The sequence below is a fragment of the Lampetra planeri genome, chromosome 21 (genome assembly GCF_965212315.1).
Source record: "Lampetra planeri chromosome 21, kcLamPlan1.2.h2, whole genome shotgun sequence".
NCBI classification, from domain to species: Eukaryota; Metazoa; Chordata; class Hyperoartia; order Petromyzontiformes; family Petromyzontidae; genus Lampetra; species Lampetra planeri.
The window spans coordinates 12,276,593-12,503,550 of NC_136127.1; the positions used below are offsets into that span (position 1 = coordinate 12,276,593).

Sequence of the window (226,958 nt, forward strand, 5' to 3'; positions counted from 1 at the left end):
CGGCGTGGTGAAATATGGTCAAGCAGTCCCCGCGACCAATGACAAGGCCTCCCCCACGCCGTGTTGGTCTAGGGGGTATTTTGACCATACTTCACCACACGATGATCAGTGGGGGTTTGTAAGGAAGGGGGGGAGCAGGATCCGGTTCTGATCTCACTTGCCGATGCCGGGAATCGAACTCGGTTGGCTAAGTTCACAGCGCAGCGCGCTGACCACTGTCCCACCTCTCCACCCCGCGAGTGTGATGTTTATGTTATTGGCGCGCACACGTACACCCACAAGGCAAAGTTTCCCCGTATAGCCTTTAACAGGTGGCAGAGGCAAGTGTTGTTAGCGAGCACCTATGAAGGCCAGCACGACACACGAGGGGGTGGGTGACCAGCACCACGCCCGACCGCCTGTCTCCCCAGTAGCGATGTTTGCACACCGCACCAGGTACTCATTTGAGGCTGAGTTGACCTAGGGGAGGCCCAGGGCCGTCGCTGGTTTTGGTGGCCGTGAGCTGGAATCGAACGCGCCTCGTAGTCGGGATCCGTGGCGCGGCGCGCTGACCTCTACACTGCCACTCACACACACGGACACAACAACAACAACAACAACCGCCATTCGCCACTAAGTGGCGGTGACGTCACCACGACGCTTGTGCCAGGCCATGTGCACCTTGAGGCCACGTGAAGTGTCGAACGCCCGCTGGCAGGAGGTCACGGGGCAGACCCAGGTGCCACGGGTCGACTGACCGAGATGACCGAGATGACTGGCTGATGCACCACCTGTGCCCCCTACTGTGCCAACTTGCTGTGCTTTAGCCACCCGGCGCTCCGCTCGTTGTTGTGAGCGTCGCTCCTCCGCCCTCCGTTGTTGTTGGAGGGCGACTGCCTCCAACTGCCCAGTAGCGTCCTTCACGAGCCTCCTCCACTGAGGCCGATCTTGACACCGCTGGTACCAGTCATCGGCACACGGACACGCACACGCACACACACGCACACACGCGGACACCTGTGCGCACACGCACACACACGCACACACACGGACACACACGCACATACACCTGCGCGCGCACACACGCACACACACGGACACCTGCGCACACACACACGCACACACACCTGTGCGCAGGCACATTACCCTGCACACAAACACACACATACATACACCCCTGCGCGTACAGGTGTGTGTGTGTGTCAGTGTGTGTATGTCAGTGTGTGTATGTCAGTGTGTGTATGTCAGTGTGTGTGTGCGCACGTTAGCAGGGAGCGGTAGTGTATCGGTTAGCGCTTCGTTGCGCTACGAACCCGGCAACCCGAGTTCGATTCCCGCTCACGGCCAACACCAGTGACGATTATGTGAACCGGTCTTGGGCCTCCCCTAGGTCAACTCAGCCACAAATGATTACCCGGTGCGGCGTGGTGCTGGCCACCCACCCCCTCGTGTACCGTCCCGGCCTTCACAGGTGCTCGCTAACAGCACTTGCCTCAACAGTCTGTTAAGGCTAAACGGGGGATATTTGTCTTTATTAACACACACAAATACGTAAACCTGCACACACGCAAGCGCGTCATCGTGCGAGCGCACGGAGCTTCGAATCCGTCACCCCATGCCCGCTGCTGGCTACCGCGAGCCTTGGTGGCGAGCTGCCCCCCCCTCCCCCACCGGGAGAGGTGTGCCCAGGTGTGCCCAGGTATGCCCAGGTGTGCCCAGGTGTGCCCAGGTGTGCCCAGGTATGCCCAGGTGTGCCCAGGTGTGCCTACACAGGTATGTTGCCATCCCTGCCAGATGTACCATGCACAGGTGTGCCATCACCCCTACCCAAGTGTGCCGTCATCCCTCCCCAGGTGTTCAATCACCCCTGCTCAAGTGGGTTGTCGTCTCTGGCCAGGTGAGCGATGCCCAGGTGTGCCTACACAGGTATGTTGCCATCCCTGCCAGATGTACCATGCACAGGTGTGCCATCACCCCTACCCAAGTGTGCCGTCATCCCTCCCCAGGTGTTCAATCACCCCTGCTCAAGTGGGTTGTCGTCTCTGGCCAGGTGAGCGATGCACAGGTGTGCCATCATCCCTACCCAGGTGTTCAATCACCCATGCTCAAGTGGGTTGTCGTCTCTGGCCAGGTGAGCGATGCACAGGTGTGCTCGCTGTTCGCTGGAGGTCGCTACAGAACGGAGCGGAACAGGAACGGCCACGAGCGTCGCTTCCGACTTGACCAGACCCCGGTTCGAGTCCCGGCTCGCGGCGCGGGATCAAGGTGAGGCGTCAATGCGTGAGCGGTGGTGCTGGTGATGGTGGACGTGGCTCTTAATGGAGAGGGATGCTTCGTGCTCTGCCCTTGGGCTAAGGCGTCTCTATGTGTGTGTTCTACCAGCAGTGTGTGTGTGTTGACTGAAAGTTTTCGTGACTGCTGGATATCATATTCTTTGGGTCTTTCGGTAAAGTCACGTAGATAGGTTCAAATTAACAAAAATAAAATCGACAAAAAACTACGTTTCGACCGCAACACAAGCGATCGTCATCAGGAGGAAATCAGAGGGGGAAAGCGGCGTGCTGTTTTTATTATTATTACACACTTTTATTTAACTCCGTCTGTTGTATCCTCAAAAAATAAATCTTGTAATTCAATTTTTACACACTTCCCAATGTGCTATCGACTGCAAACTTCGTGTAGGTATGTCATACTGACGACAACACGATATTCTATCATAAAAAAAATCCTAAACATATATTTTTAAACTTTTTACACGCTTTTATTTAACTTACTGGATGTGTTGTCGTATCCAAAAATCTTGTAACTCAATTTCAACCGTATTCCCAATGTCGTATCGACTGCAAACTTGGTATAGGTGTGTCATTCTGATGACAATACTATATTCTATCATTGAAAATAAAAGACAAATATTTTTAAACGATCTTTTTAACGGCTCTAATTGTCCACGCTCAACTTACGTTGCCTGTAAATCACCACGCGGTCCCTTACGTCACGGAAAGCCTCGAGGAGCCACGCCCAGGGGCGGGGGTGTGGAAGGAGGGGAGGGGCGATGGGGGAAGGGGGCAGGGGGAGAGGTAGCTCGGACAGTACATTTCATTAAAGAGTGTTTTTTTTAAGTATTTAAAAATATTTTATTAAAGGTTTAGAATGGGCGTAGCCCAAGGGTCACAAACGAAGTGGGCGGAGCTAGTGATGTTAATGTGAGGGGTCGGCGACATGGGCCTCTGACACTGGGGTTGTCGGTTCGATTCCAATTCCCGGCAGTGATTATGTTGCGCTGATCATCGGACGACGAGGGGCGAGTGCGTTGAGCCGAGTCCGCACCGTGTTCCACTTGCGTCCACCACCACCACGAGTCACCATTCAAACGGAGACCCGTGTACCCGTGGTGGACGCGAACCTGCTGGAAATGAAACGCAGGTACGGTAAGTCCTCGCTTAACGCAAATTCGCGGTTCTGTTTTTTTGTTTTATTAGGGGACACTTTTCGCACAACGCGGAATGCGCCCGTTATAGGGCGGTTTCTGAGCAGTTGATGAGGAACTACTTTCTTGAGCTGCGCGACTGAGCGGAATGATGCAGAACGCGGAATGATACAGAACGCGGCGACGTACCCCTCACCTTAGTTCTTAGTCCCTCCATGGAATGGCTGCAGGCTGATTTCGGAGTGCAAATGAGATTCAGTTGCAGTCATTCCTCGCTTGACGCGTTTTCGCCTAACGCTGGAACTTTTCAGGAACGCATCCAGCGCGTTAAACGAGGAATTAGTGTCCAGGCCGATCGGAGCGAGAGTCGTCTGGGAATTCGTTTGTTCCTTTCACGTGAACATAGAAACTGTTGAGAAGAGCGAGTGGGCTCGCTGGGACAGGATGCTGATGGGCGGTGGTCGAGACTCGGGATGGAGTGGCAGTCAAAGGAGGGAAGAGGCCCGAGAGGACCTCCACCACGTGGGATGACGGCGATGGAGTCCGCTTGCGTGGCTGGGAGCTGGATAAAATGGCTTCGTCGCGGCAAGGCCGTGGGAGGTGAGACGCGTTTTGGGTAAAAGCCTCCGTCATCCAGCAGTGGAGATAGATATCGTGGCTGCTGGTCAGGATCACGATCTCTATGTAGACTGGAGGAATCCGATCAGCTATCTTTTACAGGTGTCCAGTAGGGGCGGGTCAGCAAGGCACAACAGCAAACAAGACGAAACAAGTCGGAATGGGGGGCTTGTTTGAAGCAGGGGGCGCGGGGGGGGGGGCGTGGTGTTGTGGGGGGGGGGGCGCAGAGGTTGCAAACGGGTTTTGATTCCTTACCCGTACCCGTACCCGGCCGCACCAGGGTCGCAAACGGGTACCCGTACCCGGCCGGGTATCGGGTACCTGATTGCGACCTCTGGGATGAAGCCATGTTGCAGGCGCGGGTGGGTTGATTCTAGGAACTTGAATTGTGAGAAGAGACAAGACGTTGGGAAATGAGTGACAAACAGTTACTCACCAGTGACTCACGGCCTACCCGTACCCGTACCCGGCCGCACCAGGGTCGCAAACGGGTAGCCGGGTATCGGGTAGGGTACGGGTATCGGTTAGCCGGGTATCGGGTAGGGTACGGGTATCGGGTACCCGGTTGTGACCTCTGGGAGGGCGCGGGGGGGGGGCGTAGTGGGTGGGGCGGGAGGTGCTCGCGGGGGGGCGGGGCATCCCAGTTCTCGGCCTGCGCGTGCGTGTGTCGCCCCCTCGTGGCGAGGGGGGGAGCCGGCAGGGAGCGGTGGGGGGCGCGCGGGGTTCTGTCGCCACCTCGTGGCGAGGGGGGGAGCCGGCAGGGAGCGGTGGGGGGCGCGCGGGGTTCTGTCGCCACCTCGTGGACGAGTCGAGGAGTCGCGCTCCAAGCCTGGACGCCGTTGACGCCGAACGTAGAATTCGGGTTGTGAAACGGTAAACCGGTTAAACCGGTTAAACCGGTAACCGTTTTCAGAATTGATGAGCGGATCCCCATATTCATTCCCAGTGGGATGTCAGTAACGGATGCACGCACTGATTGTCACGCGCTAACTTACACCTCCGATTGGCGCGGATGGCTACGTACGGTGCGAGAGGTTTTGCGTAAAACGCACACGCGTGCAGACGGTACAGCAGGCAGCCTAAGCCACCACGTGTGGTGCGTATGCCCTCGTTACGCAGTTAGAAGGCGCAGCCGTGATCATAATCACGCGCGAGAATCCATCGTTGTAAGCGGCTTCCGCCGTTATCTCATTTAAATAAACTCACGGTCAAAGTAAGAAATGCGTATATCTATATTGGCGTCGCCAACCAGATCAAGTGAATTGAGGCGTATTGGATTGAAAGAGTCCAACTTGGTATTGTCATTCATATCGACGCGCTGGCATCGATTTTAACGAGCTCCAAAAAAAATTCAAATAACTCCCGACGCTGGGCGGTTTGTGTGGGTTAAACTCAACACGTGGCGGGGGGGAGGCTCATCCATCAGTGGATAGACCGGTTATGAGGTCGCACTAATTGCATCCTCAAAGCAGCAGCAGCGGCTTTTGGTTAACCATCGAACAAAGGCGGTGGTCACCGCTGCATCGCGCGCTTTTCAGATGCGCTTCTTTGGCCGTCTGGAACGCTCTTACTTCCGTTATGTAAGTACGTACGTTGGACTTCTTTCGCACCGTACGCAGCCAAGCGTGCTAATCGGAGGTGCGACGAGGAAGCCACTGGCGCTATACACTTTTAAATGAACATTGAAAGCTCACCTCCCGAGAACTGAGTTTGTGTTTAGTTTGTGTTTCCCTTCCCAGTTCTCGGGAGATGAGCTTTCAATCTGGGGCCATCCACTGAGTGCGCATGGAGGGGGGAGCGGGGGGTTAACACAAATGCGTAGCTTGCGAATTGGGGGGGGGTCTACTGACAATGTTCGTACACATAGGAAACGGGGGGGGGTGGGTAAAGCCTCGATAATAATTTGTCTACTTTGGCCTTCAAATTAGTGAGATAGTCCGGCGGTGGACTATCTGTTTGCTTCAACACGTTAATATTCTTAATCATTGATCGTTTCTGCGTGGATTAAATATCGGCCGTTCTATAAGATTCGGGGGGGGGGGGGTGTTAAACGTCCGCGTGCGTACAGGGAGGGGGGGAGGAGTCAAGTTCTGACAGATTTTTGCGCGCCTACTAAATGGACGGCCCCTCATCGCGCCTCCGATTAGCGCGGTTGGCAACGTACGGCGCTAAAGAAGTCCAACGCGCAGCGCGTACTTTACACGGGCAGCAGTGACCGCTCGGCGCGGCAGGAGGAGCTCTCGGCCTGCCCACCGCGCAGTCGCGTCTCAATGCGCTGGGGGCAGTGACGGCAGCCGGTGTTTGTGCGCCGCATTGTTCATGTGCTGTGCAGGGTAGAGACAGGGTGGGGGGAGGGGGGGCAGACAGTCACAGGCAGAGGAGAATAACAGGAAGGTCTTACACCTGGACTTGAATTGAGGGCAGCAGGGATGTCGAAAGCATAGAAAGCTGCGGGAAGGGATTTCCAGGCAAGGGGGGCAGCGGTGGAGCATGAACGACCTCCCAGGTTGACTGGGGGTGGGGGGGGCTTCCAGAGTGAGCCTCGGTTGACTGGAGCGGAGGGTGTGTGGAAGAGTGCCTCTCTTGTCTTGGACTCTGTCCAGCGAATGGCGAGATCGCGAACGCGTCCGCTCTGCCCGTCTCTATTTGGTCCGTCGGCACTTACCCAGAGAGAGAACACCCGCCACAACTGACTAAAGGGCTGCCCACCAAATCAATCCCGGAGACGTCACGAGTCCTCAGTAAACTCCTCCGCGCTGCCGATGCGCTCCACAGCTCTTGTTCTGAGCCAGCTGGCCAGGATTGGGAACAGGGTAGACAACGACTCTTCACCCAGGCAACTGGAGAGCACAACGGACCGAGTGTTACTCACCTAACATTGAAACTAACAATCACACGAACACATTGAAATAGGCTTTACCCTGGCTGGCAATAAAACAGTTGGGTTAAGATGTTGAAACACCAAATACAAACATTTTGTGCGGAATCCTGTCTGCATTAACCACACGTCCTTGTGGTGCACATGTGTAGTGTGTACTAATCTGGAGGGAACTTTCACTTAGAGGCCACACGTTTATTATAACAATTTAACAACTCAACAAGCTCCAATACAAAGAGGGTAACGGCCCCTTTCACCCGATGCTCTACGTAGCCGGCAAGCTCGCCTCTTCTGGCTGTCGCTGCGCCGACACTACCGGGGCTTGAGCCTTCTCTTGAGTCTTCCCAGGTTATAAGCTGGGAGCTTCACTGGTACAGCTCAAGCCTCACCCGAGCCAGGAGTTCGGCTTTGCCCAGAGGGCTCTTCTCTCTTCAGGGCTCCCAGGTCGGTCTTCAGTCTTCAGCCGGACGACACTGAGCCGAGCCGTTCAGGGTCCTGCCTTATTTACAGGGTCCCGGCTCACTCCGCCCCTGGCCACGCCTCCCTTCCAGATCATTCTTGAAGGCCCTGGAGAATTACCTCATCCCCCAAGCCCCCTTCCGAGGGTCTGGGGTCCCAACCGTTAGTCCCGATGCTCCCCCCAGGGATTGCCTCGGGCTAACTCAGGCCTCCTAAAACTGTAGATTCGCTATAAATAGCGCCACATATCTACAAACTAAGCCTGGCTGCGTCTACAAACTAGTGAGTGCGCGGAGTGCGCAGGTGCGTAATCCGCGGCAAGACGTACCGCATCGTTATACCGAGCATTGCAGCTGCAGCAACATGGGAGGGAAGAAAGTGGCGACGCCGTTCCAATCCTCACACACCCTTCAGTATGGGATGGAGCTCATCACGACGGAGGCCAATGGCGCGCAGTCCTGTCGTTGCTTGTTCTGTGTTCACCAAGGCCGTGATGTGGTTGAGGTGACGGGCGACTCGGGCCGCAAGCGCAAGAACCGCACCGACATCAAGTACTTCACGAAGCCGTTCCTGCCGCATCAGTACCGCCACCATCTTGAAGGGCAGCATAAGGAATCGTGGATGCTCTACCAGACGCTGTCGCCCGATGAGAAGAAGAGCTACTTCAACGGCATGGCCAAGCGCACCAACACGCTCCACAACTACATGGACCTGTCGACCGCGTCGATCGACTACGTGATCCAGAACAGCATCATTGAGACAATTATCGGGGACTTGTTCTTTCGCGATGACGACGAGGACAGCGGCGACGACAACGACGACGAGGACGCGGCCGCAGCCATCGCCAAGAAGGCCGCCAAGAAGGCCAAGGAGAAGGTCAACGCGATGAAGCTGTTCGTCAAGAAAGTGAACATCGAGACGGGGACGTATACGTACACGGCAACAATCAAGAACGAGATGCGCTTCGAGCTCGCCATGGACCACGTCGGTGTCGGCATGTCGTTCCGTCAAACGGCTGCTGCCATCGATCATGCCAGGATCTGGTGGCCGTCGGGCTGCAGATGATCGCCAGGATAATCGACGATCCATCGGTGTGGGCCTTCTCTCTGGCTGGCGACGGCAGTACTCACCGCGGCCAGTCGTTCTTCGACCTGCGCACCCGCGTTTGTTGCCGCGGCTTCCTCGTCAATCTGCACCTGGTCGCGATCCCTATGTTCGAGCGTCACACTGCTCAGAACATCTTCCGCATGCTCGTCAAGTTCCTCGACGCGCTGTACCCCAACTGGCGCGCCAAGCTGATCGGCTTTTCATCGGACGGCGAGAATACGATGACTGGGCGTCATGGGGGGCTGGTGATGCTCATTGTGAAGGAGGCCGAGAACGACGTCATTCGAATCTGGTGTCCGCCTCATCAGATCGATATTGTGGTCAAGAAATCCGCCGAGTGCGTCTTCGATGGCAGCTGGGTGAAGATCGTGTACGACTTTTCGGTGTACCTCCGCGCCCAAAACAACCTGATCATCAAGATGAAGGTTAAGTGCCCCAGGAAGGCTAACCGATGGGCCAATCTCGGGAACGTGCTCAAGTTCTACAAGCAGTACCGCCGAGCATTGATCGAGTACACTACTGAGAACAACCCCGCGAAGCTGCCCACCGCCGATTGGTGGGTTCTTACCTACGCGCTCGCGCCCGCCATCGACGCCATCAACGTCACTCTCGTCCAGCTCCAGAGCCAGTCGCTGCTCATGGCGCAGCAGGAGGAGCAGATTCAGTCGCTCATCGGGTCGCTCACCGTTTTGTTCAGTGTTCAGATTGTTGATGGCGTCAACAATCATGATGAGGCGTACGTGTCGTATCATGATCAGTCGATGCGCATCGCGTCTGCCGCGATCATTGCCCACATTGAGGAGCAGGGATCGTTTGCGCAGGAGAGCTACGAGGGTCTCAATGAGGTCGACAAGACGAGGATCGTCAAGGAGATCTCGATATATGCGATGACGCTGATCGCGGGTCTCAACGACGTCAAAGCAGAGCGTAACGACGCCAATCGAGCTCTCGACCAGGATGCGGCGCCCGTGATGCCCGCTCAGCTCGTGAAGATGCGTCCTGGTGTGTTCGTGAAGGACGTGCTGGCAGTGCGTCGCGTGCATGTTACGAAATTCTGGTCAGCTGTGAAGGTCGACATGGTCGAGGAGGAGCATCGCCAACTGGTCAAGCTCTACAAGGAGGACACGATCATTCACGACGCCATCAACAAGCACACCAACACGACGACATTCAACGACGCGTGGGATGTGCTGCCGAGTGGTTTCGACAACCTCCGCGCTTTCAGCGGCGGGTTGGCATCGGTGCTCGCCAACACGACGGCGGTCGAGTCGGACTTCTCGATACTCAAGTGGGAACTCGACGAGTTCCGCAGTTCTATGATGCATCTATCCCTTGAGGGCATCTTCCAGACAAAGCAGCGTCGCCTCCTGGTGTCGTTGCTTCGTTAGCGAGCGTAAATCAATGAAACAATGGGGCTCTATAGATGATCTACATTTATTCTACAAACTAATCCTGGCGGTGTCTACAAACTAAGCTAGTCTGTATAGTTTGTAGATATGCACAGTTTTAGGAGGCCTGGGCTAACTGCCCCCCATCATCACCGTTGAGCAGGTCCGGCCTCCCTTCTGCTCTCTACTGGCCCGAGCCAGTACTGCCGGCTACGAGGAGTGGCGATCGTGGCCAACCCTGCCACGACACATACAAACAAAAAACATGCTCTGACAATCGATGGCATTGTCTTTGAAATTGATTGGTCTACACCAGAGACAGCCTTGTTTAGGGCCTAGCCTCACCAGTGTCAGACCAGAGGACGCCGAAAGGCGAACAGCACAAGGACACTGCCACACGTATCGGAGTATTCAAAGCTCGAGGTGAGCTGCGGCAAAATGGAACCTTTTTTGATAGTGGGGAAAAAAATGTCCCATGTTGTAACATTAACATATTTAATAATCACAGTCGCCTGCCGATGCTAGTTGTAATTACTAACGAAACGTCGTACTCTAATTGTAAATGTTGTGGGTTTCCTCTCCAACACACCGGTGTGCTGTACTAGTAACGAATTGGCCTTTGTTTTGTTTACGTGACAAACCTTACTAGTTGGCTGTGTCGGGTGGTGGTGGGGTTAACAACACATTTAGATATTCACGCGATCTAACCCAAAAAAATATGTTATGGATAAGAGGTATTATTAAAAATATGTAGATAATTTTTTAAATTGAAACTTAAAATCTCAACGTTTTCAGACCGATCACCAATGCTCCCCGAGGAACCTCCGCTGGGACTTCAAACGGTTTCCCGACTTCTTTCTTCGGTCTCGCAAATTCAACATCTCGAGAGCGCTTCCCAATTCCCAGCGCCCCGATTCCCGCCCCGCGACCCACTGAACGCAGCCCGCGATGTCCTCTTCAGCGATCGAACAGCCCCCGTGCGTCATCGATGTGCCGGGGACTTTTGTTGGGGATTGCCTCTAGATCGCCGTGTCCGTGACACGAGGCCCCCCAAGACTCGTGGGGGGGAGGGGTGGGGGTGTTGGAGGGCGAGGGGGGGTTCGGCAGAATCCCACTCTGTATTACAGGTGGATGAACGTGTGTACGTATCTATGTTGAACTTCTTTCGCACCGTACGTAGCCAACCGTGCTAATATCGGAGGCACGGGGCAAGGACAAGCTAAACACAAAAAGGCAGTTTTGAAGAAATTGGTTCGTCAATCTAGATGATTATTTAAAAGTGCCATTAGCTCACAGTGGCTTCCGACAATCGGAAGGAAAGGGTGTTCCATGAGAGTCGCAGAAGCGCATCCGAAAGCGCGCGATGATGATGCGGTGACGACCGCCGTTGTGCAACGGGCTCAGAGAGGGTTCACGATGGCCGTGTCGGCGACGCTAGTGAGGGCACACGCGCCGCTGATTTTCTGGGTTCCGCGCGCTGTCAGCGGCTCGCGATTCTAAACGAAACTATTTATTTGACCAGGTAAGGCCCCACTGAGCTCTGTTTCAACAGCGACTTGGCCACAAATGACAGCTCAACTAAGTGGCTGATCACGTGGTAATTTATAGCAGTCAGAGAAAAATCCACGCGTCCACGGGGAGAGAGAGCGAGACACGCAAACTCCAAATATACAGCAGCAGACGTCAGGGTCGGGATCGAACCCACGACCTCCTGCATACCAGGCGAGGTAGTTAACGTCTCGCCACCGTGGCATGATTGAACCGGGGTCTGTGTATAAAATCAACAACAACATGAAAGCAGAGTAATAAAGATGAGCGATGCGGGCCACGCTGGGCTCGCAGTCTCTGACCGGCGTCGACTTCCAACTCCCCCACCCCACCCCCCAGTCTCATCACGGGAGGGGATGTAGGCGATGGAGGCCACGCCGCGCGCCTTCCCTTCCCGTGGGACCGGGCCAACAACAAATATCCCCGCGTCGCTTAATGAGGAGCGGCGTGGGTGGGAGGTGAGATGGGAGGGGGTGGGGGTTGAGGATGGGAGGGGTGGGGGATGGGAGGGGTGGGGGATGGGAGGGGTGGGGGATGGGAGGGGTGGGGGATGGGAGGGGTGGGGGTGAGTGGGGATGGGAGGGGTGGGGGTGAGGGGGGATGGGAGGCGATGAGAGTCTCTAGACTAATTTCTAGGAGGGTGCTGCACTGGCACAACAACAATAATTACAATAATAATGATGATGATCGCGATCTAACCCGAAAACCACGATTATATTCATGTATTAATCAGAATAATGATGACGATGACACGAATAACGTACAAAGATTATTCAGGTAGCGATGTATTCAAACAAAAACGATGCTCTTAGAATCTAAAGTGGCTTGGACAGCAAGGCAACTTTAGAACAATCCAGCAAAGCTCAGATGCGTGCATTGGGAACATCGTCAGGGGTTGGTGGAACCGCGCGCGAGCTGCAGCTGGGGTCGTCCGGAGCGCCTCCCGGGGTGCTGCCGAGCGGCCCTCGGCACCCGAGGCCTCCGAGCCCTGGGGGCCCGGAGGGCGGCCTGGGGGGCCGGAGGACGCCCTGGGGGCCCGGAGGACGCCCTGGGGGCCCGGATGACGCCCTGGGGGCCCGGAGGGCGGCCTGGTGGGCCCGGAGGACGCCCTGGGGGGCCCGGAGGGCGGCCTGCGACTATGGTGGAGAGCCCGCGATGCCTCGTCGCTCATCGGCGCTCGAGTGTCGCCTGCCAGAGGAGCCGTGCACTGACGACACTGACCTCGCGTGCGGTGGTGGGGGCTGCCCCCCCCCCTCCTCATCCCCCCATTCACAAATGCGGTCATTGATCTGACTAAGTTGGTCCGATGGACACACTGATTGTGATGATGAGAGGTGAGACGTTTGATGAAGGAAGTTCTGGAAGGGTTATAGGTGATGGAACGGAGGCCAAGAGGCGATGATGTTGTGGAGTGACTCATGCAGCCAGCTATGGCTACAGGGTTTGGTGGTACATGTTGTTTATGTCGTTTATTGTGAAATTTCGGTCGCAGTTTCTATGATCGCTGTTACATTGCTTATGGCTTTATTTTGGTGATTTCGAAAACGTTCTTTGGTTTGGCCATGTTTGTTTGTCGGAGTACGGAATTAGACTGATTGCCTTAATCTAAGTTGTCTTGTGCTTGTTGTTGTTTGACTTGCATCCCACTGGGATTTTTGCACACAGCATTGGTGTACGGTGCTTTTTTCTGGAATTTTTGCTGTTTTTTCCCCCTGGATTTTCTGTTTGCACTTAGTCACATAGTCACTTTAAGATGTTTTCTTGTTCATGTTTTTGTTTGTTGCGGTTGCACCCGATTCAAGAGCCGAATGGCTCACAGGACTATACCTCATACATGAACTAGAAACTTGAATATGGTGCTTAGCGGTGTTAGCCACCGCTGTTTGGCAGAGACGCGAAGTGCTCGCGTGAATCTCTACGCTCAACCCGAGTGTGACAGCACTGCAGTGGCCTGCATGTGCACACTCGTCGCCCGGTGCAGTTATCACAATGTATTGATCGAGTATCACACGCGTCGGAATAGCGAGCTATATTTAAGCCTGTCTTGCAAACTCGCCTCTTTAAACTCGCCTTCACACCGCAACCAGTTCTAGCCGTTCACCCTACAGGCTATGATTAAATCTCGATTTGAAGCTTAGTAAGGTTATGATTGTTTACTTATTCCCCATGCACGGTGACGCACTGGGATCAACGGATGAAATGCGCCACTTTAGAAATGTCAATTAATATTATGCGTCGGGTGTGAGTCACGCAGCAGCAGCAGCTGTTTGTAGTTTATTTTTGCTATGTTACAAACAAAACCAATGGCTTTGATATACAAATTAGCGCGATGTTTGATCCGCTCGATAAATGGGCCGCGAAGCGAGCACGTGGCCGGCTGACTCCGTGCGCGTGCAGCAGGAGCCGGGGGGGTGGGGGGTGACGTCGCGAGCCGGGAGGGGTGACGTCACGAGCCGGGAGGGGTGACGTCACTGTGCGTGAGTGCCTCGTGCTGTAGCAGCAGCGTCGACATGACGCAGCATCCCCACGCATCATCCAGACACCGCGTTTGCAGTGGCTCGCACAGCAAGCCCGATTGTCAATCCACTGCTGGATGAGTGCTCTTCCCCGCGCCACCCCCCACCCCCCATCTACGGGGCCGTCCATAAATGACGTCACGCGATTTTGGACGATTTTTGACCCCCCCACCCCTCGTCACACGGCGTCACAAAAAGTCAGACCCCACCTCAAATATGACGTCACAAAGCTCTGCTCCCCCCGCCCCCAAAACCATATTTCCATCTTGAAAATAAAACATGCTTCAAATCGCTTTAAACTATTGTCATTGTAGTGCGTATTTAATGTGACGCTGCACTCTGATGTTATAGGAGTGTTGTTATAACAATTAGTGTTGTTATAATAATTCTATATTTATTTAAAGTTGCGCATTTTGATGTGACTGACCCCCCCCCCTAGGTGCGTGACGTCATTTATGGACGGCCCCTACCGCCCCCCCTCCCCCACGTCGTTTCGGTCATGTGGTTGACCATACTTCACCACCTTGGTCTGTGCGGGTTGGTGATGTAATTCGCCACTGATGTTAGCCGTGGCCGGGGTTCGAACTCAGGTGCGGGCTTCGTAGCCGCGATGCTGCAGCAGCAACAGCAGCAGCAGCATCGCCTCCTCCCCCCACTGCCGTAACGCCTGCAGGCAGGGTCCTCCTGAAAGCGAGTCTTGAGACTCAATGAGGCTTTGGGTAACCAAGCGCAGCAGCAACAACAACAATGATAACCACTGCCCCACCGCAGGTACAACGACAACAACAATGACAACAACAACAACAATAACCACCGCCCCACCGCAGGTACAATGACAACAACAATGACAACAACAACAATAACCACTGCCCCACCGCAGGTACAACGACAACAACAATGACAACAACAACAACAATAACCACCGCCCCACCGCAGGTACAATGACAACAACAATGACAACAACAACAATAACCACTGCCCCACCGCAGGTACAACGACAACAACAATGACAACAACAATAACCACTGCCCCACCGCAGGTACAACGACAACAACAATGACAACAACAATGACAACAACAACAATAACCACCGCCCCACCGCAGGTACAACGACAACAACAATGACAACAACAATAACCACTGCCCCACCGCAGGTACAACGACAACAACAATGACAACAACAACAACAATAACCACTGCCCCACCGCAGGTACAACGACAACAACAATGACAACAACAATAACAATAACCACCGCCCCACCGCAGGTACAACGACAACAACAATGACAACAACAATAACCACTGCCCCACCGCAGGTACAACGACAACAACAATGACAACAACAACAACAATAACCACCGCCCCACCGCAGGTACAACGACAACAACAATGACAACAACAATAACCACCGCCCCACCGCAGGTACAATGACAACAACAATGACAACAACAATAACCACTGTCCCACCGCAGGTACAACGACAACAACAATGACAACAACAATAACCACTGCCCCACCGCAGGTACAACGACAACAACAATGACAACAACAATAACCACTGCCCCACCGCAGGTACAACGACAACAACAATGACAACAACAACAATAACCACTGCCCCACCGCAGGTACAACGACAACAACAATGACAACAACAATAACCACTGCCCCACCGCAGGTACAACGACAACAACAATGACAACAACAATAACCACTGCCCCACCGCAGGTACAACGACAACAACAATGACAACAACAACAACAATAACCACCGCCCCACCGCAGGTACAATGACAACAACAACAATGACAACAACAACAACAACGCCGTTGTGGATTGACGTAGCCGCCTCTAAATTGCGACCGCATCTCTCAATCCGCGGTATGGAAAAGCCTCGTGCGGGTGATGTTTGACAGAGAGGAGAGGGAGTCCGTGAGTCACGGGCACGGGGAGTGACGGGACGGCTGAGTCTGATCCTGGACTGCAACGGACGCAGAGAGTCAACGCCGCTTTGTGGCAGCGCGCGTGCGAATGAGTAAAGGAATGAGTTCATGAATGAGTTGATACATTCATGAGCGAATGAATGCATTCTGGACACAATGCGGGCGGTTGAAACAAATGAATGCATTAGCGTTTGATAAATGAATGAGTTGGTTCATGATTGCTCTGCAGCAGCGCCACGCCTGCGGGTTAATGAGCGAGTGAATGAATATATGAATGAATGAATGAGTCACTCACTACCTACGAGGACTGCACTGCAGCTCCTGGCAGCGTGGGGGGCGTGAATGCACGAGCAGCGCGCTCTGCAGCAACAGCGGCAGCAGCAGCATCAGCACGCCTGCGAGCGAGTCGGCGAATGAGTGAATGCACGAGTGAGTTGATACGTCGATGCATTCGCGAGTGAATCAATTCGTTGGTTTCACGAGCGTCGTGCTTCAGAATCGTGCATGCGAGTTAATGAACGAACGGGCTCGTGAATGAATTAACCGATTAGTTAATTAATTCGTGAGTGGCTGGGTTCACGCGTGATGGAGCATCATCACGTATTCAACGAATGAATGCACGGGATTTCACCGTATTGATGCATGCATATTTGAATGCACGCGTTAAGGAGTTAGTTAATAATTAAATGAATAAATCGCTCGATTGAATGAATGAAGGACAATTGTTGGAGCTCGGCACGTAGCCAAGCGCTCTTCGCCCGCTGAGACGCCGCTGATTTACGCTGTAGAAGTGTCGGCAGCTGCAGTAGCAGCAGCAGTCGCAGCATCTGAAAGAACAGCAGCAGTAGCGGTGTGGCCAGATCAGTCGCGCCATCGTCATCAGCAGCAGCGGTAGCAGCAGCAGCAGTCGAATCGCTCAGTAGCAGCAGCAGCAAAGTGGCCTTAGCGGGGCACGGGCTGCTGGATGTGGGTTGACGTGGCTAGGTGGGCGATTGGGGGTGGGGGGCTGCGTGAGTTGGGTGGGATGGAGGGGGGCAGTGGTGTTATGAGATGATGTTAAGTGGTGTGGCTGGGGGGGCTGGGGGGGGGCGAGCGCTGTAGCGAGGAGTGGGGGTCGCGGTGACCACAAGGTGACCACAAGACACCTGCTGCGTTACAGTCACTGGGCTGGGAGCCGCGATCCGTGCGTGAGCGAGTGGGGGGGCGAGTGGGGGGCAGCTTTGTGCGAGATAACAGCGATCAGCCCCCCCCCCCCACCACCACCACCGTCTTTGTCCCGCGCTTCTCACGGCTCCTGGCCACGCTCACGCTGCTCGCCGTGGAGTGCGCGGGATGGAAGGAGGGAGGAGGATCAGGAGGGTGGAAATGAGACGTGAAACGTGGGGGCAGGAGTTTGGTGACGATGAGAGGGAGCAGGGGAGAGAGGGGGCTCAGATTACAAAGCCCTGCGCAGCGTGCAGAGTGAGTGCACCTGCTTGTTGTTGTTGTCGTTGTTGTTTGTTTTCGCGGCGGGACGCGATCCCCCAGTGGGGCGATCGAGATACGGCGTGCGCAATCGCGCGTCGATGCCAACAAAGCGCGGCCACCCACGCGGCCGCGTTCATTGCACGCGGCAGCGGCAGTGGCAGCAGCAGTAGCGGCAGCAGTAGCAGCAGCAGTAGCGGCAGCAGTAGCAGCAGCAGGGGCAGTGGCAGCAGCGGCGATTGCGCAACGCGGACGCGCGCGTTGGGTGCGCCCGGTCGCCGTGCGCCGTGACCCGGCTGGCGGCGAGACGCGCACGAGGTTGCGATTCATGAAAAAACATCACCACCATCACCACCGTCATCACCATCACCACCGCGGGCACGTCTCTATTGAGTCGCGATAGCCCCGCGTGCCTCACTCCATACATGGCGTTTCCGGAAGCGGTGGAGGAGGAGACGACGCGTGGATAGCGTCGTGGCGAGGCGATTAGGAGTCTCGGCGCCTCGCGGAGTCGACAGAGCGACCGGCGAGGGAGCCTCTGACCGAGCTGCCCCCCCCGCCCCCTCGTTTCGCCGCGAGCTTCACCGTCGCCTCGGAGACGCAGACGCGGAGAGCCCCGCGTGCACACGACGAGTGCGACGCGCGAACATTGCGGCAGTGAGCAGCAGCACCCAGCGACCAGCACAGAGTGACCACCACAAAGTGACCATCGCACATCCGGGGTGAGCACCACCGGCTGAACATCGCAGGGCGACCCCCACCCCGCGCCTCTCTCGCCGGCAATGGACGAGGACAAGGGAGCGCAAATGCAGCCGCTTCTGCCAACGGTAACGCAATCACCACCACCACCACCATCATCGTCATCACGACTACTGTTGTTGCATTATGATACGCGACGTGTTTAAAATGATGATTATAATCACAACTCCTTTTGTCCGAGCCACTGCTGCCGCGTATCGTTTGCCCATGCTTCGCCACGCCGCCGATCAGTCGGGGTTTGCCGAACACGGGGAGCATAGACGTTGGGGTATAGTACAGTACAACATTGCCTTGGGTTCGAGGAGGGGGGGACGCCCGGTCAGACATCACTCGCCATCGATGTCGTTAGCCGTCCGTGGCCGGGGATCGAACGCAGGTGGCCGACTTCATGGGGGAGTGATCTCACAACTGCGCACTACCGCGGCCCGCAACAGTGTGTCTTACTACTCTAGCTGCTGTTGTTGCTGTTGCCGTGTTACAGCTGTGAGCATTCTCTTGGGGCGTCTGTATCCTGCCACTCGCTGGTGTCAATTCTGCTCCCGTGTGGCAGCGGTCGCAGCTCAGGGAAGGAGGGAATAGCCGTCTGATATTGATTTCTCTCTCTCTCCACGGGGCTCGATCAAGGTATATCATAGGCGACATTTCGAGCAATGACCCTTCTTCGTAGCACACGCTTTCTATTGATGAGAGGAGATGGAGCGGTGAAATCAGGTGGCACGCAGGTGCTGGGTGGATTGTTACGTCGCGGGAGCGCGAGGGATGGCGGCGGTGGCTTGGGGAGGTGGATTAAAAGCAGTGGATTAAACATGGCTCATGGTGATGATGATGCGGGTGCTGCTGCTGCATTGGGATGTTTGGCCACGAATTCCATGATTAATGAAAGTTGCACTCCGTGTGAGAGCAAACCAGACAGCCCTACCACGTAGTAGCAGGGCGTGACACGCACACACACACTCAAAACTCCGCACAGATAGATTCAATAATCCATTGCTGTACTGCCATTTCGCAGCCCAAACCTACACAACCCGTTGGTTATTATTCCCTGCATGCAGTCTCCCAATCCGAGTACGAACCAGGCTCAAACGCCTGCTTAGCTTCCGACTATTGAAGTGCGCGTTTCGGTCGATTTGGTCATAAGCTGTTCGCGCACAGGCGTGCACAGGCGTGCACAGGTGTGCTTAGTTGCACAGGTGTGCACAGGCGTGCACAGGTGTGCACAGGCGCGGCTCGCAGCGTTCTGAGTTGGGGGATCGGGATGTGTCCTAACAATCCCGTGGGGGCGGCTGATGCAGCAGCAGTAGCAGCAGCAGCAGTAGCAGCAGCAGCAGCAGCAGTAGCAGCAGCAGCAGTAGCAGCAGCAGCAGCAGCAGGTGTCCACGTGTAGGGAGCGAGCGCTCCCCCCGCTAACGAGGTTCTCCGGCAGCTGTGTTCACGCGGCGGTGCATGTTTACTCGTTCCACTTGGCAACGCGCTGCACTGCAAAGAGGCGACGAAATGTAATCGATGGATATGGATCTTGCGATGTTGGTTTCATGCGCGCCTCCTTTTTGACGCGGTGCGGGCTAATCGGAGCGTCGAGGCGGCCAGGAGATTTGGCAGTTTACAGCAATGGATTGTTGGATTCATCTGTGCGGAGTTGCAGGTGTTACCCCCTCCCCCCAATCACTGAGTCGGTGTTTCGTCTTAGATACTTTTTGGGACCGTTTAATCCCGTGTCTCATCCTTACTCCGATCATCACGATTATCAGCCATGCTCAATCCACTGCTGGACGAGGGAGCTCCCCTCTCCATGCCGCAGCCACATCTCACGATGTTGCGACGAACCGGGCGGATGAGCTCCACTCGTCGCTCTGAGAGTTGGGCTCTTGGCCGCGCGAGTTCACCACCGGATGCGCTTGCCGATTGATTGGATAGCGACGTGCGGTCCAGCGGCACCGCGGTCGCGCCGAGAACGATGGGCGTCCGGGCGGGCGGTCGCGCAACGCAAACGCCCGCGGCCGCTTTGTCCACTTCGGAGCGAGCAGTTGCGCGACGCGCTCATTCGGAATCGTAACGAGTCGATCGTCGTGCAGCTCGCCTCGAAGCGCGTCGCTTCAGATCGCCGAGCAGAGCGATACTTGAAAGTCGAGTCTGTCCGTCCGCACTATGAGCAACCGGCTGTGCAATTGATCGCAGCTTGATTGCGTGCTTAGTTGCGTGCAATCAAATTGCACGCAACTAAGCTGCGCAATGCATTGATCTGTTGTGGATTAGGGTTGTAATGGGCGAAACCGGTAACCGTTTTCAGAATCTATTTCCTATTCTAGTGGAAGTTTAGAAATCAATTGACTGATTGAAACTTGTATCATTGGGACGACTGCCGCCCCGGGAGATTGAATCGAACCGGAGCGCTCTGGGTTGCAAGTCACGTGTGGTGCTACCATTACACCACGGTGAAGCCCTCCTCTGTGTGTCAGTTCAAGAAGTAATAACTATGCTATGCTTCTTGCTGAACATTTAGATCTGTGCGTCAAACCAGTAACCGTTTTTTTACCTGGTCTTTCCCATACGGTAAGCGGTAATGCAATAAAAAAACGGTTTCAACCACCCGAGTGTGAGCCCGGATTTGAAACGCCTGGACCTCGGGGCATTGCCAGCGCGTCTCACCCCCCCCCCCCCCCCAGTGATTCCCGAGACCCCCGTCTGTAGCCAAGTCGCCGCTGGCAGCGCTCGCCGAAGCAGACACCCAGACGCGCGTCGAGGTGGCTCGCTCATTCCGTGACGCCACACTCGGTCGACTTGATGCTGAAGCCATTTCTCTCAATCCGCTGCTGGACGAAGGCCCTCCCCACCATCCCCACCCTCCCCACCCTCCCACCTCCTCGTCTTGTGCGGTCACGTGGGGGGCTATTTGATCATACTTCACCAAGGCTGCTCCGCCGCTGATTGGCGAAGGCGTGAGAACGTGCAACGGTAACATAGAAGTACTGTGCAATCCAATCGTGACTTTCCGCTGTTCCGCCGAGAGATCCGGCAGATTGCAGACGATTTGACTCGAGGCGAAGTCTCCGTCACTCGACTCGACGACGTCTCCAATGTCGGATTTGTTGTGCAAAAGGCATTGCGTGAAAAGGTTCGCTCGTGGGATGTTGACTGGGTGCCGGAGAAGGGGGGGGGGGGTGTAAGGGAAGGAGGGGGGGGGTGAAGACACTTTGCATTTGTACGAACGAGCAGCGCTGCGGAATCGCTTGGATTATCAAAAAGAAAAGAAAAAAACTTCACAATAAAATGTAATTTTTTGAGCGAATAATGGCTTCGGAGTGGCGGCGATGGCGGTGAATGTTGTGCACGTGCCGTGGCGTCGGTGCCTGAGCGGCGGACGCGGCGGGGGGTGGGGAGGCGGTGGGTGGATGGGGGGGGGCTCCTGCTGCAGGAGGCAGTGCCTGGAATATTGATGAGGCCACCGCCTCCGCGTGTCAGGAGACGTGGCGCTCCTTCGCTCGCTCGCTCGCTCGTCTGGGGACGTGGAACGAGGGGACCTTTCCGAGACGGCCACGCAGACGCATTGCCCGGGAAGGGCCCTCGTGGCGTGACCGTGAAGGTCAAGGAAGGCCAGGGAAGGTTGTTGCGCCGGTGGAAGGTCAAGGAAGGTCATGGGACGGCCACGGAAGATTCGGGCAGGCCAGTTTGCTGGGGAAGTCTACCGTTGGAGCACCAATAGTGGTTGGAAGATTGTGAAAGACTAAGAAATGTTGGTGCGTCGGGGAAGGTCAAGGAAGGTCAGGGAAGGCCAATAATGATCAGAGATGACGAAGAACCAAAGACACTCTGGATTCCAGGGAAGGTCTGTGTGTACATAATCCAATCAATTGTTGCATGCAAGGGAAGGCCATGGGGAGATCAGGGAAGAGCAGGTCATTCCAGGAGGGCCGGAGAAGGTTGAGAGAGGCGTCCGTGCGATGGCAACGCGCATGACTCGCACCGCCTTGCAGGTCACTGCAGTGAGTGCAGCCGCAGGCGAGAGGCTGCGGTCGGCTAGGAGACCTTCATTGAAGCAAGTGGAGACGCCCGCTCGGCTTGGACCCGTATGAAAGCGCGGCCATCCATGCACGAGCAGCTCGGCGTGGACGACGTCGCCAGGGAGCTGCCCGTCGGCGAGATGTCCCGGGGCCACCGACGCCCTCACGCGCGCCTGTGACAATCCCAGACGTCATTATCTCACGTCGGTCACGTGTCGCGGTCTGCGCGGTCTAATTTTAGTCGAAATGCAATTAATGCTGGGAACAAGGAACACCTAATTAATGCATGTAGCCGGGAGGTAATATTTTTTGAAGGGGAGAAAAATAGCAGAGGCGAGACATGGAGTATTTTTAACGCGTTGACTGTCATCGCCGTGGCTAATTCAGTAATGACCCAGTCGTGCGTGGCTTGTTCCTTGACCTGTTCCGCGTCGGGATGTGATGGATGCTGAGATGCGGACGCGTTGAGGGCTCGAGTTGAGACGCGCCCCTCGCGATAATCCCGCGAGAGCGCCGTTGTCTGCAGAAAGTCGCCGCTTTGCGATGGAGAAAATTTGCGCGGATGAAAAAAAGCGGTCGTAATCAAGTTCGCCGAGTGGTCGCCGGCGGTGGACGATGCACCGAGAATCTGTGCGAGTGGAGGGTCACGTGTTGGTATGGCACCGGCTTGGGTTGTCCGGATAGCGCTGCTATCGATGCCACGTCACGGGACCAAGAATCCGTTCGGAACTCTCTGGGAGCCGTGTGCGGTCCTTCGTGTGAGAGAAGCGGCCCGCAGAAGCGGATATCGCAGAACTACATCTGCAATCCCTTCACGTGACCTCATTTCTATTCGGTATGGGGAGGCAATTTCCCATGCAGAACAAGTGGGAGAATATACACACTCCACTCACTCACTCACAGACTCACTCTCTGCAGAACAGAGAGAGCGCATACCAACTCCACTCACACTATCACTCACAGACTCAATCTCTGCACGAGGTCACGATGCACCCTGGCGGCTAATTCGCTGCCACGCAGCCTTTTGTGTTCCCGGCAGTAAAACGACGTGGCGTGAATTGAAGGAGCGTCAGCGGTGATGTGGGATCACGACGGACAGCGGAGTGGGTGTTGAGCGAGCGAGGGTGATTGATCCGTCAGGTTCCCTACGGGATTGAAGAGTAATCAGGAACATTGCAGACTCATTCAACGGCGACTTCGCCAACCGCGAGTGGCGCCGCAAGGCAAAGCAAACGGAGCTCACGGGCCCCGAGTAGCTCAAGGGGCCCCGGGTTGGTGAATGAATTGGGTCGCGTCAAACATCAACACACATTGTAGTCCCGATACACATAACGAGATGATGAACACAACCGTGCTATTCTCTCTCATCGTCGTCTCTTCTGCATCTCTCTGCTCTCATCTCACCACGTCTCTGCGGTGTCTCTACTGGTATCTCACTAAAGTCACGTAGGTATAAAATAACATAAATCACGACGTTTCTCTGCTGCCATCTCACTCCTGAATCACCGCCAGTCGAGTGAGTGGCTGTGTTTTTATTTTCCGAGTTCGTCTTCGCACGGTCTCGTTGCTTGATTTTGTTTTCACGGTCATTCTACCTTTGTCACTGCTCGAAACGTTGTCTCACTACACCCGTGTGGTTTTTTGTTTGTTTGTTTAAAAGGCCGTGTTCGTGACGACGGCGGTGAGTGTTTTTAGAGAGCCATGGGCTGGCTGGTTCACTATAGCACCCATAGACTGGCACAGAGACTCACATGGCCACAACGAGACCTATCCACAGAGAGACCCACGGACTCGCCCAGAGACCCACGGATGCGACTCTACAGGGCCACGACACGCGGTCGGTCGCCTTTCGAGGCTGTGCACTTGCACGTGACATTATACTGTGAAATAAAAGATCGTCATAGCTCATAGGATTTCTCCAGGATAAATAAAGACTCTGATAAAGATTCCGATTCTGTGATTAACGCGTTCCCATCACGGCCTCACACAGAGTACAATATAAAGGCGCAGCCCTGCAATGGCTCGCTCACGCTACTGCTGGTGGAAGTACCTCCACTGGAGGGACCTCTACTGAGCCCCTCTCTGGAATGTATTTTCTCTACTCTTCCACGCTGACCAGAAGCCTTGGAAGAGGTGCAAGTACCCACACTTTACCCCACCACATGGCACCTGCCGATAGACGAACTGTGGCGAGCCCATTTACCCGTACGCCGCTGAGTGGACCGAGTCGGAGAGGGTCTGGCGGGGGGGGGGGGGTTGAATAAACTTGCACCATTGATTCAGCTGCCGCGCCGGGAGATAGGCAGTGTAGGGCCACAGCACCCGGGACACCCCCGGCGGACACCTCTACCGTGGGTGCGTGGGCCGCGTGTCCTCCACGGGACACGAACGGGCAAGTTCAAGGGGATCATTGACCTCTCGAAAAGACCAAAATCAGTGGTGAGGAAACAAAACTCCCAACAACCCTGCAGCTATTTGGCGGCACCGAGTGTTGCTTAAAAACGACGACGACGACACAAATTACATCTGTAGCGTCATGTCGGTGAATGTGCTGGTTCATTGCCACAGGTGGCATGCAGTGGTCACGTGTGAGCTCCACCAGTGCTGGCGTTCGGGGTGGCTGGCACGGGACCCGGTGCGGTTACTGCTCGCGCACGCGACAGCGACACCGTGCCGCGTGTGTGTGTGGTGTGTGTGTGTATGGTGTGTGTGGGGTGGGTGTGTGTGGTGTGTGTGTAGGGCGTGTGTGTGTGTGGTGTGTGTGGGGTGGGTGTGTGTGGTGTGTGTAGGGTGTGGGTAGTGTGTGTGGTGTGTGTGTGTGGTGTGTGTAGGGTGTGTGTAGGGCGTGGGTGTGTGTGGTGTGTGTAGGGTGTATGTAGTGTGTGGTGTGTGTAGGGTGTGGGTGGTGTGTGTGGTGTGTGTGGTGTGTGGTATGCGTGGTGGTGTGTGTAGAGTGTGTGTGGTGTGTGTGTGTGGTGTGTGTAGGGTGTGTGTAGGGCGTGGGTGGTGTGTGGTGTGTGCTCGTGGCAGTGTGTGGGGAGCCTGGCGTAGCGGTTAGCTCGTTATTGGGCTGGGGCAGGGCGCGTCTGTGTCCGAGACTAAGGATGGAGTGGCAGCCAAGGGAAGGAAGGGACGCGCCAGATGGAGCGATGTGTGCAGGCGCCGGGTGGATTGTTGCTTTGCGGCACCCCAAAGAGATGACTACGGAGTAGCGAAGCGCTCATCCAGCAGCCGGACGGCAGCGGCGCGCACGGCCGCAGCCCAGCACTCTGGAGGCAGCGGCGAGGAGGGTTAGTGGATCGCCACAGAGACGGGGGCTGCGCGACTCCCTCCCCGCGGGCGTCCACGAGGTGCCCGTACCCCGACGCCTCGCCAGGAGAAGGCGGCACAGCGCCACGTGGACTCCACCTGCTCCGTCTGCGGCCCACTCAAGCACGTGGCCCCCTCGCGCGCGTGGTTTTATCTCCGGGTTGCTGCGGTTTCGCCCGACACGTGGACACTCATCAGTTGTCCGATAAACACCTTCACACGTAGAGGACCGCGGAGCTTGGTGGGGTGGTGGTGGTGGGGGAATTTGGTGGCAGTTGATCACGTGGCTGCTGCCGCTGCTGCCTTCCCGCTCGTCTGCGGTTCCTCGCGGCTCTGAGTCGCGCTTTCTCTCTCTCGCTCTTCCTGGGCGAGCTAATACCTTGCGGCGTCGACGGCGGCGCCCTACGAGTTGCAATTATCGTGAATAACAACAACAATAATGACGACGATGATGAAAAGCCCACGGTCTGTGTGGCGAGCGTGCTACGTCATCCACACCGAACCGGACTCCAGATCCAATTGACCTTACTCCACCGGTGGCGAGCGACGAATTGATGATCATAAGCCCCCCCCTCCTGCTTCCCGTGAGTAGGAGATTGCTGCATAAATCGCGTGGGAAGAAGCACACACAATCACGACGGCTTCCCCACAGGGCCCATAACTCGGCTCAGCGTTTCATCTTCTCATCTCAGTCACGTGTTTGTCTTTGTGATCTGCTTTGGCGGTGACGCCGCTCGTTGTTGCAGAGGGGGTGGTGTGGGGTGGGAGTCGCGGTTCCCATCCGGCAGGCCGCCCTGGTTATCACTGCGGTGTGATAACAACCCTTAAACACCAACGCGCCGTCTGCTTCGCATCGGACGTTAGAAGCCATGTTGACGTCATATGGAGAGAGGAGGCCACGATCCAAATTTTGCAAATTTGTAAAAGTGACACTGAAATATTACTCGATAGAGATTACAAATAGCAGCAGCAGCATCAGCAACATCGCCCCCTACTGTGAACCCACCGCACGCTGCGTCTGTGAAACAGCGGCAGCAATCTCTCTTCGTGGTGATCGCCCTGCGCTATCGGAACAACAGCGCCGATAGCAAATCGACAACCACGCCGTTGTTATTGCCATGTGCGTGCGGAACGAGTTGGAGGCAAACAGCCACCGGTTGTGTCTTAGAGAGAAACCCCGCAGCGTTTAGCATTGAGTACGACGTCTCAAGTTCAAGTTCATGTATTAGGTATAGCCTTGTGAGCCATTCGGCTCTTGAATCGGGTGCAACCGCAACAAACAGAAAACAAAAACATGAACAAGAAAACATCTTAAAGTGACTAAGTGCAAACAGAAAATCCAAGAAAAGACAGCAAAATATTGCAGAAAAAGCACCGTACACCAACACTGTGCAAAAATCCCAGTGGGATGCAAGTCAAACAACAACAACCACCACAAGACAACAGTTTAGTTTAAACTCAGCCGCGAGAGTCCAACTATCGGTGGGTGAAGCACTCCCGTGTCCACGATGCCCGTCACGCACGTCCTGTACCCCCGATCACCACGATCCACCCCCCCCACCAACCCTCGTCACGAAGACGACGACGATGTCGTAACAAAGTGGATCGGGAACCGCGTCTCGATGCGTCCGCACACACAGCCCTGCTGCTGCACGACGTCTCGATGCGTCCGCACACACAGCCCTGTTGCTGCACCGCGTCTCGATGCGTCCGCACACACAGCCCTGTTGCTGCACGGCGTCTCGATGCGTCCGCACAGACAGCCCTGCTGCTGCACGACGTCTCGATGCGTCCGCACACACAGCCCTGTTGCTGCACGGCGTCTCGATGCGTCCGCACACACAGCCCTGTTGCTGCACGGCGTCTCGATGCGTCCGCACACACAGCTCTGTTGCTGCACGACGTCTCGATGCGTCCGCACACACAGCCCTGTTGCTGCACGGCGTCTCGATGCGTCCGCACACACAGCCCTGCTGCTGCACGACGTCTCGATGCGTCCGCACACACAGCCCTGTTGCTGCACGGCGTCTCGATGCGTCCGAACACACAGCCCTGCTGCTGCACGACGTCTCGATGCGTCCGCACACACAGCCCTGCTGCTGCACGGCGTCTCGATGCGTCCGCACACACAGCCCTGCTGCTGCACGACGTCTCGATGCGTCCGCACACACAGCCCTGCTGCTGCACGACGTCTCGATGCGTCCGCACACACAGCCCTGTTGCTGCACGGCGTCTCGATGCGTCCGCACACACAGCCCTGTTGCTGCACGGCGTCTCGATGCGTCCGCACACACAGCCCTGTTGCTGCACGGCGTCTCGATGCGTCCGCACACACAGCCCTGCTGCTGCACGACGTCTCGATGCGTCTGCACACACAGCTCTGTTGCTGCACGGCGTCTCGATGCGTCTGCACACACAGCCCTGTTGCTGCACGACGTATCGACGCGTCTGCACACACAGCCCTGTTGCTGCACGACGTCTCGATGCGTCTGCACACACAGCCGGCGGTTTCCGCGTCGCAGAGGGCGAGAGGCGAGGAGTCTGTGGGCTGTGGGGCTCGGCCCGGGAGCCGACAGCGCGGGCGGCTGTGGGCAGGGGGAGGCCACGGGCCTCTAGAGGGCAGCACATGAGCAGGAGCGGAGGTTCACTTATCAATGTCAAGGGCGTCGGAGCCAATCTTGACTTTCTTCGGGGCCTCGCCGCCGCCGCTGTTGTTGCTGCTGGTGGTGGTTGTGGTGGTTGTGCTGTTGGTGGTGGTTGTGCTGTTGGTGGTGGTTGTGCTGTTGGTGGTGGTTGTGGTGTTGGTGGTGGTTGTTGTGGTGTTGGTGGTGGTTGTTGTGGTGGTGGTGGTTGTTGTGGTGTTGGTGGTGGTTGTTGTGGTGGTGGTGTTGGTGGTGGTGGTGGTTGTGGTGTTGGTGGTGGTTGTTGTGGTGGTGGTTGTTGTGGTGTTGGTGGTGGTTGTTGTGGTGGTGGTGTTGGTGTTGGTGGTGTTGGTGGTTGTGGTGTTGGTGGTGGTTGTTGTGGTTGTGCTGTTGGTGGTGGTTGTGCTGTTGGTGGTGGTTGTGGTGTTGGTGGTGGTTGTTGTTGTGGTGGTGGTTGTTGTTGTGGTGGTGGTGTTGGTGGTGGTGGTTGTGGTGTTGGTGGTGGTTGTTGTGGTGTTGGTGGTGGTTGTTGTGGTGGTGTTGGTGGTGGTGGTTGTGGTGTTGGTGGTGGTTGTGGCGGTGTTGGTGGTGGGGAGCGGTGGTGCAGCAGTTAGCACGACGCTGCGCTACGAACCTGGCAACCCGAGTTCGATTTCCGCTCACGGCCAATACCCAGTGACGATTATCTGAACGGGTCCTGGGCCTCCCCTAGGTCGACTCGGCCTCAAATGAGCACCTGGTGCGGTGTGTAAACATCGCCACGAGGCAGACGAGTAATTTCGGGCGTGGTACTGGCCACCCACCCCTCGTGTGCCGTGGTGGCCTTCACAGGTCCTACTCCCTAACAGCACTTGCCCCAACAGTCTGTGAAGGCTACACGGGGGGTCTTTGTCTTTGGTGCTGGTGGTGAGCGGCCAGAGGCTGCGGGGGGGGGGCTGATTTAAGAAACTTTCCCCCCCATTGTTTCATCTGCCGCAGTGCTGGTGGTGGTGGAGGGTGGTAGTGCTGGTGATGGTGGTGATGGTGGTGGTGAAGGGTGGTAGTGCTGGTGGTGGTGGAGGGTGGTAGTGCTGGTGGTGGTGGTGATGGTGGTGGTGAAGGGTGGTAGTGCTGGTGGTGGTGGAGGGTGGTAGTGCTGGTGATGGTGGTGATGGTGGTGGTGAAGGGTGGTAGTGCTGGTGGTGGTGGAGGGTGGTAGTGCTGGTGGTGGTGGTGTGGTGGAGGGTGGTAGTGCTGGTGGTGTGGTGATGGTGGTGGTGAAGGGTGGTAGTGCTGGTGGTGTGGTGGAGGGTGGTAGTGCTGGTGGTGGTGGTGGAGGGTGGTAGTGCTGGTAGTGGTGGGTGGTAGTGCTGGTGGTGTGGTGGTGCTGATTGTGGTGGAGGTCGAGTGGGTAGGCGGGGATGCTCTGCGTTGATTGGCTACGGCAAGCGAGGGCGTAAATCGTTGAGACCCTCCACACCTCCCTACCACCCCCACACCTCCCTACCCCCCATCATTTCGCCCAAAGCCTGGAAGGTTGGGGGTGGTGGAGGGGAGGGGCTGGAGAGGGCAGAGGGGAGGGGCTGGGCACTGCATCATTCATCAGCGCCGCGCACACGTGCGGTGCAATCGCTGTTCAGAGCGCTCTTGGAACATTATCTCTCTCTCGTTCTCTCTTCATCTCATCTCTCTCTTCATCTCATCTCTCTTCATCTCTCTCTGTCTCTCTCTCTCTCCCTCTGCTCATCTCTCTGTCTCTCTCTCTCTCTGTGCTCATCTCGCGTTATTCTATTCGCTCTGCTAGTAATTCCGAGCTCGGAGTCCCCGCGGCTGCCATGAATCTGTCTCTGCATCCCGGCAGCGCCACGGTGAGTGCCGCCCGCGTGACCGCCGGCGCACCGCTGCGGTGGCGATGATGATGATGGTGATGCGACCGGCGTTTTATCCAGACCGGACGTTCTGCTCCGCTCGCGTGATCGCACGCACCTGTGTCGTGTGTAGTGTGGTGTGTGTAGTGCAGTGTGCAGTGTGGTGTGCAGTGTGGTGTCTGTAGTGCAGTGTGAAGTGTGGTGTGTGTAGTGCAGTGTGCAGTGTGGTGTGTGTAGTGCAGTGTGCAGTGTGGTGTGTGTAGTGCAGTGTGCAGTGTGGTGTGTGTAGTGCAGTGTGCAGTGTGGTGTGTGTAGTGCAGTGTGGTGTGTGTAGTGCAGTGTGCAGTGTGGTGTGTGTAGTGCAGTGTGCAGTGTGGTGTGTGTAGTGCAGTGTGCAGTGTGGTGTGTGTAGTGCAGTGTGCAGTGTGGTGTGTGTAGTGCAGTGTGCAGTGTGGTGTGTGTAGTGCAGTGTGCAGTGTGGTGTGTGTAGTGCAGTGTGCAGTGTGGTGTGTGTAGTGCAGTGTGCAGTGTGGTGTGTGTAGTGCAGTGTGCAGTGTGGTGTGTGTAGTGCAGTGTGCAGTGTGGTGTGTGTAGTGCAGTGTGCAGTGTGGTGTGTGTAGTGCAGTGTGCAGTGTGGTGTGTGTAGTGCAGTGTGCAGTGTGGTGTGTGTAGTGCAGTGTGCAGTGTGGTGTGTGTAGTGCAGTGTGCAGTGTGGTGTGTGTAGTGCAGTGTGCAGTGTGGTGTGTGTAGTGCAGTGTGCAGTGTGGTGTGTGTAGTGCAGTGTGCAGTGTGGTGTGTGTAGTGCAGTGTGCAGTGTGGTGTGTGTAGTGCAGTGTGCAGTGTGGTGTGTGTAGTGCAGTGTGGTGTGTGTCTGTGATTACGCGCAGCTCCTTTTGGCAATCCACTGCTGGATGAATGCCTCCTTGACCATCGTGCACGTGTCCCCTACGCTGTGCTGGAGTCAGCGCGGGCTGCTGCAGGGTGGCGAAGGCTTTAGCGCTTCGATGGCCTGTGGCCGGATTTCGAACTCGGACCCCAAGTGGGGCTCGTAGCACAGTGCGCTAACCACTGCGCCCACCGCTCCTTGAGCACGGTCTCTGGATTCTCTCGCACCTCCGATTGGCGCGGTTGGCCACGTGCGGTGCGAAAGAAGTTCAACGCGCGTGCGGTCCGCGAGTCGATGACGCGTGTCACATCCGTTCCTCGTCATCCCCATCACGAGCCACGGTCCATCCACTGCTGGATGAAGGCCTCCGCGAGCAGCCCCCCCCCCCCCCCCCGTGCCAAGGGGGTCTCGGCCACGCGCCTACGATGGCGATCACCGCAGAGCGAAGTGAGGAGGGGTGGAAGGGGGGGGGCGGTTAGCCCCCTACCGTCGGACTCTGCCCCCCCTCCCCTTCCCCCCCCCCCCCATACTGTTAGATTCTCACCCCCCCCCCCCCCCCCTTTTTTGAATAGTTATAGCTGTGTCAGTCACTTCACTCCTGTTGTGGGATGTACCGGCAGGGATCAGATGCAGGTGTTGTTGTTGTTGTTGGAGTTGTTGTTGTTGTTGGAGTTGTTGGAGTTTGGCAACGTCGCTGGAGTTTGTTGTTCGCAAAGCTGTCAACCCACGTGGTTTATCGCGTGTTATCGTACAGGGAAATCGAGTTTCCAGGTCCAGACGGCGTACAGCCGTCTCAATACGTGTTGTCTATTTGTTTGTGTTTCTCCCTCGCGATGGGACTTTGTAGGATGGACGTTGAGATTTGTAAGGTGCACGGGGGTGACCAATACGGTCTGAGTTGGTCTTGTGACAAGGTAGGGCTCTGCTAAGGGGTTGCCAGGCTGGTGTACGGCGCGTTATTTAACAGCGGACCCATTCTCCGGATAGTAAAACTCTGCGCGAAGTAAAGACGCACCCCAAAACGCGCGATCCGTGTCAGTAAGGTGACACATATCCAGCGAGACACACACACAGACACACACACAGACACACACACAGACACACAGTCACACACACACAGGCACACACATACACGCAGTCACACACACACAGACGCACACAGACACACACACAGACAACAACAACAAATTCGCCACTAAGTGGCGGTGACGTCACCACGACGCTTGTGCCAGGCCATGTGCACCTTGAGGACACGTGAAGTGTCGAACGCCCGCTGGTAGGAGGTCACGGGGCAGACCCAGGTGCCACGGGTCGACTGACTGAGATGACCGAGATGACTGGCTGATGCACCACCTGTGCCCCCTACTGTGCCAACTTGCTGTGCTTTAGCCACGCGGCGCTCCGCTCGTTGTTGTGAGCGTCGCTCCTCCGCCCTCCGTTGTTGCTGGAGGGCGACTGCCTCCAACTGCCCAGTAGCGTCCTTCACGAGCCTCCTCCACAGAGGCCGATCTTGACACCGCTGGTACCAGTCATCGGCAAGTCTACTCAGCTCCACGTCCTCCTGTACCACATCACTCCATCTCTTCTCTAGCCCGTGCCGCGCCCGTTTAGCCCCCTCGATCCGGCCGAACAAAAGCTGTTTCGGCATGCGGTGGCTGGGCATGCGGGCTACATGGGCCAGCCAACGAAACCTTGCCTGCCGGAGGAGCTCACCAATGGGACTTTGCCGAGATCTTTCAAGATTTTGTGAGGTCCTCACACAATCCAGCCTGGTTCAACCGAGGATGGATCGTGGGCAGGCCAGCCTAAATGTTTCCAACCGGCGAAGATGTTCCATTAGGGGGGTCCACGTTTCGCAAGCGTAGAGAAAGGAGGGAATGACTGTGGCCGAGAAGACTTGAGACCAGGTAGCTTCCACACAGCGTTATGCAACCGATGAAAAGATATTGCCGCTCGACTGATTCGGAGTGAGACCTCTGCTGTTAAACTGGAGCAGGTCATAAGCACACTGCCCAGGTATGGGAAACTCTCCACTCTCTCCACTACTGCCCCATCACCGATTGGGAGTTGTGGGGCGGAGTGTCCGATGGTACAAAATACCCAGGGAGGTGCTTAGTTTTGGTGGGGCTGATGGTAAGGCCCCACCTCTTACTGGCACGCTCCAGTCTCAGCAGCAGCGTCTCCAACTCCTCCTCTGAATGAGCAGCTATTACCAAATCATTGGCATACATAACGTGGTTGACCAATAGGGAGCAAACCCTTGATCGCACCCGGGCATCGATCAGCCTCCCATTATATCTGTACCAAATGGAGATTCCCCCGGTACAGCTATTGGAGGCTTAATTCTAGATTTGAAGCTTTCGTGACTGCAAGGAATCATCTTCTTAGGTTTTTTCGGTAAAGTCACGTAGAAAGTAAAATAAAATAAAAACAAAAATCACGACGTTTCGGAGGCAACACAAGTCTCCGTCATCAGGTGGGACCGTCACAGCCAGATTAGCTGTATCAAGTGAGGCAATGATTCAAGATGTAATCCCTTAAAAGCGAGTTGAGGGGGGAGGGAGAGGGAGGGGGGAGCTCATCAGACTATGGTAGCCAATGAAAGGAACGTATCGGGAGGGAGGGGGGGCGAGGCCAAAAGGGTGGGCGATGGACGTATTGGAGGCTTCACGAACTACGTGTTCAAAATATATGTTAAATAATGTGGGAGCCAGAGGACATCCTTGTCGCACCCCAAGGTGTACAGGGAAAGGCTCCGACTCCCGGCCACGTAGTTTCACCCGGGCCCGCTCACCATCATGAAGGTCCTTAATGATCGTGAGCAGAGGGTCAGGGACTCCGAAAGCACGAAGAACAACCCAGAACCCAGGCCTACTGATGGTATCATAGGCCTTGACCAGGTCAATAAAGCAGAGATGTAGGTCTTGTTGAAATTCCCTATACCTCTGCTGTAGCAGAAGGACAGACACAGACACACACACAGACACACACACACAGACACACACACACAGACACACACACACAGACACACACACACAGACACACACACAGACACACACGTAAAGTAGCGGATCACAAGACGCACCTCCTCCCAAACGTTGGGTGTCAAATACAAGGGGGGGGGAGGGGGCAAATCGCGTCTCATATTCTGGAGCTCCGTACGGCGTGCGTGGCGGAAAGAGCTCGCCGTGCCACTGACGAGGGCCGCGCTCACGCGTATAGATTGAACGTTATGGTCGGCTCGCCTCGCCGCTATCGATTGACCTTCGCTGCAAGGTCACCGTAGCGTAGCCTGCACGCACCCGGATGACTGCCACCACCGCCGCCGTCACCACCACCACCACCGCCACCACCGTCACCACCACCACCGCCACCACCACCACCGCCGCCACCACTGCTGTCACCACCACCACCGCTGTCACCACCACCACCACCGTCACCACCGTCACCACCACCGCCGTCACCGCCACCACCGCTGTCACCACCACCACCGCTGTCACCACCACCACCGCCACCACCGCCGTCACCACCGCCGTCACCGTCACTGCCCCCTGGGGGGTCATGAGGACGCTCCGCAGGGAGGAGCGCCGCGCGGTCTCGGGACTTTGTCGAACGATGCCAATCAAGTCGCCCAGATCTGGTCGCACGCACAAAGACAAAGATCCCCCCCCCCCCGTGTAGCCTTAACACACTGTTGGGGCAAGTGCTGTTAGCCAGTAGCACCTATGAAGGCCGGCACGGCACGTAAGGTGGCCAGCACCACGACCGGCCGCCTTTGTCTCTCCAGTGGCGATGTTTGCACACGGCACCAGGTACTCAGTTGGAGCAACCAAGGGGAGGCCCATGATCGGTTCAGATAATCGTCACTGGTGTTGACCGTGAGCGGTAATCGAACTTGGTTCGTAGCGCAGCGCGCTAACCGCTACACCACCGCTCCTACCGCTAGACCACCGCTCCGCTCGCACGCACACACTCGCGAACACCCACGCACTTACCTCGTCATAATAACACGCACCCATCCCAACTGTAACAATCATCATGATACTTTACTTATTGATCCAGGAAATTCACGTGACTCTTTTTCAGGAGGGTCATGATGCTGCTGCTGCTGCTACATTGCGATGTGTTGTTATCTGTAAGACGTTTTCAGCAGCCAATTAATGCTGAGCTGTGTGTGTCTATTGTGCCACGTGGGAGGAAACCGGAACAATCGGAGAAACCCCCATGCCTTGCGCGAGTGGCAGCACTCAATGGCCGTAAAGATGGGAACAGATGGCGATTAGCCCACTGACTGTGGCGCCTTATCTTGGCAAGCCAGAGTACAGCTCCTCTTCGACTCCCTGGAGAAGGGAGTTTCACAACGTCTGTGTGTGGTCCACCAACCCCTGCTGCTGCCTCCACAGTGCTGGCTCACAGGCAGCCAGGGACACAGTCAGCACCACCACTTGCCGGGGGGGGGGGGGGGGGGAGTGCATCTTGTCATCACTGTATCCGGTATATTAAGTAAATAGACGTATCTGATCGTCAATAATACGTTTTGGGCCTTTGCACAATCGTCTATCGTCGTTTCTCATTCTTTGACAATTGTTTGATGTAATTTATATGTAAATAAAAAATATATGTGTGTTTTAGCCCCTCGACCTTCGCAGTAGAATCAGACTTGTTCAAAAAAACTAATGCTGCTGCTGACATTTGCCAGAGGTTAGTGGCAAGAGCGCTCGATGGAAACAACACAAAGCACGTGTCACTGTGGCTGACGGGGGACGGATGGCTCGGAGCAATAGCGGCACTCGCACGTAATGTGCGTGTTGAACTTCTTTCGCACCGTACGTAGCCAGCCGTGCTCAGCGGAGGTGCGTACGATGTCGCTGCATCCCGTTTTGTTCCAGACTAGAGAGAGAGAGAGAGTTCGTGGGTGGGTGTGGAATATAAACCGGCTTAGGATGTCCCCACTGGATGCGTTTTCTAAATCCCGTTGTCATCCCAGACGTGTGACACCACGGCTGCACAGCTTTAGCGAGGCTTTGGCGCAGCGTGCGGGGTTTGTGTTTGTGAAGGAGCGGTGGCGCAGTGGTTAGCGGCCCTGGACTACGAAACCGGCCACACGAGTTCGATTCCTGGTTATAAGCAACAACAGTCGCGAATATCTGAAAATCGGTGCTGGGACTCCCCTAGGTCGACTCAACCTTTAAATGAGTACCCGTCGTGGTGTGTAAGCAGCAGCACTGGAGAGACAAAGGCGGCCGGGCGTGGTGCTGGACACCCACCCCCTCGTGTGCCGTGCCGATCTTTGTAGGTGCTCACGAACGGCACTTGTCCCAGCAGCCCGTTAAAGGCTACACGGGGGATGTTTGTCTTTGTATTTTTGTATTTATTGTGTATTTTTTAAAGTACTCCAAACCTGCTCGCATCAGCATCTCGTTCATCATTTTGATCCCGGTCCACCTTCAATAACTGCTGTAGGCACACACAGGCAAATATCCCCCATATAGCCTTAACATACTGTTGGGGCAATTGCTGTTAGCAAGCACCTATGAAGGCTGCCTTTGTCGCCCTAGTTGCGATGTTTTACGCACCGCATCGAGTGCTCATTTGAGGCTGAGGCGACCTAGGGGAGGCCCAGGACCGGTTCAGATCATCGTCACTGGTGTTGGCCGTTAGCGAGAATCGAACCCGTGTCGCCAGGTTCATAGCACAGCGCGCTAACCGCTACACTACCGCTCCCCACTGCACACACGCACACACACACACACGCGCACACACGCGCGCGCGCGTGACTGGTACGAGCCCAGCGTGCCTTAACGAAGAGAGTTTGCAATCGGTGCGACGGAGACACGGACACCGACGAAGGGAAATGGAAACAATCGCTGACAAGTTCGCGAAGAAGCACACGGGAGAGGCAGGACGCGGCGCCGCACGGAGTCGAGGCTGCACGGAGTCGAGGCGTCGCCGTGGCCGTGGCGCGCCGGGGCCCGGGACTGATGAGGCGGTGACAGCCGAAGGCCGGGAGCGCTCCCCTTGGGATGGAGCGTTGACATCAGCGCCACGCGTGCAGGAGCTCGATCCGTGGTGATTGTCATGATCATTGCATCCAGAGACCGCGGTGGACGCGATGGCTTGGGGAGGCCTCCATCCAGCAGTAGATTGATCAAGGCCGCGAATGAGTGTGTGCGCGCGCGTGTCTGTAACGTAATTACCTAAGTGGCGGAAGGCAATTTTAAGCGCGGACTTTTGGCAGTAGCGCCGGCTGAGAATAGTTTGGTGGCTGTGTAATTAGTAATTATATAATTGCTACAGAATTCTACGGGCGAACTGAGACGAGCGATCTGGTGTGGCACGCAAGAGGTCGGTGACCCGGGGGACGACGTGGAGTGAGTCGGTGGTGGTGGTGAGACTGTAAGAGTTGGCTACGTACGGTGCAGAAGAAGTTCACCATACACGCATGCGGTCCGTGAAAGGCGTGCTAACTCTGTGTCGATACGATGAGAGCCAAAGGCGAGAGGAGGCGAAATTGTTGCAGAGAAAACCTGGCAAGATGGTTCAACCCTGTTCAACAGCTGGCCGGATCTAGCATAAGGAAGGAGGCGATGGCGCTAGCTATCATGCCATCAACGGCGATGGCCGTGATGACCTCCTGACCTCGCCTTCAATCATTCGCCCTCAACCCACTGCCCAATCGCGGCCTCCCCACCACACCGTGCCGGCGATGGTGGTTGTTTGACCATACTTCACCACGCTGGTTCATGCGAGTTGATGAAGAGCTTGCCCCAGGATCGTTTTCGCTCTTGGTTTTCTCCAACGACGACCTTGACCTTTCCTGGGGGGCCTTGGCACTGCTTGCAGAGCCGAGAACTGTTCAAGCAGAGACCGCGGGCGCACATTTGGCCGTTCCCAGCTGGGACACGTGGGAGCTGCCGTTGGTGCCTTGGTCAGCACAACGCACTTGCAATGCAGAGGTCCTCCCGGTTCGATTTCATCTCCCCCCCCCTCCACTCCGACTCTGTCCACTCGGCAGCGGTATTCAATGGGTTCACCGCGGCCAACCCATTGAATACCGCTGGGGAGACAAATGCGGCCGGGCGTGGTGCCGTGCCGGCCTTCGTAGGTGCTGCTCGCTTAACAGCACTTGCCCCAACAGTCTGATGAGGCTATAGGAGGGGGGGAGATCTTTGTCTTTGTGGGGCCTGTGAGATGTGGTCACCGGGGCGCGACGGGGAGTGAGGAGGCTGGTTGGTGAGCACGCTGTGCAGTGGTGCCAAGCCGTCCGTGCCTCACAGCGAGAAGGGCCTGGATTTCATTCCTGACTCGGGTGCCTCTCTGTGTGGGGGTTTGCTCAGGGTTGTCCGGTCTCCTCCAATGCCTCAAACATATCCACCTCTGCCAAAACACACGGTGAATGTGGAAGAGTGGACACAATACCACCCTAGAGTTCACTTTGTGTATGTATGTCCTTCTCCCGCACCTCCGATTGGCTACGTACGGTGCGAAAGAAGTTCAGCATAGTCAATACAAATTAAACATGCTAATGTTTTATGGATGGTAAGGGGCGACTGAGACCCGCGGTCTGAATTGGCACCGTCAGTAATTCTGGATGTGATCCACATCTCAGGCGGCCGTGATTCCACTGGCTTCTCGAGTGGAGTGGGCTGTCGATCTTAGCCCGGTCACGAATGACGCCACCAAACTAAAAAAAGAACCCCATCTCATTAAATGTAGTTGACCATTTAATTTGGCTGCATTCCAGCCATGAGATTTAAACAGCGAGCACTGCTCTCTCAGTGGCAGGGCGGGTGGCAAGTTGGGCCGCGCCGTACTCTATGGATCGGAGGGCACTTGGGGAGTTCTCAGAAGCTGCTCTATGATAACCACTTCAATGGGGCCTCCTCTATCACTGCTGTGTGGAATTTCAGAATGGATTCTTCCTCTCATGATAACACACACGGGACATCCTTTTAGTCACTCCACTGCTGGATGATGACCTCCCCATGTCGTGCAGATCGCCATGCACCACTCCCGTCATTTTGTATCTTTTGTTGTTGTGACGTTCTGACTCCCCGCCCATACTGGACGTCTGTGACAAAGAGCTTCATAGCTCATCGGATTCGGTCAGTGCTGGTTGAGTCGGTGAGCGGTCGCCGTACCCTCTGCTGTCCGCATTGAAGCCCGAGAACACCACCGGGGGTAAGAATTGGGAAAGAGAGAGAGAGAGAGAAGGGGCGGTGGGGAACAAAACAAAATAATTCATTTTCTATTTCATAAAAAAATGTCTCGAGGCGCGAAGGGTCATGTGTCACGTGTCGAGAGCGAACGACTCGGAGCGCAGCTGCTCCCCGCGCGAGCAGGGAGCCGCTCTCGGCGTGTGAAGAGGCCCTTACCGCTCTTGATTAAAGTTTCATTTCAGACCCTTTGTTGCCACGTCGCGTGTCCGGTCGCTTGTGGTGCACTACGCCGTTGGGGGTAGGGTTGGTGGTGGTGGTGGGAGGGAGGGAGGGGAGGGAGGGAGGGAGGGGACAGCCCTGCCAACTCCTTGAAAGAAAAGCCTCCAAACGAGCCGCAATAAGTCACGAGGCGGCAGGTAGACAATTTACCAATTATATGTATTACTCGTGATAAAGTGTTGCCGATTATACTCATCCCGAGCGGACTGTGACATCGCAATACCGCGAGAGATGAAAGCAGCCTTGGCATGCCTTCATCCAGCAGTGGAATGATCACGGCTGATGGCGAAGATGATGACTGTCCTGACGTGAACTTGTGCGTCTGAAGGCCACGTGTATCGCACACTGGAGCACACGGCGTAGGAGGGACGAGAGCGCGCTCATTGCGCATCGTAGCGCTACGTGAGCAATAATCCGCGCGCGCATCTATTATTGATGGAAGCAAATGGGGCCCTGGCGGGGATGACAGCTCGGGGTGCCCGAGGGAGCGGCGCGAGCCGGGGGGGGGGGGGGGGGGGTGAGGAGTGGCGCGGCACGACCCCATGCGGACGCACGGAGCGGTGGTTACAATCATGGCGATGACGACGTTGACGGTGACCACGATGATGGCTATGAGAACGATGGTGATTTATGATGACGATGATGATGGATGATGACGATGATTAGGACAATGACGTTAACGGTGATGATGATTGATGATGACGACGATTATCGGGATGATCAACAATGACAACGATGATGACGACAATGCAGATACCAAGATAATCCGCCCGCGGATAATGGCGAGCGATCTGCATTGGTGTGGTTGTCGTGCCACCGCGACGAATGAACGGGATGCCGAGGATGTTTCTGTCTCGCGCGGGCTATGAGCTTGTGAGCTGTGAGCTGTGGCGTAGCCACCGAGCGGCGTGCAGGCCGTGAGTTGGCACCGGGATACAGAGAGGAGGAGGAGGGGGACATTGTACAGAGGTCTCCATTGATTCATTACACCGGGTCCCTTGGCAACCTTATGGGCAACACTCGTTATGGGCAACACTCGTTATGGGCAACACTCGTTATGGGCAACACTCGTTATGGGCAACACTCGTTATGGGCAACACTCGTTATGGGCAACACTCGTTATGGGCAACACTCGTTATGGGCAACACTCGTTAAGGGTAACATCACTTAAGGGTAACACTTCGTATGGGTAACACTCCGTATGGGTAAGGGGTTTTGTGTGAGCATGACGGCAGCCACAGTGATGTGGGTGTTCTTTGGACCAAATGTTCCACAACTGCACGGGGTTCTCGACCTTCTGGGTCTCGTCGGCAGCCTGTGCCGTGCGCGCGGTAATGTCAACACGAGGGTGGCGCGTGGCCCAGTGCGTAAGAATCGGTGCATAGAGAATGCAGGTGCGCGTGTACAGCAGGAGTCTAGAGCCCATGCTCACTCCACTGCTGGGTGAAGGTCTACCTCCTGCTTGGCAGGCATGGGTTTGTTTTGTTTGTTTGTTTGTTTGGCCATACTTCACCATCCTGGTCAGATGACGGGAAGCCGGGTTTATAGCAGAGTGCGCGAACCACTCCCTCGCCACTCCACACATCATCATCATCAGCAGCAGCAGGAGCCGTGATTAATCCACTGCTGGATGAAGACCTCCCAACCCGCCGCCACCTCCTCTCGTGAACTTGCGATGCAGCAATCCACCCAGCGCCTGCACTGATTTCGTCGCTCCATCTCCGCGGCGGACGTACAAGCCGGACGCATTCCGTCCCGCACATCACGTGCGCGCACGTGCTCGATGCTTACGTGGTGTGCGTGAGTGTGTGTGTGTCGCGTTATCCGTGGCCGGGGATTCGACCGGGTGCGTGTGTTTATTCAATTCGGAAAGAGGATTTATCGCTCGTGCGTTCTACGATCGGTATCGAATGATGACGACGCCGAGACACAGATGCGCGGATAAAAATAGACACCAACATCAGGTGGCCGACAAGAGACGAGATCAGAAAAGGCGATGTGCTCGGTGATGCGAGCGGCCGGTTCGTACCATGTCGGTGCCGTCGGAGGGGTCGGACGGACCCATCCACAAAGGGTGGTGGGTGCTGAGTGGTGGTGCCCGTGTGTGTGTGCTGTGTGTGTGGGGACACGTGGGGAGCGGTGGTGTAACGGTTAGCGCGCTGCGCTACGAACCCGGCGACCCGAGTTCGATTCCCGCTCACGGCCAACACCCAGTGACTATTATCTGAACTGGTCTTGGGACTCCCCATAAGTCGACTCAGCCTCAAATGAGTACATAGTTGCGATGTGTAAACATCGCCACTGGGGAGACAAATGCGGCCGGGCGTGGTGCTGGCCAGCCACCCCCTCGTGTGCCGTGCCGGCCTTCGTAGGTGCTGCTCGCTTAACAGCACTTGCCCCAACAGTCTGATGAGGCTATGGGGGGGGAATCTTTGTCTTTGTGAGGCCTGGGTTTCATTCCTCACTTGGGTGCCTCTCGGTGTGGGGGTTTGCTCAGGGTTTTCCGGTCTCCTCCAATGCCTCAAACACAATAGTAACATTGTAACGGCGATTTTGGTATTTAAAAAATAATTACACTGACAGTGTAATCAATTGGGATCGCGCATAGCAGCAGAAACTTGGCAGGACCCTCCTAAAAAAGTATTGAGACTCGGTGAAACTTTCCTGGGTAAACAAGCGGAATACTAATATAATTATTGTAAAATGTCACATCATCATCGGAACTATCACCATCACTATCACCATCACTATCACCATCACTATCACCATCACTATCACCATCACAGACCCTTTCACGGAACCTCCCAGGTCACCACTGATTGGACGATGTTCACCGTTATAACATTGACGTTGATAACGAGAGGCCGGCCAATAAACTCGGTCATAGCCGGCACGGCTGCTTAGCCACCGCGAGCTTTCGCCTAAACGCACAAAAACACACGCACACACGCACACAAACACACACACACGCGCGCGCACACACAAACACACACACACACAGACACACACACACAAACAGACACACACAAACACACGCACAAACACACGCACACACACAAACACACGCGCACACACACACAAACACACACACACAAACATACACAGACACACACACACAAACACACACAGACAAACACACACAGACACACACACAAACACACGCACAAACACACGCACACACACAAACACACACACACAAACACACACAGACACACACACACAAACACACACACAAACAGACACACACACACACAAACGCACGCACAAACACACAAACGCACACACAAACACACAAACACACACACAAACACACACACCAACACACACACACAAAGACACAGACACACAAACACACACGCAGACAAACACACACGCACACAAACACACACGCACACAAACACACGCACAAACACACACACACACACACAAACACACACGCACACACACGCACACACACGCACACACACGCACACACAAACACACACACAGACACACACACACAGACACACACACGCACAAACACACACGCACACACAGACACACGCACAAACACACACGCAAACACACACACACAAACACACACACAAACACACACACACACAGACACACACACATGCACGCGAGAGGGAATATTAGAAGAAGAAAAATCATGTTTAGTTTGGGCACCAAACTCTTTGACGTAATTCGGCCTCAATTAAACCTCGCTCAGGTTGCAACGATATCGAGTTTCGCAAGTTTGGCAATTATCGCGAGAACTATTGGCTCGCCGGTGCGGCTGTTTTTAAATGTAAAAAAGTGTGTAATCTCCCTGTGCTTTGCCGTACGTCGAGTACGTGAGAACGGTCGCTTGGCTCGGGTTGTTCAACTGCGGTTCACTCGGAATCCGAATATGTATTCATCGCAGGAGGAAATCCGATGAGCCCCAAAGCTCTTTAACACAGCCGTCGACTCAACTCTCTCTAGCAACGACCGCAGTCCGCAACTCTCTCGCCGTGGGCGTCCTCAGAGGCCCAAGACTTATTGAATAACCGCAACACATACGAAACCTTGTGCCGTGGGTAATCACCACGCCGTCAATGACTCCGTGTAAGAAGAGAGGGAGAGAGAGAGAGATGGAAAATTGCAAAGCGCTAGTTGAATGGGTATGAACTATTCGCCGATGCGACGAATCTCATATTAGCCTTGAGTTTGTTATTTCGGATATTTTTGTCGCAACGGAACACCGAATGCGAAACGCAACGAGCAACGCTGATCATCGCTCGCGTAATATTCAGCGATGCGGACGACGCGAGTAGACGCGGCGGCAGCACAGAAGTACAGTACAACACATTAAATAATAGAACACGACGTTTCGATTGCAACACAAGCAATGGAATCGTCGTATTCTATTACAAGCAACTGCCTGTGTTGCAAATGAAACGTCGTGTTCTATTATTTAATTCATTTTCTTTCTACGTGACTTTACCGAAAGAACCAAAGAGTGATTCCTGCAGTCACGAAAGCTTCAAATCAAGTTTGATGGTGATCATTTGAACAGCAAACGGCACGTGTGGTTGTTGTTGTTATTGTTGTTTAGAGATTAAGGTGAGGCCCTGTAATTGGTCGTCCACACCACAACCTGCGACAGTGGCCCCCACTAGAGGAAGCTGTAGAGAGACCCTTGAGAGGGTGCTTGGCCTACTCTTCTACGCTGGCCAATATGTCTTGGACAAACTATGATTAAAATGAATTATAGAGGTCTCTACCACCCTGATTTTTTTTGATAGTTGGTGGATTTTAGTTTTGGGGGATGAAGTCGATTGCTCCCCACCCATCCCCTCTAGAAATCTGTCACGTAGTTTGTGGGGGGCATACCCCCCCCCACCACCACCTCCCCCCCACCACCTCCCCCCACCACCTCCTGCTCAACCCACGCCACGTGCTGCACCTGAGTGACTGGCTGGAACGCGGCGGCGGCGGCGGTGACGGATTTCCGTGATTCAGCAGAAAGCCGTCGCCAAGCAAAGCCACAGACGAGACGCGCGTGGCCCTCGCTCATCGTGGCGGGCTCGACACGCACGGCAGCTCGGTGGCAGCTCCCACGTTGCGTTCCCCTCACTTGAGTTGTATACACACACGGCGTGTACGTGTACTGCTACTACAACAACGACAACAACAACGACAACAACACGGAGCTTGTGGCAGGCTAGGTGCACGTTGAGGCCACGGGATAGAGCTAGGTAACTGAGATGACCCCACACACCGTGTATGTTTGGTTATATGTACACCTGATTATGGACGCTTGTGTTGCGCCCGAAACGTCGTGATTTATTTTATTTCTAACTACGTGACTTTACCGAAAGAACCAAAGAGTATGGATTCCTGCAGTCACGAAAGCTTCAAATCAAGACGCATATTTACGCGATCTAACCCCCCCAAAAAAACCTTTATTATAGAGGATAACATTTTCTGACCGATTTGACCAACTATATTCGAAAAAAAGTTTTGCACGCTGACATGACGTCACGTCCAGAGGGAAGGACGGACGGACAGACGACGAGTTGCATCCAAAAGGACGAGCTCTTTGTTAGTTTCTCGTTTAAATAAAAGTTGCCCACCTATTCTGTACGGCGCATTGACGAGATGCGGTGGCATTTCGACGCTGCACGTCGGTCCAAGCTGCAGGGTATAGACCAGCGGTGCTTAAGCTTTACTGAAGCCTGCACCCATTTGGCTCTCAATCGCTACAACATGTGCAATGTTCAGAAATACATAGGTTTGATGAAACCAAATTTCTTGCTGTGGATTTCACACCTGATGATGATTGCTTGTGTTGCAGTCGAAACGTCGTGAGAATTGTTATTGTTTTATATTTGTATTATTTTGTTGTTTCCCTTCTACGTGACTTTACCGAAAGAACCAAGAATATAAAGTAGTTGTACTTAATTCTAGTTTTCGATGATTTACCTTCTAGAAAAATCCGCCCACGTCTCGCACCCCCAGAAAGGGCATCTCACACACCCCAGATGTAGAAGAAGAACATCTGGTATAGACGCTCGCACCACAGAGAGCCGCGTACTCACAACGCGATCCACAGACCAAACATGGGGAGCCATGGGGCCACACGGGGAAGTCGACGACCGACTCTCTCTCTCTCTCTGTGTGTGTGTGTGCTACGTTAACGCGCCCGCCGTCTCCGGACAGCACCGTGGCACGCGGTCGCTCCCGTGTCGAGCACTCCGCCTTGGGGAACTGAAACTCTGCCGAGCCGCGTCCAAGCATCTCCCAGCTCACACCGAGAACTTGCTGGGCCGATCGTCTCCATCCTTGCCCCCCCACACCAACCCCCCGCCCCCTTCCCCGCCTAGATAAATTCCACATTGCCATGACGGGAGGCTGCATGCCCTGAAGCCGCATGGTTAAGTGACCAATGGAGCAAAGCAGTGGCAGTCGGGGGGGGGCTCGTGTGCTCGGTAGGGAGGGGGCATTAGAGGAGCTGTCCAGCGTAGCGCCAGAGGCTAATTAGGGCGGTACAATAATCGGGGCTCTATTTTACATTAACCACTGCGTGTGCTGTGCCAGCTATACTTAGGGGTGGGGGGCAGCCCACTCCGTCTACCCCTCCTCCTCCTGCTGCTGCTTCCCACGCGAGCCACATCTCAATGAATCACGGCGTCTCGGACGCGAGCGATGCGCCGATGCCGGTGACTCCTCGTTGCCTCGCCTCGGCCTCTCGCCTCGGCCTCTGGCACAGCCGCCGCTGCCGCCGCGGTGTCAGTGTCCCGGCGAATATCGGAGACGCGCTACCGGCACAGCGCTCTCCCGCTGTGAGATGTGTCGCCGCGTGTCGTGGTTCGGCACGATGTCCGACGTTTACGCTCCACGTGCTGGGAGCGTCTCTCGTACAGGCACCGAATAAGAGCAGTGCCTGAACAGCTGCTGAGGAGCGCTGCAGGCGGGGCTCGTGGCGCTCCCGTGTGCGCCGTGCGCTGCGGAGGCTTCGTAATCGATGACTGCGGTCACCCTGTGGGCGACTCTTCACATCGTCCACCGTCGACGGCGGACGGTACAGCCGCATCTGCCGTGCCACGTTCTGCCCGTGACGACGTTAACGAGCGGCGAATCGAATCGGCTTCCTGAGGTCATGGGGACGGGGGGGGGGGCGGGCGAGAGCCGCTCGACATCACCGAGCGTGGAGGAAGGAAAGAAGGAAGGAAGGATCCTTCTCCTTCCTCTCTCCCCCTTCTCTCTCCCCCCTCTCTCCCTCTCTCTCTCTCTCCCTGCCGCCTCGGCTACGCGGCACTGCGCAGGAGCTGCCATTGGCTGCGTTTTTGCGCGTCGGCGCCGCTCTCGCTGCCCGACTCGAGCCGAGCCCCGGGACGGAGCTGAGAAAGACTTCACCCGCGGTGCTCCGTGCCCATTCTAGGCGGCACGAGGCTGTCTCGTCGCATCCTGTCACTGCCTCCAGCGCAAACACTCACCCACTCATCCCCCTACCTCTCATCACCCCCCCCCCCCTCCTCCTCACCCTCCTCGTCATCCTGCCCGTCCCGACGCCCCTTTACGACGCGCACAGACCCCGCCGAGCAGGCTGACAAATCCGGCTGTGATTGAACGGGGGGAGGGTGGAGGGGGAGAACAGCTTGAACATTTACCCATTACATAATGCCTACAGCCCCTGACACAGGAGCCGTAGCCTTGCATCGGGCCCATCGGTGGGAATATAACAACCACGGATTTGCGTTGAGACCCATAAGCTTTTGAATACCACTGTCATTTGTTTAATTAGCTTTCATTAGGGTCCATTTTCAATAGCGGTACGTGGTTCAGACACTCTGCCGCATCACCCAGTTGCTGTGTGTCTCCCCCCCCCCCCTTGTGACAGATTGTTCGAATTGTTTCGCGAATGATTGCTTCGCTCGTTGCCTCTCCCGAGACTAAAGTCCATTATCTCCAGGGGAGATTGGTGACACCTGAAGGACCTTTGCGTTCGGTCGCTCGAGCGAAAGAGATTCGCGCCTGCGCCGTCAATCCCTTCGAGCAAGGGTGGGCAACCTGGTTTCTGCCAAGGGCCATTTGGATATTTATAACATCATTCGCGGGCCATACACAATTTTCAACTTTAAAATGTGACGCTTATATTTGGTCAAACATTTAATTAACTCACCCTTAATGTGATGGCTGGAACTGCTTTTCGTTTGGTGAGGCGTGTGATGTTCGCTGGCTATTGATGATGTTGCTACTCGCAACTGCTTTTCCAGGTTTGCTCCTAGATTTATTGAATTTCGTGTCCCGCCTGCGGTTGCCTTGGCAGGGCCACACCAAATGATTTCACGGGCCTTGTACGGCCCACGGGCCGGACGTTCCCCCCCCCCCTTGACTTAGAGTGATGCGCATTAAACAAAGCGGCAGGCGTCCCTCGGGTTGTATCCTGCGAGTGGGTCTGGCGCGATGTCCGACGTTCCGCTCGGCGAGCCGAGGGAATGCAAGAGCTTGAAAACGTCGGGACGCCGTGCCGAACAGCACGTGGCGGTACGACTCGAGAACGCACGGGCGAGCTCCCCAGCGGCGCGACCGCGAATCCTCGAGGCAGCAGCGATTGCGCCGCTGATTTGGATGTTCCCGATCAAAAATAGATCTTTCCCGAAAAGGGCTTTTCGAGGCGAAACAGAGAACGCGCTCCGTACATGGCCTCGTGTTTTGACAGTGACACGAGGCCATGCTCACACCGCCTGGGGATTGCGTGGGAGTGCGTGCGTGTGTGTGTTGTGTGTGCGTGTGCATGTGCGTGTGTGTTGCGTGTGTGTGTGCGTGTGTGTGTGTGTGCGTGTGCGTTTGTGTTGTGTGTGTGCATGTGTAGCGTTTAGCGCGCTGCGCTATGAACCCGGCGACACGGGTTCGATTCCCGCTCACGGCCAACACCAGTGACGATTATCTAAACCGGTCGCGGGCCTCCCCTCGGTCGACTCAGCATCAAATGAGTACCTGGTTCGGTGTGTAAACATTGCCACTAGGGAGACAAAGGCAGTCGGGCGTGGTGCTGGCCACCCACCCCCTCATGTACCATTCCGGCCTTCATAGGTGCTCGATAACAGTACTTGCCCCTACAGTCTGTTAAGGCTATTTCGGGGGATCTTTCATGTGTGAGACTGAACACTAAACGCACGTTCTCACATAGGCAAACCTGTCTGCGGACTTGGCGAATGCAGAACTAGCGCGCATCGCGAGGGGCTGTTTCAGAGGCCGTCTCTAGCGGTCTGCTTTTCAGGAGAGACCAACGCTGTCAACCGACGTGGATTCACGCACCTCGCTCGGAGCTCTCGGGTGCGCTGTCGGGTTGTCACCGCCTGCTGTTGGGCGTGAGGTCCGACGTTCCGCTCCACGTGCTGGGGAGCTTCTATCAGGAAATGAAATCCTAAGCAGTTGCGTGACTGAGAGGTTTTTATTTATTTATTACTTGTCAATAAACCATTGATTTGTAACGGATGGACACAGGAGGAGGTGGGGGGGAGGGGGAAATCTCATGGAAAAAGAAGTGTGTATCTACGTATGTTGAACTTCTTTAGCACCGTACGCAGGCAACCGTGCTAATCGGAGGCGCGTGCGTGTTGGGGTAGGAGGAGGGAGAGCCGGGAGAATATCTACCGCTCGGCAGGTTCCGTCGCAGGAGAATGGAGATCTGGGGAGAGAGATCGTGTGCAGATGGGGCTTGTGGGAAAGTCGTGGTGGTGGTGGTGGTGGGGCATCTGCCGGTCATCTCAGTAATCCCATAACACCTGAGCCCGTCCCCGTAACATCCTTCCAAAAACGACGCCTTCCAAAGTGCACCTAGCCTGGCACGAGCCCTGCGGTGACGTCTAGAGAATGGGGTCGGTAAGATGGCAGGTGTCCTGGCAAAGGAGCTTCACAGCTCATCGGATTCCTCCAGCACGAATCAATATTCTGCTTCTGTGAAACATGACGCTGTGGAGCGAGAAGACCAGTGCGATGGTGGGGTCGGTTGGACGGCCGTGGGGTGGAGGCTGCGGTGGGAGTCGCGTGGAGCGGCGGTCTCTGTACAACGGTGCTCGCGCCGCAGCACCCGGGGACGTTTCGCGTCTCGCTATCGGCGATATTTACTTAGCAGGGGGCCCTGCGGTAGCCTGTAACGCTACACCCCAAACGAACACATTGCATTTATTTAGCATCATCTTTCAGAGCCATTGCTGCCCCCCCCCCCCCACCAACTACTTATCGATGCGAACAACGAAATATGGCAACTGTAGAATGAGACAAATGCTGCTGCCACAGTTGGTGTAATTTGTTTTATGTTACCAGGTGAGGCCCATTGAGTGTTGCAGCTGGTCGTTGTGGAACAGCTCCGAGAGGGGTCACGATGGCCGTGTCGGCGACGCTCGTGCCCGGCCCCACGTGCCGTTGATTTTGTGGGTTCGAGTCCGTGCGTTTGGCAGCGGCTCGCGATTCTAAACTAAACGAAACTATTTTTATCTTACCAGGTAAGGCCCCATTGAGCTATGTAGCTCTTTTTCAACAGCGACTTGGCCACAGATGATAGCTGAACGAAGCGGCTTATTACGTGGAAATGTTTTGCAGCCAAATTTTCCAAACGCGTGACGTTGATTCAAAAATGTGGAGGAAAGAAATAAAATGTGGAGAAATAACCGGAGGACTCGCAGACGAATCTACGCGACCGCGGGGAGAGAGAGACACGCAAACTCCAAATATACAGGGGTCAGGGTCGGGCTCGAACCCACGACCTCCTTCCAACCAGGCGAGGTAGTTAACATCTTAACATCAAAGGTCACCGGCTCACTGAACTTGCTAATCCAGAGGTCACCGGGTCGAACTCCCGCCGTGGCAATCACCCCGGCCTCTGTCCACCCAGAAGTATGAAAGGGTAAGCTACAGGTCGCGTACGGTGGGGTAAAGTGTGGGTACCGCGTGGAAGAGGGGGCCACGTGGAGAGGGGCTCCCTAGAGCTCCCTCTAGTGGAGGCCCTTCCGCCGGCAGAGGAAGTCCGCAAGAAATTGCAGGGCTGCGCCCGAACCTTTTATTCAACGAGACGGAAGGTGGAGATAACGTCACCAATTTTTATGCAACCGCATGCTCACGGCTCTTGTGAATTTATTTCAAGTTTCAAGTTTCATTTATTAGGTATAGCCCTGTGAGCCATTCGGCTCTTGAATCGGGTGCAACCGCAACAAACAAAAAAACAAAAACATGAACAAGAAAACATCTTAGAGTGACTATGTGCAAACAGAAAATCCAAGAAAAGACAGCAAAATATTGCAGAAAAAGCACCGTACACCAGACCCCATTGTGTGCCCACCTGTGTGCAGGTAGCCATGCCCATTCGCTGGAGGAGTGGAGAGGAGTTCGAGTTTCACGCGTGTTTATTTGAGGCGTCACCCTCGGGAAATCTCTGTAGTGGGAAGGGAGGGAAGTGGGAAATGTTGATTCTGGCAATTTACAATGGAAGGTCACGATTTGATTCAATAATCTACTCCGTTACTGTGGTAGTAGTTGTGCTGCTGCTGCTGCGTGGAGAATCCGCCGCGGCTGCGTGCTAACTGCGATCCGGTCACACGCACAGCGACAGCGGGCGAGCGATCATCGCCAACAACATCGTCATCACAGGCCATGATCACTACACCACTTAACACGACATCTCAACACACCAGAGGTGGGACAAAGTCATTGTTATGCAAGTCCAAGTCGAGTCGCAAGTCATCAAATTCATGACTCGAGTCTGACTCGAGTCCAAGTCACATGACTCGAGTCCACATCTCATAGGTGGGACAAAGTCATTGTTATGCAAGTCCAAGTCGAGTCGCAAGTCATCAAATTCATGACTCGAGTCTGACTCGAGTCCAAGTCACATGACTCGAGTCCACACCTCTGCAACACACCACTCGACACACCACTCCACACGACATCTCACTACACCACTCACTACACCACACAACACACCACTCACTACACCACTCAACACACCACTCAACACGACATCCCAACACACCACTCGCTACACCACTCAACACGGCATCTCAACACTCCACTCAACACATCACTCCACACCCCACTCACTACACCACTCCACACACCACTCACTACACCACTCAACACACCACTCCACACGACATCTCACTACACCACTCAACACACCACTCACCACACAACTCCACACACCACTCAACACGGCATCTCAACACTCCACTCAACACATCACTCCACACCCCACTCACTACACCACTCCACACACCACTCACTACACCACTCAACACACCACTCCACACGACATCTCACTACACCACTCAACACACCACTCACCACACAACTCCACACACCACTCAACACGACATCTCACCACACCACTCAACACATCACTCCACACCCCACTCACTACACCACTCAACACACCACTCACCACACAACGCCACACACCACTCAACACGACATCTCACCACACCACTCAACACACCACTCACCACATAACTCAACACGCCACTCAACACACCACTCACTACACCACTCCACACACCACTCCACACACCACTCCACACACCACTCACCACACCACTCCACACGCCGTCGCTCTCTCTCGTGGTGGTCACGTGAGCCATTCAGCTCCTGGACACGAGCTGAGCTCTTGGATCCGTCCAGGGCCTGGGTTCGATTCCCGACTCGGGCGCCTCTCCACGTGGAGTGTGTGCCTGTGTGTGTGTGTGCGTGTGTGCGTGTGTGTGTGTGTGCCTGTGTGTGTGTGTGCGTGTGTGTGTGTGCGTGTGTGTGTGTGCCTGTGTGTGTGTGCGTGTGTGCGTGTGTGTGTGTGCCTGTGTGTGTGTGTGCGTGTGTGCCTGTGTGTGTGTGCGTGCGTGTGTTCTCTCGCCCTCTCCTCCTGATCTGGATGGGTTTCCTCCGGGTTCTCTGGTTTCATCCCATAGCTAAAAAATAGTACAATGTCACTGTCATTGGCCCAAACATCCCAACCCCGTGGATGTTAAAGATCCAGTGATGTCATTCAATAAGAGCAGGCCATAGTTTGCCGGCATCATGGTCCAGAATCAGAATATGCATTTATACTGGAGAAATCCGATGAGCTATAAAGCGTTTTCTTCTTCACAAATGTCCAGAAACTATTTACAGATGTTCAAATTTGGCAGACTTCAAAATTACCCCCCCCCCCCACACCGCACCCCCTCGACTGCAAAGACGCGGCAGAACCCTCCTGAAGAACGAGTCTCGACACTCGGCGCCCCTCTCTCCTGCTGTGCACGCGGGCGGAGTCGAGAATCAACAACACCGCCACGGGAGTGCGTGCGGGCGAGGTGGGGGGGGGCGTCAGCGCAACACACGAGTTGGTTGTTTGCGCTGCGAGAGATCAGCGATAAATCTTTACCGTCTTGTTAGTGCAGCCGGGGGGACGTGTGGGTGGGGGGGGCCGTGTGGGGGGGGGGGCCGTGTGGGTAGGGGGGGGCTTGTGGGTGGCGGGGCCGTGTGGGTGGGGGGGGAGGCGTGTGGGTGGGGGGGGGGCGTGTGGGTGGGGGGGGGGGGGCGTGTGGGTGGGGGGGGGGCGTGTGGGTGTGGGGGGGCGGTGTGGGGGGGGGGCCATGTGGGTGGGGGGGGGGGCTTGTGGGTGGGGGGGGCGTGGGAGTGGGGGTGGGCCGTGGGGGTGGGCCGTGGGGGTGGGGGGGGGCGTGCGAGTGGGGGGTGGGGGGGCGTGGGGGGGAGGGGCACGTGCTCGCCATGGCGCTTGTTAATTCTCTGTGACGGGGGGGGGCCCAGCGAGATGATGGCGGTGGTAACGAACCGCGCCCATTCCATGTTGAAGGTCACGTGGGGATTTATCTTCCCAAAGGCGGCGGTTGGTCGCCTCTCACCCTCCGCTCGCTGACGCGGATTCCGCGCGGCTTACGGCTGCTTTGTCAAATCCCTAAAAAGGAATAAAATATCTATATACCCACTGGACCCACAGGGTTTACATTCGATCTATAGACTTACATCGGACTGACAGAATTATGTAGAACCCATAGACTTAGGTAGGACCCATCAACTTACCTAGGAAAATGTTGACTTATATAGGACCACATAGACTTGCATAGGACCCAGACACTTGCATAGTGAAATATTGACTTACAACGAATCATATCGACTTACATAGAATCCAGACACTTAAAAGGCACTGCCAAACTCGCGTAGGTCTCAGACTTTTCTAGGACCACGTAGGCGTACGTAGAACAGCCTTACACGATGCTACGGACCTACATAGCAATCGTAGTCTCTGTCAGTCTGTCTCGGGTCACTGGGGTTCAAAGCACAGTGCTCGCTAACCACTCATCCAAGACCCACGACCTTTATATTCCGAATGGCATCATTCACTCTTAAATCCGAGTTGCATTGCAAAACGACGAGCATCACTCATCGAAACAGAACCAAAAAAAAATCCGGTTCATCTCGCGTTGTTTTTTCTTCCAGACAACCCACGAAGTGTTAGCGAATCCCATTGATTTATCGCGAGCATCTTTGGACGCCGCTCACTGTCGGCGGAGCAAAACCGCATTAGCGGTGCACAGAGCGTCCCCGCTGGAACAGCCCGGGCTGGGTAATGTCCTCCACTCGTTGTGGGGGCTCTAGGTGATGGGACCGCGCGATATGAAGCACCTCATGATCACCACTTCTCTCCGCGTCTCTCGCTCTCTCGGTGGGTGAGTGGGGGGGGGGGGCTCCGTGCGGCGAGATGCGGCGCTGTTACTGACATCAGTCTCGGAATGAGAATCGGGACTTCATTTCCCGTCGGCTAGAGGCCGTGGTGCTAAGAAGCTCTTGATCAAGGGCAACTCGGGCCGGCAGACAACATCAAATCATTCCACAATCACAGATTTACAACAACAACAATCACTGGATGATAATAGCAATTACGTTGTAAAATTACTTTCACACTTACAATGTACTGACTTTAATAATAGAGTCAGTTGAAATGAGGACAGAGATAGCAGAATGGAGATGCCGGGAGACGAAACGAGGTGGTTCAATCAGTGCTGTTGATGAATTCAGTGCTGTTGATACATTCAGCGCTATTGATCCAAATTGTGCGTGGAATCTGTGAATTGACAATCAGACGTAGATGTTTAGGATTGTCCGATGGTAATAAAAACAACAACAACAACAGGTCAGATAAATAGATAGCAGATCCAGGGGACACTCTCCTTGTCAATGAGAAGAGCCTTGCAGTGAAATGTCTTCTCAAGTTGCGCCGTCAGCAGCAGCAGCGCTTTGATTTCTCGCTGAATATGTTTTAGTTTTTTTATTTCTCTCCGCGTCGCTGCTACGTCTGGACTGGCGCTGGCTCGGTGGCACGAAACGCTTGGCTACGTACGGTGTGAAAGAAGTTCAACAAACATGCAACGTGGTGTGCCGAGTGCGGCCTTTTGTCCCCCTGGTCTTCGGTCGACTTTAAGAGGTGGCACGTGGCTTCTGGCAGCCACACCGCCACACGCAGTGGGAAAGATATGATGGATGTGATGAGTGTTGGAATAGATTCTGCACAAGACCCAGCTGAAATGAAACCCTGGTTGTCTGTAATGGGTTCAGTGCTGTCACTAGAAGCCGCTACATTCACTTAAATGTGTTCATTTTAAAAGAGCGTCGATTATTGTTGAATTGCAGAGCTGAATCTTGACTGCCCCATTGCACAGAGAGCCTTGAGAGGTGTCCCGTTCGACCCCCGCGAGATACGCGCAGCTCACAGTGGACGCGTACTGACTGGCCCGGCTGGAATGAAACTCTGGTTCGCACCTCTGGTTCGAAAGAGGGACAGAATTAATTAATTAATTAATTGGTGTGGAAGGAGGGGAGGAGAGCGGCCCGTGGAGACATGGACCCCCCCCTGCCCACCGCTCCGAACGCTAATCCGCGCCGACTCGGAACATCATGTTCCCGCACTCCGTCGCGAGAAGCGGTCCCTCCAAGCAGCAGCAGCAGCGAGCAACATTCGCTCCTCCGGGGCTGCACGCGCCACGGAGACGGTGACATTCACGCCGCCCGGCTCTCAAGAGACACCCCCCTCCTCCTCCATGCGACAGCGTCGAGGGGCTGCGGCGTGGCCCGGACGTGGCCCCCCTCCACTGGCTCGGCTGTAGCCTTGACCGAGTAGCCGAGTTCCATTTGTAAGCGTCAGCATCGGGCGAGGTAGGGTCGAGGAGTTTGGGGCGATACACTCGTTACCGCCTTGTTCAGATCGCGTGTCCCCTGCAGTTCGGAAGGCTGAAAACTACGACTAATATTACTTGACCACGTAAGGCCCACTGAGCGATGTATCTCTTTTATCAGAAGTGATCTGGCCACGAATGATAAGCTCAACGAAGTGGCTCATCGCGTGGAAATGTACAGCAAACCAAATAAATTAAACGCATGATGTCGATTCTAAATGTGGAGGGGACAACGGGAGGAACCGGAGAAAAATCCACGCGACCACGGGGAGAGCGACACGCAAACTCCGAATACACAGCAGCAGCAGCAGGCGTCAGGGTCGGGATCGAGCCCACGACCTCCTGTAGACCAGGCGAGGAAGTTAACATCACTGCCGTGGCGCCCCGCAGTGGAGTGTCTGTGTGCTCGTGTGTTGCGGGGAGCCAGCAGCCACGTGGTTAGCGCGCTGCGCTCTGCACCCGGCGACCCGAATTCGATTCCAGTTCACGGCCAACATCGATTACGAATATATAACCCGCTGTTTCGACTCGGTGAGATCGACAACAGCACGGGGGAGACAAAGGCGGCCGGGCGCCGTGTTTGGCCACACCGCGCCCCGGACTTCGAAGCTTCTCGCTCACGGCACTTTGCCCGTCAGTGCGGGGGGGGGATGTGGATCTTTGTCTTCTTTGTGTGTCCGCGTGTGTCTCAGAGGCCGGAGGAGGAGGCGGTGGTCGACAGGGGCGGCACTCGCTCCGTCCTCACCACCAACTTTGAGAAGGAGGAGCTCGAAGGTGAGCACGTCGCCGCGTCCACTCACTCACTCACTACGCACTCACTCACTCACGCACTACGCACTCACTCACTCACGCACTCACTCACTCACTACGCACTCACTTTGCGTGCGGTGCGTTTGAGACCGGACTCGGTTGGTCCATTCGCTTCCCCGGGCGGGCGGGCGGGCGGGCGGGGTTGTGGGCGGGGGGGGGGGCGGGGGGTCACGCACTGACGGGGAGCGAGACGTGAAAGCTGAACCCATTACCCCACACACACCCACACACCCACTCACACCGCAATGGTTTCATCCCAAACGCGTACGAATCGCTTCTCAAAATCGTCCTGGCGGCACGTCCCATCGCTCCATCCTACCAATGTTTACATGTGACCCAGCCCCCTCCAATCTGCTGAATTGATTATAATGATCCAGGTAGGGGAGGGAGGGGGGCTGAGGAAGCTCAGCTCCCTCCAGACCCCTCCCCCTGATACCCCCCCCCTCCTCCCAGACGCGACGTTGGCTGAGCTGTTAGGAGAATTGAGAGGCGCTGTGCATTACGCGCGAGTGTAACGTGAGTGTTTGATGAGTGACTGTGCTCTGTGCTCTGACAGGCGATGCCTTTACCGCTCCTCCTGTGTCGGCTAAGCGGCTTCCCTACACGCCGCTGCTGCCGCTGCTGCCGCTGCTGCCGCTGCTGCCGCTGCCGCCGCTGCTGCTGCTAAAGGCAACTTGCATAGCGCGCCGTCCAGTGCGCTCGCGTTATCGTCACAAGGTGCCGTTCGAACGAACGTAAACATCTCAAACGGCGCAATTGACAGGCGTTCAAGACAATGGGTGAAGGCGCAGCCCTGCAATTGCTCGCTCGCGTCACTGCCAACGGGAAAGGTCTCAGCCCGAGGTCGCCGTGGAGAGCCCCTCTCCAGAGGGTATTTGGCCTGCTCTTCCACGCTGGGCTGTGCGTCTTGGAAGCGGTCGGAGTACCCACGTTTTACCCCATCTATCGGCTCACTACGGTGTTACCATTTCTACCGCTGGCTGTACACAGAGGGCACCCCATTGCTGCAATTGCCGCACCGCGACTTGGAAGATATCTCAGCGGTAGTTCTGTGATGTCCGATTCCGTGGGCCACCGTCCAACAAGAAGAGTTAATCATTATCTGCGAGAGTTCAGAATGGAATTCCGACAACACAATCGGTAATTAAAGTGGTGATGCATAATTAGAGTTAAATAAAACATTAAGGGTTCGTGCGGTGTTGCCGAATTTGTCAAATTTTTGCGAAAATAAAAAAAATGTTCACGATTCCATCACTGGCAACGGAGTGACAGGCAGATGTGAGGCGCTCCAGCTGATGTGTCGAGTGTGAATGTGGCAAAGACATCACCGCAGAGAGATTATTAATAAACACAAGATAAGCATAACGGATAAGGAAGAGTTATACATTCTAGTCGTCTTGTGTGCTACAGAACTGTTTAATCAAGCTTCCAATGCACGAAAACTGCGCGCTCGTGACAATGTATCAGAGTTGCGCGTTTATAAGCAGGACTACGATAGGAGTCTTGCCATACAGTGCATAGCTATGAAGAAGGTGCATTGCCATAAACGTCACCTATTAAATATTTTTTACTTTAAGGCCACAGTGTTATTGACGAATGTGTTGGCTGTGGTCATGTCCTCAAACGCTAAGGAGTGCTTTCTTTGCACACGTGGTAAGAAACTGGATAAAACCCCATTCACGGGCCACTTTCCTGCCGGCAGTGACACGAGCGGGCAATTGCAGAGCTGTGCCTTTACCCTACCTGGAACCCGCCGGAGACAACTCGGCAGTTCCTATATTGGGGTCACTTGGGGTCATCCAGAGACTCGGCGCGCGCATGATTAGGGAATGGGTTCAGGTAAATAAGGTCACGAAAGGTCGCTTATGGAATTTACATAATTAAAAGGAGATTAGGCCACGGCGCGCTCGCGAGAGAGAGAGAAACAATTTTACGTTGAATATGAATCAATTTTGCATCAACGTTCATAAATAATAAACCTTCTTATTCTCATTTTGCACGGCGATTTAAGTACGCAAGCTCATAAGCCGCTGAATTCACGATTATCGTACAAATGTGACAATCATGCTGATGTCGAGTAAAGCAACATTTTTTCCCAGGTTTTTTTTCATTAAACATTATTAAATAGTTCACTGGTGTTAATTCTCATGATTGCGAAAAGTGAGATTTGTCGAACAAAGCCAATGATAAAGCACCCTGTCCCGCAGCGACAGTCAAATCTGATTATGGTCATTTCATGGGAAGTGAGAACGCCGATTGACGTTGCCCATTGTGCCGTTTGCACTTTAAACCGACTCCCGATCGTTCCGAGTCTTGGTTCGACCGCCCTTCCTCCCTCTCCCTCCCTCTCTCTCGTCGTGATGTTTGATTTGTGACGATCATTCTTGGACAGATTGACTTACTAGGCTCGGCCCGAGGTCTTCCGCCGCTCATTGCATCCCAACTGACCCTGTGTGTCTATGCGACCTTAGGCCAATCAGTTTCCAAGACAATGCACACATTAATATCAGAGCGCGTTTGTTCGCAATGTTTTGCCACGGGTACTGCGTGCGGTTAATGCAGACGTGTGATGCCTTGCAAAAGGTTTCTATTTGGGGTTTGGACATCTTAACGCCTCCCGATTTATTGCCAGAAAATGGTCGAACATGTTCTCATCCTGCGTGGCCCGAAGGAGGCCGGGTGGCTCAGAGGATCGGAGCGCAGAAGCGGCGCTGCTCCTGCTGCGAATGTTGCGTCTGAACCCAGGTGGCCAGCCTCTTGTGGTTTAACTCGGGGGGGGGGGGGGGGGTTCTCAGCAGTAGTGAGTTAGTGGTCTCCAGCCTGGTCACCAATGACTACACCGCAAACAAAAGCATCGCGTTACATTTGGCTCTGCGCTTAATTTGGCGACATTCCAGCTCTGGGCATGAAAAGTCGCATGCCGGAGTGATTGCGATGCGAAGGGACGCGACTCCGCTCAAGACGTAGCGATGCGTTGCCCCCCCCCACCTCTCCCTCTCTCTCTTGCGAGCGCCAGAGGGCACTCGCAAGGACACCTCTGACACCGAGGGTTGCACTGCTCCGTGAGACTTCCAAATGGATTCTTCGTCTCATGCTCGAGTTGTAAGTTGATTTTTTTTGTTTGAAACCCCGGTGAGAACTTGCGAGAGACCAGGATAGAGTCTCATTGGCAAGCGTGACCTGGATTGGCAATAGCACAATCAGAACAGCATTGCAGAACGAGACAGGAAACAACCACCTGATCGCCTGCTCTCTTTCTCTCATTATTTATTCTGTTTGTTTTTGTTGTTGTTTGTTGTTGTCGTCGTCATTCAGAATGGGTGCATTATTTTTCAATCGTCGTTTCGCCGGGGCTCGGAACGGCCGCACACACAGAGGCGCCGGCCCCGTTGACCTTTCGAGCGACCCCGCGCCGCGGGTTGATGCCCCGCAAATACCGAGCGCCCTTGGGCACCGGGCCACTCCCCCGAGCCCGGGGCCCGACATTTGGTTACCCGGCGAAAGCGACTCGTGCCCTCACCCCCCCCACCCACCCCGCAGTGACTCGGCTGAATGCCGCCACCTCTCACACGGCCACTGTTAATTTGGTTGCCTTTTATACCCCCCCCCCGCTACCCCCCAATCCACCCCCACCCCCGCCCCAACCGCCCCTGGCCCCACAACTACAAAGAGAGAGAAATGATTCTGTGCCGTCGTGCGGCAGCAACGCACACACGGCCAACCCCCCCACCACCACCACACCACGAGGGCTTGACTTGCCGGGGACGGTTAGCGCCGCCACTCGATGCGGCGGTGCGGGGGGGGGGGGTGACTCAGCCCATCATTCTTCCAGGGTCGATACAACTTCAATTCGACTGCCACTCAATGGGGATATCAGCAGTGGCTGCAGGGCTATAGATAGTCAGAATCACAATATTTATTTATAACTGGAGGAATCCGACGAGTTATACATCTCTTTTTGACAGATGTCCAGCAGGCTCACCCCCCGCCATAGGAATGTCAAATTTCCACCACTGGCTCAGCAGGGCTGCAAACCGGAGTTGAGCACCAATGCCTCAACGCTCATTGACTCTGTCCATGTTGTTAATCGCAATGCAACCCAGGGGTGCTGAGGTCCCGTCTGCTGCCCGCCAGGGAGAGTGGCGGCTGGGCGATGGGTGGGTGGGGGGGCGATGGGTGGGTGGGGGGGCGATGGGTGGGTGGGCAATGGGTGGGTGGGTGGGGGGGGCGATGGGTGGGTGGGGGGTCGATGGGTGGGTGGGGGGGCAATGGGTGGGTGGGTGGGGGGGCGATGGGTGGGTGGGGGGTCGATGGGTGGGTGGGCAATGGGTGGGTGGGGGGGCGATGGGTGGGTGGGGGGTCGATGGGTGGGTGGGGGGGCAATGGGTGGGTGGGTGGGGGGGCGATGGGTGGGTGGGGGGTCGATGGGTGGGTGGGCAATGGGTGGGTGGGCAATGGGTGGGTGGGCAATGGGTGGGTGGGCAATGGGTGGGTGGACAATGGGGGGGGCGGTGGGTGGGTGGGCGATGGGTGGGTGGGGGGACGATGGGTGGGTGGGTGGGGGGGCGATGGGTGGGTGGGTGCGAGGACGAACGCCGCCTAAGTCGACTCAGCCTCAAATGAGTACCTAAGTGCTGCGTGTAAAAACGTCGCCACTGGGGAGACGAAGGCGGTCGGGTGTGGTGCTGGCCACCCACCCCCTCGTGTAACCGTGCCGGCCTTCATAGGTGCTCGCTTAACAGCACTTGCTTACAGCACTTTTCGTAACGGTCTGTCAAGGCTACGCGGGGGAGGGGGGGGGTCTTTGTGTTTGCAGTGAGCGCGGTGCGCGTGCTCCCTCTGCTGGGCTGGAGCGTGGGGAGCTCCACGTGGCGGGGTTCGGGTTTGCCGTCAGCTCCACGCTGAGCCAGCAACGCTGAGGCCCTGAGTTCGAATCCCGGGTTTCAGCCACTGCCTGTCATTAAACCGGGGTTTCTCGAGTGCAGCTAATGGCTTCAGCCTGGTTCCAGTCGGCTGCACAAGTTCAACCATTAAATTAAGTTCTGCACTTAATTTGGATTAACTTCAGTTAAGGGCCGTCCATAAATGACGTCACGTGGGAGAAATGTGACGTCACATAAACATGCGCAACTTTAAATAAATATGGAATTGTTATAACAACACTAATTGTTATAACAACACTCCTACAACATCAGAGTGCAGCGCCACATTAAATACGCACAACAATGACAATAGTTTAAAGCGATTTGAAGCATGTTTTATTTTCTAAATGGAAATATGGTTTTGGGGGGGGGGGGGCAGAGCTTCGTGACGTCATATTTGAGGGGGGGTCTGACTTTTTGTGACGCCGTGTGACGAGGGGGGGGGGGGGTCAAAAATCGTCCAAAATTGCGTGACGTCATTTATGGACAGCCCCTTATAGAAATTACAAATGTTGGTTTGATGTCAAGCGACCAGCAATACTCTCATATGGCGGAGCGGGTGGGAAGATGCTGCCGTCTGCCGTGTGTGGACCAGAGGTGAATTGAAAAAGAGATCTGAGAAGTAGCTCTGGCATATCCGCTTCCGTGGACCGTTCTCTCACACGATCGGTGGCACTGCGAGAGATCTAATCGGATATTTCATCTCAGGGGCACGGCGCACATCGCACGATTCGGACAAAACTTGGGGTAGGGGATATTTAGAAGATAAAAAAGGAATGCATCATACTGCAATGGCAGAAAAAAGTTTTGCTGGCTGGCTGATGGGAGGGAGGAAATGCTGGAAGGATGGTCACGTGCAAAGGACGTGCGAGCTGCTTGTTTAAATTGAAAACTAATTTCTTTAAGTGCTGCCTTTTGTGTTTAGTTTGTTGTCTTTCCCCCGCACCTCCGAGTAGCACGGTTGGCTACGTACGGTGCGAAAGAAGTTCAACATATGTCGGTGGATATTTATTTAAAAACTAAAAATATATGTATTTTTTGCACGCGAATTTCACGTAAATGTCAGAAGGCATTGCGGTGCATGTGCGATCGGCAAGTGAATGAGTGTGTGCGCCGTGCCGGCCTTAAAATCGGTCAATTCGCGCACAGCACTTCCCCCCCAACGGCTACACGGGGGACCTTTGTTGTTGTTGTTTGTTTTTGTTGTTTGTTGTTGTTGTGCTGTGCAGCCCACCGCGCCATCTACGTGGGCGTCCACGTGCCGCTGGGCCACCGCAGCCACCGGCGTCACCACCGGCGCGGCCACCGCCACCACCGGCGCCGCGAGAAGGGGAAGGACGCGGCCGCCGAGGGGGACGAGGAGGAGGAGGCGCAGAGCTTCGTGGGCCGCGAGGGTGAGCGGTGGAGCTGGGGTGGGGGGGGGTGTGTGGGGGTGTGGGGGTGTGTGGGGGAGTGTATGGGGAGGGTGTGGGGGTGTGCGGGGGGAGGGTGTGTGGTGGTGTGGGGGGGTGTGTGGGGAGGGTGTATGGGGAGGGTGTGGGGAGGTGTGGGGGGGTGGGTGGTGGGGGGGGGTGTGGGGGGGGGGTGGCGGAGGGTGTGGGGAGGGTGGGTGGGGGTGTGTGTGGGTGGGGGGAGTGTGGGGGGGTGTGTGGGGGTGTGGGTGGGGGGAGTGTGGGGGGGTGTGGGTGTGGGGAGGGTGGTGGGTGGGGGAGCGGTAGTGTCGTGGTTAGTACTCTGCGCTACGAGCGCGATCACCCGAGTTCGATTCCCGCTCACGGCAAACATCGGTGACGATTATCTGAACCGGTCCAGGGCCTCCCCTAAGTGGACTCGGCCTCAAATGAGTACCCGGTGCGATGTGTAAACACCGCTAAAAGGGAGACAAAGGTGGCTGGGCGTGGTGTTGGCCACCCACTCCTTCGTGTGCCCTTCCAGCCTTCATAGGTGCTCGCTAGCAGCACTTGCCCCAACAGCCTGTTAAGGCTACACGGGGGATCTTTGTCTTCGAGGAGCGAGGGTGTGCGAGGGTTGGGGTGCCGGTGTGACCATGGATATATATGATGGATGGGTCACGACTCGCAATCATAAAAAAATGATATAAAACATTCTAGGAGAGCCACGCTGAGTCGTGTGACTCTTTCAGGAGGTTCCTGCTGCTGCTGCATTTTATTTATTTAGTTTAAGATGTGTTCAGCCAATTAACGACGAGTTTACACTGCACGTGGGAGGAAACTGGAGCACCTGGAAGAAAAAAACCCCACGCCTCGTTCAAGGGGGCAACGCCTTATCCCCGTTACAGATGGGAGAGGTGGAATCCACATGAGTTGCTTTACCGCGTTCGCCAGGAGAACCAGAGGGACGGCCTCTCGCTTGACGCCCACAGGGGGGAGTTTGGCAGGAAGCGAGTGGTGATCCAGCAGCAACCCTCAATGCCGCTGCCTCCACAGTGCCGAATTGCAGGCGGCCACGTGGGATGTAGCCACCACGTCACGGCCACGTGTCGGGAGCTGAATCATTTCCCGACGAAGCCGCCAGCACGTGCGGCAACAACAACAACGACAACAACAACAACAAGTCCGACGTCGTGCCGAACGGTACGCGGCAGGACCCGAAAACCCTCCGTAGATCTGTGAAACACAACACACCCAAGAGATCTGTGGAACACAACGCACACCGTAGATCCGTGTAACACAACACACAGCAGAGATCTGTGTAACACAACACACAGATCTGTGGAACACAACACACATCAGAGATCTGTGCAACACAACACGCATCGTGGCCTGTGCAGCAGTCACTCTGAGGCCGTTCTCCCGTCACTGCCCCTCCACGCTCGTGCCATTGTCGCCCCCTGCTGTGGCTGTCGCTGTTGGGGCGGCTCGGAGGGGATGTGAATCTGCGAGTGCGTGAGAGCGAGAGAGAGAGATCTTGAGTGGGGAGCGGTGGTGCAGTGGTTAGCGCTACGCTGCGCTCCGAACCCGGCGACCCGAGTTCGATTCGCACTCACGGCCAAAACCGGGGACGATTATCGGAACCGGTCCTGGGCCTCCACTAGGTCGACTCAGCCTCAAAGAAGTATCTGGTGTGATGTGCAAACATCGCCACTGGGGATACAAAGGCGGCCGGGCGTGGTACCGGCCACCTACCCCCTCGTGTGCCGTGTCGGCTTTCATAGGTGCTGGCTAACAGCACTTACCCCAAATAGCCCGTTGAAGGCTACACGGGGGATCTTTGTCATTTTAACGAAATCACAGCGTGCTGACACCGTCGAGATTTCGCCGGATGCATCTCACGGTCACCAAGAACAACATCATCGCTCTGGCCTGTGACCTCCTGCCAGCGGGCCTCGAAGTGCACCTAGCCTGCCACAAGTGCCATGGGGGGGGGGGGTTCGATGCTGTTTAGTTTTGAGTGGCTGCTGCTGCTGTTGTTGTTGTTGTGTTCATGGGGAGCAGTGATGCAGTGGTTTGTTTACTCGGCGATGGAACCGTCAACTTAAGTTCGATTCCCGGTCGGAGACATCATCAGTCGCAGGGGTGGAGGATGAGGAGGGGGTGGGCGGAGGAGGGGGACAGAGGGGGGAGGGGGAAGGGGTAGGAGGGTGGGAGGGGTCGGAGGGGGGATACAGAGGGTAGGAGCGGGGGGTAGGAGGAGGGGGAGGGGTAGGAGGGGGAGAGGAGTAGGAGGGGGAGAGGAGTAGGAGGGGGGTACAGAGGGTAGGAGGGGGGGTCGGAGGGGGAGGGGTCGGAGGTGGGGTACAGAGGGTAGGAGGGGTAGGAGGGGGGGTACAGAGGGTAGGAGGGGTAGGAGGGGGGGTACAGAGGGTAGGAGGGGGGGTCGGAGGGGGAGGGGTCGGAGGTGGGGTACAGAGGGTAGGAGGGGTAGGAGGGGGGGTACAGAGGGTAGGAGGGGTAGGAGGGGGGGAATCGGGTGATGAGGAGCGGGGCGGGGGAAGTGGAGGAGAGTCTGGAGGAGGGGGTGAGGAGGTGATGAGGAGGGGGGGAGATGATGGGGAAGGCAGATGAGGGGGAAGAGTGATGAGCAGGGAGACGGTGAGTGTGTGGATGAGTGAGTGGCTCTGTGTGAGTGAGTGTGATAGACGTGGTGAGCGAGTAGGAGTGGGGGTGTGTGAGTAGTAATGAGATGGTGAGTGAGTGTCTCTGTGTGTGTGTCTGTGTATCTCTGTGTGTCTCTGTGTGTGAGTGTCTCTGTGTGTCTGTCTCTGTGTGAGTGTCTCTGTGTGAGTGTCTCTGTGTGTGTGTATCTGTGTGTGAGTGTCTCTGTGTGTGCGCGTCTCTGTGTGTGCGAGTGTCTGTGCGTGAGTGTCTCTGTGTGTGAGTGTGTCTGTGCGTGAGTGTCTCTGTGTGAGTATCTCTGTGTGAGTGTGTGTCTCTCTGTGTGAGTGTCTCTGTGTGAGAGTGTCTGTGTGTGAGTGTCTGTGTGTGAGTGTCTGTCTGTGAGTGTCTCTGTGTGTGAGTGTCTGTGTGTGTGTGAGTGTCTGTGTGTGTGTGAGTGTCTCTGTGTGAGTGAGTGTCTCTGTGTGAGTGTCTCTGTGTGTGTGTCTCTGTGTGAGAGTGTCTCTGTGTGAGTGAGTGTCTCTGTGTGTGAGTGTCTCTGTGTGAGTGTCTCTGTGTGAGTGAGTGTCTCTGTGTGAGTGTCTCTGTGTGAGTGTCTCTGTGTGAGTGTCTCTGTGTGTGAGAGTGTCTCTGTGTGTGAGAGTGTCTCTGTGTGTGAGTGTCTCTGTGTGAGTGTCTCTGTGTGAGAGTGTCTGTGTGAGTGTCTCTGTGTGAGTGTCTCTGTGTGTGTGTCTCTGTGTGTGAGAGTGTCTCTGTGTGTGTGTGTGTCTCTGTGTGTGTGTGTGTCTCTGTGTGTGTGAGTGTCTCTGTGTGAGTGTCTCTGTGTGAGAGTGTCTGTGTGAGTGTCTCTGTGTGTGTGTCTCTGTGTGTGAGAGTGTCTCTGTGTGTGAGAGTGTCTCTGTGTGTGTGAGTGTCTTTGTGTGAGTGTCTCTGTGTGTGAGTGTCTCTGTGTGAGTGTCTCTGTGTGAGTGTCTCTGTGTGAGTGTCTCTGTGTGAGTGTGTGTCTCTCTGTGTGAGTGTCTCTGTGTGAGAGTGTCTGTGTGTGAGTGTCTGTGTGTGAGTGTCTCTGTGTGTGAGTGTCTGTGTGTGTGTGTCTGTGTGTGTGAGTGTCTCTGTATGAGTGTCTCTGTGTGAGTGAGTGTCTCTGTGTGTGTGTCTCTGTGTGTGAGAGTGTCTCTGTGTGTGTGAGTGTCTCTGTGTGTGTGTGTCTCTGTGTGAGTGTCTCTGTGTGTGTGTCTCTGTGTGAGTGAGTGTCTCTGTGTGTGTCTCTGTGTGTGAGAGTGTCTCTGTGTGTGTGAGTGTCTCTGTGTGAGTGTCTCTGTGTGAGTGTCTCTGTGTGTGTGTCTCTGTGTGAGTGAGTGTCTCTGTGTGTGTGTCTCGGTGTGTGAGAGTGTCTCTGTGTGTGTGTCTCTGTGTGTGAGAGTGTCTCTGTGTGAGTGTCTCTGTGTGTGTGAGTGTCTCTGTGTGAGTGTCTCTGTGTGTGTGAGTGTCTATGTGTGTGAGTGTCTGTGTGTGTGTGTCTGTGTGTGTGTGAGTGTCTCTGTGTGAGTGAGTGTCTCTGTGTGAGTGTCTCTGTATGAGTGTCTCTGTGTGAGTGTCTCTGTGTGTGTGTCTCTGTGTGAGTGAGTGTCTCTGTGTGTGTGTCTCTGTGTGTGAGAGTGTCTCTGTGTGTGTGAGTGTCTCTGTGTGTGTGAGTGTCTCTGTGTGAGTGTCTCTGTGTGTGTGTCTCTGTGTGAGTGAGTGTCTCTGTGTGTGTGTCTCTGTGTGTGAGAGTGTCTCTGTGTGAGTGTCTCTGTGTGAGTGTCTCTGTGTGAGTGTCTCTGTGTGAGTGTCTCTGTGTGAGTGTCTCTGTGTGAGTGTCTCTGTGTGAGTGTCTCTGTGTGAGTGTCTCTGTGTGTGTGTCTCTGTGTGAGTGAGTGTCTCTGTGTGTGTGTCTCTGTGTGTGAGAGTGTCTCTGTGTGTGTGTCTCTGTGTGTGAGAGTGTCTCTGTGTGAGTGTCTCTGTGTGTGTGAGTGTCTCTGTGTGAGTGTCTCTGTGTGTGTGAGTGTCTCTGTGTGAGTGTCTCTGTGTGTGTGAGTGTCTCTGCGTGTGAGTGTCTCTGTGTGAGTGTCTCTGTGTGAGTGTCTCTGTGTGTGTGTCTCCGTGCGAGTGTCTCTGTGTGTGTGTCTCTGTGTGTGTGTGTGAGTCTCTGTGTGTCTCTGTGTGAGTGTCTCTGTGTGAGTGTCTCTGTGTGGGGAGCGGTAGTGTAGCGGTTAGCGCACTGCGCTATGAACCTGGCGACCCGGGTTCGATTCTCGCTCACGGCTAACACCAGTGACGATTATCTGAACCGGTCCTGGGCCTCCCCTAGGTCGACTCAGCCTTAAATGAGTACCTGGTGCGGTGTGTAAACATCGCCACTGGGGAGACAAAGGCGGTCGGGCGTGGTGCTGGCCACCCACCCCCTCGTGTACCGTTCCGGCCTTCATAGGTGCTCGCTAACAGCACTTGCCCCTACAGTCTGTTAAGGCTATACGGGGGATCTTTATCTTTGTCTCTGTGTGAGTGTCTCTGTGTGAGTGTCTCTGTGTGAGTATCTCTGTGTGTGTGTGTGTTTCTGTGTGAGTGAGTCGTAATGAGGTGGTGAGTGAGTGCCACGCCCGAGGGCTTCCCAGCATCGCCCCACGCAGTCGGAGCATCTTCACGCTTTCGATTCAAATCCACCAATTCAAAGGCGAATCAATCCCCAAGCGAAGCTCAACGAGAGAGGCGCGATGAGCCGAGACATCTCAGTCGGAGCCGCCACACATCCCAGGGACAAATCCGCACGACCAATGATCAGGCCCCGAGTCCTCCGGGCAGGTGCGCTCAGCGGAAGACGCACGCGGCGACTAATTGGTTCTTCCCCCCTTCCTGTTGTCACGTGCCGTGCAGGTGGCGCTCACAATTAATTCGCGTGCGGGCGGCACGGCGCTGGTTGCTAGGGGGAACCTTTTTTTTATATTTGTGCCATTGAGCCATGGAAACCACAGGAGCCGGTAAGTCGGGGAACACGAGCGAGCACAGACGACGTTTCGCGTCCCCCCCCCCACAGCCCGCACCCGCAGGCGGAGTCGCACCTCCTCCTCCTCGGCGCGGTGCGTACGGGCAGTTGCGGTGGCGGCGGCGTTGGCTGGCGGTTGGTGGTGGTGGTTGTTGTTGTTGTTGAACTTCTTTCGCACCGTACGTATAGCCAACCGTGCTAATCGGAAGTGCGGTTGGTGGTGGGGGTGCTGGCGGCTGGTGGTGGACAGGGGAAGAGGTGGTGGCGGTGATTGGTGGCGGTTGTCGTGGTTAGTGAGTGGTGGTGGTTGTAGTGGTTAGTGAGTGGTGGTGGTGGTTGTAGTGGTTAGTGAGTGGTGGTGGTGGTTGTAGTAATTAGTGAGTGGTGGTGGTGGTTGTAGTGGTTAGTGAGTGGTGGTGGTGGTTGTAGTGGTTAGTGAGTGGTGGTGGTTGTAGTAGTTAGTGAGTGGTGGTGGTTGTAGTAGTTAGTGAGTGGTGGTGGTGGTTGTAGTGGTTGGTGAGTGGTGGTGGTGGTTGTAGTGATTGGTGATTGGAGGTGGTTGTAGTGGTTAGTGATTGGTGGTTGTAGTGGTTAGTGAGTGGTGGTGGTGGTTGTAGTGGTTGGTGATTGGAAGTGGTTGTAGTGGTTGGTGAGTGGTGGTGGTTGTAGTGGTTGGTGATTGGAAGTGGTTGTAGTGGTTGGTGAGTGGTGGTGGTTGTAGTGGTTGGTGAGTGGTGGTGGTGGTGGTGGTTGTAGTGGTTAGTGAGTGGTGGTGGTTGTAGTGGTTAGTGATTGGTGGTGGATGTAGTGGTTAGTGAGTGGTGGTGGTTGTAGTGGTTAGTGATTGGTGGTGGTGGTTGTAGTGGTTGGTGAGTGGTGGTGGTTGTAGTGGTTAGGGAGTGGTGGTGGTTGTAGTGGTTGGTGAGTGGTGGTGGTTGTAGTGGTTGGTGAGTGGTGGTAGTTGTGGTGGTTGTAGTGGTTGGTGAGTGGTGGTGGTTGTAGTGGTTGGTGAGTGGTGGTGGTTGTGGTGGTTGGTGAGTGGTGGTGGTTGTAGTGGTTGGTGAGTGGTGGTGGTTGTAGTGGTTGGTGAGTGGTGGTGGTTGTGGTGCTTGTAGTGGTTGGTGACTGGTGGTGGTTGTAGTGGTTGGTGAGTAGTGGTGGTTGTAGTGGTTGAGTGGTAGTGGTTGTAGTGGTTGAGTGGTGGTGGTTGGTGAGTGGTGGTGGTTGTGGTGGTTGTAGTGGTTGGTGAGTGGTGGTGGTTGTGGTGGTTGTAGTGGTTGGTGAGTGGTGGTGGTTGTAGTGGTTGGTGAGTGGTGGTGGTGGTTGTAGTGGTTGGTGAGTGGTGGTGGTTGTGGTGGTTGTAGTGGTTGGTGAGTGGTGGTGGTTGTGGTGGTTGTAGTGGTTAGGGAGTGGTGGTGGTTGTAGTGGTTGGTGAGTGGTGGTGGTTGTAGTGGTTGGTGAGTGGTGGTGGTTGTAGTGGTTGGTGAGTGGTGGTGGTTGTGGTGGTTGTAGTGGTTGGTGAGTGGTGGTGGTTGTAGTGGTTGGTGAGTGGTGGTGGTTGTGGTGGTTGGTGAGTGGTGGTGGTTGTAGTGGTTGTAGTGGTTGGTGAGTGGTGGTGGTTGTAGTGGTTGGTGAGTGGTGGTGGTTGTGGTGGTTGGTGAGTGGTGGTGGTTGTAGTGGTTGTAGTGGTTGGTGAGTGGTGGTGGTTGTAGTGGTTGGTGAGTGGTGGTGGTGGTGGTGGTTGTAGTGGTTGGTGAGTGGTGGTGGTTGTAGTGGTTGGTGAGTGGTGGTGGTTGTGGTGGTTGTAGTGGTTGGTGAGTGGTGGTGGTTGTGGTGGTTGTAGTGGTTGGTGAGTGGTGGTGGTTGTGGTGGTTGTAGTGGTTGGTGAGTGGTGGTGGTTGTGGTGGTTGTAGTGGTTGGTGAGTGGTGGTGGTTGTAGTGGTTAGGGAGTGGTGGTGGTTGTAGTGGTTGGTGAGTGGTGGTGGTTGTAGTGGTTGGTGAGTGGTGGTGGTTGTAGTGGTTGGTGAGTGGTGGTGGTTGTGGTGGTTGTAGTGGTTGGTGAGTGGTGGTGGTTGTAGTGGTTGGTGAGTGGTGGTGGCTGTAGTGGTTGTAGTGGTTGGTGAGTGGTGGTGGTTGTGGTGGTTGTAGTGGTTGGTGAGTGGTGGTGGTTGTGGTGGTTGTAGTGGTTGGTGAGTGGTGGTGGTTGTAGTGGTTGGTGAGTGGTGGTGGTTGTGGTGGTTGTAGTGGTTGGTGAGTGGTGGTGGTTGTGGTGGTTGTAGTGGTTGGTGAGTGGTGGTGGTTGTGGTGGTTGTAGTGGTTGGTGAGTGGTGGTGGTTGTAGTGGTTGGTGAGTGGTGGTGGTTGTGGTGGTTGTAGTGGTTGGTGAGTGGTGGTGGTGGTGGCGGTGTGGAGCAGGAGGTGTTGTGGATGCCTCCTGCCCCCGTCGCCCTGCCTCTCAAAGCGGAGCCGCTGGGTAGTGGGGGGCTGATCCGTGGGGGGCCCTAAGCCGAAATTACTTTTTGGGGGTCCCCCTTTCCGTTTATAACGTGCTGTGTGTGTACTGCTGTGTGTGTACTGCCGTGCGTGTGTACTGGTGTGTGTGCATGTGTACTGGTGTGTGTGTGTGTATGTGTACTGGTGTGTGTGTACTGCCGTGCGTGTGTACTGGTGTGTGTGTGCATGTGTACTGGTGTGTGTGTACTGCTGTGTGATGTCGTGCGTGTACTGCTGTGGGTGTACTGGTGCGTATGTACTTGTGTGTGTGTGTGTACTGGTGTGGGTGTAATGAGCGGCTCCGGTTTGACAGCAGTGGTTTCACTCCGAATCAGTCGAGCGGCAATATATTTTCATCGGTTGCGTAACGCTGTGTGGAAGCTACCTGGTCTGTCGCTCCGCACGAAGCTTCAGGTCTTCTCGGCCACAGTCATTCCCTCCCTTCTCTACGCTTGCTAAACGTGGACCCCCCTAATCGAGCATCTTCGCCGGTTGGAAACATTTAGGCTGGCCTGCCTACGATCCATCCTGGGTTTAACCAGGCTGGATTGTGTGAGGAGCTCACACATCCTTGAAAGATCTGGGCAAAGTACCATCGGTGAGCTCCTCCGGCCGGCAAGGCTGCGTTGGCTGGGTCATGTAGTCCGCATGCCCAGCCACCGCATGCCGAAACAGCTTTTGTTCGGCCGGATCGAGGGGGCTAAACGGGCGCAGCACGGGCGAGAGAAGAGATGGAGTGATGTGGTACAGGAGGATGTGGAGCTGAGTGGACTTGCCGATGCCCGGTACCAGCGGTGTCAAGATCGGCCTCTGTGGAGGAGGCTCGTGAAGGACGCTGCTGGGCAGTTGGAGGCAGTTGCCCTCCAACAACATGAGCGACGCTCATAACAACGAGTGGAGAGCCGGGTGGCTAAAGCACAGCAAGTTGGCACAGTAGGGGGCACAGGTGGTTCATCGGCCAGTCAGTCGACCCGTGGCACCTGGGTCTGTCCCTTGACCTGCCAGCGGGCGTTGGACACTTCACGTGCCTCAATGTGCACCTAGCCTGGCACAAGCGCCGTGGTGACGTCACCGCCACTTAGTGGCGAATGGCGGTTGTTGTTGTGTAACACTGTGTGTGTGCTGGTGTGTGTGTACTAGTGTGTGTGTGTACTAGTGTGTGTGTACTGCTGTAATGCTGTGGGTGTACTTTCCCCAACAATCTGTTACAGGCTATACGGGGGGTCTTTGTCTTTTGTGTGTACTGGTGTGTGTGTGTAATGCTCTGTAATTCCGTGTGAAAAGCCAATTGGGAGCTGACTCACCCACCAAACACGTCTTTGTGAAGAGACAGAGACGCACTGAGATGCGAGACGGAGAGAGATGTGGACGAGGCAGGAGTGTGGTGAGAGCGATGTTGGCACGAGGTGGAGATGAGAGACATTCATTCGCTCTCGATGCTAATTTGCGCGCATGTTTGTGCGTATTTGGAACCTTTGTTCGCACCGTACGTAGCCAACCGTGCTAATCGGAGGTGCGGGTGAAGGACAGCAAACTAAACACAAAAGATCTGAACTCGAGATGATTATTGGATCGTGCCGATATTTTCTGTTCCGTGAATTCTGGGGTCCTCCCCAGCTGCTTGGGTGTGGGGGGTATGGGTGTATGGGGTGTATGGTATGGGGGATGGGGGGTATGGGAGGCGGGGGGTTGGGAGTATGGGGGGCATGGGGGCGGGGTATGGGGGAGGGTGGGGTGGCGCTGACCTCTCGCAGTGCTCGGCCTCACAGCGACAGGCCCCTGGGTTCGATTCCCGAATCGCGCTCCTCTCTGTGTGGAGCTTTGTACGTTCGATCGCTCCCCCCCCCTGTTCTGCATGGGTTTCCTCGGGGTTTTCCGGGTTCCTCCTTCCACAGCTAAAGCAAAACCCTACAGCGTCACTGGAATTGGCCAAGTGTTCAAGTCGATTCAGTGTCGCCACGTAGTGTGAACTCTGTGTAGAGAGGAGCCGACACGAGATTGCAGGGGTCTCGTCCTTTATTCCAAATGTAGAGAGGAGCCGACACGAGATTGCAGGGGTCTCGTCCTTTATTCCTTTCCTTCCATTCACACCTGTCGCCAGCCGTCCCAATCCCGTTTCCGCCAAAGGCCCCCCTTTCCCGCCCGTTCTCTCCTTATATCACCTCGATCACCCCTCCCCCTAACCCATCTATTGGTGGGAATCCTTCCCCTGACACCCCTACATCACCCCCCCCCCCCCCCGGAGAAAAAATAACCGTCCTCGGTTCTGCCTCCCCCATGGACCATTTAAGTCTCCCCATGCCTCCCACCACTGACAGTGACGACAGCCCTTACCCCCCCCCACAACCATACAATGCAATATAACACAACAAATCAATTGCGCGGCCTGCCCAGGTCTCCAGCCAGCATCCCGTAACAGCCCGGACATCCACAGGCAGCAGATGACCGTGGCGGCCCCCTCCTTCGAAGGCCCTCTCGTCGCGGTCCCTGGTTCGGTGGTGCCGGTGTCGCCTTGCCTGGCGCCGCTGTCTCTCCGGCCCCCGCTCGTGCCGCCGCTCCGTCAAGCCTCACATGGGGTGCTGTAGGTGACAAGGGAACACAGGGCACCGAACCCCCTGCCGGTCGGCGCGTGGTGGTCGGCGACCTTGGCCTGGGTAGGGATGATGATGATGTTGGCAGTGATGTTGGTGGTGATGTTGGTGAAGATGACGGTGGAGAGATGTATGGCTTAAGGCGGGTGGGGTGTACAAACCATCGTCGCTTACCCAGTTGGACCTGGACGCACTGCGGTCGGAGTGCTTTGATGACCTCGACCGGCCCTTTCCAGGGTCGGTGCAGCTTTGGTGAGAGGCCAACCGGCACCTGAGGACAGTGTAGCCATGCCTGGTCCCCGACTTTAAAGGGCTTGGCTGTCACTGTCCTCTCCCGTATCCGTACATTACTCTCTTGGCTCGCGGCCGATGCGGCCTCGGCTGCTTGGCGGGCCTCTCTCAAATAAATGAGGGAGGTCTTTAGTGCCTTCGGCCATGCGTCGGCTCTTGCCGGAATGTCCGTCAGCTGCACCTCAATAGGCGGAACGGGATCCCGTCCGTACATCAGGAAAAACGGCGAGAACCCCGTCGCCGCGTGTGGGGCCACCCTGTACGCCGCTAAGACCGATGGAATGTGGAGGTCCCAGTCGGAATGGTTTTCGTCCACCACTTGGGACAGCATGGCCGCTATGGTGCGGTTAAGCCGCTCTACCATCCCATCGGTCTGGGGATGATATGGAGATGTTCGGACCTTTTTAGTGCCCAGGATAGAGCAGACGTCCTTCAATAGCTGTGAAGAGAAATTCCTGCCCTGATCCGTGAGCAACCGCTCCGGTGCCCCCTTATCAAGGACATAGCCTCCCACGAAGGCATCGGCGATGGTCTGTGCCGTTTGGTCCGGGAGGGCCCACGCCATCGGCCACCTCGTGCAGTACTCGACTCCGACCAACAGGTATTTATTTCCCCGTGGCGTGACCGGCAGCGGTCCCAAGATGTCCAACGCAACCAATTCGTTGACCCTGGTCACCGTGATGGGCTGTAGGGGCGCCCGGCTTACCCGGGGTGGCGGCTTTCGCCGCGCACATTCGACGCAGGTAGCGACCCATCGATGCACGTCAGCGGTCATACCTGGCCAAAAGTACCGACCCTGTAATGTGTGCAGTGTCTTCCGCCCTGCCAGGTGCAGCAGCTGGCGGCCGTGTACGTCCATAACCAATTGTTGACGCAGCGACTCCGGAACTACCAGGCATCGCCGGCGCCCTGTCGGGTCCCATCGCATGAGGAGATCCTCCCATACGATGTACTCCTCCCCCCCTGCCTCTGCTGAGGCGCGTAGTGTTCGCAGTGGGGCTTCCTCCAGCTGTAGCCGTCTCCAATCGTCCAAGGTCAGCCCCAGGTCGTGGTCGGTCAGCTGGACCTCACCCTGTGCGCCCTCCGCCGTGCGTACGGGAGCGATGACCGTCCCCTCCGGCCTCGCCTCCTTGCAGCGTGCCCCGCCTGTGGTGCATGCACAAGGGCCCTGGGGCACCAGTCGGGACAATGCGTCTGCGTTGGCATGTCTGGTCCCTTTGCGATGCACTACTTGGTACCTGTACTCCTGCAGGCGTTCTATCCATCTGGCCAGCTGGCCCGAAGGCTGGTCGATGCGGAGCGAATACTGCAAGGCCGCGTGGTCAGTGCGGACCGTAAATTTGCGACCATACAGGTAGGGTCGGAATTGCTGCACAAAGTGAACGACTGCCAGGAGTTCCCTACGTGTGACGCAGTAGCGCTGCTCCGCTGATGAAAGCACGCGACTACCATAGGCGATAACCACCTCCCGACCCTGCTGGACTTGCGACAAAACACTGCCGATGCCCACATCGCTGGCATCCGTGTCCAGGATAAAGGGGAGGCCAAAATCCGGAAATGCCAATGGTGGTGCATCTGTCAGACGTGAGCGCAGCTGCTGGAATGCCTCTTCCTCCAGAGGGCCCCAATAAAACCTCTGGTTCTTCGCCGTCAACACGTGCAAGGGCTTGGCAATGGTTGCGAAGTTGGGCACAAACCGGCGGTAGTAAGAAACGAAACCCACAAACCGGCGTACCTCCGGAACCGTTGTGGGAACAGCCCAGGCCCTCACGCAGGCCGTCTTTTCCGGGTCTGTAGCCACTCCCGACTCACTGACGACGTGGCCCAAGTAGCGTACCGACGACTGCATAAGGTGGCACTTCGACGGCTTGAGCTTCAAGTTCGCGTTCCGGAACCGCAGGAACACCTGACGCAATCGGTCAATGTGTTCCTCGAATGATCGGCTGAAAACAATGACGTCGTCCAGGTAGATGAGGCACGTTTCCCATTGGAGGCCTGCCAAGGCCAACTCCATTATGCGTTGGAACGTTGCCGGCGCCGTCTGGAGGCCCATAGGCAGGCAGTTGAACTCGAACAGGCCCTGTGGTGTCCGGAATGCTGTTTTAGGCCGGGAGTCCGCGTCTAGTGGGACCTGCCAGAACCCGGACAACAAATCCAGCGTACTGAAAAATTTTGCTCCCGCCAGTGCATCCAATGAGTCGTCGATACGTGGTAGGGGATATGCGTCGGCCAGCGTGACGGCATTGAGGCGTCGGAAGTCCACACAGAATCTCAGTGACCCATCTGACTTCTTGACTAGGACCACCGGTGCCCCCCAGGGACTCGAGGATGGAGAAATTATGTCGGCCCGCAGCATCTCCTGCACCGCTTGTTGAATGTGCCCTTTTTCCATTGGGCTCATTCTATATGTGTTTTGGCGCAGGGGTGCGGCATCTCCCGTGTTGATGTGGTGCTGTGACAGATTTGTGCGCCCTAGGTCGAACGGTCCCCGGCTGAACACGTCCGAGAACTCCTGCAATAACGAGTGCAGCTGCTGTTTCTGGTCGGGCGGCAATCCCGGCTCAGGCCCCGCCAGCTGGTCCATCCACGATTTGGCCCCTCTGTCCTCGGACTGGCTGATGCTGCCTACAAGCTCGGGCTCTGTTCCTGGGGCTCCTAGTGACAAGGGACTAACGTGGGCCAGAACTGTTCCCTCCTGCACCGTCGCTGTTCTATCGGAGGTGTTCAGCACCTGAATGAACAGATGCTGGTTCCTCTGTACAATAGTTTCGGCCCCCACCAGCGCATGACGATCCATGGCCGCTGACGCCGGAGACACCAGGATGGGTGAGTCTGGTCGGGCTGTCACGAGGGGGGACCGATATTGCAGCGGAACCAGCATCTGGGCTGCCGGGGGAATGGAGACAGACTTACTGACCAGAGCCTGCACGTAGGGTACACCCCGGCTGGCCCCCTCCGCCTTTAGGAAATGGAGATGCGTTCCCTGGACTTCCACCCGCCCATTGGCCAGATCGATTTTCATTGGCATCCGCCTCAGAAAGTCCGTCCCCAACAGGCAGGGTACGGGCAACGTTGCGGAGACAAGGATGGGTCCTGCTACCGAAAGCTGCCCAATCTGTATCGGGGCTTCAACCTGGCCCAGGAAGCCCATGCTGCCTCCATTTGCTGCAATGAACGTTGTCTTGACGGGGACTAAAGGTCGGATTTTATCCGGCAGCATCTCATGCATGGTGCTCGAGATGATCGTGGCTGATGCCCCCGTATCGACCAAGATACGTGCCGACACTCCCGCGATTTCACCGACCAGGACCGAGGTTCCTGACGTGGCCGCTACCACCCGCCTTGCCAGCTTCCTCCATTGTGTGGCTGAGTCCGGCCACTGACCAGGCGGCGTCTCGTTATCCTGTGGTGCATGGTGAAATGATGGGGGATGGGTGTGGATGGACTGAAGATGGGGTTCCTCCCTTTGGAGTGCGTCACAGCAGGGTGAACGCGCCCTTGTTACATAGTGTGGGCTTACCCCTGGGTTGCGGGCTGGGCTCTCTATGTAGTGCAAATTGCCCCCCCTAGGTGACGTAGGATGGGCCCCCCTTGTGGTGTGGGGGGGCCCCCCCATTGTAGGGGGCGGTGGGGACTGGGGGGTGGGCCTTCCCGTGAGCCCCTCCCTTTCCTTTGTCACGGGGGCGTGGTCCCCCTGGTTCCGTCTCGCTCTGTCGCAAAGCGGTGGTGAGGCGGGTCGTGGAATTGCTCCAGGGCGCAATGTCAATCGTGTGGGCTGCCTCCGCCCCCGGGCCGTTGCCCCTGGCAACTCGCCGGCGTTGCAGGTAACTGGTGACGTCACGCCCGCCGGCGACGTCACGCCCGCCGGTGACGTCACGCCCGCCCGCGAACCCACGCCCGCCCGCGAAACCACGCCCACCCGCGACGTCACGCCCGCCCGCGACGTCACGCCCGCCCGCGAAACCCCGCCCGCCCGCGACGTCACGCCCGCCCGCAAAACCCCGCCCGCCCGCGACGTCACGCCCGGCATCGACGTCGCTGCCGGCCGCGACGTCACTTCCGCCCGCGACGTCACCTCCGCCCGCGACGTCACCTCCGTCCGCGACGTCCCTCCCGGCGTCGGCGCGACTCCCGGCGCGGTCCCCGGCCTCGGCGCGATCCCCGACGCGGTCCCTGGCCCCGGCGCGATTCCCGGCGCGGTCCACGGCCCCGGCGCAATTCCCGGCGCGATCCGCGACACCACTTCCGGCCGCGACGTCACTTCCGGACGCAACGTCACGTCCGTTCGCGACGCCACTCCGGGTCGCGATGCGACCACAGGCCCCGGCGCTATCCCCTTCCCCCGACCAGAACAGCGGGGACCGGGAAACGACACCACCGGCGCCCACCCCGAGGAGACTCCCGGTGAGTTCGCGGCGTCGGAATTGTAATTACCCGGCCCGCCCGAGAGGCCGGGTGGGACGGCGTCACTCGCCTGGCTCCTGTCGGCGTTCGGCCCCGGCAGGTTCCAGGTGACGTTGGCGGCCTCCGGCTCCGTGCGGCACCCCCTCGCCACATGCCCCTCGCGACCACAACGGTGGCAGACCCACGGGGCGTTGCGTCGGGGGGGCTCGGCGCGATGTTGTAGAGGCGGCTGCCAGCGACGCGGCGGCTGGTCCCTCTGCTCCGCCAGTCCCCGGATCGCCGCGTACACCTCCCGCAGCGATGGCTCCGTCTCAGACGTCGGCGGTCCGTCCCCAGATGCCCCACCGGCAGCCTGTGGTGACGGTGCAGGTTCGGCGGTTAGTGTCGCTGGACCAAGTAGCGCCGCGGCAACGGCTCGGCTGTTCCCCCCCGCCGCGCCAGCCACCGGGCCCACGGGTGGCGCCCGGCCCATGACCTGCTCGTGGGCTTGGATGGTCCGGGCAGCCCACAGCGAGGTGCGTTCTTCCGGCGTCACTACGGGCATTACAACGCCGGCGCGGCAAGCGTAGGCGATGAGGTGCTCGACCACGAGGTCCTCGAGCGCTTCTTCAGCCAGGCGAGGGAAAGCTCTCCTCGCCAACACGAGCAGCGCCCCCCTGTAGGCTAAAGGGGATTCTTTAGCCCCTCGCTGGCGATCCTGGAACCGTTTAAAGGCTCCTTCCGCCGGGCAATAGATCTCCCCCAAAGCCTCGTAGGCCGCCTGTAGCGTGGACTTGCTGTGCGAGGGAAGGGAGGTGTAAGAGGAGAGTGCTTCTTTGCCCAGAACAGATGGCAGCGCTCGTAGGGCCTCTTCGTCTGTCCACTCGAGAGCGTGGAAGGCAGCCTCGAATCGGCGGACAAACTCCTCCCAATCTTCTTCCTCAGCCACAAACTTGTCGACGGGCCCCAGCCGACGCGGCCGTCCGGCCACCTGCTCTCCGTGTTGGGTGTTTAGCCCTGGGGGTTTTGGCGGGAGCGGCGGCGGCTGGCGTGACGAGGTTGGTTGCGGCTCCTGCCCGGTCGGCTGGTCGGCGTCCGGTTCCCGTGGCCTCTCCTCCCGTAGTACGCGTGGGGGTGGGGGTCCCGGTGCCGGCGGGCCCCCCATAGGGAGCCTCTGCAAGAGCTCCTGGAGCGCCCTCTCCACGCGGGCCATGCGGTCCTCCATGCGATCCTCCAGGCGATCCGGGCCCCCTTCTGCTGCTTCTGACAGCAGGCCCCCTTGTTGCCCAGGATGTGAAGGATCCCCGGCCCCTGCTTCCTCCTCCCTCGGCTCCCTCCCGCGAGGATTCTTCTTTGTAGCCATTAGTATCCCACCGCTGCCACCAAATGTAGAGAGGAGCCGACACGAGATTGCAGGGGTCTCGTCCTTTATTCCAAATGTAGAGAGGAGCCGACACGAGATTGCAGGGGTCTCGTCCTTTATTCCTTTCCTTCCATTCACACCTGTCGCCAGCCGTCCCAATCCCGTTTCCGCCAAAGGCCCCCCTTTCCCGCCCGTTCTCTCCTTATATCACCTCGATCACCCCTCCCCCTAACCCATCTATTGGTGGGAATCCTTCCCCTGACACCCCTACATCTGTAAACCAGGATAGAGGAGTCTCTATCACAGTGCAGCAATGAAGCAAAGCAATCTGAACAACAACAAGAACCACTCCATCACACGCGGGATCGAACATCTCTACCTCACTGGTCACGTGCCCCTGCATCTCTACCTCACTGGTCACGTGCCCCTGCATCTCTACCTCACTGGTCACGTGACCTTGCATCTCTACCTCACTGGGTCACGTGTCCCTGCATCTCTACCTCACTGGTCACGTGTCTCCAGCTCACTGGGTCACGTGCCCCTGCATCTCCAGCTCACTGGATCCGCGTTAAGTGTGTCGGGCAGCAGCAGGGCAGCAGCAGGGGCAGTTTCCTTTACAAACACAGAGAGTGACGCGCGCTGCCGTGGTGACTGCCCTGGCTGATTAGGGGTAAATGTCCCAGGAACTGTAGACGATGCAACAGCTGTGATGTTCATCGCGGACTTCGCGTCGCGGCCGTGTGAGCAGAGATAACAGTGCGTGTGTGTGAAGAGGGGTGACGTAGGTACGTTTGTTGAGCCTCCTTGCACCGTACGTAGCCAACCACGAACCCGGCGACCCGAGTTCTATCCCCGCTCACGATCAATAACAATGGTGAATATGTGAAACAGTCCTGGGCCTCCGCTAGGTCGACTCGGCCTCAAATGAGTGTAAACATCGCCACCGGGGAGACAAAAGCGGCCGGGCGTGGTGCTGGCCACCCACCCCCTCGTGTGCCGCCTTCATAGGTGCTCGCTAACAGCACTTGCCCCAACAGTCTGTTACGGCTACACGGGGATCTTTGTCTTCTTGTATGCGTAGGCAATTGTGTCCTGAGCTCACAGCGTGTTCCCACGTGGCTTTGTTTATTTTCGTCTTCCAGCGCGTTCACCTACCAGAGTGTTCACCTGCCAGAGCGTGCTCACCTGGCAAAGAGCGTGATCACCTGCCAGAGCGTGATCACCTGCCAGAGTGCTCACCTGTCAAAGAGTGTGTTCACCTGTCAAAGAGCGTGATCACCTGTCAAAGAGCGTGTTCACCTGTCAAAGAGCGTGATCACCTGTCAAAGAGCGTGCTCACCTGTCAAAGAGCGTGTTCACCTGCCAGAGCGTGCTCACCTGCGTAACAGGACGTCCACTTGCCTCGCGGTGCGCTCACGAGTAGCTGCCCTGATGGGCACTGCGCTGTGGTGTTGACCAGAATGATACTACTACCGCTTGCCGTCTGCTTCACTCGCAGTGGACGTTAAAGATCCCGTGACGCCATTTGAAAGAGTTGGCCCTCGTGTGCCGGCGGGCAATTGGGGTGACGCAAAACAGCAGCAGCAGCAGCCGCAATCATCGCCCTCTCCTGGCAGCAGACGAAGTGCCCCAGGTCTCCACTGCGAATGAGGCTCATCCTCGCCTCTTCGGGTCTCGCATTGTTAAACGAATACACTTTGACCTGTTCGTGCGTGCCTGTGCGTGCATTCCTGTGCGTGCCCGCGTGTGCGTGCCCCCCAGACACCCCGGCGCAGCGCGTGCAGTTCATCCTCGGCACGGAAGATGACGACGAGGAGCACATCCCGCACGACCTCTTCACCGAGATGGACGAGCTGTGCATGCGCGAGGGCGAGGGCGGGGAGTGGAAGGAGAAGGCCAGGTGCAGCGTCGGCATCGGCACTTCCATCTCCACTCTGGCTGTTGTCATCGTAACTCTCATCGTCATCACCGCCACCATCACCATAATCAGCAACAGCACCAGTGGCATCGTTATCGCCCCCTTTAGCGTCGGCACAAGCGCCGTGGAACATGTGCAGATGGAACAGGCGGAGTGCAAGTGCACATTTTCCCTTCCGCATTCTCCTGGCGAGTCAGGGGTATGGCCGCCCAGTTCGACGTCCGCGTGAAGGGAGACTCGCAACGTGTGTGCGGTGATCCACCAACCCTCGACCGAGCGCTGGATTACAGGCCGCGTTTTTACCGAACCGCCTTCTCCAAGCGGGCCGAGGTATACGTGCTCCTCTTGGACGCCCATGGCGAAGGGAGTTTCACAACATTCGTGTGACGATCCACCAACCCTCCCTGCTGGATTCCAGGTGTGCGCGGCCACCTGTAATCCAGCAAAGAAAATTGGAAAGAACCTTTGTAGTTTGTAGGAGGTGACGGGTCGGTGCGTCGCGCAGGTGGCTCAAGTTCGAGGAGGACGTGGAGGACGGCGGCGAGCGCTGGAGCAAGCCGTACGTGGCGACGCTGTCGCTGCACAGCCTCTTCGAGCTGCGCAGCTGCATCATCAACGGCACCGTGATGCTCGACATGCACGCCACCTCCATCGAGGAGATCGCAGGTGCAGGCGGCGGGGCGCACGGCTCGAGTGGGACCCGGTCGGGTCGTCCGTGACAAATTAAAACGTCGATGCTCTCACGCTCCGTGAGAATCCGGGGAGCAGTTTTGTTTTAAAGTTCTATTCCCTCCACCGGCTCACAAATCCAATCTCGGATAGATTTCACGATCGCCCCCTCTCATGTCACTCTACTCCCCTCCACGCACTCTCCCGTCTCTCCCCTCTCATCTCACTCTACTCCCCTCCACTCACTCTCCTGCCTCTCATCTCACTCTACTCCCCTCCACGCACTCTCCTGCCTCTCCCCTATCATCTCACTCTACTCCCCTCCACTCACTCTCCTACCTCTCCCCTCTCATCTCACTCTACTCCCCTCCACGCACTCTCCTGCCTCTCCCCTCTCATCTCACTCTACTCCCCTCCACGCACTCTCCTGCCTCTCCCTCTCATCTCACTCTACTCCCCTCCACGCACTCTCATGCCTCTCCCCTCTCATCTCACTCTACTCCCCTCCACGCACTCTCCTGCCTCTCCCTCTCATCTCACTCGACTCCACGCCACGCACTCTCATGCCTCTCCCCTCTCATCTCACTCTACTCCCCTCCACGCACTCTCCTGCCTCTCCCCTCTCATCTCACTCCACTCCCCTCCACGCACTCGCAGAATATAGTCACACCATGCTGAATAGATTGACGCTGGTAGTGTACATTGGTTCAACCCATCATCATCATCATCCCTCCCGCTTTGTGGAGAAGTCAACAATGGTTTTCTCTTTGCCGAGACTCGTCCCTGCCATAGGAATGTGGAATTTCCACCACTGGCTCTGCGGGGTTATCAACAAGAGATGTGCCCCAATGCTCGTGTGAGCGGCAGGAGACCACGTGGACTTGGCTGGGAACATCACAGCCAAAGGCTGCTCCAGCATTGTCCAACGCCTTGTTGATGTACCTGCCAGTTTACATAAACTGGGAGCGGAGTCTCTCTTTCTCCATCTTTCTATCGCTCTCTCTCTCAAATGTTAGCTCACCTGCGGGCGCGCGCATGCGTGCACAATCGCGCAAAAACAAACAAGCAAACACAACAGCACGTGACGGCCGCACTGCTTTCTTTACCTTTCCTACAACGCGCGCACAGACGCACGCGCACAGACGCCATGCGCTCCATAAAAAAAAGCGGCCAAATGCATTCGGAGCGAACGTCTCCATGTTCCTGTCACCTACGCCAACACCGCCCTTCAGTCGCCACTTGCAAATCAACACAGCGGGTGCCGCGTGTATGTAAGTCCTGTACGTTGAACTTCTTTCGCAGCATACGTAGCCAACCGTGCTAATCGGAGGTGCGGGGGGGAGGGCGACACTAAACACAAAAACGCTTCTAAAGAAATGAGTTTTCAATTTAGACAATTCGTATGCACCACGGGATCGTCCATCGCGGACGGATTCTAAATGGGAGCCTCCGTGCCCGGCTTGGAGCGTCGCCCGTTCCAGCTGGCGCTCGCTTGGGGCACCGACCCCCCCCCCCCCCCTCCGCCACCTCCTGCGTCTCCCGCACGCTTCCCACATTTCTTGCCCAATTTGTAAAACCCTTCCCGACTCTAAAACTCTAGACACATAGAGCAGTCGTCGGGGCAATGAGAATTTGACGGAAATAAAGTTTATTGTGAAATGTCGGTCACAGTTCCTATGATCACTGTTACATTGCTTATGGCTTTACTTTGGTGATTTCGAAAAGTTTTTTGGTTTGGCCATGTTTGTTTGTTGTAGTACGAAGCTATAATGATGGCTTTAATCTAAGTTTGCTTGTGGTTGTTGTTGTTGTTTGACTTGCATCCCACTGGGATTTTTGCACGCAGCGTTGGTGTACGGTGCTTTTTTGTTCCTGGAAGACTTTGCAGTTTTTTCCTGGATTTTTCTGTTTGCACATAGTCACTTTAAGATGTTTTCTTGTTCATGTTTTTGTGTTTTTCTTGTTGCGGTTGCACCCGATTCAAGAGCCGAATGGCTCACAGGGCTATACCTAATAAATGAAAAAGCTGAAAAAAACTACGAACCCGGCGACGCGGGTTCGATTCCCGCTCACGGCCACCAACACCGGTGACGAATTATCTGAACCGGTCCTGGGCCTCCTCCGCTAGGCCGACTCGGCCTTACATGAGTAGCCGGTGCGGTGCGTAGTAAACATTTAAATGGCAAGGAAGAGCGCCCGTCCCGTCTGTCGCGCACAGACTTCGTGCTGGACGAGCAGATCTCGACGGCGCAGCTGGGCGAGGCGGCACGCGAGAAGGTGCGCGAGGCGCTGCTGCGGCGCCACCACCACCAGAACGAGAAGAAGCTGAGCGACCGAATCCCCATCGTGCGCTCCTTCGCCGACATCGGCAAGCGCCACTCGGACCCCCACCTGCAGGACAAAGTCGGTACGCGGAGGGGGGGGGCGCGGTGTGTGTGTGTCTGTGTCATTGTGTGTCAGTGTGTGACTGTGTCAGTGTGTGTCTTTGTCAGTGTGTTTCTGTGTCATTGTGTGTCAGTGTCAGTGTGTGTCAGTGTGTTTGTGTGTCTGTGTGTGTCAGTGTGTGTCTGTGTCAGTGTGTGTGTCTGTGTCATTGTGTCTGTGTTTTTGTGTGTCTGTGTCATTATGTGTCTGTGTCCTTGTGTTTCAGTGGTTGTCAGTGTGTGTGTCAGTGTGTGTATGTCAGTGTAATGGTGAGCGGTAGTGTAGCGGTTAGCACGCTGTGTTCCGAATCCGGTGACCCGAGTTCGAATCCTGCTTATAGCCATTACAAGTGACGATTATCTGAACCTGTCCTGGGCTGGTCACTTACCCCCTCGTGTGCCGTGCCGGGCATCATAGGTGCTCGCTAACAGCACTTGCCCGAACAGTCTGTTAAGTCTATACGGGGGATCTTTGTCTTTGTTCGATGGCGTCTTACCCGCTGTTCTTACTCTCTCCCATCCCCACTGTCCCTCGTGCCTCTTCCCCTCTCTCTCCGCTCCCCTCTCTCTAGCGGGGCCGGCCACAACGCAGCACCTGGCCCTGCCCCAGCTGGACGGCGTCCCAAAGAACGGCACCGCGGCTACCTCCGCAGCAGGGCCGGCGGGCACCAGCCGCGAGAACAGCAAGGTGCTGCTGGTGGTGCTGCCGCCCCCAACATGCATTGCGCCACGCCACGTTTGCTGCCGGGCACGACGACCGACGTTTCACTCCACGTGCAGGGAGCTTTTTCACGAACCGCGTATCGTCGCGTGTCGTGATTATCTATTCCCCCCCCCCCGCCCTGTGATGACAAATTCCATAATAATTAATAAGGTCGCTATTACTCATAATGCAAACAAACGCTTTGTAAAGTGCTGTCGGCAGTAATTGATGGCATGATAATTGCGTGACGTCATCATCTTCACGGTTCGTTGAATGGCGCAGCCCGTTCGGGGTTCGTGTCAGAGACGGCAAGCGCGTCCCTCCGCGATGATCGGAGCAGGAGGAGATGATGCCTCCACTCAGCTGTGCTGCCATCTCCTGGCGAGCCGGCCTGCAGGCGGGCGGACAGACGGGCTTGCGGGCAGAGTCGCCATCACCCGGGGCGTGCGGGAAGAGCGTGCGCTGCGCTGACCTCGCGTGGGTCGCGCTGACCCCCGCGTGGGTCACGCTGACCCCCGTGTGGGTCACGCTGACCTTGCGTGGGTCGCGCTGAACCCCGCGTGGGTCACGCTGACCCCCACGAGTCAGGCTGACCCCCCCGCGCCACGCTGAGCCCGTGCGTGAACCGGGCTTCTCTCCCGGGGTCAGGTCGACCTGAACTTCATGCGCAAGATCCCGCCGGGCGCCGAGGCCTCCAACGTCCTGGTGGGCGAGGTGGACTTTCTGGACCGGCCCATCATCGCCTTCGTGCGCCTCTCACCGGCCGTGGTGCTCACCGGCCTCACCGAAGTGCCCATCCCGACGCGGTGAGCGAGCGCCGTGCCGAGACTCCCACCGCACGTCACGCCGCATCAGAGCGCAAAAACAAAACAATTGAAAACCAAACGCCCGGCGGTCTCTCCTGGGGGGCACCGTCGCGCCCCCCCCCCATTCCTTGCCCCCCAGGTTCCTCTTCATCCTGCTCGGCCCCTCCGGCAAGGCGCAGCAGTACCACGAGATCGGCCGCTCCATCGCCACGCTCATGTCCGACGAGGTGCGTCGTGGCGCCGGCGGCCACCGCGTCGTCCGTCGTCGCGGTTGAGAGGATCATCCCGAGTTTTGCCTCCTGTTCTCGCCGCGAACCGCAAACTCCACCGTGACCGGGCTGTCTGACTGTCGGAGTGCTCACCGGGGCTTTTTGGTTTGCGTCATTGTTGGCGACGTGAAGCGGAGACGCGCGAGCGTGCTTTGGTGGTCGCGGCGGTTTTCACCGGCTTGTCCAGTCCACGGCGGTTCGTGCTCTCAGCCCTGTGAGCAGTGAAACAAACAACAAAAACCCCGTCGCATTCAATTATTCACTTCATTTGGCTGGAATTCAGTGAAACCAAGTGAATTAAATAGCAATCCTGGCAGAGTGGATGGCTTTTTTTTGACGGACAGATTCGATGGACGAGCTTACTAATTCGGAGCCCAATGCGACTGCTCCGGGCGTCGTGGCTTGGCCCCGCTTGCCGTGCCGATCGAAGGGTTCACTCGGCCATACTTCACCGCGCCGATCAGTGCGGGGCGGCCGCTCGCGCCGAACGCCGCGGCTGCCGCATCGGTCCCTCGGCCGCCCGCGCCGCCGAGGCTGACCCCACCGTGACCCCTGGCAGGTGTTCCACGACGTGGCCTACAAGGCCAAGGATCGCAAGGACCTGCTGGCCGGCATCGACGAGTTCCTCGACCAGGTCACGGTGCTGCCCCCCGGGGAATGGGACCCCTCCATCCGCATCGAGCCCCCCAAGAACGTGCCCTCCCAGGTGAGCCCCCCCCCCCCCCTCCCTGAAGTTCAAATCCCAGCCGATGGTTGATGAAGGGAATGAATACCGGGCGTGCTAATTCTACCCACCGTAGCAGGATAGCGTGTTGTGAACATTGCGATGTGAATTTTTATAAGGATTTACATCAGACCTCCCCTCAATCATTCCAATGCCCAGCTGTGGTTTAGCCTAGGGGACCCCCCCATGGCAGCTGTCCCTGCACAGCACTGGCCTAGCAGTGCACGTTACTCTGCCAGAAGGCAACCGCATCTCGAGGCGAGAGTGACGTGCGGGGCGAGTGACGGGCGGGGCAAGTGACGTGCGGGGCGTGCGCTGGTGCAGGACAAGCGCAAGAACCCTCCGCTCCCCAACGGCAACGCGGCGGAGGGCGGCAACGGAGGAGCGGAGTCGGAGGGTCTCGGGGGGCAGCCCGGCCACGGGGTGGGTCCCGAGCTCATTAGGACCGGACGGTGAGTCGCTCGCAATCCCAGACGATCACAAATTGGTAACGCCCACAGCGGCCGTTCACTCGTGGGGAAACGGAGAGAGACGAGAATGGTTCAGCGGCGTCGGAAACCGTAGTGGAGCGTGAAAGCGGCCACAATCGGCGTCAGCATTTGGCTCAAGCTCTGTGGCCCTACACTGGGATGTTTGACCAACTCACGTGCGGGATCCAGATAGGAAACTGATTATTGGATGGAATAACAGATGGGAATTAACCCACTTGCTGTACTGCCGTCGCAACCTGGCGGGCCAGGAGATGGCGACTTCGCAGCCCAGCGGGTTTGGGAGTTTCACGAGTGTGCGCGAGTGTGTGCGCGAGTGTGTGTGTGCGAGAGTGTGTGCGCGTGTGCGCGTGTGCGCGTGTGCGAGTGTGTGTGCGAGCGTGTGTGTGTGCGAGTGTGTGTGTGCGAGTGTATGCGTGTGTGATCCACTCAACCCCCACTGGGCCACCAGCGCCGGGCAGCGTGGTTCCTCTCCACGGGGCTGTGAGCTCCGCGCCTGACGGGGCTAGTCGGGTCACCAAGGAGCGATCTCACTCGCCGGGAAATGAACCCGGGTCTTTTTATGTTCGAGAGAAACACGGGGGGCCCACGTGACGGGCCGAGGTGGCATCGCGCGGGATGCCGACCCCCACTGAGCCCATCGATCCACCGCCAGTGTACGAGGGCCATTGATCCATTGAAGTTGCGCGTTGCCAGCGAGAGCGACGCTCCTCTTGAGGTGGGTGTCCCCGTCTCTGCCGCAGCTTGTTTGGGGGGCTCATACTGGACCTCAAGCGCAAGCTGCCCTGGTACCTGAGTGACTTCCGCGACGCGCTCAGCCTGCAGTGCCTCGCCTCCTTCCTCTTCCTCTACTGCGCCTGCATGTCGCCCGTCATCACCTTCGGAGGCCTCCTCGGGGAGGCCACCGAGGGCCGCATCGTGAGTCCAGCGCCGGGGAATATGCTCACCCCCCCGCCCCTCCGTGTCGGCCCATGGGGACGCCCCTTGGGGACCGCCCCGGTGGGCCATCCTGGCTGGCAAACGATTTGTCAGCGTCTCTCCGCGGGGTCGCATCTTCACTGCACGAGTCGAGTACTCGGGTGAAAGTGAATGCCTCCTCCAGTGAGCATTGAGGAGTCGGTGGTCATCCCCCCTGTTTACAACCCTGCAGAGCCAGTGGTGGAAATTCCATGTTGCTATGGTGGGGGTGAGTTTATCCAGAGGACAACCCGTGTTTACTTCCTCACAAAGTGGTACTCGCTTTATTGATCCGTAAGGGATGCTGATGGGCCGAGCCAACCACCCCCCCTCCCCCACCAACGAGCCCACCAGGATTTGACCTCGGAACCTTCAGATCGCGAGCTGCTCACTCTGCCGCTGGGCCGGCCCCCTGGGCGCCTGCACTGCGGACTGGTGGGGAGCGCTTGCAGCAGCGCTCCGCTCCGACTCGCCTGGCACCACAAGGGCCTCTTGCAGTGACAAACAACACTGTGGTGTGTGTGTGAGAGAGCACACGCGTGTGTACGTACACACGCGTGTGTACGTACACACGCGTGTAGTGTAGCGGTTAGCGCGCCATGCTACGAACCGGGTGACCCGAGTTCGATTCCCGCTCACGGCGAACACCAGTGACGATTATTTGAACCGGCCCTGGGCCTCCCCTAGGTCGACTCAGCCTCAAATGAGTACCTGGTGCGGTGTGTAAACATCGCCACTGGGGAGACAAAGGCGGCCGGGCGTGGTGCTGGCCACCCACCCCCTCGTGTGCCGTGCCGGCCTTTATGGGTGCTCGCTAACAGCACTTGCCCCTAAAAGTACGTTAAGGCTATTTGGGGGATCTTTATCTTTTTGTGAGCGCAGCTGCGTGCTGCAACACGTGGAGGGTTGCCACCCGTGCCGGATTTCCCAGGACCACCCTCTTGTTGTTGACGAGGCGGCTGCTGTGCTGGGAACACCTCTAAGTCTTCCCACAACTCCCGGCTGTTGTTGTCAGAGCGCCATCGAGTCACTGCTGGGGGCGTCCATGACGGGCATCATCTACTCGCTGTTCGCGGGACAGCCGCTCACCATCCTGGGCAGCACGGGGCCCGTGCTCGTCTTCGAGAAGATCCTCTGCAAGTTCTGCAAGTGCGAGGGCTGCACCGCACTAGCACTGCACTGCACTCTCACCGCCCCTCACTCGCACCGCACTAGTGCCGCACTAACACCGCACTAACACCCTCACTCTCACCGCCCCTCACTCGCACCCTCACTCGCACCCTCATTCGCACCGCACTCGCGTTCGTACCACACTCACACCACACTGACACCGCATTAGCACCGCACTCGCACAGTTCACCGCATTAGCAAAGCACTCGGACCGCACTAGCACTGCACCACACTCGCATCGCGTTTGATAACTGCACCACCATCCTAACATGGATGGATGTGTGCCAGTGTGGTTTTTATCCAGTAGATCCCACACCGTCATGTTTGATAAGAATGTTCTCCCCCGCCTAGAAGTGTGATGGAACTGGTGTGTGAGCGAGCGAGAGGGTGGGAGAATGTGCAAGAGAGTGGATGAGTGGGGGTTGTGAGCTGGTGAGTGAGCGAGCGGGTGGATGACCTCGCGAGAGAGTCACAGAGTCTGTGATTGAGCGAACGAGGTTGTGAGCAGGCAGATTGACGAGTTGGTAAGTTTGTGAGTGAGTCCGTGAGTGAGCGAGCAGATGAGCGTGAGTGTGAACGAGCGATCGAGCGAGCGGACGAGAGGATTTGCGAGCGGCTGAGCACGGAGGTAAGCGGGCGGGCGGGCGAGTTGAGCGAGCGACCCGCCCCGTGGGTTGCGCAGGGACTACGGCCTCTCGTACCTGTCGCTGCGCGCGTGCATCGGCCTGTGGACGGCCTTCTACTGCCTGCTGCTCGTGGCCACGGACGCCAGCTCGCTCGTGTGCTACATCACGCGCTTCACCGAGGAGGCCTTCGCCGCGCTCATCTGCATCATCTTCATCTACGAGGCGCTGGAGAAGCTCGTGCACCTGGGCGAGACGTACCCCGTGAACGCGCACAACTCCCTCGACCACCTCACCAACTACAGGTGAGCCGCGCCGAGGCAGGGCACAGAGGGGTGGAGTGGAGTGGGGTGGGGTGGGGTGGAGTGGGGTGGGGTGGAGTGGGGTGGGGTGGAGTGGGGTGGAGTGGGGTGGGGTGGAGCGAGGTGGAGTGGTGACGACGCCGCATTATTTGTCGTGCGGGGTGGGGAGGGTTTTGTATTTCACCCCGGGCGGGCATTGCCGCACCTCAGAGCGCCACTGGATGTCGCTGTCAGTGACTGCCGCTCCACGATTTGCCGCGTGCCGCGTGAGGAGCCGACGCGTCGTTCGCTCCGCTGGGCTCGTGACGCCGGACATTTATAAAACTTTGTGACACGTGGTGCTTGGTCCGCATCCATGGACCGAGCGTGGTGCTCTGAACCGGTCACCCCGGGAACAACCCGCCCACCCGCCCGCCGGCCCTCGCCGTCCGTGTGGAGCAGTGTTCTTGATTGCAAGGACCGCGGGCCAGTGGCGACCTCTGACGTGTGGCTCCCGACAATACACACGTGTGAAAACACACCCCCCCCCCCCACCCCCATCATCATCCTCGTGCTGGCAAACCCCAATGGTTTCAAAATTGTGGCGGCTCTCACATTGATGACGTCTCATCGGCGAACATCGCCCCTACCCCTCTGATTATGAGTCAAAAATGCTGCTGTAGACGGTAGCCAGGTTGAGGCTCGACGCGGCATCATCGGTGACCCGCGGCTGTGTGGCCAGGTGCTCGTGCACGGCCCCCGTGAACCCGGAGAACGGCACGCTGCAGCTCTGGAGCCGTCAGAACCTCACAGCCGCCACCATCCCCTGGGGCAACCTCAGCGTGACTGTGAGTGGCGCCACCTCGCCCCGCATTCACAGCAGCAGCAGCAGCATCACCGTCATCGTCATTATACTAAAACTAATCTAAACAATGTTTTATTGTACCAGGTAAGGGCCCACTCAACTCTTTAGCTCTTTTTCAGAAGCAACCTGGCCACAAATAATTGCTTGACGAAGTGGCATATCGTGTGGACATTTATATCAGCCAAATGCTCTAAACGCACGTTGATTACAAATGTGGAGGGACACAACACGGGGAGAGAGACGCACACACTCCAAATACGGCAGGTGTCGGGGTCGGGATCGAACCCACGACCTCGTGCGCACCAGACGAGGGAAATAACATCTGGCCATGATCGATAGCCACTGCTGAAGGAAACGCATCCCCCAAGCACGACGCCATCTCTCTGCCTGTGACTGCAGGCAGTCACAGGCAGAGGATGAAGTGATAAAAGATCAGGAGGGAGGTGTGCAGGCACATGGGGCAGAAGGGCAGAGCAGCAGTAGCACTTGTGAAGCGCCTGGGTTCGATTCCCAACCTGGGCACCTTCCTACGTAGCGTTCGTACGTCTCCCCCTGTTCTGCATAGGTTTCATCCGGCTTCTCTGGTTTGCTCCAAAATCTAAAAAACACACACATACTGTGACTGGTATTGGCCAAAACATCCCAACGCTGACAAACTACCTCCAAACTACACAGTCAGGAATCACACACAACAGCAGCAGCAGCATCACCTCCGAAAACTTGGCGGGACCCTCCTGAAACAGAGTCTCGAACCTCAGCGAGTCATTGCCGCGACTGCTGCGGTTACAGTGAGCGCAGGCCGCAGCCTGCCGCCCCTGACTGCGGCGCCTGCCGTGACTGTGGCCTCCCCCTCCCTGTGCCGGGCCGTGCCACAGGAGTGCTCGTTGTTTCACGGCGAGTTTTCGGGGCGGGCCTGCGGCCATGAGGGCCCCTATGTTCCGGACGTCCTCTTCTGGTCGGTCATCCTCTTCTTCTGCACCTTCTTCCTCTCGGCCTTCCTCAAGGACTTCAAGACCATGCGCTACTTCCCCACCAGGGTACGCACGCTGGAGCAGCGCCCCGCCGCTCGGGGCCCAGTAAACTAAAAAAAAAATTACTTTGACCGGATAAGGCCCCCAATGTAGCTCTTTTGCAGTAGCGACCTGGATTTGACAAATTATAGCTCAACCAAGTGGCTTAGCACGCGCAAATGTGTAGCAGCCAAACACTCTGAACGCGTCGTTTCTAAATGTGAAGGGAAAAACCGGAGGACCCGGAGGAAAAATCCACGCAATCATGGGGAGAGAGACACGCAAACTCCAAATATGCAGCAGGCGTCAGTGTTGGGATCGAACCCACGACCTCCTGCAGACCAGGCGAGGGAGTTAACATCTCCTAGCCACAGTGGCGTGCCCAGGGTCAGATATATAATCGGTTGAAAAATAAACAACATAGGGAAAAAATATTCCCCAAAATTGTAATTTTCGTTCCGATATGACAAAAATATACAGGCGTTCCTCGATGGGGCCTCGAGAGCTTCACATAGCTTATGGCCCTAGTGACATAATAATACTTAGGGCACGCACACAGATATATTTCGAAGGGGGCAAAATAAGTTTATATTGTTAAACAGCAATAATAATCATTGTTGTCGTTTGTCATTTTCCAAACGGGATGGTGAACATTATGGTCTTGAGTTTGTTCCGAGATGTGGCCCGAACGGACACCGGTTGCCCACTAAGTGGCGGAAGGCCCCCGCCGAGTGATGTGACCCCTGAACCCTCACCGAGCGAGCTCCGCGTGACCCCTGAACCCTCACCAAGCGAGCTCCGCGTGACCCCTGAACCCTCACCATGCGAGCTCCGCGTGACCCCTGAACCCTCACCGAGCGAGCTCCGCATGACCCCTGAACCCTCACCGAGCGAGCTCCGCATGACCCCTGAACCCTCACCGAGCGAGCTCCGCATGACCCCTGAACCCTCACCGAGCGAGCTCCGCATGACCCCTGAACCCTCACCGAGCGAGCTCCGCATGACCCCTGAACCCTCACCGAGCGAGCTCCGCGTGACCCCTGTACCCTCACCGAGCGAGCTCCGCGTGACCCCTAAACCCTCACCGAGCGAGCTCCGCGTGACCCCTGAACCCTCACCGAGCGAGCTCCGCGTGACCCCTGAACCCTGACCGAGCGAGCTCCGCGTGACCCCTGTACCCTCACCGTGTCTCCCCCACACTCCCTGTGTCCAGGTGCGAGCCATCGTGAGTGACTTTGCCGTCTTCCTCACCATTCTCACCATGGTGCTCGTGGACTACGCGCTCGGCATTCCGTCTCCCAAGCTGCAGGTCCCCAGCGTCTTCAAGGTGAGGCGCCCTCCGCTCCCCTCCACTCCGCTCCCCTCCCCTCCACTCCGCTCCCATCCCCGTTGCGCTCACTACGAACATCACACAGGGGTGTGATATTTTATCGCTCTTGTGGGATGTGTCGATACTGCCACCGATGTTCTTATTGGTATTTTTTTGCACGAGTTTATTGATAATGGACAACAACAACTGAAATTCACAACCCTGTTTCAAAGCGCGCCTGGCGTGAGTGCCATTTTGATGTCGCCACCAGTTAGTGGCTAATGGCAGTTATTGTGGTAGTTGATCTCGTAGTAGTAGCAGTAATTATAATTATAAACAACTTAGTACGTTGGGTATACGCGCCATTCTTATAGCGCAGGGCTATGGCGAAGGCGCCGCTGTGTTTCAGACACTGCCGCAGTTTCAGAGTAGGGGGGGGGGTGCCGTTGCTGCTACGAGTACGTATGTTGGACTTGGATTGCACCGTACGTAGCCAACCGTGCTAATCGGAGGTCCGGGGGAAGGACCACAAACCAAATACAAACATTTATTCTTAAGAAATTCGTTTTCAATCTGGATGATTTAAAAGTGCATAGCTCCAGTGGCTTCCTAATATTGGAAGGAAGAGCGTTCCAGACAGCTGCAGCAGCGCATCTGAAAGTGCGCAATGTGGTGACTGCCTTTGTTCGATGGCCAGCCAAGTGCCGCTGCGAGGATGACCGGAGTTCGTGTGAAGGTTTATGCTCCTTGACGAGATCTGCGAGGTCAAATTACTCGATCCCAAATCGATCCCAAATCGAGTAATTTGTAATTTTCAAGTTTAATCAATTTGTACCGGGACGCCGGCACACACCGGCCTGCTCTTTTCGATGACGTCCCGGGATGTTTATCGTCCGCTGTGCAACTGGGCGGCGTGTAGTATTTTATGGTTCGTGCGCCCGCAGTATTACCCAGGGCAGCCTGCCGGATTTGAAGCGCGACCCTCTGCATCGAGAGGCGAGCGCGCTCCCACTGGGCCAAGTTGCTGTTATCATTGCTGCTGTTGTTGTTGTTTGCTTGCTCTGTTGTTGTTTACTTGTTATGTTGTTTACTTGTTATGTTGTTTACTTGTTCTCCCAGCCGACGCGCGACGACCGCGGCTGGTTAGTGGATCCCATCGGGACGAACCCGTGGTGGACGCTCCTGGCGGGCGCCATCCCCGCGCTCCTCTGCACCATTCTCATCTTCATGGACCAGCAGATCACCTCCGTCATCATCAACCGCAAGGAGCACAAGCTCAACGTGAGCGCGCTCGCACCGGGAACGCCGAGCGTGCAACGTCGTCATCGCCGTTGTTGTCGTTGGCCACGGTCTCCGCAGGCAGCTACCAATCCCTTTGGCGACGTCGAGAAATCGTCGATATGTAAACCACGCAGTGGCCGTTTTACCGGAGCGGAGTCAGGGCAACTGATTAGGAATTCTGTAAAGCCGGAGGGAAGTCAGTTTAGCACGTAGGCTTCCACGACCAATATCATCCATAATAGAGGGTTTTTTTGGCAAGTGATCATTTGTCCTCCTTTCTCTCTGGTGAAGAGGTGCTCCTTAAATAGCGCGGCGTCGGACGTTCTCGCACGGACGCTGTCACCCCTGCCGAGTGCTCGTGGCTCCCCCCGTTAGCTCGTGCACTCGCACTCTCTACCCTCGCTCATGAGCTCATGAGCTAGGGTGCGTGCCGGTGCGTGCGTCTGTACGTGCGTCTTTAAGTGCGTGAGCATGTCTGTACTCACTTCTGTGCGTGCGTGAGCACGTCTGTGCATGCGTGGGCACGTCTGTGCGTGGGTGGACCTGTCTGTGCGTGCGTGGGCGTGTCTGTACGCGCGTCCGTTACGGGCATTCTGTACGCGCGTCCGTCCGTGCGTGCGCGTTCACAGAAGGGCTGCGGCTACCACCTGGACCTGCTGTGCGTGGCGCTGATGCTGGGGGTGTGCTCCATCATGGGGCTGCCGTGGTTCGTGGCGGCCACGGTGCTCTCCATCTCGCACGTCAACAGCCTCAAGCTCGAGTCGGAGTGCTCCGCGCCCGGCGAGCAGCCCAAATTCCTGGGCATCCGCGAGCAGCGCTTCACGGGGCTCATGATCTTCCTGCTCATGGGCTGCTCCGTCTTCATGACTACAGTGCTCCAGGTGGGGGCGGTGGGTGGGGGGGAGGTGGGGAGGAGATGCGGCAGGGTGGCAGCACCCCTCGTGGCACCAGATTGGGCTCGGGTTTGGTTCCCGACTCGGGCACCTTTCTGCACGTGGAGTTTTTGCATTCTGTCTCTCTCTCTCTCTCTCCCTGTTGTGTGCATGTTGAACTTCTTTCGTGCCGCATGTAGCCAACAGTGCTAATCGTGGTGCGGGGAAGGAAAATAAACGATACACGAAATGCAGTTCGAAAGAAATTAGTTTTCAATCTGGATGATTTAAAAGTGCATGGCTCCAGTGGCTTCCTAATGTCGTAAGGAAGAGCGTTCCAGACGGCCGCAGAAGTGCATCTGAGAGCGCCGCGCGATGCGGTGACCACCGCCGTCTCTGTTCGATGGCCAGCAGCCAGAAGCCGCTGCGAGGATGACCGCCGGAGTTTGCGTGATGGTTTATGCTTATTGCAAGGGTTTAATCTCCGGTATTCTCCCATAGATACAATATTGGTATTGGCCCAAAACATCACAATACTGAAAAATATCTTGCAAATCACACAGCAGCAGCCACAACATCGCCCCCCTACTGTGAAAAATTTGGCAGGAACCTCCTGAAAAATTATCTTGAGACTCAGTGAGGCTTTCCTGGTTAAACAACCACAGTAGCAAAAACAACAACAATAATAATGATGATGAGTAGTAACCTTGCAGAGAACTCCGCCCGTGACACGCGCTCGTTTTGTGTGGCCACAGTTCATCCCGATGCCGGTGCTGTACGGAGTGTTCCTCTACATGGGCGCCTCCTCGCTCAAAGGCATCCAGGTGGGTGGGCACGGGCACCTCGGCACGCGGCGCCATCGCCATCGACTTGATCCCCGTTGGGCGCACTTCCGCCGCGCCTTGTGTTATATCGCTCTGATGCAGCTATAGACACGATCGCAACGAACTTTGACCCTCTGTTCGATTGCGCGGCGCCGCGTCCTGTCGCTTCGGCCCACGCTCGCTCGCGATGACGCCCACGCTCGCTGGCGCTCTCCGCCCGCAGTTCTTCGACCGGCTGAAGCTGTTCGGCATGCCCGCCAAGCACCAGCCGGACTTCATCTACCTGCGCCACGTGCCGCTGCGCAAGGTGCACCTGTTCACCGTCGTGCAGCTCACCTGCCTCGTGCTGCTCTGGGCGATCAAGGTGTCGCCCGCGGCCATCGTCTTCCCCATGATGGTACGCGCGTACCCACGTGCCCCCGGGCGTGCCCCCGCGCGCCTGCGTGATGGTACGCACGTACCCACGTGCCCCCGCGCGTGCCCCCGCGCGTGCCCCCGCGCGCCCGCGTGCTCGAGCGTGCCCAGGGAATGTTAACCCAACTGATATCCCTGACCCGTTAGGAGCCAAGTGTTCCGGGAATTTCTGAAATATCGGGCTCCCCTTTGCGAACATGTCGCGAGTATTTTACGAAAAGGTGGACGGACCGTGGTGAGTGACGGAGTTGAAAAGCGTGGATCTGGAGCGGACACCGGAGGGAATTGGCGGGGCTGGAAGAGTTCTCGAAGCTTCACTCGTCAGTCACACACGACCACACACCAGTCATCATCATTATTATTATCACTGCTAAGATGATTTTTCAGGAGGGCCCTGCCAAGTTTTTCACAGTAGGGGGCGAAGTTGCTGTCATTTGTAAATCAAATGGAGTTATTTGCAGGTAGTTTTTAAATTTTATTTTCGGCTTGTGGAGGAAACCAGAGAACCCGGAGGAAACCCACGCGCAGAACAAGCGGGAGAGAGAGAACACGCAAACTCCACGCAGAAAGGCGCCCGAGTAGGAAGTCAAACCCCTGGTCCCATGTTGCTGTGAGGCACCAGTGGGCCACCACCTTCCTGCCCAGATGCTGGCGTTTCCCAACTAGCTCTGGTCCGCGCGACTCCCTACGACCACGCCAGGAGAGGAGCTCGCAGACAGACTGACCGGAGCGGCCGGGCTCTCGGCGTTTCACTCGGACAGTCCAAATCAAACTATAAACAGTTTTTTTTTATTTTACCAGGTAAGGCCCACTGAGCTATATTGCTGTTTTTAAGAAGCGACCTGGCCATAAATGAGAGCTCAACGAAGTGGCTTTTAACGTGGACATTTTTCGCGGCTGAATACTCTAAACGAGTGATGTTGATTCTAAATGTGGAGGGAAAAACCACGACCTCCTGTATACCAGGCGAGGTAGTTCACATCTCCAAGCCACCGCGGCACCTGGCGGCACCCGGCCGTGTCGGCTTGCGGCCCAAAGCCGCACGTGTGGGCAGCAGCGTGGGCAGCGGGGCATGGGCAGTGGCAGCGGGCAGGCGAGCGGGCGGGTGGACAGGCTGGCGGGATCCTTGAGGTCCGTGCACGGCTCTTCGATGGGCTTGCCGTCCCCCACAGGTGCTGGCCCTCGTGTTTGTGCGGAAGCTCATGGACCTGTGCTTCACCAAGCGGGAGCTCAGCTGGCTGGACGACATCATGCCCGAGAGCAAAAAGAAGAAGATTGACGACGCAAAGAGGAAAGAGAAGCAGAAAGAGGTGAGCGTCTTCCTCCATTGCGTGCCCCCCACCCAGCCCGCGCGGTTCAATCGGCGCGTCCGTCGATTCACCGATCGCGGTTGTTGTCCTCGTTGTCCTCGTTGTTGTTGTTGTCGTCATTGTTGTCGTTATTGTTGTGGTTGTTGTCATTATTCTTGTCATTGTTGTCATTATTGTGGTCGTTTTCGTTGTTGTTGTCGTTGTTGTCATTGTTGTGATTGTTGATGTCATTTTTGTTGTTATTGTCGTTGTTGTCGTTCGCGTTCCAGGAGGCGGAGCGGATGCGGCATTGTCCGGAATCGGAGAGCATTCACGTGCCCATGGAGGAGGTCAACCTCATCAAGGTCCCAGTCCTCAACGTTCAGCAGAGGTAACGCGACGAGCACGCCGGGCGCGTTGTCACGGAGACGCGTCGCGCGCTCCGGTGTGTACAGCGCTCCACACACCAGCAGCCGCATCACTCATCTTATCAGGGGCCTAAGGTTAATTGGAGGTAAGGGCCTAAGTATGTATTACGTTTTTAAACAAACAAACAAAAATGATCTTGAAGTCATCACACATTTAAGCTATGCAAAATTATCTCATTTAGTCGACTCAAGGTACATTAAACTTCATGAAACATAAATCACTCTAGCTGTGGCACAGTCATAAATGTTGTCATCCTAATTCAGGAAAAGAAAAAAATCTTTTCTGATGGCCACGCTCCCATCGCCCTTCAACGTGCAATATGCGGACCTAAAAGACGGCCTACAACATCTGAGGGCCTAAGGCCTTGCTAGCCTATGGGTTAATCTGACCCTGTCTGCAGAGTAAAACCCACGCCTTAATTTGGCATTAAAAAAGAAAAATATATAATGGCCAACGTTTTGGGCAATGACTCTTAAAAGATGCATCGTTTATGCAAACGCTTTCAAGTTTGCAATCACATAAATAAACCCTTTTTAAAACTTTAACATTTCCGTTGCGCTGACCTTTTGCCACACTTCGGGAAGAATGCGAACGCTGTTTCCATTCCGCATTTACCCCGCGAAAGTATGCGCAGTAATAAATACAACGCTCACGGATTTGACGGCGCTATTAGTGGCACCGCCACCGTGTCGGCACGGCCGCCAGCCGACACTTAGCGGCTAATTTTACTCCCCTCCCACATTTCCCCCCCCCCCCCAGCCCCGAGGACCCCTCCGTCATAAACATCTCGGACGAGATGGCAAAGTCGGCGGTGTGGAGATCCGTGGCGACGAACTCAGAGCCGGCCGGAACCTCCCAGAGGTAGAGCTGCGTGAGCTGGAAAACCACGTTGTGGCTGGTGCGGCCGTGGTGGTGGTGGTGGTACATGTGTGGTGGTGGTACATGTGTGGTGGTGGTACATGTGTGGTGGTGTCCCGGTGGGTGCAGGGCCATGCCTGGTATTTGTGAATTATTTGGTGATTCTGCTGCCGAGTTGGCAGCGGTGCACAAGCACAAATAACAACAGACTCAACACATTTGTTATCAACTGCACTGCCCCAAAAAGAAAGAGTATATGACAGGTGACGTTTCGGGCAATGGCCCCTTCTTGAGGGCACATAGAGAGGCTCTTCCCATTTCCGTTCTCTGTGTTGGAACACCGGGACCTAAACAAAGCAAGCTTGCCTGGGCCGGCGTGACGCCCGCGAAATGAACATTTACACAGCCGGGTGAGAGCCCATTGGGACAAACACTGCTTTCCCATGGGATGCCCACCTCGAGTTGACCCCGAGGTCGGCCTGATTTCTCCCGGAGCTTGAGCTGATAGGCAACCCGAGTCCGTTTCCAAGCGGTTGTTTGCATGCTTTGGCAAGCAACCCCCAGTTCAAGTCGAACGACGAGTGCATTTGGCATCCGTGTCGCTCTCGTCGTGCAAGGTGGGGTTATCACGAAGGCGCTTCGTGTCGGAGATGATTACGGTCTGCGGTAGTTTTTGCAGTGCGAGGCGAAGCTATTGCGTGTTTTTACCGATTGAGTAATTGGCCAGTGATTTTATAAAAATTGGCAAAATTCCCACCACGATGCCGGCGCACACGGGCCTCCTGCTCCCTCTCGTACGACGTCGCGGGATCTCCAGACGGCACGCGTTTGTGGTTGATACGCGTTTGCGGTTCACACCGCAGCATTAACACCGCGGCATGAACCACAGCAGCTGCTGAGCTCGAACCCGTGGACCTCTGGAACGAGCGGCGAACGCGACACCGCTCCGGCGTGTGGGGCGAGTACGGCAGCCTTTATTTGGAAACACCGCAATGGGGGAAAGCTGGCCAGGGAATGCCTGCGTGCGAAAGCTCAAGACCATGTTTCTGACAAAAGAAAATAATTATTTTAAATGTTAAATTAGAAATTCAATGTTCCTGCTGCCTACAATGTTTTAAAATTATATTTGAAACATGTTTGGCGACATTTTCTCAGTGCCCAAATTCTTACGGAGGGAAATTCAAATCGAGGCCCCGTGGGAAATCTGAGTGCAGCTCGCATTCACGGCCAAGCTTACGGTGGCTAGGAGATGTTAACTACCTCGCCTGGTATGCAGGAGGTCGTGGGTTCAAGCCCAACCCTCACGCCTGTATATATTGAAGTTTGCATGTCTCTCTGCCCGTGGTCACATGGGATTTTGTCCGGGTCCTCTGGTTTTTCCCTCCACATTTAGAAATACAGTATGCATTTAGAGTATTTGTCTGCTAAAAATTTCCACGCGATAAGCCACTTTGTTGAGCTGTCATTTGTGGCCAGGTCGCTTCTGAATAAGAGCTACAGAGCTCAGTGGGCCTTACCTGCTAAAATAAAAAATACTTTAGTTTGGTTCAATAGTGTAGATTTGACACACGAGGGGGACAGCAACCCCAGTTCAATCTCAAGTTCTACGGCTCGTGGGAACCAGGTACTGCAGTGTTATCCGTCAAGGGGGACTGGGCCATGAGCAAATGCAGGAAGGCAATGCTAGGAGCGAAAGTTAAAGTACACGTACAGGGGGGATTACGTCACACCCAGGCTACGCTTGCTTTGTGCAGTTTCGGCCAGTTTCATAACAGCATTCAGCTCGGCAAACATCCACAGATCTGCTCGGTGCCAACAGAGCTCACGACCGTTGCGACCACCCTCGACTGTCCAACCCTCCCCGGTTGGCATCGATGGCCCGCGACGCTCGTGCTGCGAGCCCGTTAGCGAGTCCCATGTGTTCCAGTACGTGTCACCCCTGTTTACAAACCCCACAATGCACCACCACTGCCGCAGGCTGCTCGCGATTCCGCTTGAGAGACTGAAAGTAACCGCGCGCTGACGTCGGTCCATTCTCATCGGCGTGCGCGCGACGTGTTTGGGTTATGTCGATGCAAAAAAAAATCACTTTGTACGTCACGCAACATTCCCAGAGGACGTGAACTCTGCAACGCTTCTTAACGAAGTCAACTTTGGATTTTTACCCGGTTCTAAGACCCAAACATGTAACGCGGCGCAATGACGGGTAGCCGGGCTTCACTTCTCATGGAATATGTTCCAGGTGCCCCCCCGCCCCCATGACAGCGGTGAGTACCGAGGTGGGGGTGGGGGTGGGCATGGAAATATTTTCAGGAGCTCTGCCCCGGACAGCTTCCGGGTTAAACGAATCCCTGCGGCTGGCGGAGCGTGCGGGACGGCGTGGTGCCCCTCTTCTCAAGCGCCGCCTGGCAGACGAACCTGGCCCACGCCGCCGTCTCCGCGACGGTTGATTGTGAACGGCGGCGGCGGCTACCAGTTTTTTACGCAAACGAAGCATAAAAAAAGCGCTTAGGGGAGCCCCAAGTGGCTGGGAGTGCCCCCGGATTTCGTGTAAGCGCATGAATAGGGAACATCAAACGGGCCAGCCCCACCGGTCGCCACGACGCGGGACGGGGCTCGCCCGCGCGGATCGCCGAGCCCTCCGCCAGCCGCAGCCGCCCAGGCGCGCAGCGTCGTGGACATCGCCGCCGTCTCTAACATTCCATTCTCCCCGCGCACCTGCAATCGCTGCGCACGCGTTGATTGAGCCCACTCTCAAAAATGACAAAATCGGCCGGTTTGAGCCACGCGCTTATCTCACGTCGGGCCCTTCCGTGCCTCTGTCGCCTCGACGTCCGCACAACCCCCCCGCACCCCCCCCCCTCTTCCGTCCCCTGCCCCCCTCCCGACCCCCGCCCTTTGCATCGTGTTTTTGTACTTCTGATGTCTGATTGATTTCCTTGCCGTTACTAAACGCTGTTCCTTTCTCTTGTAGATCGTAACGTGGAGTCTAACTGGGTCTGTATTTCAAAGCATTTCCGCGTTTAACACCCCCTTCCCCTCGCCCGGTATTCTGAACGTTCCCGACGACATCGCACTTAGCCGTCTCTAAATGCGTTTTAAATCCTGGTTTTCGTCCCAGTTTTACAAAACGGCTCTCTGTCACAGCGTCCGCGTGTGCCGTCAAATCCCCCTCTCCGGGAGGGTTGAGCACCGCGGCTCTACTGGACGAGCGAGACGCGTGGACGAATCCGCGCGAGCTCCAGCTGACGAGCTCGAGCGTTTCACCCAACGGCGCCTGAGGTCGGCCGCGAGCGTTCGGCCCGGCACCATCGTTAGAGGCACTCCGGGGTCGTCGTCGCAAAGGCCGCGGCCCCCTCGCTCAGCCTAGAGTCCCATGCTTGACCCCTCGAAGGGGAATTCTTCTTCATACAAGGGTTGTTTTAGAAGACTCGCTCTCGCATCGATCGAGATAACCTGGCAAGGGGCTGATGTTGATTTGTTTTGTATTGCGTTTGAGCATGTTTACCTGAGTGTCCTGTAACGTTTGGCAATAGCATTTTACTGCTTCAGGTATATTATATATAACAAAAAAAAAGTTTAAATAAATAAAGTTGTTCCTGTAGAGCTGAATTAAATGTGAGAAACAACGTAAATAGAATACTGCATAGCACTTGACGCGTCGCAGTGCCCACGCTGCGTGGAGAGAGATAGAAACGCATCTATTTTCACAGAGGTATCACGTGACGTAAAACTGAGTCGTGACTAGAGTGTGAGATGTCATAACCGTGTGTGCAATCGCTGAAGTGTGGACACCTTCTCTGCAACTTGATTGTTAAGCACTTACACGCAGCAGGAGACGCACTTAAGATATATTTACGTGTTGAATGTTCTAAGGAAATTCCCTTTCGTGGCCTGACATGAAATGATTATAACTCTGAAATATTATTGTCGTGCTTTTTGGTAGCTGTTGATTTTAATATTCTCACAAATCAATGTTGTTGTCTTCTTCATATTTTTTGTTCATCTTTAACCTCTGTCATGCTTTTTGTCGATTATATTAGCCAATGATAGACATGCCCATTGTTCAGACCTTTGTCAATTCACTGCTGGATGAATGTCTCCTCACGCCATGTCTTTCATGGGGTTTGTTTGATGGCCATGGGTGGCGGTCACAATGGTTTGAGAACGAGATATCCATAGTTTGCCCCAATCGAGACTTCTAAATAACATGCGCCAGGCATTACCCACGCCCAGCGTGCCGGTAATCCTAACGTACCGTCTTGTCGTTCTGCACGTTGTCCGACGTTTCGCTCCGCGTCCGAGACCGTGCCGAACTGCACGCGGCACAAAGCCGATGACGCGCCGGGAGAAACCGTACGGCGTAACCGTGAACACGCCTGCGTGTTCGCACTCCACCGGCGCGCTCGCTTTGCCATCGGTAGCCGTGCGCGCGACGCATTCATTCATTCCCGACGACGCCTGGTGTATATTTCGAGTTTGAGTGTCTCTCTCCCAAGTGGTCGCGTGGATCTTTCTCCAGGTCCTCCGGCGCGTCCCTCCGCATTTAGAATCAACGTCACGCGTTTCGAGTATTTGGCCTGCTGTACATTTCCACGTGATAGCCAGGTCGCTTCTGAACAAAGAGCTGCATAGCTTAGTGAGGCCTTACCTGGTAAAATAAATAACTCTTTGGTTCTTTCGGTAAAGTCACGTAGTTAGAAATAAAATAAAACAAAAAATTTCCTGATGACGACCGCTTGTGTTGCGATCGAAATGTCGTGATTTTTTTTTATTCTATTTCTACCTACGTGACTTTACCGAAAGAACCAAATAGTATGGATTCCTGCAGTCACGAAAGCTTCAAATCTATATTAAAATAAATAACGTCAACAGTTAGTTCTTGGGTGGAATGTTCTCCGTGTCCTTTTCATGGCACATTTTGGCCGCCACCCTCAACGCCATCCGCAACGGCAGTTTCCTCGTTTGGAAACTGTGTGTTTCGCGCACTGTGCGTGTTGCTGTTTTTTGGAAGTCGTAATGATCACCTTTGCGACTCAATTTTCCAAAACACTCTGCTTCAACAAGCGGACGAGTGTTGAGTGAACAGGGCAGTTCACAAGGGAGCAAGGAGACTTGGCGCGCTGCGCGTTGAGCACCGCTGTAACGGTTGCTGTTATGTGCAATGTAATTGCGTGTCTGTCATGATGTATACTGTACAGTGAAACCTCGATAAAACATTGGCGCTTTCTGTGTTATTACGAATCTAAAAAATCAACCCAGGTCCAGAGCCAACTTTAACTCGGGGGGAGGTCGCCCATTCTCTTTTGCTGCCCCCATTGTCTGGAACTCCCCCGAGCCATCCGTGCCGTCGACTCCCGGCTCGTGTTCAAGTTCAGGTTCCAGATCTGTATCTCTTCCACCTCGGACTTACTGCCTCTCTCTGAAGGATATACAGATTGCCCCCTGTTCCTTTACAGCGTCTTGATATGCGGCTGCATTGAGACGCTGTTATAAATCCATGTTGAATTACATTGCAAAATGCCATTTGCAGAGACTCAAACAAAATCCCCATTCAGAAAATGTATAAATCAACCAATCAAAATTGCATTTCTTTAAGGGCACCTTTCTGTGAAAAAGAGATTCATAACTCATCGGATTCCTCCAATCTGAATAAAGAATAACATTCTGAATTCACAAATCCCCCAAAAAATCTGGTTCAGATGTTCCCCCGTAATAAAAAAAAAATGCTGCATTGAGGTTTCCCTGTACATCGCTAACGCGGCAAATGTTTGGTTTGGTCTGAACACGGTTTACTCTCCACAGCGTCGAGCCGCCGAGCTCCACCGGAAAGCGTAGCGCGTGGCTTTACATGCGGCTGGAGCGGGAGACGAGCTTGTGACGCGCAGGCGCCGTCTCCCTCGTTGCCGCCACGACCCGCCGCGGCAGCGCCTGGCGCGGCAGCGCCTAGCGCGACGCGCCCGCTTCACGCGTGGCGATAGTCGCGACCCAGAGGTCGTCGTCTTGTTCTCTCCCCCCGTTTATCTGGTTCAACAAATAGGGGTGTAATCGTGGAGCATCGGTCCGTCGGCTAATGTTGTGATTCTCAAGAGAAACGAAGGACGCTCGCGTAGCTTCGTCCCCGGTTGTGCCGCGCCACTGTGCGCCGTTGGGGTTGTCGCCGCGTGTTGTTCGGCGCGATATCTGGAAATTCGCTCCACGCGTTGCCGGGAGATTCTCCGGCTCGTGCAGCGAAACGTCGGACATCGTGCCGAACGATACGCGGCACAACCTGACGGCACGCGTGAGAGATAAACGATACACGCATCGAATCGTCCGTTGAAGAATACAGGGTGTTTAGATCTTAGGATGGTGAACGTATGGGATTGGGCCCCCTCCAGCCTCTAGGAGCCGCTACATTAACCGCAATGTATAGAAAGAAACGACAATCGCAATTGCGACCCCCAATCGTGACAATTCACTGAATCGCGGGGTGAGCGAATCGTTTGCACCCCTATTAATATTCTGTTCACACGAAGGATATTGTATTCCTAAAGAAGATACGTTAACTCCTAGATAGTCCACTAATGTGTCTCTACGGACGGCTGGCGTCGCTTCACAGTATTTGTTGCCGTATTTGACCCCCTCGAATCGCCGTGCTGTCCTTCAGTTGCTCATCGTTGATCATTCCACTTGTACCATAAGCACGTGCTCTGTCTGCCGCCAAACTCAATCACGCCTCGAACGCGTCGCAAGCATTCCACCGCATTTATTTTCACACACGTCGTCCAATTTACGAGACGGCTCCCTCCCTTGCGTAGTGGCTTGTTGATTTTTTTGTGTGTGATGTTTTTTTTTATCTTCGAGGTAGCGATGTTTATTTTGTAACGTGTCCCACCTCGCCTCCGATGGGGTTCCCAGCAATAGCGCCTGCTCGTGAGAATAAAAATTGCAGGTGGAACCGGGCCTCGACGAGAGCTGAGGATGGCTTTAAATGTCGACTTTAACTTGGGTGGGTTATATTGAGTCTGCAATCTTCCTGGACGCGCTTACGGTAAACGATGTGCCGGCACGTTGCAATGAATAAATGATGTAGCCCGCAGTCGGCACGCCAGGATGAGAGAGACCTTAGGCTTTCGTAGGCCAACGGAAATGGCTTTGCTGATGCCCTGACCTTCCGGCAAGCCACTCTAACGTCTGGGGTTATTCGCAATTTCATTCACAGTGTGTCCTCGAAGTACCGGGTTAATTCAGGAGCAGATGCCCCAATAATGTTACATCCATCACCTTTACAAAGCCCTCGTTATTTTCACGAACGCCAGAAATTGGCTCATTTACAACTCGTATCGTTTTTCACATTGTTTAACTTTAGAACAAACTACAACAAAAATCGCATGAAAGAAAGTTACACGAAGAAAAAAAAACATGACCGAAATCACCGAAAGTTCCAAACCAATTCTGAACGCACAACCCCCAAATCTAGAGCCGTCACTGTGCGCGTGGGGCAGCCCCATGCTGGGGGCTGCGCTGGCGCGTGACGTCACAATGCAGGGTGGAGACGGAGGTTCAAAACAAAAGTCAGCGTGCCTTTTGATCGCCAGGAATGCGATTTAAAAATAAAAATTGTTCCACTTTTTTTTCCCCCCAAACGTTTTGGTGGTCCACCGAAGAGCCACGGTCATATGCGGGAGGCACGGTACACCCCCCCCCTCCGCCCGCCCACGTTATCTCGAGGGCACGCTGTGTATTAGGATATGGGAACGATTGAGTTCTTCTCGGCTTATATTTAAATGCATGAACCCAGTGGGAAAAAAGCACATCAATTGATTTCTGCGCATTTGTACAAAAACAGTTGTTCGGGAATAATCCGCCCGCTCTACATCACCACGACCAGAAATGTGTGGCCACTGCGCGTTGGAAATTTGCAGGTTTTAAAATCCGCCACGGTGCTGCTCGCTTTGCAGCCAGCGCTCAAGGGTACGCCACCGTCAGCTGACTGTGAGAATGCTGTTTATCTCGACTCTCATCCGTGTGCCCTTCCTTACCCGTGGATCAACTCAGCCGCGGTCAGTCTGGGTCGGTGGAATATATTTCGGCATCGGGCAGCACGCTGCAAATTCAGTGCGCTGCTTGCGACGGCTGCCAGCTGCTGCTGGTCACGTGCCCCACCTACTTGCATTCAACCAGCGACGTGGAAAATATTAAACCCTGCATCTTGCCCGTACGAGCGAGCTGTCTGGCGGTGTGGCATAAGTCACCACACGAGCCCTGATGAGATAAATGGTTGCCTGGTGGCGAGAGAATGGGTCGCCTGTCCCACCACCCAGCCTGGCTTGGCCTGGCCAGCATGTTTGCAACCTAAACGTCGCTTATTTCACCGGGTGGCAGCGATAACCGCTTTCAAACGAGATACTGGAATATCAATCGGCTGAATTCAACTGTTGTGGCAAAATATTCTTCTTTCAACGTTGAGAAATTGCTATTTCTAACCAGGTTTTACCTGTGGTTTCATCAATTCCGTTACACTAACCCGCCTTTATTTCCATTCACGTAGGAAGGACAAGTGCGGTTTAATCAATTTGGTTCCAGCTTGTAAATTTCACACCACTGGGCGTGGTCCTAGGCAGACGAATTGAAAGACCCCACGGTTTCCCCACACGGCACATCCCGACAACACTACAGAGTATGCGCGCTGTCGTGCTTAAGTATGATCGTACCCGGTCTGGATGAATGTCGCCCTGGTCACTCGCAAGGCTGCCGTGTTGACCTTGCCTCCTGTGTGATGGCACAGGCCGGGGTGATGCATGCCTGTCCCAGCTTACACCGGCGTGGACGAACAACCGAATTACAGTACCCGAGTTGCTTCCAGCTGACGGTGGCAACGTGACAACAGGCTTAGGTTTTCTCGTTGGCGCTGCTGTGAAGCTCTCCGATGCGTTCTCGGGTCGTACCGCGCGTTGTTCGGCACGATGTCCGACGATTAACCCCCATGTGCCGCAAGCTATTTTTTTTCAGGAACGGAACAGGGTTCTTGAGGAACTGAAACGAGAATGTTGTCGTTTTCGGGTTGTACCGCAAATTATTTATTCGGCACGAGGTCGCACGTTTCACTGCAACGCACTTGGGGAGATTCTTTTTTTTTCAGGAGCGAACATTTTAAGTTCGGGGACTGAATTGAGATCCCAAAGAAGCTCCCGTCATGTGCAGCGAAACGCCAAAACATCGTGCCGGACAGACACCACGCGGTAGGGCAACCCGAAAATATACGTAAGAGAAGCGTTAACTTGAGGCGATCACTTCTGCTGCTGCTGCTGCTACCGCCGCCAAGACGAGGCCTCCAATGTGTGGATGTGAGATCGTGATATTGTGAGAGACAGATACAGAGAGCGCCTTTTTTGATGTTCACTCCGAATGATCGGCTTTATGGGCATGAATATCTGTGAGCATGCAAGGGCAGACTGTGCCTCCCCAACCGGCATCGCGTACCAGTCACGTGTGTGTCGCATTGTGCATCGGTCGCGAATGGAACTGTGAACGCGGCAGGGCATGGCGAGTCGAGTGTTTTTTTTGCAGGGGGATTCAAACAAATAAAAGGTCTGCCAGGAGTCCCCTTGTGGCAAATTGTGTCCAGGGCCCAAAATGTTGTTGTTCAAGAGTTGTCGGCAGAATGATTTTGGGCCCAGTGCTGCCAAAGACCTTTCCCCGCATTATTCGCTGTACCTGCCACCCCCGGGTACAACAACAGCGCTGCTACAATGAATGAATTTCCGTGGTCAATGTAACGTATATTCTTTTTTTAGATAAATAAAGATGAACAATTTACGACTGCTTTGGGGATATTTGTCTCTTTTTTTATCACTTTCAGCAGCCTCGCGCTGGCTCAAGCTTTGCATGGCATTCCGGAAAAAAAGATTTCATAACCTAAGTAGTACGGAGTTGGCCAAATTGAATGAAGGCGATCGTGTAGACTTGGCAGTGATTATCTACTCTGGCGAACCGTTGTAGAATCTATTGTGAGACGAGATGAACAGAGTTTATGGATGTTTTATGAAGTGATGTTAAAAGTTAACATTCATCTCTCCCCTATTGACTGATTGAATGATTTGTTACAATTTAGAATTCTTAACAATGCTGTGAATTGCAGTGCCTCTAGTGGCTGCAAGGGTGATGTGAACCCATCACATTCAGAATCCTTATTTTAACTGGAGCAATCCGATGAGCTATAAAGCTCTTTTTCACGGATGTCCAACAATGTACAGTACCGAATAAATGAACAATACTGAATAAGTGAACAATAACACACGAGTCTCTTCCCCTTGACAATTCGATTATTAGTCACGATTCGTCACGATTCGTGGTCGTGATTCGATTCAAGAGCCGAGTGTCCACCACGCGGTGGTGGAACGCAGCGTCACCGTCGGCCGCAGGCGCGGCGGTCGCGCGGATTGCAACCAACACCGGTCGGTTAGCACGACTCGTCGCGTGATGAGCGAGCGTGGGAATCGATTTGAATCCCTTCATTTAAATCGCTTCTACTGGACATGTGTTTAAAAAAAAAAGAGCTGTATTACTTTGTAGCTCATCGGATTCCTCCAGTTTAAATATTCTGATTCTACCCGAATGCGACCGCAGTCCCACGATCCAACTACTGACGTCAGTGCTCGTCATCTCTGTTCGGTTGTTGAATCAGAATCTTTGTTTAGACCGGATCCGATGAGCTATTAAGCTCTGTTTCATCAAGTAATAACATATACATGTGTAATGACGACTTGACACACTTCTCTTGAGATGGCACTTTATTGAAGACACGTTCACTTGACATCAGGCGAAGACCCCACTGCAACAGCCCCGAGTCTCCTGCGCATCTCCCTTTTATACTGACACGAAGCCACGCCCCCCCTTCTCGCTGACTCTGGACGCTCGCTCCACCGGTAGACTCCACCGGCAGACTCCACCGTCCTCTTCCGTCGCCTGACCACGCTCCCTTTCTCGATCATTCTCGTAGCCACCAGTCCCTTCACACTCACAGCTGACTCCCCTGTCATTACCTCCCGTGGCCACCAGTCCCTTCACACTCACAGCTGACTCCCCTGTCATTACCTCCCATGGCCACCAGTCCCTTCGCACTCACAGCTGACTCCCCTGTCATTACCTCCCATAGCCACCAGTCCCTTCGCACTCACAGCTGACTCCCCTGTCATTACCTCCCGTGGCCACCAGTCCCTTCACACTCGCAGCTGACTCCCCTGTCATTACCTCCCGTGGCCACTAGTCCACTCACACCGCATGTAGACTCTCCTGTCATTACACAAGTCACACAAAATGGGCGGCTTAGAAGACGAGCTGGGGTTGAGCAGGGCACGTGGGCTCGATGGTCGAGACGAAGTCCGGAGTGGCGGCCAAATCCCCACACGTCTTTCATCCAGCAGTGGACTGCAAAAGTACCTGACCATCAAGCATGTGCATGATTTCCTCATACAAATTCTTATATATTAAAAAATATATATATAGTACGTGTTAACATTTAATTCGTGACGTTCATATGAATGTTCACTGAATATTAAATTGAAAGGGGATTTTGCCAATACGATTGTATCGGCGTCCGTGGCGTAATACGCGATTATTTTCGAGGTCGATGATCTAGTTGCGTGACGTCATCGCATCAACATCAATCCGTGACGTTCCTGCCGTACCGTGACGCCACGAGACTGGCGTGACGTCATACGCAACATCCCTCGCGGCATGGGTGGTGGTAGCTAGGCCCCTGACGCCATTAAACGTCACCCCGCCGCGGAACTCGGCGTCACCGCACCTGTGGATACGTGTGACGTCACCGCACCTGTGGACACGTGGCACGTCACCGCGCCTGTGGACCCGTATTGACGTCACTGCGCCTGTGGACACGTGGTGACGTCACCGCGCCTGTGGACCCGTGCGATATTGCCGCGCCTGTGGACCCGTGTGACGTCAGCGCGCCTGTGGATCCGTGTGACGTCAACGCGCCTGTGGACCCGTGTGACGTCGCCGCGCCTGTGGACCCTTATGACGTCAACGCGCCTGTGGACCAGAATTGACGTCAGGAGAAGCACAGCGGCGCAGTCCGTGCGCGGCAACGGTGCTGCAATCGACGTTCGCGAACATGGCCGACAAATTCTCAAGGTTCAACGACGATCGCGAGTTCCAAGTACGTGTCCTTGTCGAGCGCCGCTGACGACGCGAACCCGTCGGAGAGCGCGGCGGAAACGAGGCAGGGAGAGATGCGAGGCAACGCGGAGTCGAGGCCTCAGCCCCCCCCTCACCGCGCCCGTCCACACCGCCTCTCTCTAAGGCCGTGGTCCCGCGTCCTCCACATTTCCCAGTCCGCTTAGGCGCCACGAGTTGTTATGCGCGGCTCTGATTGGCTCCCCGTGCGTCACGTGGAGTGAAGGTAGCCAATCGCGCGCCGGCAGTGACGGCCGCCTCGCCTATTCGGCGTGGGAAATTGAGTCGCCGTCTGCCGCTGGGGCGTGGGTGATGGCTACGGGGTTATCGCTACGGGCTTCGCACGGCCAGGGGTTGAGGTGTCGGCACCGGTGTCCTCGGCCGAGGGATTGAGAAGTGGAGGGTTCGAGTGGCCGGGCAGGCCTCGGGTGGAGGAGAGTTCAAGGCGGGCGGCGGTGGAGTGAGGAGACAATGGGGGCATGGCCGCGGGGCAGCTCCGGGCAAGGACGCGGGGCCCGGGGTGGCTGGGCTAGGGCGGGGAGGGCAGTCTGTGGTGAGGAGGGCAGTCTGTTGGTGAGGAGGGCAGTCTGTTGGTGAGGAGGGCAGTCTGTGGTGAGGGCAGTCTGTGGTGAGGGCAGTCTGTGGTGAGGGCAGTCTGTGGTGAGGGCAGTCTGTGGTGAGGGCAGTCTGTGGTGAGGGCAGTCTGTGGTGAGGGCAGTCTGTGGTGAGGGCAGTCTGTGGTGAAGGCAGTCTGTGGTGAGGGCAGAGAGCAAGGCAGCACGGGTCTTGATATCGCACGGCGTTCATAGAGCAGGGAAGGGGAGCCAAGAGGGATTGGGGACAGTTTTGCGTTGGGAGAGATTAGTACAATGTAGCAGGGAGAGGGAATTCTACAAGGCAGTATGGAGATGTTGTTAGTCCTGTACAATGGAGCAGGGGACGATAGTTGTGCAGTGTAGCATCGAGACAGCATTGCAATGCCAGACTCAAAATACGTATGTATCCTGGAGGAATCCGATAAGCTATAAAGCTCTTTTTACACAAATGTACAGGAAGATAGCAGGACAATTAAGCAGGGAGAAGGATTAGGGAGAGAGAGGAGTAACGCAGATGAGCAGCAGGCTAAGGGAAGCAGTGGAAGGAGGAGAGGGGTGAATGGCCGCTTGCTGATCAAGGCCTTGAAAGTGGCTGGCAGACGCGGCCCATGGCACGCACTGCAGCAGCAGCAGCGGCGGCATGGCCACGTCTCTCTGGCAGCAGCAAGACGGACGAGCCCTCCTCGGTCCCTGCCACCGCTCGAGGAGACACGGGGCCTTGTGTCCTTCCTTCGTGGACGACTGTCGGGCAGGCAGCTGTCAAAATACGTGCATCGGTTGTGTGTACACGTCGTCAGAAGCAAATCCTCGCACAGCACACAAACGAGTGCGAGTGGCGATTGTGTACGGGTCCAAGCCAGCCGATGTTCTAATTATAGTAGGTTCGTTTAGAGCAACCTAATCGCGCGTTAAAACGTGTGTACGCTTTTGTAATCAATACCCATGCAGTTGTCCCGAACCCCTCGGCAGTAGGAATGTTTGACACACGGCTCGCACGCATTTGGCGAGGCGAGGTTTGATGAGTGTTGCCTGGTGCATAAAGGCCTTCGTTTACAAGAGACAATGAATTGCCTATCTTGGGCCATTTGTAAACACATCCCTCGTACATAGCTGTGCACAATGCGGGCGACATTGCTTCTTGAACCTAAGAGTATGAATTATTGAACCCATTTCATCAGTCACAGTTCAAAATAATGACAATGCTAACCTCTCTTATGAAACCGATAATACTGCCAATACTCAAACCTTGTTATGAAACAATCTTCCACCTACTCGGACGCAATAGACAAATAATACTAGAGATAAAGGCGGCCCTAGGTTATTGGCAGCGGTTAAAGGAATTGAAAATTTATGCGAATGTTATTTCGCTACCCGTGTACCATTACGTCATGTGGAAACACATTGCATAATTGTTAACGGTGGGTTGTGTTTACTGATGAGTGCTTTTACATTTTGGTGTCTGGAAATAGCTTGGTCAATAAAGTACAATCAATTAGATTTTTTTTACTTACAACCAAGATTTATGACCCATTTAGTCAAAAAAAATAGACTATTGACAATGCTCACGCAATTTGTGTTAATTACGCTTAAATAAAATAAACTTGGCAGGGTAAAACATTTTACTCGTTCGTGGGACTATTCGAAGGAAATGTGAATTTGCTGAACACTCAAAAGTGTCATTTAAAGCGATAACGTGAATACGCCGTTCATTAATCTTTTAGTACATGTTTGTCACGGCAAATATTACAAAGGAAGATCACCGACCACTCCAGGGATGTCAACCGTATCCCTCTATGACCTCAAATTTATGTGTATGCTGCACATTCTAAGTATATCAATAATTGAAGACCCATTTAGTCGTGATCCTTATCAAACACTGCTATATGTTAATAGCATGTAACTAGCATGCGAATACGTGGAACGTTTACATTTGAAGCTGCGTACGGATTAGCACGCGTGGCTACGTGCGGTGCGAAAGAAGTTCAACGTACATGCATGCATACGACATCGTGCCTTTCAAACGTGATGGCGATGCAACGTGAATAAAAAAAATATTAGGACATGCGTCTGTCATGGCATTTGGCTCCGAGTTACACATTTTGAAGATTTGCTGCAAGGACATGCGCGTTTTTTCGCATCAATATAATTATCACTTGTTCACTGGTACTCAATGAAAATGGAGCACTGTCACACCACACATTTCTCTGACCTTTATTGATCAATGACCAAGTCACGTGCTCAATCTCGCCAGAACTCCGATCCCAAAGAGGGTTGAGGCTGGATAGCGCTTGATGGAGCAACCACCATGCCCAAAGCTGCTGTTCGTTGGCTGTGGGGCTGTGTTATGGGCAGCGGAGGGTCCTGCAGGAAGTCCACTGTTGTATTGTACTTGCTCCCATCTCTTTGCTCCATACCTTCAACCAACCGCACCGACCAGCAAAATAAAATAATAATAATAGGCTTTTTCCCCTTTTTTCTGGCAACAAAACTGAAACCTTTTTACAAGGATTCATGTCTGCATTAACCACAATACTTGCAGTCAAAATGCAAACAAAAAACATACTATGATAATATATGCATTGTCCTTGAAACTGATTGGTCCACACCAAGGGACGGCTTTCTTTTGAGCCTCGACCCAATCAGTTTCAAGGACAATGCATATATTATCATAGTATGTTTTTTGCTTGCATTTTGACTGCAAGTATTGTGGTTAATGCGGACATGAATCCTTGGACAAAGGTTTCAGTTTTGTTGCCAGAAAAAAGGGGAAAACCCCGATTATTATATTTTTGTACTAGCAAAGGAGGTCTAATGACAGCAAAATAAAGTTTGCTTAAACCACCCCCACGGCACGCGGTGAAACCTTCAATCCATCGGAGGATTTGCAAAATGCAACATCCATGCACTGGGCTGCTACAAAGTGCTAAGGTTTGGTCATGTGATGTGTTTCCACAGGGCAGCCACTTTGATCAGTATGAGGAAGGCCACCTGGACCTGGAACAGGCCTCCTTGGACAAGCCCATAGAAGCGGTAAGAGCTACTCCTGAGTGAGCGTTTTGGGTGCCCAGTCACCATTAGCGGCAGCACGCGATAAAGTGTCTACCAGCCGAGGTAATATACGTGACAGCCACCGTACACCGATGCATGACGTGCTGACATTTGGCACGCTGCTTCTTCCCGTATATCGCTCGCGATTGGATGAAATCGTTGCGTAGAATGTTCAATTTTTTTTTATTTGTACTTCTGCCACCTTTGAGAATTACTTAAACATTCTGTTGGTCACATTCGATGTGCAAGTGTTTTTTGTTGATTAAATGCGTACAATTTTTTTTACCTGTGTTAAGCTTCCCGTGGGCTGACGGTATGGAAGCTAATAACGTCCATTGAATAGTTCAGTTGTTCGAGACTCATTTAAATACATTCTACGTGAATATGTTTTCGCTACAGCTAATTACTATAACAGTTTTAATAATAATGAAAATAACAGTTATTGAATTAGACAAAATGTTTGTTTTTCTTTTAATCTGCAGTGGATCAAAAAATCCGTATAAAATAATTACTTTCTGTAAGTATTTAACATCTGCATGTCATATGAAGTATTATAATTTAAAGGTGTGTGATTTGGTATAATCTGTGTATTAAGCTCTCGCTGTGTGTGCTTGAGACGATGTGTGTGTGCTATTGAACAATGCGGCACGGTGTTTTAGCGTGGGCTGGGGAGGAGGGGAGAGTTGGTTTGGAAAATCTGTCCATCCTCTGCCTTCAGATTTCTCTGCAGTTTAACCAATGGTTGGGCAGCTTGTGTCACTTGTAGGTTCGTACAGCCTGCTTTGCCTCTCTCTTCTTTAGTCAAGTCTCAGATTTTTGAGCATCGCAGACATTCGCTTGAACTTTACCTGCATGCTATTCGGTTGCATGTTTGTCTCTGTGAGTTTTGTGCTTCTGCGTCTTGGATTTTCTCCAGATCGGCAATGCAGAAATCAACTCGATTAAAAACACTGGCCTCGCCGTTGGCAGTTGCGTAATATTTACAGCAGTCTAAATTAACATCACGTTTCTGCATCGCTGTGTGTAGCTGCTTGTGTCGGTCGTGAGTTGGCTTTATTTTTAAATATATAGTGTAGTGATTTATACATGCTTCGGACATGTAAGTTGAATTCATGGAACAATTTTTTATTAACCGGAACACACAACAAACGTGTGCTGAACAATTACAAATATGCATTTTTTTTTCCTCCCCACCCCAAGCAATGTAACGCAAGTAAGTTGGAGAGATTAAAAAAAGTGTACTCCTTAATGCGTTTTTCAATCCATGAATTCAAGAGCAGTGTATCACACAAAGGAGAAGGTCAGGTTCCTTATTCAGGCCTCAGCCATTTTGTCATCAATTCTGAAGCACTGACATTTGCTGTTTGTTATCGCCTGCTCATCCAATGGCTGTTTGGTTCATCTGGCTTTCATTACTGTTTTACGTAAATAGTGTTGAGTGTGCTAACTGGCAACTGAATGGCCAGAAGTCCTTTCTAAAAGTCTTCTCTGAAAGCATGAATTAATCACGTCCAGCAGTAGTCCAGTAACCGGGTGTGGTGAGCGCGTGTACTTATTGTTGTGTTGCCGGAGCCCCCTCCTCATTCCTGCTTTAAACCGAAAACAAACCCGTCGAATGATGTGCCCACCTGCATTGCCTTTCTTTAGTCTTCTTAACGTGTCACCTTGTATTGTTAGTCACCTTACAAGAGTTTTTTGTAGAATGCGGAAGTACCCAGTATTTCAACCACAGTTTCTTAATTTCTGTTACATTTTAACTGTTTTTTTGACAGCCCAATATTTTAAAGCAAGGTTCGTATTGAAATGCTTTAAGTCGACTTGCACTGCTTCTAAAATGGCATTCGCTTCATTTTCTTGATTTTTTTCATTTCCCCCTCCCTCATCTAAAAAGATAAATGTATTCATCATGTTATCAAGCCCACGGTGGATAGTGGCTGCTCAGCAGAGTCTTGCAAATTAACTCGGATACTCTGGTTGAGAAATATCCAGTTTCACACGTGTCCGTAACTCTCGACCTGAATGCTTCATTCTACTCCGTGTGTTTCGTGTCGTTTATGTGTAATTTTATTTACTTATAACCTCGAACTTGCTGAGGACCCACCTATGGTCACTGCTCAGGCATCAAAAAAAATGTTTCTTTACCCCATTCATTTAGTATATTCCCACACTAACAGCTTCTGCTTTGAGAGCCTGTCCATTTTGCTTGCTCAGCTTTTTAAGACAGTTTGTGTACGAATCGTGTATTTGTCCAGCAAGCGTAATTCTTAATCTTCACATGGTGTGCTAACATCCAGTGTTTATTTTATTTCCTCCTAACACCTCGTGTCCCCTGTTGATCAATGTTGCCTGCATGTCATATGTTGATCCCAATCAGTTTTATTTCCTGAGTTTTGGCAGTGGCTTTGTTTGGGCTCTTCTGATGGGGAAGTTACATGCACTTATTAATCGTGAACAACAAATGCTTTCTGCACACTGTTAGTAATGAGCTTTTTATTTCTGGTTAAACACAAAAATATATCTTTATTTTATGCTGCTTTCAGGTAGTGTGTAACACTTGAATCAAAAGGGCTGCAAATACTGCTTTCAGGTCAATATGTTTTGCAGGCATTTTATGCAAGAAGGACTTTAAAATCTTTGTTTTGTTTGTCTTAAAGAAACACGTACTGCATAAATTACATCGTGATTGGGCCTGTCATCATTTGTAAGCTTATTATGAACTTTGATCAGCGTACTTGCTTTTTTGAACGTCAAAAGAAGGCGGTGTGTAATGTAATGGAACGTGTCGCCCTGCATACAGAGCACAGCCATGCAAGTGTGGTCATGCAAAGTGGTCTGAAAGCATTTTTGCCAACGCAGTAGCGCGCAGTTGGTTGCTGCACGTGGTAACGCATCTGCTCGCCTGGAATAGGTGTTATGGGAGGCCTCTCTGTTTTGTTTGCATCTCTCAGGATAACATCGGCCACCGGCTGCTGCAGAAGCATGGGTGGAAAGAGGGCAAGGGCCTTGGGAAGAACCTGCACGGTGAGTCACTGCCGCAGGCCTCCGTCGTCGTGTTTAAGGTCCTGATTTCCACACCAGAGTGTATTTCAATTGTATGAATACACAATATCATATTCGTTGCAATTGATATTCCACGAAGCTGCTGTTCAATGGGGTTGACTAACGTTTGTCGTATGTCTGTTTTAATATTGAGATTTGTATTTCATCAATAGAAATACCCACCACAATGTATGGAGCAGCATGCAATAATAGTTTACAGGGACTGAAATAGGAGCTGAGGCGGACTCTAAACTTAACCCAAGCGCTCTGCTTAAGCCTGCCCAGGCCTTCCAAAGGGGAGGGCGTGCAAGGTTTGGTCATTGGAAGTGAATGAATAGCACTTACATTAACCATTCACTTTTAAATGTCCAAGTGTAGTCTTCCGAGTTCGACAGCGTGCTGAGCTTGTTCTCTCAGTTTCTCACCACTTGCATCTGCGGGAATCTTCAGGAATACGATGGCCGCAGTCAGAGCCGTCCATAGGGGGTCCGCGGCCCGGGGCAAATCCAACCGTGTAGGCCTCTCGACGCCTTCAAACTTAACCGAAAGCATTACATCTGACACCACCGTGACGTCGAAGCGCGGGACCCCCCACAGCGTGGGGCACGGGGCTGTTGACCCGATTCGCCGTACCCTAGGGACGGCTCTGGCCCGCAGTAGTGCTTGGCGGAAGATGGAGAGGAGAAAAAGGCTCCGCACGCGGCCTAACCCAGAAAGGCCACACTTGGATTACGAGTGGCTGCGAAAACCTACGTGCACTTTGAACTCTTGTGAGTGCACTAAAACACGGGCCAACGGATTTTGCCTCTACAGTTACGGTTTTAACGGGCTCCGGTGAAACATTTGAAAAAAAACAAATTCCCCCTTTGCTATGCAGTGTGCGGACTTGCTTTAAAAAAAACAATCATACGTAACTTAGGACAATAACTACTTTCATATAAAATGACTGCGTGTTTTAATTAGATGTGCTCTCCTAAAGCGTGTCACTCTATTGTAAGAAACCAGAGGATTTGCAGGGAGAAGGCAGGTGCAGGGGAGGGTAAATGCCTGCTTGAGCAGCTGTTCCTTGCCCTGCCTTTGTGAAGCCAGACACGTCCACGGCTGCTTCAAAGTTGTTCACTTGGTTTGTTGCAGTTAAGGTCTGCAGAGTGAATTTACTCTGTTGTGAAGTAGAACAACTAAAGTAATTTATTTACGTAGACAGGAAGGGCACACACCTTTCAACGCGTTGTTGTCTGTCGTAGCAGAATAAGGACACAAAAACGAACTAATTGGTTGAACGGCAAATTGGAAAAACCACGAGAAAGCGATCGACAACATCGTACAATGTGAACTTTAGGCCGAATCTTGCCTCCAGTGGTGGAGGAGGCAGTAAACTCCCACCTCACCAATTCCTTACCGGCTGCCTCCAAGGAAAAGGTATTTGATGTGTATTCATCAATATTGTCGTTTTGACTACAGTTGAGCCTTTGTCTCCTCAGCCAGCAGGGGGCAATGTTCGCTCACGCTTTGTTATCAATTGTCTGAAACAAAAAAAACACTTAACCGTAGTAGTCCAGCGGACGTACGTAAAGGAGAAGTTCATTTGCACGAGCTGAACCAATGGAACAACTCTGATGTGTTTTCATTTTTGTGGCCGTTTCATTTGGTAAGGACGTTCACAGACGGGCTACCATTCATAACGCTTTGGCAGTGTCTCCACCAGTCGATGTTGCATCCTTGGAATATTACCCGATCAGCTAACGTCACCATTGGCTTTCTTTTTGTTTTTATGTAAGACTGCCACGGTTAGTTCATTCTAACTAGTGCTTTCATTCTTTTTGCAGCAGAGTGAGCCTGGAAGTGTTGGTTGATGGTAAATTTGATCGTTTTGCTGCCCAAAATAATTTTTTTTGCACATATCATGGCCACAAACACAGTGGACACTATCGTTCGTTAAGCACAAATTACTATAAATTTGTGTCTCCCATTTTTCCTTCCATGAGTCCAATGCTACCGTATGTGTGTGTGTGAGTGTGTGCTTTTATAGAAAATAATTTATAATTGAAAGCTGACTTGTTTAGATCCCGTGATCTAAAATGCTATTTTAAAAGCAGGTAATTGCTTCGGGGCTTGGGATCTAATGTTTTACGTACTCTGATGTTTCGTTTCAAAAGCATTACATTTTTGATTTTGTCCACTAATGTTTGTCTTTTTCACAAAAGCTGTCAAATATTTACTCTGTCAGATTGTCTTCCCAAAAGGAGATTACAAGACTAATGCTCTGACTTTGCTTTTCATATTGTCGGGGCCAAGGGCATGCAGGAGACTTGTTGTCAATTTGTGAAAATACCACAACACTTTGAGAAAAAGACAAACTTTTGTTTGCTTTGGGTTATCATTAAACAATACAGCTGGATGACTAACACGTTTTACACTGTTTAGTTTTCCTACATTCTCAACGTTTAACTTTTACAGGAAGGAGAGACCCGATCCCGATTATCATCAAGAATGACTACATGGGCATGGGCCGGCTGGAGATGGAGGTGAGAATTGGATTTGTCGCCAATCTGGTTGTGTTGTGTAACAAATCTAACGGGTCACGGGTGTGAAACATCGTGCCACCCAATCATAAACAGGTCGGCCTTCACATCTGCTAAACATACATTGTTCCATTAAACATTCTGTTTTGTTACAATGATTTCAACTACTTAATAGATTGTGGAACATATATTCTGGTGAATTACATTGCGGTGGTTGTGTGCTGATCATTGCTTTCTAAAACTATCAATCATTTATAAACATGTGTAACCCATTTAACTGCCTGTAGTGTAAAGGGGGATGCGGGTAAGGGAATGCAACTACAAAACAATATTCATCATGGTCATAATAATATCGATTGGACAATCACGTTAGGATGGCCAATGCTAATGTGGAGCAGCTGTATTAATTATACATCACCTTGGTGTAATGGGTGCTCTTTCACTATCAGCTCCTGCTGTTAAAATTACCAAATCATTACTGAGCATTCCAGTGGGGCGGGAGTGTTGAAAACCGTTCATTCTGAACAAGCTGAGTTAAACTTTTTTTTATATTGAGAAAATATAATTAAAGTCAAATTATTTGTGTTAATTTTCGCCAAACCGTAAGTACCCAGTGCTGGACTATGTAAAGTACAATGTAAAGTGTTGGGTTTTTTTCATATTATCTTGAAACTTTTGGAAATCTGCCTAATCATTTGTCTCACATTTGCAAACAAGTTTCACGTGTTGCCTTGAAAATCCAATTCTCAAAGTGCAATCCAGAGCCGTGAACCGACTGTTTAGTAATTGTGTTCCCTTGAAATCCTAGTGAAATTTTACTCCGTCTGCTGTTAATGGTTTTTGTGAAAGCATTTAACAGTTAAAACATTATAGCAGTGAGCACACTGAAATGTAAAAGTCGTGTAATGATAAATATAAGCAATATGTCCGTGTACCTAAGGAATAATGCATTTAATCAGTATATTATTACCTGCACTGACGTGGATCATAAACGTGAAAACTTAAAACGAAAGTGAAACAAAGAGCCGAAAAGTACCCGGATAAGCGTGAGGGGGAATACGTTTCAGTTTAAACTGCAACAAAAAGAGGAACACATCGGTCAGCGAGCAAACACAAATTATAGACATCATATTGCCTGTTCGGCAAAGCAGCTGAACTTGAGAAACCATCCCAATAGCAGAGTACTGATGGGCGGTGGTCAAGGCTGGTGACGGAGCGGCAGCCGAAGGAGAGAACATCCCCGAAGGGAATGGTCACCGTGGAGACGGAGCAATGAGATATGGAGGTCGTGTGCAGGACCCAGATGGGTGCTTCCATCACGAGGGCATGAGGAATGTCGACAACTCGTAAATGTGCCTTGATCTAGCAGTGCAGAGAGCGTGGCTGATGGGTAGGATAACGATTGACGGTTCAGATGTGCACGGGCACAAGCGCTCATTTCTGATGAAAATACTGCTGCGGAGGGGAAGTCGGGCAGAGGGCATTCCTTTCGTGCGTATTATACATTTTTCAGAGGTTTTTGTTTTTTTACCAAAACAAATTGTATTTTAGTAAAGTGGAAAAAAAAAGTGCGGCGTTTTGATGAAATTGAACTGGCGTGTAAAGGAGTGTAATCGACGTGAAGGTGGTTTCCTCGTGAGGTCAGGAGTCAGTCGAGGTTGGCAGTTAATGCAAGTGGTCATGAGCAGCGTGCACATCTAACCCGATCTTGTGGGCTGTTTGAGCAGTCCTAGGAAAAGAAGCCGCAGCACATTTATTTATTTACGCAAGCCTTTTATTCCAATTAGAGTTCATGGTACAGAGGGCTGAGGCTGGATAGTGCTTGCATGCGGGGTCATTATTATACCATACATAAAATGAGTGCTATTGGCTTCTGTAAGGCTACATCATGATCGGTAAATGGCAGTGTAGCAGTTTCAATTGTTGTACTGCACTGTGCTCCCATGTCTATGCTACACTGGCCAGTACGGTCAAATAACCCCCATTCAGTAGAGGATTGCCAGCTGAACATGGTTACGTGTGTCATCGACTAAAATAATAAAATGAATGATGAAAAAGCCCTGCGTAGCTTAATGTACAAATGAACATTAGACAAGATCGATTTTTCAGAAACTTAACAGCTGGCCAAAACACAACGATAATATTGTAATATTCAAATAATACATTTCGAAATCGTTAAAGGCTGTTTGGAAGATTAAAGATACATAAGAAAGTCTGTGATCCATCAGTGGATTAACACAACGGGCTTTACATTTACAGTACAAACTATACCTGATCTAACAAAAACAACATTGTCATCTATCCCTGGTAGTCCATGAACCCAGATCAGATATTTCACTTGTCTGTACCACTTCACTTTGCTTGGCTTTAGTTCTTCCATGTTGCTTATATGGCCAATAACATTGATTTCAGTGATAACCATTTGAAATCCATTGGATTGTTGTACAATTTACTCTTATTTGTCGTATAAATATATTTGCACAACTAACGCACCTCAAGTGGTACTGATTTTTGCTCTGGACCATGGACTATTAGTTGCAACAATTGTGGGATCTCCACTGATACCCTGGCTGTCAACGCTGCTCTCTCATGGCCCGTCCTTGGCAGTCTTTGTCAGCTGTTGTGCCGGCTCATCAGTCCACGTGATCATAGTCGTCATCCACCTGAGATCGTGGGTCATCCTTGCGCAACGAATAGTACGGTGCAGATGATGAGATCGTGCCCCTGCAAGTGTGGGTAACTCCTTGCCGCGTCTGTGCAGATGGACTTTGCCGAGGAGGTCACGGAGCGGCGTCGGGTGATGGAGATCGAAAAGGAGGACACCGATGAACTGAGACAGAAGTACAAGGTATGGCGGCAGTGATGCATCGCTGAGCACTTGCTCCTTTGCGTTTTAAACGACACCCCATGCCACTACTGTGGCTCTCTGATGTGTTTTTGGGTTATACTGAATGGAGCGGCTCGAGGGAGAGCTCCATTACGTTCCTGAAGAAGCTCCCACCATGTGGAGCGAAACGTCGGACACCCCAATCAACGCGCGGTACAACCCGAACAACACCGGAGAGCCGTCCCCCATGGTCTTTGCGCTGCAGTTTATTTCCCAGTCAACGTGGTGGAACCTCTGCGGAAGTTTCTTCACCACAGCCTCTGTAAAAACACTGGTAAAATGTATGCATTGCAGGAGCTTGGGGTAGCTCTCAAACTAAGAGGCTTTTCATCTCTTTCGCCTACGGTGATGTGCACACCTTCACTCATCACCATCACCACCTCTTGGATGCATCCTCACTCATCCGCTCGTATCCAGTGGGCACGATTGCCCGTGCAGCGCGGCGTGACGTTGCTGCGCTTTGCTTTCAGTTCACTTTTGTCCGTTACCCACGATGTGTTACGTTTGTGGAGCGCAATGGAACGGCGTCGAGTGTTGCATCTCAAGAGATGCGCCAAATAGCAGAGGTGTGGACTCGAGTCATGTGACTTGGACTCGAGTCAGACTCGAGTCATGAATTTGATGACTTGCGACTCGACTTGGACTTGCATAACAATGACTTTGTCCCACCTATGAGATGTGGACTCGAGTCATGTGACTTGGACTCGAGTCAGACTCGAGTCATGAATTTGATGACTTGCGACTCGACTTGGACTTGCATAACAATGACTTTGTCCCACCTCTGCCAAATAGCATGCAAAGTTAAAGTGTAATGTTAAGGTTCGCCACAGTTTATTACGTTCTATTAAAGCCCAGAACCGATTTAGCCTGTCTTAAGCCAGTTTGCCCGATTGATGGTAACTGTTCCATCGGCTAATTATCTATGGCCAATCAGGAGAGCTATAAAATTGCAGGAAATGCCGTAAAACACATTTGTTGTTTTTGGCAAGTGCTAAAATAACCCATAATTGTACATTTATAAAATATTGGCTCGTATATGATTTCATTTAAAGCGACGAAAATGATAAACGTATGAAAGAATGCCCGATATATCTTTTCAGTATTATACACTGATTGTAATTTACAATATTTTTCAATGGGTAATCTGTTGGACAGTGATGCAGGTAAGTGATAATTCATCCCTTTTTTAATTTATTTTCGACGTGCACTTAAAGTGCCTCGTACATCACACCATCTGCTGCCCCGCAAAACTCCGTAATGGTTGGATCAGGACATTCTTTCCAACGCGGTAAGTATCACCCCCACCGCCACGGCCTGCCAAAAGGATGCAGGAGTCAACACAGCGGAGAGGGAGAGAGAAGCACAATAACAAGGGAGATGGCGGCAGTTAAAATGCCACGCTCGCTCAGTGGGTGGTTTTAATGTGTGGTGCCTCAATGAAGTTCTCCTGATTATTGCATTAATCCAACGTACAGCTTCTCTAATATGAGATGCGTTTGTGCGTATTGTCTACATTGGGTGGCACATGAGCGGCGGGGTGCTTGCAAATTAGACCTTGGGTTTCAACTCGAGCTTTCGTCCGCTGCGCATCACTCCGATGTATTTCTGCGCTGCGAGCGCGTGTCGTTCGGCACGGGCGTCGGGACGTTTCGCTTCTTGGAGAAGCTCCAAGGAAACGCGAAGAGCGAAACGTCGGGCGTGGCGCCGAGCGACGCGCGGCACAGGTCGATCACGCGACATGAGCGGAGCGCCACAAACGTCGACGCTCTTTTCGCCGCTTAATGAGCCACCTTGGCTGTGTCCACAGCTTGATTGCCTCAAAGATTTCTCATTTCAGTCGCGTGAAAAATAGGGAATTAAGAACCAGCCGTTGAATAAAATATGCCTCGTCTCCAGTCAATGGTTGTACAAGGAGGAGGAGGACAATAAAGATTGCATTTATGAGTCATTTGGGGTCCGTCAAAACATAGGAGCCGGGGATTTATTCATTAAAGATGAAATGTATGTATTGACTTTGGCAGTTTATTTCAGAAGCAGTGTTTCTTCTTCATATAGGGAATGTAAACACACTTTGGGGAAAAAACTGCAGCGTTGATTGCAGTATGCTTGCCCTCATGGCATTGCAAAGGGCAGCGTTGTTTTGAGGGAACTTATGCCAGATATATTGTCTTGGTATAGAGCGTAGTATAGTGAAGTTTGATTTAATATTTTTTGCTCGCCACAGATGTTTGAAAAGGCGTTATGTGACCTATATTATGCAGCAAGTGCAAATGACTTAATTACATAATCGTCCTTTGGGAGCATGGTACAGCTGTCACGTTTATGTATTTGACGTTAAATTGTCCTGCGTCGCGGTTAAACGATAAATTAAAGTGGCGAGTGTTAAAAGCCTTTGGCCCCCCGTTTCCATTTTCGGTACATTTATGTTCTGTCCTCTCAACTCTGGCACATGTATCACTGTCCAGTATCATAACAATACCCTTTATTTTTTTATCAAAGTGATGAGTAAAAAGCACAAGCATTTAAAATTGTCCATAACTTGTGCACTGCTGTGCTGGAGTGCTGTCATGAGAAAAATACAAATAGCTGCCACAAAATGAAAAATGCACGAATACAGCGGCCGGCGAGAGTCCTCGATATCACCCCTGGACTCCTGCTGTGTTTATTTGAGTCCCTTGAACAGGCTCCAAGCGTGCGAGTGATGCGTGACGGATGATTCACGTGTGGGAAGCGACGCTTTGATCTTTGGGACCAGTGCAGATCGGCATTCCGTGCGTGGCAGAACGTCATTCAGCAAAGGCCCTGCCAACATTATAGTTGGTTCATTGGTGCGCCTATATGGACGCTCATTACGTACACTAAAAACAAATTAATTCTTCACGCCGTCTTTATCAATCCATTGCTGAGTGAAGGCCTCCTCATGCCGTGTCGCTCAGTTTTCCACCGTATTTGACCACACCGGCTTTGCTGGTTGGTGAATTGGTTTGGGGGGCAGAGTCCAGTTCAGAGGTCACTCGCCACTGATGGTAGTCGTGGCTGGGAATTGAACTCCAGTTCCCAGATCCATGGCGTGGTGCGCTAACCACCGTGTCGCTGCTCCACGCCACTACGGGTATCAGCGTTGATTACGTGGCTTTACGTTATATTTTATAAATTTGTACCCAACACTCATAAGTGTAAATATAAAAGTTTTATCTGCAGGAAAACTCCTGTAATTTGTTAATGGAGAATGAGCCGGTATTGTGTGGGACAGCAGAATGTGAGCTCAATTTACATTGATCTGCAAGATCTATTGTACTTCTTAAGTGTAGCTTAATAATCATACGTCATGCCTTCACGTCAAACATATTAATCTAAGTGAAATTTACAGTAAATGCCTCTCGTTGCTGAAAACCCAGCGTCCGTGGGACTTCCAGATCTTCAATTATTCATGCCACTTTAGAAATCGACTTAGAATTCCAAAGGTGCTTCTCAATTTATGAATATATATCACAGCATTGCAAGGCCACTGATGTACGGACCCCAAAGACACTGGGGGATCTGAAACGTGTGTGGATGCCCAGAAAAAAAACACCCTTGCCACCATAGTCAACAGTGGGCAGTGCTGTACTCGGCAACGTGCATAATGCCAGTGGAGTGGCAAGTGAAATTGAGAGGAGGCCTCTGCGTTGAGTGTGTTTATGATGCCGGGGGGCAGTGGAGCGAGCGTGCAGCCACCAGACCGATTTGCTGAAATGCAGAAATTGGATGTGGCGATTGCTTCTCGGTCTCGAATGAAATGATTGATTTTATTCATCTTGTCTCAATATTAAGTTACCCATGATGTAGTTAGCTATAGATTTAATTTGTTGCGTCGTAATAGTTTATATATTTTTTTTACAATATGTAAATCGCCTCTGCAGCTTGTGGATGGTTACACCTTGTGATTGTTGAGATGACGCAGGTGTGGCAGCCTGCTGTTTATATAAATAAAAATGTACATTCAGCAGTTGAAATCACAGCGTTTCAAATTGCCCTAGGTCTCATTTTTGTCACGTTGTGGTGCTGGCTGCTATAAATACACTTGCAAGATTCAAATCCAGTCTAACACGTCGGTGAGTTTCTGCTCAAATGGGCATTGAGGCAGTGGTCATCTCCTGATTACAGCGCTGAGCCAGTTGTGAAAATTCCGCATTCATATGGTGGGGGAGAGTCTATACTTAGGACCACCTCTGTTGACCTTTTCACGAGTGGTATGTAATTGATTGACCCCAGAGGTATGATGGGCGGATTCAACCCCTAATCAAGGTGAACTTGCAGCCTTCAGTTGTGAGGCAATCTCTTACCACTCAGCCACATGGCCAGTTTTCCTTTGACATGTAACATTTTGATTAAAATATGAGCGTACAGACTGTCAAACATTAATTAAAATTAAACGATATTACAGTGTCACACTGAACCACAAGTGAGCACGTGACTGGACTATGGCTTGACGTCCTGTACCCATTGTTCTAGTTGTGTTCCCTTATCACCATCATCACGGTTGTTAACTGCATTGTTCCACCGTTGTCTTTGCTCAAACCTCCACGCGACCAGAGACATGGCTCTGGAAACGTTTCGCCACTTGCTGCCATTTGGGTTTCACTCCCTACAAGGTCATTTATAACCTTATCAGAATACGTTGTCACAAGAGCCTGCAATCTCGAACCACAATCTGCTTGCTTTCCTGTGTACCTTTTCTGGTTTTTTGACTTAACACGACCTTGAGAACTCGTCCGTGTGATTTTCTGGAGATACAATCCAACTTCCAGCACCAGAGTTGCTCGCTCTGAATTATTGCACTAAGTGGTGTGTCCTGTGATCGATGGCGAAGTCATCAGTGTGATGTATCGGCCGTTGATTTGCGTTCCACAAAATGCAAGGATTTTGAAGGCTTTCTTCACAGTTGATTTTAGATCTTGCAGTTGCTCACGATGCCACTTCGTATGTAACGGTTTGCCACTTCTGATGATTGAACCACTGCTATATAAACATGAGCTGTTTACCGAGTCTCACATTTCACAAAATTCCTTGGCTTGTTCATTAAATTTATCCATGTGTTTTCCCGTGTCATTATTGTTCCTGCCCTATATCTGTTGCTTCAATGATTCATATTTAACGTTTTGAATTTGTCACTGTTTTCAAACGCTGTTTGATTTAAAGACATCCCACCGTGTAATCGTTGACATTCATTTTTGAAATTAATTATTTAGTTTTGCTCTGCCTTCATAATTAAACCATTAATTAAAAAATAGAATAAGCCTGACATCCTAAAAGCAAGTGACTGAAAAGTCCAGGCAACTAATGACTACAGGCAACCCACATTTAACCTCATAATTAAATTATCAGCTGCAGTGCATCAGGCTTGCGTATATACATGCGCTCCGTCCAAATGACGACATTAGATTAGATTTGACCCAGGGACTAACAGGTCGGTCATACACGATGTACCCTCCAAACAAGGAAACTTAAAAAATAACATTAGCGTGCAAAGCTTAGTGCATTATTTGTAAAAAAATACATAGGGAGCACATATCCAAGTCAATTACCCTTGTTGTACTGCACGCAAGCTAAAGTCTTTGTGTATGTATTGAATTAATTATCGGGCATTGGGCAGTCACATTGTTATATTGGTAGGAAAAATAAACAAACCTCGACTATATTGCATTGCTTAAAAAGGGCATAAAAACATGGCTGTGCATATATCTGTGAAAATACGAATCGCCGTTATTGCTTCGCGTGAGAACGAGGCGGGAATGTGCCTCACTTGAGAAGTGTAGTTTTTAGTTTACCTAATTATCATTTCCGACATCATTCCACCGCTCCAACTTGGGTACACGAGTTTTTAATTTGCGATGCCGTCACATTGCGCGTGTGGCATCGCGACGGAACCCAATCTGGTGTGTAGCCCAATTATTATTACCCGTCTTTGAAAATGACTGATTACTGCTGTGCTGCTCCCTTGAATTACCGTGATGATTGTGAGCACTTCATTTATTTGAAACATAATATATTATACGCCGCTCCCCTGGGGCTGCCAAGTGAGCCCTCGTGTCAGCTGTGTTCATTTAAAACCTTCGCCGCCAAATGTTTTTCGTGAAGGGGCTGTAGAATGTAGCCGCCGCCTTCCTGGTGCCTTCAAACAAGCGGCGAAAAACATATATTACGCTGTGTTTCTTGTGTTTAAAGATACTGTTCATCATTCTTGACAGTGGGGAAATAGGTGTGCCAAAAGAATAATGCTTAAAAAATTCATCCTGCCTCGAGAACCACTTAAAATCCCCTAGTCCCCGAGCGTTGATTTCTGGTTTTATGTTTCGCTTGTTGGCAGTTTAACATTTTCCTGTTAATTCCTGTCTGCCGCGTTTCACTGCATTTTGATCCTGCGAATGGGACACACTTCAAAACATTTCCGGAGCAAATATGCCAATTCTTCTGAGAAGCTCAGTCGCCCATTTGCCCATCTTTGAATTGGCAACGTTGATTCAAGTCTTTCCCACTGACATTTCATTAAAGTCTTTGCTCGCTAGCCATTAGGCGCAAGGCTGGCTGTGACTTAACAGAAAATACCTATAAGTGTCTATTATGGCCCTGTCATTATCATGGCAGCTCTGCTGAGGATGGCCTGGATGCGTTTTAACTCGCATGTTTATGTGACCAATGCAGAATTGAACGCTAATGAGCGCTAGCAAATACAATTTACAACAAGTTTTTCTATATTCTGTGATCTGCACAAACAAAGCGTTGAGCTTGCACCTCCGAATGGTGGTTTGCTATGTAAACAGCATTCACGGACCGAGTGTGAACATACCAAACCCATTCTTTTATACACTGCCACCGCTGTGCGTTTCATTTTGAATCCTCACCACTGCCATCTCAAAAGGACGATACCTGGGTACATGCCAGACACTGTACAGTTTCTCATTTAATAAGCAATGTTCCCATGACTGAATTATTGTAACAAGCTTAGTGCCATATCTCACATGTATAGTTTTACCCACATTCTTCGCTGGTTTGTGCTGGAAGACCTGCTTTGCATGGAAGGAATGTCACTTCGTAAGCAGTCGACCGTGGTTTCTAAAACTTGCCATCTTGTGCCTCGGAACCGGGTGTTCTGAAAGACGTGGACTCAAGGGAGCATCGGGCGTGCGGGTAGGCGGGCGTGCGTGTGTGTGTGCGTGCCAGTCTTCTGCCCATGATAGAAACTGTAACAATGCAGGCTTGAAATAAGGGAGTTTTTAGTTTATTTTTAAATTCAGAGGTCACCGCTTTGATTCTATTTTCCGGTGTGGCAGTTTAAACGAGAAGCGAATTTCATTAAAACCGCTGAGCAGTGTTCGCGGGTAAACCGCAAGTCACGTGTCTTGTCGTAGTGTGGGTCGTTCCACCTGTTCCAACATGTCTGCTCCACGTGGAATGTGTGACCAATTACTTTCATGGAGGCCCTTCCATCAGCAGTGGCATGAGCAAGCAATTGCAGGGCTGCACCTTCACCATTTTAAAGATGATTTTTTTTACTGAAACGTCACCGGTGATTGAGTGTCAGCCAGGGGAAGGATCGCACCCGAGAGCATGACGAATGTGGAGATGGAGCGATGAAATGAGCTCTTGTGTAGGAGTGATGGATTGCGTTATCGCAAGACCACCAGGGATGGTGATAGCGTAGGGAAATCTTCAACTAACAGTGGCTAGAACGTGGTTAATGTTTCACATATTTACCTACTGGAACCCGACATTTAGCAGGGACTGCTTTAAAAAAAATAAAGCGGATTGTGTTCTCCCAAGCTGATAATTGACTAAACCAGTTGACGGCAATGATAGTTTGCGTAAATTAAGAGCAATCTGTGCTGAGTTCCCGTCTGATGTTACCGCGTAGCGATGGTGAGCTGCAGTCGACTGCACACTGAAGCAGCAGGCTTGCTGTTGTTTTTGTCGTCGCTGCCGCAAGCACACAGCCAGCAGCGCAGGCTGCCCGGGAGGCAGCTTGCGGCTTGCTGGTGGCACTTGGAGGGGCAATGAAGGTCGTCGAGGGAGGGAGAGGCTTAGGGGGCACAGAGGGCACAGATGGGTGGGGGAGGAGTACTCGGGCGTGCGATCAAACCCGGCCCGTGTCTGTTCCATCATGCGTTTTTCTATTGTTTATAAATTAAATATTTATTCTGAAACTTATCACCACCGGCACCCCCGCGATTCGAGAATTTTTCGCAATTCAGGATGGCTGTCAGGTTCAAGAATCACGTTTGTCTTGGTCTTAAATTGTGGTAAAGTGGCGGCCACTATTGGCTGCAGGAGTCATGTAAAACAATTATTTACATAATACAACTTTGACTTGTGCGATGTGCGTGTTTCTTGATATTAACCAATGAATCATTGCACCTGTTATTTTCTAAATGTTTTTGTTCAATGTATTTAAAACATTATGGTAATATAGTATTTTGCCTACATTATAAAGAATACTTTTCAACGTAGATTGATCCCTAATGGATGAATGATGTTAAATGCCTCTGTAAACTTTTGGCAGGTGGGCTTATTCAGTAGTGTTCCATATCATTCTCAAGTTATGAACACTCTTGCAGATGGTTTGAAATGGTACCTTCCCAAAATTGGCAATTATTCAAAAACATAATTCATTTCTGGCTGCGGGCTGCCATTTTAAACGGCGAGCAGCCCATTAACCGCTGGTGTGGAGCTCTCCTGAGGGTGCAGCTTACAGCGTCCGCGAAACACGTGCAAGTTGAGCCCAAAGTGTGCTCCTGCTGCACGCGTGCACCGCCATGTCCGTCATCACGCCGCTGACAACACCGATTCGCGCGGTTGGCTACGTACGGCGTGAAAGAAGCTCAACGTCCGTGCATACGTACAACACAATGCTCTTTCTCCCACAAACACTGCGTGTGCACCATGCGCGAGGCTTGGCGCAGTCTGCTGATAGTTGATAAATGAAAAGTGAAACGTTCACTTGTAGCCGTGTTGGTTTACGTCCCCATTGTGTTGACTCCGTTTACCGTCGCAGGTGCAGGCGTGCGTGCGTCTGTGTACGACAGGGTGGAGCCCGAGTGTAGTGGCTAGCTCGCTGCGCAACCTGTGTTCGATTTCTGCTCATGGCCAACATCGGTGACAAAGACGTGAACTGGTCCTAGGTTGAGGCAGCCTCAAATGAATACCTGGCGTAATGTGTAAACATTAGCACTGGGGCGACAGAGGGTGGCCGCTCATTCAGCCTGCACCACCCCGTCACCCACCTTGCCGATATTAGTAGGTGCTCGCGACCAGCCCTTGCCGTATGTATGTTGAACTTCTTTACCACCGTACGTAGCCAACCGTGCTAATCGGAGGTGCCTGGGAAGGACAACAAAAACGGTCTGTTAAAGGCTACTACACTGGGAATCTTTATATTAGTGTGTATGTATTAAAACCTTGCTTTGCATGGCAATGTAACATTTCGTGTTGTAGTTTTATGCATTTGCGTGTGTGTGCGCGCACGCGTTAAGCATTACCCTGGGAGATCAGAGTATAGAATCCTGATATTCGAGGCACCTTCCCGGTATTTTCTGGATTTGTGACATTCTCACTAAATTCCTAATGATTGGCATTACAGAATGCCACTTGGCCCGGATTCCATTGGATGCTTCATTTTACATTTTGTCTATCGGTCCTCGTGTGACGAAGAATAAGAAGAAAAAAATTGTGCGTCGACAATTGGTTCTGCTTGCATGCACTGACGATTGTAGATCATTCTCCCTTAAAAAAATCTATAGCCATCGGACCTCCAAGGGATCCATAACAAATTTCCTTCAGCACGGCTGACGGTAAAGAAATAACTAGCAGAGCATCACAGCTGTAAATCTGATAGCCGAGCAGCAGAACAGGATACATGTCTTTCCCTTCTAGTTAATCTTGCACATCTCATCAGGGTCTTCGTGAAGGAGTGTCGAAGTCGCCCATTCTTTAATTGTGCAGCTGATAAATGTAAGCGTGGCCGGGTAAGAATTAGGAGTCGTCGTCCTGTTTATTTAGTGATTCGGGGGTACTCACTTTCGCCACGCTGCAAGCGGAGGGCTTAATTTATCAACGTGATTTTGCTTTTGTTGGCTCCAAGTGCTTTCATTTTATTCCACAGTATATTTATAGGCCGGTGACGCAGCCCATTGGTGTAGGGTGCTCACCGCTTGTTGCAGAGTTTCGCGGTTCGAATCCGGCGACCGCCCTGGTTATTCGTCGTCATCACCATCCACGGGCAGATAGCTCGTAGGTGTCCACTGCACATTTCGTCATTTGTTTTCACTTTCCTCTGCTTTGTGCCACAAGCTCTCTCATGTCATCATCAAGCCATTCTCTGTTAGGTCTTTCTCTCTTTCCTGTTCCTTCCATTTTTCCGAACAACACACTTGGAAATTTTCTTGTTGTCCATCCTAGATATGTGTCGAAATAGTGTCAGTCTCCTTCTCACCACTGCCTGCATCATCAGGTCTTCTTCTATGTACAAACCTTTTTCTTACTTCTACGTTGGTCACTCGTATCAGCACTGCGTGCGTCGTAACCGTGATAACACCACGCGCCGACCGCTTCGCAGTGGACTCCCTTGAGACATTAGTGGAAGGCGTCTTACAATTGAATGCTAATTATTATAATTGTTAAAGATCCCCTGGCGTCATTCGCTGGAGCAGGCCGTTCCGTGCCGGCGTTACGGTCCAATTGTGGAAAATGCTGGACATCCACGCTCAACAACACACTCTACAACCCGAAAACACAGCGTGGCCGCGAAAACCGATGTATTTGCAAGGTTATATTTATTAAAAACGGCTTGCATGCACGCTTTTGAAAACTTTCTAAGTGCAAATTAATCCGGACCATCGGCAACTTTGATCTCATTTTCGTTTTTCTTGGTAAATGCGTGCGTGCGACGAAATTGGATAAACGACGCGATTCCACTGCTGCACGCTTTCCTTGACGCATTAAACAACTACTTGTATGGGAACTCGACGCTGATAAATATGGTTTTGCTTTGATTAAGAAAAATTACATTGTTAAAATGCTCTCTTGTGTGTGTTCATTTGTCGTAACAAATGTTATGAGTACTTGTACATGTATAAAACAATGAATTGCATTTAGATTGTGGCTTCGGCTCACCTCTCAACATATCCATGGCTTTTTCAATATTCTTTGGTTCTTTCGGTAAAGTCACGTAGATAGAAAATTAATAGATCACGACCGTCTTCAGGTGAAGACGGTCGCTTGTGTCGCGATCGAAACGTCGTGATCTATTAATTTTCTAACTGCGTTACTTTACCGAAAGAACCAAAGAGTATGGATTCCTGCAGTCACGAAAGCTTCCAATCAAGATTTCTCAATATTTCCAACCAAATGTAAAGATTTAAAAGTTGAAAAGCATTAAATGCTTTGTGGTTTTTTTTTGAGTTCATAACTCCGTGCTGTTTTATTTCAGTTGAGAATTTCTCCCCCCGGGTGTGAGAGAGAGGGCCGTGAACCACAAGTCTGTGCCCGTACATAGCACCGAACAAAACAGCGTCCTTTACAATGCTGTACTCCCCCCTTCTGGCGACGCTGTCGTTTACTGGAGAATGCAGAGCGTCGTTCAAGATTGTCAGAATGTTGGCATTTTATGAATTTCCCTCTTCTAAGCAAGCTAATTGCCATATATAAATCTCCGTTTCACATAATTTACCGCCATTGACAAATAAGACGATTAAACGACTTGATTTTAATTGCTATGAGGAGCGCAGAGTGTTTTGGTTAATCTTCCGATTGCATTGCTGCTATCGTTTAACGCATCAGTCAGTGTCAACTTTTCTGGGTAATAATTTGATGAAAGTGTCTATCGAGGCCTGCAGTATTGCTCAGATGTAGGCCGAGTTACAATTACCACATGGGCAATTAAACAGCCTTTGTCAAACCACATCACTTTCCTCCTAAGCGTCTCGTAACCGAAATATAAAGTAAGCATCACGGTGCGGGTGTACACGCTGTTATTAGTGGGGTACCACAGATTTTTAGTGACTTTCCAGTCAATCTCAGTGCTACAAAACATCAATATTCTCTTAATTCATGTGGAATTTAGTAGCCTGTTGCATTAAACACTCTTTTTTATATTTAATTGTACCACTTTAAACGGTAAGCTAAGGAATATACACACAATTAATTTAATGCAACCAGCCGTTGGGGCCTTAATACGTTTCCTACGTACGCACAATAAATGCACATGTGCAGTCAGCAGCATCGATCTACCCGATGGTGATCATTCGGTCGTCGCCATCCATGATGTTGTATTCCGATTTTTGTTTACTTCATTGCTGTACATTTTTTTTCACTTGTTTTGCTTTTGTCGTTTTGGTGACCCGGGTCACCCGTGCGTTCTGACCTGGTGAGACAAGTGAACGTAACTTGACCACCTATCCACTGCTGGAGGAAGGCCTCCTCAAGTTGTTGCCATACCTCATGGTCACGGCAATGCTCGCGAGCCGTGATGACCGCTCGCGAACCGATCTCGTAGCGCCACCACCTTTGATGGACGTCCACTTAATCGTGTTCACTTCCTTTTGCTGCCACTAGTATTAACTCCGTCCACCAACCATCATCCCTTCTAGCGGCAGTCAATGTCGTTTCTTCACATTACCAAAATGAAATGTTTTCCTGCGCTGTTTTGCAAAAAGATATATATTTATATGATTTAATATAAGTATTGTAGTGTACAAGTTGGAGGATTGTGCTGCTAAATCGGCCTTCAGTATGTTTATGCATCCGTTCCTCTTTGAGCGTAAATAATATCGACCACGTGCAACCGTTTGGTTTTGGCATTCACACGGACACTTGGAGCATCTACGTCTTGCTTTGCGGGCGCAGGCACAGCACCTACTGCACAGAGCAATGCGCGCGATGAGAGAAATCCCTTCGCCGGGTGTCGTTTTGTGTCCGACTTGTTCATTCTGCTCACCGCCGGGCAGCAGATTGCCACTTGGAACTAACAACGTAATTGAAGCAAATACCATGAAGTACAAATGGATGCTGCAGAGATTGCCTGCAGAAGGAGCTTCATTTACTCGAGGTATAGCCGCAGCCCCAGACGTGAACGTTTTGAAGTTTCCACCGCCCCTCCGCCGACGCGGGTGAGCGCCGTTCGCAGACGTACGCACCACTCGCATTCTGCTCCCGAACGTGTGGCCCTAATGGCCCTGCCGCGTCTCTGCCGTTTGGCTCTTCCACTCGGCGCTGACGGCTCCCCTTGCCGAGCCGTTCACGGTGCCCCCGACGCTGGCTGGCGCGTCTCGCTGCATCTCCGTCCCTGCCCGAGATGCCCGTGTTAAGTTATTTTTGTCTAAAAATAATGGGCTTGCTGTGTTGCCGCCAGCAGCATCTGTTGTCTGGATTGTGCTTATTGGCTGGGCAGCAGCAACATCATCAGCAGCACCAACAGCAAAACTACGGCCTTCCCAAAGAAGCATGCTGCGATTTCACGCTTCATTATTCCGTGCAGATTTTATTGGCTCGTGTGCAATGCTTGGGGAGGACAAAGATGTTGGCTTAGGAGAGTTGGGGTCTGCGACTAGGCCTGAGCGAAATAAACCCCCCTCCCCTCTTTATTAACGTTATTACCATGAAACCGGCGGTTATGACATCTGCCGCAAATCTCCGAGAGAATGTCAGCCCCTCGGAACGTTGCGCACGTGGCCCGCGCTTGTACGAGCGCCGTCCGCGCGTACAAGCCTGCCGGATGGGATCACAGGAGCATGTAGAAAGATTTAACCTGTGGATCCACATTTTATTACCCTTATGATTGAATTTCAGTCACACATAAAGCAAGTTGGCTCAGTATTGCTTGGTGGCATCGCTGGTTATTTATGGTCCATTTTCCCCCCCGTACTGCCTTTAATTTACTGAAGACCACGAAGCGCTTGCTGCAATAAATATTTACTGTGCGTGAGTGAGGCTGGCAGAAATTACAAGGCCGTGCCAAATACCGCAAGTACGCTTCCTTGGCATTGACAACTTTTACGTTTTATTTGTTCCTTTCAACCAACTTTGGTTAGCCCCGTCGTTTGATGCACTTTGAAACTCAACTGTAATTTCGCTTGCATTTTTTGCCCCGGATACTTATTGTTGTTGGTAGGTATCCGCCTGGTGCATGTTTTAGTAGTCCATTTGCTCATGCATTAAGTAGCTCACGTACTCATTCACATATATATATCGGATGGACTCAATAGGCCAGTGCCGCCTGGATTTGAGTTCATTACGGCAGGTTTGTTGGTAAATATGCCGCACGTACCGAGTAGCGTCAAGGATTCTTTTTCTTTATCTTTTAAGGCGTCAACGAGTAGGGTCAGCGAGTGTTGAGCCTGCACGACCGCGTCCTTAAGTGCAGTGAGTTTATGGTCTCTGCCCAGTCGCCAACAACTGCACAAAAGAGCCCAACATGTAATGTTTTATATCGTCCGGCTAAATTTTACCTGTGATGTGCTACCATTATTTTTATAACAGGGAACGTGGGAAAGTGCAATGCCTAGGTCCTAAAAGAAAGAGGTCACGTGAATGGATCTCAGTATGTACGTATGTATGTTGAACTCCTTTCGCCACCGTACGTAGCCAACCGTGCCAATTGGAGGTCTGGATAGGTGCATGGTGTCTCTTCCACGGACCATTCTGTAACACACGACGTCCGTGTTGCCATCAAATTGAGAAAAAGGGGGGGGGGGATAATATATTTAAGGCAACTTTCCCACAAGTAACGTTATTTATAATGTTATTTTGAAACCGTAAGGACATTTTAAAAAATGGGATTTCTCCTGGATCAACTTGCGCACATGAGATTTTTGCATTTTGCTTTCCAAAAAGTGTAACCTCCACTTTAAGAGTTCAGGGGGGAGTGGATTAGTCTAGGAGCATTTGAAAGCTAATTAAATGTGGTGTTGTGAAGGCTTCGGGCTGTTCTATCCCGTTGCTCACTCTGAATCGCTCGCACACCCGAATCTAAACGTGCGTGAGCATCGTGCGCTTGTGCAGTCATTTATGCTATCGCTTAGATTTCACCAACCATGGCAATCGTTAATTATTTAGTCATTTGACTTGACGCAGTTTTTTTTTCGTCACCCGAGTGCTACGCTTTTTTCATGGCGTCTTACACTTGGCTCGCATCGGCGACACGTGCTGCATGCAGAATCATTCCATAAATGAGACGTCGCCTCCGAGTTGCGCATCACGAAAAAAAGGGGTTTATATAATAATAAAAAAGATGAGTAGTAATCGGTGTCAAGCAGATGGCGGGGCTTTCTGCGCACGAGCAGAGGAGGCATCCCAAATGCGCAGTGTGCCGTGTGGCAAACGCGCAAGCAGCGCATCGTAATGTCTCCCATTCCTGTGACATTTAAATGTTTGAATAAACGGGTCGCTGTTAACAGACATTGCTGCGCATGCCCTGGTAACATTGCCTGCGTTTCCAACGCAATTCCATCCTTTTTGGGTTTACGCACGCCAAAGATCAGTGGCACCGACGTTGCGTCCCTCACTTCTTGAAACTGAAATACGTCGCGTCGAGATTATTCTTGGTGTGAAAATATGAAGTGAGCAAGGAATGGCGGAGTGTAGCAGACGGCGTCCCCCAAAGTGTTAGCGCAGCTTATTAGTAGCAATTCGTATAAATGTCAATCATTCTCGCGTGGTGCGCGCCGTGTTAACCCCTTCCAGTGTTTTACGCTGTATGGTTTACATTTTTCGCAAGGGTCTTCACCACAAAACCACGTCTTCTTGAACTTTGAGCGGTTTCAATTAAAAGGTTATTTTAAACGAGTTGATACGCACGTGCAAGTTCCCTCTATTAGCCGTGTATTTAAGTGCTCACTCTACCGGTGCTTCCATCGAGCCGCCAGCGGAACTACTTTCACGACGGGGGCGGGGGGGGAGAGGTCCTCTCTGTTGACGAGATGATCGCTCTTCCACGGCGAAAGCGGTCCACGTTGCCTGGAGACGGCGCGCCGGTGACTCACGCCGGTCACAAACGACGACCAGGGCGCCGCAAGCTGGTTAGGGTGTCAAACCCGAGAGAGCAAGCCTCCGAGGCACAATTGCGGTCGCATTTGCACCATTTCATCGCCTGCCGTTGTGGAGAGAAGGCTTTCACAAGGCACTCAGCCCGGTGAAGAGACGGCTTTGACTGCATGCCTGCAGCTTCTTGTACAATCGAACAAGGGCCACTTTACTGGTTTTAATGATGCACACAAGGAGAGGATTATGTACAACCTGGTCCCTACTTGAAAAAAAAAAACACCCCCTGCCATGTCTTTCTTGTAGCATGCTAAAACTTCACACTATCATATGGAAATCCATCCCTTGTCTCTGATGCAGGTAGAGCATGCATTGTTAAGCCTGCCAAAAGCTTTGCAGCTTTGCAACAAGCAATGCAGAAGTTGTGGGCCATTGGGTAATGACAGGGTTATGGCTTTAGACCTTGGGTTCCAGCCGCTTGGTGATCTCCAGGTCATTTTTGAAAATGTGACATGTTTGAGTAATCTCGCCCCTGGTTGTAAATGAGGATAAAAAAAAAAATCTAAGTTAAAAAAATGTATGATAAAAATTTAAATAGGTGTTTTAGCATCCTCATTATTATTGCAATGTGACAACGAGTAGGACTCTGTGGCACTGGTTTATTGGTTTTTACCATGACGTCGCATTGCCTGGCTATTGAAAACTATCCAGTGGGTTGCTTCCAAACTGACAGAATGCTTCTAATATGTAGATTGTTGATTTGTTTTGCATGTACATTATAAATCTATATCGCACAGGGCTGAAGCACTGCTGGTGAACAAGAAATTCAAGATAATTTATTCAGCTGCAAAGGGCCAACACCTGGCAACGAGTGAGACTCCTCTCTTATCATATTTAATCTCTGCTTTCAACTCTCTCGTATTGCCAGAGCCACCAAATGTTGATAACTATAAATAATCTCGATGTTAATATATTTTGTCACAATCCAAGGAATGTGAGGCACCCAACCGTGCATTGTTTCTGTCCTCACTTATTTTCATGCTTTTGTCTTTGGTAACCTCTTTGTCGTCGTGCCAATGTGGTTTGAAGCATGAAAATCGGTTGCCGAGCCAATCCAGTTGCAATCCTCCTGACCGTTCCTTGTAAATAAATAAAAATAAGAAATGCAAAAATAATATTTGTTTATTTGTTATGAGTTTAGTGCCTGCAGGTATCTTCAAAAGGTTTGGCAAAAGGTTTTCACCTTATCTCAGAAATTACCTGCAACAGATACCAGACCACGGTTCAAAAGGTTATCCACGGGGCGATTGTTCAGTGACCTCACAATGCCACGCGCGTTCCTCCTGTGTCCGGCATTACCTCCTAATTGGGTGTTCCTGTTTTGATGCTGTTAGATAGGGGGTGGGGGGGCACGCAGGCCGAACACAAGTAAATATGGTGTGGTTACTTGCTCAGGATATAAGGCTTTTGTAGGCTGTGTTCCAGCAACATTTCGACATCGTGTCGTTTTGTTGATTCCCCTTTGCATGTTTGTTGTTGCTGCAAGTTTGCTGGTCGACGGTGGGGCGTTTAATTGGCAGGCGCTACAACTTTTTCTACCAACAACATTCCTTGTAAATTTGCAGACAGCTGTGGTGGCATATTCCATTGTTTCTTTGCAAATATACTCTGGAATTGTCAATAAAATGTGTTTTAACCAATTAGGTGAGTTCCTTTGTTTTCTAGGAAAGCAGTGGTAAGAGCAGATTTGAAAAGAGAGAGTTTGATTAACTTGTCAGAATTTTTTATCTCTCTGAGCCGGTGACGATTCAAATGTGTGCACATGCTGCCCCAATGCCCATGAATGCGTTCATCCTTCCATCTGCCTGCTTGGAAAGGGATGCCAATTCACTGTGATGGTGGTGGCGGGCATTTTCGCCCCAAAAAAATCACACAGCCTTCACAGCGCACAGCCATCATTCAGAATATTTACACCGTGTCATTTTAAGACAGTTTATTTTTGCTTGCGCATAGCCGCCTTGTTAAGCAGCAGTCGGGCTGCACCTCTTTGCGAACGGTCCCTGTGGTATTCAGCTTTTAAGCTAATAGGAGCAGCAGAAGCAGCAATTAAGTAATTAAATAAATACTGCATGAAGCTATTTTGATGGTCACTTGACCGGAGAAGCTGATGCTGGCCTTAACTTGGCACGGCCACTTTACGCTCATTAATTTAATCCTTGGGGACCGGGAAATGCGAAATGCACAGCTTGTTTCTCTGATCCACAGAACTCGGTGAAATTCATTAAGATGGTTTATGTAAAAATGTTGTGAGATTTGAATAATACGATTCACCACATTTGTAAGAACAGACGCATTTTTTTTTCTTAACGTTGACATACTGTGGCTTGGAAATGGCTGGCTGCACACAAAATTGATCAACATTCATGAGAAGGTTGCAGGGGGTTTTTTTTCACAAGGGTTGAGAAGAGCTTTGGAAGGAAATTGTATCGGCGGGATGATATTAGCTGAACACAGATTGAGTGAATTTGGAAAGTACCGCGACATCATTTCCCGTGCGCTCACTTTGCTTCGCATATTCACAGCCGGTTTGAGCACAGACCAGACGGCGCATTGAGCTCATCGATTGTCCTGAGGTGGCTAAGTCACTTAATGTCTTGTCAAGGCTGTGTGCGGGAAGGGAATAAAATTCATCGCAAAGGGTAGTGATTAAACCTTTCTTGCCAAGCTTCATTTGCCCGCCACAAGCTCTACGCTGAAGCCATGAGATTTTTTCCACTGCAACGGAAATGGCTTCTCCCCCAAACTCTTGTGCAGCACTGCTCAGTGAAAGCAGCTTTGACCGAGCTAAAAGCTTATGCAGGTATCTTCAAAATAATGGATTTTCTATTCTCTCTACCCCAGCCGAGCTCAACTGAGGAGTTTAGTGCCATGCTCTTGAAGGTTTTTGAATACAACTAGTTCAAAGTCAATAGTTTGGAAAGTAAACAAGCTTTGCTGTGAAGAGATGTCTTCGTCTGAATGATTAAATTGCCCGCACGATACACAACGATCGGCGTGCGGAAACGTCGGTCTAATGTTGCACGTGCTTTTCCTTTCGCCGTGTTTGGCACTAGATCAGCCTTAAGTCGGTTGATTCGGTTAAAGGCTTGTCTTGGCCACTGTGGGTCATTGTTTTTTCAGTGTACCCTAAACAATCGTGCTTCCAGGCGAGCGGTGGGGCCTGTGGCGTGTGATGCCTGTGGCTGGTTTGATGCTCCGTTGCCTTTTATGTCCCCCTGGGGAGAAGCGATGGTGTGATATTTCAACTTGTTACTGTGAGTAAGAACGGGAGCAGACGCTTGCCCGTTCCTCGCGAGCGAAATCACAGCAATGACTCGCTAATTGCGAAGTGAGCCACTTACGCCGTGGTCTGGCTAGTTCATGAAAGGAGGAAGAAAAAGCATGAACGTGTATCGATCCTATTAATGCTTTTCAACATGCGGTTGTCCTCAGAGGGAGGTATTTAAATTGGAATAAAAGGGATACTTTACGATCCGCACTTGTTGATGGCACACGCGTGGGATGTGAAGACGCGAGATGACATCGCGCAATAATGACACGGAGAGGCGATGCGCGCAAAATGGCATGGAACTTCATCGTCTTGGTCGAAAAGGCTCAACTACGTCTTGCCGGTTTTTAATCAGTGAGCTTTGAGCAACACTTTGATCTGTTTGACCGGTTTTCAATCACGTTTAGTCCTCAATAGCAACACAAATGTATACTAAAACCTAATTTATATTGGATCACCTTTACGAGAATTATTGTGTGCCCCTCCTGCTACAGACAGACCGACGGAGCTCCTGCTTAAACGTATTCTACCCCAATTGTAAATCGTAAAAAAATAACATCCATGGTTCATTTTTCTTAACTGCCTTACGGTGCCGTGCGCAGTTGTTCATCCTTGCAGTGGTTCATGCTGTGTGCTGATACCTTTAATGTAAATTGTACAAGAAACCATCAATCGTTCAATTAACTGCATCGGACATGCCTGGCAGTGCACCGCGTGCGAGACCTGTGCTGCAATTCTGTATTTTTTTATCAGATTTTTATTGCCAAGCTTCTCCACGTGTGCGTGCGTACACATACAGAGCAGTCCACATGTACCTATAATACTGGTCTCATTCGCTACGTAGCTATCAAAAGCATATGCGCACTTGTAGGAGAGCAGGCAACTGGAATTGCGATCTCTCCTTTCGCTCTGCGACAGTAAACAAATCCCCTTGTTATTTCTAATTGGTCTGTTATTCTTTGTATACGTTCAGTTAAACAGCAGAATAATACTTCGTGCTATAATGTGAGGGGGGAAGCAGTTGTGCTGTAGTGGATAGCGTGCGTCACCGTGAACCCAGCATACAGGAGGGCTGATGCCGGCCCGCTGCTTAAATCGGTGGCTGATATCGGAGTGATATCTGCACAGGTCCTGGCCACCCTCCCATCACCAACCCGCACTGTCCAGCATGCTGAAGTCCCGTCAAACAACCCCTGGCGCTGACACGGTGTGCGGAGGCCTTCATTCAGGTGGAATTGACAAAAGGCTGTAAAATTATTGTTTTTGTTATCGTTCATATAAATTATTAAACTAAATAAAAAACTACCAGGTAAGGCCCACTGAGCTATATAGCTCTTTTTCAGAAGCGATCTGGCTGCCACAAATGATAGCTCAACAAAGTGGTTTGTCACGTGGAAATTTATAGCAGCCAAATACTCGAAACCCATGTCTCGAAATGTGGAGGGAAAAACCGGAGGACCTGGAGAAATATCCACACGACCAGAGAGAACATGCAAACTCCAAATATACAGGAGTCAGGGTTGTTATCGAACCCATGGCCTCCTGCATACCAGGAGTGGTAGTTAACTTCTCAGCACCCCATGCCCATGAGGTGAACCGCATATGCCATTGTGTCTAATTTAGAGTTGTAGTTTCTGTAAATGATATGTTTCAAATTATCGTTAGCCATGTTCGGTCCACTGCTGAGTGATGGCCTACCGAAGGCACCACCGCCTCTTCGCAGTGCTTTGTGTAGGTCGATGTATTTAAGTATCTCTCGGCGATGATCTTCAGGGGTTGCGTGCATTTGTGTGGCCTCGTGAGAGCTTGTTTACTTTCAGTCGTTGCTTGAATGTTTGTTTGTGGTGCCTAATTTCGTTACTAACGAGTACTATTGGACGGTAACGAATTCGTTTTGTTTTTAGTCGATGCGGCGTTGGGAACTGCATTCTCGGTCGCAATCGATGCAATTATACAACCCTCCGGTAATAAACGGCTCTGGTGGGAATACTAAACTCTACAGTTCAATAGCTTAATTTGAAAATTAGCCGTTACCCACATGGAATGGTGAAGCAGAGCAATATTTGAAAATGGTGATTGTTGCGTGGTGTTGGTTTATATTGGTGCTGTGTGCACGCGTGCGCGTCCCTTCTTTTGAACTCAGGAACGATGCCGAATGAACCATGCGGTGACCTGAGGCCACCACCATGCTGTTTGTTCGTTCGTTTGCGCGCACGCCAATCGGTGCGTTCCATTGAAAGCGAACATCCGGTCCCTGATTTCCAGAGCCGGTCATCGAATCTGACAGCGGTGTCCGGGTTTCAGTTATCGTTTAACAACACTCGCGTATAAGTTTATGCAGCTTGTCCAAGACCACGTATTTAATCTTCATATTGAATGTTTATTTGTTAATTTGTCTGCGTTCAATATGTCATGGTTGTTAATAGTTTCAATACGAAACTACAGATGTTTAAAAAACCAATAAAGCAATTTCTGTTAATAAGCGGTTCGCTTAGTTTATGCATCCCTCATATCAATTCAATTACTGGAACGCGCAGCAAAATTTCATCATCTCGTTTGAGTCACAAGCCGGGTGTCTGCAAAGTCGTGTGTCATAGATTCCGGTTACATCTGGCGCGTAAAATGAATACAAAGAAATGAGTAACATTGATTCAACTTAATAGCCTAACATAGATTCAGGACATTGGTCATTATTTGACCTGTCGTCTTCTGGAGGAGCTGGCATTGATGGTGATTTTGTGAAACATCCGTGTGTGTCTGTGTGCATAGATGACCCGCAGACTAGCGGTCAGAGCGCTGTCCGCTGAAACAGCTTGAGAGGGGTCCAAGGTTCGATTTGCGCGTTGGGCTTTCACTCGGTTAAATTAAGGACACTCAATCGCTGATGGAATAACTCATGTGCTGACCCTACGGTGCCCTTCTTAAAATGTTGTTTCAGCAAAGGGCATTACGGGTAGTCAAATTAGATTTCCTTCCGCCATAAAGGGATCTTGACTGTGTTGTTGACCAACTCTGCAGTTTTCATTCTGCTGGTCACTCGGAAGAAATGTTGACACAGCACCTAACAAAACAAATTTGTTGGGCATTTGTGGCCACCCCCTCTGCTTTAATGAGAAGCCGTCATAAAAGAACCCTCGCAGGTAGATGGACAGCCTGCCCAAGCATGTCACCGTATTTGTCACCGTTGATTTATCGATTCAGAAACTTTTATGCTCGGATCTCGGTGGCAAAGCAATGCTGTCACTTAATGTATCAGATTGCCGGGAGGCTCTCGCTTCCCAGGAAGAGTTTATTGGCACTCTTCTCGGCGTGCGATGTGGCGGCGCCGGCGCCGTGCATTGCACCGGGGTGGGGTGTGCGCTCGCTCTCTCCCCAGCTTTGTCCTTGTGCCGGCCGCTGGGCAGCTCAAGGACCCCACGCCAGCCAGCGGCCTCTCTTTATCCTCGAGTGCCGCCGCTAAATTACCACGGCCCTGGGTCCAGCCGAAGCCACTGCCCAAATTACCATGGTAATAGCTTTACCTCCCAACTATCGTTAAATTACCTTGCTGATTGTTTTACCCCCCTGACTAACGCTAATTTGCCATGGTAATTGTTTTTTTTATTTCCATCGACTGCCGCTGAATTGCTGTGGAATTGTTGGCGGTTGCTGGAGCGTGGGGAGGGGCAGGCTTTGTGGTGACCGGATTGCAGATATTATTCACATCGAGAAACTCAATTTGGTTTTTTTTGCTTCTCTTTGAAAATTATCCCCAATGTGGGAATGGACTTGTGAAAGGGTGTGCATTGCTTGGACAAGAGCGATATTTTTTGTTAATCAAAAGCAGAGCACTGATAAACAACGCTGGGCGAGGTTTGTTGTAGATTTTCTCTATTAATGGGTCTCCTTTTCAACTGGTACACGGTAATTCTCTTTTGATTACAATGTCAAGATTGCAAGGTTTGCTCGACAGATAAATATCTCATGTAATTTTTGCGTGCCGTGCATGTATAAGGAATCAGAGTGAGACATTGCACAACAATGCAATTTGGATTTATAAAGCATCTAAATGCAAACATTTCTCAGGCCCTTGTACTTCAGGGTGGGAGGCGGGGGCGGAGATGCACGTGTCGGATTTATTGAAAGAGGTAATTTTTGTTGGATTGTGGAGTGTGGAAGGTCTCGTGCTGGATACAAGGTTAAGAGGTGGACATGAAATGACACGGCGATGCAATATAAGGCAAGAATGAACGCACCATGTCGGGAGAGGCAGCCGTGAGTGGAGGAAAACAGAAGGATTTGACCCTGGACTTAAATAAGGCGAGAGAGTCAACAATGCAATCAGAGGGTGGTGGGGTGTGGGGGGGCAGTTCCAGACAGTGAGGACAGCAGAGGAGAAGGGGAGCAACCTCTCATTGGGCAGAGGTTGACGATGAGGGGTGTCGAACCGGCAGCGTGGCCGTCGCCAACGGCTGTCGTCGTGAAGGAGATAATTCTTTGCCTTTGTGAGATGGTGCGCGTTTTAAGAGCCGCGTCTCGTCTTTGCAGACTTTGACTGATTGACAGGATAATAAGGTTTTTGTAATTGCATTCCAGTTAAAGAACAAAGCCAGCAAATGAACCGTGAATAAAATGAGCGCTTTATTGGGCATGGTCTGAGCTGCTCGCAGTGAATGTTAACTTCTGGATTTTGGTGACGCGGGGGAAGGACATGTTAAATATTGCATTGACTTCTGCATTAAGGCATGTGAAGAATTAATACGATCTTTTTTCTTATCTGACTGGTAGTTTCCATAGGATAATCATTGAAACGGTATTTAAACTGATTTGCCTATTATCTTTACCGATCAGCTTTTGAACCGAGCGTATCGGGCGCCCCCGTAAATGCACACTGCCTCAGAACTGTCCTTTTGTGTTTACAATTTTATTCCCTTAAATTGATGTGTAATAAGCAGCAATCGACTAAAAGCATTGTGCGACTGATGGGGCTGAGAGCCACGATAACGAGAGAAAAGTAAACGTGGCGATCCCTCCCGAGAGCTGGGAGGCGACTCATTATTGGAGACTGACCGTGCGATTGGAGAGCACATCGGCCCAGAGGCTCCCTCCCCTTCCTCCCTCCCCCCTCCACCGCTCGCTCCTCTACGCGGCCCTCTCCAACGCCCACCCACCTTTTCATTAGTCCCCACTTGACGTGTGCCTGCGTGCCTGCACGTGGCTCCGGCGCGCTCGGCCACGTTTCCCCCGGCTTTTACGTTTGCTCTCCGTAATGAGAATTTACTCCGCCGGTATTAGCGGGCGGCCGACCCGCAGGTGCCCGATCGCCCCACTCCGTTAACGCCACCGTCCTCTTCCCCGGCCGCTGTCTCCGCCGGGGTCTGCGATGAATTGCGTCTAATTGAAATGCTGACGGGCGTCGCGGAAGCCTCGTTTCCGTAGGTTAGGTTTCTGTCTTGTCGAGCGTCTGGCTGTGTGGGTGGAAGGAGCCCTCTGCGCAGATGTGCCCAGGAGCTTAGGTCGCCTTGGCTCTGGTGTGCGGTCCTCACCCTTCCAACTGCCTTGTGGCTGGCTGTCTTGCGACCAAGCCAAATCAATTCCACCTTCGTTGGATTTTTTGATGAGCGACGCGCAGTCAAAATTCTCCATGGACGCGCACGCCCGGGACGCTTTTGTCATTTGAAAGCAGCAACAAATGCCTTTTTAATGGCAACGCGCGCTTTGCCGATTCGGTCCTTTGAATAGCCTCGGGACAAGAGTGCTGCAAAAAGAAAGCCTGGCGAACCGAGGATCCGTTTCGCTCATAGAGAGAGAGATTCTGTCGTCGGGCGATGAGACATATGAATTTCCCTAGCAGCATTACGTCAAACTTGCGCCGGGCTACGAGCACTAGGCACGCGGATTCCTGCGCAGCACAGCCGTTGCTGTGGGAGGCGTGCTGCAGTTTAACCGCGAGCGCTGAGCGCGGAGCGCCGGACGCGTGCCGAGGCTCAAACGGCTACGCGCTGCTGGCGGCAAGCGGCAGCTTTCTCCAGCGCAGCCGCTCCATTGGCTCTCCGGCAGCCTCGTCACCGAAGGGTTACCACATTTAACACCTCTACGCAAGACGGCTGCAGCCGAGCTACGGTCTGTGTGAAAGAAGGAAGGGACGAGCAGAAGAGGGAGGGAAGGAGAGAGACGGATTAGCCCAGACGTAGCTTAGAAGAATGCGTGCGCCGCATTTAGGCTTGGCCAGCGTAAGAGTGGCGACGTTGAATTCCTAGAGGATTGGATACTCACTTGGGTGTGATGCGCGATTCATTTTCCCTGCCGCTCTTTGGTCCCGCGAGTCGTTAAATACTGTCGGCACGGCAACCCTCTTTACTCCTGGTGCTTTGTACAAATCTGAGCCGTGTCTTCATTCGGAAGACGTCCACTTCCTGTATGGCTTGCTACTACCTTGTGATCAGCTCTCCGCATCTCAGCAATGGACATGTTCGGAACATCAAAGGGGTTTTTCGTGGACCCCTCTGCAAAAATGGCAGCTCATCCTTGGTGAGTGTCTCATTTATTATGACTTTTGGATGAATTACCAGCATTTTAAAAACAAAATGCAAAATGCTTGTCGAGAGTGAAGGAAAAATCCTGCTGCAGTATATTAATTTAAGTAAATAACAGAGTGCATAAGAAAACCGAATTGAATTGCGATTGCGCTTAACATATGTTTTACTTGCGAAGAATGCTAAATACATTATAATGGTGCAACTGGTTTTGCTTTGGGCGGTGTTGGTGTGAAATGATGCGTCGCCGGTATTGTTGTCGACATAACAGATGACAGAGATTCCAGGTGATTGCATTTTAATTGGAAACCTCGTGACTCAGGGTTCAAAGGTGTATTATCATTGTCACTTTGTTCACATGCAGTCCAACAAACGCCTTGGTAAATGTACCGCGGGTGAGCAATGCATCGCCTTTATGCAGAAAGTGTTTAATAGGACACCTGAAAATGACATTGTTGCGCGGTCGCATGAAAGGGAGCCGGGTTGAATTATTAAGGGACGCCTCGCAGTGGCATTTGTACCACGGCTGTAGTGCTGACTCCCGCGATCTCTGCGCTCGGTTGTGTAGCGACGGGATGCAATTATAGCGCCGCGGCCGTGTTGCGCGTGGCTATGTCACGCGTGGCACAGGGCACCGGGCGAAGCGCGCCGCGCGTAATATCGCCCGTGCCGGACGAGCCAGCGGCCCCTCTGCCGCTTACAGCGGAGAGATGTTGCGCACATCAAGCCTGCGCGAAGCGAACGCGGGCGCCCGCGAGCACCCATGTGACGCGAGCCCTGCAGCGGGGGGAGGCCCCGCGGTTTCCGCTCGCGACGTAATTAAAGCGGCGGAGGTGATGGCCCCCACCGCTCGTGACGGGAAGCAGGAGATGCTCGTTTATATTCACGTTTTGCACTGGCGTGCACCGACAGGCGCGACTGCTGCGGCGCACGGCCATGCGGTTACCGGTGTCGTAGGCGTTCGGAATCGCGACTGCCCAAGATAATCCCAATCTTTTATTACTGGCTATTAGCGCTTGGCCAAATTCATAGCATTGCGTTAATTACATAAGGGCATTCCTTTTAAAGGGTCTTTGTGCTTTTGCTGTTGTTTCGAAATGTAAAAAAAAATCCGCATGAGAAAATTGCAATGACCGCTGATCATTTGTTCCAAATGACGGCTTTTAAAAGTGAATCTTACTCCAATAACAACTGTTTCCACGTTGAGTGTTACAAACAATGAGATGAAATGCTGTGGTAGATTTTGGAGATGGTATTATATACATCGTTCATTACAATTGGTGGCAGGGCGCTTGAAAATAAGTGTCAAATTGACAGACACTTAAAACAAACGTTACCCTATTTAATGAAACTTGCAACTGTTCAAGCATTCCCATCTGTTTACATCCTTGCCTAAAGTGGACAAGGACATCCATTGGAATAGATGCAGCGATTGACTAATTTTCACTGCAAATATGGTCTCTTAAATTATAAAAAAAAACATCAGCCAAATATCCTCCGCTAAGACGCTTTGTTTATTAAATTCTGATTTTTCAACAACAAAATACTGTGCCAGCTGAAAAAAAGTTATTGATGAAAAAAACCCATTGTATATAGCATCCTTCCGAAAATGAAAATGTTTGTGTGCTGACTCGGGTGGGCGAGCTGCTCAGTGCGTCGCGAGGCTGTGAAGAGGAGGAGAGGGGAGGTGGGGGGGCTCACGGAGCTGTGCTTAAGCTGCTGCTGCTGCTGCTTCCCCCGTTCGAGAGCTCTTAAATCAGACACGTCGCCAAATGGTGCATCGCAATCTTCACACTTCATAACCCGACAAGTTAATGCCTCATGCTGGTGGACAACTCGCTGGGATTTGTCGCCCGCGATGATTGGATTCTTTAAAATGCTAAATAATTCATTTTACAGTTGATCAAACATAACTGTAATTAGGGTCTGAGAGAAATCCAGTCATCTTTTTGTGGCGCGTGTTTGACTTGATTGGTGGTTGAGCAGATTAAGGTGATTGAAGGCTGTATTATCCCAGGACATCCGTGGGTAATAGAGCTAATAGAATGGGCACGGATAGCATATACCCTCGATTGTGTTCTGCCAAGCCTTACATAGTACGTGGAAACAGTTTTACCCGAAAGTATTTCATACAGAGAGGAGCAAGGGATCGGTGATGTGGAGAATCGCATACCTGCTACCAACCCCGCTTACCTGAGTTCGGTTCCCGGTCACGGCTGACGTCAGTGGCGAGTGCTATCTGAACCGGTCCTGGAACCGTTGCGCCCCTTCACCATCCGGCACTGACCAGCGTGGTGAAGTATGATCAAACAAGCCCCATTACCGACACGGTGTGGCGAGTCCTTCATCCAGCGGCGGATTTACAAAGGACCGCAGATTGTTATTGGTACATATTTACAAGCATTTAACCCTGCGACTAGTATTTATTTCGGTGGCACCTGGATTCACTTCGCCACTTCTTACACAACCCCCCTTGTCATCGATGTAAAGAGCCATAATGTTTCATGAAAGGCATAAATATAAGCTCTAATACTAATTATTAAAAATATATATGGATCTATGAGCATATGAACATATATTGCACGCGCATACCATTGCCGTATAGGTGTATACTGTGTCTGTGTAACCTTTTCTAATCGTGTTGTAATCGTTGCAACGGTCTACTTGGCGATAATAAGTTAATATTTCCGGCCAAGCCGCGACGTGGTGAAGCCGGTGAGAATCACCGTACACGCCCTGCTGCTCTGGTTGTGAGAAGCGCCACGGTGTGCCGCGGTGCCGCGAAGCGGCAATTACACGTCCCTTGAAAAGTGTGCGCGGCAGCTTCTGTTGATGTTAATCACGCAGTGGGCTGTTGTGCAGTATGAAGGTTAGGATCATTTAGGATAATTTATTTTGTATTATTGCAGCTGCTCGGACTTGTTGAATGCAAAAAACAATTATGTATAACAAAAAAAACACGTCCAAGTCTCTCCGTTTGTTCCGCTTGTGTGTCTCTGCCAAGCAATTCACAGAAATTTACAAGTTGGGAAACTCGTGACAATATCTGTAAGACTTATCGCCACAATTTTTTTACATTTAAAAATAATTCACCTGTTTTAAATGTGTTTGTAAGATCATTCTGCATGATTCTATTCCATTGCTGCAGCATAATTATAATACACAAAGTAAACACGTTTTGTTTTAATGAATGGTTACAATATTATAGTTAGGAATTTTCCTTGTGATGTGCTGTGCTGACAAGTCTCGATCATGATCCAATTATTACACACGCATTATTTTTTCCACTAAGATTAATTAATGTCATATTTAGCTTTCCACACTGCCGGATAATCCGCCAAGTATGACAGCAGGTAAAATGCTGTTGTTAATAATTTATTCAGAATAGGATTTCGGCTTCCGCGGCGCCAGCTCATTCGCAGCACCCAGCATGTTTCCCCCGATTGATTAATTGCCTTGGGTTTGCAAGCTTTTACTTTAAGCCTCGCTCAGGAGCGTGGCTGAGCCACGGGGGTGCCTTGAGTCACTAGAGATGGGGGACTAATTGTTGTAATCTTCACAAGTCAGCTGGCAATTGGCTGTCTTGCCCATCTCCCGAAACAGGATGCACCTCATTTATTGGCCGCTTTCCCCACCGCACCAGGTTAATTTATTTTTGTTGTCATTTATTCCGTCGGCCCATTCATCTCTCCCCCCATTCACCTCCCATGCATGTGCAATATTTCTGGGTTCCACAATATCAAGAATACGGAGTGCACCTTGACGCTTTTCTCGCGTTTTTTTGCTCTCCCATCGAAACCAATTAAATGTTGGTTAAAGGCGCGCGGGCACGCACATTGCAGTCTGGTCTCTTGATAATTAAATAAATGAATCTTCGGGAATATGTTTTGCACTTGCCGCACTCTCTTGTCAGCTCGCCATAGTTTCACATTAAGGTTTAACCATACTTTTAGTTGGCATATTTGTACATACACAGCCGCAGAGTAAGCTATAGTGTCCTGATAATTGTCAAATGGAAGCTGTTGAAGCAGTGTTTTGTACATCTCTTGTGGAGCAAACTGCTCTGTAAAGCGGCACTTGACCTGCAGTGTTCAGTGCTCGCGTTTATCCAGCAACCCTGTGCTGGACGATTCCACTTATCGGCTTTCTCCCACAAAATGTCTACAACTTGGGCGATACAGATCACATCTTGTGCAGCAGGACAAGGTGAGAAGCAATTCCCTTTGTGGCTGTGATCGGGGCAAGCTGTTGGCGGACGCTCAGGAGCGTGTTGAGAGGAAATGGCGAAGACTCGCGACGTTTTCATATCGGCCACCAGTACAGGAAGCGTTTGCAGCTCAGCGAGTTTTTTTTGGTAAGTTTAGTTCCTCCCACGAATATTGTTTGTATTGTTGAGTTAACAAACTATCACCATGCATGCACCACATCTAATTCCCAATCACTGGAGGGATAATGGTGTAATTTTTCTGTGTCATAAACCATGCTCTCCCACCTGTATGCCAGTCCCACCATGTAGTTTTTTAACTGCATTAGTGGGGGGAGGGTCACATCATTCTCACAAGAATTCGAAGAGAAATACAAACCAATTTCCATTCGATAAGCTAGCTCATTCGATCTTTCAAAAAATATGTTTTCATGCAACCCTCCTAAAACAATCTCTAACACTTCTCCTTAACCATACATCATCGTGCTGCGGACCTCAGAATTGCTTTTGAGCAGCACTTGACGTGTCCGCGCCGGGGCATTTTCGCTCGATCGTAGCCGAACGTCCCCGTCGGTTTGCGCCCCTCCGACTTTGCGAGAGGCAAACAGCAGCCTGGAGAATCTCTCGGTGCACGGCCTCCGGAGCGGCCGTCGTGGGCCCCGTCCGCGTGCTGTCACGTCGGAGCATTGCCTCTCCGCCGATGTAGGGCAAGCCAGACTTTTGTTTTGGGGATAACGAGCCGTGCGTACGTTCTAAGTGCAGGGCAGCCGCTGTTGTCTGCGGCAGCGGCGGCAGAGGGCTAACGAGGGCTGTGGCCGGGTAGTCTCAAAACACGGCCGCTATTTATTTCCCCGTGGGTCGTGCCTCCGAATGTGTTTTTTTTTTGTTATTGAGCGGTGATGGCTGCCTGCTGGTGTGCTTTGATGCTGGTGGGTAATAATGAACCCTGGCATTTAGTCACGGGTACCGTTGCAAGGCGGACACTTGTTCTGTTTATCGTGCCCGTTGCACTTGCGTGTACCGCCTGTGAGCTGTTTTTTTTATTTTCCTCCTGGCCTGTCTGGCACGCATTTCTAAAGGTAATCGGTAGTGCTCTTGAGCAGCCGGCCACTCGAGTTTGCCAACGTTTTCCTTGGCAACATCGCCCCCTACCATGGAGCCACTGCAGACTATACTCACCTGTGAAACATAGCACCTTCGTGACATCCTTGCGCCGTAGGAACGGCGCCAACACCAAATGCACACGCATGCTTTTATTTGATTCCCATTATTCTGATTCACCCACAAAGCCACCTCACGGTTGCCCGGGAAATTACTTGTGCTCCTCGCTGACTGTTTTGTGTCTTGTGCTTTGTTGCCGGTGGCCGGGGATTTGCGCTGCCCGCGTACACCTTGCAAGCCTTAGCAAATAACATCCCGAGTTTTCAGAGACGCTCGTAAATGTAACAAAGAACACCGGCGAGCGGTCGTGTGGGGCCGAAAATGAATGTCACAGCTGTCGAAACGTCATTTTCCCCAACGACTCTTTTTGCTTGTCGTGCGTAAGTATGTCCGTCCACCCTCTGGATTCCGTTCGGGGTTCCAAGCTATAAAGCTACGCACTCTTTTTCACGAGGAAGTTGAGGAAGAGATCTGTACTCCCTGTAGAGCTTAACTTCCAAAAAACTTTCAAATGCAGCGATCGTTTCTGTATGTTGCTAAAACTCATGACTCGACAGCCCACGTGCAAGCGTTCTTTCCCCCCTCTTATTCCGGTATAGATTTATTTCAACACCTCGCGGTCACCTTTGCGCCCGAGGTGCCGTACAGCGTGCCCCACAAGCGCTGCACGCCAAGTCCGCTAACACGGGGGAGGCTCGTTAGATCCCGGGAGATTTTTTTCCTTCAAATTTTTTTGTTTCGAAGTATCGGCCGGCAAGGTTGTGTGTGCGGTAATTATAACACACTTGGGCGTTAGCACTCACAGTGCGTTTTCCCTCTCCGTGCGTAACCGCGCTGGGTTTGGCATAATTTCACAAGTGTTCGGCCTCCTGTGTTTGGTGGGTTTTTTTTGTTCCCCCACCCCGGACATCACAACCGATGGTTGAGACGGGGGGTGGGGGGGGGCGGTCTCGTTCGTCCACCGAATTGTGACATCCGTTCTGACTCGTGTTTAATCTGTTCTTTTTTTTCTGCGGGACGTTATGTATGCTTTCACTAATGAACGCCGAAGGCAGAGCGACCATTTTCGCTCAGCGGGTGAATGTAGAACTGACACGGCGAGGGAAGCAAGGGGGCGCGTGAGTGCCGTTACTTCACAAAGGTGCGTTTGGGCTTTTGCGCGCCGGTTCGCCGATGAAGCTAAACAAGAAAGCAATTGTCACGTCGGCACGTGCATCGTCGTAATACCACAGCAATAGCCCTCTTGTCTTTCTGCCTAGGTGCCCTTTTTCACTCCCGTATGTTCGTTTTGCAGAAAATACAAATGTGCGCATGGGTTTACTAAAAAAAAAGCCGAAAAGTGTGTGTTGTGGAATTTATCCCGCCTTCGTGATAAAGTGTTCCTCGAACATTGGGTCTGCAATAAAGAGTGGTGGAGAGAGGCTCCTAAATGCTCCCGCTTTGGATAGTGTGGGTCCCCACTGTTCACCTGCAGTCAACGTACACACTGAGGCTCCCTGTGGAAATAAAAGGCCCCTTTCCCACTTTAATTAATGGCTCAGTATCTGTGTGCTTTTTTTAACATTGGGTGGAAATATTCCGTTTGTCTTTATTTATTGTTCATTGCCCAACGCTCAGTGGAGTGATTTTAAAGTGTTACGTTTTTTACTTGCTTTGCTTTATTTTCAAATGGGATTTTTTTCATGTATTTCTCCAAAAACGTTCTTTCGGTAAAAAAAATCTTACACTCATCATCTCCACCATTATTAATTGACACAGGCAGCACTTGAAGCCAACGTAGCTATTGGTAATTTTCCACCTTGCTGGAGCCCGAGGAGGTGGTGAGAAACCTTTGGCCCTTCTTTCTCTGTCACAGCAGATTTAATGGGGATCAACCACAATTACCTTTTTTTGGAGGGTTGAGTTGTTATTGTGACAGACATTACTTGCCTCTCACCCAAAACCTCAAACCGTTATAGGCGGTTCTTTATTAAACATGATAGCTGATCCATTAAAACAATTTCCCAGCGACGTTTTTTCCCGCGGAATGCCCATTAAAGCCCTATTATGTTTAGACCGACTTGACTTTCCCAAATTACCTGGGGCAGCCACATAGATTTCGAACCTCGTCTGTACCACTCAATATCCAAATACGGTAATTTTATTTAATCATCGTCATCACTGGCTCCGTTTAGTAGTGTCATCTCGTTTCATTGACTCGAGGCTGAAATAGCAATAATCCTCGCTCCCCCCCCCCGTGCGTAACTGGCACGCAATCGTCGGCGTTCATTTGTAATCCCGCACCGAGAGAAATCGGCCACTCAAGGATGCGAAGATAACGCAGCCATTAGTGGAGTTCATCATATTTACCCCATTATCCGCATTTTTCTTTTGGAGGGAAATTGACACGCCCTTCCCATCCCGCCGGTCGCCCCTGTATCCCCGTTCACGCTGTGGCCGCGATAGAAAATGTCAACGTAGCAAACTTTGTTGAATTTGCATTTGGAAAAAGCCCCTGTGCCCATGCTCCACGATAGACATAATGGTACATCACCCGAATGAAAATGCTTGTCACAAACAATTAATCACCTGCACATGATTGATTCGGAGCCAGAAAAGAGCGTTTGTTAGCCGATGTTGCTTGCAGTTGTTGCTTATTGTAAGTCCAGCACAGGCACCGTCATTCATGCCTGTGTCATGGCCACGCACAGGCTCTTTATACGCTTTCGTAACACTCTGCAGGATCCTGTTAAACAGATATCCTTAACTTGTAAAATCTTCACAATGCCTGGATTTACATCGGCACTGGCTGCGGTTTTGATGCTCTGCGTTAGCTCTGTCAGCCACGAGTGGCCCATTTTTGACCAGGTCTCTATTTGTTTGGGCATACGAGCAGAATATTTCATGCACTTCTACCAATGCCGGTGTAGACGCATGTAATGTTAAGCTCTTATCACCTCTCCCAGGTGTCTTTGCGGGCAACCTCTGGAGCCTGCTCCTCTAATCAAGCATAATTCCTGAGCAGATGGAATGTCTTGTGTTCGTATTACATCTGACAGGTCAAGTTTCATCGTGGGCATTGATTTTTCTTTTCACGTGGCTTCAGTTTGGGAGGAAGGCATCTTGGCATTACCTTGAATGGGATTTTGTTTTGTCTTTTACCAATTATTGAATGGAATATCTGTGGGTTAAGCCTCTCATATCTGGCGTTCTTGAACTCTTAGAGTGCATTGAGTGTGGCCAAAACATACGGCGATTATTAAATGCGCAGTAAAATAAATCCACAGTAGAAAGTACAATACAATGGCTCGGTGAAATGGTGCCAAGCCATCCCCTCCCAGTGCTGATTGCAAAATAAAATACCAGCAGAGGACGGTGTGATGGACGTTGATGTGGTGAGTTGGCCATCAGCCCAAGTGCTTATTAATCCACTTTATAGATCCATGAATAGATACAGTAGCCCATCAAATATCCCATCATTGATGCATCGTCTCTCTGATTTCTTACGTAACCAGGGACTCACTTCATCACTTGTAATCTTCTGCAGGCCACAGTAGTTGAATTACCGCAGGCCAGTGAGACTCCTGTGCCAACTGCACTGCGAGCTCGCCGAGGAGAAGTCTGTGTACAGCAAGTGGGTTCACACTACTGAGTGTTATCCCCTCGTACTCATGAGATTTCTCTGGGTACTCCACTTTCATAAAATTTGTCCGTGTACCATATTTTCTCCTCCTTTAAAGACATTTGTCCAGCATGGAAGAGTAGGCCAAATACCCTCTATACGGGCTCTTTAAAGCTGCTTGTAGTTGAAGCACCTTTCCACAAGCAGTGGCAGTGGGCAAGTAATTGCAGGCCTGCGCCTTTAGCTCCCCCCTGCCCATAGTTTCTCTTGCAGGATATAATTTTTCATTTAAATGTTTCGTGAAAATAATGTAATTCCTGCTTAACATTATTCCTTAAAAAATATATATATTATTTATAAGCAATGCGGGGTTTTTTTCTAATTACCAAATTCAATTACAAAATGCGTCAACAACAAATCCGGGAAATCCATGTCAGAAGCAGCGCTCACTCATCCTTGAGCAACCCTTTGTGCGTGCAAGTCGAGCAGTGCTCCAGCATAATTGAAGCAGGCCTCGGTTGGAGTGACTCACAAGCCTAACCGCTTTCGTTCAGAAATGTATGAGAATTATTCTGGTCTTAAAGAGCCTTGGCAACCAAGCGAGCCTTGGCAACCTCGCGACACTTGCGTGAAATGTCCCATTAGCAATCAAGCCATCAATTAGCAATCCCAATGCAATGGCCCTCCATCTCCAGGGGAATTAGTCCGTGGACATATTTGTTGTCGTGAGTGTCGCTGGGCGTCGGTGGATCAAGCAAATTTGTTCGATCCTCAAACCCACGGGGGCTGCATGGTGGCCACGAGACGGTAGTGCAGCAAGTAGGTTTGTGGAACCTGTCTTTGCTGGAGCATTGAGCGCTATCCTTCTCGAAGGCACAGATTATTTTCAAATGCACGCCCCCTCCTGCAGCAAAATGTTGACTTCGCAAAGCCTTCCGGGACAAATAAAGGGCCTTACGTTTGGTTTACTCCTCCGCATCCGTGCTTTGGAATTTCAATATTGAATTACACAATTAAAAGTAATTTGCCAATGTGGCTGAAGAGGAAATAAAAGTCGGTGCATTATTCGTGGATGAGAAACGTGGACACAGACATGGAAAGGTCCATGCCGTGAAATATACCGGGGGACAGAAAGTGGAGCAGACGTATTAGAGAACATTGCACAAATGAGATGCATGTTTGTCGGTTAAGGAAAGTAAGTGTGCTCGGGAAAGACACATTTCGAGGAGGGACAATAGCCAATAGAAGAGACTGGTAACGGAAGAATAGCCTAAGAAGAGAATGCGCTTGAAAGCAGGACCACCACGGAAATATCATCTCGTGCAAAAGATGGACCGTGACATCACAGATGCGTTGCTGAAATGTGCCACCTTAAGCGAAAAAAATAACTGGCGGTACGCTGCCACGTTACTGTATCATTCCGCGTACTGTATAACTCCGCTCGACCGCACAGCTCAACGCGACGCGTGACGCGTCGTAACGGGACGCGTGGCGCGTCGTAACGGGCGCTTATGCGAACAGTGTTCCAAAATGGTAGAACCACGTCATAGCGAAAACGCGTTAAGTGAGGACTTACCCGACCTGCTTGCTGTACTGCCATTTCGGCTTGGGGTTTAACACGTATATGTTATACACCAACCCTTTGCCTTGAAAGCACTGGAGTAGAGGCATATGTCCCCTTCCTTGGCGTAGTTATGAAGTGTATTAATGTTGTTTTCATTTGCCTACGAATGCACAGATTGCCCCCCACCACTCTGCCAACCACTGGGGCTCTCTGACCACGAGGCTGGTCCATATATGTCTGGATTACCCTGTTGTGCAAAGTTGAGCGCAGTGTCATGCGTAGATTTTGTCCGTTCTTCTACAATACCACGTTATCATTATTATTCCCTGCCCAAGCACAGTAGTGAGTCGAGAGTAAATAGTTTTAAGTACTTTAATTCCAATGAGACTCGTTAAAAAAGGATTCTAAATTAACACAATTTAAAGTTCACAGTTAAAGTTCATGTTTATTTTTACGTCCTTATGTAAACCAGGGTCTAATGAATGCGCCAACCTGAGAGCATGTCTAGAATTAAATTCGATTTCACTCCGTGTTTATCACAAATGTATATTTCACACAAAGGCACTCACGAAGCACTGAACAACACGATTAGATTTTATGTAAGTCGCCTCCAACGAGATGTTGTCATATTCAGCAATGATTTGCTTTCTGATGTGCCTTCAAAGTGTTGGCTTGTGAAATGCAGCAGATCAAATGCTAAGCATTCCACGACCAGTTTGTAAAATATATATTATTTAATTTTCGGCATGTACACAGACACTGAAAAATGCTCTCGCGGGTAAAGATTCTGATCATGATTGCAGGCTAAAGATGTATTGTAAATTGCAAACGTAGTGCCAAACCTGGCATCCTAGAGTGTTTTTGGCAATGTGAAGCAAGCCGTCTGAGAAAGGCCAGCTTCGCTGCTCATTTGCATGGCTTTACAAGTGCTGTTCATCTGCTCCAATATCACAATATCACTTTTGTAGATGGTGCTTCCCTATTTGTGTGTCTGTGTTGTGTGTTTTTTTATTCCCCTTTCCGGACGTCATGAAGCTATTGACGCCTTTTACCAAAGCGTTGCTGCACGGGTTCCTGGCAACGTTGACAGGAGTAATGCGCGCAGAGTTATTTGTCACGGCGGAGGCTGACATTCTGTAGGTGTTTTCTGCCCGCAAGTGGATCTGATTGCACACACCCACCCCCCCACCCCGTCTGCTGTGCTTAGTGCGCCTCGATCGATTGCAACGCTCCTGCACATGGAGCTCAATTGATCTTCCGTTGCGCGCTCTTCTCGTCAGGAATCCGTTCCGCAGAAATTGGAAGGTGTGCTTCCTCGCCTTCGCCGAGCCTGCAAACTTTGTCGCGGCTACAATAGCTGGCAGTCGCCTTCCGGGTGGCGACGCGCGAGGGCGTCGCGACAGCCTCACGCAGCACGTCGCGCGATCTGAAAGACGGGATGCCGATTCCCCCTCTGCGACGATCGCGCTGCCGATTGGGCTAATGGGGCGGTCGATGATTTCCAACTTTTAATATGTGCGGGCGGACATGTCATTTGCGTAACTTTTAAGCCAGTGAAATTGAGTGTCCCACGGAGGTAAACGATAGGTTCGATATGACTGGAACGATTTTTTGTACCGAAGCAGTAGGACTTGTTTGAATGTATGCCGATATCTCATCGGAGGCAAAGCGGGGAGGGGGTGGGGGGGATGGGTTGATATTGAAAAAGGATTCAAGTGCATAATTTATTAGCCCTCCTTTGTGGTGCATCTTTCCTCCGCTCCTCTGCTTTCGCCATCAAGAGTTTGGTATCTTTCTGTGACGGTGCATCTCCTGTCGACGCCGTGTCCTTTTTCTGGGTGCCTTTTTTGTTGTTGTTGCCACACAGAATATTGCATTTGTAGTTCACTTTGTACAGTTTGTGATCATTTAAAGCACGAATCTCTGCCCCCCCCCCCAGTGTGATTAATGGATTTGTGCCAACATTAAACAAACGTTGCAACCCTTTGCCTTGCACAAACATTCGTGGTCGATTGATGGCCATTGTGAAAAGTTCAAAGATTTTTATTTTATGTGGGTAGCTATGTAATTGGCATTCCTTCCACTAGGATTTGTTTTATGTGTGCCTTGAAAAGTTGGCTGTCATGTGGAACTCTGTCGATAATTGTGAGGACTCGGAGAGATTTGAAATGAGTCCAACGAGGCGTGCGGTTGTCACTAACGAGTGAATGCATTGTGCTGCGGGGACTGCTGAACATTTGTAAAAGTCTGGTCTGCATACTTTACAACAATGAGCCAAGTGCCACACGGCTGATGGATATATTTGAAGAATAGAATTGCTTCCGCGTCAGTGTTTTCTTTGTTTAAATTGAATAAATAATGGAAATTTTACATGAAAAATATCGTGTTGACCAATTGCGATTTGAAACCAGACGCGTGGCCCAAGAAAACAATGCAATCAAATTCAATTGTAATTTATGTAATCCTCATGACCTGAGGTAAATAATGCATTACATCGATTGTAGACTTAAACCAAGCGGCTTTCAACATTATTGCTAAATGAATTGTTTATACGTGTGCTATATGTGCCTATGAATAAAGCGCTCGGAATGCGCCCAATCTCATCAGACCTTGGAAGCTAAACACAATTGATCCTGCAGAGTGCTTGGATGGATGACCATCCTGCACAACAGGCTGGCTGGTTTCGGCTGCAGGGCTATGCTTTGGGCAGCAATGGGCAGTGCAGGAAATCCCTTTGATGTCTTCTTACACACCCACCGTTACTCTCTCCTCGAATGGTGAAGTATGGCCAAATAAACCTCCACGATCCGCACGGCACGGGGAGGCCCTCAGCCGGCGGTGGATTGACAAAGCAGCCGTACAGGTCGACGGTGGTGCCAGCACCGAACGTGTAGCATCCTCCCCTTGCAATCTCGGTCTTCGTCAGGACCGTACGGCTATGTAGCAGCGGCGCCGCCTTGGGCCTGTATCCTCTTTACCCACCCCCCCCCCCTCGTTATTGCGCTGCTTTATGCAGCTTGACAGGAGGTGAAAGGGAAAGGTGGCTGTGGCTTTATGAAAGGGGGATGTATTATTTATTGCCGTATGATGAAGAACAAAAGAAGGGCTGGCATCGGCTGACCTCTACAGTCCCGGTGCGGTGAACGGCGCGCGCAAGGCAGGAGCCTCTGTGCACGGAGAAGTTGGGCTTAACGCAAACTCTGGCAGACGCTACAAAGCGGACACTCGCACTGAGCATCCTTTGAAGCCGTCGCTCAGCAAAAGGTTGCAGCTTTGTGCTACGTTATTGCATTGTAAGGCAGGCGCGTAGTGCTCCTGCATGTTTCACATTCGCTGACCGTTTGTTCGATTCGGCAGGGCGTCAGATGGGCTGATTGCGATTTCATAATTAAAGAAATTATTTGGCAATGCCGCTGCTACTGCTCGGTTAGCGGTGGTGCAAAAGCACAAAGGACAGAAATGTCTCAAGCACGTCTGTCAACAATACCGCCTGGTAAATGCCCTTCTGCACAGCACATCAATGTGCTATGTGTGCTATGAAGTAGCAAGTGCTATGAAAGGGGTCCATTGCCCCAAATGTCACCGATTATATAATTTTACTTTTTTAAGGCCACAGTGTTATTGATGAACGTGTTGAGTTTTTTGTTGATTGTGATTTGTATGTACAGCCCGGGCGCTTTGGGTATCGAGCGCATCGCAGTCTGCCGTCTGGCATTGGCTGCACGGAATAGGCCTTGGACATCATACGCTGAATGATGTATTGAAGCTGACGATGAAGCCAGATACTTTAACACACCGCCAGGCTCGTTCTCGGCTCGATACCCACATTCGGCAATATCTGCCAATGCCAATGTGAGTTGTTCACAACACTGCAGTCAATAGTGTCACCTTGGTCTTATCGCTTTGACTGGGACCGCTTGCAGGACATCACACTGCAGGAAATCTGTGGCCCTGCCTTCGCAGTTTTGGATGTACCTCCGGTTGGCACGGTTGGCTACATACGGTGTGAAAGAAGTTCAACATACATAGTTGTGTTTTTCACCTTACGGGTATTTCAAGAGGTTTTTTTTGTTCACTCATTTACATTGGACACCGAGAACTAAAGCCGTGTAGTTAACCAGATGGTATGAACGCACTGGCCTCACGTAGAACGGTGACCACTTTCATCTGCTGTCTTCAAAATACCGAAATAGCAACCCTGCAAAAACAGCACAAATGCCACACTACCAAAAGAGAGCGGAGCTGCAACGCAGCACAGACGTCCTGCTTGTGATGATCCAACCGGGTGGCTCAGCGGTAGAGAGGGCAGCTCGAAGTCATCCTATTGCAAATTCACATCCTGGTTGCAGGGGTTGACTCAGCCCATCATTCCTTTATGGTGGATATAATAAGTATCACTGTGGGAAAGTCAGCCGTGGTTATCTTGTGGTTAGACTCACCACCACTGGCTCAGGGCTGTAAACGGGGAATGAGTACTGAATCGATGCTCATTTGAGCAGGAAATCTCAGTTCTGTTTGTAATTAACTTTCTTGTTCATTTTTAGTTCAAGTGACCCCCTCGGGATTGACAAATGCGCAGTGTGATTGGGTACTTTCTGTTTAGCACCTGCGTCCTCTCATGCCGTGAACATCGCTGCCACGTTCTCACAGCGGCCGCCCGGCTCTTAAGATGCACACGGGTTGTATGATGTGCACATATGGCTCCCTGCATGCGTGGTTCAATACAGCTATCCAACAGACTTTGGCAGAGCTTTTTAAGTCATAGGTGGGTTAAAATTGGCACCACTAACATCATGGTAATTTCAGCCTTTGTTGACAGCAGATTTCCGTGGAATCGGGACGATAGCTATGACCATGTTGTTTGGTCAAGTCTAATAGCCCAACGCATTTAACTCTTCACATCACAATCACCACCAGCACCATCATCAGCCATGAGCAATCCACTGCTGGATGAAGGACTCCCCAAGCTTTCGCCATCTTTCACATGAATCGACGATAAAATGATCCGCGTAGCACCCACGCACGAGCTGTTTCAATTGCTCCATCTCCACGGTAAACGTCCTATCGGGGCGCCGTTCCTGCCAGGTACTTAGTCTTAAATGTGTTAATAATATCGGTACAAATGGTTTGAGGGTCACTGATCATTTTTGCGGCATGCTTGTGTGCTGTCATTAAGTACATTGACAGCGCTGGTTAAAAGCTATATGGGAAGACAATTGGTTAGAAATAAGATACAGTACATTGTACATTACTTCCAATTTCTGTAGGAAATAAAATGCACGAGGGTAATTCATTCGGACAATAACCTTGTTCATGCCAAGTGCTGCTGTTTTATCTAGCCCCTTACTATAACATTTAAACGTGGTGTGAATTTGATACAATCTGTGTCTTGGCAATATTTGTGCATACTTTGCACTACGGGAGCTTCAATGTGACATTTGCAAAACGTGGCATTAAACCTGCATTCATATAACTTATTATTTTACATCCAGTACATTAATTTACTAACGTTTTTAAGGTATAAGGTCTCTCAGTAGCCTCTGCTGCTGCTCATAAAGCGCCGTCTTGTGCAAAAATACCAGGGGCAGGAACAAATAAGAGTATATCCACACATTTATGCAGCTCTGGTCCTTATCTAAACCGCAAAATGGATTGGGCTGAATATTTTTACACGTTTAGTGAGCGTGCCCAGTTGGCAAATTGTGTAAAATTTAGTGTTTTTATCTCCAGTCACTTTTGATTCATTGGCTGTCGGGGGTCCCTTGACTGTTTCTGGAGCTGCTTATCCCAAACATTCACTAAGCCCCCGCTGCTGGCAATAAATATTATATTACGGGTAAGTAAATTTTCTGCCAATAGTGGATATATTTTAATATGAAAGCAAAAATGTATTTTATTTAAACGCTCGGCAATCACATTTCTGACAGATTTGTGAAAAAACATATCGCTGTGCAGACAATTGTTAACTTGCCTTATAATTACAACCCATTCATGGGATAAATTATTTCAATTTGGTAGGTCACCGCTGCGCCGACGAAGAACTTGACGTGATTTATGGTGAAAAAATAATAAAATACAAATTTTATTTTTTTTAAAAATTCACCGACGTGACTTTACCGAAAGAACCAAAGAGTATGGATCCTTGCAGTCACGAAAACTTCAAATCGAGAGTGATTTATGGTGTCGCGTTCGAGTTGTTGTCCGTCCTCGCGACGATTGCCAGCCAGGCGGCTTGGCCCGGAGCTGCCTACGCATCATGACGGCCATCTTGTTGGCGGCCTCAGCGCGACGACGCGACCCGAGAAAATGCGCCTCGTCGCTCGGCGATTTTTATTTTACATATATACTTTTTTTGCCCGGCGCTTCCACAAAATAAACCTCTCGGGCAATTTGCTCGCCGTTGGGGGGGGGGGTGGGTGACGCTCGCCGCGAGCGCGATCCCTCACGGCGCACGGCGGCGCTGCCCGCGGCCATCGGGGCCACGATCCCGGGCCGGCCCCCCCCTCCCGGCCCGTAATTGAATTCCCATTTGTCGGACCCTTTGGAGTTGTAGGTAAATGGGTTAATAGCTCCTCGGCGCGCGACCTGAACCCATCCGTCCGTTAAAAGCTGACATCGAAGTTTAATTCCCAAATGGACCGTTTAATGCTATTCAAGACTGTCTATCTCCCGAGTAATTTTTCTCTGTCACTCTCCCCCAGCGGTACCGCCTGAGTGATTAGACAGGTCCTTGAGGAAAACGATCTGATCCCGCTGTGACAATGCTGTTGTGTTACGTATATGAGGTGTACCTGCCGGTTTGCATGTGTCGCGCGACATGTAAACTCTGTGTCACAGCCCGCTGTGTTTACTCGCCGTTGCCTCCTCGGCAGCGCTGCCTCGCAGACGACAGGGGCGGCAGGGCTGGCTGCAGAGTGCCGTGATTGCCGACTAATAACAGTTATTAAGAATGCGTGAATGGCGGCTGGGCCACCGCTGTGTGTTTCTCGCCGCTGCGCTGTTTTGCATGCAGCGCGCGCGCGCGTTCCCCATGCCGGGTGGGAAGGCGCTGACGGACTGCCGGCTGCTATCGCTTCGGCAAAGATATCCATTTATAAAAGCGATCTGCCCATTAATCTATGCGCGCGTGTTGGAGTAGCTCGTCGCGTGGATGCATTTTTGACGGCTCACCTGTGGGTAAGCCACGCAACGCGAAAGATTCGCCGGCCCTGCGTGTTAGTCGACACGGACTCGCGTGATGAGAGCCTGCCCTGTTTCATTAAGGTGGCCGTACGCACACGTTTGCGCGCAGCCCACTCGTTATAAAGTGAGCGTAGGCGGGGTTTTCCGCTTTCAGTGTTTGTGTGCTGTGGGGAGATGGACTGAAAGCTAAGCGTGTATTGACTTCCGCTCAAGCAGTTTTTGTGTTCTTGTGTAACCAAGCTTGAGGATTGTAGAATATGAAAGTGTGATATGTCACACGTCTGCAGTAACAATCGGGCAGGGCAACAGGTTCACCCGCCAGTTGTACGTTAATGGAACCTCCGTTATTGATGGCAAATCATTGCAAGCGAAGACTCCATTAGATTTAATAACACGCCAAAGGTTTGCTGTTGGCAAACAGCAGGACGGCACAGGTCCTATCATGCCTTGCTTGCATGTCACGTGACCACCGCATTGCATGTACAACGCTCTGTCGGCGCGACTCAGTCTTCCAGCTGCAGAGCGCTGACTGTGTGGCCGTATTTTAGGCTTTCTGATTTTCACCATTCAGGTCACAGGATGCACTTTCTGCTGCAGCTCATTGGAATGTAGACAGTGGCAGTGTACACAGCTAATGGAAAGTGAATCAACAAAGCCAATGCATGATGCAATTTTCTTTGAAGATTTGGAGTGGGGGGGGGTTGCTCGTTTTTTATCTAATTTCTTGTTCTCTATTTAATCCTAACAGCCGCGCTCGCCAAGGCAAAACTGTTATTGATCTGAATCAGTGATTCTTTTTTTTTGGTACGTTTTAAGTTTCGGTAGCAGTACTTGCGGATGGTGCCCGTTTTTTCGCAAATTGGCCCGTGGGCCCTGTGGCAATGGCGCAGCCTGAACCGCGTAGCTGCTCCCACGGAACGGATTATTCTCTTCGGCATTTGTTGCCTTTTTCTTCACCGCCTTGTAATGGTCAGTGCCCACTGCGCTTGCTGGTTCGACCCCACCTGCCACTCCGACAGTGGAAACATTTTGCAGGTTTCCTAAATTCTCCAAAACCTCTGTCCACCTGACAGTACAAATGGGTCCACCGCAGTTAGTCGATGGGCAGGGGTCACCTGTGGTGGGGGGGCGAGTGAGCCAATTGCTCTGTAGGGCACGCGCTCGAGCTCCTTCTAGCGGATTCCTGCACTCCGGCAGTAGCATGAGCAAGCCGTTGCAGGGCTGCACCTTTGCTTTTTCTTCACCACATAGACTGGTTATGCCATGACAGCACTGTTACTTATATATTTATACAGAGCACGGCGTATATATGTATTTTACACAATGGTTTTTTGATTGCCTTTTTTGAATATTTCATTCTGCTCGCCTCGCTAGGTTTGCTTTCCACTTATCGATTCCAGAGAGAAAATTCAGAAGTGTAATCTTTTAACATAGTTCTCGGAGTTATTTCTTCAAGTAAAAAAAATGCTGTTGTTGCCATGTTGACTCATGCCTCTGAAGTTGCCCTTGCGGCATACGATGGGTCGATGATTTGTCTCGGGATGCAGAAAGGTTGTATTACAAGAGCTGCTACACAATGCAACTGATGCGACAGCCACTCATGGCTCTGCAAGATTTGTCAATACTATGTGCATGTGTTTCTTTTGGGAAGAAAAAATCCATAGTGAAGTAGTGGGTCTTACAAGACAAAGTGTTTGTTTCGGGGGGAAAAAATCGTACAGTACTTCGAGCTGATGAGCATTTGGCAAAGCCTATTAAGTTCGTTGGACGCATGCAGGATGGACGACAACAGGAACATTAAAAGTGTGTTGTTTAAAAAAAAATTAAAGAAAGCGGAAAGGGAGAGAATGGCTTGACAGCGACATAAGAGTTTGGTGCCAGAATTATGTCGCACTACTTGAGCATATTGGCACAAGACACAGGAAAGTGAAAACAAATGACGAAATCTGCAGTGGACACCTTCGGGCAGTCTGCCCGTGGACCGTGATGATTATGATAGTAATTATATTAGTAATTTGAACATCCTTTTTTTACACGTGAAAGCCCCACGTACATTTTTTCAGCAAGGTCCTGCTTTCAAACGTTTGGCAAACTCCATTAAAAAAGTGCTTATCTCGGTCTGGGAGGAGACCAGAGTACCTTGAGAAAATCAACCCACTTGAGTGGATAACACTCAACTCCACACAGATGGATTAATTAAACGTGGGTACACAATTTAGCAGATCAACAGGCCACGTGAGGTGGGGTAAAGTGTGGGTACTACCACCACCTCTTGCAAGATGTCTGGCCAGCTTGGAAGAAAATGCCAGATACTCTCCTAGTGGAGGCTCTTCCTCCAGCAGTGGCTTAAGCAAAGCCATTGCAGGGCCTTCACCATTACCACCCCACTCCAGTGATGCAATTCAGCGGTGTATTTCATGTTTAATAAGCAGGGTATTTAATTTCTGCTTATTGTTTTGCAGTCTTGGGGGGGGGGGGGGGGGCGTGTGAATGGGCTCTAAAAAAAACACAGCGTCGGTGAATAATTAAATTTCTGGAAAAGGTGCAACAGAAAAGAAAAGCGCAGCTTTATTACTTCCTGGATCAGCGAGCAGAATTGAGGGGAGAGTCTTTGCGAGTGGCAGACGAGTCAATTTGCAGAGACACTGAGGCATAGCGCGTACAACAGCACTCCGTACAGCACCCCATTTATTTGCCATATGGCTTTGTGTTACGAAAACTCATTTAGGGGTATTCAGGACAAAACGCGTGGAGCGTATCATGTTGGGAGTGTTCGTGAGAGTAAAGAGTGATGAAAGGAACAGAAGTTGTTGGCTTGCAGATAATAAGCAAACTGCGCAAAGATATAATATTTTTTCTAGAGTGTTCGCAGAAACCACCCGGAATAATCTCAGAAGGTAATCATTGTTGGGAAAATGCGCAATACTGCAGAGGCATTTCATCAGAGCGAAAATGTAAAGTAGATTCATCCTTGAGCTTCACGCAGAGATGCGATGATGAACACATGAAAACTATGTCTTGGGATATGACGTTATCATTTTTGCGCAATGGAATTACTTCACTTGGGCGGAAGTCACTGGCGATTGATCGTGGCAGCAGCTTCCCAAATGAAACTGTGTTCTCCTCTCGGAGTAATTGTGCAAAATGAATCCATTAAAATGAAAACGCACAACATACTTTTCCCAGGAACCAAATGTTAGTTAATGCACTTTAATCTTTGAGCAATTGCAACACTTGTGGCCCCATTTTTTGCAGTTGGGATGATGCATCGATATACTCGCCCTCCCACTGTGGGCGTTGAATGTGAATATACATATTTATCATAACACAACCCACCATCCAGTGACACGCAACGCATCAATTCATTCGCACCGAGTCAAAGAATTTTTTTTTTACGATCTGCGGAGGCTGCACATATTCCAGACCTCATCCTTACTCTTAGGGAAAGTAAGTGGGGTGGGACGGGTGAGGTCGCCCGAAGGATAGATGGCCATAGGGGTGAGACTCACGGCGGAGCGGCAGCGGGGAACATGTCCGAGAGAGAGGTCTTGCGTGGAGATGTGGCCAAGGGGAGATCGGCTTGTGTGCAGCAGCTGCGGGATGGATCGTCGCAATGCGAAGACCAGCAGTGGAAAGGTCATAGTTGATTAATGATGATATAAAGCACAGAAGAAAAGTGGAATACCGGGCGTGCACTTGTTTTGAACAGATGTTTAGAACGAGCGGGCTTCATTTCAGGTAAATGTTCCCGGGGCGTTTTTTTATTTTTATCGTTTTAAAATGCCTACGCGCGCACGCACGTTTATTTTATTATCATTAGCGCGGGAGAGGCAGAATGTAAGCGGAGAGAGCGAGCGCAGCGGCGGCCTCACACCGAGGGCTCCCCACTGTTTCTGGCAAACCGCATGGGGCATCTCTAATTGTCGTTATGGAGAAAGCTATAGAAGCGATTAACTCATATCGAAACTAAACAATCAAGACAAAGTGTTGTCATGGAACCACGTTTAACTTTGGAGAGGGAAAATGAGTTAAAATGACTCCCCTTTGTACTGGAAACATCGCACTTATGCATTTTCTCAAAATGCTTATTTTTCCAAAACTTTCATAATTATCACTTGAAGTATATCACGTTTGTGTGTCTTGTGCAATATAATGAATAATAAACAGGTTTAATTGCATCAGTGCCCAAGCGGAATTCGGGAGAACAGCCTGGTCTATGTTTTCCCCCACCCCCACTCCCCACACCAACCCTTTAAAAAATTACGAGGCCCAAACAACGCCGACTGCGGCCGTGTTTGTGGAAGCTGTCCGTTAATCACGCGGATTAATATCTCGCTGCTTGTGCTGGGTGGGGGTGGGTGGGGAGGAGTTGGGGGGGGGGGTGAAGCGGTGATGTCGTCTTGCTGGATATGTGGGGCTAGGAGGGATGGCTGCCGTGTGGCGGTGGCGAGGCCATATCTAGAGAGATGGATCTCGAGCCATTTGTAGCCGCCTTCGTGGCAGAATTGGGACAGGACTGATTTGGGGCCCTGCCACGTTATTAATGCTGGCGCCCAAACAGTCCGCTTTAATGACTTTCTGTGGGTGTTGCCGTGTAATTTGAAACCCGACAAGATAAACCCCTCTTTGGGCGCAAGCTGTCTTGTGCCGACTTGCGCGGTAATAAAGGAATGAGGAACCGCCTTGCCTGCGCTGAGTGAGATTTTGATTATTAAAGAATAATTTAAGAAAACGCTTAGTTTTTCTTGCTGAAATATTTCTCGCTATGCAAATCGCGCCCGTGATGTCGTTGTGCTGCAGCGTCAATTATAAAGTGGTGTCGTTTACACGGCCGATGGGTTGGGTTTTTGCACAGTCTCTTGTTATTTGCTGTCGCCTTTTACAAAGGGAGTAAGAGTCATGATTATTGTGTTTTTTTTTCCTACGTGACCTTTCTAATAAGGGCATGTGTTATTACATTGCAGTGCAAATAAATGCTGTCGGTGACTGCTCTCGTACTATTTTAAAGCAATTACAGAATGCCGTACATATTTAACATTCTTACGTTTCAAATCCTCTTCGCAGCCTCGTGTTGATTTTTTACGATTTCACTGCGCCGCATATCAAATTTTTCACGTTACCTTTTTTCACAGCTGAGGCAGTTGGCCTTGCCTACGATCAGTGACCTCATTCAACCAACACGGCTGAATCAAAAGCCTTGGAACGCCAGACCCGATCGCAGTTTTTCAGCGCTTCCTTACTTGGTGGATTAAACGCCAGTGTTACAGTTAATTTCACACCGCCCACAGTCATTTATTTAAAATAATCTCTTAGAGGTTATTTAAACGCGCGCATTGTGCGTGAGGAAAACGAAATAAATGAGCGTAGGCGCGCGAAAATTCACAGCAGCGGATGAAGTATAAATTGTATTTATTGCCGTCGCACTTGTAGTCGAAATAGTCGGATAATTTTAGTCATGCGATGCCTAATTAAATCGTGTCTCTGCAAATCCAATTAAGTAGCAGGAATGCAGCCCAAACTCTACCGCCATGCCTTCTTCGTCCGGTCCGGAGCCACTAGCACGAAGAGTTGTTGCTGCCTCCGTGTTTCATGGATCATTTATTGAGCGTTGAATTTTAATTGGGTCCCGTGTCTGCACGCTGCCGTCTGGGCAGTGTTGCGGTGCCACCCCCACCCCTCGTCCCCCGGCCCCCCTCCTCGTCCGCCCCCCCCCACCCCAGTCTCCCGAAAGGGAGAGGACCCTCGCATATGAGACATTAGCTGACCTTGTTAAGAGTCGAGAGGACGTACACATTAATTATTGAATTGCCTGTGATATTTTTCTTTCCCACAGCAGTTGGCAGAGTATCCTATATGAAGCAGTAACGGTCGGCAGACATGTGCACGCTGATGAGTATTAAAATGCAATACATCACTGTTGGTTCCATTCCACTGATTTACAGCGTGGTGGGGAGAAGCACACAGTGGGTTATTTATGACCAGGGGGTAGGGATGGACTCGGAGGCTGTGTGCACACTGCCATATTATATTCGCTAATCAATCTAACCAGCTCAAAGATAACCGCCGATTACTGACACTCCCTAACTTGGCTGGAACATCTCAACTCATTAAACTGGAATGTAATTTGTAATGTATGCATCTGTGATTACAAACTTTTTGGTCGTCGTATGTGAACCGGCTACGACACACACCGATCGGGTGCATGGATGTTCACGAAGAGCGTGAAGCGAAATCTGAAAGGTGCGCAGAGACGCGTTCTCTGAAGTTCACCGAAAGCCAGAAAGAGGATCGCATGGATTAGAGAAATGTACGTGGGGGGGATGGTTAATTTATGACTGTATTCCTATTTACTGAGATTTCACTACTTGATGCATCAGGCTTTTAAAGGAAAGCTCTGTATGCAAAACCCTGTCCATGCACCGTAGCCTCGAATACCAATTCCATCATTCTTCCAAATTTCACGCTTAAGCTGTGAGCTTTTCCTGAGAGATGTCTTAATATTTTATGGAATAAATAAATAAATGCAATGAAAAATGTAATAATTTCTTAATGGTTTTCTTCCCACTCAAGGGAGCGGGCTCTTAAAGCAAATACCGATTACCCAGATTACAGGAAGCATTTGTCTCCCTATATTTTAAAGGAAACGGTCGGGGGGGGGGGGGCGCGTCTTATAATCAGGATAATGCATTGTCCTCCAGAAGCCGTGTTGAGATCTAGTTGCTCAGAATCGTCCTTTGGAATAGGGTTGGAGCGAGGTGGGGGGGGTTGGAGCGAGGTGGGTGGGGGGGGCGGGCAACCCTCGCCGTACGACCTCAAGCAAGAAGACGGAGGCCGACATCCGCTGCTGGCGGCTTCTAGCGAGCCGGAGCAAGGCCGTCGTCCTCGGCCGTCCACCTCGACGGTGGTCTGGCGCACACGACACTGGGCGGGAATTTCTGCTCGTTCCAGCGGAGCACAGCCACAGCACAATCGTGCCACTCTCTCTCTCTCGGCCTCTCTGGCGCCGTCTCCTTCTCGACAACATCTGCAGGAGGGAGCACCTTGGCCGCAAGCTAAAAAGTCGTGCCGTCTGATTCGGTAACTCGCAGGGACATTCCGGGGCGGCCGACGCTCCGTGCCGCCGGTAGTTTGCTCCGCAGCCGGGGACCCGCTCTCCTACTTGGCTCTCCAGCTCACGGCACACAGGGAACCGTCGATGTCCAGTCTGAATGGAACGATGAGAATCGTAGCAGGCGCCGCCGCCGCCAAGCTAAAATCAATACCCCCCCACAGTCTGGCTTGCCCGTACGCTCCCATAACGCCCCAGCAAAACCTCCAGCACACTCCGAGAACGCACTCGGCTACCAAGACAAAGAAGAGCTGTGCCGTCCACACGGACTTCAAAGAACCTCCCTGGTAATGTACCCGAATTCTCGACTCAGCGGCACGCTTTGTAAACCGTGTCTACTGCGAGCGGTCTCTTAGGCCATGAGCAACATTCGCGTGTTGTGCCAGGAAAGCAGAATCTGGATTTACAACCTCGGCATCGATTTATAGATGCTACTCAATTCACACCCATATAAAAAGAAGAGGAATATCAATAAATTTCCACCCAGAAGACACCACCAGCTGTTCAGAACCATCTTCCAGAAGACATCTCTTCCCATTTCAAAGGAGTACAGTTAATCATCTTCCGGAAGACGGCTCTTTATAGCAATGCATAATGTTCGAAAGACGTGTTTTAATCTAATTTTTCTGAATTATCTTCTAGAAGAAAATCTCTCCCCATTTTAAATCGGCGCATTCATAATCATCTTGCTCAAGACGGCTCTCAATAGTACCAAATTCTCTCGATTGTAAGACACATTTCCATTCAAAATGATCCCAATGTTTGGGCTGTCTTAACTCTCCGGCTCGTCTTGTAATGTGGAGGGGACGGTTTATTAGAGCTCAATTTAGTTGGTGCCTATGTGTTTGATATGAAGTGTGTTCATCTGTCACTTGAGCTGTTTTTCCCGTGGAATTCCTCATCTCTGCTCAGTGACCTTTTGAAAGCAAATGACAAATGAAAAAAAAACAAGATGAAAAATAGCACTGACATTTACCTATTTATAACAAACCTTTTGGACATATTATTTTGTGCTTTGTGTGTTCCCGTCGTCAGTTTTATTGCTCTATTCTGATTTTTGACGCTGCCAGTGATTTGTCGGCGAGACCTCGTGTCAATATAATGATTACTCACTACATATTATTTTTTATATTTCTCCTGATTTATTTTCATATTGTAAGAGTCCACAGGTGCTGTTGCATTTCAATTCATTTCCCTCTCCTTCCCTTCCCCTCAGTACATATTTTCATCGGGTTGACCTGTTTGTCATACAGAAGCGATAGCCAGATCGGAAGTTGATAAATATACTTGGCTTGATCATGAATCTGGAATGCTGACAAATGACCTTTGCTACAATTTCAAACATAAATTGCTTCGAAGTTAGCTGCTGAACGTTAAATATCATGTCGGAGCCGCATCGCCGAAGGGAAGCACCGTACGCTCAGGCCGTTTGTCACTACGCTGCTCGATTGGCAAGAGTTGGCCAGCGTGGGTTTGTGAATCTGGAGCCGGGGAGTGGGGAGCAGGATCGATTCGGCTATCACTCGTCACTGAGGTTGGTCGTGGCTGGGAATCGAAACTCGAGCCCGCTGGTTTTATACCGCGGTGCACTAACCGCTGCACCACTGCTCCACCGCCCCTTACGGAAAGTAAATGCACTTAATTTGGGTCACGTGAAGAGACGTTGTGAAGGTCAAATTTATAAATACTACATTAAACCTCGGTGCGTTTTGATAACAGCCCTGCGATCTATGCCTCCAGGCAGTATGCACACAGCAGTGTACGGGAATGGTCTTGTACACTATAGGTCATCACCAGAATAAAAACAAGACATGGGAGTTAGTGTATTCGTGCTTTCCATATGTTCATTTCTAAAGCTTCTGATGCAGTCACCTGATATTTGATGGACAGCAGGGAGCAGTGCGGCGAACCCCATTGCTGTATTGCACTTCGGAGCTCCGATGCCTGTGATACCGTCGCCTTGACCAACCCGCAGTGACCAACGCGGTGACCTACGGTGACCTACGGTGAAATATAACCCCCACGACCGTCAGGGCGTGGCTGGGGTGCACCTCATCCAGCAGATGGATTGAAAAAAATGTCTAGACTTGTACATGCATCTTTAAAATATTAGCTTGCCGGAGAGAATTGTGTGTTGCGTGAAGCCTTATTTGAATACATCCGTGAACACGTACGTGAACTCGTACGTGAACTCTTGAGAAAAGATCTTGGGTTGAAAAGACTTTGCGACTTTGAAATTGGAGATGTGTTATGTTTGGTCATGTGATACACACAGACACGCACACTGATTTGACGAGACGACGGACGTTCAGCTGCACGTGTTGGCCGGGTACTGTTAGCTTGTTTGAAAGTACATTTTTATGCAATGGATGTCTAGGTGTTTTGGCAAAACATTTTTGGAAGCAGTGATCCAAATCAACTGTAAGTTCGCATCACTGGGCTCGTGTTTTTGCATTCAACTGTGAAACATTCTATGCATAAAATCGAGGCCTAGTTTTTTTTTTCCCCGATGCTGCAATTTTTGTTCGTCTGTGTGGTTATCCTTGTCGGGTGTCTCTGTCACAGCCATTGTCTCTCGCGTCTGAATTATGACAGGGAAAAGAAAGTATTTGCTTATTCGAGGCTTTTTTGTGCTCATCGTACATTTTTACGTAACGGCTCCCATATTCATTTTTTTATTTCTCGTCTACGTTCCAGAGCCCTTTATCAATCCACTGCAGGATGAAGGCCTCGCCCTATGCTGTTAACGGTCATGGGGTTTGTGTGACCATACTTGACCACGCTGGTCACTGCGGGTTGGTTAAGGAGGAGGAGGTGGGGGGGTTAGAAGTGAGGTCACCGGGTTCGTCGCTCACCACCGTGCCACTGCTCCACTTGGAGTGTGTATGCACACAACAGACACATATGCTCGAGATGAACACTCATGTTGCATGTTAATGTGCTACTTATATACGTAACCATAATATGTTTGACTATCACCAGTAGATTCCGCAAACACTGAAAAAAATTCAGTTTAATTTCTTTACTTTTTCCAGTCTAAATTGTATTAGCGTTAACAGCCGAATTTTTTTTTCACACTTTAATACCGCATTAACATTTTATATTCCACTTCACTGTTATTTATTTATTAAAGTAATTTAATCATTAAGGACCTGAAGTATAATGCATGTAGTTTTTAAGCATGCTGTTCAAGTCTGCCTGTTAATGGTTTCATACATTTAAAATAGCTTGGTAAATGATCTGCCAGAAGCACTATGCTGTATGCTTCCATTACGCCGTCTTAACGGTGTGGCATTGCACGGCCGCTTTCAACCCACAGTCCACAGGGACTCGGTTTGATTCCCTGCCGAGGACAGTTGGGAATATGTTTTCATCTGGCATTGCCTGTCTGAATGGGGTGTAACGATTTGCCCCCTTAGCAAACGCTATGAATTGTCACAATTCACTTTTGCAGTTTGATTCATCCATCAATTATTGAACAATGTGGTGAATGCAGTGGCTTCTAGTGGCTGGAGGGGGTTGTGTGAACCCAGTAACATACGACATATACATGAGTCGGGAAAACATTGATTCTTACGCAAATTGATGCATGTCATCACGAGCTTATGAATTGATGCATCACTGCACTTGTCTCACCCGTAGTGAATAGGTTGCACGGAAGTAAGTCGTTTCACAGACAGCCGGAGTAAAATGTGGGTATGACCTTCTCAAAATTCTACATATCTGGCCCATGTGGAAGGAGAACAAAAAGGGCCTTTGAGATGGGGGGGAAATATGCCTCGGTGTTTGAGAAAGGAACGGATTTAGTTTTAAAAGTCGCCACCCTTTGGGGAATGAAAGCCCGCTGTAATTCTTAGCGCAAGAGTTTGCTGTAATATTGATGTTGCCGTGTATAAGTGCTTTGAAATAATTTACTGGTAGAAAAAAGAAAACTTGAGCCACTTTCAGATAATTTTGACTCGCCTCGATTCTCGGTAAGGGTTACATTTTATTTGACAGAAGATGAGCTCACCGCGGCGATGCAGCGTGTGCCATTCCTTTATTCTGGGATTGCCTGCGCCGCCGTCCGCAATTCATCGCGCGTTTGTTAATTAGCGCGGCTCGCATCCTGACAGGAGAAGTATAGAGATGGGGGGGGGGAGCGCTTTGATGGCGCGTTCATTGAAGGGGTGCACGGAAGGGGAGGCCCTTTTCTTGAGGCCAGGAATCTGAAGATCCACGACCCCCCCCCCTCCCGGGAGATGTTCCACTCGCTATGTAAAGCCGGTCCAGCTCATGAGCAGTGGCAAGCTGTCGGGGAGGAAGGGTGGCCGTCAAGATTTATTATCCCTCTGTGCCGGACAGGGCCACTCGGCTGGCTCGCTCCTCTAGGGCTTTGAAATGCATCTCTCCCATCTCCGGAGGACAAACTCTTGACATTCCATGATATAACTGAACTTCTTTGTCCGACGCTTTGCAGAATGTTAACCACGGTCGTACGTGAATATCAACGAGTCAATAATTTTGAAACTCTAAATGGTGGAAGCTCTCATTCCCATCGGGTTGTACACAATTTGATGTGCATAAGAAACAAAAATCCTGCAGTTGCCTTGGGAGCAATAAAAAAGAAGTTGATTCTACAAAATTTGCACGATGAATAATTCTTTGCACACAATATTTCGTGGCTATTAACATTTCCTGGCTTGCATAAAAGTGAAGGCGGAATATTATGTAAATGTAACTGCATTTTTATTTCGTAAGCAAACTCTGCCACTTAGGTCATTTAATTTTCATCAAAGATCCAGCACACCGAGCCCTGCCTCGCTGCAGAGCTAAGCTCCTCACTCTCCATCATCATCATCGTCAATTGCAGCAGCAACAGTCGTGCTTCATCCACTGCTAGATGAACTTGTCCTGGTAGAGTTGTAGCCATGAACACTGCGGGGTGAATTCACCGTAAAGTGCGTGCCGTCTGTGTCACAGCGGACGTTAAAAATTACGTTATGTCATTCGAACAAAGAGTGGGCTGTGTGCGCTGGCGTTATGGTCCTAATTTTTGGCCAAATTAAAAACTTGCTTGCAAATTACATTATTTGGGAAGGTGGTAATCGTCGGGCCCTGACTGCAAAAACAGCAGGATCCTCCTGAGAGAGAATGAGGAAACTCGGGAAAGGCTTTTCTGGGATAGTAAGCGTCGTAGTAATCATAATTTTACCAAAACAGCAAATAAGCGGGGATAGTTGCATTCTATATATGATGGAAAATATAGAGCCAGTTGTGCTAATTGTAACAAATCGCTTGCCGAAAAAATTATATACGTGCAGAAATGAAAGCCTCGGCGACGGCGTGATGTCTGCTGGCTTCTCCACCTCGCATGGCCGCCGTGTGACGGTCATCGTCAAGCGTTGGTGACTAACCTCTCTCCTCCACCCGCTGGGATTCATTCCTGGACGAGAGCCCACTGATACTAATTCCGTAACGGCCGCAGAACTCGGTGGAGAGAGACGCCGGGGAGTCGGCTTCATCCTCTGCCTTGGAGCAGACGGCTTTCTCTCAGGGAATTGGCTCTCACTACCGCATTCTTCCCATCCGCTTAATATAATTGTGCGTCGGAACATTGCATTTAAATCTTATCAAACCAGTTTTCATGATCTTTTTGTGTAATTCTGCAAAAGTAAGTGTTTTGCGAAATTGAAAAGAAAAAGCGAGAAAAATTGAGCACATAAAAGCTTTGTTTTGAGATGTCCTGAATCTCGGCGCTTCATCATCATCCATGATCAATCCACTGCTGGATGAAGTTCTCCCCAAATCGCCGCCATCCCTCGCTGTCCTGCGACGCAACAATGCTCCCGCTCACAAGCCGATCTCATCGCTCCATCTCCACGATGGACGTCCTCTGGCTCCTTCCCTTGTTTGGCTGCCGCTCGGTAGTCTAGTCTCAGCCCCCGTCCCATCGCCCATTCTAGCTACACGTCCTGCCCGGGCCTATTTAGGCGGAGCGTTGCGCGGCTTAACTTTAATTGGAGCACCATATCCCCCGTGTAGTTGACATTCGCCTCCCGGGCCACGCGGTGCACACCTAACTGTGGCGGTGCCAACAGTGCATCGTCGTGTCCGTGAGAATTACCGATGCCACGCTAATTGATGGACTTGCATTTCAGGGGGCGAGTGGCAGGGCTCGAGAGCTTGTGCCGTGGATGGGTGGGTGGGAGGGGGTAGGCGAGGGCATCGTTCGCGAGGTTGGCTTCACAGGCCCTCTGGTCCGGATGAGTGGCGCTCTCCACCCTAATTATAAAATAACAAGTTAGGATAAATCTGCACATGCGGCGTGGATTATGTAACGCTTTGCACCGCGGAAGGATTTAATGAACCGGTGCGAAAGCCGACGGGGTAGCTGTCGGGGTGAAATACTTCTGCATGTTTGCAAATTGTCTTATTTGATTTGGTTTGAGTCTTCAAATTTGGGGCAGCCCTTTTATCATTTTGGCCAATTTTAGATAGGGTCAATTTAGTAATTGACCCCTCTTTTACCCAGGAAAGCCTGCATTAAAGAAACCAGAGCACCATAAGAAATCCCGTGTGAGTGATGGAATGACACCAAAATAATTCTGCACAGATAAATTCAGGAATTTGTTGCTGTGTGTAACGGCTACCTCTCTGCGCAAATCTACAACATCGAGCATTCCCATCCAATTATTAGCCAGGATGAACCCCACTATTTAGGGTGCGTTTTGGGTGATTTCATCATGTGTGCTACCCCTTACCGTGCACCGCTCGGCGTGTCAGCGGAGAACGCGGTACTGCGTCAGCTAATAAAATTTACGTCACATGTAAAACCAGTGGGACCATGCCCAAGACACCATCCACGCAGATATAATTTGCTTTTTAGATATAATTTTTTGCTTTTTCCAATCGCTGTTAGTTACGTTTTATTGAAAAACGCAAAAGTCATAATCTGCTTGCATCTGGTTTTTATGAAGCCGTCCCAGGCGTGAACTTTTATATTTAAAGAAACAAGTTTTATCTGCACATCACAGTCGGCTGTCAGATGAGTGTCGAAGCTGTTGATGGTAATTGTTGTTCAGAGTTCTCTGGGACGTCATACATCCCGAAGAATCGGAGGACCACATTGACTTGTGAATGTTCATTTTGATAGCCTCCCAAAGACTCAGCTGATTCTTTTTTTAAAGCGTGTGCAGTTGAAGTTTAGGTTTATTTTGGTACAGGTAAAACCCACTGGGCAATAAAAGCAAATTTTCAATGGAGGATTTGGTTACACCATAGGAACCTGGTTACTACAGCAAAACAAACCACATAACCCAACAAACAACTGTTCCCAAAGGCACGGTCGTGCATCAACATCTTTGTGCAACCAGCACAAAGAATACAAGGTTAATAGAACGCATCACATACACACGTGGCTGTGACAGCCGTGATGGTGGTGGCCAAGACGGCGGAGGAACCATCGTTTAACTCTTGTGCTGGCTCCGGCAGTTTTCCCTTGCAGTCTGGCCACAGAGTTTGCTGCCCTACGATACCACGGTGAAGACGTTAACCGGTCTTGAGCACCGGGCTAACAGTTTCAGACTGCTCCATTGTAACTTCTCTTCTCGCTGTCCGACGTGTTTTCGTCTCGTGCCGCGTGCCCCCAACGTTTCGCTCTCTCGCGTGCTGGAAGCTTCTTTAGGGACCGGAACGTCGAGACGTCACGCGGAGCGGCACGCGGCGCGACCTCTGATCGCGCCGCGCCGGAGAGCTGTGCTGCGGCGTTTCTCTTGTTCCTAACAATAATGCTGAGGCAGTATTTTCCGCTGGCAGGTAGGAAACTTAGCGGCGGTGAAGGCCGCATCCCCTGTGCCACGGTGCAGCACGGCACACGCCGGTGTTAGTGTTCTCTTTGAAGTGCCGTCCCGGGTGGCTGTGTGCCGCTCGGAATCTCACCGGATCCCACCGTGGATTACCTGCGGGCCACGGAAAACCCATTGCCCCATCCCTTTAATTGCTGTGAAGTTTGAACGCGTAAAGCAGGCGGTGAAAGGGTTTAGTCTGCATTAAATTAGCATTTGAATGTAATCCATGGGCTCAATAAACACCGGCTAGCGAACGCGGTCCCCGTTCGTATGACTTACGCTGCGTACGTTATTTCCCTGTGCGTGCACACTCGCGTGCATTGAAGTTAGATGTTGCTCAAAGCATTTCGACAAAGTAACGTTTTAAAAGCTTTAATCGCACGAGTTTACTACCATTGGAGCTGGGCACTTAGTTTGGAGACGTCCCGAACTCTCCGTCGGGGGCCGATCGTGATGGCGGACCGTCGAGAGGGTCTGGGGCTGCCAGAGCGCACAGCTCGCCTATTGAAACACCTCTGGCGTACGCGCTTGTTTTTATGTCGTCTTTAATCAGCGCTTTAGAGCCTGCCAGTTGTATTAATGTCGGCCGTCCCCTGTAACTTTTATGCCTGGAAAGATTTTCATTACAGAACCGTGGTAGAGTGTCTGGGTGCCGTGTGGAGCTGGCAAGACGGTCACTCCTGCTAACTAGGGAGCCATGGATATTGAAGAATGCTGAAAGAATTGTGTCGAGGTGGGCACAAATGCCCAAGGATGTGTCTTCAGAGACGGACTAACAGAATTAATGTTGTTGCGTCTTTACCGTCTGAGCCCCCAAGGCCCTGCGAGCCTCAGGAATCTATAGTAATTTGTGTGCCTTAAGTGCCGCAAGGAGCTTGCAGTCACCCGGGCAATTAATTAGCACGACTGTGTCGCCGTTCGTGCCAAGCAACTCCACTTGACAAATGAGCAAAACGCTGATCTGTTGTGGGGCTTTCAAACAGAGCCGTCGTCTGTCACTGGCAGATTGTAGTTGCGTTGGCTTTTCGTCGCATAAACAGTATATGTAATAAGCGCGTTAAGAAAATTTGAGCCGTTCATGTCAAGAAACGTGCGGCCGTTAGGATGAAACCGCCGAGCGAGTTGTGTGTTCTCTTTGCGTGCAGTTGTTTCCCTTTCGCGGAAGCTCTTTTTAAACCCCGGCACGTCAGGGGTTGAGGGGGCATCGCCGCGATCGGAATTGTCAGCGTTTAATTGTAATCTCCAGATTAATCTGGAAATAAATTTGAGAAGGGGGTGGGGAGGTTGAGATTGTGGCGAGGCTTGAAGCCGCGTAGGCATTGGATTGGGGCAGTCGCGCGACACCGACCTGGCAAGGCCCCCGCAGGGCTGTGGGATGGATGAAAACATCTCTGCCTTGAAAAAAACACAGTTTTCTGCGACGGCTCTCATTAACATTTAAAGAAGTGTTGCTCCAGGGATCGGTTCAATGTGCCTTTCCCAAAGTGCGAGGAAAGGCTGAGAAAATATATTGTGTTTGAGTCCTGGTGGGGTTTGCATTGTTCCTTGGCTTTGTTGGCTGTGCAATTATTAATGGCTGTACAGGGAATCCCTAATGAGTTTTAATTGTGTAGGGTTTTCTTAAAAGAAGCTCGAGGCCGATAGAGCGTTCTTGCAAGTGCTGCGGCAAATTACTGTTATTAAGTAAAGCTTATATAATGAGAACGCATTTAAGTGCAAATCCGTCACTTTAAAATCATCTGTAATGTTTGGAGGACATAATTTCCGTCGGCCGCGTTTCCAGGCCGGACCATTAGAAATGGATGTTATGCAAGTCAGCCTATCGACCAGCACAGTGACTTGAGCAGGGCAAGAAAAACGCAGAGCCTTTGCCCCGTATTCAAAATCCTCTTAAGGGGTATATTTATGGAAGGGAGTTCTTTTTTCTCTCTATAATCTTGCATTCCAAGGGTATATAATAAACCACTCACTCTCACTGTAGATAATGGTCCTCACTCGGGGTTATAGGCGGGTGCTCCGTAAACACTGTAGCACCTTGGTGTGAGGCTGCATTTTTATGGCTAGCGGGCCTTCTAATGTGATTTTGCTCATCTGCCGAGACTGACAGCTGCCCACAGGCTTCGAGAGGGCCTCTTCGTTCCGTCTGTTGCAAACGTAGCAGCGGTGGCGCACAGGAAAGAGCGCTTTTAAATTTGGCGTTAGGTTGATGAATGTTTAAAATGTTTAATCTTCCATAATTAATTTGCCAGGCTTAGCGTAGTTATATAACGGCGGTTTATAATTTATTCATACCGACGCAAACGTAGGCAACGTCACGTAAACCACCAATTCATGTTGTGTTCCCGTTTGAAGTGCCGTATTTATTATTTACCGCAATCAGGCGTATTATTTCAAAGCCAGAGGCGTTCCAAAAAGAAAGTCGTCTTGCAAACAGCAGCAGATTTTGTGCTTCAATTGCGAATGCACATTAACCCCGCGTCCGCCCTGCCAGCCACGTGGCATCGGGGGATAATGGCGTGCGAGTTAGCGTTACCGCACCGAACGTCCGTCGTGGCAAAGCTCGTGACACGATCGGCTTTCTGGCGACGCGTTCGAGTGGCGCACGCATGTGAGGTCACGGTGGGTCATCCTGCAGCCCTTTATTTATTTTGAGCAATAGAACAACGTATCTCTAACCTGAAATGAAAACAACCTTCCTTTTTTGTTGTCATTAATACTGCAATCAATGCGATTGCCCTCAGAGCATTGTGTTGCCGCGGTCGGCGTTTGTGCAAAGCTGGGTCCAGTGCATCTGTTGGCACTCCTGTACTGCGGCGCCTGGCAATTTATTCCCTACGAGTCAGAGGCGTGCCCTTAAACTGCCTTTGACCCTCTATCTCGGGGCCTGTCAGAAGAGCAGATATCTATTTGACAGAGATGTTTGTCTCAAGGACAGCCTTCACTCCGGTGCAGGGAAACAGCATGGGCTTTTTGTCCCGGCCCTATTCTGTGATTTCTGCACATTCCACAACGGGCAATTCATCTTATTTAGTGTAGCATTTGTTGGTTGTGTACTGCGAAAAATCAGCGTTGAAATAAAATCATTACTGCAATTATTTTTAGTTTAGAAAAAAAAGCCCAATGATTAATAGCTCGCCCACTGTTTGAATAAATTATGGATATTTTTATGTCGTTCCACTGGCTGCTTGTTGTTCATAAAACGTTGTCTATCAAACAAAATGATACATTGTGATTTAAAATAATTAACATGCAATCAATAACTCTCGGGCTTGCAATGTTTTCCCGAAAGCTTGTAAAGCATTAGCGTTGTTGTCTGCTGATGAATATGACAAGAACAGACATTTATTAATCGGTGTGATTAAATGTTCTTCTTCTTCCCGTTCTGTTGGAAGTTATAATTCTTTAAACACTAACGCAAGCATAATTGCTCGATCCAATATCACACATTCATCCCGGTTACAATCCAGTTTATATTTTCATATATCACATGGCCTGTGACAAAGTCGCCCGGAATACTCCCATCAGTCTTGTCACATCTCAGCATTGAGCCTGGACAGTGCGTCGATGGGTGCCCACCAGGCATTATAGGCTGCCGTGGGACTATGTATGTTAAACTTCTTTAGCACCGTACGTAGCCGACCGCGCTAATCGGAGGTGCATTACAATCCGTTGTTGTCCTGTACTTCTGTGCTCCCACATCTACGCTGACCATGTTCACCAACCCACACTGACCAGCATGATGAAGTATGGTCAAACAACCCCGCATGACCCGCACGGGGTGGGGGGGAAGCCCTCGCTGACCAGTGTATTGACAAAAGCGCTGTACGATCGCTGAACTCCGGCGACAAAATCGTTGGCTCACGACGGGCCGCTTCCCTCGCTGTGTTCGCAGGACTACGCCGAGAAGGAGAAGGCGATCGCAAAGGCGCTCGAGGACCTGAAGGCCAACTTCTACTGCGAGCTGTGCGAGAAGCAGTACTACAAGCACAAGGAGTTCGACAACCACATCAACTCCTACGACCACGCGCACAAGCAGGTGAGTCCTGGCGCAGCAGCAATGCCCGGCGCCCGCGTGGGACGTCGTACGCACCCTCGGCCTACGGCGGACGTGAGTTACAAATGAAGGAGCGTTTTCCCGCGATCAGTCCAGCTGTCGAGTGTGCAGGTGGTGTAACAGCACCAGCGGCCCATGAGCACGAGCGGCCCAAACGCCGGGTTATAAAGAGAGAATTGATCACAGACGGGGTGTAGGCCCATTTATTTCCTCGCTCCAGGGCCTTTGCCAACTACGCGACGCCACTGCAGCCGCTGCCTAAACGACGACCAACAGCTGCGTGACAATGCATCGATTCGCCTCTTGCGCTACATCGACGAGTTGAGCGTGTGAATGTTTGTATCGGCTGTTTCATTTCCTTTTTGCACAACTGCTCGCCCAGATGTGGGCCCACCTGCAGAAACTGTCCGCTGCCGCCCTTGGTTGGTGGCAGGGTGGCGCAGCATTAACACGTGTCCCTGCATGAAGTTTTGTATGCTTTGCATGGGTTTCTTCTCTTACGGGTTCTCCAGTTTCCTCCCGTAGCTTAAAAAAAGAAAAACCGTACACTGTAACTGGAAAATCTTGACTTAAAGCTTGCGTGGCTGCAGGAATTCATATTCTTTGGGTCTTTCGATAAAGTCACGTAGATAGGTTCAAAGAAAATAACAAAAAACGACGTTTCAATCGCAACACAAGCGGTCGTCACCAGGAAAAGGGGGATAGCGTCTAAAGGCAAACTGTTTATAAAGGTTTGAAAAAACAGCTTAACTTTACTGATGCAGTTGGGATGGCAGAGAGCAGCATGGCCCCTCTACTATGAAAGCGGTATGATGATATTCATAATAATAACGCAGCCTTGATGTTACAAGCAGTCTTTGCACTGCACTGGCCTTAAGGGAACTCATAGCAAAATGCCATGGCTGGTTTGGTTCTTACTGGAGAGGAAAATATGTATGGAAATTGGTCTTAGGATAGGCTGCACCAGAGGGTGGCGATGTAATTTACTACGGTGTGCGTGGCTTGCGTGTGTGGGTTTTTTAAACGCTGTAACGACCTGAATATGCCCTGTCCTAACCGCAGCATCACTCAGCTCTAATACAGTTATCAGGACGGCGCCACAAATGGTGCTAAATCACAGCAGGGTGCCCTGGCGAAGCACGTGAAAGTAAATAAATGTTTTTGAAAAGGGCTGATGGCTGTTCAATTCGAAAGCAATGATGAATCGCGCAGCCCGCGTCTGTGCTGTGTGCCAGCTGCACTGGGTTTGTTTTCCTTTGCCATGGCCTTGCATGAACACAGGAACACATCGGTTGTGATGCCTGTGCAGAGTGGCATCTGACTACTGAGACAGAGAGACGTTTTATTTTTGTTCGTAGGCTACTCGAGTGCCAAGGGTGTACGCCGCACGCCAACGACGCGTACGCGACATGAGTGCTACGTGGCGTTACTTAATTATGCAACCCTAATTGTCTCTGCACACTTCGCGCCATTTATTTAATTAATCACGTTGTTACTTATTTAAGACATGCTCAGTTTTAAAAGGAATTTAATTCGCAGCATTTTCAAATGCACGCATGCCAGCACAGCTACGCGTCACTGCTATTTAAGCAAAATAGGCAATTTGGCTTTCGCGTTTTTTGCTATGGGGGCCCACGGTGAATACTGAACTAAATTGCATCGGTTTGTCTCAATGCACGTTAAACAAAATTACTTGGACAACTTTGACGATTCGACCGTTTTTTCTGCTTGGGCAAAGCTGTGTTTAAATTTGGAGTGCATAATTATTATAGCGTGCGCCTTCTCAATCTGCCCAAATAACTCCCAGGGCACTGGCAATGCACGCATCGCCCTTAGCCAGCCGGTTAAAGTGTCTCGCCGCCCAAATACAGCGTCGCTCGCGTTGCCTCTCGGCACCCGGATGGGTGTTTGCATTCAGAATAAGAGTGCGCAGAAGATGCATTAGTCTGCACCGCCCGAGGGGGCCAGCTACTGCTGTGTTAATCGTCATCAAACATTCATAAGTACCTGCGGCAGGTGTGCCTTCGGCCGCCACATGTCGTCTCACCCGACGGCTGCTGCGCTGCTGTACCAGAGCGTGCGCGCGCGTGCCGGCTAACCATTGAGCAGGGCAGGGAGCGCTTTTTATGCCGGGCGTATGATCACAGGCATCGCTTGACATTGCTTTTGCAGCAGATGTCGACATACACATTCGGCCTTTCTGTGCCGCGTCATTTCGGAATCGTAGCCGCCGGGTCGGAGTTCTGCGCACGTTCACATTGTTCAGCCGTCTATCGTTGCGTGAACTTGTTAACGTTCTGCGTGTCGGCTCGATTGCAAATTGCTCAAGTAACCGGCGATTCCAGTTTATTTGCACGTGCACACAGAGCCCTTGTAGTCAATCCACTGCTGGATGAGGTAGAAGCACAGTACAAGACAAGATGTTACTGCATTGCCCACCACGTTAGCCCCACGGCCTACAGACACGCGCTGTGCATGGTCGTGGCCCATCCAAGCTCTTGTTTCGCGATCCCGGACACTCGGCCGTCGGCTGGAAATCGCATAATGGGCCAATTCCCTTCTTAGAACGCAGTCGTGAATCGCTCCCGTCGGTGTTTCGCGAGCGTCGAGGGGCCAGCTCGCTGCTGTTTGCGATCGCTGCGGGTGAGCGCGCGCGAATGCCCGCCTGCGCCCGCCTGCACCCGCCTGCGCCCGCCTGCACCCGCGTGCACCCGCGTGCGTCGTGCCGCAGCCGTAGAGCGACAACCGCCCCCCCCCTCTTTCGTCGCCGTGACCCCGTCCTCCCACGCTCTCTCCCACCCACTTCTCGGCTCATGTATAATGTAGTTGTGGCAGAGATCTGCTTAGTGCCCCCACGGGGGACGTCGGCCTCTGAATAAATGACTTACAAGTGCACGCGGCGAAGGCGTTTTCCATCACGGCGCGGCTCTCCGGGCCGCGGCAAGCCAATCTCAGCCGACTCGGCTCGTTCGCTGCCTCGCCGAAATAATCGGCATCCGGCCAATGCATTAAGTGGGCACCCGAAGCAAATATATCACTGTCACGTTAATGGGCGCCGGGATTTTAAAGTTCGTCTCGTGATTGTTTGAATTCAGAATTTCCCGTGGTCGGTGTAAGTGGCAAGTTGATTTACTGGGAAGGGATGGGGGGTGGGCAGTAATGTATTTTTGTTTGAAGCATTATGCATTCGAGGCTGAATAAAACTGCAAAAGGGGATTTGAGTTATTCCAAGGCATGTTCGATTGTGCTTTTGGGTCGACTTTCGAAAGAATAAGTACATACTTGCGTTGGGAACAAAAGTTACTAAGAAAAAAGAATGTAGGTCCTTATTTTGAAGAGTGCGTTGAAAGCGGGGGATAATGTCAACGTGATTTGTGAAGCGGTGAGACGTAATCGGAGTAGCTTGTGATGGACGTGGCACCGGCTGAGCTGGCAAGCACCGGTATTTTTCCTGACAGGGCACTTGGCAGCAAAATAAAGTAACTTTGATAATAGATGATCCCTATTAAGATTGTTGTACTGTACAAGAATGGGTAATGAAAAGTGTAACTGCTCGACAACAACTTTCTCCGGGGCATGCACTCAAACCGCCCGCGTGCAGAGCCCCAGCGTACATCGCATTTGTCAGTGGAGAAACGAGAACGGGGAAAAGTTGGGTTACGTATCGAGATTACGGCATGCCAAAAAAGTTCCCACGACAAATGCTCTCGCCTCACGGAACCCGTTTGCTTTTTTGCAGAGGCTGAAGGAGTTGAAGCAGCGGGAATTTGCACGCAACGTCTCCTCGAGGTCGCACAAAGATGACCGCAAGCAGGAGAAGGCCCTGCGCAGGCTGCATGAGCTGGCTGATCTACGCAAGCAGACGGAACGGTGAGGCTCAGCACCAGCTCCCGCCTGGCACCGCCACCACCGCCACGCCGCCACCAGCGCGAACAAACCCCTTCCCAAAGAAATGCGAGCCTTATTTCCCAGTGTGGGAAATAAGTTTTGAGCTGCCATCGCAAGGTGTCCTGGATGCCTTCATTCTTTGTTGTGGGCACATTATTCAAGGAACTTGGGCACCCTTAATCAGGGATCCAGGCCCATCGGCTGACGTGAAGAGAATGGAAAATCTCCAGCCGCTGCGCTTGCCGCTCCCATTCCCTATCGTTCACTTGGGGGGCATCTCCGTGTCAGAGCCGGCCAAGCGGCTTGTGTACGCTGTAGAGTGTACCTCGTAGTGCAATTGAACGACTGCGCTGATAATTGCTTCTCGTAAAGAGCCGCCACCGCCTGACCTACGGGGCCCTCCGTTAGACGGGTCGAGCGCGCCGTGAGCACGGGGAGCGACTCGGCCGGTGTCGAAGACAATTTTAACCTTCGGAGTAAACGCGCGACTCCTCCCCACCTCGGAAAAATAAGGTGTCCACGCGCAAATATGGTAGCTTTCAGGATGGAGCGGATGTTTGCGGCCACGAAGCACACATGTCGGCGCCGTTGTAGAATCTCTCCGCAGCCCCCCAACGGTTTATCCAGCGAGACGCAGAAACCCGAGCGCAGGAGTGGCTTGGGTTCGTGGCAGCGCATGAAACCAGGTCCTTGCTGATCTCGTCAAGAAACTTAAAGCATCACGCGTCGTCGAACAAAGACGGTCACTGCATCGTGCTTCTGCGGCCGTCTGGAACCCTCTTCCTTCCGATATTAGGAAGCCACTGGAGCTATGCACTTTTAAATCATCTAGATTGACAAAATGATTACTTAAGAACTGCTTTTTGTGTTTAGTTTGTTATCCTTCCCCCGCACCTCCGACTAGCATGTTTGTCTACGTACGGTGCGAAAGAAGTTCAATGTACACATAGAAGTCGCTTTGCTTGGGGTGCCGAGCCGGCCGCCGTCGCAGGGCCGTGCTGGCACCGGCAATTTAGGAGAGACGCCTGCCCCCTTCCCATGAGGAGCACGCTCGTCACATCACACAGCGCCCCTTTTGTTCTTTTGTTAAAGGCAAAGGATCTGGCAAACGCATTGAAGCAATCTGTTTACAGAACGTTTCACGATATGACACAAGTGCAAATGTTGGACTTGACAAGTGACAGGGGAGCCAAGGGGGTCCCACTTCATTAGCGGGGCCACGTGCACGCGCGCGTTGTGGTACGTCGCCCGAGCCGTGTTGTTTCCCACGTGAAGCGAGCGCTGCATTCATCACACAAAGTAGCTTCAAGATCAATACATTTGTTGCGCCCGTCAGAAATTAGATTTGCGATGCAGGGTCAGAGGGATGTGGTCGCGTGGTATAACGTGGTTATCCGGTTTAACGACGCCCCGCATGGCGCCCCCCCTCCGGGTTTGCCGTGCCGTGCCGCAGAAGAGCGGGAAGCTGAGAGATTGGCGGCGCGTTGATTTACAACGCTTCGCATTCCGAGGACCGCTATAACTACGTTAGCGAGCGTGTTCTTGTGGCGAGGGGACCATTACCGTTTGCTCTGCCAGCGTCGCCGTAAATTCCAAGTGTTCACATTAATTGAAGTACCCATCTCTCACGTGTCACCACTAATTTGCTACACCCCTTTCCTGAGACGGAAATACTTTTAAATTAAATTTTCCCCGTTGGCTTCGAAGAAAACTTTGCAAACATGGTAAGCTCCCGGCGTAGTGCGTAACTAGGATCCCAGTTGCTGTTAAGTTTTATTAACGTCTTGATGCAGTGGCTCCTTTTAACTGCTTTGTATGCAAGTAAATCAATTAAATATAAATTGATCAATTAGGATGTAGGATGCATGCCCTTTGAAGTTCGAATGTGTGATGTATCCCGGTATAAATCTTTAAATGTAGCGCATGAGAGTTTTATTTTCTCACTAATTTGCCTTATTGAAATTTCAGCATTTTGTATTAGAGGCTGGTAATTGTTTTTCTTTTACTGCAATCGGTAGTGCTGTTTTAACGCAAGGGAAAAGTAATGAAAATGGAACAAGATTAATGGGTTTTTGCTTCAACTGCAATGTTTACCAATCCAACGTGATTCCCAGTCGTGCCGCGCGTCGTTCGGCATGTTGTCCGACGTTTCGCTCCACCTGCCGACAACTCTTGGGGAACCGATTCCTCTGGGCGAAGCGTCGAACATCGTGCCGAACGACGCTTGGCACGACCCGAATACAAATCGGAGAGCCGTACGGGCATGACCGCATAAAAAAAAAAGCCTACGTGGCGCCGTTACAACGTTAACCCATCGCCCCTTGTCGGCCTGCGCAGATCTCCGGGCAGCACGTTCAAGACGCTGTCGGAGGGCGAGTCGGAGGACATGTTCTTTGGCGCCGACGAGCTGGCCGAAAAAATGGGCCTGTACGCCGAGTGCGCGACGGACACGTCGCCTTGGGAGAAGGGCAGCGAGTCCCCGCACAGCAGCACCAACAGCCAGGGCGCCACCGCCATCCTGCCGTTCACGCCCAAGGGCGACGGCGACAGCCCCGCCACGGCCACGCAGAAGCTGGGCGTCTCGTTCTCCTTCTCCAAGAAGAAGGCTCCCTCCAAGCTCGAGTCGTCCGCCTCCGTGTTCAGCGAGAGCAACGAGGAGGTGGTGGAGTCCAAGGAGGTGACGCTGAGCTACAAGGGGAAGCTGACCTCCCTGCCGGAAGGCGTGGTGCCCACGCCGAGCGAGGCCGAGGCTGAGGCCAAGGCCAAGGCCGAGGAGGAGGAGGAGAAGGAGAAGGCGGCCGCGGCGGCGGCGGCGGCCGAGGCCGGCCGTCAGCGGCGCCGACCCAAAGAGCCGGAGATGGCGACGGTGATGGAGTACTACTACTACACCCCCCCGGCTCACTGCAGGGTGAAGCCCAAGTTCCCCTTCATGATATTCTGCAAGTCGGCCGAGAAGGTGTTGGATCACGACCTCGACCCGGAGGAAAAGAAAAAGGCCAAGGAGGAGGCCGACAACAATAAAGCCGCGGCCGGCCAAGCCGGTGACGACCCCGGCCAAGCCGGTGACGACCCCGGCGAGGCGGAAGAGAAACAGCGTGGGCCCGGCGACGCGCCGCAGGCTTCGGAATCGCCGGCGGAAGGTAAAGATGCCAGCCAGCCTCCGTTGGAGCGGCCTGATGAAGACGTCGCAAGCAAGGACGCCGCCGCCACCGCTGAGGATGACGTCAAGACTGAGACGGGCGTCAAGGATGAAGCGCACTGCTCCTCCTCCACCGCCGCCGCTGCCACCATCTCCGCTGCTGCCGAATCACCGGAGGCAGATGCCATGAAAGTGGAGAAGCCGCGCAAGGCGGCGGAGCCTTTTTTTTCAGTGCTGAGCCGAGATGAAACGACCACCCTCCAGTGGCCTTCGGAGCTACTCCTGCACACGCTGACTGAGCCTTCCGTCTCGTACAGCTGTAACCCTTTATATTTCGAGTTTAAGCCGCGGCTCAGGCAGCTTAAGGGAAAAGTCGGTCCTGCAGTTCCCTCTGAAGGTTGCGAGCAGCCCGGCGAGCAGCCCGGCGAGCAGCCCGACTCGACGAAGGTGGAGACTCTCCGCGAATGCAAATCTGCAGAGGGGGCGGCGTCGGAGGGCGCCGCTGATGAGGCGGCCCGCGGAAGCGGCTCCACCGTGACGGCCCTCCCCTCGCTGGACACGGCCGGGGAGCCCTCGGCGGCCAAAGGCGGCACCGCCACCCCGGAGGTCCGGGGCCTAGCACCGCCCGCGGCGCCCAAAGCAGCCAAAAAACACAAGAAGCACAAGAAGTCTGGCAAACATTCGAAACGCAAATCGAGCAAGCAGAAGGGGGGGAGCAAACCTGGCAAACCCGGCCCGTCGGATAAAGGGCAGCAGGGCGCGGGGGTGGGGGCGGCGGGGACGTCGGGGACAGCACCCGAGCCGCAACAGCGATCGCTGAAAAGCAAACACAAGAGGAAGAAAACGACAGAAGATAAGCCCGAGAAAGCGGCGGCGAAAGAAGAAAGTGCCAGAGCGGACAGCGGTGCGCAGGCGGATGAAAAGGAGGCGACACAAAAGAGGCACAAACATAAAGAAGCGGGACAAGCCCAAACGAATGCTGACGAGAAAGGTAAGAAGGCAGATCCCACGCCCCAGTGCTCAAGTGCCAAAACCCCGACCAAGGAAAAGAGCAGCGACAGCCTCGAAGCGAAAGCGCCCGACGGGCCCGGCGCGAAGAAGTCGTCGCGCTCCAAGCTGAAGAAGAAGTCGCGGCACGGCAGCAAAGCGCCCGAGAGCGACGCCAGGGAGGGGCGCACCGAGAAGAGGTCGCCGTCGTCCCGCCGCAGCGCCCCGCGCGGCGGAGACTCGGACAGCGAGCACTCGCGCGGCGGCCGGAGGTCGGCCTCCAGACGGCGCCGCTCGAGCCACGGCTCGGACTCGTCGAGCAGCCGCGGCCGCAGCTACGACGGCAAGCGGTCGTCGGAGCGCGAGGGCTCGCGCCACCGGCGCCGCCGCCGCCGCCACTCCTCCAAGCGCAGCTACGATGCGCACGATGACTACAGTGGCTCCCAGCGCAGGGCAAAGCGGCGCAGGTAAAAGAGTGAAATCGTGCCGAAAGCAAAGCTAGCGCCGTGCCCATTGCCTCTCACCCTCCCACGTTTCTTTCCCCCTACGCACGTCACGCACGCGGCACGATTTGCAGATGTCGACGGAGTGTTTTTTTCTGCATGGCAAATAAATCATTTTTTTCTCCATTTTCACATCTGAAATGCAGCATTTGTCCATTTTTCCGCGCGTTCTTTTTCGCGGACAAACGATGACATCCATCCCTGAATATCGGTAACCGTTACGATCGGCTCTTGGGCGATTGGCGTTCGCAGGTATTCGTCTTCGTCCGACGCGAGTTACCGCGGGAGAAGCCGCAGCAGGTCCGGGAGGAGCTACAGCCGGAGACGAAGCGGCAGCCGCGACCGCCGCCGGCGCAGCCGCGACAGCAGCAGCCGGAGCCGCAGCCGCAGCCGCAGCCACAGTCGCAGCCGGCGCAGCAGCGCCAGGCGCTCGCGCTCGGGAGAGGGCGGCGGGCGCGGGCGACGCGGGGGGGGCAAGTGCCGGGACCGCTCGTTCGAGCGCGGCGCGAGGCGGAGGGGCGGCGACGACGACAGCAGCTCCGCGTCCCGCGAGCGGTCCTTCCGGAGTCGCTCCGGCAGCTCCCGCGCGGCGACGGCGTCGGCGGCGGCGGCCTCGGCCAACCGCCCGGGCACCTCGCGACGGGAGTGCAACCGGCGCAACGACGACAAGAAGCCCGAGCCGCCGCAGGCCCCTCCGCCGCAGCGCTCCACGCAGGCCCAGAAGGAGAGCGTGGACACGGCGGAGCAGCGTCGCGAGACCACGCAGGAAGAGCGCAACCTGGCGACGGCCAAGCGGCTGCTGGAGCGCATTCGCTCCAAGAGGCAGGAGCTGAACTCCCTGGACGGCGAGGGGGCCTTTGCCACCGCCACCAAGGTCGGGATTAGGCTCAAGGACCCTCCGCAGGGTTTCTTTGGGCCCAAGCTTCCTCCCACCATGGGGAACGTCGCCGTGCTGCCCATGATTGGAAAACTGCCCATTTGCAAGCGACCGTGCTTCAAGAAGGACGGCGACATGGACATCTGCACGATATTTTCCGATCCTGAGAAACCCACATTGGAATCTTTCCTTCCTTTCTCTCTAAGCGCACTCGAGGTTGAAGCACAACCGCCGTTCTCCGACGTGTCGCCCACGGTGACCGAATTGACGCCGGGTAACGACACTTGTGCAGCGTCGAAGCAAGAGGAGCCTCCGAACGATAACGCCACGGTGCAAGACACCTGCACCAACATGGATCTGGAACCCGTGGAACCGCCGTCCCTCGCCGACAGTCAACCCCCACCGCAACTGCATCTCCAGCTTCCACCTCAGCCCCAGGTGTCGCCACGGCCCCTACCGCAGCCTCAGCACCAGCCTCAGCACCAGCCCCAACCGCCCCAACAGCACCAACACGAGCCCCAGCCACAGCCCTACTCCCAGTACCACCCCTGGCCACAGTCGAGCCCCATCATATTTGAGGAACCCAAGAGCCCGACGGAGTCCCTGGCCTCGTCGGAGTCGTGCGAGAGCGAGCGCTCCCACGACCGCCGCCGGGCCATTTCGCCGCCACTCTCGGCCCAGCCCATCTCCTTCGCGCCGGAGGAGATGGAGAAGTACTGGCAGCTGCAACAGCAGGCCCAGCAGCACATTCAGCAACAGCTGATGGCCAGCAAGGCCAAGAGCATGCCGCCCGTGCCCGTCATGTCGCCGCAGGTGCCGTCGCCCACGCCCATCATCCAGCACGTGGCGGTGCAGCCCCAGCAGCAGCAGCAGCACCCGGCCGTGTCCATCTCGTCGGTGCACCACACCCTCCTGCAGCACCACGCGGCGGCCGTGGCGGCCGGCCTGCACCCGCTCGCCGCGCACCACGCGCACCACGCCCACCACGCCCACCACGCCCACCACCACCACCCGGGCCAGATGCAGATGACGCAGGTGCACGCGCTGCCGCAGCACCACCTGGCGCACATCTCCCTGTCGCCGTTCCCCGCCCACCACACCTTCCAGACGGGCACGGGCGGCCTGGTGCACGTGATCCCCGCGTCGGCGCTGCACCCGACGCTGGCGCTGCACCCCATGAGCATGCACCACCACCACGCCACGGCGTTCGTGCCGGCCATGCTGGCGCCCCACCACCACGCCTTCCAGCTGCACCCGCTCATCCACCCGGCCGCGTTTGCAGCGCAAGACGTCCACCACCACCATCAGCCGCCCTCGTCCTGAGGGCGACGGCCGGCGCCGGCCGCAAAGCAAGCCGGCGCTCGTAATGTCGCGACGTCGGCGCGGCTGGCGAACTTTGAGAGCGTGCGGGCGAAGATGGCAATGCGTGAGAGGCAGGCATCCTGCGGGCCCGACCGTGACGGACACGTGGGCTCTGTGCGTGCGTCCCGTTCGCATCGGCGCGATGGTCTACGTGGCGCACGTGACGTTACGCGCCGTAGTCGCTACCCCCGCCCCCCACCCCCCCTGCCCTTGTCCCCTTCTCCTTAAGTTATGCTCTTGCCCCCCTTGATTTCTGTTGTGCCGTTTTCCGTAGCCCTGTAGAAAAGTTAATGAACACAGAGTTAAAAAAAAAACAATGTAAATGTCAAAGGTGAGTGTGAGAATCGAGGAATGGTGTGGGGCTGCCCGGCACCGTGCCTATCGGGGAGACGAGGGTGGGGGGGGACGATGCTTGTCTCCGTCTCCGCGAATGCTCCGTAACCTGCTCCCCGCCTCGTGTTCGTTGCTCACGTCATCGCGTCCCACGTTTCGTTCGTTTGATGACGGTGCGTTCCCTCCCGTGTGTTGACCGCCACGAGGATTGGCCGTCAACGTCCCACCACTCGCACCCCCCTCGCCGTCTTTGTCAATGAACAGCTTCATCGTTGTTTTTAACTCATCGTTACTGTGAAGTGTAGGACGGTTGTGTTGGTTACTTTTTTGTTTGTTGGTGGGGTTTCTTTGCGTTTTTTTTCTCGTATTACGTCGGCGCCTGTGTGTGTGTGTGGCACGTGGCCGTGGCTTTTAAACACCCGCAAGAGAGAGGAACCCGTCGCGTCATCCCGGCAATAATTTTGTAATTCTCCCATCTCATCGTGCTGCGTTATATATTATCAGTGAAACGATGTATCATTGTACGGTAATACAGTATGCAAACAATGGAGCTGCTGCTGGCTTTTTGTATAATGTAGAAACTGCACAGTTGTAAAGTCTTTAAAACGTGTGTGATGTTGGTGATGCGTACTGTCCATTTTTTCTATAATAGCCGACTTATGCCCTGCCGTGTCAAACACTCGTTTATCGTGACACGCGGTGGGGGGCGGGGGGGACTTAAGTATAAATATTATTTTAAAGGTTTGTAAAATTATTGTAACTACTGTAAACCGCGGGGAGGTACAGGAGCCTTCGAGACAAATGACCCTTCTATTCGGCCGTTCCGCTTTGGAGCCTCAAATGGATCCCATCTTACAAACCGCAATCTCGTTCGCATTTACGAGAGGGGGGGCCCCCGCGGCTAAGGGAGCCGCCGCGTGTTTTGATGCCACTGAGCCCGACTCGCACTGCAGATATGTTGAGAAAGTTTACGTGCAAGACCATGATGGTTATGAAAAAAAAATAGATTTTGTTTCAACCGGCGATCTTTATTGTGCGGGGCGACACCCACGTTTCACGATCCTGCCGAGCCGCTACGACGAACGGAGACCCGTAACGCACAAATCCAATCCGATGTTGACTTGCGGGCAGCGATAGGCACTGCTTTGCTCTTTATGTTCTGAAGAAGAAACAAAAAGCAAAGTTTGGAGATCCCTCGGCTTGAAATGTTTTCTTTCGACACTGGGCAACAACTGGGACTGCTTTGAACCCCGCTCCCTACACAATTGGATAACGCTAAAAGGAAGTCCAGCCTGTTGGCACCGTAATGAAATTTCGCTCTGCCCTGCAATCACAGTCGATCGCGTGGCCACTTACAGCTGACAGTAGCTAACCCTATTGCTCTAAAAGGGTTGTCTCGTACGGTTAATGTAGTAATGCCGGGGGTCACGAGGTGTTGCTAAGCGCGCACATCTCGGCGTTCACCGGTGCAATAATAGCGCAGTGTGGCAGTGTTGGCAAATGACTCGCGAAAATCAAGTGGAAGGAGGAGCAGCGCAAGTAACTCGATGATGGGTGGCTACGTGTGGAAACTCGGCGTTATGGGTGTTCGTCCGAAGGCTTTTGTATCTCCCGGCAGCCTGAAAAATGTCATGGAATACCTGCCATGGAATTATCATTCTGAGTTCTGTGTTCATTGTAAAGAAATGGTTTTTCTTTTGTTAATAAAAACAAATGCTTTAACAAACGCATGTGCTGCTATATAAGGTGTTGAGTGGATGTGTGGGGGGCCCTAATGGAGCCTTGACAAATATCGGGTTTCCTATTTATATTTTCGAATCGGTGCCGTTTATTCAAATGAGAGGGGTGTTTTTGCGTGCAGACAACTGCTCGGACCCATAAACATTGTGTTGGTCTCCTTCCAAGGCACTCATCCGCCCCGCGAACAGGCTAAACACGTGTGTGCGTCGATTATACGTCAGGCACACACACACCCATATGTTGAACACAGACATTGGGACGCATGACATCCAATCACAGCTACAATCAGGACGCCACTGTAAAATCGGCACAAATGACATGGTGGCGCATGACGCCAGCAGTCGACCGTTAATTATAAACAATTCCCGTTTTCAACAAGTTGAACTCGGATTATTGTGAACAACATTTGTTTTTTAGGCTAAGTTTCGTTCCGTCAATCTTCACGGCACGCCGGTAAATGTCCCTGGGGTACGGCAAATCGTGGCGACTGCCCCGGGCCCCACGCTTCGGGGGTGCGGTTTGCCCCGGGCCACGCACCCCGCTCTGGACGGCCCCTGGGCGCAGCTCCAGAACCAGTTGGGCGATGGCCGGAACAAAACTCCGTGCTCATTGTGCAGTCGAGAGGCTTCGCATTTGTAAAGTGCATCAGCTGTTCTGAAGCCATAGGGTGTAATCCTGCAACTCATAGACGTGCGCCGTATATGGGTATGCAGATGAGACGCGGGGGGAGGGGGTTCTTTTGTCTCCTAATCATTCAGCGCAAATCCCTCTTGGATCCTTTTTTTGTTCGTCGAGTAAATGCAAATGACTGGTGAGTCTGGAGAAATATTTAGCGGAGAATGTTTCATTCACATCAAACTCCATTAGGCAGCATTAACAAGCCATAATTTCACCATTGTTATCGTAATTTGAGCATTTGTTCTCATTAATGTATTATGAACGTAATTGATAGCGGCGGTGACTTGAATGTTGTGTCGGATGGCTGGGCGTGCGTGCCAGAATTGTAAAGGTTTATTTTTTACTCGGGGTCCTGATCGCGCCCGCAGGTGCCGTTCGGCTTGTTTGAATCGTGATGTTGGCACGTGGGGAGGGAGCCGGGGTTGTCCCACGAAAAATGTAGTTTTAATTTTCTCGAAAATTATTGAGCAATGCACCAAGAGAGAAGCATTTCGGAACTGTCGACAGCATTCTTGTGAATTAAAGCTGAAGGCTCGTGCGTTTGGAGCAGATGCACGGAGCGACGCATGCTTGGCATTTCATTGAGACGCACGGAGAGGAACGCGTGACTGAGAGGGATCAGGAGGTTTCGGGATGTAATCTTTATTTAAGGAAAGTAAATGAGCTTGGGAAAGACGCGTCGCTGGAAGGGGGGGGGGGTATGGCTGGGTTGGTCGAGGCTTGCGTGGTGTGGCGCTCAAAGGAGGGAACGCACCAAAGAAAACGTCCAGCGTGGAGATGGAACGATTAAATTTGCGCGTATGCAGATAAGTGGATTTCTGCATGGTAGACTAGTGAAATACGGTGATGGTTTGGCGAGGCCTTCATCCAGCAGTTGATTGATCCTGGCTGATGGCAATGAAGAAAGCTCGAATGCGTTTTAACGATATAAACAACCTGCAGCCTCTAACATTTCTTAATCTTTTTTAATCTTAAACCTGAATTTTATTGCATTTCTTCCGAATGTGAATTGCAAACGCGTTCTTGGCGAACTTTAAAGGAAACGGTCACGGCGAGCAAGGGCCTCGTGGGGCCTAGCGGGACCCTGGGGTGGAGCCCGCTAGGCCCTGGAGTGGGGCCCGCACCGCCGCACCCACCTCTGTGACCCCCCCTCCCCCCAAGTTCACGCTCCTGGGTGGTCTGCCACTGTTATGGGTGCCCCGTGAGGAGCGGTGGTGCAGCGGTTCGCGCGCTGCACTATGCTACGAACCCGGCAACCCGGGTTCGATGCCCGCTCACGGGCACCGCCAATGACGATTATCTGAACCGGTCCTGGGCCTCGCCTAGGTCGACTCAGCCTCAAATGAGTACTTAGTGCGGTGTGTAAACATCGCCACTTTGAAGACAAAGGCGGCCGGGCGTGGTGCTGGCCACCCACCCCCTCGTGTGCCGTGCCGGCCTTCATTGGTGCTCGCTAACAGCACTTGCCCCAACAGTCTGTGAAGGCTACACGGGGGATCTTTGTCTTTTTCGGGTGCCCACTCCCCCTCACCACCCTCCGTGCGAGAGGAGCTGCAGCCAGGCCTGGTGACAGCCACTCGTGCTGAGCTGCGTCACTCAGGCACAGCGATGACCTCAAATGGGCTGTGTGCAGAACGGTCTCCCTCCCTCCCTCTCTCCCCAGCTCTCCCCCACCCCCTCCCATTACTCACCCGCCTTCATCTGCTCTTGCCGCGATGCGCTTTACTCGCAGAGCGCCCGGGAAGTTGTTGATCGACGACGGGCAGCGGGAGGCAGGCGGCAGCCACGGCCTCGCCTCCCACAGCACCCCCCCCCCTCATCCTCGGCAACCCACAGTCCCCCCTACACCACCTGGGTTTCTGAGCCACTTACAGCTGGAGTGTTCATAACTCATACATTATTCAAATTCAATTTAGTCATTTTAGCCCCTTAATGATGTCTCATTAGAAACGCGGCATAAATGACTCGGGGATTAAATGCAAAAATAATTGCTTCTTGATGAAGAAGGAAAGATTGAGGGACTGTGCCCGGTGTTGTTCTTACGGAGCGGGGGGGGGGGTCGAGAGGGTCGAGTGGCCACGAGTTGACCGCGCGCGCGGCGGGCGGTGCGGGCCCAGGCCCCGCGCGGCTTCCCATCAGCAGCCGCCCTCGGCCGGCGGCACGCGACGAGCAACGAACGGCGAAGAAGAAGAGCGCCATCGATCGGGTGACACGAACTTTTGACAGAGGCGTTCAGTGCCCACTCGCCCGAGACGAGCGGCAGACCCAGACACGATGGATAGTTTTGTTTATTTTTAATGGGATGCCCCAAATGAGTGATGGGCCGGCGCAGCGGACAGTCAGGCGCCGGGTTGGCGTGCGCCTCGCTCTCCGTGTCTCTCTCCTTGTCTCTCTACGTGTCTCTCTGTGTGTCTCAGTGTCTCTCTGTGTGTCTCAGTGTCTTTTTCCGTATCTCTCTCTTCGTGTCTCTCTCCATGTCTCTCTTTCTCCGTGTCTCGCTCTCCGTGTCTCTCTCCGTGTCTCTCTCGCCGTGTCTCTCTCTCCGTGTCTCGCTCTCCGTGTCTCTCTCCTTGTCTCTCTCCGTGTCTCTCTGTGTGTCTCAGTGTCTCTCTGTGTGTCTCAGTGTCTTTTTCCGTATCTCTCTCTTCGTGTCTCTCTCCATGTCTCTCTTTCTCCGTGTCTCGCTCTCCGTGTCTCTCTCCGTGTCTCTCTCCGTGTCTCTCTCCGTGTCTCTCTCTCTCCGTGTCTCTCTCCGTGTCTCTCTGTGTGTCTCTCTGTGTGTCTCAGTGTCTCTCTGTGTGTCTCAGTGTCTTTTTCCGTATCTCTCTCTTCGTGTCTCTCTCCATGTCTCTCTTTTTCCGTGTCTCGCTCTCCGTGTCTCTCTCCGTGTCTCTCTCTGTGTCTCTCTCCTTGTCTCTCTCCGTGTCTCTCTGTGTGTCTCAGTGTCTCTCTGTGTGTCTCAGTGTCTTTTTCCGTATCTCTCTCTTCGTGTCTCTCTCCATGTCTCTCTTTCTCCGTGTCTCGCTCTCCGTGTCTCTCTCCGTGTCTCTCTCCGTGTCTCTCTCTCTCCGTGTCTCTCTCTCCGTGTCTCTCTCCGTGTCTCTCTCTCCGTGTCTCTCGCTCTCCGTGTCTCTCTCCGTTTCTCTCGCTCTCCGTGTCTCTCTCTCTCTCTCTCCGTGTCTCTCTCCGGACACGCCGCCGCTGATGACGGCGGCGTTTCGAGCGGGCGGCTGTCTCTTGGCGCCCGGCAGTGTCGGATTGAGTGCTGAACGATAAATCGATTTCAAATCGAAATCGCAATTGAAACAATGCGATTAGCAAATCCCAAAGGCTGCGATTTTTTGCGATTTTAAAAGTCCTATTACTTGCTTATTGGAATTGTGTTTTATTACTTTATTTAACTTAACAATTGTTCTATGTTCGATTGCTCTATTTCAATTTAAATTTTTTTTATAAATGCATGTTGGAAGCAATTCATATATTTTAAGTTTTCATCCTTGCATTAGAATATATAGAGCAGTTAATATTTTAATAGTATCTTGTGGTAATGCTCCACATGTTTTACATCTCTTACACAGTGAATATTGAACTTGACTCATACAAATTTAATCGCAATATCTGTCAGAAAAATCGCAATTAGATATTTTCCCCAAATCGTTCAGCCCTCGTCGTATTGCCGTCACAAGGCGCCCACTGCCGAGCAGCGCGCGTTCACTCGCGCCGGCCCAGTAGGAGGCAGAGAGCTTGGTCAGTGGGAGGTAGAGGGCTTGGTCAGTGGGAGGTAGAGGGCTTGGTCAGTAGGAGGCAGAGAGCTTGGTCAGTGGGAGGTAGAGGGCTTGGTCAGTGGGAGGTAGAGGGCTTGGTCAGTAGGAGGCAGAGAGCTTGGTCAGTGGGAGGTAGAGGGCTTGGTCAGTGGGAGGTAGAGGGCTTGGTCAGTGGGAGGTAGAGGGCTTGGTCAGTGGGAGGTAGAGAGCTTGGTCAGTAGGAGGCAGAGAGCTTGGTCAGTGGGAGGTAGAGGGCTTGGTCAGTGGGAGGTAGAGGGCTTCGCTCTACTCGCCGTGCCGTGCCCCCCGTACTCCACCGGGGGGGGGGGACACACTGGCGCCCCCCCCCCTTCCCGCAGTCTTCCAGCAGGTCCGCCTTGAAGTGGGTTTTTATTTAACGATATACAGTCCTGTGTGTGTGCATATCTCTCTCTCCAGCGCCGTCTGACACAGCTGAATAAGTCAGCCGCCGTCCAGATTTGACAGCGCCTCGCAGAGAGCAAACAAATCGGCGGTTCCTGCCCAAATGAGCGTGGAGGCGGTGCTCATCTGCCGCTGTTTACCGCTCCGCGCCAGCGGCTGAAACTTCGCCGCGTGCCTTTGGAGCGGGGCTGAGTATCAATTGGCCCACCGCCGTTGGTTGTTGACTTTCCCCGCGGTGGGCGCTCGTGCTGGACCCCAGCGAGATGACGCTGCGACTCATCCCGCAACGAGGATTTGAACTCGCGAACCTTCCGATCCGCAAGATGCTCGCCTCCCCTACCCCCCCCCACCCCCCCCCCGCCGGGAAGCGGCATAATACCGAGGAAGAACAGAAGTGATTACGATGCGTGGTGTTTGTTTTGGAGATTTCTTCTCGGCTTCATCAAACTGGGGTGTGCGCGATAATAATCAGGAGGGGGAACGAATTTGCAGGAAAGGGAAATTTCCTTCCTGTCCATCACGGCCGCCCACAGCGCGCGCGAGTAGCGGCGTGTGTGTGGGGGGGTCACGTGTGAGTAGCGGCGTGTGTGTGTGGGGGGGTCACGTGTGAGTAGCGGCGTGTGTGTGTGGGGGAGGGTCACGTGTGAGTAGCGGCGTGTGTGTGGGGGAGGGTCACGTGTGAGTAGCGGCGTGTGTGTGTGGGGGGGTCACGTGTGAGTAGCGGCGTGTGTGTGGGGGGGGGGGTCACGTGTGAGTAGCGGCGTGTGTGTGTGGGGGGGGGGTCACGTGTGAGTAGCGGCGTGTGTGTGTGGGGGGGGGGTCACGTGTGAGTAGCGGCGTGTGTGTGTGGGGGAGGGTCACGTGTGAGTAGCGGTGTGTGTGTGGGGGGGGGTCACGTGTGAGTAGCGGCGTGTGTGTGTGGGGGGGGGGGTCACGTGTGAGTAGCGGCGTGTGTGTGTGGGGGAGGGTCACGTGTGAGTAGCGGCGTGTGTGTGTGGGGGGGGTCACGTGTGAGTAGCGGCGTGTGTGTGTGGGGGAGGGTCACGTGTGAGTAGCGGCGTGTGTGTGGGGGAGGGTCACGTGTGAGTAGCGGCGTGTGTGTGTGGGGGGGTCACGTGTGAGTAGCGGCGTGTGTGTGGGGGGGGGGTCACGTGTGAGTAGCGGCGTGTGTGTGTGGGGGGGTCACGTGTGAGTAGCGGCGTGTGTGTGGGGGAGGGTCACGCGCGAGTAGCGGCGTGTGTGTGGGGGGGGGGGGGTCACGTGTGAGTAGCTGCGTGTGTGTGGGGGGGGGGTCACGTGTGAGTAGCGGCGTGTGTGTGGGGGGGGTCACGTGTGAGTAGCGGCGTGTGTGTGTGGGGGGGGGGGTCACGTGTGAGTAGCGGCGTGTGTGTGGGGGGGTCACGTGTGAGTAGCGGCGTGTGTGTGGGGGGGGGGGGGTCACGTGTGAGTAGCGGCGTGTGTGTGGGGGGGGGGTCACGTGTGAGTAGCGGCGTGTGTGTGTGGGGGGGGGGGTCACGTGTGAGTAGCGGCGTGTGTGTGTGGGGGGGGGGTCACGTGTGAGTAGCGGCGTGTGTGTGGGGGGGGGTCACGTGTGAGTAGCGGCGTGTGTGTGTGGGGGGGTCACGTGTGAGTAGCGGCGTGTGTGTGGGGGGGTCACGTGTGAGTAGCGGCGTGTGTGTGGGGGGGGTCACGTGTGAGTAGCGGCGTGTGTGTGGGGGGGTCACGTGTGAGTAGCGGCGTGTGTGTGGGGGGGTCACGTGTGAGTAGCGGCGTGTGTGGGGGGGGGGGGGTCACGCGCTGCGCATCGAACTCGGCGACCCCAGGGACGATTATCTGTGCAGTGAGTTCGACTGAGTCGCAGACGTAGACTTGGAGGCAACACATGTATTTAACTCCAACACACGGGGTAACTTCCACCTTAACAGAATAACAGCCTGTGGTGGTGACCACCAGGCTAACTACACCAGTTACAACGTGGCCTTTAGTAACCTCACTCCTACGGCCGGCACGCCCCCACCCTGTCCTGTAGGGGCTGGCACTGCATGCCAAGCGTGGTGCCATCCAGCGCTGTCACTCAGCGCTCACGGGGCCCCTCTCGGCCCGGCACTGCGCCCACACCCTCGTGGTGTCCACGATGTCGCTACTAGGACCGGCACTGCACACTGACATCCCACGATGTCACTACAACTGTACCGGTCTTGGGCCTCCCCTAGGTTGACTCAGCCTCAAATGAGTACCTGCTGCGGTGTGTAGTAAACATCGCCACTCGGGAGACAAAGGCGGCCGAGCGTGGTGCTGGCCACCCACTCGTGTGCCGTGCCGGCCTTCATCGGTGCTCCTCGCTAAGAGCACTTGCCCCAACAGTCTATTAAAGCTACACGGGGGATCTTTGTCTTTGGACCAGCAGTGGGAGCTGCTGATGCAAATTTGCTCCGATTCGACCGCTAGCATATACACAGAAATGAAGACGAATATTTAAACAAATCTTCACACCAACTAAACCATCGCATTTACCTCGCTCAGTGGCACGTGTACATCTACATTATTTATATATAGATGCATCAGACCTGCTGAATTCATGCCGATGGAATACTGGGTCTGCTTTGATGTTTGGCCGAATGTTATCCGTGAATAAAATATTTTACACGGAATTCGAGGGATGCTGCTGCCACCGTGTCGTAACGGTCATCAGCGCACGTGACTGGCAATCCGGAGTTCGCTGGTTTGATTCTATTTCCCGGCGCGGCAGGTGAATCAATAGGGGGGGGGGGCTCATTGGTTAGTCGATCGGCAGGCAGTCCGCGAGTGGTGGGGTAAAGTGTGGGTATTATTACCTCGTCCTAGACGTCTGGCCAGCCATCGTGGAAGAGTAGGCCACAGGTCCTCTCGAGGTGCACTCTCTAGCCAAGACCCCTCCCTGTGCACGTGGAACTTCTTACGCACCGTACGTAGCCAACCGTGCTCATCGGAGATGCGGAGGGAAGGACAACAACACTAAACACGCATGCAAAACACTGTTCCGCTAGCAGTGGAGTGAGCAAGCAATTGCAGAGCTGCACCTTTATACCTACGCACCCCGACGGTATAAGATGAATTGACAACTGCCAGGGCCAGGCGGACTCGTGGAGATTGCCCAGTAGCGATCTGAAGGCGCCTTCGGGGTCTTTGCGCTCTTGCATGAACAACACATGAACAACACGTGAACAACACGTGAACAACATATGGACAGCACATGAACAACGCATGAGCAACACATGAAAACCACGTGAACAACGCATGAACAACGCAAAAACAACGCAAAAACAACACATTCTCACGAAGACGCTTTCCTCCGTAGGTGCCCGGCCTTCAACTCCGCGTCTGGAGTGATCGGACACAACGTGAAATGTAAACGCCACCCCATGTAATGTTTTATGGATTATTTGGTGATACTGCGTTGCACAAATAACAACAAACACTGCCAACACATTCGTCAATCGCCCGTGGTGTGAGCTGCCACGGCAGCAAAGGCGGCACAAACAACGCAAGCCGTGTCGGCCAAAACATCCCAATGATGAAGAGTTGCCAGCAAATCACTCAACGGAATCGCACAGCGGCAAGTAGTGGCATGGGTTCGATTCCCGACTCGGGTGCCGTTCGACGTGGAGTTTGTACGTTCTCTCACTTTTCCTGTTCTGCGTGGGTTTTCTCAGTAAAAAAAAACATCCAATGTAACTGGTATTGCCACAAACATCCCAACGCTCACAAATGGCATTGCGAATACTCGGCAGGATCCTCCTCAAAAAGAGTCTCGAGACCCGGGGAGGCTTTCCTGGGTGAACGAGCTGAATCACCCGCTTGTGGGTTGACAAGGAACTGAACATCGTTGTTGTATCATGGGACCTCCTTTGCCAGTACCAAAATATGAGAAGAGGTTTTCCCCTTTTTTCTGGCAACAAAACAGGTGTTAAGATGTTAAAACACCAAACTGAAACCTTTTTTACAAGGAATCATGTCACTGCATTAACCACAATACTTGTGGTCAGAATGCAAACAAAAACATATTCTGATAATACACAATGCATATATGATCATAGTATGTTTTTTGTTTGCATTCTGACCACAAGTAATGTGGTTAATGTAGACACGATTCCTCGTAAAAAGGTTTCAGTTTGGTGTTGTAACATCTTAACACCTGTTTTGTTGCCAGAAAAAAAGGGGAAATCCTATTCTCATAGTTGTATTGTATACGCCTCCTTAGCCATCACCTCGTTACGCAGACATTACTCCGTGTGTTGTGCCACACCACGTGCCACACCACGTGCCACACCACGTGCCACACCACGTGCCACACCACGTGCCACACCACGTGCCACACCACGTGCCACACCACGTGCCACACCACGTGCCACACCACGTGCCACACCACGTGCCACACCACGTGCCACACCACGTGCCACACCACGTGCCACACCACGTGCCACACCACGTGCCACACCACGTGGCTGCGTTGTGTACAGCGTCTTCAGGTGCGTCGCGTTGCGCACAATATTGGGGATAATAGAGGTTATTTGGGTTAGATCGCGTAAAAATATAAATGTGTCGTTAAACCCGCCACCACCCGACACAGCCAACTAGTAAGGGTTGTCACGTAAACAGAACGTGGCCAATTCGTCACTAGTACAGCACACCGGTGTGTTGGAGAGCCAAGCCACAACATTTACAATCTGAGTACGACGTTTCGCCAGTAGTTACAACTAGCTTCATCAGGCGACGACCAGATTTGTGGAGAAGTCCACCTGGCCGTCGCCTGATGAAGCTGGTTGTAATTAGATCACGTGTCTCATTGGCGCTATCGTTCTCGTGGCCCGAGGCCATGTGCGTCACAGACAGGCTGGAGTCGTTTCACAGTGGGGTGATGTTGCTGCTGTGTGTGTGCGTGTGATCCCAGTCGAGTAATTTGCGGTGTAATCATTAACATTTGGACCGTGACGACGGTCCAAATGTTCTTTAGCGTCCACTCTCAAGCAGACGGCGCGTAGTAGTAGTATTTTGTACGGCTTTAATACAACCGCAGTGATAACCAGGGCATCCCACGGGGTTCGAACCGCGAATCACCGGGACAACGACGTCGCCGTCTGGGTGATGCCCCCACAGGAGGCATGCAGCCTTTGTGGTCCCACAGGAGGCATGCAGCCCACGTGGTCCCAAACGAAGACTCGCCGCGTCCGCGGACAGCTGCTCACCGCGACTGATCTCCCGTGAAGCAGCTCCTGTTACTGCTGCTGCTGCTGCTGCTGTTTTATTGATGTATTTTTGCTGAGAATCCGCACCGGGCCCGCGGACAGACGGCCGACACGGAGCCCCTGGGCCCTCCAAGCGGTGCCGTGACAAGCCTGGGCAGTGTTCTTCATCTGTGAAGGATCCCACTTCTGGACGGAGACGATGACAGCGCCACCCGCCCCCCTTGAGGTGCGTGGTGACGAGGAAGGCGAATGGCTCCGTGTCTCGGTGCGTGTTTATTTTCTCTCTCCGTGTCTATCTTTCTCCACGTCCGATAGCGAATTGGGGTTTACACGCCCGGGCTGCGACGTGGCCAGGTAGATGGAGGTACAGCGACGGATTCTGGAATCTATCTGTGCGGAGCTTTGGGCGCAATGTCCTGGTTCGGGGTGGGGGGTTTCTCCGGATTCTTCTGTTTCCACTCACACGAGACCAAACTCGTGAATGAGATGCAGCGCCAATCTCCCTAAACATCATCCTGAGACTCGGTGAGGCCCTTTTTTATTTTAAAACGTCACTATTATTATATTTATCTCGGGCGCAGGGGAATTCCACGGCCGTGTTTGTCTCTAATTGCATGCGGTCGGCCTCCCGTGCAGGGAGTCGAACCGAGGTAAGGAGGTCGCGTCTCGAGCCGGGCTGGGAAGACATTCGCATTTGGCCTTTAAAGGCCCCTAGGTTTGACTCCCAAGACGCGGGGGTCTTGTCAGTGTGGGTTTGGGGTGGCGAATTCTCCCAGAGGATCAGGATAACAAGCCCACGGGGGACGGAGGGAGGGGGGAGGATCACCGTGCTTTAAAACCCGAGCCAGGAGGCTGTGCAATGAGGAGGTTTCACTGTCAGACGGGAGGGGCCCCACGGCCGCAGGGAATGAGCTCCGTAAGGGCGGCTGCTGCGGGGCTCTTAACAAGAGGTCCGTCCGCGCGTTAAGAGATTTATATCCAATTTGTGCCGAGCCACGCGGGGGGGGGGGGGGGGTGCGCACGCCCCCCCCCCCCCCACACTTCCCCGGTGACCCTGGCGGGGGAGGGGAAGGTCACGGGGACGTGCGGTCACGCTGCGCTCTGCAGGGAGTCGCTCCATCGGCTCCCTGCAGGTGACTCTGGAGGTTTGTTCCTTTCAGCAGCAGCAGCAGCAGCCATTCTCTATCCACTGCGGGTTGAAGACCTCCCCCACGTCGGTCGTGGGGGTTGAGTGGCCATACTCGGTTGGTGAAGAGACGCCGGTTCGTAAATCACGCGCCACAGATGTTAGCAGTGACCGGGAGTCGGACTCGTAGCGCGTTGCGCTAACCGCCGCGCCACTGCTCCACCCGTGAGCTTAAACTCCGATATTCATGGATATTAATCAATTAATCGTTTCACGTCTCGTGTCGCCCATCTCTTCCTCCGCCAGGTGAGAGTGACGATGCTGGCTTCAAAGGTTGGTGGATCACCGCACCAATGTTGTGACACTCCCTTCCCGTGGGAGTCGAGAAGGCGCCGTACCCTCGCCCTCTGTATCCATCTGTACTGGGATAGAGGGTTGCCCCCTCGCGCAATGCCTGGGTTTTCTCCGGCCACGGCTAACATTAGCGGTGAGTGATGTCAGTACGGGTCCTGGGCCTCCCCTATGTCGACTCAGCCGTAAACGAGTACCCGGTGCGGTGTGTAAAACCACCAGCGCTTCAAGGGAGACAAAGACGGCCGGGTGTGCTGCTGGCCACATTGGCCCCAAATCGCGCGACAACGTCTCGGCCTTAATAGGCGCTCGCAAACAACACTTGTCCCAACAGCACGGAACGTCTCCACGGTGGGGGATCTTTGTCTGTGCGCGTGTCACTCCAGGGGACGCACCGGTGCGTGTCGGCGTGACGTCATCGCCAGCGGTTTAGGAAAAGAGAGTGTTCGGGTGCGGCCTCTTTGCCGAGTCGGACGTTCTCAGAGCCTCGGGCGAGAGCAGCGCCTTGAGCCGAGCGGCTGCTTTACTTCGGATGCGCTTCTGCGGCCGTCTGGAACGCTCTTTCCTCTCGGTATTAGGAAGCCACTGGAGCCGTGCACTTAGACATCACCTCCATCGACAAATTCGCTTCTCTAGAACTGCGTTTTGTGTTTCGTTTGTTGTCCTTACCCCGCACCTACGATTAGCGCGGTTGGCTACGTACTGTGCGAAAGAAGTTCAACATACACACACATACATGTATATACATACAGACATACATACGGTGCTGTACGAGGCACCGTCGGAGACGAGATGGAGCGGGGCCTCGTGCGCGGGGAGCCGGGGAGACACCTGGACCCGAGGGAGCTCACTCCTGCACAGGTGAGCTGCGTGAAGGAACCATGGCCGGCTTGCCTGAGTTCGGTGAAGGAGTCCAACGAGTGACGAATGAATGAGACGGGGATTGACCGTCACTGAGCGAGCGTGGTGAGAGCGGTCCGGCTTGGCCCGCGTTGCAGAGGTTAACGCGACGAGAGGAGCACGCTCTTCGTCGGGGGGTTATTTACACACCACAAGAGGTGCAGAAGTCGCTTGCCCGTGACGTCACTGGTGTGCTCAATAAAAGTAATCGCGTTTGTCTTGCTCCGGTGTGGCCACACGGCCAGAGCGTTCGGCTGCATCTCGGAATTCATTATTGATGTTTGCGTACTGCCGTGGCCACGTGCGTGTCGTGAAACCCCTCCACAACACGATCGCTTCGACTAGGAAAAGCCACGTGTTTAGTTGACTGAAGTTGCGAGTTCACATCTCGGGGGTGGGGCTACACAGCCTATCGCCATCATTGTGCAGGGTCGATAAAGTCGGTACACCGTCATGTACCACGTTCGTGAGAAGCCAAGAGTTACGTTACCACGGACATCCTGGCACACGTCGTGGAACTATGGAATTTCCACCGCTGGCTCGGCGCCGCCGAAACACTTTGCTCGCAAGCTGCCGCAGATCTCTTCGCTTGGGGGATTCCGCGAGTGTCTATCTGCTGGGGACCGGTGCGCCTCCACGTGACGGGGGCATGGCGAGGAGAGCGCCAAAAGCGAACATTCGTCAAGTCCGTTCATACTTTTCTGTTGTCTCGACTATTCAGCTCCGTGCGCGCAGCTGTTGTGTTAATTGGCCGGAGTTTGGGGGGGGGGGGGGCTGGTGGGGGGCAGTTTGTGGCAGGAGTAATCCACAGGTGACGAGTCCCGTCCCCCCCCCCCCCCCACGTGCTTAGCGACGCTTGCTGCGAGGTGCGAGAGGCGAGGACACGAATCGATGCGCGGCCACGTGGCCCGACCAGACCGCGCGCACAGATGCCACAATTTGTCAACACGGGGATCGATCTGCAGGGCAGGACAATTCTGATGAAGCCTCGAGGTGAGGGTCAAGGTTGAGGTTAGGGCTGCGATTAGCGCCGCGGTTGGGATTCATGTTCTCGCTTCTCGGTTCGTTCGCGAGACAGCACGGGGGTAGCGCTCGAAGGGTTCGATTCCCGACTCGGGTTCCTCTCTGCGTGGTGTCTGTTCTCTCTCCCCCCCCCCCCTGTTCTGCGTGGGTTTCCATCGGGTTCTACGTTTTATTCCCGCAGCTAAAACAACAACAAAACGACAACGCAATATCACTGGTATCGGTGAAACGTTCTGAATGCTGAAAAACGACGATGCAAAATTTTCTCAAACGGGATCACACGCAGCAGCAACATCGCCCCCTACTGTGGAAACTTGGCAGGACCCTCCTGATAACAAGATTTGAGACTCGGTGAGGCTTGGCTGGACGGACAGACGCGGGCTCGTGTCGTTCACGCGTTCAGCTTTGTTGGGAGCGCGTGAAGGTTCGCCCTCGTTCGAACATCACTGCGTACCCACGCAACATCTCCTCCGACATTTCACCCCATTTCGCCAATCCCCCCCACCAGCTCCGCCAATTACCTCTTAATGGCATGCGCGTGCATTTATGTGATTATCAATTACAGGCACGCGCATTCCCGCCCCGAGATTTACGCACCAACGCCGCTGATGGTGCAGGAATTGTAATGCGCGCTAATTGCGGAGCGTGACACCGCCGCGTTGCGAATCGCAGGCAGCAGCCACTTTACAGGTCAGCAGGTGCGCGCGTGTGTGCGTGCACGCGCGCGCGTGCTGCCACACACCTGAGATCATTACTCATGATTAAATAATTGGCGTACAGAGTGGGTAGGCAAAAAGTCCCGACATCAGTTAGAAATGTCGTAAAGTGGTATAGAGGCTTGCATAGACTCCACCCCGTACAAGAGTAGCAGGTCCATCCAGGCTTGGAGGGGAGTGTGAGGTTTACTCCAACCGTGGATTGATCATGGCTGATTATATGTTTATGTTTTGCCCTGTCCTGGAACATCCTGCCCAGATGAAATAAAGCACCGGGTGAGATGTATATACACAGGGGCTGGATGCGTTGGTGCATTACGAGGCGGTGAGAGATTATCCATCCAGCAATGGATGGATCATGGCTGGAGACGGTAATGATAGTGGGACAATGCGGTAGTAACTGAGGTTGTAAAACCAATTTTAAAACAATTTCCCCAGCCTTGAGCGGGTGAGTCGGGCAACTCCACCTGGAAAAAAATTCCCTCGATCAGTGTCGGCTCGCATCAACCTCCAGCCGCACTCGCTTCACCTGCAGTGCTGCAGTAGCGAGTCACTGCGCTCGATTACACCGGACGAGGCACTCGCCACAGTTCTGGTCATATCGCGGGTCACAGTTTCACCGCGATGTCGGGCGATTGCCGCCACGAACGCAGCGCTTTACGGGCTCACGGGTAACGCCAGGGCTCGATTCAGGGCCCGGCACACCACATCCAGTATACATTTCGCGCTACGGCTGCGACCACCGGGACACAACCACGAGTGAGAAATGTAAACAACAAAAACAGCCCTTGGCAGCGTCTGCATTGAGAGTGGCGCTCTCAGCCGGCGGATCCAATTTACCCAGAACTCAGCGCGCGTCGTTTGTGAGCGCCAGGCAGCACTTGGCGAAGGGTTCCTGCGCAGGCTGTTTGCAAACCGTCGTCTTCGTCGTCGTCTTGAAATCTTATTTTTATTGACGGAACCAATCATCTCGCGCCGCGACGTCAGCGAGCCAACGGAACGTGCAGCCGCTCGGAACGCGAAGTCGTCGATGGTTTCGTCGGCTGCGCGAGACGCTCGCTTGTGACGCAATCGCAGTGACATCGCACGAGATTTGGGAGATTGAGAGGGTTGCCGGGTTGGTCCAGTGTGGTAGATAAGATCGGACAAAGACAAAGATCCCCCCATAGACTCTTGGGGCAAGTGCTGTTGGCCAGCACCACGCCCGGCCACCTTCGTCTCCCCAGCGCTGATGTTTACACACCGTGCCGGGCACTCATTTAAGGTTGAGTCGACCTAACGGAAGCCCAAGACCACTGATGTTAGCCGTTGCTGGCTGGCTGTGGCTGGCTGGTGCACAAGTGACGTCACCGCGCAAAACCTGCGCGGTGACGTCACCTGCATCCCACAGCTTCTTCGTCCCACTGACGTTACGCCCCCCCCCCCCCCCCCGTGACTTTACCGAAAAAAACAAAGAATATGAATTCCTGCAGTCACGTGGTGTGGCACGTGCCCCCCCCCCCCCCAATGATCCGATCGAAATCCCTCATTTTGATTGGATCATTGAGGTTTATTAGTAATACATTGGCACTGTGTAGCATATTATTCTGTGCCAGGGACTCTATGAGATGATAGGACAATAGTCTGAGTCCATAATTGGCAATAAGTAACGATCTAGATTTTAAGTAACGGCAAAGCGGTTATAAGTGACTCACAGAATTGTGCGCAGTTGCGTCTACAGGACACGACTTCCCTGAAGGCATTCACCTTCAGCGAGCGCGATGCCGATCACACAGCGCGGTTCGAATTCGACCCTCGATCGATGGCTGCGCTATCGCCACACACGCGTCGAATAAAAAAAAAGAAGGGACAAGTCCTTACTTACTAACAACTCCTTACTGCCAAGTCCTTACTTACTACCAAGTCCTTACTTACTAACAACTCCTTACTTACTAACAACTCCTCTATCATTTTTCATTGCTGGAGGGGTTGCCCCCCCCACTACCTGAAAATTCTGGCCCCGCCATTGGCTGCAGTCACGAAAGTTTTAAGTAAAAAATTTAGATCTTTGTCGCTCATCGGATTCCTCCTCCTCCCGCTGCTGCTTTTGCAGCAGCAGCAGTCTCAGTACAAGATTGTGATTACGGCCTCACCGACAGCATCTCCCAAGCGAGCTGCAGCCACCCAGCAACCCCCTTCATCACGAGGCCGCCCAGAGGCCGACGCGCAGCACGTGGCACGCGTCAGCGGACGCGCTCCGTGCACGACCGGCGACTGTGAAGGCCCCCCCCCCGGTCCTTGGAGGGCGCCGCCAATTGAGAAGCCACGTGCTGCGCCTGCCCCCTGCTCACCGCCGCTCCTGACAGCCACGTGGCTCGGCCTCCCCAGAGCTTCGTTAGTAGTGCCGCTCAGCCAGCCCCGCACCCAGCCACGCGCCCACCCCTTCACCCGTCCGTCCGCCGATTCTCTAACCACCCATTCACCCACCCACCCACTCACCTGCCTGCGTGTGTGTGTGTGCGTGGTGTGTGTGTGTGTACTATGTGTGTGCGTGTACTATGTGTGTGTGTGGGGAGTGTGCGTGTACTATGTATGTGCGCATGGGGTGTGCATGTGGGGTGTGTGTGTACTCTGCGTGTGTGTGCGTGGGGAGTTGTCGGGTAGCGGTAGAGCCTCCACAGCTTGTTGAGGCTATACGGGGGGGGGAGTCTTTGTGTGTTTGGGAGGGCAGATGGAATTCCTCCTTCTGCCAAAAAACCATCTCCTACGGCCAACGAGACTCTCGATGGGGCAGCTGTGGGTACAGCCCCCCACTGCCCCCCACTGCCCCCCTCTCCATCACCACTGCGCACGCAAAGTGCAGCGTGGAAGTGTGCGGCAGTAGCAGCAGCAAAGCACGCGTGTTGATCCACTGCTGGATAAAGGCCTCCCCCCCCCACTCCCCCGCGCGGCGCACGCGACGCGCGTGCCGACCTCGGCGCTTGCTCCGTCTCCCCGCTGGACGTCCTCTAAGGCCACGATTCCTCCGCCGTGGCTTTTGCCGCTCGACGAGTCGTCTCTGCCCGCGCGCCATCGTCCGTGACCGTGGGCCGCCACCCCGCGATGCCCCCCCCACCGCCCTTCGGTCGACACGGCGACCGTCTCCGGTTCGCTCTCCTCGCTCGCTGTACGGTGAACAAAAATAATTAAACCCACACGCAGAACGCTTCACAAAACGGGCTTTGATTCGTCGTGATGAATGTGTGGCTGCCCAAACATTGACCGGCCCTGCCTTGCGTGCCGAGCCACGCGTATTGATCCGTCGCTGCGGGTGGGGGTTGTTTTTGTTTGGCCAGACCGCGAAGAAACACTGACACTGCAGCTCGCAAGTGCGTGCTGTCTTCGAACGGCGCAATTTGTTGTTTCAGCAACAGGGGGGGGGGGGCGCAGCGAGAAAAACGCGCAAACAGAAGCCATCGGAATGGAGGCGGCGTGCGTCGCCTGGCTCCACGGCCTCCAGCGATCACGTGGGGGGGGGGGGGGGCAGCTCCGTGAGAACGACGACGACGCTCAGTCGGGTCAGCGCCACACCGCGGGCCTCGCATCCACAGCTCGCTCCGAACATCTCCACCGCTCCCGAGTCTCGCTCGGTGCTCCCTCGAGGGGGCTGTCCGTGCGGAAAGATTCTGGCGTGGAAAACAGAATCGTCTTGAGATGTTTTTCTGTTTCTCGGGTTCGATTTCAGGGTCAGTGGGTTGAGGCCGGCGGCAGTGCCGTGCCGAGTCCACGAGCTGCTTGCGGTGGCCGCACACGCGTTCAGGGCTGACTGCACTTGCTTCGTCTCAACCGCACGGTGTTACGTCACCACACTGCAGTTCACAACACACCAACAACCCACACACCAACCCACACACTCATCCACTCATCCACTCGCCCACTCACTAATCCACTCACTCACTCACTCGCCCAGATACTCAACCCACTCACTCATCCACTCGCCCACCCACTCACCCACTCGCCCACTCACTAATCCACTCACTAACTCACTCACCCACTCGCCCAGATACTCAACCCACTCACTCATCCACTCGCCCACCCACTCACCCACTCGCCCACTCACTAATCCACTCACTAACTCACTCACCCACTCGCCTAGACACTCAACCCACTCACTCATACACTCGCCGACTCACCCACGCACTCACCAACTCACTCAAATGTCTATGCACCCACTCACCCACCCACTCACCAATCAGCCACCAACTTAACTGCCCACTCACTCACCCACTCACCCACCCACTCACTAACCGACTCACCCGATCACCCCCCACTCATCCACCCTCCACACTGCGGGTCACCTCACTTCTCAGTCTGCGTCTGCCCTCGCACCGTTCCACTCTCGAATTCGCTCCACTATCGCCTCCCCCCCCCCGCCAACCTCTCACAACAATAACCTCTCTCAAGTCAAGAAACATATCGACTCTTTTTTACTCCGGAACGTTGATGGTGCTGTTTGTTACTGGCCGCGTGACGTTTTGTGCATATTCGGAGCCTGCGAATCGTCGGCTGTGTTCAAGCAAATAAAATCCGTCGAGCAACGGGGACTACATGCGCAGCGCGCGTCAATCGTGCTGCTGCTGCTGCTGCCGATGTCTCGCACGTGGCTCTTAAGTAATCTGCGCTCACTGGCCGCTGGGGGATTTGCGATGCAGAGGTTGAGAGGGGGAGGTCAGAGCCGGGGGAGAGAGAGAGCGAGAGAGCGAGAGAGGGCGAGGGAGGTGAAAGTGGACCGACTGCTCCCCGCACGGCCGTTCCAAGTGACTCGTCCAGGATTCATGCTCTGCCCGACAGCTGTCCGCGCCGCGCGCGTTCAGGAAGAGTCACGGCGCTCGGAGCGGCCCCATTTACAACCCCGTCTCGAGCGGCCTGCACTGGAGCCCGACTCCTGAGGCCAGCGCTCGTGTAAGCCCATTGTGCGGGGGAGGGGGGGGGGCCTTAAGCAGAAATTATTCTTGCACCCCCCCCTCCTCCTCCCTCCACCCAAGTCCCCCCCCCCAGCTCCCTGAGTTTGTAATCTCCTGGCGGGGTGATTGAAGGGATACAGGCAAGCGATAGAGATGCAGAAGGATGAGAGAGAAATGTGGACACAAGATCGAGGTGCAGTGAGAAGAGATGGGGGGGGGGTAACAGATTAGACTGAGATGTAGAGAGGTGAGAGAGATGACAAGAGAGAGAGAGAGCTGAAGGGAGATGGCAAAACAGCTGAGCGAGGAAACATCGATTCATAATTGCCTTGTCATCCTTATGAAGATCTTAATTCGGGATGATGGTTGCTGCATTATTATTTTGTGAATGAATCCGCGGCCCCTTGCGCCACTTGGGCCTCTAAGATTTCGCTTTATTCTCAATTATTCCTGCGCCAACATCCACAAGTGGCTCTCGCAACGACCCGAGACCACAAACCTCCTCCGTCTGGCTCGGGAGGAGACGGAATGCCGCCTCGCTCGCGGTTTAATTTGTCCAAATAGTTTGTGTAGCCGCGTCGAGAGGTTATCCCTAATGATTACAAGCGATGCACAACACGCAACCCAGATACGATCAATGCGGCTGATGAATCGCCGTGATTGAACATTCATAGAGCGGGGCCCGGACACGATAAATAATCTCCTACAACAGCTCGCGAACGGCGGCGGCTGCAGCCCCGGCCGTACGTCAGCCACGGGGACGAGAGCAATTACCGCTGTTTATGGTGATGCGCCGTCGCCGGCTGCCCGTCTCCATAGCGCGCTGCGGCCCGCAGAGAGGGCAGCCCGCGGGGCCCCATGCTGGGCCCTGCTGGCCCATGAAATGGGATCTCATCAACACCCCCCTCACCCCCCCCGCCCGCCCGCCGTTCCCTACCGGTGTCTCAAACAACATCAGACGAGCCACGTGGAGGCCTTGGTGCTCATCTCAAGTTTAGAGCCCTGCAAGAGCCAGCGGTGGAAATTCCACATTCCAATGGCGGGGCGTGGGGGGGGCGAGTCTGTCCATAGATCAATCACTGATGACTCCCCCCCCCCCCCCCCACAGGAGGTGGTGCGGGGTGGGGGGCAGGAGGTGGTGCGGGGTGGGGGGCTGGAGGTGGTGCGGGGTGGGGGGCGGGAGGTGGTGCGGGGTGGGGGGCGGGAGGTGGTGCGCGGTGGGGGGCAGGAGGTGGTGCGGGGTGGGGGGCAGGAGGTGGTGCGGGGTGGGGGGCGGGAGGTGGTGCGGGGTGGGGGGCGGGAGGTGGTGCGGGGTGGGGGGCGGGAGGTGGTGCGGGGTGGGGGGCTGGAGGTGGTGCGGGGTGGGGGGCGGGAGGTGGTGCGGGGTGGGGGGCGGGAGGTGGTGCGGGGTGGGGGGCAGGAGGTTGTCGCGGGCTCCGCCATTAATGATGCGTGGGACGCAGCGACTTCATTTCCTGCGCCACGGGGAATTCTTCGCGCAAATCTTTCTTCAGCGACACTTGCGCTCCCTTTATCCCCCCTCTCTCTCTTCCTACCTCTGTCTTGTTTCGCCAAGCCGCTCGCTTGGCCGTACGAGGCTGCCGTCGCTACCCATGCTGGACCCACGCGTACCCCGACTACGGACCGCGGGCCGGCGTGGGTCTGTAGTGGTCCTGGGACGGCGCTGCGAATCACCCGGTCTGGCCTCGGCGCGAGTGACGTGAGGTTGGCAGCGTGGCTCTCTGACTGTGGTTGCCACCTGTGTTGGTTTTCCCCGAGATCGCATTCGATTTGCGGCCATCTGCTGTCCCGGAACGCCCCGAAAGGTGACAAGTCCAATGGCCCCCTATCACTGACCCTACCGAACCTGGTGAACTCTAACCCCCCCCCCCCGCTCCACTTGGGGGGAGAATCGCCCAGAGATTGCAGCTTCCATCCTCACGTTTCCCCTCTCTGTTTTGTTGGTGCTGCGGGTCCAATACAAGACATTAGTTAGTTGAGTCATTGATGATGATGATGATAGTGACAACACGAACACTCCGGACACTGAGTGGCGAACCGCCCGTGTGGCCCAGCGGTAGAGCGAGCGGCTCGCGAGCGGAACGGTTTGAGTTTCATTCCTGGTTGGAGTTGAGGGAGGGGGGGGTTGACTCGGACCATCATCCATCGGGAGTCGATCAAACGAGTAACCACTTTGTGGGGAAGTCAACAGTTGTGGTGTCCTGTGGTTATACTCGCCCCCGCCATCTGAACGTGGAATGCCCAATCAATGTCCTCGGGGGCTGTGAATGGGAGACACCCACCGCCTTCACGCGCAGCTGCCCCCCCCCCCCCCCCCTCGAGGGGTCTCCTCCTCTGTGCCGGTGACTTTGACCGCTCGCAAGTGGCCGCAGCTCCACGCCTGGGATAGGGAAGGAACCCCGACCGCTGGCGCGGCGTTTAAACCCAAATGGTGCCACAGGCTCTCGCTCGGCACTCTGCCCTTCTGTTTATTTGCACGCAATCCCAACCCTATGCGGGGAGGGGGGTGGGGGAGAGAAAAACAACAGCAATAACAAATTCTTAGGTTTTTTCGGTAAAGTCACGTAGAAAGTAAAATAAAATAAAAACAAAAATCACGACGTTTCGGAGGCAACACAAGTCTCCGTCATCAGGTGGGACCGTCACAGCCAGATTAGCTGTATCAAGTGAGGCAATGATTCAAGATGTAATCCCTTAAAAGCGAGTTGAGGGGGGAGGGAGAGGGAGGGGGGAGCTCATCAGACTATGGTAGCCAATGAAAGGAACGTATCGGGAGGGAGGGGGGGCGAGGCCAAAAGGGTGGGCGATGGACGTGGAAGCGCTTGTGCGCAAGCGGCCAATTACTGCACCCGCCAACACAATGGGCAGAGAGGAGGAGGGGAGGTCTAATACACATGATAGACAAAAGAACGAAAATGATGATGGGTACAAACTTAGGGGGAGCTCATCAGACTATGGTAGCCAATGAATGGACCGTATCGGGAGGGAGGGGGGAGCGGGGGGGGGCGATGCCTCGCCCCCCCCCGCCCCCCCTCCCTCCCGATACGTTCCTTTCATTGGCTACCATAGTCTGATGAGCTCCCCCCTCCCTCTCCCTCCCCCCTCAACTCGCTTTTAAGGGATTACATCTTGAATCATTGCCTCACTTGATACAGCTAATCTGGCTGTGACGGTCCCACCTGATGACGGAGACTTGTGTTGCCTCCGAAACGTCGTGATTTTTGTTTTTATTTTATTTTACTTTCTACGTGACTTTACCGAAAAAAACCTAAGAAGATGATTCCTTGCAGTCACGAAAGCTTTAAATCTAGAAGCAATAACAACAACCCTCGCCTGCCATGTAATGAATGGATGGCCTTGCGGGTGGAGTGGCCGAGCAAGAGAAAGGGGAAGAGAGCAGCGATGCGGGGCGGGGGGGGGGCTCATTCCCCCAGGGCGTGGGGTGGGGGAAGGTGGGAGGGTGGTGGGGGGGTGGTGGGGGGGGGTGGAAGCTCCGTAATCTCTTAAGCATCGAGAAGGCGCGCGCGCGCCCAGATTGGCCTCCGCTGGCTCCTCTTATCTCGCGCCGCGGTGGCGGATAAACATTCATTCGCCTCCTCGCTCGGCCGCGTGTGCCGTGAGCGGCGGGCTGCGGCGCGATTCTGTTCGAGAGAGAAAATCTTTTTTTTTATTAAAGTTGGAAGGTGGGGAGGAGGGTAGGGGGGTGCCACCGCTCCCGTGCCCGCGGCGCCGCTGTTAATTTCGTCGCCGATTTCCAGCCTCGTTTCGTTCGAGGCTCAGCCGGGCAGGCCGTGGCGGGGGGAGGTGGGTGGCAGATTTTGGGGAGGCGACCGGAGTGGAGTGCTGGGAGGCAATCCGCTGTGGCTAGGAGATGTTAACTACCTCGCCTCGAGTACAGGAGCGCGTGGGTTCGATCCCGACCCTGACGCCTGCTGCTGTATATTTTGAGTTTGCGTGTCTCTCTCCCCGTAGTCGCGTGGAATTATCTCCGGGTCCACATTTATAAACCCGCGCTTAGAGTATTTGGCTGCTATAAATTTCCCTACGATAAGCCACGATGTTGAGCTAACATTTGTGATAGCCAAGGCGCTTGTGAACAAAAAACTCTACAGCTCAGTGGGCCTTAACTGATAAAATAAAAAATATATATATATAGTTTCGTTGTTGTTTGTTTTAATCAATTGAGAGATGGGGGGTGTGATGGGTAGAGAGATGGATCGCTGGGAGGCAATCCGACTTGAGATGCGGGATGCTGGAAGATTCCAGAAAACTGAATAGAGGCCACGCATGCATGCATGTTAGACTTCTTTCGCACCGTACGCAGCCAACATGCTAATCGGAGGTGCGAATTGGATATCAAACACAGAGTGCATATGAAAGTGAACAGAGGCCACTTGAATAGACGTCTATCGGATTGAATAGACGTCACGTGAACGGTTTCTTTGCGTGGACTAAAACACCCTCGCTGCTCCTATCCTCGTCTCCCCGATGATGATGATGATGATGATATGGAGATCAAGACGATGTCCGACGTTTCTCCCCGCAGCCTCACGCCGATACGACCCCTGGTCCGCACTCAATGACCGGAATGGCACAGCTGCATTTTATTCACGACGATCGCGAGAAATATTTCTGCCTCGGGGTCATCAGAAGAGACACGAGCATCGAACCGGAGCTGCGCGCCAGCGGCTGGCAGCCGCTTGAGATGCGTGACTCCCAGGGGGTCTAGGTCGACTCGGCCTCAAATGAGGACCCGGTGCGGTCTGTTAACGTTAGCACTGGGGAGACAAAGGCGGCAACCGGGCGTGGTGCTGGCCACCCACTCCCTCGTCGGCCTTCACCGGTGTCGGCTAAGGGCACTTGCCCCCAACGGTCCGTGAAGGCTATGCAGCCACCGCAGCCGCGGCTCGGTCGCTGCGATGGGAGAGGCGCTCCACGCCCAGCCCGTCGCTCCACGCCCAGCCCGTCGCTCCACGCCCAGCCCGTCGCTCCACGCCCAGCCCGTCGCTCCACGCCCAGCCCGTCGCTCCACGCCCAGCCCGTCGCTCCACGGCCAGCCCGTCGCTCCACACCCAACCCGTCGCTCCACGCCCAGCCCGTCGCTCCACGCCCAGCCCGTCGCTCCACGCCCAGCCCGTCGCTCCACGGCCAGCCCGTCGCTCCACGCCCAGCCCGTCGCTCCACGCCCAGCCCGTCGCTCCACACCCAACCCGTCGCTCCACGCCCAGCCCGTCGCTCCACGCCCAGCCCGTCGCTCCACGCCCAGCCCGTCGCTCCACGCCCAGCCCGTCGCTCCACGCCCAACCCGTCGCTCCACGCCCAGCCCGTCGCTCCACGCCCAGCCCGTCGCTCCACGCCCAGCCCGTCGCTCCACGCCCAGCCCGTCGCTCCACGCCCAGCCCGTCGCTCCACGCCCAGCCCGTCGCTCCACGCCCAGCCCGTCGCTAAGTTGTCCCTGTGGGTCGTTCCGCCCCGACGTCACCTCCTTGCGGGCCGCGCGACTTGAGACGTCGTGCTTCTGGTCGCAGACGTCAACGCGGCTCCAGCACCAAGCTCGTGGTGGCAGTCACCGCCTCCAAGGTGCCCTGCAGACTCGCCCCTTCCGACTACCTCTCCCTTCTCACTCGACTCCCCTCCACACGCTCTCCTACCTCTCCCCTCTCATCTCACTCGACTCCCCTCTCACCTCACTGGAATCCCCTCCACGCACTCCCTACCTCTCTCCTCACTCTGCTCCCCTCCACACACTCTCCTACCTCTCCCTCTCATCTCACTCCTCCAACCAAGGCTGTAGAAGCCCCACATTCAACCTTCACTCGGGAGATCGCTCATTCTCCTCTGCTGCCCCCAGGGTCTAGAACTCCCTTCTCCCAATCGGCCGTGCTGTCGGCTCAGTAACGTCCTTTTTCCCTCTGTCTTTGCCAATCTTTCCTTAAAATACACGACGTGACCTGATCCCATCTGTGAAGGATGTGAGTCCTGACATGCAATATCCCGGCGTCTACAAACTAAGCTGTATCTGTGGCAGCAGTTACATTGGGGAAACTAAGCGACATGTCTCGGATCGTGTTCGTGAGCACAAGCCAGATTTGAAACACGGCAGGACCAATACTTCTGCCGTGGCTGATCATTACTTCAATGTGGCTGGCTCACACGAAATTGATTTATCTAAGACGATGGAACATTGCAAGCCCACTTGCTATCAAAAAAGATTCGTTCATGAAGCCATCCATATATACAGACACAATTTCAACCGAGAGGATGGGTACAAACTCAGCAATCATTGGAAAGATGTCATCAACCACTTTGGGTCATGACTTGATTTGTGTTTTCTTGTTACCTTACCCCAGGGCACACATGCCCCGCCCACTGCGTTCTGACACCGTTGGCGCGTTGATGACGACGTGGCCCTGCGTGTTCCATGCCGCCGCCGAATGGCTCACAGGGCTATACCTAATACATGAACTTGAAACTTGAAAACTTGTGCCACGTCCACTTTTATGAAGCCTTTAAAGGCGGTCGCCTTCTGTGACCTTCCCCCTCTTTCCTCCTGAAGACGATCGCTTGTGTTGTGATCGAAACGTCGTGGTTTTTATATATATATATATTTTTTTATCTACGTGACTTTACCGAAAGAACCAAAGAATGCACCCCAGCAGCCACTCGTGGACGCTACATTCACCGCAGCTTTACAATCAACGGCCGGTGAATCAAATCGTGACTGTGAATTCCAAAGATGCATCGAGTTACCAGAGCCGATAGGGTTTATGAATATTTATTGTTTCGCTTTGTTCACCCAGAAAAGCTGCTCCGAGTCTCAAGTCTCTTAATCAGGAGTGTCCTGCCAGGTTTTCGCTGTAGGGGGGGGAGTCATGCTACGTATAATCTAAATTGAGTAATGTGCAGGCAATATTATTTTCTTTATCAGCAATGGTACGCGTGGCCGATGCCACCAACATTGCATCGGCATCTTTATCTATTTATCTGCCGGAATTGTTCGACGCGGGGTTTACAAGAAGGAGAAGCCTTAATTTGCCGGTCACGGAGTTCTGGCAGTCTCACTCGCCGAGTTGAGCCGCAGATAATTAAAGTCGGGCAGAAAGTGGCACGCGAGGTGGCGGGGGGGGGGGCCCGCTGGGCTTCCTTGGCAGAAATCGTTTTGCATTTTCTCTCTCGCTCGGTAAAGAGTGAGCGGCGCCTTCTACGGAACGCGACTGGGGAACTCGTCCTTACCGAGGAGCGAATATCACTTTCAAATGCCGCAGATATCCCTCCTCATCCTCCTCCCTTCCTCCTCCTTCCATGATACGTGCCGAGACTCTGGAGATTGCCTCGGATTCCATTGGCGCTGCCAAGGATGTGCTCGTTGGTGTACTGGTGCGAGGAGGCGCCATGTCAGGTCCCACAGGTGACGATGGCGACGAGTTTGCCGCGGTGGAGCGAGGGGGCCACGGGCGCGCCTCCTGCCTCTCGGCCTCACGGTGGTCGTCGCCTGTTAGCCGCCGGCAACCCCCTCGTGGCTCCTGGCGCTCGCTCTCCTTCGTCTCCCACACCACGTCGCGTTACGAGTCCGTGCCTCGTCGATGATTTCATTTTGGCGCTGGATCCGAGGGGCGTCTGCAACGGTGTTGTTGTTGTGGGTCATATCCGACCGACGGTTCAGCCCCCCCACCAAGCCCAGCCCAGCCCCCCCCCCCCCTGCTGCCGCGCGTTTCTATCGGCGGTCACACCCCAGGGAGGATCATCCTCCAAGCCGAGTTGAACTAAACTATTATTTTTATTTTACCAGGTAAGGCCCACTGAGCTGTATAGCTCTTGTTTTAGAAGCGACCTCGCCACAAATCACAGCTCTACGAAGTGGCTTTTCACGCGAACATTTATAGCACGCGAAAAGCCGCTGCATTGAAATATCGTTTGTGGCGAGGTTTCTTCTGAAAAATAAATAAGGCGAATATGAACGCGACGCGTGGCCAGCCTGCTCACCAACAACTCTGCTCTCCCCCCTCTCTCACGACGGTGGCACGTCGTCTTTTAATGGTCTCGCATTCAGCCGCATTTTCGTTGACGACGAGGAGAGATTTCGATTTAAAGCTTTCGTGACTGCAGGGATTCATCGTCTTGGTTCTTTCGGTAAAGTCACGTAGAAGGGAAGTAATACAATAATAAAAATAAAACATAATGTTTTATTTTTATATAAAACATAATGTTTTATTTTTATTATTATTCTTGGTTCTTTCGGTAAAGTCACGTAGAAGGGAAGTAATAAAATAATAAAAATAAAACATAATGTTTTTTTATTTATTATTATTTTTATTTTATTACTTCCCTTCTACGTGACTTTACCGAAAGAACCAAGAAGACCAGGAGAGAGGTTGCGAGAGGCCCGGCCGGCTCTGTGCCGCGCTGCCCCTCCCGTGGGCTCGCCGCGAAGCCCCCAGATGGTCGCGTGTAATGACAAGGGCCCCGCGCCTGACCCCCACGCGCTTGAGTGACGTCTCTAATAATGGAGTGGCGCTAATCTCCGTCTCAGGCCCGGCCTGCCTTCCCTTTATGCTTACAAAAACCCGCCCACGACAAGATGACAGATCTTGAACTTACATCGAATGCAATCAGGCAGAGCACTTTACAAG

At 52.7% G+C, this 226,958-nt stretch overlaps 2 protein-coding genes and 1 long non-coding RNA gene across 8 annotated transcripts; 2 read left to right on the plus strand and 1 right to left on the minus strand.

Moving 5' to 3' along the window:
• Positions 1 to 29,627: 29,627 nt before the first annotated feature.
• On the plus strand, positions 29,628 to 109,328 carry LOC144724705 (electroneutral sodium bicarbonate exchanger 1-like). The gene is made up of 24 exons (XM_078604037.1): positions 29,628 to 29,878; positions 56,082 to 56,163; positions 62,351 to 62,533; positions 81,101 to 81,239; positions 81,763 to 81,923; positions 84,145 to 84,333; positions 84,922 to 85,037; positions 85,701 to 85,858; positions 85,998 to 86,085; positions 86,687 to 86,833; positions 87,176 to 87,303; positions 88,083 to 88,257; positions 89,312 to 89,445; positions 90,149 to 90,394; positions 91,113 to 91,218; positions 92,111 to 92,272; positions 93,459 to 93,572; positions 94,674 to 94,835; positions 95,465 to 95,716; positions 96,463 to 96,531; positions 96,755 to 96,928; positions 98,118 to 98,255; positions 98,525 to 98,625; positions 99,423 to 109,328. The coding sequence occupies exons 1-24, from the start codon at positions 29,846 to 29,848 to the stop codon at positions 99,526 to 99,528; spliced, it is 3,363 nt and encodes a 1,120-aa protein (XP_078460163.1). The 5' UTR covers positions 29,628 to 29,845; the 3' UTR covers positions 99,529 to 109,328.
• Positions 109,329 to 110,281: 953 nt separating this feature from the next.
• On the minus strand, positions 110,282 to 111,835 carry LOC144724710 (uncharacterized). Of its 4 annotated transcripts, XR_013586568.1 has the most exons (3): positions 111,689 to 111,835; positions 111,313 to 111,557; positions 110,282 to 110,945 (listed from the first exon to the last, which is right to left on the minus strand). It is a non-coding gene; the product is annotated as an uncharacterized LOC144724710 (long non-coding RNA). The 4 variants fall into 4 exon arrangements; XR_013586566.1 differs by having other exon boundaries at positions 111,340 to 111,835; XR_013586567.1 differs by having other exon boundaries at positions 110,282 to 110,933; positions 111,313 to 111,835.
• On the plus strand, positions 111,446 to 199,165 carry GPATCH8 (G-patch domain containing 8). 3 transcript variants are annotated; one of them, XM_078604041.1, is made up of 9 exons: positions 111,446 to 111,684; positions 115,253 to 115,327; positions 118,294 to 118,366; positions 120,842 to 120,909; positions 123,668 to 123,754; positions 186,189 to 186,332; positions 190,090 to 190,220; positions 192,576 to 194,831; positions 195,120 to 199,165. In XM_078604041.1, exons 1-9 carry the CDS (start codon positions 111,640 to 111,642, stop codon positions 197,065 to 197,067), a joined length of 4,827 nt encoding a protein of 1,608 aa, XP_078460167.1. In that variant the 5' UTR covers positions 111,446 to 111,639; the 3' UTR covers positions 197,068 to 199,165. The 3 variants fall into 3 exon arrangements, with proteins under 3 accessions (XP_078460167.1, XP_078460168.1, XP_078460170.1); XM_078604042.1 differs by lacking the exons at positions 111,446 to 111,684; positions 115,253 to 115,327 and adding an exon at positions 120,211 to 120,239 and having other exon boundaries at positions 118,313 to 118,366; XM_078604044.1 differs by lacking the exons at positions 111,446 to 111,684; positions 115,253 to 115,327; positions 118,294 to 118,366; positions 120,842 to 120,909; positions 123,668 to 123,754 and adding an exon at positions 174,159 to 174,436.
• The last annotated feature ends 27,793 nt before the right edge of the window (positions 199,166 to 226,958 follow it).

Bases quoted from the DNA above. Each gene is read 5' to 3' on its own strand.
- GPATCH8 (XM_078604041.1), top strand. From the start codon at position 111,640: ATGGCCGACAAATTCTCAAGGTTCAACGACGATCGCGAGTTCCAA. The intron at 123,755-186,188 runs GTATGGCGGCAG...CTGTGTTCGCAG, and splicing joins AACTGAGACAGAAGTACAAG to GACTACGCCGAGAAGGAGAA. The intron at 194,832-195,119 runs GTAAAAGAGTGA...TGGCGTTCGCAG, and splicing joins CGCAGGGCAAAGCGGCGCAG to GTATTCGTCTTCGTCCGACG.
- LOC144724705 (XM_078604037.1), top strand. From the start codon at position 29,846: ATGAATCTGTCTCTGCATCCCGGCAGCGCCACG. The intron at 85,038-85,700 runs GTGCTGCTGGTG...TCCCGGGGTCAG, and splicing joins CCAGCCGCGAGAACAGCAAG to GTCGACCTGAACTTCATGCG. The intron at 88,258-89,311 runs GTGAGTCCAGCG...TGTTGTTGTCAG, and splicing joins AGGCCACCGAGGGCCGCATC to AGCGCCATCGAGTCACTGCT.